Here is a 288,358-nt window from a genome sequence, read left to right on the forward strand (position 1 = left end):
TGTTTTAATATTTTGATACATATTATATATAACTTTAAAAATTTTACCCTGAATATTTGATTTTTGCATTTTTTGCCACAGTCCCATTCGCCAGACTGTGTCAAAAGCACTTTTAAAATCTACAAACGAACAAAACAGTTTTTTTCCTGCAGAAAAATATAGTGATATAAGGGCATGTAAAATGAATATATTGTCTACAGTTGAGAAGCCTTTTCTAAACCCTGCTTGGGCCTCAGAAATTAATTCAATTTCCTCTGACAATGTGTTTAATCTACAATTCAATACGGCTGTAAATGTTTTACTAAGACAGGAGTTAAGGGTTATACCCCTGTATGCACTAGGATCTAATTTAGATCCTTTATTTTTGAAAATAGGAATCATTATTCCCATACCCCAGCTCTCAGGTACAAGACCCGTGTCTAAAATGATATTAAATAGCGAAATATATATAGGCATCATATCATCTAATGTATTTTTAATATATTCATTTAGTATACCATCTTGTCCAGCAGATTTGCCATTTTTTAACTTCTTTACAACATTTTTTATTTCATCAACAGTCATAGGATCATTCAATAATTCATTTAATTCTGGTGACATATCATTAAGGTTAACATCTATATCATTATTACATTCATCCATATCATTCATATTTAAGTCCTTAAAATAATTGTACAAAGATTCCATAGATATAATGTTTGGATCATCTTTACTTTTTTTATTAAATTTATTCAAGATTTTCCAGAATTCCTTGCCATTTGTTTGTGCCGTATTTCTAATCTTGCTTTCAAGATTAAATTGATAATCATTGTAAGCTTTATTTGTAATCTGCTTATATTGTTTGCTAAAGTCAAGTAATTTTTTATGATTTGTTTCATTTTTGTGTAAATTGTATTGTTTTCTTGCTTTGTGAAATTTTTTTCTAGCATCGTAACACTGTTTTGTATACCATGGTTTCTGGTTAGTTCTTTGTGTTGTAGTGCGTGTTTTTTTAATAAATGTTTCGTTTGCAGATGATACAAGTATTTCGCCAATACTATCAACAACTTTGTCAATTTCGTGTTGAGTACAATGATCACTCGAGTGTAAAGTGTGAAGGTCGTTTAGTATTGCCGATAACTGTTCTTTTTTGTTATGAACTGTATTGACAAACTGGTTTCGTTTGTTATCATGCCACCTGGTTTTTGGTGTTTGGTCTGACGTAACAGAGTTGTTTTTATGTGACGTACTTTGTGACTTTAATGTAATGTGTATTGCGCTGTGCACATCAGATAACAGTGGATCAAACTGTTGTATTTCAAATTCTTTGACTAGTGTAAAAAGCTTTGACGATAACAATAAATAATCTACTACACTTGTATTTTTACATGTAGTTTTACCAACACCTTTATCTACACCAATACGGGAATTAGCAATATACATATTTAATTTTTTACAGCAATTTAGCAATTTATACCCATAAGTATTAGGTTGACAACTACACTGTGTCACTCTTTGTAATGGAATATTATAAGACTTAAGATTTTCATAATCTAACATATATGAAATAATTTCGTTGTCAGTGTCTAAGTGAAATAGATCTAAAATAAAATTAACGGTACCAATTTTCTTGCACCAGATGCGCATTTCGACAATACATGTCTCTTCAGTGATGCTCGTGGCCAAAATATTTGAAATCCAAAGTTTAAATAAAAGATGAAGAGCTATAATCCAAAAGGTCCAAAAAGTAAAGCCGAATCCGTAAAAGGAATCAGAGCTTTGCATGAGGGAGATACATTCCTTAATTTATAATAATTTCTTATATTTTGTAACAGCAAATTTTAATAACACAAAATAATCCGTATTTTCATGCCAGTACCGAAGTACTGGTTACTGGCAGGCGTGTAGCAACCCGTACGCAAAAACGCAAGTGCGTACACATCGAAAATATCACCAAAAAAAATATGGTAAATCTAGTAAGAATAAAACTAAAGTAATGAAATTAATAAAAAAAATATATACAAATATGTTAATGATCACTTTGTAGCTATTTTCCGTTTCGAAAACTAGTCTTTCCTTTTCATTTACGAAACCAGCATCGTACGTGATTCTGTTACTGATGCAAACCGTGAATTTAAAATGTCAGGCAGCTAAATGACGAAAGAAACTACCCAGAAGTTTGGAACTCCTTGTACGATTCTGCAGTTGAACTTGCCGCAACTGTCAATACTGATCCGTCAATGCCCAGAAACCGTGGTGCCCATTGTAATAAGCCAAATACACCATTGCAAACCCTTCTGAATACTGGAACATGTATCTACCTTTCGTCGATCATTTGACCAACTTACTTTAGCTGTTGGGGACATAATCTTTAATGAATATGCAGATGATGCCCATGTTGCAAAAGACGAATTTCGATCTGAAATTCGGAGATGGTTAGCAAAATGGACTTGAGATTTTTATGACATCCGTAACAACCGGCAGGAAACAATAAATGTTATAAACAAGGATTTATACCCGGGAATCTCTCAGATACTTAATGTATTTGCATGTATGCCGGTCTCGACGGCAACGGCAGAACGGTCTTTTCGTACCATGAGAAGAGTGAAGACCTACTTGAGAAATACAATGAAAACGAATCGTTTATCTGGACTTGGTCTTTTTAACATATACCGAGAAAAGAAATTAAAGCAGACATGGTTTTGGGCATCTTTAGTAGAAAAAAAGAGGAGGTAGGCATTGATTTTTCCGAATTAACTTTGAGAGAGAAAAAAAAAGCTAAAAAAAACACTGCTTGTTCACTCATAAAATAAAACATAAAGATATGTGATTCGAATTTTTTATTTATGTATTTTCTCAATAAAAAAAACACCATTAGTTTGTTTTCTAATGTAAAGTGGGTTCAGCATGATTAGGTAACAAATAAAATATACCTAATCAAGCCATTTTAACCCACTACACATAAGAAAAAAAAATTTTTAAGCCAATACGGGTTGCTTTGTTTTTCTCTGATTATCCATTTCCAAAGTTGACTTGTTTCTCCTAAAAGTAAGATTTCTAAGAGGCCATTTTAAGTCCTCGGAAATTGCGAGAATGCAGGATTTTGCACCATTTACCACAGAGCTTCTGGGGGCCTTCAGCGGCCCCAAGACCCCCTGCCGTATGACTTCCTTCTCCGGCATTGCGTACACATCAAAATTGCCTATATAGCTACGCCCCTGACTGGGATGGTGATACCCTCGGGGACTAATAATCCACCAGCAGAGGCATCGACCCAGTGGTAGTAATAAAATTAACGGTACCAATTTTCTTGCACCAGATGCGCATTTCGACAATACATGTCTCTTCAGTGATGCTCGTGGCCAAAATATTTGAAATCCAAAGTTTAAATAAAAGATGAAGAGCTATAATCCAAAAGGTCCAAAAAGTAAAGCCGAATCCGTAAAAGGAATCAGAGCTTTGCATGAGGGAGATACATTCCTTAATTTATAATAATTTCTTATATTTTGTAACAGCAAATTTTAATAACACAAAATAATCCGTATTTTCATGCCAGTACCGAAGTACTGGTTACTGGGATGGTGATACCCTCGGGGACTAATAATCCACCAGCAGAGGCATCGACCCAGTGGTAGTAATAAAATTAACGGTACCAATTTTCTTGCACCAGATGCGCATTTCGACAATACATGTCTCTTCAGTGATGCTCGTGGCCAAAATATTTGAAATCCAAAGTTTAAATAAAAGATGAAGAGCTATAATCCAAAAGGTCCAAAAAGTAAAGCCGAATCCGTAAAAGGAATCAGAGCTTTGCATGAGGGAGATACATTCCTTAATTTATAATAATTTCTTATATTTTGTAACAGCAAATTTTAATAACACAAAATAATCCGTATTTTCATGCCAGTACCGAAGTACTGGTTACTGGGATGGTGATACCCTCGGGGACTAATAATCCACCAGCAGAGGCATCGACCCAGTGGTAGTAATAAAATTAACGGTACCAATTTTCTTGCACCAGATGCGCATTTCGACAATACATGTCTCTTCAGTGATGCTCGTGGCCAAAATATTTGAAATCCAAAGTTTAAATAAAAGATGAAGAGCTATAATCCAAAAGGTCCAAAAAGTAAAGCCGAATCCGTAAAAGGAATCAGAGCTTTGCATGAGGGAGATACATTCCTTAATTTATAATAATTTCTTATATTTTGTAACAGCAAATTTTAATAACACAAAATAATCCGTATTTTCATGCCAGTACCGAAGTACTGGTTACTGGGATGGTGATACCCTCGGGGACTAATAATCCACCAGCAGAGGCATCGACCCAGTGGTAGTAATAAAATTAACGGTACCAATTTTCTTGCACCAGATGCGCATTTCGACAATACATGTCTCTTCAGTGATGCTCGTGGCCAAAATATTTGAAATCCAAAGTTTAAATAAAAGATGAAGAGCTATAATCCAAAAGGTCCAAAAAGTAAAGCCGAATCCGTAAAGAGTTTCATCAGCTAATACAAAATCATTCAAAATGCCGGTCTTTGCATTAAAATCGCCAATAAGAGCCGTATGTACGTCTGATACCTTCTTAAGAGACATTAATTCATTCTCGATTTCATCAAAAGCTTCTAAATTTGAATATTTCGAACCTTCAGGTGGTATATAAATACAGCCTACAATTACATCATTTTGCAGACCAAAAATGCTTTTTGTTACTTTCATCCACTGTACAAATTGACTTTCACTTGATAAAAATGTTAAACTTGTTTCTAAGCTTTTTTTGAAAATAACTGCTATACCACCTGATTTTTTACACATTTTTTTTCTATTTTTTGTTACATATGTATAACCTTTTGGGACATCTAGGACATCTAGATTATCAAGTTTGCTTTCAACAAATATTGAAATATCATAGTTTAGTATATTATCTGTAAATTCTTTAAATTTCAACTTAGATTTTAAACCACACACATTCAAGTAAAATATAGTGAGATCATTTTTCACACATACATTGTTTTTATGAATATTTTTATTGTCAATGTCACTTCTCTGTCCTCTTGTACATCTGTCTTATTCACCATTTTGGTCCATTGCAGCAGAAGGTGGAGGATGTTGTCTGGTTGTCCTAGGATAGTAGCGTTTGTTATCAATATAAAGTCGATCTTCCTTTAGAACTGCCGTGTGTCCTTTAGTTCGGGCATCCTTCAGTATGGGAACTAGTTCTCGCCTCCGCTCTATGACTTCGATAGGATATTGTTCATGGACAACAAATTGCTTTTTGTTTTTCAGCTTTTGAATTGCAGCACTAAGCACCATATTTCTGTCTTTTCGTCGCTCAAACTTAGTCACTATGCCCCTTGGACTCTTGTCCTGTTTTGGTTTAAGTCTATGGACAACATGAAAGTTTATTTCCTCCTCTATTTGGATTTCACTCTTAATAAAATCTTTAAGAATTGCTTCAGTGTCCTCTTCTGGATTGTACTCATCTGGGACACCTTTAAATATCAAGTTTTCCCTCATAGATCTTGACTGTTGTTCTATTACCTTCTCTTTTAATTGTTTGTTTTCTTCAAATAGAAAGTAATTTTGTTCATCCATGTTCTGTACTCTGTTTGACATTTCACTTAGTCCTTGATCAATGTTCATGATAGTGTTAGTATGTGTCTTTATTTGTTCTTTCATATTAGAAACTTCACAGTCTATTTTCATGCAGTGTGTTTCCATGGAGACAACCCTTTTTAGTATGTCTTCTAGCATATCTAATTTTTTAAGTCTTTCTGTCACTTCACACATAAATTTATTTAAGTCTGGATTTGTGTATTGGTATGGTGATGGTGTTAATAGTGGCATGGAGGACATCATAGCAGGCGGCAATTGTTGATGATGACTCTGCATCATATTTGCTGGTGTAGTATGGGGTGCTGGTGGTTGAAAAGGTGTAAACGGATAGCCTGGGTAAGAACCATACAATGTTTGGTGGGCAGCAGAATAAACATTACTGGTTAAAGGTGACTGGCTCGTTTCCTGGTTAGTTTGTGGTGTTTGAGGTATGGAGCAAGCTGGGCTTTGTTCTTTACTCTTTGAGTTCTTTGAGTTTTTTTTGTCAGCCATCTTTTTCTTTTTGTTTGAAAATGGCGACCCTGTTTGTTTTCGTTTTCGTTTATTCTTCTTCTTACTACTACTTGCCATTAATAAATATTGTTTTTGTTGATGAATTGATTTCAAATAACATCTGGGAACATACTGTACTTGTTTGCTGTGACATCTTTCGGTTGAAATCCAAAAAAATACAAAAATTTCTACACTGGTAAAATGTTTCGACTAGCCCCTGTCGCCATCTTGATCACTGTAGAGTAATAATGTTTAAAATAAAACCAATATTAACTTGAAAAATTCTTGGTTTGGCTGCTTATGCCAATTTTTCGTTTTGAAAATCAGTTAATTTTTATAGGGAAACTTCGCAAAAAAATGAAAAATTGATATTCTGTTGTTTTTAGCATGGCAATATTATTTTGTTTTGTTTTTTGTTTTTGTGCTCCTGCTAATCTGCTATTCTGCTGTGTTTATTGTAGTTGTTTGGCTATATGTGCAATCTTATGTTGCAAACTTGTGTTGTAAACCATTTTACTTTTGCATATATTGTCTTATTTATGTCTTATGGCAGATCCAATTTTCGATACCTCAGTGCGGAGTTTTACTGTCTGAAAATGATCGAAAACGTCTCAGCTAGTTCTCGAGCTAAGAATCAGATCTTATAAGAAGAAAGTTTGTTAATGCTGATCACAAATAATTAAATCACGGTGATTTAAAAGTCAACAATTTGAAACATTTGAAATAAACTTGGCTTGCTTTTTCGCAACTTTCAAACGTCAACGAAGTCAAACCAGAGACAAACTGAAAATACCGTGACAAAATAGTCATTAGTGTAAGAAGGAAATGAATGCAAATTTTTACGAACTTAGTTATTTCAAGGTCTTCGGTTTGATAAGTGATTATTTTCTTTTTCTGCAGAGAGTGGATTTTTATGTGTTATGTATATGTAAAACATATTACATTTCTTACAAGGTATAAACTGGTTATAATATTATTTTTTAATAATAGAAAATTTCCTCATATCTGAATTTTCTAAAAGATTTGGATATTCGATACTCGAGGACGTCACGAGAACCGTTATATGTCAGCCAGACACCACACCATTGACAAACATGACTAGCAGACACAAAGAGGTATCCAACAACTTGGAACAGACTGTACGATGGGGTTGACCTATTTGTTTTAGAACCTTACTAATACACATAACCCCTTTAATCCTTGCCGGTGAAATAATAAAGGGTACATAATGAAATAAACATACACTAAAAATCAATATAAGAGAAAAGAAATAAGTTCTTATGTTGTACTTTCACTCCACTATCACAGATTAGGGTAGGGCTTGCACCTTAAAACTAGTTTAACCCTGACAATCTCTATATGCAATAGAAAAAACAAAGGATATGGGGTATCTATCCATGACACAAAATCAGAAACTGCAGAACAACAAAAAAAAACCACGAAAAGCAAAGCTTTTATTACTGTTCTTCACCTCAGTCATTGAGCTTGTCCCACATTTTGTCATTTCGGGGTCTATCGGTATAGCTAGCTATATATATGCATTATGGGTTTTGCTCATTGATGAAGGCTGATTAATGTCATTTTCCAAAAATACGGTTTAGATTGTTTTGCCGTGAGTGGCCAGTCTTCGAGATTTTTAAGTTGAATAAAACGAAATGCGAGGTATATGTCATTAAGAACATAACATTGCGACACAAATAACAGAAAAAGGAACTTAACCCCGCCACATTATTTATGTATGTGCCTGTCCCAAGTCAGGAGCCTGTAATTCAGTGGTTGTCGTTTGTTTATGTGTTACATATTTGTTTTTCGTTCATTTTGAGCTCACCTGGCCCAAAAGGCCAAGTGAGCTTTTCTCATCACTTGGCGTCCGGCGTCCGTCGTCGTCGACCCGGCCAACCAACCAAGATGGCCGCCATGGCTAAAAATAGAACATAGGGTTAAAATGCAGTTTTTGGCTTATAACTCAAAAACGAAAGCATTTAGAGCAAATCTGACGAGGTAATATTGTTTATCAGGTCAAGATATATCTGCCCTGAAATTTTCAGATGAATCAGACATTCCGTTGTTGGGTTGCTGCCCCTGAAATGGTAATTTTAAGGAAATTTTGCTGTTTTTGGTTATTATCTTGAATATTATTATAGATAGAGATAAACTGTAAACAGCAATAATGTTCAGCAAAGTAAGATCTACAAATAAGTCAGTATGACCAAAATGGTCAGTTGACCACTTTAGGAGTTATTGCCCTTTATAGTCAATTTTTAACCATTTTTAGCTAACCTGGCCCAAAGGGCCAAGTGAGGTTTTCTCATCACTTGGCGTCCGGCGTCCGGCGTCGTCGTTAACTTTTACAAAAATCGTCTCCTCTGAAACTACTGGGCCAAATTAAACCAAACTTGGCCACAATCATCATTGGGGTATCTAGTTTTAAAAATGTGTGGCGTGACCCCGCCAACCAACCAAGATGGCCGCCATGGCTTAAAATAGAACATAGGGGTAAAATGCAGTTTTTGGCTTATAACTCAAAACCCAAAGCAATACGAGCAAAATCTGACGGTGTAAAATTGTTTATCAGGTGAAGATCTATCTGCCCTGAAATTTTCAGATGAATCGTACAACCCTTTGTTGGGTTGCTGCCCCTGAATTGGTAATTTTAAGGAAATTTTGCTGTTTTGGTTATTATCTTGAATATTATGATAGATAGAGATAAACTGTAAACAGCAATAATGTTCAGCAAAGTGAGATTAACAAATAAGTCAAATGACCGAAATGGTCAGTTGACCCCTTTAGGAGTAATTGCCCTTTATAATCAATTTTTGACCATTTTTCGTAAATCTTAGTAATCTATTAAAAAAATCTTCTCCTCTGAAACTACTTGGCTAAATTAATACAAACTTGGCCACAATCGTCTTTGGGGTATCTAGTTTTAAAAATGTGTGGAGTGACCCGGCCAACCAACCAAGATGGCCGCCATGGCTAAAAATAAAACATAGAGGTGAAATGTAGATTTTTGCTTATATCCCTGAAACCAAAGCATTTAGAGCAAATCTGACAAGGTGTCAAATTGGTCATTAAGTGGAAATCTATCTGCCTTGAAACTCTCAAATGAATCGGACAACCAGTTGTTGGGTTGCTGCCCCGAAATAAGTAATTTTAAGGAAATTTTGCAGATTTTGGTTATTATCTTGAATATAATTATTATTATAGAAAGAGATAAACTGTAAACAGCAATTATGTTCAGCAAAGTAAGCTCTACAAATAAGTCAACATGACCAAAATTATCAGTTGACCCCTTAAGGAGTTATTGCCCTTTATAGTCAATTTTGACCAATTTTTCGTAAATTTTTGTAATCTTTTACAAAAATCTTCTCCTCTGAAACTACTTGGCCAAATTTAACCAAACTTGGCCACAATCATTATTGGGGTATCTAGTTTTAAAAATGTGTGGCGTGACCCGGCCAACTAACCAAGATGGCCACCATGGCTAAAAATAGAACATAGAGGTGTAATGTTGATTTTGGCTTATATCTCTGAAACCAAATTAAAGCATTTAGAGCAAATCTGACAGGGGTAAAATAGTTAATCAGGTCAAGATCTATCTGCCCTGAAATTTTCAGACAAATCGGACAACCTGTTGTTTGGTTGCTGCCCCCGAATTAGTAATTTTAAGGTTATTTTGCAGATTTTGGTTATTATCTTGAATATTATTTTAGATAGAGATCAACTGTGAACAGCAATACTGTTCAGCAAAATAAGATCTACAAATAAGTCAAAATGACCAAAATTGTCAATTGACCCCTTAAAGAGTTATTGCCCTTTATAGTCAATTGTTAAAAATTTCATAAATTTTTGTTACTTTTTGTAAATTTTTAGGAAATATTTTCTACTGTAATTACTAAGCCAAGTTCATTATAGATAGAGATAATTGTAGAAACAAGAATGTTCAGTAAAGAAAGATCTACAAAAACAGCACCATCACCAAAAGACCATTTTGTCATGAATTTATATGTGTCCATTGTTAATATGCACATAGACCAAGGTGAGCGACACAGGCTCTTGAGAGCCTCTAGTTCGTAAATCTTAGTAATCTTTTAGAAAAATCTTCTCCTCTGAAACTACTGGGCCAAATTTAACCAAACTTAGCCATAATCATCAATGGGGTATCTAGTTTAAAAAATGTGTCTGGTAACTCGGCCAACAAACCAAGATGGCCACCATGGCTAAAAATAGAACATGGGGGTAAAATGCAGTTTTGGGCTTATAACTCAAAAACCAAAGCATTAAGAGCAAATCTGACAGGAAGTAAAATTGTTGATTAAGTCACGATCTATCTGCCCTGGAATTTTCAGATGAATCAGATAATCGGTTGTTAGGTTGCTGCCCCTGAATTGGTAATTTTGAGGAAATTTTGCTGTTTTTTTGTTATTATCTTGAATATTATTATAGATAGAGATAAACTGTAAACAGCAATAATGTACAGCAAAGTAAGAACTAAAAATAAGTCAGTATGACCAAAATAGTCAATTGACCCCCTAAGGAGTTATTGCCCTTCATAGTCAATTTTTAACAATTTTCTTAAAATTTGAAGATTTTCAAAAACATTTTCCACAGAAAGTACTGTTATAGATAGAGATAATTGTAAGCAGCAAGAATGTTTAGTGAAGTAAGATCTACAAACACATCACCATCACCAAAACATAATTTTGTCATGAATCCATCTGTGTCCATTGTTTAATATTCACATAGACCATGGTGAGCGACACAGGCTCTTTAGAGCCTCTAGTTTTATATAAATATAAAAAATTGGTAAATATAGTTTTCTCGTTTGAATTGTTTTACATTGTCTTATAGCTGACTATGTGGTATGGGCTTTGCTGAGTGTTGAAGGCCGTACGGCGACCTATAGTTGTTAATGTCTGCGTCATTTTGAACTCTTGTGGACAGTTTCTCATTGGCAATCATACCACATCTTCTTTTTTATATAGAGAGCAACATACGGTCTGCAACAGTAACCTAGTTGATCCAGGCGCACTAAAATCAAAATTATGGAATCATATGAAACAACGTTTTTATAATTGCTGAGTTCATGATGCACTCGGGAACTAGCAGCATTAACATGAACAGATTAACTGTACCGGTACTTTCCGAATGCAGAAAAAACAAACTTTTTAAGAGCAAGGATTTGTATAGTAACATTTCAGTTATTGCTCTAAACTTTGGTGTACAAAATTACTGTTTATCCAAATTAAAATTGACAGCTAGTATAGGGAATACAAAATTAAAATACCGAATTCTATTTAATGCACCATACGTTCATTAAGTGTCCTGGCGACCACATGTGATTGCAAATCCGCAACAACGTCCATGTAGGTTGTGTCAGAAATATTTTTCTCTTGTTAAGAGCTGGGACTATTATGCTACCAATAGTCCCATTAAGAGTTCCTCAGAGAGAAGATAATATGCATGTTTCATATAGTGTGCTCCTCGACTTTTTTTTTTCTTTTACAATATATACAACTTATAATATTTTAACCAGATTCTCTGAAAACAATTAATTGCATCAAATACGTTGATACGGCTATCCTATCTTTCTACAACTTAAACAAAATCTGAATTTGAGAAGAAAACCTATAGTTGTCTTATCTACACAATCTAAGAATGATAACTCTATCCCATACAGTATGGATTTTTTCTCAAATTTCCAGTTTTCCAATGAGACAACTATCCACCAGTCCAAATGAAGCTGATTAAATATTGGTAACCAAATGGCCCTCAGGTAAGGACAAAAGCCATCCTGTATAGTCAGCTATAACACCCATACATTTAAAAATGTGGAACCATTAACATAGGCCTTCAATTATGAGCAAAAGCCATACCTTAGTGGTATCGGGATTGTTCGCCCTAGGTCTGCTCGCTCTGAGTTTGTTCGCCCATAGAGTCTGTTCACCCTACTATAAAAATATTATATTCAGGACATTGAAGTTGAGTAAATTTATTCAGATATTTCTATGGTATATATATCATGTATATTCTTGAAATTTATGGAAACATTAAAATATTTAAAAGTTTATGACGTTAAGGATCATTAATTGTTCAATGACAAAATAATTTGGATGACTGATTGTAATACTTGTCTTTTGATGGATTAATAATAAAAACAAACGTTTTGTTTTGATAAAATATTCAGCTTGAAATTAATAAAAACAATGATGTACGAACTGTAAATTATGAAACGGATTTACAAGACTAGTCATACTGCATACATTCGTGATTGACTGAATACAATTATTTTGTTCACAAATATCAATAAAGATAAATACATTGTATTCCAGTATTCTACTCTGCAAATCAAAGGGAAAATGATAAATTGAATATAAAAATTCTGGTAATTTTTCAACAAACTTTGACATATTTTGTTCAAAAACTTAAAATAATGTGACTAGACAACAATTAGAAAAAAATAAAAATCAGGGCGAATGGACCCTTGGCGAACATGTATCAGGGCAAACAGGTACTAGGGCGAACATGAATCAGGGCGAACAGACCCGGATTCTACCTTAGTAAGCTAACAAGAGGTGTCAGAACGACAGCAAACAGGATTTATTAACATTTATTTGTGTATTGGCAATATCACAAGAACCATTACTGATGAATGGTGAAAGTGAATATCGTCAATATCAAATTTGACCTCCATTTTGTCATCAGTATCAACATATTAAAATTTGAAAAGCTTAGATTGTATGGTTCATGAGTAAATGCAATAAAGTGAATGGAAACGCCATTTTAAGATCTTTCAAAAACCATAACTCCTGAACAGTAAAAGTCAAAATCGTCATTATTGAACTTGACCTCTATTTTGTCATCAGTAACAACATATAAAAACTTCAAAAGCTTTGGTTGAATGGTTCATGAGAAAATGCATGGACACGACTGGAAACACCATTTTTCAATCTTTCAAGAACCATAACTCCTAAACGGTAAAAGTCAAAATCGTCATTATTGAACTTGACTTCCATTTTGTCATCAGTAACAACATATTAAAATTTGGGAAGCTTTGGATGAACAGTTCAAGTGTAAATACACGGACACGACTGGAAACTTCATTTTTCAATCTTTCAAGAACCATAACTCCTGAACGGTAAAAGTCAAAATCGTCATTATTGAACTTGACCTCCATTTTGTCATCAGTAACAACATATTAAAATTTGGGAAGCTTTGGTAGAACAGTTCATGCGTAAATGCACGGACACGACTGGAAAAACCATTTTTCAATCTTTCAAGAACCATAACTCCTGAACGGTAAAAGTAAAAATCGCCATTATTGAACTTGACCTTCATTTAGTTGTCAGTAACAACATATTAAAATTTTAAAAGCTTTGGTTGAACGGTTCATGAGTTAATGCACGGACAACATTTGATTGCCGCCCGCCCGCCCGCCGTACATCCCCAAATCAATAACCGACATTTTTGTCACAAAAATCTGGTTAAAAATGTCCCAACATAAAAGATATGAAACCATTAAAATGCTTTTTTTATCATCTACAATACTTGATATCCTTGGTATTTTTCTTTATTTTAAAAGAAGCATTTTTGGAAAGATAAAATGTATGTTTTCAAAAAAATCTTCCAGAACAATAAATCTATCTGGCAATTATTGAAAAAATTACCAATCTAGACTTTTATTCGTAGTTCAACATAAGGGTTGTAATTCATAGGATATAAAGTTCAACAATAAAAATAAGATGTGAGTGTTACTGGTATATCAGATTCTGAAAATGAATATGTTGCCTCATGTTGAGAGAATGTCTGTCTGTGCTTGTCTAAGAAGATATTGCATGGAATCTACCTTTGACTGCAGCTCGCTTTCCCCAGAGACATTCCAAATTTTCTACCTTTCATCCCTTTTGACAAATATGGCAAAAGAGCTGTGAGGGTTAAGTGGAATCTGTGTACACTCCTAATTAGGATCAGTCAAACTGTGTCAATAATTTATTCAAAAGCAAACTTAAACCACTCAATAATAGTAAGCATTAAGACACATAAATGAGAAAAATTGTGATATATAAAGGCCAAATATTGAAGAAAAACTATGCCGTAAATATTTTTTTTTTTTATTAAAAAGAGACATGATATGCTATATAGCTGCAAACGGATTATCATACAGAAATCAATGATATATACCATGAATATGATCACAAAGATTGAGATATTGAGTAGATATGATCATAGTAAAGACATCATTCCAAAAAACAGTACAATATCAGCAAATCTCACTGGTTATGGCTATAATGTTATGAATAGCAGACATTTGGTATCATATGCCTTGTAAATACACAAAGAATAAAGCAAACTTTTATTCAGAATCAACCCCCTTTTCTGATTACAAATTTTAACGGTCAGATGAGACCAGTCAATTCAAATAGTAACAGTTTTATTTCCTGGCTAAAGTTTAAATTTTTGTTTTCATACAAAACTTTATTGGTTATCAATAATTTTTGGATTAATTTACTCAAAACATTGCAAATCACTCAATTGTGTATACATGTCTCGTTTTCTAGAACATCATCTGAGTTCCTTTATAAAAGCTGAAGCCAGGAAAGCTTTTTCAAAAGCTAACACTTTTAACTTACTTCAATAAGCTTTAGCTGAAAGTTTTATAAATATTTTATTTTCTTTTAGAGATTCAACAGTTTGAGGGTTGATTTCTAACCAGAATCCTATTGAGTTTAGGAATAGTTTTTTTCCTCAATCTCCTTAAATATCTTATGAATCAATTGCCAGCAATTATGGAAAACATGTAAAAAGGGGAGATAATCGTAATTAGAATTGAAAAAGAATTTCAACAAATTATGTGTTGTAGCATTTACAGAAATTATTGAACAATCTACTTCTGTGCATTAGGTGAAAATTCCCCAAAATAAAACTTATTTTTAGTACAATATAAATCATATCAATTTTTTTTTATATTAAATAAATAAACATATTTTTTTCAGGAAAAACATCCCAACAACTACATCGATCATGGTAATTTTTTTCTATTTAATTTCCAATGCATAATACTCACATTTAATTTATTTCTTAAGATTTGAAAAATAGATGATAAATTCTAAACCTGAATCATACAGAAATTCTTGTAAAAAGCAATATTTTTAAATACATGTTCATAAAAAGATTTTAAATACAAGGTGAACAATTTAATGTTTAATGTATGTGTAAATGATATAATGGATGTGTATAAAACCATGTATAATTGGTGTATTTAATGTAAAAGTAAATAAACAATTTCATTGTTCAGCATGATACATTTCATCTAATACGAAGAAAACTTGAGGAAGGAGGCAGTGTGTTGTCCTTTTAATAAACAGATATTTTATAGATGGTGCAAAAGCAGGTCTAAACAGTGTTAGAAGATAAATTAGTGTCAACACCAAATATGACAATCACAAAAAGTAAACATTGGATTTAATTCAAGTTTTTATTCTCTGAACAATCAAAGTTTTCTCATATTAAATCACTATGAAAATATGCCTTCCAAACGGGAGATGTTTTATTTGAGTTGAATGTTTGTATGCCAACCTTTGTTATAAACAATAAACGTGGCAAAATTTGATTACAAATGCATTTTAGATATGATCTTCATTTTTCTCCTTTGTAAAGGAATAGGAATATAAAAAGTTCATAATTTTAAAATACATTTACTATTCAATGATTTTATCTTGCAGAAATGGGTGTACCAGAAGACAATCACTGTGCAATCTCTTATCGAGCCAAAATTAATGAGGCACAACTCCCCTATCCCCTCTGCTCTTATGGTCCTGCCAATAGAAATTTTGCTTTTTGAAAGAAAATAAACATTCTTCAATGCCAAAAATAACTGTTAAAAACTTTTTGCCACCAAAAAACTAGTACAAATCCTGTAAAAAACATTAACTAATTCAATTTTATCTATTATTATGATCAAGTTGTCCTTTTTTAGTTAAAACATGCTAACATGTCCTTTATTTGTAAATGTGCCCCCTCTACCCTTAAATCCTAGCTAAAACAGTGTGTATATAATAAAATTGTAATACATAAATCCAAACGGACAATAGCAGAAATCCAGTAAAAAGTTTAATAGAATAATCACTGTTCTTGTCTGCACCATGATTTCATTTGACATTACAACAACACTGGGAAAAAAGCACTATACAGAGTATTACTAAAATGCAATAAACCTTCAATTCATCTTCCAACTTATAGTTGAAAGCTTGTCAATTTTACATCTCAAAATCATATACACCTATATTCTAATTGCAATAATTTTCTTAAACCTGATTACATATTATGCCAAATAAAATTTCAACAATCGTTATTCTCTAAGAATAATTTAACAATATGAATATAATTAATTCAGTCATTATTTAATTTTACAAAATATTGAATAAAACAATAACAATGTGTTTTTCATTTCCCTCCAGGAATGACTAATGCATATAAATTAAGTACAATTAAAACATTTCAAGTCTTTCAGCATCTATTACAGATTGGATATTGCACCAGGAATTATTACACAATCACTTTTTCATTTTTAGTATTCATTTCATTTTGGATATTCCACCAGGATTTGTGTAAGTATAATGAAACCACCACTTATCATTCTAAATATTTTTTGGTCCTGGTTATTGCACCATGGGGTTTGTTACACAACTCCACTTTCATTTCATGTCCTTTATTATCTGTTTCAAACTGTCTATTGCACCTTGGTTTTCCAGACGACTATCTTCTAGCTGTTTCTTTTTATCCAAAAACTCCTACAAAACCAGAATAAAAATTTGTTATGATATAATAAGTGTGCCCTAACCATATGTTTTTTCTTCATAGATAGCAATAAGGTTACAAAATAACCAATTCATCCCAAATATTGACAGTCAAAGTGCTTGTAAGCACTGAACGGTAAAGATTGCTTCAATTTATCAGTGGAAAGTACAATTAATTATTGCATTGGTTGTAGTTGATTTAACAGCAATTCTAGACAAAGAAAGATAACTCCAAACTTTTCAAGATGATGTTAACAATGACATCTTTCTATTTTTAGAACAGATACAACTGTAACAATATTTTGTGCCTTGAATATCTTGTATATATTAAATCCATAAATTTCTTGAAATGTTCATGGATAGGATGTATAGAATGTTTTGATCAATGCACTATATTTTGTGTATCAAAAAAGGTAGTGATAAGCCTTGGAACATTAAGATATCACGTCAGTCCCATAAGGTTTTGATTGCATTCATGCAATCTTCACCTAAAAACTAAAACTTTATTTTCAACTAACAATATCACAGGGCTACTTGAAGAGGAGAATACCGTCCATTTGTTCAAAAGACAGCTATTGGTAAGTATGTTATAATTTCTAATTTTTTTGTTAACATCATTTAAAAGACAATATTAACTCTGAAACTTGTGATGCTTACTGCCTCCTTGGTGTTTAACTTTCCGATTGACAGAGCTCAGACCCTTATTGAACATCAAGGTAATTAAACACTCATTTAGTAGACGTCTCAGTTTCAAGGGTTGAATATGCAAATTAGTAAGATATATTTTTTGTTGCAACTCGAAAAAAAAAAGTAGTTTAAACTTAATAATATATATTCTCTACTGACAAGTTCTTAAAATAAAAAAGAAAGATAACTCTGGTCAACTTACCGACATCTTCTTACTGAGCTCCTCAGCTCGTTTATTGAAATCCTGATTAGTAGTTTGTAGATTCCGACAACGGTCTTGTAGCATAGACTTTTCTAATTTAAATTCTGAAATGAAAAATAAATACTTATTAATACTGAAAAAAAAATTTGACACGAATTCAAAAATTGAAATCAATCAGTTTCCTATTTTATAAAGTCTCTACAACTGTAATATTGATAATAAAACAGATTTATTAACAGAAAAATATACATTAAGTTTCTCGTTTGAATTGTTTTACTTTGTCTTATCGGGGCCTTTTATAGCTGACTGTATGCGGTATGGGCTTTGCTCATTGTTGAAGGCTTTACGGTGACCTATAGTTGTTAATGTCTCTTTCATTTTGGTCTTTTGTGGATAGTTTTCTCATTGGCAATCATACCACATCTTCTTTTTTATAAGTTGATGTTGTTTGCTGTGTTCATTTTTTTACTTAACATAGCATTTGTTTACTAGTTTGAATTGTTGAACACATTTTGTTCTGCAGAAGACTTTCATAGCTCACTGTAGTGTAATGCTCGGATTTAAAATTTAAGCCTGAAATTGGGGTAATATTGGAGCCTTATTAAGCCTGAAATTGGGGTAATATTGGAGCCTTATTAAGCCTGAAATTGGGGCAATATTGGAGCCTTATTAAGCCTGAAATTGGGGTAATATTGGAGCCTTATTAAGCCTGAAATTGAGGTAATATTGGAGCCTTATTAAGCCTGAAATTGGGGTAATATTGGAGCCTTATTAAGCCTGAAATTGGGGTAATATTGGCGCCTTATTAAGCCTTGTTTGTTTGATTATTATACTTTTGACTCTTATAGACCTCATATTAAAGTTTTACTCAATACTTTACAATAAATCACCTACCTTCCTGATACTTTTGATAAGATTCCATTAAAATATCAATGCCTGGCCATTTAGGAATATCACCAATAGGTGAATCACAAGAGATTGTTGGTTTAAAAGACTGACTTGTCTCCCCTTGATTACCATCCAAACCTACAAAAAGAAAATGTTTGCTGTGTTAAAAGATGTTCAAAAATAATTAAAAGTATACATTCTATAGTATATAATCAGCTCCACCTTTAATAATCAGATAAGATGTTTTTATTATATATAAATTTTCCTTCAAGACAGCATTTTAAGAAATGAGGATTCTTACATGACATAAAGGAGAAGGTTCACGAAGGTTTAAAATTAGCCCTGATTTTTTTATGTTTTTTAAATCGGGCCACAAAATTACAAATTTCACATAGAAATACTTGTGATAATGCTAGTAAGACAAAAATATTTTTTCTGGCACTTTCCTTTATCATTTATGGAGCTATGACCCCTTAAACTAACATAATTTGTATTAAAAGGTTAATTTTGGTACTTTTTTCCTATAATTTTAATTGTTTTTGGCATAACTAACTTTGGCTGCCATCTACGATCCAAAATGTTTTTATATTGATGAAATCTATATATAATGTGTTTCTAAAGCTTTAAAGTCATAAGAAACCTCAAATTAAAAAAATAATGCATATGTTTTTTTATAACTCAATGGATAGTTTTTATTATAAAACTTATGTACATATACTTTTTTCTGAAGAAAATTCTTTAATTTATTCATATTTAGAAGAAATTTACTTTATTTTAATGGCTTCCTTCCAGGAAGCTATTTCCCCGACATATTTTCCGTATGCAAAGTGACCTCAGTGTGACCCATCTCGTAAAAATCCGGTGATCACATGGATGTCCTTAAAATAAACTATTATCTGAATTTACATGTTAAACACGTGCTCTTTTATTTGATTTTTTGTTGATTGTTGACAAACAGGTGACAATCGTTAAACTTCGGCTTCAAAACACGAACTTTAATTACCTGCCATATTTTCACAACAGTGACCAATTGAAAAAAATTGACCATTATACGAAATTTATGCGAAAAAAATGAAAAATTCTTGAACAGAAGACTAATTTTATGATTTTTGTATGCATTGGTTCAAGAATTTGAAGAACATTATTTTTCACCGGTCACTCATTTTTTACGACTTTAAGGTCTGAAAAATGCACAAAATCATCATATTTTGACAAAATGTCTAAAATGGGCATACTTTGGAGAACATTTTGTACTCTAATGAAAAGAATTGATATATTTACCATAAAGACTTTTGAAATAGACCAATTTAAGAACCAAATTGAGACCTTTTTGGTGTTTTATGATAAAGTTGATATTTTAGGCCATTTTGTGCAATAAGTGAACCTTGTCCTTTGACATCTTTAAAAAAGAATTTCTTGTTTTGATGTTTTGAAAGAATTCTTATTATCACTTTACGTATGAATAGACAGTATTACTAATATCTAGAAAGTAAATTAGATATTGTTTTGCAGTGAGTGCACTGAAAAATATGAATGATTGATTGTTGTTGTTAAACTACAGGTGGGAACTGTTCATGCAAAGTGTTAATTCAGTTAGTTATCTTTTACAGATTGAAAAGGGGGGGGGGGATTTCTGATATTTAATTTAGCAGTTTTGTCAAAGAATGCTTATAACCCTAAAGAAAATGTGAACTTGAATCTATGGTTTATCTATAGCACAGAATAATAATGGATTCCAAGTATTCACTACATTAAAAAAGAAAAATACACTTCTTGGGGAAACTTCAAGCCCCTCATTTATTAAGCAAATTTAAATTATTATGAATCAGAAGTTAATTTAAGAAAGATATATGTGAAATTTTTTTTTTATGTTTTGTCCATTAATACAAACCTAATCTTCCATTAATCTGTTTCTGTTGAGTACTTTGTAAGACAGAGTTATGAAATTCCTGGGCAAATTCTCGACTAAGTGTCTTATCACTATTCTTGTTAGAAAACAGTTTCACTTTTTCACTTTTTGTCGTTCTTGATACCTTCTTCCCTGAATGTTCATCTTGTCTCTTATCACCTTTTCGTTTAACAGGAGAGCCTAAAATAAAGAAGAAACTAATCAACCACATATTGAAATTTATTCTGTTGTTGCAATATTATATAAAACATTTAGTGAAATATGGAGTTTTGTATAAAAGATTAATTATACATCCACTTGCAAAAATGTATCTTGAGGAATACTGAGTGTTACTGGGGCTTTTGTGAAAAGTGGTCTAAACATATCATCTACAGCAATTGTTAGCTTGTCAAAAGTGAGGTTGTGAGATTAAACACAGCTCAGGTGCATTAAACTCCTATTTCGATTGACAAGTATTGCCAGTTCTGTGGTTCTCCTTTGGAACTCCTGCTCCCTCCTCAATAAAAACTGGCCACCACAATATACACAACAGCCCGAGTGGATTTTGCTTTTTCCACCTGCCCACCCCTGCCCACTCTAGCTATAATCTCTTTTTTTTTGTAAAAATATTGATTACAAATGCTTATCTGCTTTTTTCAAGTGATTGTACTTGCAAGTCTTTAGATTAAACAAAAGAAATTGCATGCCCACTCCTATGGGTGGGCAGAGTGGACAAAGTAGAAATTTTGTCCACCCGGTGCCCACTCCCATGGTGGGCTGGTGGACAAAGCAAAATCCACCCGAGCTGTAGTGTAGCCTATAGGTTGACAGTATGGTCAAACATTAATAATCAATCATAAATGTAAGTAACCATACATTTATTACAAAAATCCTTCATGAAAAAAAATTGCATTTTAAAATTACTTATTTCGGTTAGTTTCTTGACTGATCAACCATGTCATACAGTTCTTATTTAACAGAGCTTTAACATTACAACTTCTTTCAACACTTTTATATCATTGAAAATTTTCAGAAACAACAAGATGTGTTGTGAGCAATGGCTCACTAAATTATACCCCTGCATTTGTCAAGGTCTGACTTTTAGACAAAAATTTCATATAATTATTTATCATGTTTATATGAAATGTTCAAAAATATAAATTAGTTTGAACATGTTGGAGAAGTTGAACTTTGATAGAACTAAATCACTGGTTTTATTTTCTAAATATTATGTCAAACCTGTATATTTTTCTTTCAAAATAGATCGTTTCAGAATTACAAACTGTAAATTATTGAAACTGGTAACAAACCTTTCTTTTTCTCACTTTCCACTGTTCCAAGACTAAATGATCCCAAGAAAGAACATTTGTTAGGATAATCTGGTTCTCGACGTAATACTTCCGGGTCAACTTTAGGTGAGGGTGATATATGTCTATCGTCTCCATCAACCATCAATACAGGACTAACACTAGGTTCTCTGTGTCGACGTCTTCTACGTCGAATCTTTTTGTACTCCAGATCTATAAATATGGACATAAAATAAGTATATTCTTGTCCTAAAAGTCACCCTATAAAATTAGTGTTACTCAATAATTAACTTCTGCTCTTTTCAATGAGATTATATATTGAACAAAATACTTAACAACCACTAGGCCTAATTTTGCATTTTGTTTGCAGATTCACCTGTTCAAAATTTTACATACATTTTTTAATTGTATCTTTTTTAAACAGGTACATGTTACAGGGGTAGGGATAAATTTTTCATTTTTTCCCCAAATGGTATAAATATCAACCATATAATATGCCTGCATACGATTTTGCAGACAAAGAAAATTAATGATCATCATTTTTATTCACATATGTGTTACAGAACATAAAAAAAATGTACATGTAATCAATCCCAAATGTACTCTCATGGTCATGTTATTTTCTTTACAAAATTCAAATTAATTCAATGACATTTTAAGGTACTTTACAGGTACTTTTATTGTGTACTACATGTAAATGTGGAAATTATTGTATTCTTCATATCATTTTTTGTTTCATATAAAATATGTTCTGTGTGACCTACCTCTTTTGACCTTTTGAGATGTTAATCCAATCTGTTGTAAAAATTTCACTTTCTCTCTAGAAACATCTAAAGGTAATGGTGGTCCCTTCGTCACCATCATCAAACTCTGTTTATGAGATTCATCCAAATAGTCAACAATTTCATCCATTTCGCTATCGTCACTTAATTCCCCACGCATCCTTCGTTTTTGTAATTTTTGCCAACCAATGTCAAGGCTACTGATGACTAGACCACGATTTTTATCTGTAGCTAAATGCAAGTGTTCGGTATGATGCTCTTTATAATGCATTTTACTTGCATCTATCACATGATTAAGGTTAAAATTTCCAGATTTTGTTGCCATGCCAACTGAATGTTTCAAAGCACTAGTATTTTCCTTATTAGGTAATCTCCCTTGCCCTGTCTCCTTTGTTCGTTCCACATTTGGCATATTACCTCCATCTCGGAAATTATGAGCAGGTAAATGGCCATTTGTTAAGTTCGATGTATCAAAGGGTCTGAATATGCTGTCACTTGATTTATGAACTTTACTTTCACTTTCCCTTTGAGTTCTATTTTTATCACTATGATGTCCTGAGTTCAACAGTGAATATTTTTTGTCTCTATGATCATGATGACCACTGGCATGTTTGTCGTGATGATGAGAATGAAGTTTAGAAATATCATGATGGCTGTGCTTGTGTTGTTCCATATCTCTCCGAGAGGCTTTAAAGCGATCACTGTCAGAATTATATTGGAATTCCCTACTGCTCTTGTCATTCAGGTTATACTCCCTAGGTGTCCCATGAGTGATTGAGCCAAATTTATGTCCTATCAAAACAAAACAACTGGTTAAACTTTCAAATCTTGACTAACTATTATATACATTGGAATATACAGTAACACCATTTAGACTAATTTTCTTGCAACTAGTAATTTAAATTCTGATGTTTTATATGGCTGCATAAAAACTTGTTATGTACTGAAATAAGTGAATTTATATAAAAAAGAAGATGTGGTATGATTGCCAATGAGACAACTATCCACAAAATACCAAAATGACACAAACATTAACAACTTTTGGTCACCGTACGGCCTTCTGCCTTGGTTTAACATACTCAAATTAAAAAAAAAAATGATTAAAATTAAAATTAAATTTACAATTTGCAAGAAAAATTGATGAACACTGTATGGTTCTCTTGTAAGGTTATGTTAACAGCTGATATGAAACAGTATGTCCTTATTTTATGGCAAGTTGACTAATCATTTTCTAATTTTAGTTTATATTATATACTTCCAATGCACACAATATTTGTTTCAAACACAAATCAACTGAAATGTTAAAAGCTGCAAGGAAGTTCTATTTACAACATATGATAGTCCTACAGAATAGAGACAATATTAATACCTTCTACAGATCTAGGAATGGCGTCATTGTTTCCTGGTCCTCGTTCATTATGATTTCTGTCTTTTGTCTCTGATTTCTTATTATCAGAACTGTATTGTTGTGTCCTTAAGTCTATTCCTGATGACCCTCTCTCAATATGATGAGGAACACGAAGTTCAGTACTAGGATGTGAACGATAATCATGACTCATTGATTCTCGTAATTTGTCATATTCCTTTTCTCTTTCCCTTGCTCTTTCTTTCTCTCTTAAAAGAATGGCTTCCTTTTCTTTCTCTCTCTGTTCTTTTTCCAGATCTCTCATTCTTTCTTCCTCTAATCTTTGCCTATAGTGAAATTAATTTAATTAGAAAATCATACAAATTCTTTCGATTAACAAACAGCCTTACACAAAATCTGTATTCTGCAATGATCTTTATTATTGTCGACCCTTTGACTAACGTCGATAAAGCGAGACATAGTGATCCTAAATTTCGTAGTCCTCGATGGCATTGTCCACAAATATTCATTCTGTGGTTAAAACTTTTTTGAAATTTTATAACTATCCTATATTTCTACCAAATTGAATAGAAGCCTGTTTATGATCATAAGATAGTATCCAGTATGAGTATCCAGTATGGGTAGGCATCATATTTGTGATTATTATTTCCATTCTAAATAGGACAATTAAGGTAATTTCTATGTCCGATAAGTATAAGTGTAAAAGCATTTGTGTAGGTTCTTCCATGAACCTCCCTTTTTTGGCACTGTGATTTTTCAGAGGGAGGAGTTTGAACAACCAGCATGAACGGTTGTCGTATCTAAGTCAAATACTGTGAAAGTACTTTTATTGATGGGGTACCAATTTTCGTGGTTTTCGTGGATGACTTTATCCACGAATTTAAGTGTCCAACGAATTAAAACAACCATCGCCCAAATCAAGACATTGAAAGATCCCCATCGGTTGGTTTGACTATGATCTAGAGAATATATTGAATAACGCCAAATCTGAGAATACTTTAATAGCAGTCACAGAACTACAACCTCATGCATGCTTATACCCATTTATTTTTTAATAATCCAAACCGTACAACTTTTGATCTTTTAATTCTCATAAAAAATATTTTTGATAGAAAGATGAAAATCAGATTTCCGCTAGTATGATAAAGTGTTCATTTTATATCCTCATAGTTCTCGTACATATGGGAAATAATAATTTCATACTGGGTCTGATTTTGATAAGAATTATTTGACAATTCAAGTTACGTTTATAGCTTTTGTTTATGTTACTGTTTTCTTTAGGTGACATGTTTATGGCCTAGTAAGCATCTTTGATGGTCTTCAATTTGTTGATCACTTTATCATGGGTTACTAAGTGTTATCACTACGATTTACACGGGTCAATGTTTACTTTGCAATTTCCTTCAATCCAGACTACTAAGTATTTGTTACCTTCGTTTCTAAAGGCATTAATTTTTCATTTTTTCATTTTTTTTTTTAGAAAACTAAAATCCACGAATTTAAAAACCCACGAACATGTAAATATTGCTCAAACCACGAAAATTGATACCCACGAATTGGAAGTACTTTCACAGTATGTCAATTTCAGAATGCAACACATTACAGTCATAATAAATGAATTAGTAACATCATGTGCACCATTTAAGAGTTTGAAAGTGTTTTAAAGTTTTAAGGAAATATATTAAATGCATGATAATTTGATCAAATTCATTATTCTGAAGAAGTCAATATACACAAGTGCAAACAAATTTTATTGGATTTAGGTCATGGGTTTGTTCTTAAAATGAAATAAGCACTTCATATTAGAATTTGGGGTTATTTATTTTTTTAATTTTAATAACTTTCTTAAACTATCCTATATTTCTACCAAATTGAATAGAAGCCTGTTTATGATCATAAGATAGTATCCAGTATGAGTATCCAGTATGGGTAGGCATCATATTTGTGATTATTATTTCCATTCTAAATAGGACAATTAAGGTAATTTCTATGTCCAATAAGTATAAGTGTAAAAGCATTTGTGTAGGTTCTTCCATGAACCTCCCTTTTTTGGCACTGTGATTTTTCAGAGGGAGGAGTTTGAACAACTAGCATGAACGGTTGTCGTATCTAGGTCAAATACTGTGAAAGTACTTTTATTCATGGGGTACCAATTTTCGTGGTTTTCGTGGATGACTTTATCCACGAATTTAAGTGTCCAACGAATTAAAACAACCATCATCCAAATAAAGACATTGAAAGATCCCCATCGGTTGGTTTGACTATGATCTAGAGAATATATTGAATAACGCCAAATCTGAGAATACTTTAATAGCAGTCACAGAACTACAACCTCATGCATGCTTATACCCATTTATTTTTTAATAATCCAAACTGTACAACTTTTGATCTTTTAATTCTCATAAAAAATATTTTTGATAGATGAAAGTCAGATTTCCGGTATTGATACGCTAGTATGATAAAGTGTTCATTTTATATCCTCATAGTTCTCGTACATATGGGAAATAATAATTTCATACTGGGTTTGATTTTGATAAGAATTATTTGACAATTCAAGTTACGTTTATAGCTTTTGTTTATGTTACTGTTTTCTTTAGGTGACATGTTTATGGCCTAGTAAGCATCTTTGATGGTCTTCAATTTGTTGATCACTTTATCATGGGTTAATTCAGTGTTATCACTACGATTTACATGGGTCAATGTTTACTTTGCAATTTCCTTCAATCCAGACTACTAAGTATTTGTTCCCTTCGTTTCTAAAGGCATTAATTTTTCATTTTTTTTTTTTTTAAGAAAACTAAAATCCACGAATTTAAAAACCCACGAACATGTAAATATTGCTCAAACCACGAAAATTGATACCCACGAATTAAAGTACTTTCACAGTATGTCAATTTCAGAATGCAACACATTACAGTCATAATAAATGAATTAGTAACATCATGTGCACCATTTAAGTGTTTGAAAGTGTTTTAAAGTTTTAAAGAAATATATTAAATGCATGAAAATTTGATCAAATTCATTATTCTGAAGAAGTCAATATACGCAAGTGCAAACAAATTTTATTGGATTTAGGTCATGGGTTTGTTCACAAAATGAAATAAGCACTTCATATTAGAATTTGTGGTTATTTATTTTTAAAATTTTAATAACTTTCTTAAACTATCCTGGATTTCTACCAACTTAGACAAAAGCTTGTTTATGATCAGAGATTGGTATCCAGAAGTAATTTGAAAAAAAATTCCCTTTACTTATAAATGGACTTTTTTCTATATGTTATTATGTATGGACTTCCAATTAATATAACATACACTCTGCAGTTAAAGTTCTTAAAACATTTATTAAATTTATAAAGAAGGCGAGACACTGGGTTCTGTGGAACCCTTATGATTTTTTTGAAACATTAATCCTAAACTAGCTAAACCGTTGAAAAAATTTCTGCAATTGAATGTAAAAACATGTTTGAAAGATATCTACAAAATAAAGATTAATCTTTATATATATAAATGATGTTTTATTGTTTTTAGGTTTCCTGTTTGCTGTTTCTATAATTTCATATATTTTCATGTAGATTCAACTGAGTATTTGTTATTCTATTTTGAACATAACTAACCTTTCCAGCAGTGACGGAGACAGATCTGGTAACCGTGACGATTGAGACACATATGGCAGTTGTTGATGGAGAAGTTCTGGTGGATAACGTCCTGTTAGGAATGGACTGAGGCCACCTGGTGGTGGTAACATCCCAGGATGAGCAAAGGGGAGATAATGGGGCTGCATCATTCTGTATCTTTCTATTAATAAGGGGTCATCAAATCTACAAATATAATATGAGTGGTTAAATATATAATCAATTGCTAAAGTAGTATTTTCAACTTTTTCGAAAATTTAGAGGGATAAACTGCTTCTATAACTGAATTTGAAATATCCTGAAGTAAAGTCCAAAAATTACATGCCTATTCAACTAAATATTTTGAAAGAAATTTATATTTGCTTTGTCAATTTACTGGTTCAATGTACCAAATATATATCTAAACAATGAGCAGACATACTAGCACTGATTTTTATCAAAATATTACATGATTAATGTTTTTTTATTATACAAAATGAGTTAAAGATTATCATTCATTTGAAACATAATCACCAAAGATCAATTTTCTTTCGTACAAAACATTAATTACTTCTAACCTAAAGGCAGGATGTGGGAATGCATGTGGGGGCAGGAATGCTGGGTAAGGATAGGCAGCTGCATCAAGGCCAAACGGTGGCAATGAGTGTCGTAGATCATCTCCTGGACGGTATGGCTGGAATCCTCTCATTATACTTTCCTCTCGTGTTACAGCAGGTGATGTAGAGCTCTGAGCTGACAATGGGGTCCTACAATATAATGAACATATGATATCAGTTTAAGATCCCATTAGAATGACCTTCATCAGATATGTTGGAGACCAAACATATTTTCTATTCTAAATTGATCTTCAACTTCGGTTAAGTTTCTTTGAAGATATATGTTTTAAAACTTGAAACCTGAAAGGGATTCAGGTTGAGCATATTTCACAGTACAAAAATGTAATTTCAATTATTTTTATTTTTTTTATTTTCTATGTTAATTTCTTTACAGTTGTGAAGAAAGTGAATGTTTCAGCACAATTTTACTTTGATTTATCTCTCTTTGCCAGATCAACAGACAGTTTACTTTTTTCTTGTATGGTGATTTACAGCTCTTCCTTTGGATCATCTTCCACAATACTTCCACTAAAACTTTTGACAGTCAGCCTTCTAACACTATGTTGAAATAACAAAATAGCCATGAGAGGAAAGGTAATTTGATTCAAGTGGACTACTTTTTTTTTAAAGAATATGTTATTAAATCACTTGAAACAAGGTGAATACATTGTCATATTTTCACATGTATTAATATACCTCCTGGATGGAGCCATGTCTTTAGCAGACAATCTATCATCATCCCTGCTTGAGTGAGATGACTGTGGCCTGTATCTATCTTCTTCTCGACCAGACTGGGTAGAATGTGGACGGTCAGCTTTCATGTTACTTAAACCATCATATGTGGACAGAGAACTATGTACTGAATGTGTTCTGTCCAAACTCTAAACATATAAATTTCATATATAAAATTACTAAAAGTTCAACCATTTATAAGTGTTATTTTTAAAATAATTTTTTACTTAATGACCTTGTTAAATTTCTTACTTTCATTTCCTACACTTTGAATTCAAATATTTGTATTCACATCCAAAGTTACTGTTATATTTATTATATATAAATCAATAGCACATGTTTTCTACTACAGATATTTTTTATAAATGTGGAACTTCCAGGTTAAGTATTACATCACAAGTAACATACATGTAGTTTCTGATTTTAATTTTGAATGCAATAATTACTGAATTCCTATTATTTAATCTTGTATACTTGTCAGTCTGTTGATTAACAAATAACATCAATAAATGCATGCAATCATTTCAGTTTATTGCAACTTGGGTTATCTCCCATTATACTTAAATTATAAAAATGTTGCAAATTCATGACTCTTCTGTGTAGTAAATCCCTGCTTATGCTGTACTTTACAGATTATTGCACGTTTAAAATTCCATTTGATGTTGTTTTAAATGTAAACTATGGTTTCAAATTTTAGTAAATTTTCGACAATTCAATTTGAAAAATAAGTGTAGTAATCACAAAATTTACAGCACTACTTCATATCACATTTGTCTTTATTACATCTCATCCAGAGTGACAAGAAAGCATGTATAAGACATTGCACTTGCCTTGATTACATTGCGATCAGACTTGCTGGAGACCAATTACTATGTTATAGCCTACCTGTCGTGATTCTGTCGAGACCAAACTTGCATGAGACTGTGTAGGTGCTATGGTAACTACTTTAAAGTCTACCTGTCGTGATTCCGTTGAGACCAAACTTGCATGAGATTGTGTAGGCGCTATGGTTACTACATTATAGCCTACCTGTTGTGATTCTGTTTTGAGACCAAACTTGCATGAGACTGTAGGTGCTATGGTAACTACTTTAAAGCCTACCTGTCGTGATTCCGTTGAGACCAAACTTGCATGAGATTGTGTAGGTGATATGGTTACTACGTTGTAGCCTACCTGTTGTAATTCTGTTGAGACCAAACTTGCATGAGATTGTGTAGGCACATGCTTACTACTTTATAGCCTACCTGTTGTAATTCTGTTGAGACCAAACTTGCATGAGACTGTAGGTGCTATGGTAACTACTTTAAAGCATACCTGTCATGATTCCGTTGAGACCAAACTTGCATGAGATTGTGTAGGTGTTATGGTTACTACGTTGTAGCCTACCTGTAGTGATTCTGTTGAGACCAAACTTGCATGAGACTGTAGGTGCTATGGTAACTACTTTAAAGCCTACCTGTCATGATTCTGTTGAGACCAAACTTGCATGAGACTGTGTCTGTGCTATGATTACTACTTTATAGCCTACCTGTCGTGATTCTGTTGAGACCTAACTTGCATAAAATTGTGTAGGTTTCTATGGTTACTATTTTATAGCCTACCTGTCGTGATTCTGTTGAGACCAAAATTGCATGAGACTGTGTAGGTGCTATGGTTACTACTTTATAGCCTACCTGTTGTGATTCTGTTGAGACCAAACTTGCATGAGACTGTGTTGGTGCTATGGTTACTACTTCAGAGCTTACTTGTCATGATTCTGTCAAGACCAAGCTTGCATGAGACTGTGTAGGTGCTATGGTAACTACTTTAAAGCCTACCTGTCTTGATTCTGTTGAGACCAGGCTTGCATGAGATTGTGTAGGTGCTATGGTAACCACTGGTGGAGAACTGACAGATGAATGTGATGTGTACACTAGAGGAGGTGGGCCTCTTTTTGGTGTGGTTGCTCTTGGACTCGTGCTGGAGCTTCCTGGTTGGGATCCATGTTTTGTCGGAGTATCTTCTACAAAAACAGACTAGAATGTCAAAAGGTGAATGATATTGTTATTATTATATTCAACTGGTCCAAATTTGTTTTGGATGCTAGGTTTCAAACTCGTAGTTTAGTGGTCTAAATATTGATGTTTGTAATAAAGCAGCTTGAAGATTTCTCTTGTCAAAATATTATTCTTCAAGATCTTCAGATTCAGTATCCAGATAGGAATATAATTAATTTCTTGTTACCAACTAACTGAATCATTCTAATCATCAAAACATATGGAATAGTTTTAAATTAACAACTACTAGGTGAATGGCTGACATCTATTAAAGTTTGCTCAATCAACTTCATGTACTCAAGTTTACTCAATCAATGCATTAAACGTCAGATATGTACTCAAGTTTGCTCTTTGAACTTGTCATAGGTCAGTCATGTACTCAAGTTTGCTCTATCAATGTGTCAAAGGTCAGTTATGTACTCAAGTTTGCTCTATGAACTTGTCAAAGGTCAGTCATGTACTCAAGTTTGCTCTATAAACTTGTCAAAGGTCAGACATGTGCTTAAGTTTGCTCTATCAATTCAAGTCTTTTTTTAACTTTAACAACTTTTTTAAGGTCATCTATATATTTATTTTTCTTATTTCAATTTGAGTCAAGTTAGAACTGAGGTTTGGAATCCTCAATGAACTTGTCAAATAGTCAAAGGTCAGTTGCATACTCTGGTTTCTCCCAACGACCTGTAAAGGTCAGTTATATACTGTGTTCGTTTATTTCAAATTAACATTTAATATTTCCACTACAATTTCCATGTAACTTCATCCTGAACCTATCTTCTAGATGAGTTGGTGATTTTGTAATGATTTATATACAGGCAATTTACCTCCACGTGTTGTAATATGTTCAAAGATAATGGTGATTTATTTTGGCAACACATTTTGTCAGTAAAATACGTGAAGAAATCTGATAAAATTGTGTTAAAATAATTGCACTTGAAATGTTTTGATCACTGATGCAAAAGAAATAATAAAATGAAAAGGTGAACAAGTCATACTGTTTATACCTGGGTCTTTAGCTTGATGAGCAAGTTTTCTGAGTGCAGCAGCAAAACTAGATGTTCTGGTGGCATTCAGAGCCGCATTAGAATTGTTGGACGTCAGACCATTACTTGGTGACGACTGATTTAATGGTGGCACTGTAGCTGTGTTCCGTGATAACTTAGAACCACTGAGCATGTTCAAAGGAGGTGGCTTCACATTTTGACCTGTTCCTGAAAATACACAAATAATACAATTAAATAATAATGTCATATTATATCTTAGTGTGAATCTCTTTTGCAGAGAAACTGTCAATCAAACTCAATTGATCAATCAACCATCAACTTCTATGAACAACTTTTAGTGACATTACATGGTCTTCCTTTGTTTCATATGGAATATGAAAGAGATGTTGAAGTAAATGATAAAGGAAATGGTTATTCAACAACACAAACAATGTGCAAGTGCTGCTCAAACAATATCATGGTCTCTAGCAAAGAGCCTAGACAAGTTAATGTATGGTCACTATCATAATACAAAACTAAATTATTCATTTTTGTCATCAATTTATTCTTGCTAATTCTAACAGTAGAAAAATAATGCAAATGAAAAATATTTTATGTCAAACTTGTTTTTTTTTCTTATATATATAAATTTATGATAAACAAAGTTGAAAATAAACAAAATCCCTGAAAGAGGGCTAAAAAAAGGCATCTGCGAAAATAAATGAAAGTTAAGTATATTGACCTTTCTTTAAAACTGTTTCAATTGTTAAAGTCTCTAAAACTTATTAATGTAAATTAATGCACTTAATAATTTATACTGTGTCTGTGTACTACAAACACTCAGTAATCTGCACAATTTTTAGCTTCAGGAAGGTCTACCATTTTTGCATACTTAGCATTTTTCGACTTTTTTTTTTTGTTTTTATTATTAGACTACTACTGATTTTTATCTTATATATTTGTTCTATTTGAAGTATTCTAATATTTCTTTTTGCATTACCAAATGACAAAAAAGACGCAGTTGGTATTTCATAAAATATTAATATCACATATCAAGTGCATCAAAAAAAAATAAAAAAATGTGTAAAAATTGGAAGAAAAAAAACTTTGCAAAAATCAATGTAACTTAAATTAGATTTTCCATCATTCAAAATCAAAATTAACAAATATCAGGAGTTATCTCTATCTCATTCTTTTTTCTATTGACAAGTTCAAGCATTAAAATTTCAAATGGTAAAAAAAGAAAATTATTTGTCACGGCTTTAAGAGATTGACGCAGTTAACAAGGTAATGATTACAGTCGTCTGATTAATAATTCAACACGCCATTATTTCATCATCATAAATCAAGCCTGAAAATTATTTCAACAAAAGGTGATATCCTTATTCATACAATAAAACCTCAAACCAGGTAATCGATCGACTTTCACTGCTAAAATGTTACAACACAAATTTACGATTAAACAAGACAATTTTCAGATTAACTAAGTGCAAAACATTACTAATTTATGCTGCAAATTGTTTAGGGTTTTTATATGATATTGATTTGGAGACATGCTGTAAGCCTAGGTTTGTCGTGAATCAAGAACTGACACAAGACATGGTATTACCTGTCAACCATTAGCTTAGATCAAAATTAATTAAAGGAACACAGAAGAATGAAGCCTTTATTGATTGATAATCTGAAACTGGTTTGTGTAATCACTAACCATGTTCTAATGGAATCAATTAACTAAACACCATGAAACATTTCTAATATAGTTTTAAATGCTACATAGGAAAATTTCAACTTTCCCATAAATTCGATTTCACAATAAGTTGCGTCTATCCTTAATCTGACAATTCCTTGAATTGAAAATCATTACAGATTGCATGCATAAAACCCATGGGTCCAGTTTTTTCTTGTTTTACTGAATTTACATCAATGAAGTAGGCAGTTCAATACATATTTTTTTCCTTAATATCCCTGGAGTTTATCAGAATTATTTCCGCTACTGCTAAATATTTTTATAGGAAAAAATGTAATAGGACACAAAACAAACAGTGGTTTCAACAGAACTCAGGGTATAAAAAGACAGTATTAAAAGAGAAAGATATGAGTGAGGAAAAACAAGAAGACCCATTTAGCAAACAGGCTGGGGCTCTAAAGCAGCGGTCTTTTCAATTGAAAATTTTACAGGAGCAAAGATGTGAGATCCTGCATAAAGGAAAAGATTGCAATTCTAGGCTACCAAAGTAGACCTATAGTATAAGCACCATTCTACACACTTCTACAAGTCTCCTTTAATAAAAGTCTGCCACTCATTTCACAAAAATCTTCATGACTTGTCATTTCATTATATATATATAGCTTACTATTGCAATTTTAAAAAGAAATTCATGAAAAGAGCTCCTGTCTACTCTAAACATTACCTCATCTGTTAAATTCATTAACCTCACGTTAATTGAATTCATCTAACGTTTATAATCACCAATTTATCTCAAATTTAGATGTACTTCTATAAACACTGTACTGATGAATGTAACAGATGAGGATATTTTCTGTAATGAGGGGTTGGTCAATAGAGGATAAAGTCAGAGTTACAAGGATTTAAGAGATTGAGACAATAACAAATCTGCTTTTGTCTTTAGAAAATTATCTGAAAGTCAATATAATTTTAAGAAAACACCTCAGACTCCTTCAAAAAGAGTAATTTCCCTAGTCGAGGAACTTTTTAAAATTAATTTGAGAAGAAAAAGAACTGATCAAAATAATCAGACTGGAGCTGGATGTTGGGCGACATAAGGTATGATAGGGCTCTAGAATTTTTGAGATTGGCAAAAAGGGGTTTTAGAGAATAGTGCGAGTAAAGGGGACAAAAGCTGAAAGGAAGTTGGTATTATTGACTCCTGTCCACAATCTCATGGTATAAACAATTATTTGATTCATGTCTATAAAATTATTTCTTTGTTCGAAATACTTCTACCTATAATCAATCATGTTCCAAAACAATATCAAATTCATTAAATAAAGCCTGGCATCATAACTATGAGATAGCAAAATCAAAACACAAGTAAAAATACCAAAATGTCAGACACCTGATAATTTTTTAGAATACACAAACATAATACTCACTGTATGAAAACATCCTTTCACCCAAATAATAATCCTCTCTTTATGATTGAACAGTAGCTAAATGAGTTTCAATTAAATCTCCCCATATCAATGTTGTGTAGAAGTTTAATGCTCCCAAATGAATTTCACATGCCAAGGGAGATCACATTACAGGCACAAGACTGGCACGCTGTTACTTCAGGTTCATAGAAAACTTATCACTTTTACACAGGCTAAGCCTGCTGTTTTCTGTGGTTTTTCATCAGTTACATAACCTTTATCTAATCTGTGTTTAAATCTAATTAGATGCTGATCTGAATTAGATTAGTTTTAAGTCTAGTGATTAGCTAAGATGCTTACAGGTGATTTGATTCGTTCAAAATGGGGAAATTACATAAAAATCTTCATATTTTATACAAAAATGTTTCAACTTAGAGGACTGAAGATTCTTGAGATTTGATATTAATGTGAATTTAAATTCTTTGTTCCCTTCGTTTTCAGCAGAGTAAAGATTACATTTTATAAGTGTAAATAACTTAAAGCTGACATTTTTAAATTTCAAAAGATCTAAACCTGCTCAGTTGCAGATTGAAAAAAGTTCCTGTCATAGCTACATGGATAAAATTGTAAAAAACATAGGATTTCCTTACATTTGATCATGCATGATACAGCTAAAATGTACAACTGATGCCTAATTTTCATCAAGACATTTAGAAACAAGAATGTGTCCCAAGTACACGAATGCCCCATCCACACACTATCATTTTCTATATTCAGTGGACTGTGAAATTGGGATAAAATCTCCAATTTGGCATTAGAATTAGAAAGATCATATCATAGGGAACATGTTTACTAAGTTTCAAGTTGATTGGACTTCAACTTCATCAAAACTACCTTGACCAAAAACTTTAACCGTAAGAGGCACAGACAAACTGACACACAGACCAAAAAATATAATGCCCATATATGGAGCATAAAAACTTTCTCCCTTAGACCTGTAACTGCTACAAATTGGTACACCAATGAAAGCCAGATATGAAAGTTCAACAGATTATTAAAGTAGTAAAATGTTATATCAAGATTACACACATGAAATGGCCATTACATTGAAGTTTCATAATGACAGAAAATGTTGGAAAAAATAGTATCTGAATTTCCTATTCATTTGTAAAGAACTTAAAATTCAGAATACTATAAATTTTGGAACAAATTATTTTATTTGAGTTCTCTTTGAAATGAAGATACAGATCTAAAAATAAAACCATCTTCAATCTTAAAAAGCTGATCTTTGCAGTCTTATTGACGTAGGTTCTACATCTCCTTTTATTAATAGAAAACATTTGTACATGCTGCATGCACATCAATAATAAATGCACCAGGAACAAGATGAAGGTTTTCTTTCCATTCCTTCCCCCATTAATCAATTCTTTCTCCAACACAAAGTAACCTGTAACTTTAATTGTCTTAACTAGATGAATAATTTATGTGGCAAAGCTAATTACTCCAATACACAAATAGTAAATGACTACATACACAAAGAATTAATAACAATAACCCAGGAGAGTATTTAATGTTTATATTTATCTATCATTTACACCAGTGATTAGATAAATTACACTTCCACATGTTTTTTCTCCTGATGCTGCGAGACAGGGTAGACAACTACTGTATTCTAAGGTACTAATCGTAGGTTAACTGAGGTGCTCCTTTTATACTATATCAAAACTGGGCGATTAAAATGTTTGGTGTTTTGGTTGAAACCTGATCTGTTGTGAAAACATACTATAATTAGTCTAAATTATAGAATAGGGTATATAGCACCTATGCCATCATCATGATGGTTCATAAGTAGATCCAGAGGATCAGGGGCGGATCCAGCCATTTCAAAAGGGGGGGGGGGTGTTCTTACCCAGGACAAAGGGGGGTTCCAACTACATGTCCCCATTCAAATGCCTTGATCGTCCAAAAAAAAGGGGGGGGGGGGTTCCAACCCCCGGAACCCCCCCTCTGGATCCGCGCCTGAGGATTGTTCCTGAAGTTGGATAAAAACAACCTAGGAAGACAGGATAACTAACACTCACAACATTAAATTTAAAACTTTGTGTTTAAACAAATGCCGAAGTACTTGGTCATGTGGTTAAGAAAAACAGATGATTTTTTGTGATATCATAGATCATATCCCAATATAGACAAATATCGCTCTTAAATCATCTTTACAGTAGACTTTCAGTATAAAACAGCATAAACTTTCATAAATGAGTTAACATTAAAACCACTGGTTATATCTATATAAATGTCTATTAAGTTTAACTGCATGCTGGATAAAAGTTTAAGCCACCCATTCCTACCGTATCTCAAAAACTACTAAATGCATAGAATAAATTTTTATAACCTCTACAACTAAATGTCTTTGGGTTTTTTTGAGTTGTTGCTTTGGTTGCTGTTTCAATGACATAAACCCCACATCTCTTTTTATTCCTACATAAAACACCTACTCATGCTCTAACAAACTATGTTTTCATTTGTACCGAATTACAAATCCTTTGTGTATAAACAATTGACAGAGTATCAAATATTTGATTCCTGGACAAGATAGATTAATCACAACCACTGTGGCTGGAAGAGATAACTTAGAAATAAATTAGACCTTAATCAGCTTCCTTTTTATTGGAAGAAAATTGATTTTATATTGTAAGGTTTCAAGTAATCTCAAACAAGCATGTAATAACTAGATAAAGCAGTCCTTTTTGTGAACTGTTGATTAAATTTGATAGGAAACAGAAGCGGTTATAATTAAATTGGCAACAGTGGTGTTTCTTATCTGCTTGGTAATTAGATGGATCATTTTAGACTTAATTCACTGATAATGATTAATCACTTTTTCATATCATATGCATTTCGCTTGTCATATTTCATAAAATTTTATTAAACAATATAATGTGCAAAAAAATTATCCCCAATCAAAACTGTTTTATCTAGTAAATTTAATTTTCATCGTACCAAAAATTTACTCCTACTTTTTTAATGCTGTCAGTTGAGTTGTAAAATTGGCTTAATGATAAATCTATTTATGATTTTTATTTTTTATCTGTAATAAAAATCATTCACATTTAATACTATTTACTGGGGATGTTGCCAGAGATGTGTATGTAAAATCATAGGGATCAACGATAATACAAAACTAAAAGAGGGAAGACTAAAGAATCTATCAGTCCACTTCAAATTCTATAAAATATTTTACAAGATGAACTGTGAGGTAGTGCTAGCTCATGATACCCCAACTTTAAGGTTATATCCATTGTCTGTAAAGATAAGTAAATTAAAAACTTCTTTTATTGAATTTGAAATGATGTAAATGTTTCACATATACATTTACAGCAACTTGAGTTAAGTCACCTATCATACTAGAAAATGTTTTAATTTGGTGTTTTTTTTTGCATCAAAACAGAAACCATTTGACAAAATTTACAGGCTAAAACCAAAATTGAGCGTTTGCAATCATTATTTGGTACCTGGCTAGAAATTGATGTCATAGATAAGCTCTCGAACTTGTAATTTGTGCATCTAATGTTAATTCCTTTATAACCGAAACACTTAACATAGTTGAAATTAACATTTACATAATTTCAATTAAGCAGTTGTATATCTTTCTACAAACAATGCACTATATATAACTAATGGGTAGCCCTTTGATGTTAGTATAAACTGTTTATAACTATGATTTATTGGTGTATAAGAAATCAAAATTACGAATCATTTTCAGGCAGCTGGTACATAACTATATCTAGTGAGATATGTCCCTCTAAAGAGAATTCCTATCTGTTTCCAATTGTCACTATCAATTCTTATCATCTTCATTATACAAGAAGACTGTTTTAGTTTGATGGAGAAAACAGTAGTGCAATCTTTGCCATCTTAACAATAGCGCAGCAGTTTATTACATAATGATGCAACTGGGTCAGGGGTAAATTTTCACTAATTATATTTGACATAACCCTTGTGGTAATGACTGGTGATATCGGAAGTTAGCGTAAGTAAACCCTGTTAAAGCTGTGAATCATTCAACAAAAAACAGTAGATTTTTTTGCCAATAATACAATTATATGCCATCTGTTTAAACGAACCACCATGAAATCAACGTCAAACATGGTTAAAATTACCATTAAGTATAATTAACTGATATGTTTAGCTAGATTTTCACAAAGATGTTGGGGTTTTTCCCCACTTTCAGTGATGATGTCCGTCAACTATGCTTTGTCAATAAAATGGCTGAGGTCTAACTATGAGGAATGGAGTGATAGGATCTCTTTATATCCAAATAATTATCCAATTTACTCCAATTTTGCCTGGTCTGAAATGTGTTATATGTCCAATGATGCAGGAACAAGCTTTTAACATGATTTATGTCAAAGTAAATGTGTTTATGATTGAGATCATAATGTTCCTTTCCTTTGATATGGACAATTGTTGACAAAAATATAATGTAACAATATTGATGAAGAGAACAGACCACAAAGAGTTAATAATCAGCCACAAAATTCAATAAATATTATTGAAAATGTACTTAGAGGATTCGGTACAGAGAAAATAAGGTGTAAATTAAAGGATATTAGACAAGTGAAACATTACAGCTGCATTCATTTTCTGCATAAAAGGATCTGCTTAAGATTTATAGAGTTGCTTGAAAGATATTTTAAGACACATCAACAAATATTAGTCCTTAACTGGTTGTTGATTCAGTTTATTTGCTAATATGATTTATGTTGTAAATATTATAGCTATATTTATTTAAAAGTGCCTCAGGGGAGCTAACTATGTACCCCTCTATAGATCATCTAAACAACTGGCTAAAGTGCACATAATAATACTCTTCAGAGACATGCTTGCTTCAGAAAATTTTATTTTGAATGCACCATAATTGATCTCTTGGAAACTGCACTAAAGCTTAGTATTAAATTACTAATATGCACAAAATTAGTCTCTGCACAAACTATGAACTAGGATATTTTGAAGACTTGTGTGTACTACAGATAACAACATACCTTAATGTGTAAACAGCACAGTTTGTCCTTGGGTCCTTGTTGTAAACTTAACACTCTTAATAACCAAATATTATGCTAAAACCTTTTAACTAAATACAAATTTATCCTAACAATTCGACATTTAACCACCAATCAAATCAAATGACTTCAAATTTTGCCCTAACGGGATCAAATTAACCAGCTTACCCACTTGGTAAACAAAGACGGCTTCATCAATATCGGTAAAACCACAATCCTATATTGAAGGTGTATGGTCACTGTTTATTCCATCATCTCTCTATTGACTAAAGTATAAATCAATGTCGGTAATGATAGTGTTCAACCTTATAACAATGTACTAATATTTACAAAGGGGCCTATAGAATTTGTTAAGTATCAGTGTTTGGCCTCGGGTTATAAAGATTTGATCGACGGGATATGAATACGTAGACAAACAAAGATACCCGAGGTGAATCTCTCGCTGCTTTTATTGACGAAAGTATTCAAAACCTGATTTACGTAAAATAATATACTTAAGAAACAGTTTAAAAATCCATAATCGTTTACAAGATGTTGAGAAGTTGTTGTATGGTGAATACACATACCAAACAAAACAGAAACATGTTCATTTCAATAATTCAATACACAAAGACATCTTAAGAAGATTTGAAAGCTTTTCATGGAGAATTTTTTCTTGTACTCAATAATACTAGTGATTATAGTCAGTGAAGTATCATTAACTAATAACTATTTTATATAAAGAGATATGTATTTTATATTTTACATTTCTGCACTTGAAAATAAGGGATTAAGACTTTTAAAGAATTACCCTTTTGTGTTTATAAATGAAAAAAAAATTAGGAAAAAATGGCCTTAAATTAAACATTAAAAAAATTTAGATATTAATGGATGAAAATAAATGACAAAAAGAAAAAAATAGGACCTAAAATACAGAATACAGAAATGAAAACACCAAATTCCAGACTCTTAAATACAAAAAGAACAATACTTTTATTGCTGCTCTTCATCTAAGCATTATGTCTCTAAGGTCAAACCTTAAATCAAACTCCTAAACATCATCTTTAAAACAGCTCTTGTTAATATCTATCAATAATAGTTGTATAGGTTTTCAAAACAAAAACATATGGCCAAGTAATCAATAAAAGGAAGTTTGTGGAATTATCAAAATTATTGTGTCTAGTCAGATATGCATTAAATAAATGTATTTCAATTATAAATAGCTGACTCCACCTCTCTAACATACTGTGTATTAATAGTGTCAAAACAGTACTGGAGATGCCTGTATTATATACCTATTATCAATATTCTGAATTTAAGATCTGTATCCCATGGGGTACAAAAATATCACCATGGTGTGAGTAGGTTGAAATAAGGCAACCAACCTACCTTCCACACTTCATTTTTAAAAACTCTGCCCTAAGAGCAGCATTACAAACAGGCGCGGATCCAGCCATTTTAAAAAGGGGGGTTCCCAACCCAGAGTAAAGGGGGGGTTCCAACTATATGCTCCCATTCAAATGCATTGATCGGCCAAAAAAAAAGGGGGGGTTCCAACCCCCGGAACCCCCCCCCTCTGGATCCGCCACTGACAAATTAGTGATATATTACTCAAATTGATGAATAAAGTAGACCAGAGGTGCAAGAATTATTAAGGGTGATGTATAAATGGTGTACAGTGACCTTTAGTCTTTAAACCAGCTTTCCATCGACAGATCTGAAATCAATAACCTTAAATAAAGATGAATTATCATTCTATCTGCACTATGAATTTCAACTAACTGTCTCAAAAAGCTTCTTAAAAAAACATTGTAATTTAAAGGTTTATTATTTCATTATTATTCAAAACCATGTTTGTGGATAATTCATTTAAATAAATCAGACCTCAGAGCGATTAATCAACGATCCAAGACAATCACACCACACTATCTAACAGCCCTCAATAACATGAAATTACAAGATGTTTTAAAGCTTAAAATGTTGACAAAAGATAATATATATAACTATAATACTATACCAACAATAAAGTGATAAACAATATCTTACGATAATAAATCAAGCCTCTGATCAATAGGAGTCTCAGTGACCTTGTCTGCTTGGTGTCATTTATAAATTTACAATCCATTCTATACAAATCTTAGATAGGTGGGATAACTGATCCATACATTTAATTATTTATCCTATTACAAGGAGATGACAACATCTACCCCTTGGTAAACAAAACATTGCAATCAATTGAAAAGGGCTCATAATAAGGAGGAAAACTTGTTCTATCGGAACAATTCTGATAATTCTGTAAGTGAATATTTGACACAGTGATATTAGAGATTGACACTCTATTTGGACCAATCAAAACTGTATCTTGACTAAGATGTCTTTAAGATTTTTTGGGTTGTTGGGTTGCTGTTGGATTGTTGAATACATTAAGTACTTCTCTTTTACTAATATTTTGTACAATGAATCATTTAAAGCTATATTTTCCATCCTTCCACTAAAATAATTACCAGCCCTTTCAGTCAATTTCACAGTTTTTAGATTCCAAAAGTCAGTCCCTTCCCCCTTTTTCTTTTCATAAGAAAATATATAAGTTTGAATTATTCTTTTTCCGTTATTTTTCTACTGGCCAAAATATAAAATTGTTTTTATTTCTATTTGAATCCTTTCATCATTTAAGGCATTTGGTGTTGATGATCTTGGTTTAATTTCTCAACAGATTAAACAGAACCCCAGAGTAATGGAGAGCTTGATATATTATTAAGACACTCATCTTGTCAAAGCTGTATGTTGACCTATAGATGTTTTTCCCATGCTTTCAGATTGTTATTTAATTCATGTATACCAAACATATCTATTTATTACCATTTTCTTAAGCTTGTTGAAGGTACTTTAATATATTGATTGTTTTTTTCCATTTTCTGAAACTTAAATAATGAATATACTTTATTATCCCGTGGCTTCTCCATTCTGCATAATAAATGACTGCCCTTTTAAACCTCGCTGCGCAACAAATCCAAACATCGGATCAAATGTCATTTAATATATAATGAAACGACATCAAATTTAAATTCATGAAATCTATAAAAATAATTTGATCTACTGAAATTTAAACAGATTTCATATCTATTTACCAGCTCTTTGTGCTGAGAAACTTCGATCAATATGTAAAGTCGCACTGCATAAACACTTAAACATCATAACTTAATTCATTTAAAGTACACGTTTTTGGGATGAATAATATGAAAATTTTAATGGAGTATCAGGTTTATTGGATATTAAATATTATTTGATACCACCAGGGGCTTGACTTCAATTTATTAAAAGATGAAACTTCTATTTGTACAGGAAAATGATTTAACTTTTAAAGAAAAAAAATATTTCTGATATTGTCAAATTTTAAATATAGGTACAACCTAGCCACAACAAAGGCCTTCTCTTTTTTTTCTTTTTGAATGTTATTGTATACATGTTTGTATAATCTCATGGAAGGTGACTCAAAAAAGTTCAGCAGATCACATATATTTAAAGAGAGGAGAACAAATTCCATCGGAAACAGGTAGAAACATATGTTACATTTCCAGTTTATTCTAACAAAGCTGGAAACAGGAGTTGTACAATAATAGAGAACCTTCAATAGTTAACAAAGGTACCAAGATTATAATTTAATATGCCAGATGCGTGTTTCGTCTAAATAAGACTCATCAGTGCTCCTTGTTTTATTTTCCCAATTTTTGGTCTAATGTGCACCCACCTCACACAGTCTACTTATTTCAGAGATGTGTTGAGTGCATAAAAGTTGAAAGCAAACTGTTTTATTAAGACTCCAAAAAGCATTCTAGTCTTAGTTCCAAACAAACTATTCAATATCCATTAATATAGCAAGTGCCATCTTTAATTTGGTATATTGCTTATTAATGATGCATCATTCTGATATAATTTTGTATTGCGCAATAGTGTTGACATAGTGTTAAATTGTTATCAATCAATCAATCATACTATAAATGTAATGTCTTAAATCAGGAATTAAAATGTCAACGAGACATTATTTTCTCATAAATTATAAACTCATGGAAAATTTATTCCAATCATTGCTGAAAATTTCAAACTGATTTTTCAATGTTATAGTGACTTGAATAAAACCTCAAATAGAGTTCTATTCTCAATTTTTCTTATTTTAATAAATGAAATAAATGCACTCTTAAAAGAATCAAGACGGTATTCGGTGATACCGTATAGCGGGATATTTTCGAAGGTATAAAATTTCTCAAAGGTGTACAAAATATTTTGGCAGTTATTATTTTGGTGTATTCAAAACTTTTATCTATGCCTTAACTTGCATTAGCTCGTTTATTTAAATTGGAAGAATTTATTTTGGCGATGTTATTCTATCTGCGAAAATAAGCGAAAAAATTTTCACCCCGCGAAAAAAAACCGCTAAACAGTAAAAGGGGGGTTCAGGTTGTTTTAAATCGTGGCTTTCTGTTGTTTTTATAGATTCTCATCACAATATGACAAGAAACTTTATATAGGCTATACATATCATCAAAGTTATCTTCTGGATAAATCGACTCAGTAAAAACTCATTCCTTAGAGACCCGTTAAATTTCCAGGAAACAAATCGTGACCAATTATTCACACAGTACACAGACCAAAGACTTCAACTAACAGCTAAAAAAATATATTCCAAGTTCATTAAAATTTTGCAGGTGGGAATTTTCTATAGATTTATCAAGATCCTTCAAAAGTCAACTCCTTCTCTGACAGGGTGGAAAGGCAACTCTTTACCCTCGCACACTGTATATCATCTGTGTAATATAAACAACCCTATACCTGACAATTCTAATATGTGTACATCAAATGATTTTTATCGCCATCTCCATGATCTAAGTATGATCTTAATAATATGCAGACACATCATAGTAAATTATGTAACTAAAGGAAGTTTGTTACTTACAAACATCAGGTTATCTAGTCCCACACACCGATTTGTTTAACCAATGTTTATAGTTTGTCCTAAACCTCTTGACTTATCAACTTATACCTACTATATCTTTTTTTCTCCTTCTTGTTTTGTACTGTGTAACTTCGTTTAATGATATATTTTTTAACTGGTTATGAAAGACAAAACTTTACACATTATTTCATATAAATGTCATATAAGGATGCCTTTTAGAGGAGAATGAAAGTGAGGCCTTTTACTGTAATTTGTTTAAAAAATGACTAACTAATAATTTTTCTAATAATTCATATCAAATAAAACAGGAAAAGGTTTCCGATTTATGTGTAAAGAGTTGTAGTCATATTTCATGAAACTGAATCATTTATTTTACCAGATTTTTCAAAGGAATTATAAAGTGTTGAAGAAAAACTGTAGATTAAGCGTATGAAATAAATCAGACAAGGCCATGATGGTCCATTTTAAGCGAACTTGATTCAAACCTGTGGCTTCCTAGGGCTATTATTAGAACGCTATCAAAAGATTCTTCTGCCCCAGTATTCAGAGCTCCTCTTATACTTCATCTTAGATAAATATTTACTAACAGTAAAATGTTTTCTAACAACAGATTAGTCTCTTGAGATCCAGCAAAGAAATTTGTAACTCACAGACCCTTTTTTAACTGTATCCAAGGAAGTCATGAGAATTAACTTTCTTTAGATATTACATTGATTAATATAGTGAAAAAGCTTTAAATCTAGCTTACAACAACTATGAAACACAGAATCCCAAATGGCAAAAAGCAGAAATAGTCAAGTTCAATTTAAACAGCCAAGGGATCGAAATTTATTAACAAATATTCTCAGAACTGAATTTGACTGAGAGTTATTTGAAGAGTAAATGTTTCATGTCTTATAGAGGGTTATTTTAAAAAATTTGGGAAGATAGCTATAAATGCAGGGCATTTTTCCTTTCCTATCTTTTAAGGGTCTGTGACTTCTATCATGTAGAAGACATTTTTGTAGATTTTGTGGTTAATTCAAAACATAACTTTAAATAACCGAAAAAGTGGATGTTTGTCATTAACTTGTAAGATAAAAGTGTAAGGTCACGAACTCAAAACCCCAAGAACTACTAATTTTCCCTGCTCTCTCACCTACTAACCAGTTATACCAAAGACATCTGTATAAGTTTGTATGTCTTTACCTTGGAAAAGGATTTGACTTATGAGAGTGAATACCCCAGTACAATACAATACTACAGATTAAGGAATAAGAGCTTGGATGAGTATTGAACAGGGTCAACAATAGTAAAGTCATGTTTCCACACAACACAGACAAACAAGAATAGTCATGTCTTCATTCTAAAAGTTCTTTGACAGTATTATCTAATTCTTACCATACAATGGAATAGTATTATCCAACATATACTGTCTCTGCCACCACATTGTAACGTGAGTAAAAAGTCAAATATCACAAAAATTTCACTTCTACATCAGTTCAAAATGACAGTAGAAATGACAAAAAAATCAATGTTTAATGATGAAGTCATCAAATAACACTTAAAATTCTTTATCTTGTTTTCACTGTGCAATGTGTTTTGATCCAGGAAGAAAACAATTGTAGCGACATAAATCCATTTCACCCACTACCACACAAGTACCGGAACACTTTCATATTTTGTCGTCTAATTATAAATTTCCGTATCAGTTTTTATTGTGAGATTGTATATCAGTTAATAATTTTTAATTTGAAAATTGTTTCTTAAAAACATTTATATTTCTGATTCACATTAACCACCCACGACCGCATGCTTCAAAATATTAAACTGATCCAAGCGCCTATTTAGCACTCCAAATATGAAAATGATAAGTGTTAAATCATTGTCATATTGCATAATTCTTTTGTAAACATTTTTTGCCTGCAATGCATCAAAGCTCATTGATTATCTTTTTAGAGACGAAGACACCCTTTGACCTCATCACTGCATATTAAATTCTTGTTTGCCCATCAATGAAAGCTGTTAAACAAATTTATCTCTCCCACTTCAAGTCTCTTTACTGGGATTTGAAGGTAAGGTAGGTCTGTGAAAGATATTGGTTAATACGACCTGTGGTGTAATCACTTTAGTGTTAATATCCAAGGTTTACCAATGTAAATTTTCTGTTGTGATGAAAATAATGGCTGTCAAAAATCCAATGCCTTGCAGCGATTTTCTCATTTACAACAAATTTTACTTTGACTGTTTGCTACCTGTCACATTTAACGACAGGTTTGAATTTTTGATTTGGTAATTATTTGCTTTCAAGTGGATGAAGCAGTAAAATTTCAATAACAAATTGTAACTGATTGATCAAAAATGCAATTGGATTGTGCATTTTCCATTCTGCTGATTATTTTTTTAAATGATTAGTTTGACTTCTATATTTTCAATTAGATTAGCAAACAGATAAATATTGAATTTCAATTTATGGGCAAAAAAAGGACATCACGATTGCCACAGTTTTTCTCCACAGTTATAAAAATATATTATTACTAATGAAAATCTATGAGTGTGCACTTAGTGTGTTAAATGTTAAAAGTCTGAAAATGTCATAAACTTTATAGCAAATATCTCACTTTCAGTGTTAGAAATACATGTATTATGATGAATGAATATTGCAGTTAACTATAATCATCATATGTAATAAATTAATTGTAAATATCCATTTTTTTATGAATTTTCACTGAATCAATCATATAATAAAAAAATACAGGGAAAAACAAAAGAACAAACTATATAGCTATTAATAACGTCTTTTACCTACAAATCAAAGAACTGTAAATTAGTGCAATAAAGATTTGTATAGACATAACACAGACACATTAAGTTTATTTGTCAAGATATCCCAACTTTAATTACCAGTTTTGAAAAATAAATCCTATTTTGACTGTGCTGATTGTAAATGACTTCTTTGCAGCAGCAAGTATTTAAATGAACATGGTCTGTAAGGTAACTACATGTTAGCTGTAGGCAGACCTGAGGATCTTTAACTGAGCATGGTCTATAAGGTCACTACATGTTAGCTGTAGGCAGACCTGAGGATCTTTAACTGAGCATGGTCTATAAGGTTACTACATGTTAGCTGTAGGCAGACCTGAGGATCTTTAACTGAGCATGGTCTATAAGGTCACTACATGTTAGCTGTAGGCAGACCTGAGGATCTTTAACTGAGCATGGTCTATAAGGTCACTACATGTTAGCTGTAGGCAGACCTGAGGATCTTTAACTGATCAAGGTCTATAAGGTCACTACATGTTAGCTGTAGGCAGACCTGAGGATCTTTAACTGAGCATTGTCTATAAGGTCACTACATGTTAGCTGTAGGCAGACCTGAGGATCTTTAACTGAGCATGGTCTATAAGGTCACTACATGTTGGCTGTAGGCAGACCTGAGGATCTTTAACTGAGCATGGTCTATAAGGTCACTACATGTAGCTGTAGGCAGACCTGAGGATCTTTAACTGAGCATCGTCTTTAAGGTCACTACATGTTAGCTGTAGGCAGACCTGAGGATCTTTAACTGAGCATGGTCTATAAGGTCACTACATGTTAGCTGTAGGCAGACCTGAGGATCTTTAACTGAGCAAGGTCTATAAGGTCACTACATGTTAGCTGTAGGCAGACCTGAGGATCGTTAACTGAGCATGGTCTATAAGGTCACTACATGTTAGCTGTAGGCAGACCTGAGGATCTTTAACTGAGCATGGTCTATAAGGTCACTACATGTTGGCTGTAGGCAGACCTGAGGATCTTTAACTGAGCATTGTCTATAAGGTCACTACATGTTAGCTGTAGGCAGACCTGAGGATCTTTAACTGAGCATGGTCTATAAGGTCACTACATGTTAGCTGTAGGCAGACCTGAGGATCTTTAACTGAGCATGGTCTATAAGGTCACTACATGTTGGCTGTAGGCAGACCTGAGGATCTTTAACTGAGCATGGTCTATAAGGTTACTACATGTTAGCTGTAGTCAGACCTGAGGATCTTTAACTGAGCATGGTCTGTAAGGTAACTACATGTTAGCTGTAGGCAGACCTGAGGATCTTTAACTGAGCATGGTCTATAAGGTAACTACATGTTAGCTGTAGGGAGACCTGAGGATCTTTAACTGAGCATGGTCTATAAGGTAACTACATGTTAGCTGTAGGGAGACCTGAGGATCTTTAACTGAGCATGGTCTATAAGGTCACTACATGTTAGCTGTAGGCAGACCTGAGGATCTTTAACTGAGCATGGTCTATAAGGTTACTACATGTTAGCTGTAGGCAGACCTGAGGATCTTTAACTGAGCATGGTCTATAAGGTTACTACATGTTAGCTGTAGGCAGACCTGAGGATCTTTAACTGAGCATGGTCTGTAAGGTCACTACATGTTAGCTGTAGGCAGACCTGAGGATCTTTAACTGAGCATGGTCTATAAGGTCACTACATGTTAGCTGTAGGCAGACCTGAGGATCTTTAACTGAGCATGGTCTATAAGGTCACTACATGTTAGCTGTAGGCAGACCTGAGGATCTTTAACTGATCAAGGTCTATAAGGTCACTACATGTTAGCTGTAGGCAGACCTGAGGATCTTTAACTGAGCATTGTCTATAAGGTCACTACATGTTAGCTGTAGGCAGACCTGAGGATCTTTAACTGAGCATGGTCTATAAGGTCACTACATGTTGGCTGTAGGCAGACCTGAGGATCTTTAACTGAGCATGGTCTATAAGGTCACTACATGTAGCTGTAGGCAGACCTGAGGATCTTTAACTGAGCATCGTCTTTAAGGTCACTACATGTTAGCTGTAGGCAGACCTGAGGATCTTTAACTGAGCATTGTCTATAAGGTCACTACATGTTAGCTGTAGGCAGACCTGAGGATCTTTAACTGAGCATGGTCTATAAGGTCACTACATGTTGGCTGTAGGCAGACCTGAGGATCTTTAACTGAGCATGGTCTATAAGGTCACTACATGTAGCTGTAGGCAGACCTGAGGATCTTTAACTGAGCATTGTCTATAAGGTTACTACATGTTAGCTGTAGGCAGACCTGAGGATCTTTAACTGAGCATGGTCTGTAAGGTCACTACATGTTAGCTGTAGGCAGACCTGAGGATCTTTAACTGAGCATGGTCTATAAGGTCACTACATGTTAGCTGTAGGCAGACCTGAGGATCTTTAACTGAGCATTGTCTATAAGGTCACTACATGTTAGCTGTAGGCAGACCTGAGGATCTTTAACTGAGCATGGTCTATAAGGTCACTACATGTTGGCTGTAGGCAGACCTGAGGATCTTTAACTGAGCATTGTCTATAAGGTCACTACATGTTAGCTGTAGGCAGACCTGAGGATCTTTAACTGAGCATTGTCTATAAGGTCACTACATGTTAGCTGTAGGCAGACCTGAGGATCTTTAACTGAGCATGGTCTATAAGGTCACTACATGTTGGCTGTAGGCAGACCTGAGGATCTTTAACTGAGCATTGTCTATAAGGTCACTACATGTTAGCTGTAGGCAGACCTGAGGATCTTTAACTGAGCATTGTCTATAAGGTCACTACATGTTAGCTGTAGGCAGACCTGAGGATCTTTAACGGAGCATGGTCTATAAGGTCACTACATGTTAGCTGTAGGGAGACCTGAGGATCTTTAACTGAGCATGGTCTATAAGGTCACTACATGTTAGCTGTAGGCAGACCTGAGGATCTTTAACTGATCAAGGTCTATAAGGTCACTACATGTTAGCTGTAGGCAGACCTGAGGATCTTTAACTGAGCATTGTCTATAAGGTCACTACATGTTAGCTGTAGGCAGACCTGAGGATCTTTAACTGAGCATGGTCTGTAAGGTCACTACATGTTAGCTGTAGGCAGACCTGAGGATCTTTAACTGAGCATGGTCTATAAGGTCACTACATGTTAGCTGTAGGCAGACCTGAGGATCTTTAACTGAGCATGGTCTATAAGGTCACTACATGTTAGCTGTAGGGAGACCTGAGGATCTTTAACTGAGCATGGTCTGTAAGGTTACTACATGTTAGCTGTAGGCAGACCTGAGGATCTTTAACTGAGCATGGTCTATAAGGTAACTACATGTTGGCTGTAGGCAGACCTGAGGATCTTTAACTGAGCATGGTCTATAAGGTTACTACATGTTAGCTGTAGGCAGACCTGAGGATCTTTAACTGAGCATGGTCTATAAGGTAACTACATGTTGGCTGTAGGCAGACCTGAGGATCTTTAACTGAGCATGGTCTATAAGGCCACTACATGTTAGCTGTAGGCAGACCTGAGGATCTTTAAATGAAAAAGCCCAACCATTACCCACAACATCTTTAGTTGTTATTTTTTACCAGATATGATATTTTTGCCAATGAGACAACTGTTCACAAGAGACCAAATGATATAGAAATAAAGAACTATAGGTGACTGAATTGTCTTCAACAATGAACAAAGCCCATACCTTATAGTCACTATAAAATGCACTGAAATGACACATGTAAAACAATTCAAATGAGAAAACCAGCGGCCTAATTTATGTACATAAATACAACATATTTTGCAAACTTCTTGTTTCACAGAATTGCAAATAATTTGGTGTCCACAATTAACCAATACTAGTACAAATGTACCAATTTAATATCAGTCTACTGATGGTGGACTTACAAATACTACAATATTGTGTTTGAATATTTTGCAATAATTGAGAAAATAGCAATATAATTTAAATCCATAAGCCAGGCAATATAGGATTAAACGCATCAGTATATATCTTTATTAAAATATCAAAACGTGACAAAAGCTTTCATATAATTCTCAAAAGACATCTCTAAATCTAATCTTAATATCACAATATTACCGGTCTTTTGAATGAAACTGACTTTTGTTGGCTAATTTTGGATAATTTTACATTTGCATGAGAAGCAGCTAAAGATATAGTTCATCACATGTCTGTGCCGTTTTGAGAAGAAGATTTTTTTTGAATGATCACACCAATGACATAACATACATAATGATAAGAATAAAACTTGGATTAAACTCATCAATCACACATTTACCAATGCTCTTATTAAACATGCATGTTTACACACTCTATTACACTTATCTTTTTTTCTTCAATTTGATGTATATTTATTAAATAATTTATATTCACAGGCAGTTTATTGATTGTCCAAATTGTTATTTGCATACAGTTCAATGAAAACAAATCTACCCCTCAACAAAGAGAAGAGATGTTCTTTCTTACCAGTACTCGTTGACAATTTACACTTTCCTAAGACTCATTCCTGCCAACTTTTCAAAATCTTCACGGGGTATTTTAAGGACAAGAGGATCAAATCAACAAATGCTTCTCTTAAATTGTCATTAGTGTTTTTAACATAAAAAGAAGATGTGGTATGACTGCCAATATGAAACTCTCCACAAGAGACCAAATGACACAGAAATTAACAACTATAAAATTAAGAATGTTAATGGTGAAATTTTCAAAGAGACAACAACCCAACCAAAGAGCAGATAACAGCACAAGACTACCAAGTACCAATGTATCTCCAACACAGTAGAGTGGCTCAAATGTCTTAAAATGGTTTATTTACCACAATAAAATGTTATTGTCAAGAGTTGAAAGGTGTCATTTAACACTAGATATAGAGTTTGAATGTAAATGTACACATTTCATAATTTATCGATCATATTAAAAAACAAACCTAAAATGGCAGTCACATCATCTCTTCTTATTTCTTTCTCATGTTGAAAATTAAGCTTGAAACCCCTGAAATATTCCAGTGCCCCATTGACATAGCTCTATCTAATGAACTAAAATACCAACAGTAATGATAATCTTATATTTCCTGTAAACATGACAATTTTTTCAAAGAAAATCTCATCATGCAAAAACTTCAAGTTACTTGCCTACGTTCGTTACAGCTAAAGGTTAAGCCAGATATTACATGGATAATATATTCTATACAAATTAAAAGATCTTTAGAAGGAAGTTATTCACAAATTTTTCAGGAAGTCACCAGCTCAAAAGTATCTATTTATAACCTGTGTAATGTGGCATGTTTTACTTAACATGCAATGTCTTAAATCTGCAAAACATTGTTTAAAGATTAATCAAATTTACATCAGAAATAGGTTTTCTGTACCAGATCAAACACAGTGTGTTGAAATCAACCTGGCAACAGATGGTAAACATGCTGCAGGGTCAAAGTGCATGCAAATTAAATCTGCAAAGTGATGCATTCTCTTCCACAAAAATCAGCTGTTGACTGACACAAAACAGAGCCTTGAACAAACCTCCCACCTTCCTTGTCTAAATGGTGCAGAACATTTCTTAATAAATATACAAATTGCAGTTTTAGTAGTGAATCAAAGGAGAGATAATACAGTTAATCTCATCGCCAATCTACAAATAAATACTATTTCATTATTTGATGAACAGCAATTTACCAGATAAGCGTATGAAACATTGACAGAGTGCTGCCGTGTAACATATGCTTTAGTTCATGACATTACACACATTGCACAATTTTAATCCATTTTTTCTCCAATGAATATTACGATGACACATTTTTTTAATTGAATCCTCTATTATGGCATTAATTATTCACAAGTTTTGCTTGACAATTTTAGTGCAAGGGTCAGACTACAACATTGCCCTGACTGTTCAATGAGGTTTCATAATTCATGTCTTGAGATGCACTTAAATGAAATGTTCCACTATAATTTCTTTGCTTTAATCACTACTTTAGAAAAGATGTCAATATGATCTTGTACATAAAACTTATTTCTGTTGTAAATTTGATTTCTAATCCCCCCTGTTTACAGAATAGGGGGAAAAGGGGTATTATGCGTTATTTCTTACTTTATAAAAATCCATTTATATTAAAGGCTGATTTACACAAAGTAATTTTCAAGTTAACTAATAATTACAGGCCAAGAAATAATGAAGTTGAGATCTAGCTTTACTTTACATGAGGATATCACCTTTGTAGGTGACTGAGGAATAGTTATCAATAAATCAAACTTTAAGTTATAAATCACAGTTCTAAATACGGAATAAAGGATAAATCAAACTATAATTCTTCTCTTTCCTTCATCCTTATTTGTACCCACATAAAACTATAAAAAATTTCATCTCTCCAATAAAAACACACAATGACGACTCAATTTCATGCTGTTTTGACATTAAACATTATTACTTGCCTAAATTTATCTTTCTAAATTATTTAATGCTTTGAAATTGTGAAGTAACATCTCCGATAATCGATTTTCCTCGGGACAATAAGAAATAAAATAAAGGTTGAGCTGCTGTAATGGTAGAGTTTTTGATCTCTAGTTCTGTTTGGCAGATTTCCTTGTTTCTCAAGAGAACGTTAATTTGTACATACAATTGATTTTAACATAATATATAATTTAGACGGGTTTAATGTTTACTTGAAATGACAAACACTCTCGCTGCTGCAACAAGGGAGAAAATATTACGTAGTTTGTCAATCTTTGAACGTTTAATTCTTTGTTTTCTTTTATTCAATTAATTATGTACTACTAAATCATTAAAGTGACAGATTCAGTAGTAGATCCAAATTGAGGCTATGAAAAATTAAATTTTTACAATCAAATAAAAATTGTGGCCTGACTTAAAAAAAATTATTATATATTTATTGTGAAGATGTTAAAGATCAGATAAAAAAATATATATCCTGACAAAGTGACAAATCTCTTGTATTCAAAAAGAGGGGGAGGCTAGCAGAACAAATCAGAAAATTGAACTAAAAAGACACAAAAATTCCACTATAAAGGGGGATGCTCAGATTCTGCTTCTGAGAAATATTCGTGGAAATTTCTCTTTGTAGGCCTTTAGGACTCAGCACTGTTGGGTCAATAACTTACTGTACACATGCTACATAAACAAAACTGTGAAAATCTTGTGAAGTAATATGTCAAAGTTATACTGTTAGATGACATTTCATTATACATGTAACAGATTATCATTTTATTATTGTATAACTTTTAGAAACAAGGAATGATTGACATATTAATAATTCTGTTAACCTGCTACACATCTTAAAGGGCAGATACAATATTTCTGAATAAATCAGGGAGAAATGTTAAAGACCAATAAACATATGTTGGTTGCAGTGGTTTGGAAAACAGGGGCTATTGGCTGTTTGATAAATTCTTTGAAGTTGATGGCCCATGAGAATACAAAATCTTGCATGAAAGTGCACAATAGTCGACCATAGGACATAATGGCCAATCACATTTCAATATCTTCAACAGATTAAAGAATACTGGTCCAGATTTTTTTTTTAAATGAGGTCAATTCAGGCCACTTGAAAACTTACCCTTCCAAATCTCAGAATTAAAAAAAGACACAATTAAACTAACTAACCAATTTAGAGTTTACATGGCACTTTAGGGGGGATAACTCTATAAATTGGACAAAATGTCTTAACTCTTATGTTATATTCATGAAACTTTGTAACAAAGACTTAGAATTCAAAAACTGATTCAAATCTTTTTTTTTGGATGCTGGTTTCTGAACTGGATCCAGTCACTTCATTCTTACACTTTTTAAATTAATGCAGTAGACTTATTATGTTCTCTAAATTGAAAAATCAGAAAATTACTCAAAATTGTTGAATTTAAACTGTTGGGAACCCCCTCACTACATTATTATCTATAACAAATGAATCATATAATGTATATATCCATAGAATGTCACCATGCTACAGATGTCCAAGGAACAATAAATAACTTTTAAACATTTTCTACAAGATTTACTATCAGTATTAATGTGTAGTTGTAGCCAGCTGTTGTTTGCCATTGAACACACATCAAACATTTCAAAACTATATAAAAAACAAAAAAACATTATGAAACTTTATTATAATCATTTACAAAATGTATATGTATATACAAAACAAGATGTGGGGTATAACCCATCGATTGATTGTTGGTGTACATGTACATGTTGCAATGAGGTAACGAGGTATTTTAAATTCCAGTAATCTGTCTTTTTAGGATGGCAAATATTTCATGCATATAGTAAAATTGGTAGGTTGTTATGATCTGCAATGTGAGAAAACAGGAAAGAATAGTTGATATTGACTTCTACCAAATAACAATGTTATATAAGATACAGGCAGCATTTTTGCCATCCAGCAGGCCACCATTAGAACATGTCTCTCTCTCGACATAAAGAATAAGATTTAACGAATGTGCCCTTAGGAAATTTTTCTAATGCTTATGAAAGCAGTTATTTGGAACTGACTACTAGTAATATAAATAGGTCTTTTTGGAGAAAATCTACTTTTGTTATTTTTATTTAAACAACAATTACTCACAAATAAAAGCTTATCATTTCATGGACTAAACTTAACATTTTTTACTACAGCCCCTCTGGATACAAGGTAAGTATCAAGCTGCTGAATTCACTTGAAAGACATCTTGTTCATCCCTTTTTTCAATGTCAACTTTAAAATGTATTTATTTAACAGGAGGTTTCCTGAAGCTTTCAAAGCCAGCTTTAATAGTTAAATTTTGAGTTTAAAGACAGGCACAGACAAACCCCAATACCCATGTACCCCTATTGACCCTTGTAGTTTTATGAATGCTTTTATGTACTACATTGAATGGGAATTTTTTCATATAATTTAGTATTTTCAAAAGGAAAAAGATTGATGTTTACAACAGTTGAAAGGTCTTAAATTCTAATTTATAGTGCTTTTATAAATAAAATATAAAAAGACATACAATGGATATTTCCTTGAACCTTAACCTTTCATTCAATGTAAGTTTATCTTGATATAAATTGAGACATGCATACAGGTCCTCAAAAGCGACATAAAATTAAATGCCTTAAAATGAAAAAAAACCTGCATAAATAAATAATCTACAGTTACATAAAAACTCCTTTTAATTCTGATATGCAAATATAACACCCCACTTATGAGGTAATTCTATTGCAATTATTTGTCAACCATATATACCCTTAAGTAACTAAATACGTGCATGTTTTTAACTGTAACAATCATAGGTATCGATCTGGAATATATTACCATGTTAATATTCTTCTTACAAGTGATGCATAGAGAGATCAGAGCTAAGGGTCACAATATGGCTGTTCAAACATATTTTAAAACTTGATGGCTTTTCATAATTTTCAAACAGGTGGGAAACAAAATTTTCCTGTGTGTACTGCATTAAATCAAACTTTTTCTCCAGATCTAATGGGTAATATACTCAATCAAACTATTTGAGATGCTTTTGATGAAGAGATGATTGAATTTTATATTTCTATAATTAGAATCCGCCCTGCAATTCATTCTCCCCTGGTAGAAACTAGCACATGTATTAACTTTCCACTTTCTTTTTCCCCTTAAAAAAATGTTTGTAATAATAAAATACATGTGAACTTGTCATTACAGATCATTTGATCTTGGTGTCACTTCATTACATGCAATTAGTGTACACTGTCATCTAGAGGTTATTCTCAACTATACATTTACATGTAGGGTGAAAACTTCAGATCATTTATACTATCAAAGTTTTACAAACATAGATTTCAAAAGATACAATTGAAGACCCAAAGTAACCTTGCTCTTTGGACAGGTTGTTGTCTTTTTGACATATTCCCCATTTCCATTCTCAATTTAATTGCAACTACCCAAAGAATGTTTATGGTGTGTACATTTGTTTAAACAATGCTTTCTCTTTCAATTGATCTTTTTATTACTCTAATTTTTTTATCTACGTAACTTCTCCTTATTTCCACAAAAATGTCAGAATCTACCATACTAGTATGGTCAAGCTGACCATACATATTTCACTGCTTTCCTGAGTATTCACTATTGGTCTAACAAAAGAATCTCAAAAAGTATGTACCAGTGTATATTTAACAGTCATAACTACAACTACCAAAAAATTTATAAACTGAATCTGTTAAATTTTGTTTAATAAGTTACATCAAGGTAAAATAGGATAATAAAGGTACCCACATGCTATTTAAATAAACTAATCTTTGCCCTAACATTTTTAAGCATGTTAATACTGCATATTTGCATACCAACTGTAATACACAGTGACAAGGCAATTTTACAATCTTAGGAGACAAAGTTTCACAAAGTTGAGGTATTTTATATCAAACAAGAGATCACAGGTGTTAATTTCATTCCCATCATTGTAAAACAAGTATAAGGAGTATACACCTTCCCATAATGCATCACTATCTCAAAATCTGTAATTAATTGACTCCATATTCAAATTTTATTTTAGGCCAGTTTCAGCAAAACTCTTGGACATTACTGAATGAAGAAAATAATAAAACCAGGGTTTAAAGTAACAATACTCCAAAACAGGATTTTATCATATAAACTAGTTTGCATATTGTTTCTCTTCATGCGATAAAAAAGTCCTTCAATTGGTAAAGGCAAATACCCTAAATGGTGATTACCAAAAGAAGAAAGGCCCTTGAGCTCTTTAGTCTTATAAAATTCTCAATTATCCCATTTTTGAGACTGAGTTGATAAAAAAAGAATGCTATTTGTTACGATATATTACATTTCTATTGAAAAAAAAAGGCAGAGAAAAATAATTACATAAATGAATGCATATGATCTCACCTTTAACATCTGTAATTTACCACTTCCAAAATTACACACTATTTTTCTTTAGAAGTCGTCTCACAAATAAAATTGGGTGTTGAAAGTTACAGTAATACATGGTAACAATGAGACAGTATTTATTACACACAAAAAAAAGTTTCCTACACCACATTAATCAGCTGTTGTGCTTCAAATTACTTATGTAGGAAGGAGGTCACGGAAGATTCTGAACTTACGTAACAGAATACGACAACAGTAAACAATGGAAGCAAATAATATGTCACTTTACATCAGTGAGACAAACAATCAGAGTTAATCAAAACCATATAGTACATCTATGGCCTTTCATATGACTGTTTGGATGTTTTAAGTCTGATAAACAATTGATCTTAGCCCCGTTTTAATTCAACAAGGTTGGTCAGATGGTAATCTATGAGGAAGATTTACAAATTAAAGGTTAAGAAGTCACTTAACTGAAATATTAATGCCTCTGTAGGCCTTTAAATGTTTTCAAACAATGTGATGATTTAAGACCCGTTTATTTACAATGCTCTACCAACCATTAAAGAGGGTCCATTTACAAGCGTACCCAGCTATCTTTAAAATCTCACGAAAAAATAACATTTACAAATGATCTCAAATAAGTGATGAAAAGGTAGATCAAATATTTTAGATACTTTTGACAAAATCCTCCACAAGAGTAACACTGTAACAGATACAAATATTTTATACCTAAAATTGTCAATTGAATTCAGATTACTACTGTACTTCTCAATTTATGTATCCTCATTTTAACTTCTTTAGATATAAATTATAAATTATAAACTATTTAGCACAATACATGGTATATTATTAACCAGTTGTATGGAATCTGACTTCTCATTTTGCTGCAATTTCACAAACAAGTTGGGAGTTTAAAATTATAATAGAAGGCACCCCCTCCTCTTAAGCCTCCCCAAGCTGTATTTATCTAGCGGGGAACTTAATTGCATGTCTTTTCCTTCATTTATCAGGTGAAAAAGGATTAAGCCAATCTATTGAGGCACACAGTAACATAGATCCCCATGTTAGATAGTTGACAGATGTATGAGCTTTGATGAAAGGTAGAAACTTAGCCTTTTTATTGTGAGCCTAGGACCTCACTTAATCACTATAACCACCCAATAATCTTGATCCACACACACAGAAGAAAGTTCTCAGAGATTTGTTTACTTGTCAATGTAAGTGTTTTGTCAGTATGAGGCCGTAAAAGAGTTTAGGAGAAGATTTGTCTAGAAAAATATTAAGATATTTTACTCATAAGGGTCTATACATTGAACTATGAAAACTAATAAATTTTAAATTAGACAAAGGTTACAGTTTAACTCTTTTCTAGTTAATTTTAATAAGACTAAATATATTTAAAAAGATGACTGCCAGTTATATAAAAAGAAAATACACTATATCCTTAATTAAAACATGTACATTAATTTCTATAAATATCAAAATCACTTGAAAATTTAAATATGAAGCAAATATTGTTGATAAGGACTATTAATTGTTAATGACAATATTTTTGTTGAGAACAAATGGTCAAGTGTTAATAAGTATTGCAAAGTAACAAGTGGTCAAAAATTAGTCTACTTAACAATGCCGATATTGAATATCAACAAATGATACAATAGAAAATTTGTGCTATTCGTTAAAATAACAATATAGAAAATGGCTGCAAAGGTGATCATTTCAAATCTTCTATGACCTTTGTTTATTTAATTATAAATTTAAAACTTTTAATATAATCTTATTAATCTGATTTAATTAATCACTCACCAGGAAATGGAAACATGGTAGGTGGAGGTAGTGCTCCAGAATACTGCGACATTAAATAAGCCTCCATCAGATGTGGATATGCTCCGTTATTAAGCGACATTTTCCTTTTTATTGATCCTAGTGTTATATTAATAAGATAATCACTTTCCCCTGTTTAACAGACAACTGACTTGTATCACCATATCACTCTGGATCAATTGTTACTCCACCACAACATTAATATACCAGTCATCTTTATTTCATATCAAATCAACGATTAAATCACCAGTAAACACCTCCGAGATATTCTTTCTATACACGTAGTAAAGAAGTAATCTTCAATTTACCCAAACACCATTACAACTCATCAGGATTAGAAAACAGTTATCAATTGACAAGACGACTTCTTCTATTCTCCAGTTATATTCATTGATTATTTGAACTGTGCCGTATGCTGGATGAAACACATTCCGTAGCGAGGTATCATATCATCTGTTATTCTTTTCTAATTGATGTAAAAGCTAGTAATCACGTTAACGGACTAGTGAGCTTCACGATAGCTTGCAACAAAGCGGGAGCACTCAAGCTTCAAAAGGTGCAACAGTGTTGATAAACCTTGAGTATGAATACTAAAGCATTACCTTTAAGCGATTACGATATCAATATAACTCGTCTATACAATATCTATAAAAGATATGACCCCCATTGACACCTATGTCAGTATTTCTATCGTCCTATCCTACCCTGAATTAAACTATACAATGAACTCATCCAAAAATATGATCACTACAAAAATGAAATGAATTTCATAAGAGCAGTCGGTAACAAGCAGATGTCGACAATGTATTTAAAATATCAGTATGTATTTCACAAAGAAAAGACAAGCTTATTGATAAGTCATACGTTTTTATGCAATTAATAAAATGTCAGTAAGCTCACATGTTTTTTTAGCACTATAACTTGCATAAGATTTTATAAATGTTTGTATAACATGTATGGTAAACATTTAAAACAGGTTCAGAATGAGACAGTATAGCACAGCGTAGAAAAGTTAGGGCAAAGTTTTAAGAATTTCAAAGAACTGCTTTACATGTACATAGGGTTCAAGCCAGAATGAAGTAATGAAACATTGAAGTAAATTAAAATATTTTATATATTGGTGCCTAGTGCACAATATTATTTTCCTTTTTTCTATCATAATATAACAGGTAGAAATTGACATACTTAAACCCTAAGAAGTTCCTAAACTTTTGCAACTTAAACTTAAAGGGGAGTCATGCAGTCTTAAAGATTGGTCACATAAAGCCTATATTATTGAATTTGACCCAATTATAAAATGAAGGGACAGAATTTATAATTCCTGTAACTCCTATAAGAAGACAATTTACAAAATGTTCATATCATATGATAATCAGGCCCAATACCCTACAGGGTAGCTTTAAAAGTCCAACCTAGCATAGCATATACATGTACCGGTAATTTATAATAAAGTTTAAGTATTTGACCATTTGAAATACTAATTTGAGAAGCAATTACTAATTTTTCACCAAATTTTCAGTTGTGATGTAAACTCATAACAAGCTCTTTTTAAATGTTCAATGAATTATTAATTTTCTATGGATTTTGTATGCAGAGAATGGCACAACCAAGAAATCAACTATCGCACCAAAATGCCAGTTTTCTTCAATCCACGTAAATAAATGAATCTGCAGTAATAAGGCATTATAAGTTAAGGTTTTGACATACACTCACATGTTGCTGTGCATTTATCAGTCAAATATTTTTTTTTAAAAAGAATGTGGACAAATACCTCATTCTGAACTGTGACCTAATGACCTGACTTCTTATTAAACAAGGACCTCTGACCTTTAAAAATTGCTCAAACCCAAAATTTACATGGCCTTTTAACCTAAGGGGTATCATAAAGAAGGCCAAAGAAGCTTTTGTAGCTGCTCAGGCTACCTTGTAGAACTTACTTATTGTATTAATTGTTATTCTGATCTCATTCTGAGTATGCACCAAATAATTTCCACTTGACATGGTGCTATATATAAACAAGAGTGCACACGCTGAAATGTCTCGCCTTCTTTACTAATCATTGATATTATGTTGATAGTCCTAAGTATAAAGCTAAGCTTTATTACAACTATCACACAAACAGAACATTAACCAAGATAACTAAACATAGACCAATGAACCTTGAAAATGAGGTCAAGGTCAGATGAACCATGCCAGGTAGACCTGTACAGCTAACAATGCTTCTCTACAACATATATAGTTGACCTATTACTTATAGTTTAAGAAAAATAGACCAAAACACAAAAACTTAACACTGTGCAATGAACTGTGAAAATGAGGTCACTGTCAAATAAAACCTGTGCAACTGACATAAAGATCATAAAATATTTCCATTCACCAAATATAGTTGACCTATGGGATATAGTATTAGATAAAAAGACCAAAACTCATAAACTTAACTTTGACCACTGAACCATGAAAATGAGGTCAAGGTCACATGACATCTGCCTGCTAGACATGTACACCTTACAATCATTCTATACAACAAATATAGTAGACCTATTGCATATAGTATGAGAAAAACAGACCAAAACACAAAAATTTAACTATAACCACTGAACCATGAAAATGAGGTCAAGGTCAGATGACACCTGCCAGTTGGACATGTACACCTTACAGTCCTTCCATACACTGAATATACTAGCCCTATTGCTTATAGTATCTGAGATATGGACTTGACCACCAAAACTTAACCTTGTTCACTGATCCATGAAATGAGGTTGAGGTCAAATAAAAACTGTCTGACAGACATGAGGACCTTGCAAGGTACGCACATATCAAATATAGTTATCCTATTGCTTATAATAAGAGAGAATTCAACATTACAAAAAATCTGAACTTTTTTTTCAAGTGGACACTGAACCATGAAAATGAGGTCAAGGTCATTGGACATGTGACTGACGGAAACTTTGTAACATGAGGCATCTATATACAAAGTATGAAGCATCCAGGTCTTCCACCTTCTAAAATATAAAGCTTTTAAGAAGTTAGCTAACATAGCCGCCGCCGCTGCCGGATCACTATCCCTATGTCGAGCTTTCTGCAACAAAAGTTGCAGGCTCGACAACAATCAAGTATGCAAAGTATTGGTCACATAATATGTTAGTAACTTAATTAACTCCAGCATAATAAAAGTTATATTAGATTTCATTATTTCAAAATTGACAGAATTGTAACGACATGTTTGTTTAGGGGCCAGCAAAAGGACACGTCCAGGTGGGGGAGTTTCTCGCAGCATTGAAGCCCCATTGGTGGCCTTCTGCTGTTGTCTGTTTTATGGTCAGGTTGTTGTTTATTTGTCACATTCCACAATTTCATATGTTGTATTTGCAGCGTATAATAATGTTCTTCCCCTAATTTCTTTACTATCAGTAAACCAAATTCTATTCCATTGCCTCAAAAGCAGTTTAAAAATTTGTCAGCTTCTTCAATCTAAACTTTTTCATATCAAGGTGGGAACTTTTGATTTCAGCAATTGACATTCTTTTAAACAGCTTCCCTCACAATCTTAAAGGGGCACTAGCCGTCAAATTCATGGTCACCGATTTGACTCAAATTCTCATATTTGATTTATAACAATGTAAAACATTTATCCAAACTATCAAAAGTCTAAAATAAACAGTTTAGAGAGCATGGGGTAGATAATATATAGGTTGTTTCGTGTGTATTTTAGTCCAGACGCCATCTAATTACCTATCGATTTGACCTCAGATGACCATATAAGCGATGTAAACATAAATAAAGATGTGAATAGATTAAATCAACACGTGCAATTGGATTTTTATAGGTCTGTTTGATTTTATTTTATATATTAAAAATAGATGTTTCTCATTGTTTTTAACTGTATAAGAATGATTTATGTGCATCCAATTAGTAATCAAATGATTTACCGTAGTTTCACTTTCATTGTTGACATTCTTTTTCTTTAAATACCCAGTACATGTACAATGCATGCGTTGTCAATCTCCAGCTAGGGGTTAAATTGAAGTTCACATGAATACGGATTTAAAGAGGTCAACTCATTCACTTGCAAGTGAATTCCTAATTATCAATGGTTCTTAGCGTAATTTGACAAAATTGAACCTTTTTGGCTGCAAAAAGCGAATTGTTATTTCACTATTTCACTTTCATTATTGATTGAACAGAAAAAAATCAAACTTTAGATTTTTTATATATCTCGTAGCTAGTGCCCCTTTAATAGTGCTAGATATATTGTGTTGTATTACAGCAAGACATCTAATCAACTGGTAAATACTTCCTTTTGACCCTCATTATCTCAAATTATCTAAAGACAGAAGGCTTTCTTTTGGAAACTTTTTGGTCAGACATCTGAGCAATCACTATCCCACAGCCAAAACTATTCTCCAAAAACAGGCTGAATTTACATTCTGCATTGTAGACCCACTGAAGACCAACTGGTAGCTTTGGTTTGCTCTTTTGTTATCATTACATTTCTCTCTTTGACACATTCCCAGTTTCCATTCTTAATAATATTTCAAATTGACCTTAGACCACATATAAAAGACCTAATACAGTGAAACTCATGTAAACAGAAGAAGAACTGATGAATTGGTTTATATAAGACAGGAAAGGACTGGTGATTCTGTATGGATATGACCAGTGTGGAGGGGGAAATACTTTCAGATTACACAGGCTAATTTAGAACTGCTTAAGGAGATTCCTTTAGACAGGTTTACTGTTTATGTTCCCTCTGATCAAGGACTACATAGGAAAAACTTACTTTCTGTTATAAAAAATAAACTTAGGTAAGCAAAATAAAAACGATTCTATTTGGTTTTGGGCATTTCTGATGGTAATACACCGATCTGTAAATTTTTCAAAACTTTTTACTTTAGAGATAGTTGTCTGAATTGAACATTATCCAATCTCCTTATTCATATATTGACTGAAGCAAACACCCTTGGGACAATATTTTGTTCAGAAAAGACAGGATGTTGGTTGGCAAGTTGAATAACAAAAATATTCACTGATTGTCCAGATAGTGTTCAGGTAAGAAAGGTTTCCACTTCACAGAGGGTTAAGCCAATGCAGGTGTCATTTTGTAAACTTATACCAATCTGGCAATACTGGTACTTTAACAGTAATAAAAGCTTTAAAGAAGTTTGCTACAACAAACTCAAGACAACAAAAAAGGATTGCTAGAAGTTATTTTTCTCTCTACCATATTGCTCTGCAAATCATTTTATTAGGATAGATTAAAAACAAGAATTAAATGTACAGTGGCTTTTAGTCAAGCCTGAAGCTAATGTTGACCAAATATAAGTTTTAAAACCTAACCAAAGAGTTCAGACTAAAAAGGTTTTCCCCTTTACATAGTCTTCACTTTCAGCCGGTTTCATTATAAAAGCTAATACCAATCTGTCAATAGTGTTAAAGCTTAAACAATTTTGATACATAAAAAAGTGTTGCATTGAGTTACTCATTTCTATATTAGATTACTCTGTAAATCATTTTATTAGGAAGGATAAAATAAGAATTACAGTGGCATTTAGTCAAGCCTGAAGCTAATGTTGTACAAATATAAGCTTGAATCACAACCCGGGAATCACTTATAGAATTATACCATTATCAAACATGCTAACTGTTGTGTAAACATTTATTAGCAAATCAATGAAATTTCTAAACCATTTATTATCAATTCATCTTCTCAACTAATATTAAGAACCCCATCTCTTTTGAGAAACGAAATAAAATTGCTTTTTTTAAATCAGTCATGTTGTAATAGGTTTTTTTATTTAATTCTCTCAGCAATCCAATTGTAACACAAGTCATTTTCACCTATAACTTCCCTCAAACTGGCTTATTCACAGACTAACAACATTAATATCCGCAATGTTCAATAATTAGTGATGTGCTTAATGAAGGAAGAAACAGCACTTATCATGTTCAAATTTGCCAGCAAGTGGCTGTTTATTGATAATTTTTAAAGCTTTTCAGGTTCAGGTGCCATGTTGTCATGGTAACCAAATGAAGCATTTTAATGTTGCTGCAATTTCATTTTGAATTGCTTATGTAGAGGACAAAACACGACTTAACTCATTAGTACAAGTTAAAACCATTACACTATTAAAAACACGGAAGTGAAATGGAGAACGCAAGACACTAGGAATTGATTCAATCAAAGTTCTATTACGTTTGGCTAAAATGGCGAGAGTTTGATCTTTTCTCCCTCGTAGATGTACTGAAAACTTTTAAGTAGAATCAAACAATGGTAATCGGTAATAACATGATCGTCAATTAAGTTAAGACGAACAATTGTTAAGGAAAGATCCTATTGATTTTCTTTAAAAGATTAACACGGAAAAAACACATCAACACCTTCGCATTCCCTTTAAACAATCTCCTTTTCTTACTGACTGGCATTGTGATGTATAATCAGTTTATATGATATCTTTGGAGGAGAAGAAATAAAATAATTAAACGTCAATGTATTTAATTTACACTTCTCAGTCTTCAGAGATAAGATGGTGACATATAATGAACCAGTGTTTGTTCAACAAATATTGAAGAAATCTTATTACAAATCAAGTTCTTTAATCATGTAGCATGGACTTACTGAACAGTTAAATGTTTAAGGTATCACTTCCTTTGGAACAAATATTCCAGCAAAAATAAACACTGTACAATTTCTCTATTGAAAAAAAATATTCATGACATTTCTTTTATAGTAAATGCATCATGTTTTGAATTAAACTGTCTTATTACATTGGTTGCAATGAATTACATTGATTTCCCAGTTAGATAAAACCGATAATTTCACATGTGAAATAAACGTGGTTATTTCACTCTCTGACGTCATACAACAATAGGCGTTGTCAAGACGTTGATAACGTCGGATCAAAACAAATTAGGAATGCGTAGGAAAAACATAGTTTCTTACATTTTCTTCATTAATTTCATAAAAAAAAGACATTTGACAATGTAATAAGAAGTATAACTAATCGCCGTATTTGAATATCAAAAATAAAACAACTTGTGACCGAACGCCGCTATGGATTAAACTCGTGCTGCGCACTCGTTTAATCCATGCGTCGTTCGGTCACGCGTTGTCTTATTTTTGATATTCAAATACGGCGATTAGTTATACTATAATTCTGTAAATATAAGCTGAAGCTCAACTTTCATCATAAGTTGTAAATATACTTTAAAATAAACTGAATGTATTTCTCATAAGGTCCTTCAGAGGAACCCAGTCTTTTGCCTACAACTGCTACTGCAGGTGTAAAAGAGTTGTTTACTTATAAATAGAACCTAGATGTTGACTTATTTCTGTCCAGCTTTCTTATAAAGTATTGACTTTTATACTCCAAACAAGCCAAAAACAGAGTTTTAAAAGTGAACTTATGATTTAAGCATTTTTAGGCCTAGAAAAACTGAGCGCAAGGTCAGACAAACTTAAGTGTTTAATCATTACAGAACTTGTTTCTGCAAAATGATATTGCACTTCATTCTATTTATATTATCAATATTTTATAAATTTATATTGTTTTATAAAAACCCATGGAAATGGGCCTATTTTCATGAAGTTGAAGTTGAAAATAGAAATTAATGCTAATTTTAAAAGATGCCATTAAAGTTACCAGTATGCAGATTTCAACAAAGTCATAGTTCCTATATAGTTGTTGTTTTAACAATGATACATTATCATAATGGTCATTAAAAACTAATTTGAAATTGAAGCAATATAGGGCCATATTGGTCTCTCCCCTACCCCCTTTGGACAGGAATACATGTCCTACAAAAAAGTCTGGTGAAAAACAAGGTTGATAAAAATTACGATAAAAAGCAAGAAGTTTATTGAAACAAGCATTTTTCTTAAAACAAATCTAGTTTGGTGAAAGTTAAACAATAAATGGAAGAACACTGAACAATATAACCATTGGCCTTGTCATCAATCACAGAATATTTATCAAATAGTACAGTAAGCAGAAAAATGTCTTTGTAACAAAAATACACAAAAATAACATAAAGTTGCAATAAGAAAACAAACAAGCACAAATACCCATATTGTATTCAGTACAATGAAACGTGATGTTTTTGTTGAAAGAAGTCATAAAAGGTTAGCTAGTATTTTATTTATAGTTAATCCTGCCATTAAACAACTGGAGTGTCATTCATTTGGAAATAGGCTTTCGGAAATAACATCATTTCCCAAAGAGTTGAAATAAAAATCAATTCTTTTATTGGTGTTTTTAGGGATATTAAAATTGAACATTAAAGGGCAGAATTCCCAACTACTGATCCGCTAGATATAAATTATTATTTATCACCCTACGCTAATCAAAACACATCTTAATTTTATTTTCCCAGAGGAGTATATGTAAATGACAAGTTTCATAAAGCAATCATTTATTGATCATAGCAATAGTTTATGGCTAATTTGATTACCCAACCTTGACAAGATTAAAATCCCTACATTATCTGTACAAAATTTTTCCTTTTCACGACCCATCAATTAATAACGTTTGCTTGATAACTACCTTCAATCCAAACAAATCATTACATTTATTTACAATCGGAATATATTTAGATTTTTACCCACTGTTGTTTGGATATTTGAGCTTTAAATCAAATTTTTTTTTATTGAATAACAATAAACAGACTCAATAAAATATGCTTTTGTTACCGTACTGAATGCGACATTAAGATCGGCAATATTATTGAGCAATACAAAGTGAGAAAAATCTTTTGTTGGCTTGTTATTTGATAATATTTAGATAGGAAGCTACTAGGTTAAAATAAATCAATATGATAATCTAACAGAGGGTAATTATTTGAAGATAATGTGTTATTGCCTTGGGGCATCAAGGAAATTTACTGCCACTAGTTTCAATGTGATTAAGACATGCTAAGGTCAGAGGTTGTGTGTGCTTGTCAGAATAAGGATGGGGTCGAGGTGCCAATTATTGATTGGAAAAATAAATTCCATCTATCTTTTATTCCACATGGGAAAGTATAAACACACTGTTTGTCAAAATTACTGATGATTCTTTTGTCATAACTTGATGACAGGAAATCAATTGGTCAAGGGGAGAAAACTGTTGCTTAAATCTAATTTTAATGTCATTAAAAATATTTAGAAAAGCATAAATAGATTGATTGAAATTACCATGAACCAGATGCTCCGTAGGGTGCAGCTTTATACCACCGTAGGGGTCGAAACCTGATCACTTGGTGCAAGTATGGACACAACGTTTAAGCTTGATACAGCTCTGAATTTGGACTGTGATTAAATAGTTGACACATTATAGGTTTCTGACACAGAATAAAAGTGGTCTAATGAACTTAAAATATTTTATTTTTTTTGCTATTGAGCAATACACTATGGTGTTAAATATTAATCCCCTCAAAAAAAAAATTCATTGGATTACCTCCCCTTCACTGCTTTTAAATTTTCTAGCTGCTTTAAGATTTGAACCATAATCCCACCCCCCCCCCCCCCCCTAAACCATCCCTTTGTAGTATGGAAAATATTTTGTAGATTCTTGTACAACACAGTTTGACCTCCAAAACTGTGTCTCAGATTTCTAAAAACATCAATAGAACAAATTTTATACCCAATTGAATTTAGAGGTCTCTTATGAATTGATGTTGCAAACTTCATTGAAGATTTATGAGAGAATGAAATGCAATAGGAAAAATCTGAGACACTGTTTTGGAGGTAAAACTGTGTTGTGCAAGAATCTATAAAATATTTTGGGATGCTATGAATAACAAAGAAGCTAAATTCATTCAAGTATGGACATCACAATATGGCAACTTATTACATAACAATTAATTATGTAATAATTATGTCATAATGAAATTATCACAATTTGAAAGATTAATCTTTCTTCTTTCTTTTGGTACCTCATTTATAAAATTTAAAGAAAGATGAGTGGAACTACATCAGTTTAAAGATGTCTGATTGGGGATGAAAAATCTTTGTATTGTGCTACCTTAACATTAATTATGACTTAGAAGCAAAGTTTGATCACAAAAAGTAGTCATTCATTTCGACCGATCCTTATTTCAGAGTATCATTACCATGTACTACTCATTTATATATTAGTGAATTTAGTCCTATCCACATACACCATTTGGTCATTTCCAAATATGAACAGATAATAAAACACATTGAATTTAAAGTTATAATGCTTCTGCTTCATAACTCAATAGAAAGAATGTGTCCATATAACATGGATGCCCAACTTGCAGTATTATTTTTTAAGTTCAGTGAACTGTGAAATTAAGGTCAAAAATCTAATTTGGCATTATTTTCAGGATGAGAATATCAACCTCCTACAAAGACTCAAACAAAACAAAATATTAATGTATGTGAACAGTAAGAAAATTATTGTAAAAGTATAAAACAAATTATAAACCTTCAGCACTAGCTATAGAGATCTTAACATATCCAACCTTGAAAAGTAGAGTGGTTGTTCTATTCATTCACACCCACCCATCCCACAAAAATAACTTTGACTTTGACAACCTCAACCATAGAACAATGTGATTCAAAAATCTATTTCAAAATTAGCCACCCACTTTTACAGATTTTTTTTAACTTTTAAAAGTACTGTTGTTATAGCTGATCTTCTGAAAAGCTTTGATTTTAACCCATGAAATTCTATAAAATTTAAATCATTATAATTACTTTTTTTTCTAAGTTCAAGAATCGATACTTGCATACATAACCTTTTAAACCTCTAATTATTTAATAAGGAACATTTAAAATATTAGCAGACATTCAAGGCTCAGCTAGCAATATCTCTTTTTATTCATAATGAGAAGAAATTAATAACCTTTTATCCAAATAACCTTCATTGTATAACTAAACAACATAATTCCTTTTAACATATAAGTAAGGTCATAATTGGTGTAAAAGGGAGTCATAAATCAAATTATCATTTAATAGTAGAACATTTTATGATCAAAGGGCAGTAACTCAAATCTGAACTGGTAACAGACAAAGATGTATGTTCAAACTTGCATGCCTCTTTTTCGACATTGCTTTGGTTAAATACTGTCATATTGACAGCACTTAAACTTTAGGAAATATATAGCTATATAAATTATTGTAATTATTACATTAAATTTTCATCTAATCAGTTTGTAATAAATGTATATTTCTTTCTTATATTTCTTAACCAATGCACAATAAATACAAATAAAAGAGAGGGAGAGACTAAAACTACATTGTTTTAATTTTTTCTTTGTACTAGAAGGAAAGATTAAATCATAAAGCTTTATTCATGAGCTGTCAACAATCAACAGTGAAAAACAAAACCAAAAACAAATTATTCTCAATTATTCTTTCAACTAATATCTTTAAAATAAACAGATATCAATAATGTTACAAATTGATTACCCCGATATTAACAAATGAAATTGGAGAGAAAAACACAATTATCATATAGGTTGGTTACATTTAAACAACAAAAAATGTTAATAAAACCTTCCTGATTTGAGGTCAAAACACATGATAAAAAATTCCCAAACTACTTATCAGATTTTCACCATTTATCATCATGTGCAGAGATTCTCATAAGGTGCTAGAATATTTCATTAATTTCTAGTCAGCAGTATACATAATTATTTACTTTTCATAGATGTATATCATAAATTGAACTGATAAGGCAGTATTTAAGGTAGACAGACAATATCAAAGCCTGGCATCCTCCTTCTTGATTTATTGAAAGTGCTTGTAATAATCACTGAAGTGTAAAAATTGCTTTGATTTATCAGTGGGAAGTTAAAATATTGCCTTGTATAAGCATTGGTTTTAGTTGATACAACTACAATTCTGGACAAAGGAAGATAACTTCAATTTTTGAAGATGACTTTAACAATGACATCATTGATATTTTTAAAACAGATATTAGATTGCTGCAGCTTGCAAAAGTTGTTATTTTCTTGACAAGTTCAACATCATTTTGTGACTTGAATGTATGAGTGTTTATTTCATAAATAAATTTCTGCAAATGTTCATGAATGGGATGTATAGAATGTTTTGATCAATGCACTATATTTTGTGTATCTCAAAGAGAGTGATAAACCTTGAAAGATATATAGATATCAAGTCGGTACCATCGGATTTTAATTGCATTCATGCAATCTTTATTCAAATAGGTAATATCATTGAGACTCATCCTGATAAGGCAAAACATTATGGTACCTTTTCATCAGGAATCTGCTTCAACTAAATATCTGTTAAAATTCATGTCATCTCGTAATGCTTAAATCCAATTTAGCTTGCAATTTTCATCAGGACTGAAGAAAAAGTTCAGCTAGTTGGATTTCAAATTATTTACAGTTTCTGTGCACTGACTTTGGATGCAAAAAACACATCACTTTCAAAACAGCTTGCATCTGCATCTATTTTCTTAAAATATTTTATGCAATTTTGTAAATGGTAACTGGATCAAAAACTCCAATCATGGGTATGCATCAATCTTGCCAACAAAATGACATTTCAAGGGAAATATGCTCAAATTTGTCATTTAAGGGCAATAACTCTAACTCTAACACAAATGTACATACATGTATGCAAATCATAGCCTTAGGTCAGACTTTTTATTTTATCTGTTTAACAAGAAAATTTGTAAAAAATTAGGGTCGAGGGGGCGAAATAAAAAAAAAAATAAAAGTGCAAAATTAGTCCAGTCGACACTAAAAATAAAAATAAAACCATTACAAGTGACTTTTTTTTTTTTTTTTTTTTTTTTAGAATTTATCAAAATACAAGAACAATGAAACGAGAATAGACCAGTATATTAACCCAGAGAAATATAAATACATATAGTTTATATATGTCTCTGGTTAACCCTTCTATTAATATAAACATAAAAACTATGTTTTGATTCTGTATTTCCACTAATATAGATTCATGGCACCACTCAAATATATCAACCTCGCTGCATATACACTATATATGTATATACCAGTCACCCAGTCAGGAACCTCTTAGTGTATGCAGAGACATATATATACACATGTGTATATATGTGTCTGGTGTAATAGTCTCAGAGTTAAGCAACTTTAACCTATTAATTGAAACAATGCTTATACATGGAAACATATATACATTAATCAAGAAGATCTAACCAAAAGTATGTTAATGCGTGTGGAATGCGTAATTTTCCCTTTTGGGATCAATTTTTGTCTGTCAGCAGTGCCATTTATGCGTCTGTAGTCATTATCTCAAGAATCCGGATTTCGGTCATAGCTGGTCCGTTTCCGATGAAATCCCGATTCCGATCCGTAGTTCTACAAATTTAAATGTCGGACAAAGAAAAATTTACAAAAATAAACGATGTTTGATACGCTATTTGGAAAGGAATATGACGTTTCTAATGCAATACATGGATGACAAGTTTACTTTAGGCTAATTTCATCAAGTTCTGATGAAGTAATAACTGATTTTGCCGAAAGTTAGAATGATTTGATGTACGCTCTCGTGTAACAACTAAACAAGTATGAAAAGCATGCCACCAGCTTAAAAATCTTTTAAAAGAAAATATATCGTTTATGCCTTGAATTTCTTTACTTTTAAATGAAAATAACTGTTTCATTGACTTGGTAAAAATTAAATATTACCGATAACGAAATTGACTGAAAGCGAGTATCGTGAACAACACATTTTATTTTTTTCTGAGGATTTCGTAACAGTCGGCGGGAAAAATAATAATAAAAGTAAGAAGCACTACTTTTATTTTTATTCTAAAATCGGGAAAGGTGGAGTCGGCGGATCTCGTTAAACAGATAATAAAAAAAGTCTGGCCTTATAAGCATCTGACTTAAATATATTCTTATCCATCCATTACCACTCAAATATCTAATATGTTAAATATTTTTCTTGAAATAAATTGTATACCTTTAAATGCCATTAAAATTCTAACTAAGACATGAAATTCAGAAGAAGAAAAAATGTTCTGCACTAAAACATGTTAAATTGACAATGTTAACAATATCATGTTTGAGAGATTTTTTAGTTAATATGACTCAATCTTTGTGGAATTTGGTAGTACAAAAAAGCATGATAAGAAGGTCACATGACCACTAAACCCAAAATGTAAAATGAGCAGTCATGATTCACTCATGTGGAAATTTGTACATTTACAAAATGCTACAATTATTCTTTTTTTCTGAATGGGTATTGAGCATATTCTGTTGTTTAGTCCTTATTTTTATGTAACAAACTATCAATTTAAGCACAAAATAGGTCATACTTAAAAATGTGAACAGAAAACCTGAAGAAAATGTGTGACTAATTACTGTATTTGTGGCATGTGTTATGTCATACACTTTTTTACCTATTATATATAGCACCTATTATATACAACTGTAGATCAAGATGATTATCTTATTAATAAAAGGGCTCATACATGTCATATATATGCATGACCCAACTACAGTACTTTCTTTATAATTGGCCCGGTAGTCTTTCAGAATTGCTGAAATATAAATTAAATTGTTTCTATCCTATTTACCTGTTACATCTTCTGAGTCTTCCTGAAATGATTCTCTAGTATCTTCTCTCTGTTCTTGTTCCGTTATTTTGTTGGAATCCTGATAAAACAAAAAAGAAGTTTAAATCATTGATTAAGTAGATTTTTTTTTTAATTTGACAACCAAATGGAGACATGGTTATTTTCAACACTGGATAAGCCCTGTCATTTATCAACAAATAATCAATCAAATACAATACAATACAAGTTGATGGTTAAAAATAACTTGTGTGAGTTTAGAGTGAATTAAAGTGAACTGCTGAACATTCAGTTGTAAATTACAAGTACAATGTAGTATAAATATATATGAGCCCTGCTTTGTACGAGACTAGGCCTTCCACAATTAGTAAAACCAAAACGGCATAGTAATCTATATTAAGTGTATGCGTCAGACACACATACATGTACATGTAAACCCCAAATATGTTGTGTATGCATTTTTTCATAGTTTCTGTTTACATGGATTTGATTTACTAACAACTATTTAGATTAAGAAGAATTAAGAGCTTAACAATAACATATATATTGTACAAACATGTGTTGATAGAGACTGTAAAAGTATATATGCTGCCTTCTAGTGAAGTTCTACTTTTGGTTATTTGTGTTGAAAATGCATATACGTGTCCAATATATTTTTTTATTTGGCATGATATGAAACAAACAGATTGAAAGACTTATTTTTAAAATACCTCATCCCCACTGTAATCATCCTCTCTGTTTTCTCCAGTATCTGCTTGTGATGTGGTCCAGTTAAATTTCCTTAGCTCATAAGGCACACCCATTCTTTCATATTCAGCATTCTGGTGATTCAAACCGAGAGCACATGCTTTGCACACCCCTACAGTATAACCATCCTCTATTGTTGGAGCTGTATTGGATGGCTTGATATCTTTGAGAAAAGGAAATGTTTTACAACTGAGAAGCTGTATGTTCTTATGTTTCATCCACTTTGAACATAAGCAACAAACAAAATCAGGCAAATTGTATTTCCTAAGCCATCTGTTTGAATCTCCAGTTTTGTTTTCCTCATAGTCATTCCATTGTTGGATTAAAATATGAAAGCAAACATCACAGGAAATAACAGTTCCATCTTCTGTCATTGGCTCACCTTTTGGTGCTGGTTCCCTGTTGGCTAAAAATGGAAAAAATGGAACAGTTTGATTGTTCAATGTTTTAGCTTCATGTCGTGTAGGATATGAGCACAACACATGGGCTTTGGATAAGCGACATTTTTCTCCACATAAAAAACATATTTTCTTTGGGATAGTTGTTGCCTGCTGTAATGGATGAGGTACTGTTTTCGCAATTGTTTCTATTGCTGGACTTTTGTTTGCCCTAAATGGAGACTTGGATTTTGGTATTAGGACATCATCTTGAGCAGAAGACCCAGACGAAGCAATTGCTAACAATCCTTGAGATGCCAACAAAGTGTTTGTGTCTTCAGAAGTGTTTTCAGAGATTTGAATATTTAATGGTTTGATTAAGTCTGGTTTTGGTGATTTTGTCTCTCTTGCAGTAGTAATTTTCTGCACAGGTTCTTCCTTCATTTGCTTCATTCTGAAAGAACTGTCAAGCATATCAGTTTTCGATCCAAGAAAGGATAATGTATATTGTCTCTGTGTAAGTGGTATTCTTTCCATTTCTTGAAGTTGCCACTGCTTATACAAAGCTTCATAACAATTTCTACAAGCCAGAACAGAACCATCTGATCTCAGGGGCTCAGCACCTGCAGGTCTACTCAATTCTCTGACAAATGGGAAAAATAAAGTCCCCATTGATGGTTCATTTGATGGAGCAGTGAAAAGGGATCTAATCAAGTCTGCTGCATAAACATTTCCACATATGTAACAAACATGTTCAAGCTTTTCCGGAGAAAGATCGTCTTGTTGCATTTGTATTCCAGGTAGTGTCGCTGCACTTGCTCTCAACATTTTAAGTTCTTGATTTTCATATACTTTATAGTTTCTGTGCTGGGCAGGTATACCAGACATTTCATATGCTTGCCATTGTTGAAACAATGAATTTTTACAAGGCACACAAACTCTTGCTTGTCCTAATTCATTCAAAGGCACTGCCCCTGGAATACAAGGTAGGCTTTGTATAACAGGGAAATATGGTTCACTGTTAGATCGTCTAACAGAATTCACTATTTTACATTCAATCGAATTTGTCTGATGTGCACATAGGTAACAAAGAAAAGTAGGGTTTTTATTAAAGTCTTTCGAGTTCTCATTTTTCTTAGTAACCGACAAATCAAGAACTCCATCACTCAAACCACTTTGGCCCTGGGAGGTCATTTGATTTCTGTTGTTTGAATTATACAAAGGCACATTCATTGTAGGTTGTAAACTTGGGGTTGGTTTTTGTTGTGGAGTTGAGGTGCTGTGTCTCTTTTCTTTTGGAACTTCTGCAGATCTTCTTTCATGTCTAATTGTAGATGACACTTCTCTCATTCCACTTTCTCTCCCAATATCTATAGGAGATGTTCTACCATCAAAGGCACCTGGCTGATACTGAAGACCCATTATCTGAGCTATATATTCACCCTGCAACCTCATTTCTGCACCAGTAAAATGACCATTATCTGCTCGTTTCAACCAATACAATCTTTTAATTGCTGGTGTATGAGAACGCTCATATGCTTCCCATTGTTGACATAAGAAAGCAGTACAAACCCTGCAACTGTCAACGATCCCATCTTTGCTTGGAAGGCTTGAACCTTTTGGAGGATCATGGTGTTCCAGAAAAGGAAAATATGGTTCATTGTCACAAGGTTTTATACGAAGTTTATTCTCTGCACCTCTACTCCCACAAACAAAGCATATGTTTCTGGTCATTTTTATTATGATAAGTTCAGCTGTCAGTTGAAAAAACAATGTCACAATATTTTGTTTATAACTTTTGTAAAAGTTGTCACTTTTTGTAGCGAGACATGTTCCTGTTTTACAGTAACTATAACGGGACAATAACTTTAAACTTATATTCTGCTTGTGTTTCAATTATGTTATTGTTATTCATAAAGCTTAAAATTAGTGTGCATTGTAGTTTGAATTGTTTTTGTGAACAAAGGCAATCTGCTGGAGGGAACTGCAAACATTTTAGCCGCCATTGTCAAAACATCTGTCTTACCCAGAATGCCGTGGTTATAGGGTCTAACTGAAAACCTAACCACCACGGTCTATCAATTACAAGCGCTTTGAGAGGGATAGGTTTTTAAAGCTATAAAATCTTTACCATGTTTACGGTATACCTAATTAAGATATTTCATAGTTGCACCGGTACTTAATATTACACAGTACAAGAGGAAGACATTAGCTGTTATTAACATTAGGCCGTAGCATCCATTGAGGCAAGTGAGGCAAATGCCTCACTAAAAAGGTATTGATGTTTAAAAAAAAAAAATTTATATATCCAAATAATGAGCGATGACCAAAACTAATCCTAAAAGACGACGGGTACGTCATTTGACTGTAATCATCGTATATAGCCCGGTAAATTAATTGATTCTGAATATCCCGAAAATTCTAATCTATCATGAGTGTCTCTTTGTATACGATTTTTAGATGACGAATCAGATGAAATCCGAGAAGAATTTATAGGATTTGTAGAACTTGCGGCTTTCGATGCTAGATCAATGTTTGAAACAATCATATCTTTTATGCAATCGTGCCATCTTGACATAGCAAAATTAAGAGGCCAGGGCTATGACGGAGCTAGTGTTATGAGCGGTCACAATGATGTCCAAGGCGTTCAGGCGCACGTCAAAGAAGTTTGTCTTAGGGCATCATACGTCCATTGTCGATCACACAACTTAAATTTAGTTATTACCCAAAGCTGCAAATCGGTAAACCCCATTAGAAATTTATTTGACAGCGTTGTTCAACTCACATTCTTTTTATCCGCCTCAGCAAGTCGTAAGAATATATTAAAGGGAGAGTTAGGAGAACATTTTGATGAGACAATATTAGAAGCCATCGTAGAAGAAGATGAGGAGGATGAAATTGAAGATAAAAGTGCTGAACTATTAGTAAAGTCTAAGAAAAAATTAATTCAGCCGATAAGCGAAACTCGTTGGAGCGCTCATGTGGATACTTTGACTAACCTAATTACTAACTACAGTTCTATTCAAAATGCAGTCTCAAAGATAGAAAATAAAAGTTCAGGGGAAGCTAAATCCAAAGCAGGTGTACATAGGCGACTCCTAAATGATCCAGAGTTTATTGTGGCGTTGCGCGTAACGCAATTTGTTCTGTCGGCTACTTCAATTTTTTAACGAAATCTCTTCAAAATAAAGATTGTGATATGGTTCTTGCATATGACTATATGCAGCTAATACATTAAAGACCTTAAGACAGTTGAGAACAGATGAACACTTAAAGAAAAAGGAAAATATATAAGAGAGCACAGGCAATTGCTGCTAAGCAGGAGATTCCACTTGCTCCCAGGCGCAGAACAGGCAGACAGGTCCATAGAGATGACCCAACTGTTGATTCAGCCGAACAATTGTGGAGGACAACTATCTACTTTGCGTTCTTATACCATGTTTGTACCGAGATGGAGAGACGTTTTCCACATGACCAACGTCAGATGATGTTAGGCCAAAACTTGGTTCCATCAAAATTGGCAAATCATAATAATACCATACAAGACGAATTGCTTCAAGTTTATTCCCCGCCCGATCTGCCAGATGTAAATACATGGGAACAAGAAGTGACAAGGTGAAAGGTTAAATTTTCTGACATCCCTAAGGCCAAATTACCAGGTGCACTCAAATTTTCTTTGAAACAGGCACATCAGGACTTTTATCCAAATATCAGATGGATATTTGTGCTACTGTTGACAATGCCTGTCACCAGCGTTTGTTGTGAAAGATCCTTTTCAGGACTTCGTAGACTGAAAACGTGGGAAAGATCCACAATGGGTGAGGAACGCCTTTGTGGACTGGCAATGCTTCACACTCACAGGGACAAGGATGTTTCACGGGAGGATATTCTATTAAGATTCGATAGAACTGGACACAGACGGATTGGAAAGCTGACATTTGACTAGAAGATTTCACTTAAATGAAATATTTGCCCTTATAAATGTGTGAAATTTTGATTTTTGGAAGACCACAAGTCTTGTCTTTATTTTATTTATCTTTTTTCTCTGACAGATTTTCTATTTGCCATTATCGCCGATAATATCTACATATGACAAAAATGCACATAACCGCGCATTTGTAAACAGTACCACATTTATAATTTACCAGATAAAGAGGTTCCAATTTATTCATTTTACACATAAGTAACCATATCTCCTCCCCCCTCAAGAAAAAAAATGTTTTATCTCTTTTATGGCACATGAAACCCATATGATCGGTATCACTAATATAGGCCCAGGAAACGCCCAGATAGCAGGATTTTGCACCATTTACCCCAGAGCTTAAAGGGGGCCTTGAGCGCCCCCAGACCCCCTGCCAATTGTTTTCGCCTCGCTCCGCTCGGCGAAAGGATCTTGCCTCACTATTTAAAAGACCCCTAGCTACGGCCTTGGCCCAGCTATGACATGATTTGAATACCTTCTATAGATAGTTCTAAGAGATTCCCTGTAGTTTGCAGCATACGTCACAATGTGCTTGTCTGTCATTTTTATATGATATCTGCTCCATTATAACATTTTTCAAATACGAGATCTAAAATGTAAAATCTATTATTGAACTTAATAGATAACACAAAAAGTATGCCAATTAACGTTAACACCATACGCTGTTGAGTATTTATTACAAAAAACTACGGCATTTGTTTTAATTCATTGCTCTGTCATATAATGTGTAAAATTAATTAACAAAAATGCAAGTGACAATAAAAACAGTTCCTGCCGGTCAGTATATAAAAAAAGGTGTGGTATGATTTCCAATGAGACAACTCTCCACAGAAGACCAAAATAACACAGAAATTAAAAACTATAGGTCACCGTACGGCCTTCAACAATGAGCAAAGCCCATACCGCATAGTCAGCTATAACAGGCCCCGAAATGACAATGTAAATCAATTCAATCAAGAAAACTAACGGCCTAATTTATGTGCAAAAATTGAACGAACAACAAATATGTAACACATAAACAATCGACAACCATTGAATTACAGGTTCCTGACTTGGGACAGGCACATAAATACAGAATGTGGCGGGGTTAAACATGTTAGCGGGATCCCAACCCTCCCTCTAACCTGGGACAGTGGTCATAACAGTACAACATAAGAATTTATAAAGTACATCGGATGACCTCCCCTACCCCGTACCGGCTATTGAAGATATTCGAATGATAATGACATCTTTATTTAACATACATAGCAAATTCTTCTTGAATTATATACCATTACACGTCATGTAAGCACAAGAGAGTTGATTGACTTCTGAAACGAATCAAACAGGGAAACCGACGTGTTGAGTTTTGACAAACTATAAACAAAATCAACTACGACAGACAACACACAATGATAATTATGCACTGAATTACAGACAACACACAATGATAACTATGCACCGAATTACAGACAACACACAATGATAACTATGCACCGAATTGCAGACAACACACAATGATAACTATGCACCGAATTGCAGACAACACACAATGATAACTATGCACCGAATTACAGACAACACACAATGATAACTATGCACCGAATTACAGACAACACACAATGATAACTATGCACCGAATTGCAGACAACACACAATGATAACTATGCACCGAATTGCAGACAACACACAATGATAATTATGAACCGAATTACAGACAACACACAATGATAATTATGAACCGAATTACAGACAACACACAATGATAACTATGCACCGAATTACAGACAACACACAATGATAACTATGCACCGAATTACAGACAACACACAATGATGACTATGCACCGAATTGCAGACAACACACAATGATAATTATGAACCGAATTACAGACAACACACAATGATAACTATGCACCGAATTACAGACAACACACATTGATAATTATGAACCGAATTACAGACTACACACAATGATAACTATGCACCGAATTACAGACAACACACAATGATAATTATGAACCGAATTACAGACAACACACAATGATAACTATGCACCGAATTACAGACAACACACATTGATAATTATGAACCGAATTACAGACTACACACAATGATAACTATGCACCGAATTATAGAATTCTGGCATGGAACAAGCAAATAGAAAATGTGGAAGGGATTTGGAAAAAAATATGAGCACTCATCCCTAATCTACTCTGGGCAAAAAATATGTAAATGGTTTGATTAATTTGATGGCAAGAAGCACATAAAACATGAATTAATATGAAGATAAAAGACTCAAATTACCACTAATGAATACTAGTAAGTCATGTTCTTAAAAACACAAGCATACACAAGCATACATAAGCTCCAAACCAACGGATTTAGAGTAAAGATGTCATAAAGCGCGACCTTGTGCACAAGAATTTTACAACTTTTAATCTATAGTTACACCAGGTCGAATATATATATATATCAGCTCTATATCAATGTATCGAAGACAAAATCAATGTTGATAACGATACAAACAATATTCGAAGATTCTACAGTGTGAAATTGATGATCTTTAACATTTGTGTTTATTCAAATGATCAATGAGTTTACATGGGTCGTATCCAATGTTAGGCTCTCTATAAACAACATCACCGTAAAAATTACGATCTGAAATCCCATTTGAAATAAGAATTCTACAGTTTCATTCTTTAAAAAAAACCAATCTTTGTACCTATCAAATTTAGTGCGGGACACCATAAAACTTGAGGGGAAGATGCTTTAAGCCAGACCTAAGTTATTTTTCTTGTTTGCATCTTGCCATCCTATACCAATATGGAATGATAAATTCGTCAATTTGATAAAAACAGTAAATTTCCCATATATATATTAGATAAGTACAATTGTTTTCTTTTATTATTTGGTCTATAAAGTGCTGATGATATTATGAACTGTAAGAAAATTGGGAAAGGACTGATAATGAACGACCTTTTAAGGTCATCGTAAGAAAAATAGTGACATTACATTTATACTCGGCTTAATACTATTTTGAACGTCATTTCCTCATTTTCTTTGTTTTAAATCTTAATCTATCCTTAGAATGTCATTTCCCAAAATAATGACGCATGTAAAAGCTCTGCTTCAAAATGTTTCAAGTATCCTGAGTCGGCGCCATGAAGGGATCTATCATCATGTGACGATGGCTTAGTTGGTAAACATACCGCAAGTATATACATTTATTCGTGAAGGTGGATTTGGTTGAAAAAGAGAATAATAGAGAAAAATGCAAAATTAATGAGTAAAAGAAATAAAGAATCGAAAAATAATAGAGAAAAATAGACCAAACACAAATAAAGAGTAGAGAATAATCATTGGCCAAACAAAACAGAATAGAGAATAACCTGAATGGTCCAAAACAACCAAAATGGCATGTCCCTAGACAGCCTGTTCAACATTCATACTCTCAAATATCGTAAAAAAATGTAGAAATAAATATTAATTTTACTTAATATAAGTTCTTTATTAATTCAAAAGTATGTTGAGAGCCAACATATTTTAATCAACAGCTTTTAACATAGGATTTTTTATTTTAGAAGGTGTGTCCCTAACACAATGTCCACTACGAAACGAAGTCATTAAAACTTGCTTATAAACAGTTTTATAAAATCAATGTAATTTTTTGTTTGCAAGAGATATAAACATTAGGGTCTTACAAAAGAAGTGATGCTTTTATAACGGCAATTAAACTGTTGGTAAGAAAAATTGAGCACATCAAATGGACCAGAGTGATACGATTTTTGTAAATGTCCACTACGAAACGGGTCAAATCTCCTTCAGTAACTGATTTTAAAATTATGAAAAAAATATCAGTGTACAGCTTAATAACGATTTGATGAATACAGTCAGTCTTGTTACTAGTGCAATATTGGGGTTGTGAGAAAAAAATAAAACATGTGAATACGTCCCCTACGAAACGGTCCCCTACGAAACAAGTTTGGGAGAAAAACGTTTCGTAGTGGACACTACCACTACCATGCAATCTTTTTTTACTCTTTTTTCAATTATATTCGTGCAAAGCAAATAACTAAGGTTAGTAACATGTAAGTTTTATTATGTTTTTATTAACATAGAATAGGGTTGATGTCAACTACGAAACTTTCAATCTAATTAAAATATAGATCTCCGATTTCGTTATACTACGTTACTACATATGTAGTAACGTAGTATAACGAAATCGGAGATCTATCATATGTAGTAACGTAGTATAACGAAATCGGAGATCTATATTTTAATTAGATTGCGAAACTTTTTGTCCACTACTAAACGGTTTTGTCAAATACGAAACGCATCAAAATGTCCACTACGTAACATGAGTTTTACCTTCATATGTGAAGTACTGTCTAATCTTTATCGATAAAAAATGGTTCTCCAATTCAGAAAAAAATGAGATTTTCTAGTATATAAAGTAAACAAACTGGAATGTCTATAGGAAACATTTAAAATTGCAAAAATATGTGTGTTTAGAAGCAGTTTCGTTTTTGTCCCCTACGAAACAGTACACACATTATGGAAATAATATAATTTTAAAGAGTATTTAAGATTGCACTTTTTGTTTACAAACAAGTCTATAATAGAGGTATTCAAAATAACTCTTGAAAATAAATTTTAGACTAGTTGAATTTCAATTTTTTTTAGGTCTGAAAGGAACGCTTTTATTGAAAAACGCCCATATATGCAACTGGTATGACCCCTAAGATAGTAAACGTTAACATTTCAAAGAAAACAGTAGACAGAATACAAAGAGTCTCTATATATATTGAAATAATATAATCGTAGATAAACGCGAAAACTGATAATTGTCCTCAATAAGCATATAAGCATATAAGGAGGTATAATAGTTGTGGTTCTTGCGATCTAAACACCATGACATTGAGAACGCTCTGATTGGCTTATTTATTTTTCATTTTTGTTATCTATCATACGATTGGTTGTATTTGTGCATGTTTCAACCGGAAGTCTTATCTATGACTAAAATTCAGTCTGATGACGAAATCATATCCGGACTCCTTTTTTGTCGTTTTTCTCCCAAAATATCTCAAACTGAATAATCATAAGAATGGATGACAAATGCGACTATGCAAGTTACCTATAGGACACAGAGGCCTGATGATTGATTTATTGTGGAATGAAGAGAAGCGACACACAAAATGAGGTCTTCTCGTTTAATAGTATAGATAGATAGATAGATAGATAGATACACAGGGGTGCAATTATTGGTCATGTTTTATAATACATACAATCTAACCCTCTTTCATCTTGTATTACAGTATTAAAACATTTGACTTTTCTACTCTTTACACAAGTATTCCACATTCCAAACTAAAAGACAAATTGAAAGAGTTGGTATTACTTTGCTTCATAAAAAAGAATGGCCAACGTTGATACAAGTATCTTGTCTTAGGGAGGGATAAATCATACTTTGTAAAGAATCACTCTGATTCAAACAAAAAATTCTCTGAAACCGATATTATCAAGATGTTTGATTTCTTGATTGACAACACTGTAAAAATAGTGCTTAGAATTTAAACGTGTTGCCAGACTTATGTGCTTAGGAAAGTGTTTAATTTCTAAGCATTAAAAACTAAACATGTTTTGGCGCTCAGCACTTCGCACTAAACATGTTTTGGCTCTCAGCACTTTGCAATAAACATGTTGTTGTGCTAAACATGTTTAGCTACATCGTCAAGTATATGAAGCTAAACGTGTTTAAATTCTAAGCACTTTCAATATTTAGACACTTTCCTAAACACGTTTAGAATTACAACACATTTAGGCCGAAGACGGCATGCCTACCACGTGCTAATTTTTGAGCGGGAAGAAGAAACAAAGAACCCGAAGTTAAAGGCCACGCTGTTTACTTCTGATCATAACTGACAGTAACTTAACTGTTTCAGAAAGGTAAGGAGTTATAATTATACTGATTTTTATTTTGTACTACAATTTTTAAATGATTATTGACAGTTACAAGTATTATTTACGAGTACACTACCGTATAGTCAATGCAGGAGAAGAAAAAGGGGGAACCATCCCACGAAACAAGTGCTTGTAAGAGCTTTTAGTGTTCAAACTATCTTGTGTAAAGATAAGAGTTGTTTAATGTTCTATCATGCAAGCTAGCACTTATTATTTTATATATATTCTTAGAAAAGTGTTTGTGAGGACAATTTTCATTTGGTACTCCTCGGCAGATTATAATGGAACATGAAGGGAAGCGGAATCTGCCGAGTGCATCATTCGCAAAACCAGTGTCATATCGAGTTCATTGTTTTAGTAAGCAGTTCCTAAATGCACAATCAACATTTGCTCAAAATAAATAAAAAGATGCTTGTTTTTCTTCAATAGTTATAAGCAGTTGTGCTTTCTTATATTTTTATTGATATGTATTGTTTTATTCTAGATGAGAGAAGTACAGAGGAAATCATTTGTCTTGACATGCCGAAAGAGGAGATAATGCACAGTAGCTACTATATTTCTAGGTATGAATCTTAAGTGTATTTGATTTTAAAAATGTCAATATATATTTGATCAATTGAATGATATTAAGCATGAAAAGAAGTTTTATATTAAAAACATCAATTGACGTCTTCTAATGTTGTTATCTGGATCTTAAATCATGCATTTACTTTTTGGTGTTGTAGTTCGTATACTTATATTGTTAGATTAATTCTACTTAGTTGCTTATCAATATTTTTCTATCTTTCAGGCCAGTGACCAGCAGTTGGGTACTAAGAAAGGAGAAGGTCTTATTGACTTGTAAAATGAAAACAGGACATTTTCAAATTGCTTTGATTGGTCAATATTATGTATATGTACGTTGATATGAATTTATGATTTTATGAGTTTATATTTGATTGTGTTAAATGATCATTAACTGGAAATAAACAATTACATAAATTCCTTTGTTTCATATATTGTAATTTTGTTTTTAATCCTAGAATTAGTATAATAATAATTTCATTTCAAAAGTTCTAGACTGTTTAATCGGAATATTCGAAATGAAGAAAAAATGCAATAGTCGAATGTCGACAATTGAATTAAAGAAAATACTCATTCAGATTGAAAAGGTATTAGTCACAATCAATTTGATTTGGAAATTCAAGTTTCTTAGTTTGATGCGTTTGGCTCCTTTTGTGATGGTATGAAAACATGTAGTATTGAGAGCTATCATACGTTTGACAGTCAAGCCTTCCGGAATATTAGTTTATTTGGGGTCTAATGAAGTAACGGCTTATCGCACTAAAACGATAAACATGTTTCTTCACGACCCTTTATGGTCTAAACATGTTAACATTCAAAACACTTCACAGCTAAACGTGTTTCCTGACAAAACACTTCAGAACTAAACATGTTTACAGATACAACACTTTACAACTAAACATGTTTACAGTCTCAGCACTTTTCAGCAAAACGTGTTTCTAGTCTATACACTTTACATCTAAACATGTTTACAGTCTAAGCACGTTATAGCTTGACACGTTTAGGCTGTTAGCACATTAAATATTAAACATGTTTAGACTTAAAACATGTCAAAAATCGGTTTCACAAATGTGTTTAGGAAAGTGTTTAGGCTCTAAACACAATTTTTAGAGTGAACATATTTGTAACGTTCGGAGGACGTGTTTTTCAACAGACTGTCGGCATCCCAATTGGAACAAACTGTGCCCCTCTACTTGCCGACTTGTTTCTTTATTATTATGAGGCTGAATTCATGCAGGAACTTCTTAGGAAGAAAGATAAGAAGTTAGCAATATCCTTTAACTCTACTTTCCGCTATATAGATGACGTTCTTTCACTAAACAATTCAAAATTTGGTGACTATGTGGAACGCATATATCCCATCGAATTGGAGATAAAGGATACTACAGATACAGTTAAGTCGGCTTCATATCTTGACTTACATCTAGAAATTGACAATGAGGGTCGGTTAAAAACAAAACTTTACGACAAAAGAGATGATTTCAGCTTTCCAATTGTGAACTTTCCATTTCTAAGTAGCAACATTCCAGCAGCACCTGCATACGGGGTATATATCTCCCAATTGATACGATATTCCCGTGCTTGCATTTCCTATCATGATTTTCTTGATAGAGGGTTACTGCTCACAAGGAAGCTATTAAACCAAGAGTTCCAAATGGTGAAGTTGAAATCATCCCTTCGTAAATTTTACGGACGCCATCACGAGTTGGTTGACCGTTATGGAATTACCGTTTTACAAATAATATCGGATATGTTCCTTACGTCGTAACTACAATCCCCTTCCCTTTCATGAATGTGACCTACCGAATTAGACTATTTACCGGATTTGTAATCACATAAGCAACACGACGGGTGCCACATGTGGAGCAGGATCTGCTTACCCTTCCGGAGCACCTGAGATCACCCCTAGTTTTTGGTGGGGTTCTTGTTGTTTATTCTTTAGTTTTCTATGTTGTGTCATGTGTACTATAGTTTTTCTGTTTGTCTTTTTCATTTTTATCCATGGCGTTGTCAGTTTGTTTTAGATTTATAAGTTTGACTGTCCCTTTGGTATCTTTCGTCCCTCTTTTATAACAAGAACAAAGAACCATTTTCGCGACGCATGCAACTGTGTAGAGATTACTTGCTTTTATTTTGTTTGAACAAAAAGACATTCAATTTCTATAATAAATTAGGGATAGTCAGAGGCGGATTTAGGGGGGGGCAGGGGGCCCGGGCCCCTCCTTTTTGGGAAAAAAAGCTGGATGTTCAAAAAATACTTATTGCACAAAGTGGCAAGTCTGAATACATTGCGATATAACGCAGTCATTAGGTGAAGTGCTTTACGAATCAACTAAAATTGCTTTTCTGCATACGAAATCATATGAAATGGGCATCCATTTACCTCTCCAAAAAGTATGTTTGGCGATGTCATATAATATCGCGCTCATTTTATTATAGAATGATTCGTTCTTTCCTTTTCGAGGCTTAAAACTTCCATCATCGTTAGCGACAGTTATTGCACCTAACCAAATGGTACAACAATAAAAAGTGAAATGAGGAAAACATTTGAATATCGGTTTCAAACATGATCAGTTCTTCTTTAAACTTAGGCTTTGTGACTATATATATTAAGTTTAGTTGGTGTACCGAAATTATTTACATTTTTTTAAGTATACTCCGTTATACTTTAAAAAAATGATAAGGTTGTCGTTTCTTGATGTGGTTTATAAGTTTTTCTCGTTTCTTTTAATTTAGATTAGATTGTTGTTTTTCCTGTTTGAATGGTTTCACATTAGTCATTTTTAGTGCCCTTTATAGTTTGCTGTTCTGTGCCCACGGTGATCAAAGGCTCTGTGTTGAAGACCTTATACTATGCGGTTCGAGATTTGCTCATTTATAAATGCCATGCTCGATGGCATGTATAACTGCTGCTATCCTAGCTCGTCCACTGTTTTCTGACGGATGCATGCCTCAGTGGAAATCATACACTTCTTCGGCCTTATACTTTGACATTTAACAAAAGACTAGAGTTTATATATATATAACATGCCAAGCGTTCTACATAGTTTTTATATACAAATGTAGATATAGAAAGATGTGCATGGTATGAGTGCAAATGAGACAACTCTCCATCTGAGTCACAATTTATAAAAGTCAACCATTATTATAGGTCAAGGTACGGTCGTCAACACGGAGCCTTGGCTTACATCGAACAGCAAGCTATAAAGGGTCCCAAAAATGATACACAATTATTTATCATAATTTTTTGATTGAGTTAAGCCTCCAATTGATATCTTATAGTGTGTCTTTCTATGTTGTGATGTTATATTATTGTTTCCGAAAAGGAAGAAAGTTTGGTTCCATTAAAACGTTTAATCTTGCTGCAATTGTTTGCACCTGTCCTAAGTCAGGAATCTGATATACAGTTGTTGTCGTCTGTTTATGTAGTTCATACGTGTTTCTCGTTTTTTATATATATATTAGATCGTTGATTTTCCCGTTTGAATGGTTTAACACTAGTAATTTTGGGGGCCCTTTATAGCTTTCTGTTCGGTATGAGCCAAGGCTCCGTTGTGAATATAAATGAAAAAATATATATGTTTTTTTTAACATAGTGAGTAGCACTTTGAAGTATCGACATTAAAGCGTATAAAAGACGACAAATGTATACGAATATACTTTCTTAAAATTTGGCGTTTTCTGTAGAAAAAAATGTTTCAAAGACAAATTCAGAAAGTACAAAACACAACATTTCTGCGTCCTATTACAAATATTTTCGACTTTATATGGTTTCAGAGGAGTTGCGGGTTAATGAAATCGGCCTTTCGGCAGTATTGTTGTGTGCCATACGAAAATCAGTCTAGTGTTTAGTTTTAGACCACACTTTATGACAAAACGACTATTTGTTAAGTAATAATCCTTTTCACAACAGTCATACGTATGTCAAATCAAGTCAGGAGCCTCTGGCCTTTGTTAGTCTTGTATTATTTTAATTTTAGTTTCTTGTGTACAATTTGGAAATTAGTATGGCGTTCATTATCACTGAACTAGTACATATTTGTTTAGGGGCCAGCTGAAGGACGCCTCCGGGTGTGGGCATTTCTCGCTACATTGAAGACCTGTTGGTGACCTTCTGTTGTTGTTTTTTTCTTCTATGGTCGGGTTGTTGTCTCTTTGGCACATTCCCCATTTCCATTCTCAATTTTATTTTACATACTTTTGATTTTTTAACCCTATATGCTAACATTGCCTATGTAAATTTTAAAATTGTTTGTATGCAATTTGAACGACAAATCTATATGACGTATAAAATTTTCTGACGTCAGACACACAAATCAATGAATGTGTTTGTAGATAGATGTTTTTGTGTTCTGTTAAATTGTTCCTTTTAAAATTGTTATACGATGATGACTGATGTACCCATATTTTGACTATTTTATTTATTGTGCCTGTTTAGTTAACGAATCAATGTAAATATAACGCAATTTGATGAGACTGCACATGTCATCAAAGTGAGAGGGTTAACTTAGCGCTATGTAGCAGGAACAATTCTGCCTAAGATTCGGGGATGCGGACCACAGCTAATTCTGGTTTGTAAACTGATGTGTGCGGAAAACAACTGATGCCAAAAGTGATGCGCTATAATATATCTAAGTGAATGAAAACCAAAAACTGAAAACAATATATAATTTAATCAACAAAGTACAACTTTTATTATGTAAAGCCAAGAGTGTAGATATGGAGCATTCAATATGATTTCAAATTACCATACTATGGAGACATGTAGCAAATGCACTAACCTAATGGATACTTGGTTGGAAGGCCTGGCTTTTATTGGTTGGACTGAATGTCAGTCCTCAGAGGATTCAAATTAAGAATCTAAAACTACTTATATAAAATATATAAATTTCTCACAGAAGGTAACCAACGAATTTGCAACGATGCAAATATTAAACTTTACAATATAAATAAATATCTTTAACCAATGAATTCAAATACCAAAAGCTATGCAACTTAACAAATATATCCTTAATAAGCTTCATGTAAATTAATTAACAATGAAATACATCAAATATGAAATTTAGAGTTTTACCAAAGGGAGCTAAAAATTAACTAATAACTCTGTCTGCTACAGCTATAAAACCGGGTTTAATCCACCATTTTCTACATTTGAAAATGCCTGTACCAAGTCAGGAATATGACAGTTCTTGTCTATTCGTTTTTGATGCGTTTTGTTATTTGATTTTTCCATGTGATTATGGACTTTCCGAATTGATTTTCCACTAAATTTAGTCCTGGTATCTATGATGGGTTTATTTACAACCACTGAGTCGATGTCACTACTGGTGGAGATTTATTTCCCCGAGGGTATCAAAAGCCCAGTAGTCAGCAATTTTTGTGCTGACATGAATTCTCATTGATATGGTTATATTTATAAATTTACTGTTTACAAATTATTGAATTTTTTGAAATACTAAGGCTTTTCTACCTCAGGCATAGATTACCTTAGCTTTTATTTGGCAAAACTTTAAGGAATTTTGGTCCTCAATGCTCTTCAATTTCGTACTTTATTTGGCCTTTGTAACTTTTTTGGATTCGAGCGACACTGATGAGTCTTTTGTAGACGAAACGCGCGTCTGGCGTATATACAACAGAATTGCGTCCTGGTATCTATGATGAGTTTATTTACAACCACTGGGTCGATGCCACTGCTGGTGGAGATTTATTTCCCCGAGGGTATCACAAGCCCAGTAGTCAGCACAATGACATGAATTGTCATTGATATGGTTATATTTATTAATCTACTGTTTACAAATTTTTGAATTTTTTGAAATACTAAGGCTTTTCTACCTCAGGCATAGATTACCTTAGCTGTATTTGGCAAAACTTTTAGGAATTTTCAACGGGTCCTCAATACTCTCCAATTTCGTACTTTATTTGGCCTTTTTAACTTTTTTGGATTCGAGCACTGATGAGTCTTTTGTAGACGAAACGCGCGTCTGGTGTATATACTAAATTTAGTCCTGGTATCTATGAGGAGTTTATATTCAGTATTTTTGTGATTTTACCTTTTTCCAAATATTGGATGCATTACAACTGTGACCTATATATTGAAAAATATATATTATAAATTTTTTTTTTTTTAACATTGGGTTCTCCCGCTAGCACCAAATCTTTGAACTTTGACAGCGTTGTTGTTATTGTGGACACTTTTATTACTATATGATATTGTTGAAATTTTACAAAATAATGCACACTGTCATTTAAAAATAATAATGTTACAATTTTTACACACTGTCATTAAAAAATAACAATGTTACAAATTTTACACACTGTCATTAAAGAAAAACATTGTTACACTGAAATTTTAAAAACTGTTATTGCCAAAATTACATTGTTTGAACACTTGATGATCACAAAAATATTTACGATGTGATTCCTAAACCAGTCAACACATATTGCAATCGCAAATTGACATTTTAAAATTTAACATAATGATATAACAAAGTAGCCAATAATTAAAATAATAAAATAAACGCAAACTAGAGACATATTTGGTATTTTTTATTTATGATTCTTATCATAAACCCCGCCGAAAATGAAAATAATTTCATCTCTAAATATGTTTTTCTTATTAGTTGAGACACATAATAAAATGTAAGTTAACACATATATATATATATATATATATACTTTAATTTATAACTTGTATATATATATACGCAGCTATGCTAGTAATAAAACTAAATATCCGATACCAAATTACCCATAATCAACAATATGCATAACCCCATGAATTATTCTTTGTTGGTATGCAATACACAAATTGTGTATTTCGTAAGAACATGTTTGTGATGTCATCAAGTTTTGCTATCTAATTCTAATAAACTCCCATAATGCCTTTTAACCCCACCCAACTCTTGTCAAATTGACGTATCTGTATGGTTGCCTGCTTGCTAATGTCGGCAGACGAGGAGAATTACACCAGTTTAATGTCTAAGCCAGGCATTTTAGGACTTTTAGACAAAATTGAAACCATCTATCAGTAGGTTAAATCATTCATCGATAACAATTCAGAGGATACGTGAAGGATTATCCCCGGCGTAAAGCAGGAGGGGATATTTTTTGTTGTGTGGTTGTCTACAAAAACGGGCAAAATTTCGTCGATACTGTACAGTATGGGATGTTTTAAGCCAAAGGGAGGCACGGGAGACGATCATGAAGAAGATAAACTTAGAAAACAAATTAATAAACGGATAGATGAGGAACTTAAAAAGGAGAAACAAGTATATCGAGCCACACATAGGTTGTTATTATTAGGTAAGTGGAGGTATTAGACGAATATGGTCGTCCATTTCACACCTGTTTTACCCATTTCAAAATATAGAATGGTCATGTATAAAACTATGTTTTTCTTTTGAAAGGTGCCGGTGAATCTGGAAAATCGACGATTGTGAAACAAATGAGGATATTGCATGTGAATGGATTCTCTGCAGAGTAAGTGAAATTATTTATCTGTCTGTTTCCATTAAATAAATCGGAATAAACATCACATATTATGTATGCATAAGTAACTGTCAATTTTTGTTTGGATTGAGGTTCTTTAAAGGAGATGTAATTTAGTTTTGATTTGAAATTTGCTTTTCAAATTGAAATAGTGTTTTATCTAATTTTACAGTGAAAGAAAAAACAAAATAGAAGATATTAAAAAGAATATTAGAGATGCAATTTTGGTGAGTATTTTTTTTCAAAACAAACATGAATTTCTGACCCCCAAGTCTTCCAAGATGGCTACCAGAAAATATACTAAGTCTTCATTGACAGAATTGAAAGAATATTAGAAATGAAAATAGTTTTACCTAATGAAAATAGTTTTACCTGATGAAAATACAACAACACATAAAACTGACATGGTTGTCGTTACACAGACAATAATAAACAGAGTTATTTTTAGAATGTTCACTCTTCTAAGTGATGATGGTGTAATTATTTCATATTTGCACCTAAATTATAAAACTATTGAACAGATCCTCACCGTTAACACGTTGGTGTTACAATGTTAGATTATAAACTTCTGCTTGAACTCTACAATCATGACAATTGCAACAATGATATGTATTTCTAAAAATCTTGTCTTCACTAGTTGACATTATCAGTGATTGGTTGAGCTCTCCATATGTATATTTATAGAAATGCACAAATGGGTGCAAATTTATTTCATAATTATGTACATTAAGTACACATGGTGGACACTTGATAATATTTTATACCGCTCCGGTACTACATTTAGTTTGTCTTGGTGCTATTGGGTTGGTGGGGGTAATCAATGGTAATGGTATATATAAAGATCCTACATGTATATGCCTAGTGTTTTTTCGATACAGGACTATTGAGTATATATATATGAAAAGAAGACCTTATCAATGTTATCAGACTATTAAGTAGGTTTGCCAGAGGGGCTTTTGTCGACACACTACTCATCAGTGGCGCTCTAAAGTTAGCAAGAGTATAGAACAGAAAACTTACAAGATAGAAATAGGCTTTATTACAATTTACATCCATTAATAAGTAAACAAACACATATTCATATATACCAACGGAAGTACAGAAATTGCCAAATACTGAAATTTATTCTTTGAAAATAAGCTTTCCATTACAGTCTGGATAATACAGAACAAAAGTAAAAGCATGTACATGTAGTTGATGAATCATGACATTACAGAGGGCGCTTTAGGTGGGCGGGCAGTAAATGCCTAGAAAAACATTTTTCTGAAATTGTTTTTTTTGACGTGATGCATTTTTTTTTAAGAAATTTCAATGCTGAGAAATGAGACTGAAAACATCAAGAATAAAAGCAACAATGTGATTTAAGTAAAAAAAATCATGATAAGCTTTTCTGAATAACAACACTGAGAATTCAACTATAAATATATATAAAATACAAACTTTCGAATTAAAGACAAATAGAAAAGTGATGTTCTGGCTGCCATGATAATGAAAGCAACCCTGTTACATGTATCAAATTTACTACATAGGGTTTATTAATTAGATCCACATAGGGCTACATAGATTTTTTACTACTGAATGTGTAGCTAGCCTAGCTGCTAAATAGATGTAGATAGTAGCTAGGCTAGCTGTGCGTTCAGTAGTAAAAAATCTTATGTAGCTGCTACAATATTGAACTCAACCTAGAATCATGTAATTTATGTTTGTGTAGTAGAAATGATTATCAGATTTCTGTTTTTGTTTTATATATTTTTATTTTTTTTGCAATTTAATTGTCAGGATAAGCATAATTTAATATACAACATGTAGTCATCTGCATAATTGTTTAATTATGTTAACTACATTGTACATGTACACAACAAGTACTATATTTTTCATGTTTTTCAGACAATAACAGGGGCCATGGCTACACTTAATCCTCCCGTTCTTCTAGAAAATCCAGATAACCAATTTCGAGTGGACTACATGCAAGATGTTGCCAGTCAAAAAAATTTTGAATATCCCTATGTAAGTAAAACATATGATTATACAAATGTATATATATAATAAATCCAACTGAGGTAGTTTAACTCACATTATGTTTCCGTGATGAGTGTCTTACTAAGGATTTTGTGGAAAAGTCACCAAATTCAGGATTTTTAACAATACAAGTTTAAAAGTTCTGCTGATAAGCAATATCCAGTGGCGGATCCAGAAACTTTCATAAATGGGGGCCCACTGGCTGTCTAAGAGGGGGCCACTCATGTCATGCTTCAGTGATTGCCTATATAAACAACCAATTTTTTTCAACAAAAGGGTAGTCATTACTTCTCAGTGTTTGGTCTTGATATTATTTCTGAGTTACATGTATGTGTACAATTTTGGTATTATGCAATAGAAATAATAGTCAGGATCAGCAAATTATCTTCAACACCTGCCAAGAGAAAAAAATAATCTAGAACTTTCATGCTAAAGTTACTTGACAACCCTTTCTTATTTAAATTTAAGGTACCATAAGACAAAGCCAGTTATTACCTAGCATTTGATTATGATGTTTTCTTGATGCAGCATCAGAAAATAAGATTTAAATGTGGCTACTTAGCATTGTAATTTACAACTGGTTCAGTTTATGAATGTCTAGTCATTTGGAGCACCTGACAGTGTACAAGGTTGGAGAAGTTGTTTGAATTTGTCCAAAAAAACTATTGGGTTTATTACATCAATTATTTGACAAAAAAAGTGTACAAATTAAAAGTAGGCAAGTTCTTTGAATATGTCAGTAAAATAGAAGAGACACCAGGTTGTCATGGTTATATCTGCCTGTTAGTTGGTTTTCAGGTACTAAAAGGGTAAATTTTGATGTTTTTTCATCATATTTTTTACTTTGAAAACTGTGGGATGCTGATGGATATGTCTCAGTGAAGTCTGCATGTAGAGTGGATCCTGTTGAGCACATTGACCCCAAAAGTGTGGAGTATGGAGTGAATCTTATCTAAACAACCATGAACATGACTTTTTTTTTATTTTTCCAAATTTTTGGCTTCACCTGGACCTGAAACATGAATTGGTCATTCCTTACACATATTTCAATCATTAGCGCAAACAGTAGTTATGTGCCTGTGGGTAGCCACACAATGTTTTGAAGCTTTAGACCTCTATAAGTCCCAGACACCAAAGGGAAGCACACCCCTCCAGAAAAAAACCCAGTTTAATCTGATTTAAAATTTCATTTAAAAAGGTTCGTATTTGGGTGCATTTTTGGGTGCAAATGCACCTTAAAAATTAAGAAAAATGACAACAGATAGCCTTAGATTGAGGGAACATACATAAATTTGAAAATACATACCAGTAACATACAGTTGACTTCTGAAAGGAAAGCCATTGGAACAAAATTAACCCCAGTATTTTGGGAAGAGGCCATAAAATTTCTATCCCTGCATCATCATCAGCATGGTAAGGGTTACAATAGATTTCAGAAGGTATGCTTTTTGGCCAAATTTTGTTACCAAAGTTTATTCCCTCGATCGTCCAAACATATCTTATTGTTGTTACAACAGTTTTAAAAAAACTGTTACACGATTGGGATTGCTATAATTAAAAACTTGCATTTATAATTTTCTTTTTAAAATTGTTTCAATCACATTCATTACATTCATTAGATCTCTCAATAATAAATGCATGCATTCACTTGTGAACTTACTTTGTACATGTATATATAAACGCCTGAGTGTACAAAAAGAAAGCACCAATGGGGCACTATTAACATATACCAGTACCTTTTATACAACCTGATATTATAGTAGTTGCAAAGTAGTAGCTACATGTATAAATAACTTAGAAGCAGGGTTCAACATTAACTGATCTTTGATTGTCAGAGACAAGTGAAAGTCATCATAGGGCAAGTTTTCAGGAAATGACTTATTTAAGAATAAATCATTATAATCCATTCACCTTTTAGCTTTAATGACACTACACTCAAATGTCTTATTAGGAAATCAAGGTACGGTTAATATTTCTGTGCTAAAATGTCCTTTGATTTCCTTGCTCAATTGACCTTATCATATGTCACATAATGTGCATTTTATATTTTTGCTCGAAGTCCTATGACCTATAGATGAAAATAACTGAGTGCAGTGGTGGATCCAGAACTTTTCATAAGGGGGGCCTGCTGACTGACCTAAGGGGGAGGGCCCTGCTCCAGTCATGCTTTAGTGATTCCATATATTATCATCCAAATTTTTCCCACCAAAAGGGGGGGGTGCCCCCAGGCCCCCCTGAATCCGCCTATGGAGTATCATCTGGACAGCACTTTCCAGAATCTCTAAAACTTACATCTTTCATTAATACTGTCCAAATTCTACAAAATAATGGCAATCTAAAAGATATGGCAACAACATTAAATTTCAATCAAAATTTGAATGTTTGACAAAAAACCTTTATAATGTGACACACTTTTGTAGATAAGGGATTTTTTTAAAGTTACTAACCTTTGTAAAATGAACATGAATGAAGACGCACATGTTTGTTTTATGTTAAAAAAAACCCATTTAATTTGTTAAGTAGATATAGGAAGATGTGGTGTGAGTGCCAATGAGACAACTCTCCATACAAATAACAATTTAAAAAGTAAACCATTATAGGTTAAAGTACGGCCTTCAACACAGAGCCTTGGCTCACACCGAACAACAAGCTATAAAGGGCCCCAAAATTACTAGTGTAAAACCATTCAAACGGGAAAACCAACGGTCTAATCTATATAAACAAAACGAGAAACGAGAAACACGTATATATTACATAAACAAACGACAACTACTGTACATCAGATTCCTGACTTAGGACAGGTGCAAACATTTGCAGCGGGATTAAACGTTTTAATGGATCCAAACCTTCTCCCTTTTTCTGAAACAATAGCATAACATCACAACAAAGAAAAACATACGATAAAATATCAATTGGCAGACTTAACTCAATCAAAAAACGTATGATTAAACAATGACCTACAAATCCTTTAAAGTATGTTTTGTGCATAGATGATTTTGCTTTTAGTTAAATGTTTAATGGTATAAAGAAAATAAGTAAGATGTACATGGCTTTTTAAGATGTGACTGTAACCTTACTGCTTATTATATAATTTTGCACTTTAAAATGACAATTATGCAAAATGGCCCTGAAGGACCAGAGACTCCTTGACTGTGAATTCAAAATATCATAACACTTAAATGACAGCTCTTGATAGTAGATATTAGTGTTCTGACCTGTGCAGGACCTTTAAAAACGCCTTTGGCTTTTTATGCTTGTAACACAGTGACTTGCTTTCTTTTTTACAGCATAGGGGTCACTGAAGTACAAATGTTTGCATTTCTTTGAACAAGTTTTGAAAAAAAGTTGTTCTTTAAAAACCCATATTATTAATGATTTATTGTTGATATAATATGTCCAGCAGCAAATACTTTAATCTATGGAAACAGTGGCAGTACCAGAACTTTTCTTAGGGGGGGGGGGGGCACTGACTGACCTAAGGGGGGCTCCAGTCATGCTTCAATGATTCCCTATATAATCAACCAAATTTTTCCCATGAAAGGGAGGGCCCCCTTGATCCGCCTATGGGAAATTCAAGATATCTCTCCTATGAGCAAAATTGTGGGTGGTATTTAATGATTAATATTGTAACATTCTGGCCATTTAGTGACCTCATGGGTCATTAAGGTGATGAAGGTTGTCATTGATTTCGTTTGCTTAATTGTTCTATAGCCAAAAGCAAGACAGTTTTTCCTAGTAGGAGTTAAGTGATATTACTCCTATTAAAATCAATCCTTTAACTTGTTATTTTCATTACAAAACTTTCCAAGAAATGTTTTGTCTTGGGCAGAAATTTAAAGCATACTTTTGATTTTTAAAGAAAAAAGAATATGAAGTTCAAATGAGTAATGAGTATGATCAATGTATTATATACTGGACAAAAACAACAATATCTGTTTTCACAATGGTCCATTTCCATGGGCTCAATCCGTGGAAACTATGTCATAAAACAATCAGTTCCTACTGTGACATAATAACAGAAGCATTGTGATTTAGGAAATTAACAGGAAAGTGCATGAATTTCGCAAGTCGTCCGTACATAGGACATTTGGAATGATTGATTTTTTGGTCAGCCAGGATTTAGGGCAGAAACTACCTTTTGAAAATATCTTATGTTTTACATGGGCAAGAAATTTGCCTTTCAAATTGCATCCTACAGACAGGGCATTGTTTTATTGCATGAAGCAACATTTTCCTTATACATGATTCATATTTAATATGCCCATTCTGTCAGTAGTACATTTGTGTATCTGCATATTTGTGCATCCCACATGGCAAAATTATTGGAAGCCACTCTTTAGATAGCGAAACTGTGACCAATTTATTTATGTTGGATGCCCACAGGCTTGGTAATCACAAGACCACTTGTACTTGTATATGATTGTTTAATGATGGAGAAATATAATATTTCCTCAATATTCAAATATATTTTTGGCTATGAAAAAAGGTTTTCAGACAATGTAAAAAAAACAATGCCAGAAGACTATTTGAATGGCTGATTAAAGTTTGAGAAGCTGTTCATCCTTAAAGAAAGATAACTGTTCATGGTCTATAGTTGTATCCTGCCTAAATCTGCTTTGCCTGTCTACTCAGGGCTAGGCCTTATATTCAAATGGCAATAATTTAGATCTGATCATGACTGAAATATTACACATATCTGAATAAACAGAAATGTTGATCAACAATGTAAATAAAAGTTGATAGGTCAATATATTAATTTTTTTTCATGAATTTTTGGTAGATGCAAGGATTAGCAATTAACACTATTACACAGTACCCTAATAAACCTAATCATATATCCTAGTATACTGCCTAAGCAGCAACCTTGCTCTTGAATAACTGTCGAGTGAGCTCATACACTTACCATGGTCAGCCAAACTCTGTAGTTACAAAAAAAGTGCCATTATATATATACTATTGACATGATTGACGGGGCAAATGAAATAAAACCTTTTAAGGAAGGCTTTTCATAAACTTGATAATCTATAAGGAAGCAATTTAAAATATTTAATTATGTATTTAGTTCTATCTTTATAAAAAGTCTTTTGATTATAATGAGATAAAATTTGTTTGATTTTCCTTTTCTTTTGGTACACTTTCAAATGGATATTTGATAAGGGGAAAACATTCCGGAAGTGATTACAGTTTCCATTTAGCATATTATATGTATTCTTCCAGAGATAGATTAACCTGTCGTCTGATACTGCTAGCTTCTCTTATTTCTTCGTTTTATTTAAGATCAGAATAATATTTTTTGTGCAAAATTTGTAAGATAAAATTGTGTTCAGGACAGAATCAATGTGATTATTTAATTTCTGTATCTAACCTGGCAGGTATAGTTTCTGACTGCTATTTGCTGATTGATCAAAAATACAATTGATTTTTCCTCAAACAACATAGCATGTAAAGTGTACATAAAGTCTGATTGGCTGGGAAGCATTATACTGGCTACAGGTCAGACTATTTTTAGCAACAGATGGCATAATTCACTGCAGAAAATAGGCAGAGTTAGATAAATTTAGCTTGCCAGGGGACAGATAGAAAATCAGTAATGAAACTACACACTAGTGAATACACAGACTGACAGTAGGGGGTACAAGCAAGGGGATATTATTGCTTATTTTATTGATAAATAGTATTTCATATATATCTGGTTAATAATGGTATCTTGGTTTACCAAACAGTCAAGATAATTGAAGGCTTGTCTTTTTACTAGATTTTTAATGATTTCAATTGCAAATGGATTCAAAATAATGAAATGTGATTAAATTGAGAAAGGAAATGGGGAATGTGTAAAAACGACAACAATCCGACCATAGAGCAGACAACAGCCAAAGGCCACCAATGGGTCTTCCGGGTAGTGAGAATTCTTGCACCCCTAGGTGTCCTTCAACTGCCCCTCTAAAAAATATGTACATGTATACTAGTACAGTGATAATGGACGTCATACTAAACTCCAAATTATACGCAAGAAACTAAAATTAAAAATCATACAAGACTAACAAAGGCCAGAGGCTCCTGACTTGGGACAGGTGCAAAATTGCGGCGGGGTTAAACATGTTTATGAGATCTTAACCCTCCCCCTATACCTCTAGCCAATGTAGAAAAGTAAACGTATAACAATACTCACATTAAAATTCTTTAAGCTATGCATGCATACATATTTATTGTTGTATGTGATTGCAAAGATCAACTCTTAATAAAAAAATGATTGGCAAAACTTTGATGAGCTGAATTCATTAAATTTGTTTCTTTCTTTTTTTACACATTTGTGTAGTATACCTTTATTATATTTATCATAGTTTACCCAGAAATAAATGTTACATAATTGGTATTTTGAAAGTGTTTGTTTTTAAAATTCAGTTTGTGTGCTAAAAATAGTATCTGGTTCCCTATTTACTTTTGGTGCATACTATAATAAATATTTTTACCTCTTTTGTTGAGAAGGATGAAATGTCATTGGCCTTTTCCACAAGGTCACATCCATCATTTTTCTTCATTTAATTTATTATATATTCGTGTTTAGCTTAGAATAGAATCTGAGAATGTATGTTGTATATAGTGTGAGTGTGTGATCCCTGTATTTTTAGAATTTATATTTGGACCCAATTTACTAGGAGTTTGCTTATGATAGGATTATATCAATACCTTCATGACATGACAGTATTTTTAACTGGTTTCGGAATATATTATGGTATACTGTTGTTTGTCTGGTCATCCGTTGTCAATACGTCAACAATGACTCACAAATGCTTTAACCAATTTGCATGCAACTTTGCTAAATTGCTTCATAGTTTAGGGGTGTTATTTATTAAAAATAGGGGGATTTTCCAGTTTTCAACAAAAAATCCAAATGCGTTAAGCAATAAAGCTTTGATGAAATATTTATTTATTGACGAGAGCTCCCTTTCAAGGTATATACATTTTTGATTTTAGGTTTCCGATTTGTGTTTTTTTTTTTAACAAAACACAGGACATTATATGTTAAACCCATTGAATGCACAGTTGTCCATTATATTAATGTAGATGTTTTCTTTTTCTTTTTCAGGAATTCTATGAGCACACAGAAATTTTATGGAAAGATAAGGGTGTGCAAAACTGTTATGAAAGATCTAATGAATACCAATTAATTGATTGTGCCCAATAGTGAGTAATTAGTTTTATAGGAACATTAGAAATACTATGAGGATTTAACATTCTTAGCTAGCAGCATCAAAGTGACTATATTTAACCCAATAAGTGTATATACCCTGTACAATGTACTGAGGAGTGCACTTTGTTTGGTTTAGAATAATAGGGAAGATTTATTTTAATATGCTCCATGCAATGGGGTGAAATTTGGTATGACGTTGGCATCGTCGTCATTTGGTTTTCGCACTTTAACTTAAGTATAAGTAAATAGAAATATATGAAATTTAAACACAAGGTTTATGACTATAAAAGGAAGGTTGGGATTGATTCTGGGAGTTTTGGTCCCAACAGTTTAGGAATTAGGGGCCAAAAAGGGCCCAAATAAGCATTTTTCTTGGTTTTCGCACAATAACTTTAGTATTACTAAACAGAAATCTATGAAATTTTAACATAAGGTTAATGACCACAAAAGGAGGGTTGGGATTGATTTTGGGAGTTTTGGTCCTAACAGTTTAGGAATTAGGGGCCAAAAGGGTCCAAAATTAAACTTTGTTTGATTTCATCAAAAAATTAATGATTGGGGTTCTTTGATATGCCAAATCTAACCGTGTATTTAGATTCTTAATTTTTGGTCCTGTTTTCGAATTGGTGTACATTAAGGTCCAAAGGGTCCAAAATTAAACTTAGTTTGATTTTAACAAAATTTGAATTCTTGGGGTTCTTTGATATGCTGAATCTAAACATGTACTTAGATTTTTGATTATGGGCCCAGTTTTCAAGTCAGTCCAAATCGGGGTCCAAAATTAAACTTTGTTTGATTTCAACAAAAATTGAATTTTTGGGGTTCTATGATACGCTGAATCTAACCATGTATTTAGATTTTGGATATTGGACCATAAGAGGTAAAATGTCTAATTTAAAATTTTTATGTTTTTAAGTTATAGTTCTTAGACCACATTCATTCTGTGTCAGAAACCTATGTTGTGTCAACTATTTAATCACAATCCAAATTCAGAGCTATATCAAGCTTAAATGTTGTGTCCATATGAAGGGTTCGACCTCTGTGGTCGTATAAAGCTGCACCCTGCAGAGCATCTTGTTATACTGAGTAACTTGAATTTAACATTGCTTTGATGCATACCTGCTCTCTTCACTAAAGCTCCATTTAGGATTTTCAGCACAAATTCGTAATGATCCTTCTCTTTAACATGCTAAACGAGATTTTAATCTTATATATACACTGAACTGTGGTTTTTGAATGAGTATATATGTACTTGAATGCCATTTTAACCCTTTCAAATGTGTTTTGAGGTATCCTTTTCAACCCCTTCAAATGTGTTTTGAGGTATTCAGTTTATATTATATAATTCAGGATTACAAGGACAAGCCAATATCTCACATTTGAGGGAATCCCCCTTAAAATGGAGAAGTTTACAGGTTTGACATTCTTCAGCAGATTTCACCTTCAGTCTTTCCTTAATATGTCATTTGCAGAATTCTTGTCAGAATAAAAATGAATGGTTCGTTGGAAGTATGTCATTAATTGAACGCAGTTTTCTGATTTCTGATTGTATTTATTGAATAAACCTTGAACTAAAATGCCCAGAAATGTGAAAACATATTATTGTTCAAAAACTGTTCTTCACCACACTTTTTTTAACACCTTAAAAATTGTGGTAATACCACAAATCATTTTATTATTAAAACAACATAAATACACGATTTGAAAAAGGGCTAAAAGTACATTTCATCAAACTTCTTTGAAGACTTCAAACATTAAAAGTAAGTAAAGATACATTCCTAAATCAATTTAATTGTGCTGCAGTAAATAGTCTTATCTCTAATGGACATGTACATTTTTAGCAGTAAACTAATGACCAGTCCTTTCCTTCATCCCGATCCTTTGATTTCTTCTTTCCTTTTAATTCTTTGGGGGTACGTAGGTTTGGGGGTATACCATTTTCTGGAACTGGGTTTGAATAGTTTAATTTGCTGGAATGGAGAAATACTGTGGATTCATAATTATTCATTGGATACTAATTTTTCGTGGAATTCATGGGTACAGGTGGACCATGAAATTAAATGTTCAAAGAATATTAAATTTTCTATAGGCTTGTATGGAGACTCGGCAAAACCACAAAATGGAAAATCCACAAACATGTAAGTTTACCTTCATCCACGAAAAATTGGTACCCGCAAAAATAAATGAATCCACAGTAACCAGTTAAATAGTGTGGATCAGCGTGATCATGGATTTTATGATTGGATGATGCAGGAACAGATATATTATTTCCTCAGGAATTTAGGTTGAGACCAGCTCCTACCACCTTTTCTTTCCCCCTTTAATTCTCCACTTTTCTCCCTGTTTCCTTCTTACCTGTCTCTCCATTTCCTTCTTACCTGTCTCCCCCTCAATATTTGATTGGCAACAACAACAACGATGCTTCGCTGGTACTTTATTCACCTGCTGTGTTTTTCGATAAATTTTAATGTATAATGTTACTTTTAAGATTTTAAGGCAACATAATTTCTATAAAAAAAAATCATCTTCAAAGTTTAAATTTAGCTGGTCTGGCTTTTAAAATAATTAATAGACACTTGGAAAGTATGTATAATTGATTTGCTATGGTTTTTACCTTGGGGGGGAAACTAGGTCAGATTTATTGTTAATCAATAAACAGTAATTGGGTCAAGTCATTAATATTTTTGTTAAATAGCAGGTTATTTTGATAGTTTGAAATAATAGGGTCATAGTAATGGGGTCAATGTTTTTGTGGTGGTGTGTACTTACTCCAAAACTGAACAATGCATACGAGTGAACTAAACGTAAATTAATATTATAGTAATATTCTTAGTTTACAGTGAAAACTGAAAAATTATATTTAAAACTTTTAACTTTTCTTGCATTTGTTAACAAAATTGGTTAGGTATCTTTTCATACTTAGTAAATTCTTATACATGTACATGCATATACCAATCAGATAGAAAATATACAATTTGAATTTGAATACTTTGCAATTATATTTTACTGTGAATTAACATTTTTAATGCCAACTGATAAATCAAGTAAAAAGAAAATGTCATGGATCAATTTTTGATACTGGTAATCCCTCATACAATATGAACTCCTTATTTTATGTAGAAAGGGATATGTTATTAGGTATACATGTACATGTATGTCGGTAAAATTTAAACCAAAATTTTTAACTTTTTCATTTTTTTTTCAAATTCTTTGCCACCACACTTTACTATGCATTTTTGTATAAGTTTGTTTTTTATAATTCCTAAGTTCTAATCAGAAGGATCATAAGTACCCTGAATATATCTACATATAGTTCCAGATTGGCTTGATTCAAGAAAAGCTCTGAATTACTCTATGCAGACTTCAAAGACCCATCAATGACCTTGGTTGTTTTCTTTTAATTTTTTTTTGGGGGTGGGGCTATTTGTCACTACCTTATTTCCATTCTCAATTCTATTTCAAAGATCTGCTACCAACTTAGAATACTCAAATGTAAAAAATAATCAAGATAAGACTAAAAACACAACTGATGATGAGGTTTCTGACTATCAGTATACATGAGAATTTTTTTCAGGTTTTACTTCCAAATTTTAATGTTAAAATAGATTTTCCAGAAATGGTCAATAATTTTCTTGTATTTTGATTCATATATTTTTATATCTCTTTATGTTTAAATGTGGAAAACCTGTCAAAATTTGGCCTTTGGTTGAAGAATGATTTTGAAATACCATATTTACATAATATAGAGTAAAATATTCTAATTAATACAGTGACCTGGATATAAGACATATATACAGTGAACAAGATAATTACACTAGTACATTTCATAAGTTGTCATGTACATGCAGTTAGGTGCTGCCTATTCTACGGTCATTCAACTTCTAACTGAAAAACGAAAGCCGAGATTAATATAAAATAATATTTGGCAGGTCTGATTTGAAATCCCACTTATGACATAGGAAATCTAACACCTTTTCTATATACCTGTGTAAAGGCATTTAATACACACAATCAATCAGGAGATCTAAGCCCACTCTCAGAGATTACAAAAGTCAGCTATTTTTAGCACCCCTTTTATCTGATCTTGTCCAAAAATAGCTCATTATTGACACAGTTTAAAAGCTTTAGTACATACACAATCCAGGGCTAGAAAATTGCTTCCCTATGTGAATAATGGGGCCCTGCAATGGGGTGATCACAGTCTCTGTGTAACGACTTCTTGGTTCAATACCCTGGAGGAATTTGTTAAAATCAATAAGTCCAATAAATATGAAATAAGTATGTGGTATTTTTAGCCTGGATAATGTCTATTAATGATTTTTTCACCTCTTATGCAAGTTTTAACTTGTTAAGCTTGAATATATATCTTCCAACTTCATTATTGTGAAACTTAATAATTTTATACAGAATATTAATTTCTAATCATACTTCCAAATCTACCACATCAATTCCACATAAATCCAGTCTTTTCTTGTTTCCTTGATGACATGCCATAGAAAGGTGCTTGAGGTTTGGATAGGGGACTTGATTTCTTGATATAAATTTCTGTGGCCAATTTTATCTATTCATTGTATTTTTGGACTTAATTGTATATTCTGTTCACCCCCATCCAGACCCAGTGTTCTCTTTGCCATTGCATAAACAAATAGACATAGGAAGAACATGGACATTTGAAGCCTAAATCTATACTAAATAGATTCAAAAATAATTTTTTTCTGATATTTTTACTTTTTTCTTAAAAACAAATTAATCATAGTGGTAATCTTTCTTAGCAATATGGGGTGAGGGGGGGGGGGGGGGGTAGTTTCAGGTTTGTAGGAAAACATTCATAATTGATTAATTTCAAATTATTATCCCTATAAAGGATTTGATTTCAAGAATACTATAAAAAGTAGTTTTTATTGGATGATGCAGGAACATGTCTACATGTATTCAAAAGAAATGGTCAAATAGAATATTTTTTTCTTTATCATGTTTATGAAACTCACATAATAAAATCATCATGAAAACATCTGAATAATAAATTTAATGTTATGATTCAAAAACTATAATTAACAATAAATTTATGTAATGAACTTCTCCCATTTCCAATGTATAAATATATTATATATCATAAACTATAATAAGAAAATATTCTTATTTTTAGATGAAGAAAGAGAGTCCTTGACAAAAAAGTTTTAATTCTGTATTTACAAAACAAATCTATTCATATATTTAATAACTTGTACATTTCAATTAATAAGGATATGAATTATTGATACAAGTCAAACATATCAATTAAATTGAGCACTTTCAATAACTTGTACCAGGATGTTTTGATTTATGGCAATAAAAAAAAGATTAAAAGCAGTGTTGTAAATTTAGGTCAGTCTGTAAGCTTGCTAATTAATGAATGGACTGTCAATTTCATGAAAAATACAATGATTAGACAAAAATTTTGGTTAAAAAACATGGATTGATGAAATCTTCTAATATCTATATTAAAAAAAAATATTTGTAAAATTGTCCTTTTACTTGCCTCTAAATTTTCTATTGGGATACTTTTACTTTAATAATACTGCCACACTGTATTGTTTGTTAGTACACAGGGGCATCAATGTTTTTAAATTACTATTTAATTTTTTAAAACATTGAAATACTGGTATTCAATAGTACCAAAAAAAAGACTGTTTTGTAAATCCAGATGCATTTGTAACTTATGTTCAACTTGAAACTGTCTGTTAATTTTCTTGTCTCAAAATCGACACTAGCATGATTGATTCTTTAGGAATTTGAAACAATTACTCTATAAAGTCATTTCAATTTTAAACTGTTACATTCTGTAAATATATTTTAACCTTTTTTACTCAAAACAGGTTCGAAATTTCATGTTTAATACTCATGCTGTGCAAAAGAGTCGATATATTTTGGTTTATGCGGTGATGTGACTGACTTGAACAGTGTAAAACAGATAGCCCTAACTTCTAAGTTCTTAAAAGATAGCGGAAATAGCTTAGAAAATTTCCAAACTTTGGAGTAATCCGTCTAGTAGATAGTAGCATTGCCAAATTAAATATGAAGATGTATACAAATACATAATTCAATTCAAAATTATAAAGAAGGCAGGTCAAAAGTTAATGGTTTTTATTTATATCAGTCTGTCATCAGTGTCATATTAGTAATATCATGAAATGTATTGCTTTAGATACATGTACATGTATGTTAAATTGTCGGAGGGTTTGGAATATTTCTTCTGCAAAGTGATAATGCAAAGATATTCAGTGGCAATGTACGAAATGTTTCAGTGGCATTATGTATGAAATGATTCAGTGGCAATTAATTTCCATAGATGATTTAAGATCATTGGATTTGTTGTTATCAGTACAAGATTGAGGTAAGCGCGATGTGTTTATGTAGGCGTAGTAGAATCCCCTCAACACAATTATATATGACAGTACAGGTGAAGACTTGTAAGATTTCCCATTCATCAATGTATCTGATAAAACCAAGGATTAAACCAGGCGTCGTACATTAGGGGATTTCATTATTTTAACCTCATGTAGTACATTAGGGGAATGCATTATTTTAACCTCATGTCGTACATTAGGGGAATGCATTAATTTAACCTCACGCTTGTTGATTTGTTTGTCAACATATGCAATTGTATTTTTAGAAATTTCAACAATTTGTTTGGTATGTGTGAGTTCACAATTGGATTTATTATGGGGCTGCTTCTCCTGTCCTCTCTTTTGTAGCTAATTTTTTCTTGGTGATGTACCGTTATACAGAAAACCAAGTCAAACACCAACAATTTTCTGCTATTGAAACATTTAATGCACAGATGAAAATGCTTATTACATTTTTAGAAAAAGAGGGCAATTTTGGACACAATTCTGCAATAAAGACATTATTTTAAACATTGCAAAGATCTCTTGAACTTTAACATAAAGATAATTAATAAAGGTTATAAAAGCTCCTGAAAAAATATTCCTCAACCTCTTTATTTTTGAATTACCTTCAGATTTTAGTTGATGATATTGAACGAGGAAAATTCATGAATACATGTAACACAAAAATACACCAAATCATTTTTAATTGCTACTCATCTGAGTTATTGCTATCTGCAAGGAAACAAATGGAATATTTATAAAATGAAAGTAGTCGATTCAATGTAATAAATGTTTGACAGTTTATGTGCAGCTAGTCAATACAATATATTTTGTTCATCCTGTAATTTAGCACATTTTGTTGACATCATTAAAGTTAAAGGAACAGCCCTTTAGCACATATAATCAGGACTTCTAGGAATTTTTGTCATCCGTATGTAGTATTTGAATTGGTCTAGGAAGTTCTTTTGTCCATGTTGAATTTGATTGGACTGTTTTCCTCTATACTTTTTGTTTATACATGGAATAAGATGAAATAGGAAGGGTTGCACACGAAAATAATTAGTTTGATCCTGCTTTAAGTAAATGTCAAGTTCATCAGGGAACCTAGCTAGTCATTGGTTATAATTTATTACATCTATTGAGGAATTTGGTATTTAGTTTTCAGTATTATATTGAATAGCTTGTAGGAACTTTTTTTGATTTTGATTTTAAGCAGTGTAGCATAGACATTTTTGTATGAGAACGTAAATTTGAATTCATCTATTTTATCCTGAAAGCTATGAGGACTTTATTTTTTTTTATTCATACTCATTTCTGTCTATGAGTTGTATACGCTTCCTATCTTGAAAAATCTAGAGATCTCAGACAGGCTCTATCATTTGTATAAAAGTACACCACAGATTTATCAGTTTTTTTGCTAGTTTAGACTTGATAAAGCAAAGTATATATTGTACTGAATGTAAAAATGGATAAATAAAATGATTTAGTATAACAAATGTTAATGTGATTCCATTCAACACTTTAATATAGCTCAGACATAAGTAGGAATTTATAGAATATTACATTTTATACTCTATTGGCTTTGTGGGATTTTACAAATATTGCGACACTTAATTTCACATTGAACAAAGAATATCCTATATAAATATTGATGTGTTCTATTTAAATCTCTATGTGTGCATAGATTATGGCTTACTTGCTATAAATTATTCACTGTGTTACTATTATTAGAAACATACTGAGTCATCCCAGCCATATCTAGTTACAAAAGCTAACACAGGTCATGGTAAATAACTTGGTTTGTAGGGGCCAAGGGGGCACTCTTTATTTCTGATTCACCCCTTTGTGTCTCCTCTTAATTTTGTGACAGCTTTAGATCATTTACACATATAATATTTTTAGGTTTTTAAGACAGTTGAGTATGTGCTGTTGTATTCTTTAATTAAAGTCAGGTACAGATGAACCCCTTCAGTGTTTATATCCACTGTCTGGTTCCAGCAGCTTGGAATAATCCAGTTTTTCTGACCTCAAATATTTTTTGTCCAATATCTAGGTCATTTGGACTATTTGAGATTCAATAACAAGCCAAATTGGAATTGATCACTTGAGTTTTACCCAGTTAGATTAAAACAATATCCCACCCTTCACTTATAATGGGGTCAATTTCTAAAAATTGAACATTTCATTTATTTCGATTGGTAATAATTATAAGTTCTATAACAAGACCTAAAACAAGTTTATATTGATGATTATTGTAAACATAAGAATATGTTAGGTTTATAAGCTTTTACATAAGGGAATAGAACTGAACAGCTGTGTCATTTATTTATGAGATGAGCTATTTTTAGATTGTGTTGATGTATTAGTTACAATATTAGTGTTTTCCTTTTCACCTGGACAAAGGCCATCATACCCACTCTCTGTTCTACCAAAAGGGGTACACAAGAGGGTTCGGTGTTAATGTTGGAAAGGAAGAAATGTGTAAAGATTCATTCTTTATTGAAAAGCACTTTAACACCTATTATTATAATAATAGCAACATGAAAGTAGGAGACAGAACACAATACTGTAAAATCTGCCATAAGGCTATTAAAGAGTGTTTCCTATGTTATTGAAAGGAAGAGAGGTGTTTATGGGAAGTACAGCAAATCATTTAGAACATTTGATTTAAAAAAAAAGAAAGAAAAAACTTAGTTAAGAAATATACTTGAGTGCCCCTATAGTGATTGAGTAGTATACATAAGCATCCATAGATATGACAATATGTAGCTAGGTGAGGGAGGTTATTTACATGTACATGCACTCAAGTGTCAACATACAACATATATATTATGGAAAAACCTAGTATTTGTTTCACCTTATAAATCTATTTATAGCTCAATTTGCCAGGAGCTGGTAAAAGATATATGATATAATTGAATGGTTTTTTTTAGAGGGGTACATCTTACAAAATTTGAGCTCATTTGATAGATACTTGCTTATGATTTACTTGACATACTTATGACCTTATGGGCATCTACGTCCTTGAGTATGATTTAAGGTTGACAAACTAATAAAGAATTGTTGTCTCTTTACAGCTTTTTAGACAGAGTTCATATAGTGAAACAACCAGATTACACTCCAACAGAACAGGTAGGTTACAGTAGAAACTGCAAGCTAACTTTAAACTGACAGTAAAACCTGAACCTTTCTCATTCTCAGATGGGGCAATGTTTGTGTCTAAACCTTGTCACCACCATTTGATCTGAACTGGTGATAGAAAAATTTGAAAAAAGTCAATCTTGTCTCAGGGACTCCCCTCGACAAGACCATACAGCCTTTACATTTTAATTGAAATGAATCATATGTATGTACTAGGTAATAACAACTTCCAAGGCGAAAAACAATAAAATCTGTTAGTTTTTCACTGAGACTTTTAGTTAAGGAGTCTCTGAGACACCTTTTACCTGATCTGGCATTCACATGTGTATGAATTCTGGGTTTGGATTTTGAACAACTATCTATCATTTCTTTTATGAACTCAGCCACAATGATAAGGTTTTCCACTGTAAATTTCACAGCATAAAAGATGACCCCCCATTGCAGTTCTATAAGGTTGCATTACTACTGTGTATTTGCATTTAAATGAGTGATGTCAAATACTAGTCTTCTGGAATTCCTGCTTTATTCTAATATTCACTATGAGCAGAGGTTCTTTATTTAGAACTGATCTAGCACAAAATTTGAGGTGATTTAAATTTCTGAAAAATAATTTAGTAATTGACAGGTTACTATCAGCCGATTTTAGTCATACCTGAATATACTTCAATTTATAAATACATATTTCTTAAGTTAAATATTTCAAAATGTTAAATATAATGTTTTGTTGAAATCTTGCATGCATATAGTTATGAAGCAATAGAATTTAATGTGTTCACAATAAAAACCGAACCATTGGGGGTAATGTATCAGGGTGGATTTAAGTAAATTTATCATTTTAGTTAGCATTAATTTATATTAAATGATAGAATATAGTAAATAGTATAATTGTGCTTTCAATTGATTCATTCTAAAAATAACTTGTATTCTGATTGGTATACATTATATTTTACATAATATATTGGGTTAATAGATAAATGTTGTATTTTTTAAAATGGTCCACAGAGTTTGTGATTCATCAACTTATTCTAATACTTTGTACTGATAATTCATAGTTTTTATGTCCCCACTGTGATGGGGGCGTTAAGTGTTACCCTTTTCTGTCTGTATGCACACCCCAAATGGTTTATGTTCTCATAACTTTTATTATCATCAGTATATTTAACTCGAATAATTCAAGCCCTTTCCGTGTCCGATTTTGTCCCACACGAGGGCTTGAACTCCTTGTGATCATTGGCCGCGTAGCCTGCTCTCTGTGAGAGAGAGCCAATCAGCGGCGATCAGGATAATGAGTCTGCGCAACTCTCTTGTAATTGTCTTACCAAACACGTGTGTTCAATTAACACAAATCCGATAATAATTAATTAACATCAATTAACATCAGTTTACATCATTTAACATCAATTAACATCCGGAACTCCTCCTTCTTTAGCTGCCAGTTTAACTCAAAATTCCCATATTGCAAAGCGGTGTAAAAATTCCGGTTGACGATCTTGATCGAGGAAGACGTTCAGGCGTTAATGTAGCCTTCGTAGATCAGCGGAATATAACAACTAAATTATTCGGGTTACAGTATATTGTATATAAGTTTATAAGGTTATATGCAATTGGGAACATCATCTGTGTTTGATGTACACATTCTCTATTTATTTTTTATTGACATTACAAGGGTACAGGTTTAGAAATATAAAAATCTGGGGTGGAAATTTTTATTGTATTATTTAAAACAATACTTCCTAAATAACAATATTAATTTCTAAAAAAAAATGTCAACTAATTATAAATGCATGAAAAAATTTGTGAATTCACAGTTAGTTATGCTTTCTTTTATTACCAGTGATTTGCCACTGTTTTAAGAGCTTTAAGAGTATAGGGAATATTATTACATGTATGTTAGAGAATTGTATTAGCCAAGAGTATTAAAGAAAATCAGCATTCAAAGTACTTAACCATTGAATACCTGTTTTTGCCACTAATAATATCCCATTTAGTAATATATAAAGTAAATATTGTGTCCTTACACCAGATTATAAATGATTTAATCACAGGAGAACCAACATGGCAGAGTATACTGTGTAAACATTCCAAATTAGTATTTAAATTACTTGATTTATATAACGCATGTACATATATATAATATCTAACACTACATTTATACCCCCTGCTGCCCTGCAAACCACTTTTTGTAGGTAGGGATATATTGGAATGAGCCTTTTTAGATCATTTTCTTTATTTTTTGCATAGTTTACTTCAATTTTCTAGAATAATTATGAATTGGTCTAAAAATGAAACTTAAGCAGACTTTCCAATGGTCCCCTTTAAGTTGTTGAACCTTTTAACCATATGCCACTTTTAAAGTGGAGTTTCATTTAAGTTTTGTAGTTATTGATTACACATGAGACTGTTGCAATGTTTGATCCATATACAAGTATGCATGTTTGTGGAAAGTTCAGGTGCGTTATGTTTCCCTAAAATGGAATAAAGTTGAGAGTTTAGTCCCTTATGGGCATGTTTGGTTACAATGTCTTTTTTCATGCAATTTCTACAAGATCTTATACTATTGTTAACAAACACAACAAAGGCATGATATATCTGTTTCAGCTGCCATTTGCAGTTCTTCAAATACTGTGAAATAATGAAATCTAGACAGCTTGCATGCAGCAGTTTGTGTACACTAATGCACATGTTTACATATTTACAAAACACATGTAAAAGAATGTCATTCCAGAGAAAGGTCAATTAGGTCATCCAGTCAATAGTTTAAATCATTAACATATATGCAGGTCTTTTTTTCACCTAAGAATATACCAGGTATTGTCTCATTGGTGGATCTGAACCCCGATCCTAATTATTGTTTTGTCAGAATCACGTATCCTGGTTATTATTGCAATGAAAAGCCCTTTTAATTTCTCATTTTCAGGTTAGATAATTAGGCTTTCACATGTTACACTTAGATCCCAGTAAGACCCCGCTATAGTACTAGGGTATATTTACATAAGGCTGAATGGTCTCAGTAGTTACTACTGTAATCACTAGCCAGTCAACACTGATGTTGTGAGTTCGAACCACGCTTGTGTGGATGCAATTGACTCCAATCTTTATTGACTAAGGATTTTCAGTTTTCCTATCAAGGGTTTGTGGTTTTCTCCGGGCACTCTTGATTCCTCACTAATAAAAACAAGCTGTCATGAAATAGCCCAAAAGGGGGTACTGAAAAGTGGGGTTAAAACAAAACAAGTTAAAAAATTGTATATTTACATTTACCTAGTATATGTTTTTGCAATGTACAAATGCTTTTTATTTCTTTTTTTTGGGGGCACAATTATTGGATGGATAAATGTGTGAAGGAGGCAAAATGTATAATTCAGACCCAATTTATTTTTGATAATTATGAAAATTATAAGTAAAAAATGTTGGCAGAACCATGCACCTTAGTAAGTCCAAGGCAGCATTTCAGAGATAAAAGAGGTGAATCATATTTAAATTTTATCTTTTCACAGTCAAATTTTTATACTATAAAAAGTTGGAAGTTGTATGAGCTGTCTCATATTCTCACCCTATTACCATCCAGGAATTACCAAAGTAAAATCTGTTGTATTGCAATGGCAGTTAGAACAGCACACAAACACTGCTAACAAAATATCAAAACAATTGTTTGTAAGCGCAATCATGAACACACTCCTTTTAGATTCTGCCATAGTGATAGTTAGTTATACCATGTAATATTTTTGTCTTAAATAATATTCAAGAGTGAAATTTTCATTTATTGGGGCCTAAGGTTACATTCTTAAATCCTTTTGTATTAAAGGATTTAATGAAAGTACAAATTGTGTTGGAGTTTTCAATGCACAGCTGCATTTTTTTTGACCTCGTATTTAATATGGCATTCAAATATGAGGTCAGAGACCCTTATTCTTTTCAAAAGTGCTCTCAGGAAATTTAACATTAAAATTCAAAAATATTATATTTGTATTAACCTTAGGTACTTATAATTCAGACTTATGAAATTGATCTTTTGACTTTTCATCAAGAAAAAAATAGTTGCACAAAATAAAACATTAGAAAGGTCAGAGACTTGCACCTTCAGAGAGATAGTACAGCATTTAATCCAACAACCCTTCTTTAACTAAATAACTTAACAAATCTAGAAGGCTTTTTATTTGAAAATGGCTACTTATAATATTTATTGGGGGTTCGGTGGGGATGAAATTATTCATTATAAAAAGTTCAAAATGTTTGATCATATAAGATGTTGACAGAAAGTCATGCTCTGTTTTGTGCATTAATGTTGTTTTGTAAGATCTGTGCAGTAATATTGATACCGTCTGAGAATTTCATTTAAATTTCTTTATCAATGAACTTGAACCTAGATTAAGGTGAATTAGATCATGGAAAATTATATAGACACATTTAAATCTTTTATATACCATTTGTAAATGCACATGTATAATGTATGGCTTGCCAAGTTTTGGAATTAATACTATTAGTCTAGGTAGAATGTGTAAGAATCAAAACTCCAGTGTATAAGCATGGTTAAAACTGGTATAGAATGACTTGCATTACTTTTTGACACCTTTTAATCAGTTTTAGAGTATACATCTTTACTTGTCTCTGTTACATCTATTCACAACTATTATAGCCGCTAGGAGATTTAGAGTAAAAATGCCATATTGTGTTGTTACTTATCTGTTGTTGAAGATGGTTGGTTGACTTTCTAGTTGTATTTTTGTGTCGATAGGTTGCTGTCTTATTGACTTTTTGTCTTCATATCTGTATTTTTGGCACAAATATAGCCTGTCTAGCCTAAGAGTTTCTATTATTAGCCTGAAAGACTGGCTGTTATTTCCCAACTATGTTAATGGACATAGATATTACATAACTGGACAAAAGTCATTGGGTGAAAAATTTACAACAGGCCATTGATAAGATGAAAAATTAAAAAGGCATTGACTATAAAACTGACAGAAATGCTTGAATGTACTCTTATACTTTGTTTTAAGAGGTCTAAATTCATGATGATGCATACAAGTAACAAGATTTCTATTATAAACCAAATAATTCACTTGAAGCCAGTGGAAAAACGTCTCTTTTACTCCCTTTACACAGAACTGTTTGTCCAAAATGCATTTACTGTTTATACTTATCTAAAGAAAGAGAAGTTAATATGGACTTGCCTTTTTTGCTACAATATATGTCAAATGCTGATGAAAAGTGTGAATATGGAAGATTATGAGAAAAAAAATCAGAAGTTTCAAAAGTTCAGGTTCAATATCTACCCTCATTATTTTCCCCTTCACCTATAGCACCCTGGCCTGAGTTCCTCTTGTATCATAGCTTTGAAATATAAGCAGAAATTGTTAGTGACATCACAATTCCTGAAGAAAAGTTATTAACAATCACAATATTACCAAGATTCCCTTGTGTCAATTCAAGCATAAAACAGTCTAAGGAAGGAGAAAATGACGATTAACAGATTGCAGTCATCTTTTCTGCATATAGATATCATAAAATGTCAACTGTTTGAAACAATGCAAATCTGTTTGGCTCATTTGATGTGCGCTCATTCACGAAAAATGTTCACATTGTGGAAGGCAACTAGTATTTTATAATATCAATGTGTAGAAACCCCAATAATCTGCTATACATACAACTATCTATGAACGAAGGAATAACAAGTCAAGGAACCAGATCATTGACGGAAGTTTGTTTATCCGCTTATGAGTCACATTATTATACTTTTGAAATTGTAATGATGTTTTTCGTGTGTAGAACAAATGAATTTGTATTAATATTTGAATGTTCATTTTCTTTTGCAGGATATATTACGGTGTAGAGTATTAACGTCAGGAATCTTTGAAACAAAATTTCAAGTGGAAAAAGTTAATTTTCAGTAAGTGACTTTATATATTAGTTAAGAAATCCATATTTGGACTCAACTAGCTTGGAACAAAAAAATTGTTGGTAGATCCTTAAATACTTGAGGTACACACAGAAATTATATACTTTTGGAGATATAATGTACTATATGTTTAATAACAAAGGTTCAAGAAATTCAGGTGATTACACCAACCACTGACCAAAATAAAAACAAAAAAACAATGAAACAATGAATGACCTAATAGTCAAAGTTAGATGAGAGTTATCCTTTCACCTTACTTTGCTAACAGGTCAAATGTAACTTAAAAACATACCATACAAAAAATATATCCACATGTGATACAGAAACAACAAGCGAAGTACTTTATTCTTTCATGATACCAAATACATTGTGAATATACATGGCAAAATCCATATCACATGCAGTAGCATCCCAAGATACCAATATCAGCCCAAGGTCATCTTGTATAAGTTTTAAACACCTTCAAAAAATATTTTTTTTGGATAAAAGCCTTTTCTCTAGTCATTGGAAAATATTGAATTTTATATTATAAACTTGCATTTTGAAATTTTTTAATGAATTCAACAGGATTTTTCTCAACATTGCAAAAATTAAAATGGCATTTTAGTCTGAAATGACAAAATTGGAATAATAAATGCACAAAATCATTTCTGAATTTACAGTATTTGATGCTCAAATAACATCTAGAATATGAAATAAATATATTTTTTTTTGTATTTAGAAGCATTCATGATATACCATTGATTCATTGTCGTTAACTTACCGTACAGTGGCAAATATTTCTTGTTACATGGGTCAAGAATGATCATGATGGTCATCCATTTTGGTATTGGTTTTAATAATAATACAATTATTTTTTTGACAGTATGTTTGATGTGGGAGGCCAGAGAGATGAAAGAAGAAAATGGATTCAGTGTTTTAACGATGTTACAGCTATCATTTTTGTCACAGCCTGCAGTAGTTATAACCTTGTTTTAAGAGAGGATGCTACTACAAATAGACTCAGAGAGTCATTAAACCTTTTCCAAAGTATTTGGAATAACAGGTAGATACAATGTTTGTTGTGCGTCCCGAAATTGGTTTCCGTTCTGTAACTTGAGTCCGTCTCAATTAAATGTTATGAAACTTATACACAATGCTATAGCTAATTACCACAAAACACAGTTCAAATTTGAATTTGATGGGATCCCTTTTATCATTCTAGAGTTATGCCCCTTTACAAATGGAAAAATTACTGAATTTTTTGTTTCCGTTCTCTTACTTAAGTTTGCAATAACCTATTGTTATGAAACTTATACAAAATGCTTATTACCACAAACTCTGATCAAAAACAAATTTTTATGGTTCCTGAGTTGTATCACTTTTTAACATCATATAACAGTGGGGGCTTCATCTGTGTCTTCCCCATTCATTTATTGAAGGAGTAGAAGAAACTCACTTATTTTTAGGATTGTGTCATGAAAAGTTCTATTAGCTGATGTTGCAATTAAAACAGCCTCATCATAACAATGAATTTCTGAAAGGACGATGTATGATAAGTGCAGTATTTGGCCCCTTTGTATGCAAAAAAATGAAAAACAATGTCTGGAGCAAAAATGACCACAAACAGTTACTGAAGTTTTATTTTTTGTTGAAATAAACTTATTTTTCAAGTTTTTGTAGGAAATCGATTATAAATGATACTATGAATAAATTATAAACGGGTGTCTATACGGAAAATCGTACTTTTCTGACTCTACTTTGAGTGATTAAAATATGAGCGCAAGTGAGAACATGTAAAATATTTTACATATGGTTTGTATGTTATAGTATTGGCATTATATACAAATTTCATAGATGTTCTCAACTGCGCTCATATTTAAATCCTTAAAAAATATCATGTACAGTCGTTGATTTTTGCGTGCGGTTTATTTATGTCTGACAACTTCCGGTATCAGTTGCCAGGGAAGCTGGATAGCATCAAAGTCAACAAACAACGCTGCTGTGATAGTATATGATTATAGTTCAATGGTAAATGTAATACTTATTCATGCAAAAACAGAGATATATCATAAATCTCATGTGGCAAAATGCACGGGTTCCATCAAAAGTTCCAAGAAGAAACGAAAGAAATCAAAAAATAAATTCACGAAAAAGAGCAGACGTCACATGTTAGCTCACTATATTACAAAGCAGAAATTATAAAAAGAGTGGAAAATGTAATAGTTGTATGTCAAAAACAGATATATATTACAAACATTACTTGGGATAATGCATAGGTTCCATAAATACTTCCAAACCAAAGAAGTATAAATTCACAAAAACTCGGGGTCACCGCCGTTTCTGATCAGAGGCTGAAGCCATTGAAGGAACAGACATCATACTTGTTTGAAAGCAAAAATTGAATTGCTTTAGCAGATCAATCGTTTTCCGAATGTAACCGCGGTCAATGCAATTTGACATCCAGATGGTCAACCATCGGATTTAAAAAAAAACAATTTGCATTTTTGTACGGAATTCCTAAACTGATTATCTCCCCTCGCATTCATAATAAAAGTAGTTTCTAAAAAATTTACCTTTCAAATATTTGTTAGAAATAAAATAACACAACCATAAATCATTTCTTAGTGTATTATATAATATATATTAGCAGATTATATGAAGAAAATTCAAATTCTATAAAATGTTGCAGCAACAAATAACAAATTATGCAAATATTGTAAACCTATCGACCTGAAAGAGGGTAGATGTATGACTATATAAACCTAAAACAAGTTATTTTTAGCCCTGTAGCATTGCATTTATAGTAGAAAAATGTCCAGAAAAACAACAAATAATTTTTATAAATGCTTCAATTCTTGATATAAATATGTCAATGTAAATTGTGGTAATATTTCTAAACAGACATAGATCAAATGCAAAATACATTTACACTAAAAAAAACAATAAGTTAAACAGAATTTGATGGATTAAAATAAAATAAAAAGAGATCATCCAGGTTGACAATTCCTTCCCAGTTGTATGTTGCAAATTAAAAGGACTTATTATTGTTCCTCAAACCAAAACAGATGGGAGTTTGCCTCCAAATTACAATTAAGAAGACACTCAAAACATTTTATAATAGGTCAGTGTGAAAAGGAAGTGAAACATGTGTTAATTGTTCTTATATATGAAAAAAACATTATTATTTTTTATTTAGGTTCACTTCCTTTCATTGGTTTCCTAAAAAACTGTTTGAAATAAATACCTTGTTGTTTTTTAATTTCATAAATATTTAATTTATTTTGTAGACTGTCTCAAAAGTTTTGAATGAGAATTTATATGCCATGTACACCATAAATGAGCCATGAAATGAATTACAGATGAATTCTAACTGTAAGTTTTTGTTATTCCAAACTTTTGTTAAGTTTGATACTATATTGAAACTTGCAAATATAAATTAAATAATTCAACATGTGTGGTTCTTAGATATGAAAAATAAAGTTCTTTTATTTAGTATAAAAAAGAAGATGTGGTATGATTGCCAATGTCCAATGAGACAACTATCCACAAGAGACCAAAATGACACAAACATTAACAACTAAAGGTCACTGTACGGCCTTCAACAATGAGCAAGCCCATTCTGCATAGTCAGCTATAAAAGGCCATGATAAGACAATATAAAGCAATTCAAAAGAGAAAATTAACAGCCTTATTTCAATTAAACAAATGAACGAAAAAAATATGGAACACATAAAGAAACAACAACCAGTCTGAATTCCAGGCTCCTGACTTGGGACAGGCACATACATGAATAACGTAGCTGGGTTAGACATGTTAGTGGGATCCCAACTCTCCCCTAACCTGGAACAGTAGTATAACAGTACAACATAAGAATGAACTATAAAAATCAGTTGAAAAGGGCTTAACTCATCAGATGGACAAACATACTAGTGGGCGTGGCTGGATACTTATACATCCCAACAAAAAGACACAATGAACAGAACTGAGAGTACTTGCAGTAATCTGACAGCTAGTTAAGGTTAATCTTCATTCCTTGCTTTCTAGTTCACCATGTTAAAAAAAATCAAATGTTAAAATCATTTAAGATTATTTTAATAAATAAATCCCTTGCTGCTTTGATTTTCATCAATTCTTTTTTTATTTTGTAGATTATCTGGAAAAAGTTTTTAGTGTGGATAAAAAGACAACAAAATAATTAAGTCAGGAAATGAATTATAAAGAAATGCATGAAAGATGAATTGTACCCGTAAGTATTTGCTATTTTTATTTTCAGTAGGAGACTATAATATTAAAACTTGCAAAATTATTTCAGTCACAGCAATCTAAAGAACCTGGAACATGTATGTATGTACATACATTGGACAGGGGCAGTGAGGGTTATCATTTGAAAGTGGTGAGTCTGTTGTTGAAGATATTAGACATGATATCTTCTTCAGATCTTTATTGAATTGAGAACAAACTTTAAAGTTTTTCATAATAAAAAAAAATCCAACTAGTACATGTACAACAAAATTATAAGCAAAAGTATAAAGCCCCTCAAAATTAAAAAATAAGTGCTGATCTGGCAGTAAAACAAGGGGGTCAGAACCGTCGCCCCACCCCTTAGTGCATTTGCTATAGAAGTTAACCTTACAATAGTGTACATTTTCAAAGTACAAATAAGCCACTGATTTACACTTTGTGTTTCATTAAAATATTCTCATCCCAATAAGCATGACATATTTGCTGCTGAAGTAAAACACTATACACAAGTTTATCAGCAGCATAATATCATTAAATATTAAATATTCTGTATAATCATAATAAAATCACTGCAATATAGCCTTTTTGAACTAATGCAGCATAAAGCAAATAACAATTAATCAATACATAATAAAAAGTTTGAAAATATATTAAAACCACTTATGTATTTAATTTATATAGATTGTATTTTAAGTCAAATATCATGCACATATTTATGTCAATTATAACATTTTATTTATTTTTTAATTCATTACATTTGCACTCTTACGTTTTCTACCCTTGTTGTAAAATCTTTGGTTTTTTTTAAATTGTAAAATATTAATTTTTCCTTTTCAGATTTTCGCCACAGATGCATTGTAACATGAATGTTGATTTTGCTATAATGTTTACAGAACACCTATGTCTGATGTTGAACAGTAGATAAACAAATGCATACCTCACAGTAAGTATTTGTTAAATGTTTTTTTACTAGAAAATTCAGAATTCGGATAATAAATATTTGAAGTTGTCGTATGAGTGCCAATGAAACAACCAGTGGCGGATCCAGAAATTTTCATAAGTGGGGGCCCACTAACTGACCAAAGAGGGGGCCAGCTCCAGTCACGCTTCAGTGATTCCCTATATAAGCAACCATTTTTTTTCCCGAAAAGGGCATCCCCCCTAAATCCACCTCGAACAACTCTTCATCCAAGTAACAATTTATGAAAGTAAACCATTATACATGTAGGTCAAGGTACAGCCTTTACCACGGCACCTTGGTTTATATCAAATAGCAAGCTGTAAAGGGCCCCAAAAATTACTAGAGTAAAACCATTAAAATGGGAAAACCAACTGTCTTATCTATATAAAACCAGAAACACATATATGCACTACATAAACAGACCACAGATTAACCTTGTATAACACAACAAATAAATAAATTGGTTTTAAATAGATATATCTCTGTGATGCTTGATCAGATTATTGAATATATGAACTGTTCTAATCTTTATGCAACCGCAAAAATTTATTGCAGTCAAATATTGGTATCACGTTGTTGTCATTCTTGTTGGAAGACTCTTTGTTTTCAGATAATAACCATAGTTTTAGTAAATGAATCTCTATGAAATTTAAACTCAAGATTGTGGGTTTATGGACCCAACAGTTTAGGAATTAAGTGCCTATAAAGGTGTCCAAGTAAGCATTTTCTAGTTCCCAGACAATAACTTGTATGTAAGTGTATGGATCTTTCTGAAATTATAACACAAGGTTCCATACCAAAATAAATAGGCAGGATTAATTTCAGGGGTTATGTCCATAACTGTAAAGGAATTAAGAACTAAAAGGTAGAAACATAAGGGTTCTTGGTTAAATGTCAATTTTGATAATTTTAAAGCAGCTTAAGGGAGGTAATCCAAATATATTGGGGAAATCCAAACATAATATATAGGGACCAAAACAATATGTGTATAGATTGCTTATTTCTTTGCCAATTTCAATGATGTCTTATTCTTTAATTCTTTGCATCCTTAATTATGCTGAATGTAACCGTGAACAAAAGTTTTTGGATTTAGAGCCCCCTTTTAAAATTAGTCCACATGAGGTCTGAAGGATCAAAAAATTAAACTTTGTTTAATCTAATCAAAAATTGAATTATCCAGGGTTCTTTGATATGTCTATTCTTACCATGTATTTAGATTTTTAATTTTGGGTCCCATTTTCAAATTGGTCTACATTAAGGTCCAAAGGGTCCCAAATATAACTTAGTTTGATTTTAACCAAAAATGAATTCTTAGGATTAATTGATAAGCTGAATCTAAACAGTTATTTAGTTTTTTTTATTAAGGGCCCAGTTTTCAAGTTGGTCCAAATGGAGCAAAATCAAACTTTGTTTGATTTCAACAAAAGTTGAACATATGGGGATCTTTGATATGCTTAATCTAACCATGTATTTTATAGATTTTAGATTTTTGGGGCCTGTTATCAAGTTGGACTGCAGTGAGGTGAAAATGATCCCAAATAAAACTGTGTTTGATTTCATCAAAAATAGAATTATTGGGGTTCTTCGATATGCTATCTGTGCTAGATTTTGAGTGTCTGGTCCCATTTTCTAATTAGTCTACATTACTAAAGGGCCAAAGGGTCTAAATTAAATCTTGGTGTTCTTTGATATGCTGAATCTTAACATCTATTTAGATTTTTGATTATGGGCCCAGTTTTCAAGTTTTCCAAATTGGGGTCCAAAATTTAACTTGGGTTGATTTCAACAAAATTTGAATATTAGGGGTTCTTTGGTATACTTAATCTTACCATATATTTAGATTTTCGATTTTTTTGCCCAGTTGAATATCAAACAGGTCCACATTGAGGTCAAAAGGGTCCAATATTAAACTTTGTTTGATTTCATCAAAAATTTTATTCTTGGTATTCTTTGATATTCTGAATCAATCCATGGCCATGTATTTAGATTTTGGATGATGGACCATAATATGTAAAACAAATATTTTGTAGTTCATCAGACCACATTATCAGACCATATTTATTCTGCTGTTGAATAAAGCTGTGCCCTGTGAAGCATCTGGTTTAAATAGTTTGTTAAATTTTCAAATTGTTGTACATTAAGATTCCAAGGCTCCAAAATAACACTAAGCTTGATTTTTTGGTTATTTTTTTTAAATTGGTCTACATTAAGGTCCAAAGGGTCCAAAATTTCACTATTGTTTGATTTTTGTTCTTTAGGTCCAATTTCACAGTGTTAATTTTTTTTTTTTTTCATTCCAGTATTTTTACAAGATGACAAAGTCTATCAATTGCTGTCTTTGTAAGAAAAGATGCCAGCTAAATAACAGAAGACGCTGCTTCAGTGGTGTATTGAAGACATTCCTTACAGAAAAATTGCAGAGATGTGTCCAAGATACAGACAGGTTATGTGCATCTTGTACCGCAAAACTTTATAAACAAGTAAAAAACTGCAATAAAACAATTAGATCTCGCTCCATTGAGACAAACAATTCTTGGGAAAAAAATGTGGAACATATTCTTGGAGCATGTGCAGCTAATGTTTTCACATCACCAAAGTCAATAAGGCTAGAAATTAAATCTGCACCAAAAACACACAGGTACTGCATTGTATGTAAGAAAGAAGGAAACACGAGGCATCGTCTGGTAACAATAACATCAGAAGCCAGAACTCAATCATTTATTGAAAAAGGAATTTTCATTAACCAAAAAAGTCGATGTTGCAAAATACATATGGAAAGCAGGTTTTTTAAAATACAAGCATTAGATGTTCTACAGTCATCAAAACAACATGAGTACTTCTCTCGTACTGACATAACAGGTCTCTTAAATGATTTAAGAACAATAATGAAAATGACATCTTCACGTTTAAATTTTGATATACCTGCACTTATGACGGAAGAAAATTATAATGACTTAACAGGACTGAGTAAGGAGCAGTTTTGTGATTTACTCGGATACATGTCAACTGTTAGGAGTTCTGGAGTAAGGTCAGTAAGGACTTGTCTGGGAGTATTTCTTACCAAACTCCGTGTCGGGTTGTCAAACAAAATTCTGGGAACAGTTTTTGGGTTGAAAACATCTCAGGTACAGAGAATTATACATGCAGCAAGAAGAACATTAATGGAAACCTTTGTTCCACATACACTAGGCTTTCAACATATAAGTCACGAAGATTTTGTAAAAAAGCATACAACACCAGTAGCTAAGCAACTATTCACGACAGATCCAAGACAAGCTGTAATCGTCCTCGACGGCACATACATTTTCATTCAAAAAAGTAGCGATTACCATTTTCAAAGAATGTCTTACAGTATGCACAAACACCGCCCATTGGTCAAACCCATGATTATTGTAGGGACAGATGGCTATATTCTGTCAATCTTAGGGCCTTACTTTGCAGATGGTCACAATAACGATGCGTCCATAACTAAACATGCAATAACAAACAACTTAGAGAACATAACAGCATGGTTAAAAGATGATGATATCTGCATTGTAGATAGGGGTTTCAGGGATGCAGTTCAATACTTAGAGGATCAGGGGTATATGGTTAAGATGCCTGTTTGTATGGTAAAAGGAAAAAAACAGTTGACCACGAATGAAGCTAATCTAACGCGCTTGGTAACCAAATGTCGCTGGGTTGTTGAAAGCACGAATGCCAGATTAAAACAATTTCATTTTTTTGAAAAGGTGGTTCCAAATACAATGATATCCAGTATTGGTGATTTAGTAAAAATTACTGGTGGTATACTAAATAAATACAAACGACCCCTTGTCTCCAACCCTGAAAATGAAGAGGTAGCAAAGAAGATGCTTGACCGCTCAGTCTTAGAAAACAGTCTGCAAACTTATGTAGAAGAGAACAACCTGATAAGACGGAGAACAGTATACCTACCAATTAATGCTTCTGGCACAGTTCTTGAAAATTTCCCAAAGCTGACAGAGGAAATGTTAAGGGATATCACATTAGGTATCTACCAGCTAAAACAGGCACCAGGATACACAAGGGAACATCTCTCTGAATCCGGAAATTATGAACTTTTACTTTGCAAAGATTCTGAAACTCTTCTGCAAGTAAAAATACAATCAAGACATTCCAAATCCACAATCCATACATTATGGATTGACTATAATGATCGATCAAGTGAGGTCACGCAGAAGCCTGTAAATGGATGGTACTGCACATGCAAAGTTGGGGCTCGGATGGTGGGATGCTGTGCACATGTGGCAAGTGTGCTGTGGTATTTGGGACTAGAGCGGCACATGAAAAGTCTCAAGCCATCACGTTTATCAGGAAATACCTCCATTTCATATGCACATACTGGTACACTGTCAGATAATCACTCAACATCAGCTGCTGGTATTGAAGAGTAGACAATAGTTTCCTTATCAGTATAACCTCATTAACTTTAATTAGTAAATAGATGAATTTTATTTGTTTTTATATATTTAATTGCTTGAATTTCATATTGTCTGATAATTATCTGTTTATATATATTTATGATTTAGGACATCATACAATCAAATTAATTGCCTTTAAATTGTGAAATCCTTATATATAACAATCTAGTTACTATTACAAATGGTGAAAAATTTAACCTGAATAATTAAATAGTAAATGCTATTTCTTATAAAATCAATTTGTAACAGGCAATTTGAATAGTAGATACAGGCAGCTTATGTTTTTTATTTAGTATATTTTCATGAAAAACCAAAATACTTTTTTTAAATATGTCAAATGTAGGATTTATAAGAGCTTTAATATGGTTCAAAATTTTGAACTCATTCAGAATAGACATTTTTTTTCATCTAATAACTGCATCTATTAATTGCCTCGTATATTTTTCCATAAATCGTCCTGGACAAATAGTTATAATATTTTTCTTTGGACTTGCGCATATTTAGACAATATCTCTAGTCGCTACAAAAATTCAAAAAAAATCATTGGCTGGATTTATGACATTCCATTCAAAACAAAGTCTTTGTCACATAAGATAAAGTTTGATTTTGCTTGTTGACCATTAAGTAATTCTCTTAAATTATCATATATTGCATTTAATAATTTTGTTTGTTTATATTTGTGTGTAAGTGTGTATGTGTGTATGTTAATGATGTTCATTTACTTAGGAGAGGTAGTATTTTTTAATGCTTGAGTATGATTCAGTTGATCTTGTTTATTTTTTCATTCTGCAATGAAAGACTATATATACAAAAAATCGATTTGAAATACATATTTTACATTGATGAAATTCTATTTGAAAGAGAGAAGGAAACAGAAACAGAGAGAGTGAGAGCAAAAGATAAAGAGAGAGAAAATGTGTGTGTGTGTGAGCATGTTTATCTGCACTTATTTGATTAAATACATCTTTTTCAATGGTAATATGGGAAATAGAGATATTTACAAAAAAAGAAAGCAAAAAGAAATGTGTCATGAGTGTGTTTGTGCGTGTAAGTTCAAATCCCTTTAACTTACTAGTGAGATGTATAGACAGGAAGACAGACAGACAAACTCATTTCCCTGGTACTTATAATGTTTTATTTTATTGCATTTCAATAATAGTATGGATGAATAAAAGGATATGTGTTTTTTTTAAGATTTGGTTGTTTTCTTTGGTACCAAATTATAACTGTATGGTAAACAGATTTCATAGGATGACACAAAAAAAATCTGCTTCTAAAAAAATGTGTAATGGAACAGAGGTAAAATACTACATTTTTAAATCAACAGAGTACGTGTTGTCAACTGGATACACAGAAAATGTGACCTTTTATTTATTCTAAAGAATTTGTGTAAACAAAAATGATCCCTTGAAGAATGAACAGAAAAAAAATCTTATTGACATTTAGCAAAAACAGTTGACTGAAGGTTTGAAGTTTCATATTGTGAGTTTGATTAACAAAGTAGAAACAATGAACACCTGTCAATTTTCAAACAAAAATAATGCTGAAATGTAAAAAAGACAGCCACGGTTACCCAACTCATCTGAAAAGAAACCCATAACACACAAAGAAATGCAATTCTGGAACTATGCATACAATTAAGCTCCATTTGCAACCAATGCACTTTAAAATGTTTAACCTGTTGTGACTTTTAAAAAATAGTATATACTGAAGAAATCATAAGATACACATATTGTTATGCAGCTACAATAAAAAAAAATACTGCAGCTTATATATATATATGAAAAAAACATTGATTTGTCAAAATCAATCATATAATTTTTATACACAAATGTAACATTTTTTCCCAAAAAAATGGTTACCATGCAGAATTGACATTGCAAGGTAGTTTTAGGTCAAAGAACTTAAATAATATTTAAAACTGATGCATAGGAAACCGGAGCTTGAAAGAAGAAACAGTTTGTTGTTGTCATGCCATGAAAAGTGTATGTGCAAATACATACTAATTTATTGAAATAGTATGGTTGCTATGTAAAATACATGTTGCTAGGTAGTTTTTGAGCAAAATACAAGTCTGAAACTTATGAAAGGAACAAACTAGCTTGTCTGTATGAATAATATGTTGTCAAGCACCAAATGAATGTTATGTATACAACAACATACGTTAAATGCATGAAATAGTATGGTTGCTATGGAAAATACACGTTGCTAGGTAGATTTTTTTGGAAATACTATTGTTAATACAAATGCATTTGAAAATCTAGCCAGTAGGTATTAACTATTTATTTGTGGTTTTGTGGTATGTGCAACTACATACGTGAAATGCCAAAAATAGTCTGGTTGCTATGCAAAATCCTTGTTGCTAGGTAGTTTCTAAGCAAATTTCAAGTCTGAAAGTGATGCATGGAACAAACTAGCTTGTTTGTATTAATACTATGCTGTTGTCATACACCCAATGTAACTTGTTTGTGCAAATACAGACATTACATGCCCGTAATAGTGTGGTTGCTAAGCAAAATTATCTGTGTTCTGTAGTTGCTATGCATAATACATTTATTTTCTTTGTTGAAAGAATAAAAAAACTTTAAACAGATTATCAATATAATATAGTTTAACTTAATAAACCATCAAAAATCATTAAAAAAGAGATTTTTTGACGAAAAACAGACAATGCAAGTTTTATTTCAGAAATTGGTTGCTAGGCAACCAATCAGTCACAGGAACAACTAAAAGTTAGTTGTTTTTTAAGTACCTGCCCAAGGGCTATTGATGGTATAAATATGACCAGGTTCTGAGAGGGGGCCAAAAATGACTCTTATCATACATCGTCCTTTCTATCAAGAAAATCGAAACAATTTATTTTTGACAATAATACAGAAATTGAACAACTGTTCCTAGCAATCAGCAAAAAGTGTATTCCAAAGTCTTACACAAAATCAAGATTTATAGCTAGTATACTACATAAAAAGGATAACAAGTCTTACCAAAAACATTGAGCAGTAAGACAGGCTGCACCATTCACTAACAAATCATTATAAATAATGTACAAACATAACAAAAGTCAACACATATCACCCAAACAGCCTAACTTGATACAGGCAAAATATAAATGGCTTATCACCCAAACAGCCTAACTTGATACAGGCAAAATATAAATGGCTTAGAACAAATAGTTTAAATATGTACCTATTGTAAATTAGCAAGTTGTTGTGAGGTTTCTATTACTGCAAATAACTGGCATTCAAAAATCTGACATATATCTTTAAAGTATGCAGCTTTTCCTGAAATCTCAAAATTTATTTTCACATTTTGGTCTGTTGTGTTGAAAGTGCAATAATAAATGCATGCATAATTTGGCCCAAAAAGTGTTGAAACATTATAAGTATGCAAATACATATTGAAAATATCTGACTCTACATATATTTTACAAGTAATCTCATTCTAGTATTAATCTATGCTGTTCTTAACCAGTTTATAAAATATCTTTTTATCTTTTACAGGTGGCTACGAACAATCTCCATTATATTATTTTTAAACAAACAAGACCTTCTAGCTGAAAAAATTAAGGCTGGCAAATCAAAGCTTGAAGATTATTTCCCAGACTTTAAACGATACCAAATACCTAATGATGGTAAGATATTGTTGTCAGGATGTACAAAAATACAAGTTTGATTTAGGTTTTTATACGACTGCAAAAAACTTTTGTAAGTATATTGGTATGACGTTGGCAGCTTTGTCGGCGTAGTCATCGTCACCCGAAGACACATTGGTTTTCGCACTATAACTTTAGTTTAAGTAAAAAGAAATCTATGAAATTTAAACACAAGGTTTATGACCACAAAAGGAAGATTGAGATTGATTTTGGGAGTTTTGGTCCCAACAGTTTAGGAATTAGGGGCCAAAAAAGGGCCCAAAATAAGCATTTTTCTATGTTTTCGCACACTAACTTTAGTATAAGTAAATAGAAATCTAGGAATAAGGGGCCCCAAAGGGTCCAAAATTAAACTTTGTTTAATTTCATAAAAAATTGAATAATTGGGGTTCTTTGATATGCTGAATCTACTAAGCATGTATTTAGATTTTGGATATTGGACCATAATAGGTAAATGTCTAATTTAAAATTTTTAAGTTTTTAAGTTTAAGTTCTTAGACCACATTCATTCTGTGTCAGAATCCTATGTTGTGTCAACTATTTAATCACAATCCAAATTCAGAGCTGTATCAAGCTTGAACCTTGTGTCCATACTTGCCCCAACTGTTCAGGGTTCGAACTCTGTGGTCGTATAAAGCTGCGCGCTGTAGAGCATCTGGTTAATCTTGGCATGGGATGTTATATATATAAGAACTAACCGGCACTTGTATTGGTACACTGCTTTTAACTGCATATTAATTGATTAATGCTATTGGTGGACTAAAGGACAACAAATGAATGTACGATTTATCCGTTGATCACTGGAAACAGTGCAATTTACATTTCAATTTTCAAAATGAGTCTACAATAATGCCATTCTTATTTTGTCACATTTCAAAACAGATGGATACATCACAATAGTTCTTAAGTGGCTTGCTTATAGAACAAAGTTTTTGAGAAATGTTACCCAATTTGAAACTATGCTTTTAGCTTATATGTGGTAGATGTATATTTGAGTAGTTTCAATGGATGCTTAAAAAAATTCAGAAATGATTTTAACATTGACTTTAGCTATATCCAGCTGCACATGATAATTTCATATGAATGTACAAACATGATGATAATTATTTCTCAACAGCATTTTGTTATGTTAATTTTAAATGTTTTACATGACAACTGTCTCAAAATGAAATATTTTTAGCAGACAGGTTTCTTAATGTCCAGGAATTTAGACTGTATTCATGTACACAACTTATCATTTTCATAATCTTTATTTTTATTCACAGCTTTAGTTTATTTCACATAGGTGTCAATTCTTCAAATGGCAATGGGAGTCTCCCTATTTAAAAAAGAAAAATGAAAATCTTCATCAAAATGTTTTGAGAGAGAGGTTTTCTATAGGAAACTGCTGGACAATTGTATTACAAATGATGTTTTTAATTAACAATTTAAATTATTTGAATGTAATAAAATGATATAAAAATTCATCTGTAAAAAGAATAGTATTAATAAATAACTATTCAGTTAACCCCCACTAGGAATTCCGTAAAGAAAGAGATCTCTCACATAGAGATTTGAAAGTTTGACACCTATGCTTTTATTTATTACTGTTTGATTTGCTTTTGTTTAGTTTACTTCATATTTATTTCTATTTTATTTTTGTCTGTTTTATTTTCATTTTCCTAGAAAACCAAAACACAGACCTATCAAATCTTGATTTTTACCCTCCAAATCATAGATGGGTTCAAAGTGAGAAAAGTCCATGTATTATTGTTGTTGAACTTTGTTGTTTAAACCTTTTTATTCATGGGATACCAGATTTCATGCATTTTTGGGGAAGTTAGAAAGAGCAAATTTTCTATAAGTTGTATTTGCAGACTTTGGCAAAACCACAATATCAAATATCCATACAAATATTAGTTTTCTTCATTCCTTGAAAATTGGTATTTACAAAATAAATGAGTCCACAGTACCATGCAAAAAAATCTTCTGTAAAAATCAACCTGAAATTATCTGCAATTATATTATAATATATAGGTCATAGAGCCAAGTATTTAGAAATCCAAGTTGCAATATTTTACTGGAAACAAAAGAGACTTATGATCTGATCTAAACATTTAAGGAATCTAAACATTTAAGGAGCTTAATTTGTTGCCCAATTCACTTTCTATTATGGTGTATTGACAAAATGCATACATGTTTGTACTAGATTAAGATGTCTATATGTTGATTATCTTGTTTTGTTTTTTTCCTGCATGTTTGTTATTATTATTTAGTATTACCATTACTAATATCATAATCCTTATTTTGTTCATTGTACATCCATTATTATTTATTGAGTTACTAGAAGGTTGTAGGATGATTTATGAAAACCCAAAGTAAGGTCATACAATCTGTAACAATCAGTATGGTCATCTTAGTGTTTAAATGTCACCAATCATGTCATACAATAGAAAAGAAAGGATATCCATCCATCCATGGCACAAATGTCATACTATAGAAAAGAAAGGTTGTGGGGTAACCATTCATCCATGACATCAGTTTATGCACAGAAAAATCAGAAAAAGCAAAGGAATACACCACCGCAAATAGTTGAATTACTGACATTATGTTAATTTTTTACAACCTGAAAAAGTAACATGTGTTTTAAATTTTAAATAAAATGGCATAATTTATATATTTATGATTTAAAAGAATGTTACTTTACAGTCAGCACAGTTGCAGTCATTATTAAAAGAGTACATGAGTTTTAAAAGCCCAAAATATATTATCACACTCAATGCCTTCTGCCGACGTCAGTATTTGTTGTGGGATACACCGTTATAAGACATGCTATATATAAATTAATTTTCGTAATACTCATCAGACTACAAAAAAAAATACCATAATGATCGTTTAATAACATATCAAAGCAAGATATCAATACATATTTATTATTAATCATTGTCACATTGAACTTTGATATATAATTACTTACAAACAAAATAGAGGCAGGTTGACCAATGAATGCATTGTACATAAAGTAATGTTATAATTATATTTTTATTATTCAGCTTGTGTAGATCCAGGGGAAGACGCAGAGGTTGTTAGAGCAAAATATTTCATACGTGATGAATTTTTGGTAGGTTCTATTTGTAGTGTGATGTCAACTTGGCTTAACATTCAGCTGTTATGTCTGCTTTAATTGTGAGAGCGAGCATCTACTGTATAATTAACTCATAGCCTTATCTGTCTGTTCATGGCAGCCTATATCTTATTAGGAGTTGATAACAGTTTTGAGTAAGATGTAACTTTGTACTACCCCTGTCCTGTCCCCTTCACCACTATCCCTGTCCTGTTCCCTTCACCACAAAACATTTAAATTCAGAGCATTGTATTCCATTGCTAATTTGAATTCATCATAATGGTATTTGTTGATCAGAAAGTTATTTTTCTTGTACAAATGTTATGATATCCAGGCTTACAGTTCTTGTTTAGAACAAATGTCTCCTGTTGAAAGCATGCCATTAAACCCATAATTAGGATAAGTGTAATGTCCTGAAGAATATATAGAAGATAACATCACAGTTAGATTGGACGTATAACTTGCTTTACATGTAAACAGTTAAAAAAAGGATTTGAAATTTCTGAAGAATTTGAATCAATCTTGTTTATATTAGTCCTTGATAATTTAACTCGGATTCAAGAACGAATAAGTCGCGTCGTTTATTTTCCTACAAGAAAAGGATTTAGATATATTATACACCGGAACGACTGTAATAACATGAGAAATTTTATTAAACAACAATGAAAATTAGGTAAGAACTTGCAGTAAAATTTCTCTTTAATTAATCTCACTCTATTAGATTGAATATATACTTTTTTAGAAGTGATATTGCACACAAGTATTATATTAATACACACCTGTAGTACTAAATAAAACTTCTCCAGCTTTGTTTGAACTTTTAGCATTTAAAGTGGTACCATGAAACTTTATGTAAAGTTCTACAAAATTATTTTGTATTTTATTTTTCATTCAATCGTCATTCATTTGTCATTGTGACGCTGGTAGTTGTTAGTATTTGTAGAGTTATTTAGGGCTATTTCAGAAAAAAAATTATGGGGGGTTGGAAGGCACAATATATTAATACATGGGTGATGGGTATCAAAGCAACTTTTCACACTATAATACATTTTTTCTGGAATAGCCCCAGGGGTTGAAATTGGCGCTGGTCCGGGACCAGTAGAATGTGCGTCAGACCAGTAGATTTTGTCAGCTGGTGGTTCATCGAACCAGTAGAAATTTATCAATAAAAATCACTCACTGCATTGCAATCTCTGTTAGTTTACAAAACAATTTACCTGTGAAATCAATTACACGGTACTGGGGGGTATTACAATTGATCAAGTTAATATCTCGGGTGAGCGCCCTTCACAACAATATAAAATGTGGAAATTTTGGGAAGGAGTTAAACTGCCGGACAAAAGTTAAAATAAGTGAAAATCAAAAGGAAGATCTAAATAAAGTATATGAAATTAACAAAAGGAAACGCAAATACCAAAATTCATGGGGAAAAAAATCGCTCCAGACAACCCAGTCAGACACCCTATGGTCGTCGTGAGGATTGCGATGATGTTGAAGACAGTGTTGATATTTTTTCTGTCCTTGATCCTGATTTTTGATAAAGAAAATCATTGAGATTATCAAAGCCTTTATCAAGATCAGAATCAAGACTATCCCTTTGTTCCTGTCTAACTTGTGTAAACGAAAGCATCAAAATAAATTAAACATCTATCATTTATATTAGTGCTTGTCAAATGAATGTCATTTTTGCAGGACCAGTACACAAAAAAGCTTCAATTCAACCCCTGAATAGCCCTTACCAAAATTCAGTGGATTTATTTTTTTTTGTTTTTTTAAATAGTTTTTTTTGCAGGACCAGTAGAGTTTTTAGCCCACTGGTCCGGCTGGCCAGTACACAAAAAAGCTTCAATTCAACCCCTGAATAGCCCTTACCAAAATAAAGTGGATTTAGTTTTTTTTTTTTTTTTTTTTTTTTTTTATATATTTCGGTATGATTTTCATCTGTCAATGCTCAAACAAAGTATGTAGACGACTTTTTCGATATATGATTTAGATTATTAGATTGGTGTGTTTAGTTTTAGAGGCATATGTCTTTTTAATGAAAAGTGTTCAATTTGGATTTTACTCTGAATTTTGATTGAAATCTTTTAAAGTTCCTGTGAAATGTATTTTTTATACATCAGACATTTACTAATGTAGCTTCTCATCTCACAATTAAAGCACAGAAAACAGTGAGGACATTTTCTGCTGGCTTTCAATGTTTTCTTTTCACATGATTTACAATTTAATATATGTTTTCAGATAGCTATATATTCAAAATAGATCCATTAGAATAGTAGTAGTTGCAGTATTTTACATTTTTTTATGCCATTCTTCTAATTTCTCTTCATAATTTACCTATTTATACAAGACATCATGTAGATGCAAATTCTGAATACATAAAAAATATTTATCATTTCAAAACCATTTAGAAGATTAAATATATGCTTTTTTTTATGTTTACTTAAAAAACAAAAAGATGCATATATTTATTTTATATTAAACTCCTACTGGGGATTCATTTATTTCATGGATTGAGAAAATTATATTTTCATTGGTATTTTATTAGCTGGATTTGCCAGCATATAGAAAATTTTGGTCTATGTTGAACATTTGAATTTATGATTTACCTCTACCCATGAAATCCTTGAAATTCATATCCCATGAGTAATAATAAATCCACAATACTTTGCTACTTAACGATTGCCTTTCCATGCTGTAGAAGCTTTTTAAATGAGCAACAATCAATAGTTTAAAGATGAGAAGTTGGCAAGGTGCTTCATGCTCAAGTATGCTGTCAGCAATAGCCTCTATAATTTTATTATTTGCTTAAAGCTAGTTAGATTTCTAGTAAACAGTTGCCACCATAATTTGATATTTTTGTAGAAACTATTCATTTAGTTGCTGTAAGTTTTCATTCTGTTTTAGTTAACATATTTTTGTGTATTATTTATTTTGATTTGCTTTATGTGCTACATTAGCTTATAACTGGATATAGAATGTCTGAAGTGGTGAGTTTTCAGTTGTAAGACAATGTTTCTACATTTGTTTCTTTCTTCCTTGTTTCCCCTTCTGTTGATTTTTTTCCCGAACTTTTAATGTTGTGTTAAATATGTTAAATAAGTTACATGTTTTATTTACTATGAAAAGTTTTGACCATCATGGTTATTTGCCTCATACATTGATACATGTTGCTTTCAGCAATTAGGAGTAAGAACAAAGACTATGTAAAAACAAGAAGATACGGTATGATTGTCAATGAGACAACTCTCCACTTGAGACCAAATGACACAGAAATTACCAACTATAGGTCACCATACAGCCTTCATCAATGAGCAAAGCCAATACCGCCTAGCTTCAAAAGAACCTGAAATGACTGTCAGTTTCGTGTAAAAAATAATGTGTTGTAATGGGGTGAAATGCCATCCAGCATAGTGTTCCAGGGTTGTATGTCATGTTCAGAACGTTGATCTTTTACAAAGCAAGGCTCATGTTCTTATCACACATGCAAATTCTCTTCTCATTTTAAATAAATGCAATATTTGCTGATGTTGATCTTAAGTCACAAATAGATCCTAAAAGCTACAGAAGAAGAAGAAAATCTGGTTCCCTATGAAAAACAATCGTAGTTGATTGTTTGCTATCTTTTCTTTCTTGCTCATTATCATTGCAAAAAAAAAATAGTGGAAAGCAATGTTTGCAAGGATTGAAAGAAAAAGTTGACAAATTTATAATTGGTCATTTACATTGTAAAACTGTTGTTCCTCTGTCCTCTTGGTGTAAAAACTTGTATATGTGGGTAAGTCATTTAGTGTTCATATTTTACATTTCAAATATCCTAGTCTAGATGTACAGGAGCTAAGTATGAACTTATGGTTGTGGTTATATGTCACATAATTACTGACTAGCCCACTGTAATTTGTTCGTTAAAAATGCTTTTTAAAGTTTGTAAAAACATCATTATTTTGTAAGTTCTGTAATTTATCCTTTATGCATACAATGCTGGACATTCAAGACCTTCTTGGATAGTAAATGTTCTTAAACACTCCAGTAATTATAAAAGAATTCAACAAAAACTGTCAGAAACTGGTCTGTGTAAAATCCAGTCATAGACAGTCATTAATAGTCCTTGACAGTCAAGATTGAACTTCAGAAAGACTCATTGATCATTTCAATGAATATTAGTAGTATTTTAGTAAAGTGAAGTGTTGGAAATGAACTGTTTGAAAATATGTTGCAGTTGCACACATCTTCATCAAAGTTGGAATTTTGAGAAAGCCAATAGACCTCTATTTAACCACTCCCAATGTTTTAGACTTGGACAACATAAGGCATTAGAAATTAACAGCTATATTGACATTTATAATTATTGATAATAGAATTGCGTAATGTCAAGTTCTGTTTATAGCAACATGGTAAAGGATGCTGTGGAATGATTCTTTGTTGCAATACTTATGATTGTTCATCCCTTCACAGTTTGTCGGCAAGTGAATGGGGTTAATTTATTACCCTTTCATTTCTGCTGTTATTCTGACATTCCCAAGTATAACAGTTATTTAGACTACTTAAATAGCTTGAGATACAATTGACCAAATTTTGTATATAAAATGACTGATAAGTTTTGGATATATATTGGTTTTGTTCAAGTTGACATAGGTTTAACATTTGTTTGACATTTAAGCATGTCCTGATTTTATTGGTGTACAGATTGCAGAGGGCTGGTTAGCTTTATAACTAGTGCTAGTCTAGGACAAATAACATACTCAATTTATGGTGGACATTCTTTACATTCTTTACATGTTCAAGTAAAAATATGAATAGGTACACTGCATTTATTAATAACATGTATGTGTACTTCTTTTGTTATACTTGTAAAGTAAACCATATAAAAAAAGTAACTAAAGTTGTAGAAAAAAATGATTAATGTGTGGACCTACACTTATAAACAAAGGGAAATAACCCAAAACCAGCTATTACCTTATTATGTTTCTTTTATAATACAATGCAATGTTCACAATGAAGGAACAATTTACTCTCTAAATGCTCACTTTTATTTTCCCATGTCAATTTTTGGTATGCATTTGGTTTGTTCTTATTTATGTACTTAGTATTAAGTTAAGACATTGAATTTGAATAAAACATAAATGTCGGTTACACAAGCATTTTATTAAAATAGGATATTTTGATGATTAGTATTGATACACTGTATAAGTACAGTTAAATCTGGCTACTTGACTAACCTTGTCAGGAAAAAAATATGTAATCAAGCGGAAGTTTGCATATATCTGAAATGCTTAATTATGGAGTCTTAACAATATTAATAGTAAATAAAATCCCAGAAGAAATATGAAGAGCTCTGATCTAATGTTATTCATAACTTCCTAGTAAGCAACACATTTTTTTTATTGGATTCTTATTATTTCTTTTAAAATTGTCAGACTTGAAATATTGTCATTAATGGAATAACATATACAGTCTAACCTGTTTTAGAGGTCACCTCTTTCGATTTAATGAAAACCTTTATGCAGGTCTGTAAACAAATATTGCCATTGATGGAGCGATATAATGAAATATGCAACATGTTCAGAAAATAGTGTAAACTGCATCTGTAAGGAGAATATAGTCTATGAAAATATCAAACGTTATACCTTATATTGCTACATCTATAGGGGCTGGAAGTCAGTTTTAATTTATAACTGAAAAAATCAACTTGCAGAAACAAATCAGTTGACATGTTGGCAAGTTTCTTTAGGTGTCACAGATATTATACTATTGATAATATTTGTTTAATCTACTCATATCTTAAAAAAACCTTTGTTTTGAAGGGGGTTTTGAAAAGGTGAAAAAAATTCTCTTGTTATAAAACAATGTAAGAATTTGTTAATTACCCAGCTCACAGTTTTTGTATTACCATTAACATGCTTGTTTTATTGTGTTGGGCTATGGTGTCACATTAGTGTCTATCTCACATGTCCGTATAAAACATGAGTTGTTTATTACCTTAGCATACACCACTTAAGTAATGTATTGACATAAATCTATGTTTCATGTAAGTTTTTGCTAATTTTGATGTTGAGTTGTTTTGATTCTAACAAGGCATGGAGTGATGTTTTTTTCTTTTTAACTTTTCAGCGGATAAGCACATCAAGTGGAGAGGGTCGACATTACTGCTATCCACACTTCACATGTGCTGTTGATACAGAGAACATTCGGAGGGTATTCAACGACTGTCGCGACATCATTCAGAGAATGCATCTGCGTCAATATGAGTTACTGTGATCTTCAATATAAAACTTAGCAAAACTGTTTCCTTGTTGTGGGAACAGACCAACACATGGCGTGATATAAAAAAGAATTGCTTGTGTATAGATTTAACATGTACATTGTATAAATACTGTACACACTTGGACAACTTACAGTGTATAGTACCAGGATCGCTTACCGTTAAACCTCATCAAGGATTTGTTATAGAAAGTGCTTTATACAACTGTCGGGGGGCAGTTGTGGATGGGACTACACTGAACTCGGTCCTATAATTGTACTCTTTAGTGAGAATATGTTTGTTTTCTACAGTACATCAACAAATAACTTCATTGAAGAATGTGCATTGTGATCATTTTATTTCAGTTGTAAAAGTGCTTTGATTGGATAATTTTAAAGATTTCTTGCATATTTATTCTTAATTCTGATTGGATACATATTTATGCATACTTCTGCAACTGCATGACCACAAGAATGTATTTGCTTGGAAAGTTGTCCGGTTGAAGACGGCAAAAACAGGAAGATAAGAGCAGTGAAGATTATAAGTAATAACTTTGGGGGTTTTATCCCTCCTGAAACATTTTTTTATTCAGATCTTTGTCATGATATATATTTTGTGCTCACATCTGTAGAAAATGCATATACACATGTTTCTCATTCTCTCATTAGTTTTAGATATTTTGCTTCTATGAAACGTGAAAATTTTGCACACAATTTTTCTGACATTTTAGTCACAGAATGTTCCATTAATTTTCATTTGATTTTTGATAATCTATTTCTTTATTTAATTTCAATTTGAAGAAAAATCTGAATAATGTATAAATCATTTGATTTTCCATCGGCATTTTACATTTACTAAATTGAAACTGTTACAAAAATTTGCCTGGTTGTCTGTGATGCCAATATTATTTAGAGATATCAGTTACCATGGTTACCCCTGTAACATTTTGTTGTCTATTTCATTATAAATATACATAAAGCAATAAATTTATGTGATAATTGTTTGGACATTTTTCTAAAACCAGTACACACCTAAAAGTGAAGATCTCTTATTGTAGAGGTTTGTTTTTGTTTGTTACCCGTTTTACTGCCACAGTTATTGGTTTTCTGATTTACTCCTGCTTCCTCCATTAACAGATATAGCCAAGGTTGCTGACAGACATGTGGCATTAAACTCAAATTAAAAAACATGTATGTTTATGCTGAACCTGTGAATAGAATTTCATTTTAAGGACAATAGAGCCAGGAATCTAAGACTAGTGCTCTTAATATTTAAATGAGAAATTTACCACCCAAATTAATTTTTGCTGGAAGAACTTATTAAGCTTGTTTTAGCAATATATTTTACCCAAGACATAAAGGGAAATATCCAAGTGATGTTTAATCAAATGGTTGGCAGTGCTCTCATTTTAACTGTAGTATATTCCTGACTTTCTGTGAACAAAATGTTATTAGCAACTTACTTGGGCTATTATTGCATTCACTAAACTGAACATACACAAAAGAAATTTTTGTTTGGATAAATTTAGTGAAAAAACATAATTTTGTTTTTAAGTTAAGAAAAAAGAAATAGAATTTAAGATTGGCATTAATAATTGTACATCATATATACATGTTCATATGTATTAACTGTTATTTGTTTATGTACTGTATAGTTACTGCAAATGTATATGTTTACCATATGTGAAGATCTTAGTAATAATCAAGAAAATCGTGTATATCGTTTTCTGTTTCTTTGAGTGGATCTTCATATACCTGTACCATCCATAACCCATAGCATTGTCATACATAAAAGTGTATTTTCTCGTTTATTAGAGACAATTGGCCTTAACTTTATTTTTTCAAATCATTTTTTTCCTTCTGTAGAATTATAATGTATCACTGTTCAGTATAGTTGTTATAAGTTTGGTGTTCTGATTATTATAAAAATCATGTTGAATACTGCAAAATACTCTTGAATCTTGTCGACAGAGGTTTTTTACCCTTCTGAAGACGGAGAGCTATCTTATTGCTTTGCTTTAATGACCTGTAAGTTGAAATCTCATTTTGACCAAATAATGTCGTAAAAGTCCAGTTATAATAAAATGTTTTCATCACTTTATAAACAAAATTTTCAACCAAAATATTTTGAGTAGTTAATACTAAATCTATAATCTGCTGTTGACAAGATTAAAAAGACTTTTTAAAACTTAAAATGATACTCTACCCAGAGGCAACAGCATATTTTTAAAAGCTCTCAAGCCTTGGTTATATTGCATGTTAGTAATGGGATCAGAATTGAATGGAAAGAATTTTTTAAAAGTACTGCAGAAATGAAATCAATGTACACTGATAAAAAGGTGTGTTCAAGATTATAATCTGGATTAAGGGGATACAAAAACAACCCAAAAAACCAAATATTTTTATTGCCAATCATGGCGCCTAAAAATAATGGAAATACTTCCAGCATATTTAAAAAAAAAAATAATAAAAAATAAACAGACAAAATCCACCAATGACGATTTCTACAAAATTATCATAGGCTGACTGTTTTCTATAATAACTTTCTTTAGATGACATTTACAAAAATTTGCAGCCTTAGAAATAAACTGAAACATTTTTGAATGAAGACTTAAAATTCCCAATTTCTTTTTAAATGGCAGTAAGAACTAGATTTTTGTATCAATACTTATCACATTAAAACTAGTGTAGGCATATTAACCTCTAAATGTCATTTTTTTGTGTTGTTAAATTGCTGTCTCATGAAGGCCTTTTATTCACATCATGCTTTAAACAGAAGTAACTCACATGTACATGATGTAGTTGTTGCAAAAAAAAGTTCATTGTAAATAATTTTCCAACAACTGAGATTTTCAGTTTTAAAAATTAATCTAAATAGGCAGTTTAGAATTTAAAGTTCACTCTGTTTGGTCACAGCTTGAGTCTTGTTTACTGAAGTTAGATTGATGAAATTTGACATTTACTATTGTACCATAAATTGTACAAGTAGTTTAAATAGTAAGTTATTATTCTAAAATGTGAAATACAAGTTTTGAATCCTAATTATTTATTGTATAAAATTATCTAAGTCAATTTGAAAACTATTTTGGATGAGAAATTCAATGCTACCAAATCGCTTCCTATGGCCTTCTACAGTGAAAGATGACTGTTTTAAGGAATTGAGAATAAAAAGTGAAAAAATGCAAAGGAGATTACCTAATTTATAACATAAATGGAAGAGAATGACTTAATTGTTTAGGGGCATTTGTTTGACTGGATCTTGCTTTGTATGGTTTGATTAAATATGTAGTGGCGTAAAAAATAATGATCCTTCCCCATACCTGACATAACTATGGATTTAGACGATATGTAAAATTCAATGGAAATGGGCCAATTTATCAAATAGCTTTCTCTTCAGGGATATGCCTGAAGTATTTACCACAGGATATTCATAAGCAAACATCATCAGTCAAGAAATTATTTCCTGTAAATATTGAGTTGTAATAAAACATCAAATTGGTCCTTTACTATAAATATTGAAGTAACTGTTAAAATTGAAGTAACTGTTAAAATTGAAGTAACTGTTAAAAAAAAACCACCATCAATTAAGTGCACGTGCACATTCGTGTATATTTTATTTTGGATTTATAAATGATGACTTGATATTTAGGCGAAGGACAGAGCATCTTATTCATCTTTTATTAAGATGGAAGTTATTAGATGATGACCATACATTAACCTTAACACCTTGACCCCACAGTGCTTTGGACATTGTTCAGATTTGTCAGGGGTTTAAAATAGGATATCCACCTAGGTCAAGTTCTTTCTTATTTAAAATTATTAAAGTTCCAAGGCAAATTGCCTGTCATGCTTATGTTTTTATGAAACTACTATGGCTTGTGATACGTTTATAAAATTTTATAATTCATAGCATTTGGAAGAAATCAGAGGAATTTAAAAATAATTAAGAGGAGTTAACATTATGAGTAATGAAAATCGTTTACATTAAAAAGTGGCAGTTTAACTGTACATAGGTGGAATGTCATATAAAGATCACTTTCCTAGGTAGCTTCTGAAGCAAAAACGTGGGGCGGACAATGCTTAAATATGATTCACTTTAGATATTATAGGTATGCATGATCAGGGAAAATAAACAACTTGTAAATTACTAGTATATACCCAGTAATTAGTGGTAGACGTACATTTGCAGTAAGGCTGGAAATGTTGAGAGAGATTTCATATATCATTTAATGACTGCCTTGTTTCAATAGCCTTGGCTCTTATGTTGAAACAAGGTCAGAATATATCTGTTCATTGTGGGCTGTTTACAGCCAAACAATTAACAGATTTTAATGAGTGTTTGATGAATACATGAATAATCGGTTTGTGTATGTTTGTGAGTGTGTGAGTGTGTATGGAGGAATACATGTATGTGAATGCATGTGTGTGTTGTCTATGTAAAATTTGCACACTTGTATAAACTATGTGACATGAAACCATTGTATAAGCATGCCTAGGTCATTATGGTAGTAGTACATGTTGTTTTGTATCCTGATCAGAGATTTTTCAATTTGTGATATTCTCATACTTTTGTGATAAAAACATTCATTGGTTACAGAAATTTACTGAGCTTGTCAAGATTAAGCAATGTATCCAAAATTAGGGTGAAAATGAGGTATCTTAATAGCTATATGAAGATTAAGCAATGTATCCCAAATTAGGGTGAAAATAAGGTATCTTAGCTATATGAAGATTAAGCCATGTATCCGAAATTAAAGTGAAAATGGGGTATCTTAGCTATATGCAGATAAAGTTAAATATTTTATTAAATGAACGTTTAAGATAAACATAACTAGTTGCACCTTACTGTAGATATTAAATATGATTTGATAGAATGACAAATTATTAAGTCTTCCTTGACATTGATGAACACTTAAAAGGGGTGGTAGACACCTGTTGATTAATATTTCTTCCAGCCCTTATGGATCTAAGCCTTAATGTACAATACATCTAAATGAAATTATTTTTAATAAAAAATGCTACATCTTCCCATATATGAGAGGTATTCTTGGGCTGGTTTTATAAAAATATTTTTGGACCAATTCAGCTAGTTTTTGTTCATGAAAAGTTTTGTTAGGTACACTTTCCCAAAGTTCATAAGAAGATGCTTTTTTCATACGCAATAAAAACTTGCATATTTAAGTTCAATAAAAAAAAAAAATTGGCCATTAGAGTGAAGTTTGAAGTATTTGAGTTTTTTTCATAAGGAAGTTACTTTTTAGAGTTGAGATCTAATAAGAGTATGGAATTTGATAGTCTTAAATATGTTTGAGGAGTATTAAATAACTTTTTGGAATTTTGGGTCCTCAATGCTCTTGAACTTTGTACTTGTTTGGTTTCAAACTATTTTGATCCGACCATCACTGATGAGTCTTATGTGGACGGAACGTGTGTCTGGCGTATCAAATATAAGCCTGGTACCTTTGATAACTATTATCTGGTGATGTCACATAGAATGTATGTACCATCCAAAGATTATTCATCACAAGAATTTGGCATGAAGGGAGTAATCAAATGTCTTTGTTGCTTTATAAGGACAACATTTTTACCCGTAGCTTAAGTAGGTCGGTGGTTCTCTCAGAGTACTTCAACTTTCTCCACATCCACCAGCAAAAACTAACTGCCACAAAAAAGCACAATAGAGCTGCCAGTGGTGTTCAAAACTGTTCAAACAATCATCAGTAGCTTCTTATTAAGTGATGGCACAAAACTACAAAGGTCTCTGTTGCTGTTCAATACGGTTCAAACAATCATCGGTAGTTTCTTATTAAGTAATGGCACAAAAATACACTCTGTTGCTGAAGATGTTTGAATAAAAAGGTATGATTGAATAAGACTGGTCCATGGATCATGTGTAAATAAAAAGTTGCTAGTATAATAAAATTAAGTCTAGAAGATGTTTTACCAGGGTACAAAACAACATGTTATTCACCAATACTGACAAAGTGTTGTTACGATACTATATCTGTTGAGTGGTGTATGCTAAGGTTGACTTTTTTTAATCATTAGTTAATGCTATGGTTGAATTTTTTTCTGTAACCTATTTGTTACAATGATTTTGTTGACAGATATATATATATCAGATAGAAATGTCTTATTTATACAATCATGCAATTTGCTAAAATATATTGATAGGATATGAGTAAGTCTCTTATTATTTTTTGTGCATTTTTTTTTCTGCCCACATGGGCGGATTTGTTTTTACAAGGGCAGTGTGGTTAAAGAAATTGTCTGCCTGTCTCTTGTTTAAGATTGACATATATTCAGGACATTTTTGTTTTTATAAAAGGGATGCAGAATTACCATACAGATTACATGTTTTAATGTACTTGGAATTTTTAAAAACCGCTGCAAATTTTTGTGGCGGTAAAAAATTTTTTATTGACTGGGCATAAATTGTACAAGTATGGTCAGGTTTCACCAGTTCACAATTTTTAAAATACACAAATGCAGGACAAGAGAACAGTTTTGGAAATTACACACCTATTTTAGTACTGCACATTTTTTTTTTGTAAATGGCAGTGTATATCCTAAGATATACATTGCAGTGTAATATGTCAGATCTAATGTGAAGGACAGCAAACAAATTGTATGAACTTTTATTTAAGTAATCAGTTGAAATCTTAAACTATTAAAACTTTTATAAGAAAGAGTTGCTTTTTCTACAAATAATTAAATAAAGGTGACAAAAAATCTCTGATAAAAAAAAACGTAAAAAGTATAGGGAGCTAAAGTTTATGACCTAAAGTTTTATCACGTTTGTAAAGTTATATTATTATTTTTTTATTTAAGTAATTTCTCAAAGTTACCAGAAGGTTGATTGACCATCAAACGGAAAAAGGAATTTAAAAAAAGTAAAAAGATACAAGACTGTTGGCAGTGAAAAACACGATCAGAAAAAAACATGCAATACATTGCCAACAGAACAAACGACAAAACAATACTCCACATAACACTACACAAAAAACTGATGATTAAGGGACATAACCACCAATCAAAACTGAAAGTGGAATAGAATGTACATATTCAAAGATGAAATTTGTATTTTTTCAGTGAAATTGGAAGTCATGTAAAGGGTAGTAAAGTCTATTCATGTTTTTAGTAACTTTGGTTTTCATTTCCCCTAGGCATGGTTAACTGGAAGATACAGGCTATTCTTTAAACATCCTTTTTGTTCTTAAAGCCAATGTTTATAAGTACATTGTATTTACACATCCCTAGCTTTCAAATGTTAGACTTTGCTATTCCTGATCAGTCAGTCCGGCATATCAGTTTTCCGCTGTTTATTTCTTCGTGCTTGAATATATGATTTGATATTTGATATATTGTTTTATCATGACAAAATACAGATCAAGTTCAAATTTTGTTCTGGTCTGATTATTTATGGTCCTTGGACCTACGTAATTCACTTAAAGAATCCACACTATTTTTCGTCCTGATTGACTTGATAAACTATCATCTGATACTTGTATGTCTGTTGTTGAAATTCCATCTATCAATCTCACGTTTTTTTTAATCTTCAAAAATTACAGTCCACACAATATTTTTCATGATTCACTTAAAGAATCCACACTATTTTTCGTCCTGATTGACTTGATATTTGTTATATACATTTAGTTTACTTCATGACAAGTTATAGATCTTGTTTGCATTTTGTTCCAGAACAATAAATACTTTACCGGAAGGGGACTATGTAATGCCATGCAATAATCTCAGAATGTTTATTGTTGAATGATTGGTCATCAACACTAACAATTGTGTTTCCTAGATAAAGTAAAGTCTCTGGATATATAAATTTGTGTATCATTAAAACTTTGCTAATTATAGAGACATAATATTGTGGCTTTAGTAAGCACTTGTCCCTGTCGAAAATACTATGGTAACAAATTAGTGGGTATTTTTACACAAGATACTCACAACAGATCAGTATCACAGTATACACTTTTAATGGATTATCCAAAAACCAGGGCAAACTACATCTTCCTCAAAAATACAACTGGAATACAACTGAATACTGTCAATTTAGAAAATATTGTGTGGACTGTAATTTTTGAAGATTAAAAAAAACGTGAGATTGATAGATGGAATTTCAACAACAGACATACAAGTATCAGATGATAGTTCTCCTTATTGAAATACCCACAAAGTCCCAATATTAAAAACATATGGAGTAGTTTCTGAATCTACAGTAGTCCTGACTTATTTACAGATCTGTAAAAAAATAGTTCTATATACCACTTGATTCAACCAAATTGATAGAAAAGTTTCACAAGTTCTTGCTATAGGTTTTGAGATTTTTAAGGTCTGTTTCATGTCGTTTGATATAACATCTGTCAGTCTTTCACATACAACAGAAACTTGTTGAATCTTATTATTAGAACTAGTAGTCAAAGAGAAAACCCTAAAGAGTGTTTATAATCGGATAACCTTTTACTGGTATTGTTATACATAAAATTGAGAATGGAAATGGGGAATGTGTCAAAGAGACAACAACCCGACCAAATAAAAAACAACAGCAGAGGATCACCAACAGGTTTATGGGACGTATTATGGTTTAACGTCTGTCCGTCCATCATCAACATTTTGGACAATAACTCAAAAACCAATTCAACCAATTCGCATGAAACCTTGGTAAATTGTTTATATCTTATTTGACCTGAGCTATTGTTTTTTTATAAATATTAGAATTTAAGTTTTCGAGTTTTGGGTTTTTTTTCATTAAAAAAAGGGTGATTTTCCAGTTTTCATACACTAACTCGAACACTCTTACTCCAATAAGAAGAAACTTTGGTAAATTGTTTATATCTATTGATATATTTTAATAAATTTTAGATTTTGTTTCTGAGTTATGGGGTTTTATTCATTAAAAAGGGGGGATTTTTAAATAACTCAAAAATGCTATTATGAAACTTTGGTGGGTGGTTTATATCTATCAATATAACCTCCCTTTAGTTTTCCTATAATTTCTGATATGACATTGAGAAGTTATTAAACTTTATTCTTTTAAAGAGTGACTGCGTTTTATGCGCTTATGGTTCAGCTGGGTTTTTTTTACATCAATTATAGTTTTCAATCTATATCCTGTGAAAGACAGCAATCAACAATAACTCTGAATTTATTTTTATCGGACTTGGGGCAGGAACATAAAGTGGAGCAGTATGGAATAAAATAAAAAATCTTGAAATTTAAAAGAAGACAAAGAAATTTGTCTCAGACAATTCTCAGTATCAGTAACCTTTTTAAAAAAAAATGATTTTAAAAAAATTGGTAAAATATGTGGCAACACTCCAATTGCCTGATTTTATAGTGTCAACTTAAATTAATGGTGAAGCTTTAAATTCTACTGCATTATCAATGTTTTGTAATTCAGCGTCCAAAGTAAATGATATAGATATTTTCCTGTATTTCCATGTCTAATAACGTGTGTGTAGAACTGTGTCTGGACACCATGAGATATCATGTCTAGTGTCACACGTAGGGAGAGCGCATATTTACTATAATACAGGCCACTTTCGTAATGGATACCCCATTTTTCTTAGTAATGAATATTTTAAGAAAATTTTCTTTAGTATAGCACTTCATTTCTGCCTAATTAATGGGTTCTTGCTCTTCTCTTTTACAATAAACGAAGGATTGTTTTATACTGGAAAATAAGAATTGAAGGACAGCATGTATTAAAACTGTTTTTAAAGTAAATCTGACATGTTCAAATGAATATTTTCTAGAGGTCAACAATATTTAATTCAGCCTAAACTGGGACTATTATACAAGTCCCAGGCCTAAATGATAATCTAAGAATGAAAATAAGTTTCGATGGTAATGTGATGAACATAAGTACCTTTCATAGTTTGATTACAAAGGTTTTGCAGTTGAGTACTATACACATGTAAGTTTCAGACAGTTGAAAACTACACTTATAAAATTATGATTGAATTGTTATTCTTATCGTAGAATGACCAACATTTCACAATTGATGCCGAACAAATAAAAAAAAAATCAAATTATTACGTTATGCATTTAGACTAACAGGGACGGAGGATTGCATTTTTTGACTGCACCAAGGGAACTAAAATTTGACTTGCATAAAGCCACTTGAAAAATCCTCAAAAATTCGTTGTAAGGGTTCTTTTCAAGTACATACTATGTCACGCTTTCACCACTTTAAGTATATACTATTGGTATTTTTGGTTCAGACGCCCGGGGATGAGCTGCATTGATACAAAATATATGCCAGAGTATACGTATATTAACTAGTATGTTTTTCTTCAAAATGACAATCAAAAAAGAGAAATGAACTAAAAAAAATGTATGGCATTAGAAATGGCCTTGATTTAAACGACTCGAACATTATGCCAACCACTGTTTTGTAGATTTCTTGGGTTTTTTTTGTGTTCTTTTTGGAAAATGACGCTTTCAGCGGCATGTTTCCGATACTATTGACCTGAACTTCCATTACATTTCTCTGCCTTCCGCGCTTGGTTCCATATTTACTTTCCATTACATTTCTCCGCCTACCACGCTTGGTTTCGTATTTTAATATTTTACATACAAACTGGAATCTGCTTGTATTATCATTATTGTGTAGTAATCAATCGGGAACCAGTTTACATACTTAATTTACAGAATAAAACATTTTGACCTGTTTATATGTAAATGGTATTTTGAGCTTTCCCTTTGTTATATTTTTCATATTTATTCAAGCTTTTGCTTTTATCTACAGATCCGTATGGTTCTGGACTTTTCACACACCTATGATCAGCAATCGCTAGACAAAAAAGTTCTCCTAAATAATGTCAGCCTTTCTTACCATTTCAACTTAACAACTATTTAACAAGTATTAATCTGAATTATCTTGACATCCATTGAATAGATACTGGTCTTTATCCAGATTTCCGAAGTTTCGAATATTTGGAAATTAATTATACCAACGCGGTGCGTATGAATCGTCTGATGACTCTGGTCCTTCATATTACCAGAAAGATCGAAGTGAACCAACACGATGTTGTTAAGATACTTATTAATCTATTTTTATAACTATTGATTATGTGGAGTAAAACTAAAACATTGTTAGAACAATAAAGATATACATGTATAATTAATCGGGGGAAAACTTGCTTGTCTTTTCGTTTTACAAACAGCTGCCTTTATTATAAGAAAATATAATGTGTCCGTGTTGGTCCACTTTCTACTGGTTATAAAACAGATCGAAGTACCAGAAATATTGCGACTGGTTTACATTCTGTTTCACTTTCTCAGGATAAATGTATAATTATCGATCGCGATAGTTAGACTTCGTTACGTTCGTACACATTAATTTGACGATCTTTTCTGCATTACTTGTCAATCTAAAATCCAAACAAATATGTTCAAATATTATAGGAAGGACGTTCGTTATATTTCTGATATATATTTATATAGTCCGATCGGGCTAGCGATAATTAAAATTTAATAGTCCGAGCTGAAAAAATTATTTAATACTAGTTTGGGGCATCGGGCTAGTGGTAAACGACTCAGACTGTGCCCGACTCGAGCTTTGTTTACAAAGTTCCTGCAGCAGAGTCTACACCAGGCTGTATCTGTATGACATGTGAATAAATTGTCGATATCGATACTGGCTTTGAAGCTCTCAATAACTGGAAAGCCACCCAAATTGAACGTATGGTGACCCACTATAACAGCATAATTACTTGGAATTGTGTTTAAAGCCATGATGGTTCAATGGCATAAACTTAAATGGAGACAGAAATTTGACATGAAAGATGGTGGGTTAGTGCAAAATGAAAAAAAATTAGCTTACTATGATACATGGTTAAAAAATGAATATCAGTTATATGGGTCAAGGGCAGAGTTGTTATAAAATATCAATATAGGAAAGAAGAGGTTTCAAGTTTTATATAACGCGACCAGACTGACATGAAATAAAAAATCAAAGGAGTATCCTTATTTGTCTAATCTTCATGGTGAAATAAAACTAGTATAACCATAGTATGCTATTGTGTAAATCTACAGAAATAGAATTTGCATCAAGTAACAGAAATAACTGAGGCTTGTACAGGGGGGGGGTATCAATATCCCATATCCCATTAAGTTTTTGTCCTAATATCCCATATCCCTGTAATGTTTACCCCAAATATCCCAATAAATACTTTTTACAAATATCCCATATCCCTAAAACTATTTTGAAATATCCCAAGAAATCATTAATTCATTCCCAAACCAATTTTGTATACAACATTTGTAAATACATGTTGTATGCGTTGTAAGGATGTGGTCTTTTTCACAGAGAAAAGTTAATCATTCAGAATTAATCAGAGACCTTTAAATTTTAATCTACATGTCTCTGGAATAACCAATATATATAATTGATCTATAATTAAGCGTTTGTATAATGTAACATCAGTGGATAAATTACTGTAGAGATAAGCATGTTAAGTTATTTAACAGTAATTATCATGATTATCAATAAATCAGTAAAACATGAAGTCAATGTCAGATCGAGGTTTTCGCTTCCTCTTTCCTCTCATGACATGGGTAAACGGGCAACATTGGTTGCAGATTCCTCCTCTAAATCCATCTCCACCTCTTCTTATGTGACATCATTCATATCTGATCCTATACAAACTTTTGTCATGCATGCATAATAGGAATCTTCAGAAATTACTATTACATCGTCTTCAGCTTTAAAGTCATCTAGTAGTACAATTTCAATAACACTCTCTACTATAAATGTTTCTGATGTTTCTGTAGTACACTCAACGAAATCAAGAGGGTGGATTTTGTCCTGAGCAAAACACTTTCCCGAAACAAATTTGGCATCAGGCATTTTATAGCAATCTGATGTGATGACAATGTAAAAAGGACTAGATGGTAGACAGTTGATATCACGTTTAGAAACACATGCTGTTGATCCCTTGCTATAGATTACATTTCTGGTTTCCTGGATATCAACTTTAGTACCTACAGTTTCTTGTACATCCACTTTTAATTTTGAAAAATCTAGCTCATGAACATCTGGAAGTTTCCTTAAATAACAATTCAAAGGAAGAGTTCCTGGGTGGTCTTTGGTGCTCATGTTTCTTACCGTTAACTGGCAAACACACTGTCCATTTTCTACCTTCCATTCTCTCATTGCATTTATTGTTGTGTCTGAAAGTTTTACTTCTTTAGGCTGAGACATTTCCTCCAGAGAATGATAATTCAAGCAATAACTTGAATATTTTTCATAATGTGAATACTCACTAGTATAATACTAGAAGCACATCTGTGTGATTCTTTTAAATAGTTCTCGTACACAATTTGAAAATCTGCGTGCGAATTTTATCATTAGCATATTAGGGGTGTGTCGTCGATTGCTCTCATCTCAGAGAAAAGATTTTCAACAATGGTTGTGGATGTACTTTATAGCGAGAATTTTGCCTGAAATAAAGGTTCTGTTTCATTCACAACATCTCTAAGACTTTTCAAAGCAGTGATTAACTGTGAAATGTCATGTTTTGTCTGCATTGAATTTGCACAATCTGGACCTTGAAGAGCATGTTTTTCTGATGCCATTGTTTTGATCTCAATGTCACAAAGACAAAGAAAGTCATCAATGTCAGCTAGTCTTGAAATAGCATCATCTATTGAGAAGTTCTGTTTGTCTTTAGTAAACCCAAATGCTGACAAGAGCTTGTGTAAAATTTCTATATACTTAAGTAAACTACTGCTGGGGGTTATCATTTTCACCTGACCAACAGCAGTATCACATTCAAAAACAGTTTTTTTTTCTACAGAAGTAGGTTGCTGAAATTGAGCAGTCGTTTGACATCCATCTTCGCTTCCAGCTCTTCCTGTACCTGCCAATCGGTTGACAACTTTGGTTTCTACATTGATCTCCTTTACTGTTTTGTCATCAACATCAGAGAAATATATTCTAAAAGAGGTTATTCCATGTTCATCTGTTGTTGTAACTGGAGAAATGCCATGAACTTTCTTACAATCAATTGTACCATTTCTAAGAATCTCATCGTTAATGAATGTATCATCAATTTCATAGTAGACAAAAATTCCCCCTTTTTCAATGTCTGCTGATACAGTGTATATAACGTGGTCATGCACAAATATGCTATAAACAAGGGGTTGCACACCAATAACTCTTACTGCCATTGCTTTCATTTGTCTGGAATTATGTTGTAATGAAAAGAGAGTAACTGTAGATGTTGAGATATACGAAACACACATCAAATCGTTTGAGTCAAAGGCTACTGCTGCTGGGGTTTGAATGGGATCATTCATTTCAATTTAATGTTTATCAAACGACCATAAACTAAATGAAAATCAACAAAGCACTAAAATTACCATTTCTAGTAAATTATTTTTGACAATTTTATTAAGTGAGATGTAAATATTTCTGTACTTAACTTTAAATTCCACATTTATTTTTTTCATGTTCAAAACTCAATATTCCTTAAAATGCATCCATATCCCATATCCCATTTAATTTTAGGACAAATATCCTGTATCCCTAAAATTAAAATGGCAAATATCCCGTATCCCAATATACCCTATACAAGCCTCATAACTATGTCTGACTAGTAACTTATTTAATGAGTATGTGGGTAAAGTTCTATAACATGTAACATATGACCTCGGGAGCATTATTTACTATTTCTGTTTACTAATATATTTTTTTACTTTCAATGTGCCACACTTCGCATTCCAAAAAAAATAAAGAAATGAAAATATCAGTATAAAAACGTTAAAAATTGAATAAGAATGCGAAGTCATATGTTATAGGACTAATGGGATATAAGAGCTTGTTACAACAGGCTCTTCATAATCATTTCAGTCGGAAACCAGGTTGAAATAGAACAAAAGAATCGAAGCTCTCTATTAGAGAAGGCGATAAATGTTTACTGTATTGTTTACTATAGTGACAAATTTTTAAAAAGTTAATAGAAACAAACAAAACTGCAATTTTCTTCTCAATTACGAGGTGTTTTATTTCAAAAACACCATTTGCATAAGTTTTCAATTTATCTAGTACATAGTTAAGCAGAACAATTAGATATCAAGTCGACGACATGGGTATCTTTCAAGTTGGATGACAAAAATGCATAACCTCCGATTTTTTTGAAAAAATTACCACGGACGGAAAAGATATCAATCTATTAGTTCAGTAATTTTCGTGTCTGCCCTTCCATTATGTGACTGAAGAAAAAATTCCAAAAAATAGGTAACAATTGTATCGAAAAGAGAAAATCGAGTGCACCTTTTTATGTTAGGGCGTGTTTGAGTTGAGTATTTTGTCTTGATATCGTTCAAAGTAAGAATATTTCATACATCGTCTCGCTTCAGATTCTATCATTTTTATAAATTAAAGCTACAGGTTGACTTTATAACACAAAAAAATAACAGTACTAAAAGATGAAATATATGGGTCAAGTGAAATACCTATCTAATGAGTCACACAAACAGGGAAGGTGTGTTCGAATAGCTATTTTTTTACTGAAAGTACTTGACGACAGTCTTACAAGTTGGATGATGAAAATGCATATCTTCGAAAAATTCTAATTTTTTGTGTGTGATAACTAGGGTTTATAGTCTTCAACCACTAAAAAAATCTAGTCTGCCCTTCCGCGAAATATTTAATTAGATTTTTTTTAAATGTTTATGATTTTTCGAAAATTCCACCTAACAACCGATCATACAATAGTTTTAAGTTGAATCAATGCAGACAAGATCATTAACTGATGCTCATTAGCTAGTTGATACATTTGTCTTTTAAAATATAACTGACATATAAGGATCGTATTTGTGCAATGTGGATAAATTTATCGGTTTCCAAGAGCAAAATTGGTAGCGCGTCATCGCTACAATGGCTTCCATTTTTACGATTGTGAAAATGAACTGGCGTAATGGGGAGATAATTTTGACGAAGTAGGATCCTGACTGATTTGGGTTGAAAATGAAACTAGTAGTCTGTATTCTTGATTTAGAAAAATTCAATTGCAAGAAAAAAATTACACAATACTCAGAATACTTTAGATCATTCAGGTTGTCTTTATTTAGTATGTACAAAAGAACAGCCAGTAGTTATTGGATATTGTAGATCATTTAAATAGTCTTGACCTATTTATTAGTACAAGAGAACAGCTAGTAGGTATTGGATATTGTAGATCATTCTAGTAGTCTTGACCTATTTATTTGTACCAAAAAAAACCAGCCAGTAGTCATTGGATACTGTAGATCATTCAGGTAGTCTTGACCTATTTATTTGTAAAAAAAACCCAGCCAGTAGTCATTGGATACGTAGATCATTCAGGTAGTCTTGACTCTTGACCTATTCATTTGTACTAAAAAAAACAGTCAGTTGTCATCTTCACTTCACATACAGACACACACACACATATATGTACGATAATCAATTATATGCTTACGAGACATGTTACAATGTAAAACTTATTAAGGTAAGAGAAAATCAAGACTTGAATAAAAAATATCCCAATATTAGAGGCAGTGGCGTCATTTGTCCTTAGAGCTTTCAGCTCTTTGATTTTATTGAAGTCCAGGATTATGTCGATTAAGAAGACTATGGAACCGTTTTGAAGTGTCATTTGGTTATTAAAGCAAATTTCCTGCAGAATTTTGATTACGTTTAATTTTTGCGACGAAACGACACATAAGTTCACACAACACAGAAAACTATGATCTAGCGATACAAACACTACACACTTGATAGTGGTGAACTCGTGTGCTTCGGACCAATCTACTATGCTGGCTAAACGATGTTTTACATTTGTAATTTTTGGGGTTTCTTATGGCTCATGTTTGGGTTTTGCTCATGCTTGAAATATATGTGCGGTGATCTATACTTTGGTCATTTGGTCACTGGTGGAGAGTTGACCTATTGGCAATCTCCATTTTCTCACTTTGATTTCACCTGGTCTAAAAGGCCAAGTGAACTTTTTTCATAACTTTGGGTCCGTCATCCGTCGTCGTCTGTTAACTTTTACAAAAATATTCTCCTCTGAAGCTACTAGGCAAAATTTAAAATTTATCATTGGGGTAACTAGTTTTAAAAATGTGTCCGATGACACAGCCCACCAACCAAGATGGCCTTCATGGCATAAAATAGAAACTGGGGGGTAAAATTCAGTTTTGGGCTTTTATCTCTAAAACTAAAGCATTTAGAGCAAACCTGAAATGGGTTAAAACAGTACATAATATTGAGATCTATCTGCCCTGAAATATTCAGATGAATCAGACAACCCCTTGTTGAGTTGCTGCCCCTGAATTAGTGATTTTAATGAAAATTTGTAGTTCTGGGTTATTATGTTGAATAAAGTTATAGATAAAGGTAAACTGTAAACAGCAATAATGTTCAGCAAAGTACAGTCTACAAATAAGTCAACAGGAACAAAATTGTCAATCAACCCTTTAAGTAGTAAATGAAGAATCATCCTGACCCAAATTCAATCCTACACAATTGAAAATAAAATGTTCGTCCCCTAACTCTGTGGCACCAATTTGACAGGTTGTTTTTCGTGTATATATTTACAAAGGTCATGAAGAATTCCCCATTGCTCTCCTGACTCAAGGATTATAGAGAAGTCGTCATCGTCTGTTAACTTTTACAAAACTCTTCTCTGAAATAACAAGGACAATTTGGAGATAACTTGGTCATAATCATATAACGGGTATCTTGTTTAAATGTATCCGATGATTACATGACCAACATGGCTAAAAATAAGAGATATGGATAATAAAATGCAAATTTTGTCTATTATCTTAATAACCTCTATTTTTAAAATCTAATTGGTTAACGTTTAATTCAGAGATTTCTCTTTTTTCTTTTTTTTCTACTTAACTATTGGTTTACTCATTATAGGAGTTCGGTAGAAAGCAAAAAATGATTAACAGAATAAGATAACAAAAAATTAAAAAAAGCCATTCGAGTTAGTTCAATTCCATTAAGGATTTGTTTCCCTTTAATGGCGATGAGTTTAACCTTTTTAATATGTGTTCGTCGCAAAACTATAGAGGATAAAAAGAAACTGTCAGGTTTCTACTTGATTTAAAAATAATTTCCCTTCAATGGCAGTTTGACCCCACTTGTTTGTATTTTGGAAAAGCTAACGATAGAGAGGAAATGGGTCAGCAATACAAGATTAACAAAAAAATAGATCATCATCATGAATTATATTCTACTTTTTTACATTGAAGAGTAGCCAATGTTGAATATAGAAAAAGAGATCTTGCATGGTTAACGTCACAGGCTCCGAAGAGCCTCTTGTTCACAAACAATGGCAATGCTTAATTTTGATTACTATAGTAAATCATACAAAAAATGTTTCTTTGCTTTTGGTATTTCCATGTCCACAAAGAGATGTAGTGTCATGAATTAAAAACTCTTTTCCATAATTTAAATGAAAAATAAGTAGATCTAAAAAAAACCTGACAATTATGCTTGGTCAGAATAAAAAAATCTCCTTATTTGGTCAGAAAAAATCTTATCAAATTGTTATTCCCTTTAAGTGCCAGTCTTTGTAAGGATCAGGCAATTTAGAAAAATTTCAAATCATGGCCGAAAAAAACCCACCGACTTAACCATCCTATTTTGAAGTTACCCTCATCCTGAGTTAGAAATGGTAGGTCTTTTGTTTCTGCGTGTCTGGTAATTCGAGAAATCTCCAGTTAACTTTTGGTTAGAATGATAGCAAATTATGGAGTTAGCTCCCCATAATTTTTATTTTCTAGTGCATTTCAACCCAATGATAACTTGAATTACCAGAACAAGAAAAGGAAACGAATATTATATTCGTGCACTATTATACAATTTGAACATAAATTAATGTCAACTTGAGTGGGTTTTTGTTTGTCATGTTTTCACCACTGCCTGATTCTTAGGCAGATTGGCACTTTAAAATATCTAACACATCTGAACATGTTTTTGTTTTACTGACATTTTCAAGGGTCAAAATAAACATGTTAATAAATTGTGTTTTATCTATAACAATTATCTTATTAAATTAGACCAAACCTTTCACAAAGTAGATTTTCATCTTAAAATAGAATTCTGTTAGAAGAAAATTAACACATTGTATCAAGCAACCAAAAATATCAACAGTAGACTTTTACAACAGAAATTAAGTTGTGCAAAAAAAATAAAAATAAACATCTTTATAAAAAGCATCGTTTAAAAATTATGATTGTGTGACATTTTTTTAGTGTGAGTCATTGGCAACAGGCAAAACTGAGAAGTCTAAAAATGCGAATGTAAAATTTTGATGAATGATTCACAGTATAAACTATAGAAATTGTGAAAGGAAGTTTTCATTATTATGAACCTGGTACTGTCACTTTTTCCCCATTAATAAAAAAAATAAATATTTTTACATTATGACATTCAGTTTGATGTGTTAGATCTTTTGACTTTGCCATTTGACTACGGAATTTCCGTTTTAAATATTCCTCGGAGTTCGGTACTTTTGTAATATATCATTTTTTTCCTGAAAATCGAAATTTCTTTTCTTAATTAATAAATTAATGAAATATGTTTGAATTATTTCAGAGAATAAGTATGCCACCGGATGAAGGTAAACATGGTGGCCATCACAACCCAGTCCATCATTGCTATCCACATTTTACATGTGCCGTGGATACAGAAAATATAAAACGGGTGTTTCGGGACTGTCGAGACATAATTCAACGGATTCATCTCCATCAATATCAGTTGTTATGACATTCATATGATGGTGACCAAACTGTTTATTCAATCGTTATTAAATGAACCATGATGACAGAAAGGTACACAAAACATGATGGACTGATAGAGTGTACCTTGTACATTGTTTCAATATTGTGCTTTACAGGATTGACAAATATTTTTACAACCAAAACCATACATTTGTGTGACAAATTTTACAAAGGTCAAGCTGTTTTATTGTTGTTTTAATCTAAATCATGTTTGATTATTGCCTTATTAGCAGTTTAGAATTGTTATTAAGTCTCTAAAATAGCTAGTCATATGAAAAACCCATGACCAGTGTTATCAAAAGATGAATGACGAGTGCCTTAACAGTGGCTAATTGGTTAAAACATGTAAGGTTTTGGTTGTAGAGATAATATTTATTTTGATGCATACTTTAAACGGTTATATGTTGATGCTTTTTATAATATAAACTATATAGAAGGATTTATATGACACCTCATAATTTAAAATAAAATTCTGAATGAGGTAAAAGTCAAATTCACAAAATCATGAACATGTTTACTGTAGATATATTATTTTAGTCAGGATACGTGCTTTAGAATCTAATTTAAATTAATCATATTGCAATGATTGTCATAGTTAGATTTTACTTGAAAAATAGCAAAAAAATTGTTAAATTTTCATAGATATTTATGGCTTTCTAAACTAATTCTTATATTAAGAAAATATACACATTTATAAGCGAATTTCTCCATGATATTTATTAACCTTTAAGAAATTAAACATGCAGTTGTTATATACTAGTATAAGCAGAATAATGGAATGCAGACAGATCCAGAGTGCTAATTTTTTCACCTAAAAATGATAAATCTCCAGAAACTTACACTGTATATTTTGCGTCTGTTTATTATATGTAATGCATTTTGTATGGATGTAACTGCAAGTAAAAGTGTTCAAATGGTGAGAAGTTATATATGACATAAGGCCAATCCAAATGAAATGGTTGATCTTTAGACTTAACAACTCCTACTGTTTCTAGATACATTTTTAGTCATTTTTGTTTTTTAAATTTTGTTGTTATTCTTTTTAAAGTGAAGTTTAGAAGTTGCAGGTTTAAAAAAGTAGTTTTTCTCTGCCAAAGAAGCTTCTATATAAAGTTAAGTATAGATACTCCTTGTATTCCAAAGAAAAAATTCCAGAGAACAACACGTTGTATTGGTGTGGCCTGTAAGGGGTCTTAGTAATATTCATGTATTTTCAAAAGAAATAAACAACATAAAAAACATATTTTAGCCCATACACAAAACTTGTTTTGATTACAAACTTTTGATTCAATATATTTTCCAGGAAAAAGTTGTGATTTTAAGAGGTGTAACCCAATTTTTTTTAAAAACTAGTGTAGTTTATAAGTTTCAATGACGTGTTATTATCAAACATACCATCTTTTTATTCTAATCAAGTGTTAAAACTTTCAACACAACACTATTTAAATAAAAATGCTTTGTGAAATGGAACCATCAGTTTTCACATCTCTATCATGTTATATATATGCATTTCGACTCTTAGCTTGTTTCTCATTAGGTGCTGTTATATATATCAAGCTTTGTATGTCGAGAGAAGTAACTTGTGTCTTATTTGACAGTAGTCTATCTTGTAATATATATATATGTTTTTTTTTTAATTTGAACAAAACAATTCTTAGTTATACATCGATGTAGATTAAGGAATCGAGGATGGATCGATAGCCCTCAAGAGGTTGTTCAATTTTTAGCCTGTATTAATCATTTCAGTTGATTTGAGATGAAAGACTTAAAACTAAAATATTTTTTTTATAAAATATGGCAGTTTTCCTGAGATTACTGTACTGCTGTATCAAACAATTTGATATACTGTGGATTCATATATTTTCGTGGGTATCAATTTTCGTGGATTGCTGAAAACTTGCGTTTTCGTGGATATTTGATTTCGTGGTTTTGCCAATCTCTGTATGCAAAGCCTATTGAAAATATGGTATTCGTTGAATATTTGAATTCGTGGTTCACCTCTTCCCACGAAACCCACGCAAATTTGTATCCAACGAATAAAAATGACTCCACAGTATGTGTTTTGCTCTTCAGAATTTTAAGATATAAGATCTGACACTGTTGTGGATTCATTTTAAGATATAAGATGTGACACTGTTGTGGATTCATTTTAAGATATAAGATGTGACACTGTTGTGGATTCATTTTAAGATATAAGATGTGACACTGTTGTGGATTCATTTATTTTCGTATTTACAAATTTTAGTGGATTGAGAAGAAAAATCATGAAAACTTGAATTCATAGTTTTAACAAATTCTGCAAACAAGTTTATGGAATATTGGTATTTTGTTGGACACTTCAATTCATGGTGCACGTAAGCCTAAGAAATCCACAAAAAATAGTCATCCACGAATATCTATGATCCAAAGTATTATTATCATTAAGAAATTTTTATGTCCAGGTTATATCCTTATGCACATATACTGTATATTGTATAAATGTTATATTTAGAAATTTCTTATGTAGAATTTTTGTGGTGACGCAAAATTTTATTAGAAAAATTATTTATATGAAAAAAGAAATAACCGGTATTTTTTTATTTTTTTTCTTCAAGAAAACATGTAGAATAAGTAATGAGAAATAAAAGAGAGTTATCGCTGTATTATTTATCGTGATATAAGATATAGATATAACGTATGTTAACCTCTATATAATTTTTGGTCTTTTCTACTGATGGTGAGCTGTCTTATTGATATTTTCCACATATTCCCTTTATTCATATCTTTCTAAGGTCTACTCTATTGGTATTTTCCTCAGAAGCCCTTTTATTAAAAAACAATAGAAGAAATGACCACCAGAAACATAGCGTGTGAGAAAGCATAAAAACTGAGACTACTATAAATATCTATAAATAAAGGCATTAGTATTTTACTGCTGTTCCATTATCATGATACGATTCAGCTAAAACAACTGAGTCTCATGTCAAAATGCTATAAAAATCACAATTAGTCACCACAAACTCTGTTTGGACAATCGAACAGCTGCTGTGTGAAATTTAATAACATTTATTAACAAACAGCACAAATATAAAACCGTGTATTTTTGCAAGATATTCAATGCATTCAGCGAGTGTTTCATCCAAAACAACTAACTAAGCAGAATGAACAAGATTGGTCCACAGACCAAACATCACTTCCAAACAACAACCCACCATAACATTTTTGAATGAAAATAAAATTGGTTTGAACTAGCAACTTTAGTCCAGAACAAACAGAATAAAGCAATAGAGATTGACATACAAAAGTTCACTTGCCCATTAGTAATCCCTTTTTGTATTTTACAAATGTCTGCTTGTGTGAATTTAAGGTCATGCTAAAGAAAGTATTTAAATGTCAAAAACTATTTTTGCTTTAAACCGTTGGCTTGTTAACATTCTTATTTAACTGAAACACTTTCCAAAATAAACATAATTATCATAGTTCACATCCCTATGCTTTTACAGATGTCTTTTAGAATAATGAATGAATGTCAAACTATTTGGAAGTATTTTAAATGTCACACAATTATTGTGATCAAAGCGGGAACAGTGTTCACCTGTAATCTATTAGCACAAGATACGTATAACAGACAGTGGCGTCAGAAATTATCTATTAGCACAAGATACGTATAACAGATAGTGGCGTCAGAAATTATCTAGATGAGGGTTATTTTTTTACGTATAATTCTTAGTATATAAGTTTTAAAATGTTAAAAGATGTTTACAGTAATTAATCAATGTAGAAAAAACGGATGATGACTAAATTAAGTATCGGATTTAAAAAGTAATTAAGCAATTATCCAGCAAGATAGACGTATATGTGATGTTGGACGGAATAAAACATTTAGTTTTGAAAAACAAATGTATCATAACAATATTTTAAATCTGTTTCTTCTGTCGGATATACCCCAACCCTATAAAAGACATATGGCGGTTAACATATATGATCCTGCTTTCAATATAACAATGTTATTATACCAACACCAACAAATTAAATCTGAAAGTCTCGTAAGACTAAAAATATAAAACAAAACATATTCAAAATCAAAAGAGAGTTTTTCAATCCAAATAATAGCATACCGTTATACTAGTAATTTAATCAATCTAATCATAGTGTAGTTTACTATGCGCACTATGTTAAAAATTGCATTAGACCTAAAAGTCCTGTAACCCTGGAACGACAATAAAACTTTCAAAGGGGAACATTCTTTTCACTGTTTTGACTCAGAGCAACAGTGTTAGGATTTAAGTACATTGGTCTATGTCAACTGGAGTTGGTGTATGATATGTAAATAAATTTTGATAAATTTGACGGTTAAAGTTTCATAACCCTAGAACAGCAAACCAAATTAAATTCTAAATCGAAAGTGAATTTGCCTTTGTAAATTCTAATGCTGTCTTAAAATTTCATTTTATTTGTTAAAGAAAAATTAAGTTATCGTACTACATGTTAAAATTTATATTTAAAACCAAATGAACAAACTATACGGTATACCATATTACATTATGTCGATGAAGGGGTATACAAAATGTGTCCCGAGACTATCACTAGCACAGATACCATTACTTCAGTACTGACATGAAAATATTGATATTGTTTAATGATATTTGATATTAATAATTCTCGGAAACGCTTTTGAATTGAGGAATATATCTTTCTCATGCAACGATCTGATTCTTTGTCTAGATTTGTCTGTACTTAAGGTCTGTTTTGGTGCTATCAGACGTTTCTACTAGGTTTTGGATTTTCAATTACTTTTGCATGGGACATTAATGAAGAGATGATAATTGTTAGAACGCTTTTCTGGTGAAGTAAAATTTGTTTTGTTAACGTAATTGTTACAGTAGTTGTCAAATATGAACTCGGTTGGGTACAATATTTCCAGATGCTCACTTCCGGTAGATATAGAATTGTTTTATATTGATTAATATGGCCATTAGAGGGACACGATCACAACAGATATCTGCACGATGAAAGTTGGTCTCAACAGTACAAATGAATGGTAAACCAAAACATACCCTGCCCATTTCTATTTCCCCCATATACATGTAATAAATACTGCTATGTGTCATGAATAAACAAGTAATCTTTTTTTTTCTTTTATATTAAATTAAAACTCATTAAAAGTTTTAATTTTCTGAAACACAAGAAACATTTAACGTTATATAATTAGGTTCTGCAAAGCTGTTACTTTTTTCGCAGTAGTACAGTTTGTCGGAACTTGGAGTAAACTTGGCTGTGTTAGTTGTATATGTCCATTTTTGCCAAAGGTTATGAGCCGCCTTGATTAAAATCTAATAATTTGAAGAAGCGATGAACATTACTGCTACACTTCAATCTTTAATCACAACGGTATTTTAACAATTTTTGTAACTATGTGAAAAGGCTAGGTTGTAACATTAGAAACATTTCAATATAGCATTTGCATAATGTGTCAAGATTTTTTATGTTTTGTTGTACATGTATGAATTATAAAAATTATCTTGACGATTCTGGGATAGAATGTTATTTTGTACAAACAATTGTACAAACACTTGATGATATTGAATACATCTATATTATTTGTAAATTATTCATGTATAACTTTTACGAATAAAATATAATTTTCTGCAGTTGTGTCGATAAGAGTGTCCGTAATTTGTTAATATGCCTTCATCTTTGTCTAGTCACCAGTCCGTCTTGTCTGAAATATTCTTGCACATCATTATATAATAAAGTATACAAAAAACTCAAGACCATAAAAGCGTAAAATGACCCGTTCTAGGAGTTTTTGAGATAAAGCGTCTAATAATATTGTCTTCATATGTAAAAGCCATTATTTGCAAGGTCTCACAGCAGAGCTTGCAATAAATAGATCAACTGTTAATCCTACATATTCTTTATCATCATTTACCAAGTATGAAATTTTGCAAAATCACAATTCTGTTCTTTTTCTTTTGGTTTCAACAAAGAAAACGAAGACAATTGATCGTTATTATACTGGATACCAAAACTTTACAAAACTCCATACAAAGAGCGATACATAGCTGATTGATCAACATTTTCGACTAAACATCTTTCTAAAATAATGACTACTGTTCTTTCTTCAGTTAAAGATGGGCTTAAAAAAATATTGTGATGAGATATATTCTACCAGTGGTGTTAACCGGATGTGGATTCTCAAAAATTCGAAAGATCTACTGATTAATCTTCGATCACAATCTTTTGAAATTTGCAGCAACATAAATATTTTTGATTTTTCTACGCTTTACACTACCATTCCCCATGCAGAGTTGAAAGATCGACGTCATCATCCCATTTAACAGATCTTTTTCTATAAAAATGGGAATCGTAGATACAAATTTCTTGTTTTTGGTTACAATAATTCATTTTTTGTGAAGAACCACACTGAACCTACCAGAAAATATACTGAAGATGATATGATTAAAAAGCTGAACTGTTTGATCGACAATATATTTGTTGATTTTGGAGGATTGATATTTCAACAGACAGTCGGTATTCCAATGGGTACTTAATGTGCATCCCTACTGGCCGATTTGTTTTTGTACTAGTATGAAGCAGAATTCATTTAGAACTTTCTAAAAGACAAAATGAAAAAGCACCTTGCGAAATTCTTTAATTTTACTTGCAGATATATTGATGAGGGGGTGCAAGGGGGGGGTCCCCATAACAGCAAAACAGTGAATTGATTTGGTGAAAAACAGATAACAAGGAATTGAAAAGGGATAATAACAGATAACAGTAATGAAATATGAAAATAAATCTGTCAAAGACCAATCCAGTAGATGACTCGTAGATCTTAGTATATAACTTGTGGTATGGACCTAGAAAATTTGTGCAAACAAGACGTTTCGGCCGTTGAGGCAGTTCTGCCTTGGTTGATTTTTTTTTCCGTAACTTGGATGTTGAATTTTTCTGAACGAAATCACTAGTTTCTGTTTTTGATATAGGGATATTTTTAATCTAGGGCATTTGAGGGATCAATTTTTAATGATTTAGATTTTTTTATTTAATTTTTGAAAATAGTGCAGCCAGTGACACTTTATTATCAATTTGATTTTTAGATTATTTTTTTTCTGAAAAGCAATATATATACTTTACAAGTAATAAAAAAAACATTGATGCACAATATATTTTTTTTATTTAATGACCTCATGATAAAACTTACTTATAAAATACAAAAATACCCAGATCAGTGGAGACAGGACATGTAACTGAAACACGCATGCCAGTTGTGGTTATTCTGATAATAGAAATTGACTCAAGTGACAATTCTGATAGTATAATAGAAATTGGACCTAGTGAAAATTTGGATGACACCAAGTGAAAAACCAATCATGTATCTTATGTGAAATTATAATATATGGAAAATTTGGGTACAGCAATGGAGAAGCTGAAGGATTTTAAAAAGGGTATTTGTCGAAAAATTAAACTGAAGACACATCTGTATTTGCATCAATGGTTTCTGAGCTTCAATTTTCGCCATGTGAAGCAGCTAAAAAGCTTTTAAAAATATGGTGATCAGGATTCTCTTTCATGTAAATGAAAAGAGAGGGAGTAGCACTTATAATATAAATGCTAAAAGAAAAAGATGTTGTATAATTCCCAAAGCCATAATTCAAACCCACACCACTTAGTAATGTAAAACAATTTAAAGGAGAAAACTAACTGCCTAATTTATCCACAAAATAGTGAACGAGAAACTTAGTAACACAGTAACAAACAACCACTGAATCCAGGCTCCTGACTTGGAAATAGGCACATACAGAATGTGACTACGTCAACTTTAGCATGCTAGTTGGTGTCCAATCCTCCCCAAATCAGGGACAGTGGTGTAATAGTACAACATAAAGATTATTATGTGGTCATTGAATAAAAAAATCTATAGGGAGTACCAATGCCTTTTATATAACAAAATCCATACTATAAGTTATTGTACAAGTAATAAGTGAATTATAATTTGTATAAACTGCTACATGTTCACAGACAATGGAATTTATTACAAAGGATAATAATAATATATACTGGAATGGTCCTGGGTCCAATTGATTTTATATGTTTATGTGATGTATGTTACTGAAATTCTTCTGCAAATACAGGTCCACCCGATATTACCAGTAGAAAGACCCCAATAGATATACATTGTTAAAAGATGCGGTAAGCGTGCCAATGAGACTATTATCCATTCAAATCATAATTTTCAATTATCTTCAATTTCGACGGAAGATTGGCTGTCAAAATACTAACATTCCAATTTTCAATAACAGTTAACAGCAAATAGATTCTCACAATAACAGATAACAAAATAGATAATAGTCCTATAACAGATAACAAAGAATAAGACAATAACAGCTAACAGTAAATATATTTCCAGAATAACAGATAACAAAGGATTAAAATGCCCCATAACAGCATAACAGTTAAACCCCTTGCCTCCCCTCATTGATGATGTCCTTTTATTGAATAACACATACTTCAGCCAATACTTTTCATCTTTTATATCCCAGTGAACTTGAAATTAAGGATACTACTGATAATAGATTGACTGCTTCATATCTTGATCTTTTGCTTAATATTGACCCAGATGAACGACTACTCACGAAAATCTATGATAAACGGGACGATTTCAACTTCGCAATTATCAATTTCCAATTTCTCAGCAGTAACATACCCTCTGCCCCTTCGTATGGTGTTTGCATATCTCAGTTGATACGTAATGCTCGTGCATGTTCACACTATACAAGAGAGTGCTCCTAACGCAGAAACTGCTCCAACAAATTATGAGGTGGACAGATTAAAAATGAAACTCCGTAAAATTTATGGACACCATCACGAATTGATGTCTTTGTCCAAACTAACTGAGGACATTTTTACCACGTGTTAGATTGTGGTTTGCCATTATGTCGTCTGATCTTTTAAATACCGAACGTGACTTATTCCCGATTGTGACTGTTTTGCTGTGTGTGACTTCGTATTGCTATAAGACATGTTGTGGTATTTTCTATCCAAAATTCATGTATTTAGTTTTGATGTTAAATTTTTTATTTTCATCGGATTTTGTCAAATGTCTTATCGTTTGTAGTTGTAAATTTTTTATTTTTTTTTCTGTTCTATCAATCACTCAGTTCATTTATACCACAATTTTATAATAATAAGTATTGTACTTTTCATTTTTATTGATACATGTTATATCAATTTTACAAACCTTATCTTGAACTCTATCCTATTTTTTGGAAAAAAAAACTAGAAATTTAAATGTGACGTCACTCGTTGACCTCTTCGGCTAACATTCACAAATGTATAATATGTTCTTCGGCTGTGCTTTTTTCATGTGGTGATTTAGGTTGTTTTTCCTATTCGTTTTTATTCTGTAGTCAGTCACCACTTCGGTGTTAACATGTACATCTATTATATAATCATTTACTGTTTACAAAAGTATGAATTATTCTAAATAATTAGGATTTCGAACCTCTTTTTTTTTTATCTGGGCGACACTGCTGAGTCTTATGTAGACGAAACGCGCGTCTGTCGTATTAAATTATAAGCCTGATACCATTTGATAGCTATTATTTGTGTGTTCCTCAGTTCTGTATGTTCGCCACTTTATTTGTATTGTAGTCCTGTCATGTAATGTTGTAATTTTAATGTTATATTAAAGATTACCATTAAAGTGGGAGATTTGGCTAGCCACAAAACAAGGTTCAACCCACCATTTTTTCTTAAAATGTCCTGTTTCAAGTCAGGAAAATGGCCACTGCATTGTGTCTCTGTGTGTCGTTGTTCTTCTCTTATATTTGATGGGTTTCTCTCAGTTTTAGTTTTTAATCCGGTTTTGTTTTTTCCTCAACCGAATTCTGAATTTCGAACAGCGGTATACTACCGTTACCTTTATTTACCCATGTTTGCACTAATTGGTTTAAGTGCGGGCATTTTATTTAAGATTGGCATAATACTTGTAAGAATGAAGAACAATCTTAATATTATCCCATCATATCTAAATATCACTCCAAGAAGTCCGAGGTTGCATTTACCGTTATAGTCTGCCCTGCATCAGAGAAAACTATATGTCATTACCTATGCTCAATATCGATTCCATATACCAAATAATTGCCAGGAAAAATTCTTCACAGTTATCCAATCATTGGGTTCTATCGTAACTTTAGCTCCACTGTGGTGGCACAAATGAGTTTGTAAGCTTGTTATGAATGTCTCTCCTTAGCGAGAATCTGTCGGTCATCTAGGAAATGTTTCAAGTTAAAAGCATGAAGGAAACTGCATAAACATATCCAATTTTGGTTCAAACTGGATAGCCAAAAGGTTCTTGGTGAGAAAAAAAATGTGTCAAAAGTTTCAAGAAAAGGTTGTGCCAATACATTTTTGTGACTTTGCTCTCTTGGACAGGTGAACCAAAAGTCAGTTGAAGTAACAAAAACGGATGCAAAGAAATTTCTAGTTCGCGAAAAAGATCATAATTCAAAATTGTTGAAAGTTTGTATGATAAATCGCTTCCAAAATTATCAGATTTGCAATCAAACTTCAAAAATCATACTTCAAATAACTGAAATCCATTGCTTAAAACAAACTGCCTCGAGGTTGCTGACTTGTTTTTAAGTATGGTTAGTAAAATAAGAGATGTTAACAGAGTGTATCAATTCACACAACACAAGGTAAGACAGCTAATTAGTAGGGTTAGGTATCTGATATTAAAATGGAAATATGAATATTCAGTTCAAATGATAAAAAAAAAATAAAAACCCAAAGCATGTTCAAAAACCGCCTGTGATATAAAAAACATCTTTTTGCAGATTTAAAAAAAATACTTATGCAATTTGTGTCAGAATTGGGAGTTAAATCCGATTCCGTGATAACTAGTGCTGCGTATGCTTTCTATATGTTTTGATTGCTTGCAACAACACTTTGAGGCGTTTGTATGTGGCCTGTTGCAAGGCTACATATTGCTCCCTATCCAATTCATCATAACTCTTTCAAATTCGAAACTCAGATAGAACAGCTGTATGACCTGAAGGATTTTGGACAAATGGCAAATGCTACATAAATATTTCAGACGAGAACATACTATTGAGATATGAATGTATCCTACTTTGTAGTACATCAACACTTATTGTAATTTGAGAAATTTGAAGTAGATTGTGGAAGATAGTCAGCAGGAACACTTCCTGACTCAAACAAATTATTCCTCGAGACGACTCAATATTACACTTACTTCTAAAAGGCCGCGTGTTTAACACAGACACAGCAAATGCCAATTTTATAAAGATCTTTTGTTTTATTCAGCCAAAATTAGAACAAAGGACCTCCCGTTCACCTTGTGAGCATTGTAACGCTTGGTGTTTCGGGATATGGTTCTGGACTGACTAATGCACTTTGTTTGAGTGTAGCAGCGGATTCCAGTTTCCGGTTTTAAAAGATCTTTGATATGAATGTTAAGATATACAGTTCTTGAAAGTTGTACAAACAGGTTATATAAGGTAGAGAATTAAAGTAAGTATGTCAATTTTATTTTTTATTTTGTTGCATTAAACATCGGAAGAAACAAAATCTGCGAAACGTGTTTTGGGCGAGATTTCTAAGCAGACGATACAATTATTTTGAGATGGCTACTGTTGCCGACACACGAAAGGCTTGTAGATTGTAAAAAGACCACAATCTTGATAAGTCTCTTTGATGGAAAATATTAACATAATACAGGCGAAATTCACACCATCCTTAACTAGTTCTGAAAAAATGATTGCTGGGATACCATATCAAAAAGGTAAACAATTCAGTTATCTTTCTTTATTTCCTTCTTTCCATCCTGAGATTAAACAAGAGGCTCTCAAGAGCCTGAATCACTCACCTTAAATTTTTTGCTTAAATCTTCCATCAATGATTATTTTGGGTTTTCAATTTATATAAATGGTTCTTCGATTCTGTCATATCTTCTTCAAAAGCAAAAACAAGAGTGGACACACTGAAATGTCTCGTTTGTCTCATGTTCATAATATAATTTATGATGAAAGTATAAAAAAACATTGTATACCCGAAGCATTACATTATTGCTGTTTACAGTTTATCTACATCTATAATAATATTCAAGATAACCAAAAACAGCAAAATTTCCTCAAAAATACCAATTCAGGGGCGGCAACCCAACAACGGGTTGTCCGATTCATCTGAAAATTTCAGGGCAGATAGATCTTGACCTGATAAACAATTTTACCTTGTCAGATTTGCTCTAAACGGCATTTTACCCCTATGTTCTATTTTTAGCCATGTCGGCCATCTTGTTTGGTTAGCCGGGTCACCGGACACAATTTATAAACTAGATACCCTAATAATGATTTTGGCCATGTTTGGTTAAATTTGGCCTAGTAGTTTCAGAGGAGAAGATTTTTGTAAAAGATAACTAAGATTTACGGAAAATGGTTAAAAATTGACTATAAAGGGCCATAACTCCTAAAGGGGTCAACTGACCATTTCGGTCATGTTGACTTATTTTTAAATCTTACTTTGCTGAACATTTTTGCTGTAACAGTTTATCTCTATCTATAATAATATTCATGATAATAACCAAAAACAGCAAAATTTCCTTAAAATAACCAATTCAGGGGCAGCAACCTAACAACGGGTTGTCCGATTCATCTGAAAATTTCAGGGCAGATAGATCTTGACCTAATAAACAATTTTATCCATGTCAGATTTGCTCTAAATGCTTTGGTTTTTGAGTTATAAGCTAAAAACTGCATTTTACCCCTATGTTCTATTTTTAGCAATGGCGGCCATGTTTTTTGATGAAATGGGAATTAAAACACAAACTTTATTCTAGATACCCTAGGAATCAATCAGATGAAGTTCGGTTTGAATTAGTTCAGTAGTTTCAGAGGAGAAGATCTTTGAAATAGTTTACGACGACGACGGACGGACGGACGACAACGGACACCAAGTGATGGTAAAAAGAGATGAAAATTTTAAAGAGATCAGTAATAAGAATCGGCTTCCAAAAAATATAAAAACTTTGATTATCACATACATTACCAACTTGTAATTGAAATATACATTAAAAAATCTCACAATATTACCTAGAAGGTGAATCCTTGGTGAAAGTCCCCATTTATACCCTTTGAATATTATCAACATTTACACACCTATATTACACCCTTTCAATTTCGTTACAACAATACATTTAAAAGAGGGTATTAAGGTCACTGGTATCTGGTCAAATGCCTTCGACTGGGTTCATATTCCATATGACACTGTGATGAAATAGAAGCTCCATTATAAGTTCCAAGGAGAAATATTTAACACATTATTACAGTTGTTGTCCATACGTTTGACTTGTTTTGTCATTTGATTTTGCCATGTGATTAGGGACTTTCCGATTGAATTTTCCTCGGAGTTCAGTATTTTTTGTGATTTTACTTTTTATTACTAGAACAAATATTACAGAAGTTGTTCCCAGCTTAATAAAGGGTATATCCTAGCTAGTTTATACCGGTTTCCACGAGAACATCTATCAAGTACAAAAAATGTTTATGTTGACATCACCATAGATTGGCACCACTATTTAATGACCATATATTAAGATATTGAAAAAGCATGTGGCTTTTATCATTTAATCTCAAGTTACTTTTGCTGGCTTATTCCTTTTTTTTAAATTTTATTTCATTTTGATATGCCTGTCAAACATCTTGATACAATAATGACTTAATTTAAATGAGGCGGCCGACTCTTTATCATTCACTAATCTACCTCGAGGACAACCATATGCTCTCACATAATGTACACAGAAGTTCATAGTACGAAGAAGTAAAAATTAGTAAATATTCCAAATAATCAAAGCAAAAAATATAAAGACAAGATCCATATTAATATAAAATAACAAAAAAGCATAAAAATATAGTATCAACAGAGTACTCGCAGTTACTGACAGCTAGTTTAAAGCCAAAACAATTAATAACAATAAAAAATCATGCATCAGAGACTAAAATACATCTGAGAGATTTAGTTTTTTAACGTCATGAACAGTCAGAGAAGACATGACTTGTGCAATGTCAAAAATAAATGTATCGACAGGTAGTAGGATTATGAGGAGCGACTTCTTTAGAGATAAAAATTAACGTATGTGTGTCTCTATACATCTCGCCTCAAAAGAAAATACAATTAAGTTATGTTTTAATTTGCTAATGACAAAATCGATATTAGTGACAATGTAAACTATATTCAGATATCTAATTACAACATTGGTACGATAATCCTTACTTATAAGTTTGTTTAAAGGTTCGATAAGTTTACACGGATAACATAGTGATTTCCGCGCCTTAAGTACAATATTAACGTAAAATTTAGGATGTGAAATACCATTTTAATACGTTTTCTACAGGTACAGCCAAATTTACTAATCAAATCTTTGTATCTAAAGAATTTGGTAAAAGTTTTAAGTAATTTATGGTATCGAAATCCCTGACACAATAATTACCCAGTGATGCATTGATTACGTTCGTTAAAATCTATGACATCAGAAAATACACGGGCATACCGAACATTTGGGATATGCATGATTGTTTCTTATACAAATAAAGGCAACAGTAGTATACCGCTGTTCAAAAGTCATGAACCGATTGAGAGAAAACAAATCTTGGTTACAAACTAAAACCGAGGAAAACATTTCAACTATAAGATGAAAATAGTTGATATGTCCTCAGCTTACCCTGTTATCATGACAGTCGTTTTATTTTATAAGCTAGCCAGATAGCACTTATATGAGCCAGATTAGTATGGTTGCAATATCAAGCCGACAAGTGTATGCTTTTACTGCTTAATGCCGCGAGATTATTTGAGAACGAAGCAAATACCAATTGTAAGGTCAATGGTTTTGAACAAATGATCTCCAACACTGTACTAGTACTATACTAGTTCAACCCTCGAAATGCGGTATCTTATCATTTTGAAGATCAATACTAATTTTAAAGACGTAATACAAAGTACCGGTACTGCTTAATATATTTTTTTTTAGAAATCTATTCCTTCTACTTTGAAAAATAATATTCCCTTCCCCTCCAAACACAGTATTAATATTTTATACACAACAAAAAATAATTAAAAATTGTCAAATCTTTTTGGAAGGAATGTAACTTTTCATCAATCAATTTTATATAGTAGGAAATAACTAAATTTTGTACATACGCTAGACGCGCGTTTCGTCTACAAAAGACTCATCAGTGAAGCTCGAATCCCAAAAAGTTAAAAAGGCCAAATAAAGTACGAAGTTGAAGAGCATTGAGGACCAAAATTCCTAAAAGTTTTACCAAATCCAGCTAAGGTATTCTATGCCTGAGGTAGAAAAGCCTTCGTATTTCAAAAATTCTAGATTTTGTAAACAGTTAATTTATAAATATAACCATATCAATGATAATTCATGTCAGCACAAAAAGTGCTGACTACTGGGCTGGTGACACTTTTCATGGAAAACTCACGTTATAATAATAAAGATTTTCGTGAACAAAGATTAAAAATCTACCAGTTTGTCTACCTTTTTCTTTTTCACTTAATACATTTTTAGATTATTAATAAAATATTTTGAAACATGATTTAACATCTTAATAAACACCGGTACCCGACAACCAACCAAATGATGAGATCTTTTGGTTTACATATAATGACAAGGTATAATTACATGTCTACCCAAAGGAGACAAACCACGACAGTTTCTTAAAAACTGGAGGCCAATTACTCTCCTAAATACTTCTTACAAAATTGCATCAGGAGTTATTGCTAATCGATTTAAACAAGTATTTGAAAATTTGATTGATCCTGATCAGACTGGCTTTATTCTAGGTCGATTTATAGGAGAAAACACAAGATTGTTATATGACGATGCAAATTGCAGAAGAAAAAACCTACCAGGACTTCTCCTATTTGTCGACTTCGAAAAAGCCTTTGATTCATTATCATGGGATTTTCTACAAGAAGTATTCAAATTTTTCAATTTTGGACAATCTATTCGTAATTGAGTGAGAATTTTCTACTCTAATATTTATTCAGCTGTAAACCAAGGGGGTAACTTATCAGATTTTTTTAACATTGAACGGGGCTGTAGACAAGGCGATCCGCTTTCTCCTTATTTGTTTATATTGTGTGCTGAAATACTAGCTATTAAGCTTCGCAACAATAAGAAAATAAAAGGGTTAAAATCTGTTAGTATTGAGAATAAATTGTCTCAATTTGCTGATGATACTGCTATTATTTTAGATGGATCTGAAGAATCTCTAATGGAAAGCATGAAAGACCTTTTTAATTATTTTTGGGAAATCTCAGGTTTAAAAATTAACTACAGTAAAACCCTTTTTCGAAGTCGACAAACGTCAAAATTAATCAATGGCGTAGTGGAATTAACAATTTTTGGATTCTCATAAATTCTATGTATAACTTTTGGACTAGTTTGAATCTCGGTCTATTTCTGTAATTTATTCTTACATACTTTTGATTTTTTAACCCTGTATGCGTACATTGCCTATGAAAATTTTAAAATTGTTTGTATTCACATTGAACGACAAATTTATGTGACGTATATAATTTTTCTGACGTCAGACACTCAAATCAATCCATGTGTTCTTAGACAGTAGATGTTTTTGTGTCCTGTTAAATTGTTTCTTTTAAAAGTTTTGGATTCTCATAAATTCTATGTATAACTTTTGGACTAGTTTGAATCTCGGTCTATTTCTGTAATTTATTCTTACATACTTTTGATTTTTTAACCCTGTATACGTACATTGTCTATATAGATTTTAAAATTGTTTGTATGCACATTGAACGACAAATTTATGTGACGTATATAATTTTTCTGACGTCAGACACTCAAATCAATCCATGTGTTCGTAGATAGGTTTTTGTGTCCTGTTAAATTGTTCCCTTTTAAAAGTTTTGGATTCTCATAAATTCTATGTATAACTTTTGGACTGGTTTGAATCTGGTCTATTTCTGTAATTTATTCTTACATACTTTTGATTTTTTAACCCTGTATGCGTACATTGCCTATGTAAATTTTAAAATTGTTTACAATCCTGGTACTTTTGATAACTATTGTATGCACATTGAACGACAAATTTATGTGACGTATATAATTTTTCTGACGTCAGACACTCAAATCAATCCATGTGTTCGTAGATAGTAGATGTTTTTGTGTCCTGTTAAGTTGTTATACGATGATGACTGATGTACCCATATTTTGACTATTTTATTAATTGTGACTGTTTATTTAACGCATCATGTAAATGTAGCGGAATTTGATGAGACTGTTATTAAAGTGAGAGGGTTAGCGCTATAGAACCAGGTTTAATCCACCATTTTCTACATTTGAAAATGCCTGTACCAAGTCAGGAATATGACAGTTCTTGTCCATTCGTTTTTGATGCGTTTTGTTTTTTGATTTTGCCATGTGATTATGGACTTTTCAAATTGATTTTCCTCTGAGTTCAGTATTTTTGTGATTTTACTTTTTGGTAGTATGAAATACAGTCAGAATGAACTTTGTACTAGCTTAGACATATCATGGGGTAAACATATTTTTTTGTACCTTGGAATAGACTTTGATGTAGATTTATCAAAGATGATACGATTAAATTTTGATAAAAAAATATTGGAGATTGAATCTCTTTTAAAGCAATGGAGCAAGAGAAACTTAACTCCTATTGGGCGTATTACAGTGGTTAAAACATTGGCATTACCAAAGCTTATCCATCTGTTTTCATCATTGTCAAATCCAGACTCCAGATTTATTTAAAAACTTGATAACTTGTTTTATAGTTTTGTTTGGCAAAAACCAGTTGGTAAAGTTAAGAGAGAAACATTAGTGAAAGATTATTTTGAAGGGGGTCTAAACAATAGTTTGAAACCTTTCATAAAATCACTGAAATGTACATGGGTCAGAAGGTTGATCAATAATAAAAAAATACAGAAAACTCTTGCTTTCTATGGGATTGATTTTGATTTATTAGAAAATACAGGTGTTAAAAACATAGAAAAAAAGTATGAATGTATGCACAAATCCATTTTGGAAAGATGTTTTGAGTGCCTCGAAAGAAATTGTTGCATTAAATATTGAATATACATGGGAATATTTTTTGAATATGCCTTTATGGTTTAATGAGAAAATTAAAATAGAAAATGATGTTGTTTTCTACAAAGACTGGTATGACAAATGTGTACACATTGTAAATGATTTATTAGATGAAGCTGGAGAATTTTTTTCTCTGACCAAATTCCAGGACGTGTATCATATACGTACAGACTTTCTGAAATATTATGGCTTGATAAATTGTATTAAACAGTATTCACAACATTTTGTTAAAAATGCTGCATCACCAATTAAGAATTGTTACCCAAGCATTCCTAATAATATCAAGATTTATTTTAAACATAAAAAAGGTTCTAAAGATATGTACTTCATATTGAGAAAAAAATCTTACAGAACCAACAAATAAAAAGAAAATTATGGAAAAACTTGGTGTCAATAATGACGAAATGAAACTTATTTATACACTTCCATTTAAAACTACTACAAATAGTAGAGCACAGTGGTTCCAATTCAGGATAAACCACTTAGTTTTGACTACTAATTATTTCTTGGAAAAAATAAAACTTGTACAAAGCCCTCTTTGTACTTTTTGCAATATACAACCAGAAACCATTATACACTTATTGTGGGAATGTGAAGAAGTACAAATTTTGTTAGAAAATTTTGATACATGGACTTCATCTACAGCACATGTAACACTTAACTATAATTGTAAGACTTTTGTATTTGGTATTTTTGATGTTAGAAACTGTATTGTACAAAATAAGATACTGCTCTGTATTAAATATTATATTTATTCAAGTCGATGTTTGAAAAAAGTTCTATCACTTCAGGCACTCAAACATAAGTTAAATGATCTGTACTGTACTGAAAGAACTGTAGCTATTTACAAACAAAACCAAGAACAGTTTGAGAGAGAATGGAATAGCTGGAACTTCCTGTGTTTATACTGAGAACAATCACACAAATACATGAGACTTTTGTTTTTTAAATTTGCAAACGAAAACCTATAAATCTGGCTATTTACATTCCATCTTTCTTGAATCAGATACCATATAATTGCAGTGATATTTAGAGCAAACCGCGGTTGACCAACTCTTCTTTTTTTTCTTAAAAATTTCAAAGTTTACTTGTAATTTGTTTGTTTTTTTTGTCAAATTTATGATTTTTTTTCTTTTATTTTTCTCTATCAAATTTTTTTTTCTTCTTCAATATTTTACTATAGAAATAAAACAAAACATAAACAAATTACTTGCAGCAGAAAAACTGTTCTTAAGAATTAGTAATTGTAAGAAATTGTTAAAATTAACTAAATTATAATTATTTGACATTGTATTATCTGCATTGTAAAGAATAATTATATACCTTTGTATATTATCATGATTATGTATTGTGTTTTGATAAAATAAAATAAATATAAAATAAAATAAATATAAAAAAAAATTATATAATGACATCGTAAAGTGAGTGACTAAAACGTGACTGACCAACATAGTAGACACTTTTCTTGTTTAAACTAACTTGACCTTAGAAATAAAGCCAGATTTTTATGGTAAACTGTGAGATATATTTGTGCAATCGTGAAGACAGTTGCATATAGTATTTTCACTTTATATGTTATAACTGATTATTTCTTTATGACTTTTGTGATTTAAATATCCAGAGAGAAACAAAATCGAAGTTGTAAGTTATCGGATTAATTTCTTTTATTTATTTGATTTTAAAATTCTTTTATTTATTTGACCAAGATATATTAAGCTGTATAAAAAGGCTACAGATAACAGATCTTGTTCCTCTTAACAGGTAGCGCCTGCTTCATATTAAATACCGATTTAGCTAGATAAAGAGTGAAATCAACGCCTCAGATAATAATTATAACCCCTTTATGATATAATCTACAAATAAATATACTTCATATTTTCGGGAAAATATTACGGAGTAGGTCCGGTAAGGACCGATTTTGGCCTCAAATTTCAGGTTCATCTGACGAAAGATTTTGACCACTTTTTAACACTGAAGTGCCTATTTCATTTGAATCAATTAGTTAATGTGAAAGATTTTAACTGATTTAGTCATTAAAAACGATCCGATTCAAGCTCAAATATGAAAATCTACCAAATATGCCGAAAAATGTCACTTTTCAGATGGTTTTTGTCAAAAATGAAAGTGGCCGCATCCGTGTTCATCCTCAACCTTTATATATGTTATGTATTATCATAAAATACAACTTACATTTCAATGTTAAGGATGAACACGAATGCGGCCACTTTCGTTTTACACGAAAATCGTCTAAAATTTAACTAAAATACAATAATTGTGAAGAATTCAGTAATTTAACATGACTTAATGGTGTTAATACCCGATATATGTGCATTGTATTGTCAAAAACAGCCCAAATTTATGTAGCAGAAGCATTCTACCGTCCAATAAATAACTAAAAGTTTACATTTTAACAATTTTGTAAAACTGCTATATTTTGGGACCAAAAAGGGGTCTTACTGGACCTACTCCTTTAAATCCAAGAAAAACGCAACAGCTTTCGATTAGTCGCTTTCTGAAAACTGATTGTTTATAAGATTGATCCATAGAAAGAAGTAAGCTTTCGGGGAATAAATATCAAGAAAATAATAAGTTTCTGGAAAAATAAATAAATAACAAAACTTTGCTAGTATTAATCTGACCACTATTGTATATTTTGAGCGAAATCCAGAATTACAATGTTTGTAAGTGAATTGATATCCTATTTGAAATAATGGAGGAAAGCACCCTGTTAAGATTTCTTCAAATATGGTTTGCATTAGGTTGCAAAACGGGTCATCGAAGAGCGTCAACGCATCGTTAAGGAAGACAAAATGTGCAAATAGCAAACAAAAACTGTTAATCACTAAAGTTTAAACCCGCTGCATGTGTTTGTACCTGTCCTATGTCAGGAACCTGACGTCCAGTGGTTGTCGTTTGTTTATGTGGTTCATAAGTGTTTGTCGATTCTCGTTTCTGTTATTTAGATTAGACCGCTCGTTTTCCTGTTTGAATGGTTTTACACTATTCATTTATAGCTTGCTGTGCGATGAGTCAAGGCTCTGTGTTGGAGGTTGTACTTTGACCTATAATGATTTACTAATCCAAATTGTGACTTGGATGGAGAGTTGCCTAATTGGCACTCTTTCCACATTTTCTTTAATCAATAATCAGAAAGGCGGTGATGGTGTCACTAGCTCGAGGTACATAATGCTAATAATTCTGGAAATGATTTAAAGACTTCTTTAAATGAGCTAGTCTTAATGAGTCAAAGGTATCCAAGGGACAATAAAAAAAAATGCACCTAATCAGTATGCACATTCGAAATCAATGGACAGAACGACATAACAAATATATAACAAATAATTACTTAAGCAAATATGACTGTTTTCAGATTTAAGAAAACCCTTAAAATTATACACAAGACTTTGGTATGTTTATAATAGGACCTAGAAGACAATTCGGAAGTTCAATTATCGTGTAATTGAGAGGAAAAAACAGTTCATCTTTTTGGTACTTCAGTTGAGGGAGAATGCGTACTCCTCTTGTATTCATGTTTTGTTTTGATAATTTCATATTGTTTTTCATATAATACATTGTACATGTACAAAATGGTTTGAATTTTGTTTTTAAAATGATCACGATATATAACTTTGTTAAATGACAGCTTTAACCTAAAAGAAAATGAAAATATCATTTTACTTCGTATTTCATATTTCGTTTTCCTCGGAACCTACCTTTAAGAAGAATTGCAAAATTCACACAGATGAATGCCTCCTTTTTCATTCTTAATGATTTACTTTAATTGCATAATACATGCAAGCAGTGAAGTAATTCCTACAACTTGTGTCCTTAAGAAGAAAACATGTACTTAACAGTTAAAATAAAGGTAAGATAATTAATATGTGTAACCAACACGATTCGTTATATTTTTTGAAATATCTACATTCATGTATATCCGTGTTTGTCGGCACATAACAATAAACATCAGGTCTTTTCAAGTTAAAGATCAGAAGCCTTGGGTTTTATTGCATTTTATAAAGACAAACAATCATTTGGCGTACTTGTTTTCTGAAAGCGACAGAGAGTTAGTACCGTATACCGAGGGATTTTATCGTGAAGGAATACGAAATGGTGATCAAGCAGTGCGATTGGATCGTGAAAGATATTGTATCGGGTCGTGATAGAAATTAAATAAAAATCGGCTACGAAATTTGTGAAAAAAATCCGTTGTGTTAACAAAACAAGGAAACAATATAGAAAAAAGAAATATATGTCTGTCACTTGAAATGGTTCTACTTCCTGAAATAAAGGGCTGCGCTTTAGCGCATGATACGCCCGTTGCTCTTTTAACTTGTCTTTTATGCTTTAAATGAATTTATATGATCAACTAGAAATATATATATACAAATCAAAAGGGATGTTACATTAATATATTCACCAAAGTTTCATAAAATCCCCCTTTTTTAAGTATAAAAATTCATTACTTAAGAAAACGTAAAATCTAAAATTTATAAATATGGAAAGGGAGCTTATTTCAATAGATATGAACAATTTATCAAAGTTGCATAAAATTTTGTGAAAGTGTTAGTTATTGTCCCAAAATTGGAAACCCCCCCCCCCCCTTTTTAAGCATAAAAATTCATTACACGGAAATGTAAAATCTGAAATTTATAAAAATTGAAAGGGAGCTTACATCAATAGATATAAACAATTCACCAAAGTTTCATGGACATTGGTGAAAGCCTTTTTGAGTTATTGTCCGAAGTGTTGAAAATCCCCATTTTTTTTATGAATAAAGCCCCATAAATCCAAAACTTAAAATCTGAAATTAATAAAAATTGAAAGGGAGCTTACATCAATAGATATAAACAACTCACCAAAGTTTCATGGACATTGGTGAAAGCCTTTTTGAGTTATTGTCCGAAGTGTTCAAAATCCCCCCCTTTTTTATGAATAAAGCCCCATAAATCCAAAACTTAAAATCTGAAATTAAAAAAAAAACGAAAGGGAGCTTACGTCAATAGATATAAACAATTCACTTAAGTTTCATGGAAATTGGTGAAAATGTTTTTGAGTTATTGTCCGAAGTGTGGACGACGGACGGACGGACAGACGGACGGACAACGGTATACCATAATACGTCTCGTCTAAAAGACGACGGTCGTATAAAAATCGGTGCACCAAGGTCACCATAATAAAGTGCACTACTTTTTATGGAAACACAAAATCCGACACATAACCCTATGCAAATCATTAAAAACACGTATTGGAGCTAATATGGTCAAATTTCAATAAATCATGAAATAAAAATTCTGTGTGTATGTCAGCTTGTACAGTAAAATTAAATTAATTGATGTTTACACTGAAATGGTTATTATAAGATTATTATTTTTTTCAAAGAAGTACTTTGAATATGAATAAGGTGACTTGTCGTTATCGATGAGACACCTCTCCACCACAGATCAAATGACATAGAATGTTAGAAACTATAGGTCTTCAACATTAACAAAACCAATAACGCAGAGAAGTTATTAAAGGCCCCGGAATGACGAATGTAACACAATTCAAACGAGATAACCTACGACCAGATTAAAGTAAAAAGGACTTGGGACAGGAACATACAAATTGTGGCGGAGTAACATTTAAAATGTTTGCTGGCGCGCAAAACCTCCCCAATCTGGGACAATGATGAAGTATTAAATATACAAAAACCTAAAATATTCAATTGCAAAGGGCTTAACAATTCAGATCGATACTTAGCAAAATCAAATAAACTAGTATCACAAAGATATGTCTCGACTTTTTGTACTTTTGAAAATGCAAATGTTGAACATGTTGAAATTACAGCAATATTTTAACATGCAAGTTTTGCAAATATTATTAGCCGATGAACCATAACTGAAGGTACATGGCTAAACAATCTCTATGGAAATAAAATGTGCCAATGTTTATACAACTGAATACCAAATACCATTGACTAATCATAAGTCGTTCCCTTAAAACAAACAAAAACACGAACATTAAATTGTAAAATATGTAAAAGTTTCAAAATCAATGAACCATGATGGAAGGGTGGGGATTTATAATCGTTATGAAAATAAGACTTACAAATGCAAATAAATTTGCATACCAAATAGCATTGTCTTATCATTAGCAGTTCATCTTATACTGATCTAATCACACACTAATACATAAAAACGAAGTAATTGTTTCAAAATCAATAGACCATGACTGAGGGGCCGGGCAAAATATTCTCCATGGAAATGAGATGTGATAATGCTTATACAACTGAATACCAATTAACATTGGCCTACCACTAACGCTTTCCCTTTAACTGACATAATCACAAACAAATATATCTAAATTCAGCAAAATGTCTAGGCAATAGACCATGGCTACGGGGATGGTTGCCAAATAATCCTCATGGAAATCAAATATGTCAATAATTATACAACTGCTTACCAAATATCTGTAGCAAGTGAATCCACAAAATTTAACCTAATCACAAACTAATACATGTAAAATTAAAAACAGATTCTTCATAGAACAATTGAAGGTCTTTCCACCTCGATAATAATAATAAATTTGAAAACAGTTTGGAAAATGTCATTCCTTGTTAATGTAATTTGTTACTTCAAACTGATAAAAGAAAAGAATTATAGGTACTTTTCCACAGGATTAGCCTGAAATAGGCTACTTCCGGTTTAGAAAGTCATTTCCGGTTGACCTGATAAATGATGAAATGTCTACAACAAAATGCAGAAAATTTATTTGTTTTATAATGAACCAGTAAGAATTTTTAACAAAGGTCAAAATCTAGAACGTCAAATTGACCTTTGACCTCAATTTCAAGGTCATTGATCTCAAGTTGAAAGAACCCAGGTCAATCACTGGTATGGTTGTGGTGTAATGTTGATTTCAAATACACAAGGGAAGAAAACTCCTATAAGGGTTCATCAAAACATTTCGACAAATGGGTTGAATTGCACCCTATCGTAAACAATTATTTGGCAAACACATCAGGTTTCTTTTGAATAAAAATAAGTAAAATTCAAAATTTAAATCATGATCTTGACCTCAATTTCCTCCAAATGGACGAATGACTTCATATCAAAACACTTTAGGCCTCTATGACTTATAATGTATGAATTTATCCAACATATCACCTATGTTAAATTTTCAAAGGAAAATAACTCCTTTAAGATGTCATCCGAACACATGAGTTAAATTTAACCAAATCATTCTTAAGAGTAGACAAACAATATGGTGAAAACAGTTTATTAAAATCTTTTACGGTTTCAGATATAAAGATAACAAGATAAAGGGGATGAAGGGAGATATCTCCTATAATAATAAGTGTTCAGTTACACAGGGTGAGTTTTGAAATCCCTATTACTGTAAGACATCATTGGCCAAAAATGCATTTGTGATAATGTAAAACAAAAACTCATCTCAGACGGCAGAAGAAAAAAATATATAAAAAATAAAAACCAATTCTTCAGAGAACTATTGAAGGGGTTTCCACCTCGATAATAAGAATAAAATTTAAAAAACGATGTTAAAAAAAGTCACTCCGTGTTAATGTTATGTGGTAAATCAAACTGATATTAAAAAAATAAGATTAAAAGGTTTGTGCAGAAAACTTAATTGTTTTATAATGAACCAGAAAGATATTTTAGCAAAGGTCAAAATCTAGAACGTCAAATTGACCTTTGACCTTGACCTCAATTTTGAGGTCATAGATCAGTGATCTCAAATCAAAAGACCACAGGTCAATCACGTGTATGTTTCTGGAGAAATACTGATTTCAAATACATAAGGGGAGAAAACTCCTATAATAACATAAACGGTACCAATTTTCCTGCACCAGATGCGCATTTCGACAATACATGTCTCTTCAGTGATGCTCATGGCCAAAATATTTGAAATCCAAAGCTAATATAAAAGATGAAGAGCTATAATCCAAAGGGTCCTAAAAGTATAGCCAAATCCGTGAAAGGAATCAGAGCTTTGCATGAGGGAGATACATTCCTTAATTTAAAATAATTTCTAACATTTTGTAACAGCAAATGTCAATAACACAAAAAATCCGTATTTTCATGCCAGTACCGAAGTACTGGCTACTGGGCTGGTGATACCCTCGGGGACTAACAATCCACCAGCAGAGGCATCGACCCAGTGGTAGTAATAACATTAACGGTACCAATTTTCCTGCACCAGATGCGCATTTCGACAATACATGTCTCTTCAGTGATGCTCGTGGTCAAAATATTTGAAATCCAAAGCTAATATAAAAGATGTAGAGCTATAATCCAAAGGGTCCAAAAAGTATAGCCAAATCCGTGAAAGGAATCAGAGCTTTGCTATAAGGGTTAACCAAAACTCTTCCGACTTAAATAGGTTTAAATGACGCCTTATTGTAAACAGTTATTTGGCGAAGACATCATATCATTTACTTTATCAGTTTCTTTTGAATAACGATAATTAGCAGAATTCAAAATTTATAACATGACCTTGACCTTTGACCTTGACCTCAATTTCCTTGAAATGGACCAAGGACTTCATATCAAAAGACTAGGCCTCTACGACTTATAACGTATGAATTTATCCAACATATCTCCAATCTTTAAAAGGGAAATAAGATGTCTTCCGATCACTCCAGTTAAAATTAACCAAATCATTTTATAAGTAGACGACCAATTTGGTGGAAACAGTTTGTTAAAATCTTTTAAGGTTTTAGAGATATAGCAATAACAAGAAAAAGGGGACACGGGGAGATAACTCCTATAAGAATAAGTATTCGGTCACACAGGGTGAGTTTTGAAATCCACATAACTGTACAACATCATTGGCCAAAAATCCATTGATAAGTTATAAAACAAGAAAGCATCTCAGACGGCAGAAAAAAAATTAATTAAAAACCGATTCTTCAGGAAACAATTGAAGGTCTACCCACCTCGATAATAAAAATCGATTTAAAACAGTGTTTGGAAAATGTCACTCCTGATTCATGTAATTTATTACTTCAAACTGATATAAAAAAAAATACAATTATAATAAGTACTTTTTCATAGGAAGTCTGATATAGGCTACTTCCGGTAAAAATACGATCATTTCCGGTTGAACTGGTTCATGATAAAATGTCTACAAACAAATGCAGAAGACCGAATTGTTTTATTATAAACCAGTAAGAATTTTTAGCAAAGGTCAAAATCAAGTACGTCAAATTGAACTTTGACCTTGACCGCAATATCGAGGTCATAGGTCAGAGATCTCAAATCAAAAGACTCCAGGTCAATCACCTGTTTGGTTGTGGAGTAATACTAATTTCAAATACATAAGGGGGAAAATTCCTATAATGGTTGAACAAAACACTTCAACTTAACCGGGTTGAAGTTGCGCCCTATTGTAAACAGTTATTTAGCAAACACATAATATCATTAATTGCTAGTTTCTTTTGAACAAAGATAACAAAAAAAAAATCAAAATTGAGAACATGACCTTGACCTTTGACCTCAATTTCCTTCAAATAGACCAAGGACTCCATATAAAAAAACTTTAGGCCTCTACAACTTATTATGTATGAATTAATCCATCATATCGCCTATCTTAAATTTTCAAAGGGAAATAACTCCCATAAGATGTCTTCAAATCACTCCAATCAAAATTAACCAAATCATTCTTAAGTGTAGACGAACTATTTGGCGTAAATAGTTTGATAAAATCTTTAACAGTTTTAGAGATATAGCGATAACAAGAACTAGAGGCTCTCAAGAGCCTGTGTCGCTCACCTTGGTCTATGTGCATATCAAAAAATGGACACAGATAAATACATGACAACATTGTGTTTTGGTGATGTGTTTGTAGATCTTACTTTACTGACCATTCTTGTTGATACAATTATCTCCGTTAATAATGAACTTGGCCCAGTAATTACAGTGAAAATATTTTCGAAAAATTTACAAAAATTTATGAAAATTGTTAAAAATTTACTATAAAAGGCAATAACTCCTTAAGGGTTCAATGGACAATTTTGGTCAAGTTGACTTATTTATAGATATTATTTTGCTGAACATTATTGTTGTTCAAAGTTTACCTCTATCTATAATAATATTCAAGATAATAACCAACATCTGCAAAATTTCCTCAAAATTACTAATTCGAGGGGAGAAACCCAACAACGAGTTGTCCGATTCATCTGGAAATTAAATGCTTTGGTTTCAGAGTTATAAGCCAAAATCTATATTTATCCCTATGTTCTATTTTAGCCATGGCAGCCATCTTGGTTGGTCGGCCAGGTCATCGGACACATTTTAAAAACTAAATACATCAATGATGATTGTGGCCGAGTAGTTTCAGAGGAGAAGATTGTTTTAAAAGAATACTAAAATTTTAGAAAAAATGTTAAAATCTTGACTATAAAGAGCCATTACTCCTAAAGGGGTCAATTGACAATTTTGGTCATGATGACTTAGTTGTAGATCTAACTTTGCTGAACATTATTGCTGTTTACAGTTTATCTCTATCTATTATCATATTAAAAATACTAACCAAAAACTGCAACATTCCCTTAAAATTACCAATTTGGGGGCAGCAACCCAACAGAAAGTTGTATGATTTGCCTGTAAATTTCAGGGCAGATAGATCTTGACATAATGAACAATTGTACCCCATGTCAGATTTTCTCTAAATGCTTTGGTTTCAGAGATATAAGCCAAATTCTACATTATACCCCTATGTTCTATTTTTAGCCATGACGGCCATATAGGTTGGTTGGCTGGGTCACGCCACACATTTTTTAAACTAGATACCCCAACGATGATTATGGCCAAGCTTGGTTAAATTTGGCCCAGTAGTTTCAGAGAAGATTTTTGTAAAAGTTTACGGACGAATGACGACAGACGACTGACGCCAAGTGTTGAGAAAAGCTCACTTGACCTTTCAGGTCAGGTGACCTAAAAAGGAGACGTGGGGAGATAACTCCTATAAGAATGAGTGTTCTGTTACATAGGGTGAGTTTTGAAACCCCTATAACTGTACATCATTGGCAAAACATCCGTTCGATATGTTGTAAAACAAAAAAGCATCTCAGACGGCAGAAAAACATAATCAGAAGAAAAGCAAAAGGTCTTTCCACAAAAAGATCTGCTATTCTTGTGATGCATGCACGCTGAACTAGTAATTACAGCTAACTTTGTTAACTATAAAAGAAAATCATAAGACCAGATCTTGATATAGTGATCCTGCGACCTGTCAACATATTTTTTATTTCGAACGTAAATTTTTTTCGATCAGTTGATATAAAATACTTAAGCAGGATTCGTACCTTGCAAGGTTTCCATTGCCGCCATTTAAACTGCGTGGAATTGAAACGTTTAAACACAAGTTTAAAGGAAGAAATATCTCGGTATATGTTCAATGCTAAGAAATTCAATATGCAACATATCCTGAAATCATTCTTGCTTCAAACTTGTTGCGTTATAAAGATTTTCACGCAATTTGACTGCCATTCCGAAAATATCAGCCAACGGGTAATTTTTATAACAAGCGAAATTATAGCAAACAATAAGATCCCATGTTTGTGATTTCTTTTTATTAAAGCTAATTTCTAGACTACCTGAAATTAGACACCACTTGTCAATTAGCACAATACACCTTACTTAATCTCGTTAAAGACCTATAAACTTGAACTTTTTGTAAAAAATAGTTTTTAACGATTCACCGAAAGGGTTTCTTATTAATCACTGTGGCATTTCACATATTTCCTAAATATAAATTGTTGTTGAAACCCTGGCACATAAAGATGAAAAGCATAATTTGTTTATTTGTAAACAACTAATTTTTATCATATTTTTCACACGCCACAAATTTTAAATGCCCGAAATAAATTTATAATTGTCCGTTGATGATCTTCCTTTAATAAATATAAATACTGATATCATATGAAGCAATCCTGGCTAATATTACGAAATAAACATGTTGACGGATAGACGGACGGACAGACAGCAATTGCTAAAGAGCACAATGGCTCTGTCTTAAAAACTACCAAATGACAATGAACTGTCAAAGCTGTTGAATTTTTGTTTCCATTAAATGTCAGCATTGACATTATATTCGATATTCTTTTGAATGCAAATATGTCTAAGAATCAATAGTACAATTCGTTTTAGGAAAATATGGTTAAGTCCTTATCATTTATGATCCAATATATAAATACCGTTTTTGTCGCTGAATAACAACCTTACCATAACCTTAATTATCTCCGCGCCAGAAGTCGCATACGGCCTCCATGCTGCTATTCCACCCTTTTCTTTCTTTTGCCGCTGTTCTGATATACGTTCCAACTTGTCCATCCTTGTTGGTTCCTTTCTTTCGCTGTTGTTCTTCATGTAGTTTTTGGTCTTCCTCTAGTTCTTTTCCCTTCCGGTGCCCATTGTAGTGCTACATAACTGTTTTGGTCTCTTTCGTGTCTCAATTTGTGTCCTATCCATGTCAACCGTCTCCTTCCAATTTAACAACTGACGTTTCTCACTGGGGTAAAGCTGATGACCGTAACTGCATTCACAGTCATCCTAAGATGTCGGATGAAAAATTAGGTCAATATCTGTATTGTCTGTTAAAGTGTTTCTATATCATTTTCTTTACAAATAATACATTTCAACGATGTAAATTTATAAAAGATTCACGGAAATCACTAATAACTACCGAGAAATGTGCATGAAACAGGAATTTCGATTTGAAAAAATCGCTCAGATGACCGTAAATCACAATCGAGATGACCGTAACAGAATCAGCGATTCATAACAAGGGTGACCGTAATTCGTTTTAAGATGACCATAATTTGTAAATGATGACCGTAACTTTTAAAGGATGACCGTCATTTCTAAGAAATATCCGTATTTATATAACTACCTTTTTGTATCCAATGAAGTTAATCGTGTCAGTATAAACGTATTAATTAATATGAGAGTTTTATCCTATAAGTAGAAGAAACTTAGATGTGCTTCAAATGCATAGTTCACCATATGTATCTTTTTTACAGTAGAGGGTTGAATTTTTAAAATGAATTTGCAACAAGACATGCACATGAAGAAGTGGGGAAACCATGCAACAAACGCGCGATAAAATGACACCTTACAAGTATAATTGAAAAAAATGCGGTACAGAGCCTCCAACTACAAGACAAAAGATATTTTTTTTATTTCTGGGATTCCTTTTAATGACGTATAATAAATACATATTTTTTAAAATGCCAATGCATGTACACCCATTGATATTATATCGTCTTCCATTTTGTCGTGCAAATAAAATAACAGTAAATACAGAAATGTTATTCATACAGTCAGGATTCTACTTCGTCAAAATTATCTCCCCATTACGTCAGGCAGTTCATTTTCACAATCGTAGAAATGGAAGCCATTGTAGGGATGACGCGCTGCCAATTTTGCTCTTGAAAACCGATAAATTTATCCACATAACACCATTACGATCCTTATATGTCAGTTGCATTTTAAAAGACAAATGTATCTACTAGCTAATGATTATCAGTTAATGATCTTGTTTGTATTGATTCAACTTAGGCAGCAACAATTTAATTTTCCGGGGGGCTATGGATATTTTTTCGGACAAACTTTCTTTTTCTCGCCGAATTCGGCGAAAAACAATCTTTTCTTTCACGACAAGTCGAAAACAATTGTTTTCTTTCAATTTTAGCATAACAAATTGTTTGTTTCACCCTCAGCTGCCACTAAAAACAAATATTTTTTTTCTCCAAAAACTGGAAGCAAACTTTTTTCCCCAAAAAATCCCATAGCCCCATACCCCTCCCCCCCCCCCCCCCCGAAAATCATATGGTTGCTGCCTTAAAACTATTGTATAATCGGGTCAGGTGGAATTTCCGAAAATTCTTACACATTTAAAAAAAAAAACTGATTAAATATGTCTAAAAACTCAAAATTTTCAGTGGTTGAAGATCATAAACCCTAGTTATCACACACAAAACAAAATATTTTTTCGAAGATATGCATTTTCATCATCCAAATTAAAAGACTGTCGTCAAGTACTTTTAGAAAAAAAATAGCTATTCGAACACACCTACTCTGTTTTTGTGATTCATTAGATAGGTATTTCACTTGACCCATATATTTTATCTTTTCGTACTGTCCTTTTTTTACGTTATAAAGTCAACCTGTAGCTTTGATATATTAAAATTATAGAATCTGAAGCGAGATGCTATATCAAATACTCTTGCTTTGTACGTTTTAAAGACAAAATATACACCTCAAACACGCCTAACATAAAAAGGTGCACTCGATTTTCTCTTTTCGATACAACCGTTACCTTTTTTTTTCTTCATTAACTTAATGGAAGGGCAGACACGCAAATTTCTGAACTAATAGATTGATATGTTATCCCTCCGTGGTAGAAAAAAATCGTAGGTTATGCATTTTCTATATCCAACTTATAGTACCCATGTCGTCGACTTGATATCTTATTGTTCTGCATTACTATGTAATAGATACATTGTAAACTTATGCAAGTGGTGTTTTTTTTTTTAAATTAAACACTTCGTAATTGAGAAGAAAATTGTCGTTTTATTTGTTTTTAATAACTTTTAAAAATTTTGTTACTATAGTAAACATTACAGTAAACATTTATCGCCTTCTCTAACACTCAGCTACGAACATTTTGACGTCGTTATCAATGAATATTTCATTGTTTACGAGAAATATGCAATTTACTAGTATATTATCATTCTCATGAACCCAAAATACAGCCAATAGTTTAAAAAAAAGAATTTTATGAACCATATTTATATCCGCTTACCGAGCCCCTATTGAGATCGACAAACTCAACAAAAAGCTTTGAATAAAGTACGGATATTTCTTAGAATTGACGGTCGTCCTTTATAAATTACAGTAAGCCTTTGCAAATTACGGTCATCCTTTACAAGTTACGGTCATCTTTTTAACAATCACGGTCATCCTTGTTATATCTTACGGTCATCTTGAACATATTTTGATTATGATTTACGGTCATCTTAACGATTTTTTCAAATCGAATTTCCCATTCCATGCACATTTCTCGGTAGTAAGTTGTGATTTCCGAGTGATTCTTTTATAAATTTACGTCGTTTCAATGTAAGATTTGTAAAGAAAATTATATAGAAACACTTTAACAGACAATACAGAAACTGACCTAATTTTTCATCCGACGTCTTGGGATGACTGTGAATGCAGTTACGGTCATCAGCTTTACCCAAGTGGTTTCTGGTGTTAGAAATTTCGTTAAGTGTTTTGTTGTTTGATGTTTTACATTGCCATCTTATTTTAGGATCATTCTTAGATATTGGTGCTGTACAGTATTCAGTTTATTTTCTTTGGGGTTTGAGTTTCCATGTTTCACATTTATACAATAATATAGGTCTAACTAATGATTTATACAAGTGTATTTTTGTTTTTCGGCCAAATTCCTCTTGCATACAATATAGTTCCTGGGCGATGTAATGTCCCTCTTGTTTTCTGTATTCTGTTATTGATGTCACTACTTCCTTCTCCCTCTTTGTCCATGACTGACCTCAGGTATGTGAACTTGTCTACATCTTCTACTTTCTCGTCGTATTATAATGTTATCAGCTCCTTATTCATTGTTTGCTTGGATCTCAAGAGTTTTGCACTTTTTGGGGGGTTAAGTTTCAATCCAACTCTTTCAGCTTCTGTTAAATTCTGCGTTTTTTTTTTTATAAAGGTCGCTAATTTTGAGAAACGAAGTGCTATGTCGTCAGCAAAGTCAAGATCATTCCATCTTATCCCTCTGGCTTTGTCTGCAGTTGTTTTTCGCATGATCTATTTTATGATCAGAAGGGAAAGAAAACCTGACATTACACATCCCTGTTTCAATCCTGATTTTATTTCAAACCGTTCTGATGCTTCTCCATGATCAATGATTGAACCCTTACATACTGTATATATTTTCTTTATGGTTTTTATGATCTTGCTTGGTATTCCATAGTTCTTCATAATCTTCCATCGACTCCCTCGGTGGACTGAGTCAAATGTTTTTTTTAATAAATCTATAAAAAGTATGAATAAAGCGGACCTCCATTCCTTTGTTTTGCTCAAGTATGTTTTGAAGGATAAACCTCTGTTCGGTTGTTCCTCTTTTTGATCTAAAACATGCCTGCTCATTCTGTAAACGTTTGTCTATTTCTTCTTTTTCTTTCTATCAGCATTATGCAAAATACTTTACTGAGAACCTGTAAAAGAGAAACTGCGTTCCAGTTGTTACAATCTGTTTAATCGCCCTTCTTAGAGATCTTGCAAATCAATTCCTTTCTCCAGTCTGATGGCCATTTTTCTTCTTCCCATAGGCTATTAGATATTTTTGACATTTTCTCTTCTGTGAGGTCGATGTGTGCCTTGATTAGCTCTTGTGATACACTGTCCATTTCTGCTGACTTCCCATTTTGTGTTTTCTTCAATCTCGTCTTTTATAATTTCAGCCAGATCTACATCTTCCTCTGAAATTGGATAAAGAGGGTCTCGTCTATTTAAAACTTCACTAAAAATAATTACCCATTTATTCGGTATATCGTTTCTTTCACTTTTCAGGTGTCCTTCATTACTTTTTACTCCTGTGTGTTGCCTCTTTCTTTAAATTGTTAGGATTTTAATTATGTTATATATTTTTTTGCTTCTGTCCTTTTCTGTTGTTTTTTCTTCATTTTCACTTCCTTTTATCCTTACAAGCACTTTTATTAACACATTAAGGTTTTTTTCTGTTTGTATTCTTGCTTTTATTTTTTCTGATCTAGTATCTTTTAAAAAATTATTTTTAATTTTTTTTTTTCCTCCATCATGTTTCTGGTATTGTTGGTCATCATGCTTTTGTGTTCTGTTAAATTGTTCCTATTTTAATTGTTACACGGTGATGACTGCTGTACCCATATACTATTTTTATTGTGTTTGTTTAGTTGACGCATCATTGTAAATATAACGGAATTTGATGAGACTGCCATCTACATTTGAAAATGCCTGTACCAAGTCAGGAATATGACAGTTCTTGTCCATTCGTTTTTAATGTGTTTTGTTATTTGATTTTGTCACGTGATTATGGACTTTCCGAATTGATTTTCCTCCGAGTTCAGTATTTTTGTGATTTCACTTTTTACTAATCTTTTTACTGCTCCCCAATACCTGTTTAGCTGCCTCTGTGTATATCTCTACTGCACTTTCGTATTTAAACACTGAATTTTCTGTCACTTTCTTCCAGTCCTTGGAATCTGTTTTTCACTTCAAGATTGTACTTTTTCCTTGCATCCACATTTTTTAGCTTGTCAATGCGATATTTCTCTCTTTCGCTTGTTATCACCTTTATTTCTTGCCAGTTGGATTCTGATCTTTGACCTTACAAAGTAGTGGTCAGTATTCTCACCTGCTCCTCTCGTTACTATTGTATCTGATATCGATGTCCTCGTATCCCCATGAACCATAATATGATCTATCTGATTTATTGTCTTTCCATCAGAGGATTTCCATGTTACTTTGTTTATTTCTTTGTGTGAGAATATAGAGCCTGTTATGATGAGGCCGTTGATTTGGAAGAAATTGCATAATTCCCCATTTTCATTAATTGTCTTACATTCATGTGTTCTTAATGCCTCTTGTATATGGCTAGTGTCTATGTCTACCTTTGCATTAAGGTCACCCATAATAACTATAAGCATATCATTCTTATTGCAGGATGAAACATTATCTTGTAGTTCTGGAAAATATTCTGCTTTCACTTCCTCTCTTGTATCATTTGTTGGTGCATATGTTTGTATAACTCAACTTCTTATACTATGAATAGAATCTTGCTTTTATCATTCTCTAGTTGATTGGTGTCCATTCCATCAATGATTTCTAAGTTCTTTCATTCATCATTATAGCTACTCCCGTGACTTGATGTTCATCATCCCCGACATAGATCCTTGTGTCTCCACTTAAAAGCTTGGTTTCACCAGTACCTTTCCCATCTACTCTCACTGATACAATCATTTTTCATTTCCTTTGCTACTTGTGTTGCTTTTGATATGCCTGCCAATGTTCTTAAATTCCAACATCCTATGTACATATTATGTGTTGGCGCTACTGTGGAACCTATCGGCTTTCCCCCGATTGTGTCATATTTGATTCCTCAGCAGTACACTAGTTTTTGGGTTTCTTCAGCGTTTCTGGTTTCTGTAACGAGCTCTTTTACAGAGATGGGTTATTAGCCCAATGTCCAATCTCCGCTCTGGTGGACCAGGTTCTCTCTCGGGGTAGTCCTTCCCGTAGATGATGCATAACCATGGTAAAGGAGTGCATCTGTCTGGATTTCTATCTGGGTTGTCGCTTATACCCTTTGACTCACCAAGGCAGTTGGGCTATTTACCCATAGCTGGGGGTTTGGTCTACAGGCTCCAGGGCATATCCACACACCAATGGTCGTAGCATGCATTGCATCTAGGGGCTAGACCTCCGACGATACCTGTGTTTAGCCCGAGTCCATGAGGTGCCCAGTCTCCATCTATCACCTATTGAAGGATCCCACATCATTGCCACATAGGTCTTAGTGCATGAGAGACTGTAACTGGCAGCTGCTAGCCAGTAAATGAATGAATTGTTAAAGATGCTAGAACTAATAACATAATGCAGCACATTGTAACATTTATATATGTTTAATCTTTCTTTGTAAATACCAATTTAGAGTGAAATTATGCAATTTAAAACGGAAACCAGTAGAATAATAGATCCCAACATACCCTTGGAAACCTTTAATGGATCAATGAACATAACCAGCACGAAGCATGGGAAAAAATTGTAATGTAAAAACCCATTGATTGTGTTTTTTATATAAGTATTAGTAGAGTATGCAATCAACATCGACCGAGCACTTACTTGGTCACCAATTAGAACAAGCGATAAAACTCTTTAATGAGTAAAATTTATGTCATAAGAAACAGAATTATTATAGCTGTTATCATAATGCTAGCAAGTTAAAGGTTTGGTTTGCTTGCTTGCTTTGTTTGTATTAATGTTTGCTCAAGTTTTATGAAATTTTTATGAAAGGGTGAAACTAAATATTTTGTCAAAATTTAATGAAAATTAAAGGAGTCAAAATAATTTTCTACAAGGTTTTTAGAAGTACCTAAATTGGATTAGCTTATTGATTTTGGGTCTTGATATGAAAATTTGAAGGTAATAAATTTTCATGATTCATTCCTTTATGAATTCAATATATCCTTAAGTAATAACTAATGCATGAAATCAAAATAAACAAAGCACATATAATTCTTTAATAGCATTGACATATATTCCTCTTAAGGAACGATAGGATCATGCAGTTTATGACATGAAAACAAAATACACTTATGATAAAAGTCAATAAACTTTGTGTTTAAGAAATAAAGACACAATACTTAATATAAAAAAGATGTGGTATAATTGCCGATGAGACAACTCTCCACAACAGACGAAATGATATAGAAATTAACAACTATAGGTCACTGTATGGACTTTAACAATGAGCAAAGCCATTTCTGTTTGTACAAACAGTGATCTCTAAACTATACCAATTACAAATTGTATGTGTAATATGTTGAAAGACGATTTTAAAGCAGGATTGAAATTTCAAAATACTTATTACAGTTCAAATGCATTATATTTGATCACGACATTACCAATCTGATGCTAAAATGGAATTTGTGTCTACAACCTTAGCTTTAAAACCATAAAAATAGAAAATTGCTTGTAAGGATTGAAGGGTGAAAACTGCAAACAGCAGCAGTAAAAACTAAAAAATTCAATTTGATTGCATTAATTATTGGAACGTATGATAATCCCAGTTATGAACAAATAAAAATAAGTAAAATGTTTTAAAATATTACTTCATGGATAGAATGTATAGAATGTGTTTCAATGCATTGTTTTTTTTATATTCTCAAAAGTAGTAATAAAGTTCGAAATATAAAGCCAGCCCCATAAGCCTTCTGATTGCCTGAATGACCCTTAAAATATAATTCCAGTATATGAAGGCAATCTGATTTTTTTATCAAAAACTAAAAGCAGGTAATTACCGTTACAATAAAATTACAATGTACGATTAAGAAAAATGCAATGGGCAATTACAAAATCCAAAACAGTAAAAATTTTCTCCAAAGATGCAAATTATCATAAAAGAGGGGCGAAAGATACCAGAGGAACAGTGAAACTCATATATAGAAAATAAACTGACAAAGTTTTTATAATTATTTGACCTTTGATCTGTATATTTATTAACACTGATTACTATTTAATATGGATACCTCTTTTAAAGGATTCAGAAATAAGCTAATATAACAAAAATGCAAAATTAAACGTTCACAGTGTTTATTTATACAATGGCATGTTGAAATCGGTTTTGTTCTTCAAACTAAAAATTATCTGTACAGAAACTGAATCTTAAGACACCAAAGGCTTAATACTGTCAACACACCAGAGTTTTGATCACCTTATTGATATTGAGTGACATAGAACATACATGAAGTAATCTAAAAAAAAATCACAAAGGATCTGCTCCACATATTTTTACAGTAGAACCCATAGCATTTGGATCATCTTCATTAATCTCCTCTGATGTTTTTAGATACAAGGCATTAGCAAAACTGTGAGTTTTAGGTTTGTAATTGTCGTTCTGTCTATTGAATCTTATGATGAATAAAATGGCTGCCACTATTACAAAACATCCCAATATACCAATTAGAATTCCAATTATTTGTCCTGTCGTTAAACCAGTGGTTACTCCTGAAACTGAAAAAAAAAATGAAATAATAAACAAAATAATGAAAAGTGCATCTTTACAGTAAATTTCTTTAAAGAATGAAATCCTATTGAATATTTATTATTTCTTTACTTCTGCACAATGGTAGTCTGAAATAACTTGATAAACTATTGCTTCAACATGATAATAAAATCATTTGTTCCTGTGAGCACCAAAGTAAAGATTGCTTTTATTTTGAAGTTGGAACTAAAAAAGTTTGCATTGCATTTAAAGGCAATACTATGAATTTGACATATCTTGTCAATATAGACACTGTTTACACTAATTCTTCTTCATCCTTTTGTTACTTATACCATGATTGATTTTGATTTATAATCTAATAATAACATGTTCTTTCTCTTTCACAAGGAAGAAACTAATGTACTACCAAGTAAATTCAATTTCATTGTTTTTCATGCAGATGAGTTGTATCATTTATTTTCATACTATTTTTTACCAAACCTATCCAGGCACAATTTTCCTGATAATAAAAATAATACAATTTTCCTGATAATGATAATAATACAATCTGCGTTAAAAGAGGCTCAGAATATATCTTAAATTATTCAAAAGTTATTTCCCAACCAACTTAAAGAAATTAATGAAATCATCATTCGTGATTTAATACCTCTTTTTTGACTGATGAATTCATTATCTATTGGTTTTGCTGCAGGTGGTGTCGTGCTTGTTGGCAGATATGTACTTGTTGCTTCAGTTGTTTCCATGGCAACAGTAGTTACTGAAATGAATAAAAATCATTAATAAAATAACTCTTAGGGCAATTTGCACAATGATGATCCAGGTGATTCCTGACCTTATTAAAGTTTGTCATCTCCTGGGTAATATATGGCAAAGGGTTCCACAAACAGATACACAAATGATTATAAAGTTTGCATTATTTTCAACAATGTCTTTTCAAACTGGTATGATTATGCAAGAAAATATCTTTTATTCATGAAAAGATAATAACTGATAAAAAGATGTTTAAAAGAACAGTTAAGATGGGGCATCTTTCTATCAATACCACAAAATAAGTTCATTTGTTTTGTACATGAACAGCAAAAAACATAAAAAGCAGTCACAGTAGGACCTTCAACATGGAGCAATAACTCTCACCTCAGTGAAAATTTAATACAGCCTCTATAATTTCATGTTCATGTCACAACTGATGAAAAGATAACTTAAGTTCATGTTAACATCACAACTACCTGATTTTTAGTCAAATATGTCCTAAATGTATAAACTTGAATAACAGGAGAAGCAAGGTTCACTCCAACAAGATAGAAACAGAACACAACAAAATCAAAGAGCTGATAGCGCTGATATAGAAGAAGGTGAATAAAAGGTAACTTGAATTACATGTACCATAAAAGCAGCCCCACTAACCCAGCCTGCTTTGTTCCATTATTGTCATGACATATTTTTTTCTTCAAACAAGAATGTGTCATAAGTACATGGCTTTCCCATCCGGACAATCATTTTCTATGTTTAGTGAACTGTGAAAATTAGGTAAAATCTTTAATTTGGCAGTAAAATTAGAAAGATCATATCATAAGGAACACATGTTTACTAAGTTTCAAGTTGATTGGATTTCAACTTCATCAAAAAGTACCTCGGCCATAAACTTTAACCTGAAGCAGGACGGACAGACCAGAAAACATAATGCCCATAAAAGGGGCATAAAAATAGTAAGACTTGTTACATACCCGCAAACTTTTGAAAGGTTCCCATGGGGGTTTTTAGTGAGCGACAACAATTTTAAAGGTTACAATTTTTAGCAAAGTATTTTGCACGATCTGGATTGTCTAGAAAAAGTGTCATATTTGTATGATGAACTTACATGCCTTTTTCTTAAGTCTGTTTGCATGATTCTAGTTATTAAATCGGTAGAAAAGATGAACATGTAGCTAGCAGACCAATATTTATTTTCTTGTGTAAGAATATTAGATGCTTGTTGAAATTTCAAATTTTGAATTATGCACAAAGATGGACCTTTAACAGGTTGGGAACAACACTTTATGAGGGGTAACCCTCATTGGAAGAACATTACAACCCACTGTAAGAAATGAGCACCTTTATATTCATATTATTTGATGAAAGTTTTACCCATGAACTATGCATCTATCAAGTATTGAATGGTCAAAACATGTCAAAAGAATTTTGTGATGTTTCTAAACTTACATCTTCTTTATTAATTTGACCCCTCATTTAGAAAAGTTGTTCCAAATATGAATTTTCCCACTTTTGAAGTAAAAATTTAAAAAAAAATCTTTTTTTTTTTCAATAGTAAAATGACCCCTGGTTTTAGGGACAGTCCCTCATTTAAGGGACACCACTCATAATGGGGAAAGGGGGGCCCAACCTGTTTGTTGCTCTTTGTGAAAAAAGAATAGTACATTGTCCTTTAAATGATTTAATTGAATACAAGAATAAAATATGTTACAACAAGTATTATGTCAATAAATTAGTGAAAAAAAAAAATATTTATTATCTTTATGGTAGTAATGCATCATTGAATTTAGTCAATCAGCCATGCTTTTATCCTTAAGCTGTGTAAGAACCTTGATGAAAATTCACATGCCTTCTTTTCATAAGCTTCCTATAGACAGGAACACCTCTAATAATATTAGATAGATATAGGAAGATGTGGTGTGAGTGGCAATGAGACAACTCTTCATCCAAATAACAATTTATAAAAGTAAACCATTATAGGTCAATGTACAGCCTTGAACACGGAGCCTTGGCTCACACCGAACAACAAGCTATAAAGGGCCCCAAAATTACTAGTGTAAAACCATTCAAACGGGAAAACCCAACGGTCTAATCTACTTGTATATAAACTAGAGGCTCTAAAGAGCCTGTGTCACTCACCTTGGTCTATGTGAATATTAAACAAAGGAAGCAGATGGATTCATGACAAAATTGTGTTTTGGTGATGGTGATGTGTGTGTACATCTTACTTTACTGAACATTCTTGCTGCTTACAATTATCTCTATCTATAATGAACTTGGCCCAGTAGTTTCAGTGGAAAATATTAGTAAAAATTTACATGACTATAAAGGACAAAAACTCCTTAGGGGGTCAATTGACCATTTCAGTCAAGTTGACTTATTTGTAAATCTTACTTTGCTGTACATTATTGCTGTTTACAGTTTATCTCTATCTATAATAATATTCAAGATTATAACCCAAAACAGTAAAGTTTCCTTGAAATTACCAATTTAGGGGCAGCAACCCAACAACGGGTTGTTTGATTCATCTGAAAATTTCAGGGCAGATAGATCTTGACCTGATAAACAATTTTACCCTTGTCAGATTTGCTCTAAATGCTTTGGTTTTTGAGTTATAAACCAAAAACTGCATTTTACCCCTATGTTCTATTTTTAGCCATGGCGGCCATCTTGGTTGGATAGCCGGGTCACCAGACACATGTTTTAAACTAAATACCCCAAAAATGATTGTGGCCAAGTTTGGATTAATTTGGCCCAGTAGTTTCAGAGGAGAGGATTTTTGTAAAAGATTACTAAGATTTACGAAAAATGGTTAAAAATTGACTATAAAGAGCAATAACTCCTAAAGGGGTCAACTGACCATTTTGGTCGGTGTGACTTATTTGTAAATCTTACTTTGCTGAACATTATTGCTGTTTACAGTTTATCTCTATCTATAATAATATTCAAGATAATAACCAACTAGAGGCTCTAAAGAGCCCGTGTCGCTCACCTTGGTCTATGTGCATATTAAACAAAGGACACAAATGGATTCATTACAAAATTGTATTTTGGTGATGGTGATGTGTTTGAAGTTCTTACTTTACTGAACGATTTTGCTTCTTACAATTATATCTATAATGAACTTTGCCCATTAGTAACAGAGAACTATATTTGGTAATAAACAGCTGCGCCATGAGCGCATGATACGCCCAACGTCTTGTGTGGAAGTTTTATGCAATAATCATAAATAGTTTCTGAGAATGTTTTAATCAATTACCATTTACTGCTTTTGAGACACGGCGGGACATGTGAAACCTCCCCACCCTGTTTTTTTTTTTATAAATATCACTAAAATAAAATTTTGAATCAAACCAAAAAGTATACAGATCTTTAGATTAATATAACAAAGAAGTGTGTACAGTTTCAAGCAATAATCATAAATTGTCTTTGAGATACGGCGCGACATGTAAAAAAAAAACCTCCCCTTTTTTACAAAATACTCAATAACTCAAAAATAAAATTTTGAGTCATCACCAAAAAGTATACAGATCTTTAGATTAACATAACAAAGAAGTGTGTAAAGTTTTAAGCAATAATCATAAATCGTTTTTGAGATACAGCACAACATGTAAAAACCCCCTCCCCCTTTTTTACAAAATACTCAATAACTCAAAAATGAAATTTTGAATCAAAACCAAAAAGTAGACAGATATTAAGATTAATATAACAAAGAAGTGTGTAAAGTTTGAAGCAATAATCAAGAATCGTTTTTGAGATACAGTGCGACATGTGAAAAAAAGCACACCCCTGTTTTAGTTACAAAGTGCTGTAACTCAAAAAGTTTAAATCTTATTTTCACCAAAAAGTATACAGATCATTTGACCATCATAAGAAACAACTGTATTAAGTTTCATGAAATTTGGATAAGTCGTTCTCAAGTTACGGTGAGACATGTTTACGCCTTACAGACGGACGGACAGACACCGGACATTTGTATACCATAATACATCCCGTCAAAATTATGACGGGCGTATAAAAATCGGTCATTAATCGGAAGTTGTTATACACAGAAACAAATGCGGTATACGGCCAGTTCAATGATTTTAAAGTCGGCATCATAGGCCTTCAGAAGACTTGAAATCTTCTTCCACCAAAAAAAAAATTAACATGGTCAATATAAGGTCTTCAAAAACAGATAAATGTTTATAAAATATTGTTTTTTGCTTCAAATAAAGAAATAAAATGAGTATCAGTAGAAATATATTCTTGAAAAACATAACAAATGTTCTCCTTCACTTCAATAAAGGAAAGACACAACAGACACACTTATCTTAGATAATTAAGAAATATATGGTTTAGAAAATATATAAAAGCTTTTTCTAATTCTTTGTCAATTCATCCCTTTCTGCACCTATTGTATAAAAAAAATAATCAACATGTAATTCTTTTGATCTCAGTTATGCATTGGTTAAAATCCCAGTTATGCATTGGTTAAAATTCCAATTATGACATCGATCTTATTTTGCTTTCCTCTAAATATCCTTTTGTGACAGCATGAAAAAAAGGTGACCATACCTGATGATATCACATAGAAAGAATACATCTTTTTACAGATCATTTTAAAAAAAAAAGGAATAAGTTTGCCTGCATATTGTTTGAAAATCATAAGAGAATATAATTCCATCATCAAATCTCGTGTAATATGATATTTATCCAATCTCGACAGTTAAATTTTAATATTTAAAATGCTTAGCAAGCCTGACATTTAAAATTTAAAATTTAACTGTCTCCAGTGGATAAAATGTATCACACATGGTGCAGTGGTAGAATCAATATATATCTGGCAGTTTTAAATCAACTAAAAATTCTAACCTGCTTTTGTTGTAGTCGAAGTTGTGATTGGTGGTGTAACTGCTTCATCTAAAGATAAAGAAGAAGAAATGGTAAACAAAATTAATGAGGGTCAAACACTTTTTGTCATAAAAATAATAGAATTTATGCAGCAATAAATATCTTTTGTTTATTCCAGAAACATAATTTCATCTTATTTTGTTTTTCTAAATTCTTTTCAAGGAGTAGGGGGGGGGGGGCTGTAGTGGATGTAAGGGCCTTATTTAAACCTAAATATCCAGTCCATTTTTTTTTCAAAATGCAAAGTGTTTGAATTGGATAAATAAACATGCAAGAAAGTGAAATAAAACAACTTTGTTGAACTTGAGATTTTAAACATCACATTGGTCAAAAACAGTTAATTTTGCCAAATGAAACAACCATTTCAACTAAGTTTAGGCATAGAAAACAAAGAGCACACAATGCCTTGACAAGCTATAAGTGATTTATGCTGAAGGTTTTATTAAAAAAAAAAATAATTTAAAAGATTTTCATTGCACTATATGTTTCAGTTCATAAAATCCGATGAAAATGTGCTCTTTTACTTTATGGCATTACTTGCTAATGCCTATACTAAGTTGGAATATGAGTTTTTTCTAGTCTTTTTAAAATGTAAGAGCTTTTGATTTTGAGATTTGATAGATTTTCTGTTGTAAGTTTTCCATGGAAGTTTAGAATTTTGTTATTTTACTTTTTTATTCAATTTGTAAAAGATGAAATTGATGTGACTTTTTTGTGTTTTCATAAAAAAGAATGTTAAAAGTGTTAATTTTCAAATTAGACAAATTTTCTCTCTTGCTATTGTTTGAACTTTGAATGAATTTGATTTAAAACCATAAAGTACAAATTTTGAAATTTAAAATGATAATAATATGTGCTACAAACCACAATAAGGTGTATCACAATACTCCCATCTTTTGTTTTTATCAGTTGTATAGCACCATGGACCATATGGCTCACTATCTGGATTACGACAATAGTTCTTATCGCTGGCCAGCTTCTTACTAAACTTATGTTTCTGAGGGGTTTGTGATGACCAAGCCTGACAAGTTCTCCCTGTTTCGGTTTGATTAATATTTCCTCTATAATTGGTTCCTAATATATACATTCTACACTTTTGGCCTATGAAAAAAAAAAAGAATTTGTTTTCATACAATGCAATTCTTATATTTCACAGATGGGTGAACAACTTGTTTTTAGAGTTATTGATACATGAAAAAAATACAATGCATTGGTACTGTTTCTCATATGTGAATATATGATGAATGCAATCCTTGTGTTTAGATGCAAGGAAATCTGAACTTTTTCGATCATACCCTTGTTGAGGAAACCATGCAAGATTGGGGTCATGGTGGATTCATTCTGTTGTAAATGTATGAAGTCACTAACCTCCTATCTGACTATAAAGATTAATTGTAAGGGTTATATTGGGAAAGGGACAAAAACAAATTTCACTGGGAATGTTTTAATATATGGTTGAGATTAAGATCTGAACTAATTCTATGATATTAAACAATTAATGAGGTTTTGGAATGGTTATGAAAAAGGTCTTTTAAAAATCAATTATTTGACCCAAAATATATAAATTTACTGTGAACCTGACATCAGAGTTTCACAAGAGTAGTACACAAACCTAGGTCACTACTACAAATAAAGGGTCTTTCATATCTCTGACAATTGATATCATTCCATGTCCCATCCAGGTTCATTTCTACACATTCCTCTGCCGTACTTCGCCATGTTGTCGACGGCTCACCACTGGCCCAGTTTTCAAATGTCTTCAGAGATGAATCTACCCAAGACCAAGCTAAAAATATCAATGAAACAAGTTCTAAGATAAGACGGCATATGAAAACATCTAGACAAAAACTATTTAGGTTCACCATTACTTTTTGTCTAACATAGCTATATCTCCACCACAAAATCTACTGTGTATAAAAAAACAAGTACACCTTGAAACATTTCAAGGGCATAGCTAAAGCTGGATAAATAAAATCAAAGGCAATCTAAATTTCAAACTCATAAAATTTAACTAGTTTTTGTTGTTATTTTTTATTGTTCCTGCAGAAGGTACCAAAATAAATGAGGTTGGGAAAAATGTTTCACAGCTCCCCACACATAAATGTAGTTAACTGTATTGATGGACATGGACAATAGATATCTACTCAAAATTTATTTAAACTGTTTAACTGAGTAAACTGTATCAAGTGAAACAAGGGCAATGGTTTATTTTATCATCACTGCAGACTTGGAAATAAAAATGAAATTAAAAGCCAGGTAGGTTTTTAATTTTCTGAGAAGATCTTTTGGTGTAGATTGTCAATTGCTTTTGATGAACCTTAAAATACTACAGGTAAAAAATAACATTAATAATCATGCTTTTGAAAATTTGGATTAAAAAATTTAAGTTAAAAAGACAAATGTGGTTTTATGATATACCGTAATGCATTGAGTTGTGGTGTCATCAAAATAATATTGTATCTGCAAAAAAAATGTATGTGCAGAAAATATTATGAATTTTTTTCTTCAGGCAAATTATGACTGGGTGAGTATCCCACTATCAAGAAATGGCATTATGATATCTGATGCATCATATGCATGCAGAGTTTTCTGAAATCGCAAGAACTAATCTTGCATTGGTGTTCATTCTTAAACAAGAGCCTGAATCGTTCACCTTTAATTTTTTGCTTAAATATTTCATCAATGATTTTTTTTTGCTTTTTAAAATATATTAATGAATGGCTTAAAAATGCCATATACATGTTCTATTTTCTGTCATATATCCTTTCAAAGCAAATAAATGCATTTTACCCATATGTTTAATTCGAGCCATAGTGGCTATCTTTCTTGACGTACAAGGAAATACAATACATAATTTATATTAGATTCATTTTAAAGTTAGAAAACCAAAAGGGTCAATTGGACATTTTTGGTCATGTGACTTATTTGTAGATCTTACATTTTATCTTTATCTATTATAATGATCAAGATAATAACCAAAAACCGAAAAATTTCCATAAAAATACCAATTCAGGGACCATATGAACATTTTTACAGCGTCAGATTAGCTCTAAATGCCTTAGTTTTTGACATATAAGCCAAAAACTGCATTTGACCCCCAATGTTCTATTTTTGGTCATGGCGGCCATGTTTGTTGATGGATCAAAAATGCAGCTAAAATTCATATACTAGATTCCTAAAAGAATATACATTCAAAGTTTAAAAGTATTAGGCACAGTAGATTCAGGAGAAGATTTTCAAATGTAAGCAAACATGAAGAACAAATTGTGTAAAATTGCCTTTGAAGGGCAATAACTCCTTAAGGGGTTGATTGACAATTTTGGTCATACAAACATTTTTGTACTTTGCTGAACAATATTGCTACTTACAGTTCTTAAGAGCCTATGTCACTCAATGTATCAAACTCTTAATGTTAGTATAAATCATTTAATAATGGGTTAACCTAATCAACTTAAACCCAAAGTTTTAAAAGAAGTCAACAATTAGGTCCTGTAGTATAGAAGAGGATCCCACAAAATAGTAGACCATAAATTGTACCCCCTCTTTTGTTGACTAAGAAACTTGACATTGACTTACAATAAGAATTTCTATTCAGCTTGCTTAATCCGATCCAAACCTTCAGTCTGCTTCTAGCCAATTTTTGGATCAAATTAATCAAATATTCGATTTGATCAAGGCTCTGTATGCTGGTCAATGTTAATCCTTTGTTACCACATTCTTCTTTTGCTTTGACCCATGTCAATGGATTATGTAGAATTGGATAATAGCATCTGTCACCAAATACATAACCACCGTCCTTGCAACTGAACTGGTCTGCTACTTTTGGTAGTGGTACTAAATAGAAAAAATAATGAATGACTTTTTCTCTATTTTGTAATTTAAATTCATTCATCCTGCAGTGTTCTTTTACCCTAATTGGAAATTTCAATCTAGTTAAGCATACTGTACAAGACTGAAAAATAAATACAGTGAAATTGAAAGATTCCCTCCAAAGTAAGATGCAAAAAATAACACCTATATACAGTTTTTCAAGTTTTCTTGTTATTTTTATTTCTCTTAAATGTATCATTAAACTTTTTCCAAAATTGTTCGGTCTTATAGATGATTCGGTTAAATAAAACTGAAGTGATTCAATGCCAGCTTATTGGAGTTATTTCCTTTTTTATATTACTTTTAAGTCAGACCTGAAGTCTTTTGATATGAAGTACTTGATCCATTAGATGAAATTGAGGTCAAGGTCATGTATTTAATTTTTAATTTTGTTGGAACCAGAAGTGACACCTTTTTTCACCGTTTTTAAAATTCAATCTTTTAGTGTTCAGGATGAGGAGGTGGAAAGACCTTGCACTGTCCACATACAATTGGGTTTTCAAATTTCTTTTCCCCTGGTGTATGAGAGTTATTTTTGTTACTCGACATATCAAAATGATTTTTGAAGATTTCATCATGTTGGATTTATTAGCCATTTAGGTTGCATATCTGTATTTCTTGATTTATACATGTATATTAGACAAAACTTGTTGCCTAAACATGATATGATACAGTTGTCGTTTTGGATAAGGACTCCCAAGAGTTCCATCAGAGTTTTACTTTTTACAGTTCACCAAAAAAATGATTTGTTAATTTGAGCACACAAATTTCCATCATCTGTATAAGTAAATACAGCATTCCTTTTACTGTAGGCTTTTCAATATGATTTCTGTGATTTGAGGAAAAATTCAATCCATAAGGGAGCACAAATGATAACAAACATTGTCCCCATTTCCATTCTCAATTTTATTGTCCCAATGTTCACTACTTTCATTTGAATGTCATTTGAGCTCACATTTGAGCAAGGATCTGTTCTTACAAATTGAAAAATTATGTGAAACAGCTAATCTGTAGATCAGAATATCTCTAGCCCTGAAACTTAGATATTCTAATGCAATTTGTATGTAACAATTTTTTTCATTGGCTAAAAGTTGCCGTCAAATCTACAGTTGACCAGGCGTAACTAAGGAGGGACAACCATTTTGAAATGATTGAATCAACAAATGTTTTCGATTACTACTGTATAATCGAAAATAAAACAACACCTACCTTGAATTCGCCGTTTTAATGTAATTTTATCTGAATTTGAAGCGTACAGGTAACGTTATAACCTCCAGTTTGTAAGTTTTCATTTGTATGACGTCACGTTTAACCATGACGTCTTTGCGCCAAAATCGGTCATGAAGTTTCGCGGATTTTTTTAATTTGTCAAATTTAGACATTTTTCCAAGTTTTATCGTATTATTTCTTTTTGAAATGCATTAGAATCGGAATAACAGTACTATAGTTGAAGAGTTGCCACCGTCAATTTTGATTTGACGGTCGCAAATCTCAATTTTACTGTCTCCGCTACGCGTCGCCAGTAAAACTGCATTTGCGACCGTCAAATCTACAATTGACGGTGGCAACTCTTCAACTACAGTACTGTTATTCCTTAATTCTAAAATTTTCTTTACATCAATTTACAAAAATAGTTATCTAATATATTTTTGCTAATTTTGTGAGGAGAACAATAATTAGAATACAAAAAGCTACAAATATGTTGAACATTTATCTTTTCTTACTCGAAAAACCATTAAGACAGCAAAATCTTGAAAAATCTTGGTTGCAAATTTGGCTCTCCAGGGCTAAACAAATAGAATAATTCATGTCAGAAACAAATTGGTTTAAAGTATTTTTATTTTATGTTTTGTGCTACCACTGACCAATTTGTACTGATTTACTTACTTTTATTGATCTGACACAAAGATGGAAGTTTGGTATCACAATCTTTATCTGCCCAGAAATCTTCTCCGACAGCTATACAAGGCTTACTTGGCAAATTATCTGAATTCCAATTTGTGTAAATTACAGGCCAACCATTAATCCATTTATAAGTTATACCATCCTGAAAAGTAGTTGGAATTGTAGTTACATTAATTTGACAAATGGACAGAAGTAACCTATATTCAGGACCTATTTAAGGAATCAAGAAACTGTAAATTTAGAATTTTGTACAATATTTCCATTACTGAAAATTAATTAGATTATAGTTACACTAATTTGACAAATGGACAGAAGTAACCTATATTCAGGACCTCCTAAATGAAAAATAAAACTGTAAATTCATAGATTTTTAAGTTATTTCCATTATTGAAATCAAGTTGTAGTTGGATAGGTTTGTAAAAATAAAGGCTGCCCTATAAAATTTTTATTGCACTATTTGTAAGAGACATTTCTAAAACTCTCAATAATAAAAGTGACATCTTCGTCAATTGTAAAAAAAAAAAAGCATAATAAATGCATACAAAAATTGATGCTTTTACAGTTAACATCATGTATTTACTTATCTAATTTAATGCCAAGGTTTATCTAGAAAAAATAAACATAATTTTTAGCATCTCCAGAACTAAAATTGCACTATTATTGATTAGAGAATATAAAACATTTATTCTCCTCAATTCATATTAACTAACCTTTGAATTCATATTGTTGAGGCCGATCCAAAATGGTAGTGATGACTTATTATAAGTTAGATAACTAACAAAACTTTTCTCTGCAAGATTACGTATGGATGCTAAACTACCTCCATCTTCTTGACATTTTGACAATGAAGTATTCCAATCAGTAGTTGCTTCAAATAATTTATAACACATTTGATCATATTTTGTATATCCTGGTAGACAGTACTCAGAGTCAGATTCAGAAGTATCTATAGGAAATATTGGATCTGCAATAGAAATAAATAGAGATTCACATATTCAGTTTGTTTAGACAATGTGCCATTCTTAGGAGTCCGCAATCAAAACGACAACTGTATTGTTTTGAGTTGAGATGACCAATAATAATCTGTTTATTGCTATATAACCTATGAAGACGTTGTTAATTTCCTTGACAACAACACGTGTTTCCTTAGTTTCTAGCGACAATTTTTATATCACTCGACTTGCATGGACCAAGTCTGCTTGAATAATTGAATAATTTCCCATGTCTATGTAAATTAGTTTAGCTCAAGCATGCAAGATCTAAGTCTGTTGTGTTAGTCCAAGCACGCATGGACTAAGTTAACGTTAGTTGCCTTTGTCCATGCATGCTACGAGTAAGCTTAGTTCCCAAGTTTTCATGTTTACATAACATGAAAAGTTTTAGTCATAATATCAAGCGTTTGCAATTTATTTCTTAAGGTAAGTTATAATGCACAATATCTCTTTAAATCATAATAAATAGGTTGAAAATGAAAAAATCAACTAAAAAGAAAAAAAAAAGATAGTTACATCAAATTAAAAAAATAATTGAACTAACATCATGAAATTAGGTGGTAAAAAGAAATGGAGGTTTTCTAAACTTGATGTTAATTTCCAGTTTTATTTAATACCTTGTTTAATATGAAATCACAGACTTGAAAAAATATTATTTCATGGGTTTGCTATCTATTTATACCTATGTGACTGTCAGAAGTCTTGTCGGTTAATTTATAGGTGGCATCTAGACTTAAATACATATCAAATGCTAATATATATTATCGAGCCCAATCATAATAAACTGCTTATTTTAGACTTTTCATAATTTTGGCATATGTTTTAGTATGTTATAAATAAGAGAATATTAGTCAAATTTGTGAAGATGAATTTTACATCTTATGCCCCTTTCAACACATCACTATACATACTTTGAACTATGTAAAAACTTACTTTGTAACCCCTGACAGATGTAATATCTAGATTGACTGCAGCGCTCGTCATTCCATTCTCCAAACTTCTCCTTATTCACAAAGAGATCAACACAATGCTCCTATAGAAAAAATAATTTTACATATCAACACATAGCTCCTTTAAAAAAGTAAAACAAATATATAACCACAATGCTCCTGTTAGGGGTTAGACCTTTGTTCAGGAAGATAACTTCTTAAATCAGTGATGCATTTGCAAGTTTTATCATTTCATTTAAGCATTTACCTGAAACCAGGGTTTAAGCTAGGATTTTGAGGGCTTTAGTCACTTTTGCGCGCTATGAAAATCAACCTTTTTTTTGTGTAACAGTAAGAGACCAAGGATGTATGTTACTAGCTTCATTTTTGACTTTGTCAGATTTTAAAGGACTTAAGTATGATTGGCAGTCAGCATTGTATGATTTGACTGTATAAGCCCTTATTATGAAACATTCTGACATGGCATGTGGAAACTTAGTTCACAATTTCTCTTCAGTTCCAGATGACATTCCTGATCAACAAAAGTTGGATTCATTTTTTTTAAACAAGGAATCACAGTAGAAATTAACTTGCAATGATTATATCACTGCCTAATCATTATCCTTATAAAACGTCTAAATCGATATTTGGAAATCATTTCTATTAAGTTGTAACTGTATAAAATCCTTTTTGGAACGAGTATAACGACTGAAAGGAGGTTGTAAACAAATCAGAATAGATCAAGTTTACTACATTCGTTTTTTAAAATGAAACGAAAACAGGAAGTGACACGTGGATGATAAATTCAAAACAAGTCAAGATTCATCAGGAAATTATCATTTTTCAGTTTAAATTACTTTTGTAAGAGATATGTACTTGTTTCTCTCGTATTTTACGTTTTTAATCAGGGTCTATAAATAGTCACAGGAATGCTTTTACGCATGCGTAGCACACAGTAAAGGAAGCACCTGTTTAACTCGTGAAGACATCTCTGAACGTTTTGAATAAAGTTCTATATTTTAAATGGAAATTGTCGAAAGTTTTTTTTATAGCAATTTAAATCAATTATGATGAAAATGTGTTCAAATGACGAATCTACGACAAACGAACTTCAAATTGTGATCGTTTTGAGAAATATTGAAATTCAAAAGAAAACTGTCCGGGGGTAAAAATTTCGATCAAATGACAAAACTATACTACTGCTGGTTGTTAAAAAGCCAACTGACTGCTTTTCCTGGGGAAATAATTATGATGGTCAATTATAAGGTTTATTAATAATTAATGGATAAGTGACCCATCCAATGACGATAATCGGATTAGTTGTAATCACAAACTGTAACACCTGTCGAACATGTTAATTACCTGGGGGTCATTAAATTTGTCAAAAACATAAAGACAGGTAGATTTATAGCTTTTAATGCAAACATATTTTTACACTTTCAAAATTTAAGTGACGAAATTGATTTGAAATACTTTCATAAATGCGAAAACCCTATCGTAAATTACGAAAGTGACGAGCGCTAGCAAAATCACTGCCTTAAACACATTGGAATTAATCTATGCAACTTTTCATAATTTAAAGAAGCTTTTTAGTATGTTATAAATATGAGAATTTGAGTGTATTCATGAAAATCGTTGATACAAACAAACTGATAATTGTAAGAGTTATTTCCCTTAGCCTAGGTCTACCTCCTTAAAAAGGTCAATTAATGTAGTAACATAATGCTCTTTTAAAAGAGTCAGCTAAAGTACTCCTATAATGAAAGTAAACAAGACCCCTTCTATTGTAATAGTTGATGGTCAACAGAAATACTAGGAAACGGATTAATATAAGCTAACAGCTTGTTTCTGGATCCTATTAATTATTTCACTTACAGGAAATAGACAAACATTATCAACGCAAGACTTCATATAAAAGTAAACCGTTATATCAATACAGGAACTATAAAAAAAGACGTCAAATATATCTAACACACTTTTCCTACAGAAAAGGTAAAAAAAAATATTTCAATATAATGCTCCTTTACAGATGTCAACAAAATGCTCCTAAACAGAGGTCAACAAAAATATCACCACAAAGCTCTGTACAGAAGTCAAAAAATATATCACCACAAAGCTCCTATACAGAAGTCAACAAATATATCACCACAAAGCTCCTATACAGAAGCCTACAAAAATATCATCACAAAGCTCCTATACAGAAGTCAATAAATATCATCACAATACTAGAACACACGAGAAGTTTTTCTTTCCATGACAACAACTTCCCATTCCACACTAGACGTTTTTCATATCATACCAACATATTTTTATTCCCTCTACAATTTTTTCAATTCGTATCAATACATTCTCACTTCACACCAGCAGATTCTTATTTCACACTTTCATTACAAATTTGATGCTAGTAATTCCCATTTTACATACATTATACCCATTAGGCTCCGCCAAGTTCCAGTTAGTGTATGTCACTTCTGAACCATCGTCCCAGTAATACTTCCTATATGTATGTTCATCTGTCATACCTATCCAGACCATCTCTTCACTGTCATACAACATGCTGTTTATAAACACTACAAACAGATAATTTGATACAAGGTATGAAAACTTATTTTAAGGCAGACTTTAGAAGTACAGAGAAATCATGAGTTTACATGAAAGTAATACAGAAACCATGTAAATAATAACCGAATTACCATGCATCTGTGTAAAAGTACAGTTGAATTCTTTATGGATTCAACTTGTAGAACTTAAAAAATATTCCAAAAATTAAAAAAATATAGTTATCAATTATTAACATTGGTTTTTATTGTATGTATGGTAAAAAGATATTATCCAACATGTTTTTTTTCTTTATAATTGTTACTGTTGCCGAGAAATTTGATCCAGGTACATCATAATCAAAACAGGCTTTCTTTTCCCCATGAGCAGTATCATAATCAACCAAAGATTGGTAACAAAGGTCAACTAAAAAGACATTGTATGGAAACAAAACTTTTCAAATAAAATTCAGTCTTTTTATAAGCAATGTGACCTAGACCTTTGACCTACTTACCCAAAAATAAATTGCCACTTAATTCCAAAGGGGCAATTTGAAGGTTGCACATTTTAAAAGATCATCCTGTTTTAAAATTTCTATCCAATTTCTGTTTTAATCTTGACCTTCAATAATATGACGAGATCTTTATTAATCCATTGTGAATTATCAAACAAAGTTTAGCTATAATCTTGATTTTTAGTGCAATAGATATTGTCAGGAAACATGACTTTCCCTTTAAACTTTTTAAACACTTAAGTGTCTATTTCAGTTTGGTTCAATAAGTTTACCTGAAAGATTTTAACTGAATTACTCATTAAAGACGCTCCGATTCTAGCTTAAATATGAAAAATCTATCAAATATGCCAAAAAATGTCACTTTTCAGATGTTTTTTGTCACAAATGGAAGTGGCCGCATCCGTTTCACCCTCAACCTTTATATATGTTATGTATTTTATCATCAAATACAACTTACATCTCAATATTAAAAACGAACACAAATGCGTTCACTTTCATTTCAGACGGAAACCGTCTTAATATTTAACTAAAATGCTAAAATTGTTAAGATTTCAGTAATTTAGCATGACGCTACGATGCTAGTACCCGATAGATGTGCATTGTTTTGTCAAAAACAGCCCATGTTCATGTAGCAGAAGCATTCTACTTTCCAATAAACAATTTTGTAAAACTGCTATATTTTGGGGCCAAAAAAGGGACTTGCTGGACCTACTCCTTTTCAATCCAGCTATATTCATTGTGACCTTGACCTTTTACCTCATATGTTGTTCAGACATCATATCATAACCGATTTTAACTTTGCCTCAACTCACCTAACAAAAAAAATGCATGGAAATGATATAGATCATGTTAGGACTTACTTTGTTCTAATTCGCTGTGTATAGTGACCAAACTGTAAGTCTTCCCATAAGCTTCACAAGTTGCTTTTGCTTGACTCCAAGTTTTCTGGGTTTTGAAAAATCCATAACATTTACTATCTGAAAAGATACAAACAAAATAAATGCCAATTGAAACAAGAGTGCACACACTGTATTTATGTTGATAGTCCTAAATATAAAGCTTTACTACAACTATCACATAAAGTTAATCAGATCTAAGAAAATGAGGTCAAGGTCAGATAAACAAATCTGGAAATACATGTAAACCTTACAGTCATTCCATAGACCAAATATGCTTTCAATATAGTTGACCTTGAGGTTTCAACATTTGCTAAACATGTAAAGGACATACAAACCATTCTTAGTTTTTTTCATTTTATTTTTAAATGATTTGTATGAAGTTAACTAGCTTAAAGACAATTTTATAAAAGTTTTAAATTCAACAGTCCATGAGTGAGGGGACAGGACCAACTAATCTCCACTGATATGAGATGTGCCAATGGTATGTATACCACTGCATACCAAATAACAGTGATTTTTAAAATATGAGTTGATACACTAAAGTGACATAATCACAAATATTAAAGAGAGGAGCTGAATTATCTCCATGGAAATAAGATGTGCCACTTCTACTACAACATCATAACAAATATCACTATCATCATCTGTTCTCCTTATCTAGGCCTGATCCAATCACAAAATGTTGCTCTTGCCATGCATGGAAACACCACGTTTAAGTCACACTTTTTTATGCTATCTAGGCAAGACATCAATTTAATTGTCTACTGTAAATAAATTACATCAGAGATCAGAGCTAGCTTAATTAAAACAACAGTTGACTCTATAAATATCTTACTGAATGTAGATCTGACAAATCCTCCCAAACATCCACCTCTCACTGTAGGCATAGTAGGGGCTGGGGTTGTTGTAAAACTATCTGTGTCATTCTTTCTCTTACAAATATAACCTCCTATACGTCTGTTACAGTTGAAGTCCTCCCAACGACCTGAAACAACAATGGCAAAATTTACATCAAGATGTTAAGCATTTTTTTTTCTGCTACACACTGTGGCCAGTGCCAGGAAGACATTTTAGTCAGACCTTCAATTTGTTTATCAAATTTAGATGACTTTTTAAACAAGATATTGATACAACTAGAACTGTGAGTGAACTCAGCTAGAGCCTGTGTTGATCACATAGCTCTATGAACATAATCAACAATGGACTCTCCATCACTGTAGACAAGAATTGAGTTCATGAACATTTTTTTTTAGTTTATCTTGAAATGCTGATCATTTAGTCTTTTTAGTTTCTCTCTATCTTCTTTAGTTTTAACCAGGGCTTCCAAAAAATATTTGAGCCAGCCGGACATTTCATATCTGATCCCGATTTTAATTCCTTAAGACTTAGTCACAAAAGGCAATTATGGTAATCAGATGGCCATTCCAATTATGATTGACATTACATTAAAAAAAACGATTTTAAACTTTACTTTGATATGATATGAATTTGATGTTCGGATGTAACTGTTAAATTGGCAGTGCATCATTCAAAGTGTGCACATCAGCGTGCTCATATCTGCCTTAGACTTTTTATTTGTGCAAAAACTTTAGTTTCGTTTTTACATTGTTCTAACCGGATGTTGACTTGACAATGGTAAAACATGGACCATAACCGGATACGTAAAATCCGTGTATGTTTACAAAGCACGACTGAGTGAAGAAGCTCTTTCCATGTTATTTCTTCAACAAAATACTTTAAATGAACGTTAGATACAGGTATCAATGATAATTTTAGCATTTTTGGAGAAATGTAGGATGCATAATTAAATTTCCCACCTGTGCACATGCGCACACGTGTTCTAGTTCATACGACGTAGTTCTGACGATTTTTCGTTTAAAACTTTTTTAAATTTTTCATCAAATCATGTTGATAAACTAATTTCTAATAATTTTAATCTTTTGGACTAAATCAATTAGAAACAAACCGCTGAAAAGTAAGAAAAAAATTGTGAATAGACCGATCAATTTATACGATGTCCGGTACTGAACATAGTTCACCTGTCACCTGAACAGGTAGATTTCAGCTGTCCAACTACTAATTAGCCTCGATTAAAATTAGAAAGTATTGGATTAGGTGTTGTTTTGATTGTAATTAATCATCATGTCACATTTATGACCGGAAATGTGTTGATGTTAAAGGCAAAAGGTTGGGTCAAAAAGATCGTGAATTATGTAAAAATGACCGAAAAAGCCTTGAAAACTAAAAAGTATATGACCGTTTCATGCTTTGCCCAGCCGGACTTTTATCGGACATTATACTAATGACCGGAATATATGACCGTTTTGGAAGCCCTGGTTTTAACTCAAACACAACAGAGGATAAACAAAATCCTCTCTAGAGGGCAATCAGTGATTTAAAGCCCTGAAAAGTTGAAAAAAAAAATTGACTTCTTTGTGGATCTTGTCTAGATGATCATTTTTGTTATTCAAATTTTTATTTGTCTTTATAATTTTCATCATATAAGGCAAAATGCAAAACAATGTAAAAATCGTTAATAATGAACGATTTCTCCCAATATTTTTTTTTTTATATTCCAGCAATACTGATAGAGTCTTCTGCAGACAAAAGCATGTTTGGCGTACAAATTTTAATCCTGGTACCAATGAGTTTATTTGTCTAAAAACGCATAGCACATGCATTCATAGCTGCAATATTTTATATTGAAATAGAATTTGATTTGGGTACGGATTTAATGAAACAAAACATGTTACTTTGTATGTTATTATTTCCATTATAACCGTTTCAAGTCCAAAGATACATACCTGAATCCAACTGAATTTTGACACACTTGTTAACAGAAGAGTAACCTGTTCTAACCTCAAAAATACATACCTGAACCGGACTGAATCTTGACACACTTGTTGACAGCTGTATTACTTGGTTTGCCTGAGCCCCATGATATAAAGTCTACTGGGGAATTATCAGACCATCTAAAATTGGAGTAATATGGTATTAATGATTTATCAAAAATATCAATCCAATGTACATGAATATAAAGTATTCATTGGGGCAATCAACTCACAATTTATCCTATTACCGGCTTGTAAATTTATCCTATAAACAGCATGTTATATAACCATACTTCTAGACTTGCAATTTTATGTTTCGGAAAGCAGGAAGCAGACATCAGTCAGATCAGAACAGTGCTTACACATAACAACTCGCAAACTTCAAGCTGTATGATAAAATATTTGTTTGAAGGATCGACGAACAAGATAATTGCAATATAGCCCCACTTTAAAAGTTGGAACATAATATGCCATAACCAATGATAGTTGTACATCTCAAGAAAGGAGCAATTTTTACAACATGAAAGCAAGAGACAAAAAGATTGAATGGAAAAGCAGGGATGTAATGTATCAAGTCAGGATTTGATTGCCAAATCAAATATCACAAAACCAAAATTGTTTTCATCTACAATACCTTTACAAAGTTTATTACAATTGTTTTTTACCTGTAGCCTTCATACTGACGATTCAATTTATTCAGACCAATCCACATATCAGACTTTTGATGAATCTAAAAATAACACACATTCATATCACAAAATTATATCAATTATTGTGGATTTATATTTTTGTGGGTTCCAATTTTTTACTTTGTGTTTTTTTCAAACTCTGCATACCAGCCTATATAAAATGTTAACTTTGTTTAATATTTATATTCATGGTTGTAAATTTCAATTATGTTAGTCATTGCTTTCAAGATAATAGTATTACGTACATGGGGGGGACATATACTTGCCTCATATATGCATCATTATCATACAAAGGAACACAACTCTCACGACTAAACTGCAAAACACATACGACCATACAATACATATACATAACAATAGGCAAAAATGAAAAATGAATAAAAGGGCAACAAGTTCGAAAAGGTGACGACAAATAATTCCAATCAGGTTGACAGACTTATTTGTAGTTTGTCGTGCTGCTCATTTTGGTATTTTAAAGTTTCTTTCTAACCATTAACATTTTAGAAATAATGGGCAAAAAGGAATCTAAAAAAATTGTTAAATACATCATTTATGGACAATAACTCCTACAACTTGTTGTCTGACAGTGTTTAAAATAACACAAGGCACATCTCCTAATTCGTTTAAAATAACACAAGGCATATCTCCTAATTCGTTTAAAATAACACAAGGCATATCTCCTCATTCTTTTAAACAAGAGTGCACACGCTGAAATGTCTCGCCTTCTATACTAATCATTGCTATTATGTTGATAGTCCTAAGTATAAAGTTAAGTACAATGGTAGCAATACACATATAGAAGTTTAGTTTCGCATTATGGCCCCTGTGAATTTTTTTTAATATGAAAGTTTTTGTACAATAAAATTGATTTTTAGATAATTGAAGAATAATCTAGCCTTCTTAGTGGGTTTATATGAACATTTAGATAGTTTTTAACATGTTTTATAGGCCATTTATATGATTGACAGTCCGTATTTTCCTATCCGTACCGTTCATAGGTCCATACATTATTGTAGTGTTTATCAACAAAGATTTTGCGCTCGATCTTTTCAATTCAATTTTATGGAAAAACGAGCAGATAAGCATACGATTTTTTTGGGACCACTTGATAGATATAAACATAATGGATTCAGGAAAGGTATTACTGTAATTGATTGAAATTTTCCTTTAGACCAAATTTTGGAGACTTTTGTGACATGTTCACCCCCTTTTTTTGCTATATTTTGTATCTAAGAAATGCAGATTGTTGCCATGGTTACACCCAAGAGGGATTATATTTCACCCTTATGGCCATTAGAAATCAAATCTATGGAAGATTCTCTTTCTATAAGTATATACATGCATAACACACATATAAAGCCTTCTTTGTTAGACAGGAGAAGAAAGAGGGTGTTTAAAAATTATGAGTGTCAATTTTAAGTTTTTTTCCTAACTGTGTATTGCTACCTAAAGCTAAGCTTTATTACAACTGTCACATAAACTTAACATTAACCAAGATAACTAAACAAAGATCAATGAACCTTGAAAAAGAGGTCCAGGTCAGATGAACCATGCCAGGCAGACAGGTACAGACTAACAATGCTTCTATACAGGGTTTCCGCTGGCGGTCGCCATTTTCGCAATTTGCGAAAAAATAATAATTGTGGCGATAAAAATTCGTCATTTGCGAAAGAATTTGGCGAAAGAAATATATATAACATTTATTTTCCTCCATCTTGTTTATTTACTTTTTTCGAGTTTCTCGGACTTTACCGGATCAGACTATACTCGGAATTTACCTTGACCTCATTAAGATTTGGACAGAAAATCAATAATCAGCTGATCGCATTTTATAGCTATCGACAACAAAGGACTGACAAATTAATAAAGGTGTTGATTGAATTGTTTGACAACATGATATGGTTAAATGGCTTCCACTATAAAATGTCACATACATAATTTATTTACCACTTTGTGACGCACGTGTTTGAAGCAAATTTTTGACGTCTCCTCTCCTTTTACAGATAGTTTAGAAAAGAAAGCTGTTGTGACGAAAAATGTTCAAAACCAAGAAAAATCTCCGATTTAAACTTTAATTATCCATTTACTTAATATAGGTAATTGATTAGGGAGACTACTTTAAAGTCGTTTGAGTGACACACGTCACGGTTTCAAGCATAGTTTTACGTCTCAACTTTTTCATTTATGATGGTCAAGAAAAGAAAACTGTCGTTTAATATGAAGACATATATCCAAAAGGTTGGGAACAACCCCTCGAATGAGAGTATAAACTATCCCTTCAAGGTAATGACTACACATGAAATGAGGGATCAATTGCATGTGATAAAAACTTTTGTTTTGTTGTAAAAACCACTTCTTAGTACAAAAGGGCGAAATCATCTTATTTAAGGGAAGGAAAGGGGGGGGGGGGGGGGGGGTAGGAAAAAAAGATAAATTTTAAACTAAAAATATATTGATGTTACTTGGCGAAAAAAATAATAAAGTGGCGAAAAATATATTTTTTTGGCGAAAGAGGTGGCGAAAAAAATAATTGACCCAGGGGAAACCCTGCTTCTATACAACATATATAGTTGACACATTACTTATAATTTAAGAAAAATAGACCAAAACACAAAAACTTAACACTGTGCAATGAACCGTGAAAATGAGGTCACGGTTAAATAAAACCTGCTTGACTGACATAAAGATCATAAAATATTTCCATACACCAAATATAGTTGACCTATGGCATATAGCATTTGATAAAAAAACCAAAACTCAAAAACTTAACTTTGACCACTGAACCATGAAAATGAGGTCAAGGTCACATGACATCTGCCCGCTAGACATGTACACTTAACAATCATTCCATACAACAAACATAGTAGACCTATTGCATATGGTATGAGAAAAACGGACCAAAACACAAAAATTTAACTATAACCACTGAACCATGAAAATGACGTCAAGGTCAGATGACACCTGCCAGTTGGACATGTACACCTTACAGTCCTTCCATACACCGAATATACTAGCCCTATTGCTTATAGTATCTGAGATATGGACTTGACCACCAAAACTTAACCTTGTTCACTGATCCATGAAATGAGGTCGAGGTCAAGTGAAAACTGTCTGACAGACACGAGGACCTTGCAAGGTACGCACATATCAAATATAGTTATCCTATTACTTATAATAAGAGAGAATTCAACATTACAAAAAATTTGAACTTTTCAAGTGGTCACTGAACCATGAAAATGAGGTCAAGGACATTGGACATGTGACTGACGGAAACTTCGTAACATGAAGCATCTATATACAAAGTATGAAGCATCCAGGTCTTCCACCTTCTAAAATATAAAGCTTTTAAGAAGTGAGCTAACGCCACCGCCATAGCCGCATCCCTATGTCGAGCTTTCTGCAACAAAAGTTGCAGGCTCAACAAAAACACAAGGCATATCTCCTCATTCGTTTAAAATAACACAAGGCATATTTCCTCATTCGTTTAAAAAACACAAGGCATATCTCCTCATTCGTTTAAAATAACACAAGGCATATTTCCTCATTCGTTTAAAAAACACAAGGCATATCTCCTCATTCGTTTAAAATAACACAAGGCTTATGTCCTCATTCGTTTAAAAAACACAAGGCATATCTCCTCATTCGTTTAAAATAACACAAGGCTTATGTCCTCATTCGTATGAAATAACACAAGGCATATTTCCTCATTCTCAACATTTTCAAGATGATAGCCAAACATTGCATTTTATCCCCGATGTTCCTTTTTTTAGACATGTCCATCATCTTTGTCTGCAGGTAAGTGTTCAGACACCTGTACTTTTGGGCCAGGTGAGCTAAAAATGGTTAAATATCATCATCATAGGGCAATGATTTTAACAAGAAGGTGTCCGACGATTATCACCACTGGTCTTGCAGTACAATTTCGAAATGGTTATAAAGAAACTGATCTCTCTGGTCTGTACAATCATTTACAAAACACAAACAACACTTATATTTAAACATTTATATGTATGAGAAATTCCTGATGTAAAACTGAATAAATACTTATATCTATTTAAAAAGACATGCTGGGTGTAATTTAATTTAATATTTCAATATTGTACATAATTTTGTCACATAATCAAATCAATGTATTAAACTATAATAAACATATTTGTATTGTATAGTTAAATATATAACACTGTGTTGAACATAAATCTTACTTGTTCTAATAACCAATTACTTTCATGCTGGGAATGTATGCTGAGTAAGCTGGATTTTTTTTCATAACACAACTTTGACGCCTCTTTGAAATTCTTCGAATCAAATTTTTTTATGAAGTAACAATATCCATCAAAATATAGCCAATCACTTTCACTATCACAATATTCTGCAAGTAGAACAATAACCTTAAAATTCATAAACAACTCTTTTTCAGTAATACATACAAAAAACAAGAAATTACAAATAACATAGAAGATAAATACCTGTGGGTAAGAAATTAGAATCCTGTCAGAATCCTTTTTATTTTCCCTCAATTTTTGTTCAAGTTTCAAATCAAGTTTTTGTTTTATAAAATCATATTCGCATGGAATTAGTGCCTATATAGAATACCGAGCTAACACAATCAGGTTTCAGTTTACTCCAAATTTGAATATTCTTTTAACTATTAAAAATACTTGTACACAATACTTACCTTTAGTGTATGTGTCATTTGGTTCTATCAATGGCATCCCTGAAAAATAAAATTTGAATTGTACTAAGGGGGAACTGCAACTTCAGGGCTGTAAATTGCCTGCCCTGTAGGGGGAGGCAGTTTATTATCGCCGAGCGGAACGAGGCAAATTTTTTTTGGACCCATTCCATGCAGAAAAGGATATTTTTTCAGGCCTTTTCCTTGTATGCAATGTACCTCCCAAGAATACACGACTTGTTAATTTTTTTGTTACATTTCAATAAATATGCGCCTGGAATATATTAAAAATAGTTATAAAACAGAGTTAGATAACGTGTCCTGGTAGAGTAAGATTTGTTTTCGCTTTATCCTGCTTTATGACTCTTTACAAGCTAGTTTTACTTAAGTTTAGGGAAAATTTTGCAAAGACTTAAAATGAAAGCCCCCTGAAGTTGGTAGTTTTTTGTGGTTTATCCGGTTATTTGGCTGTCCAAATCGAACTAATTTTGACTTCGTTTCAAAGACACAATTTTCAAACCTTAAAATGAAAATGCATACTCAATAACTCATAATTTTATCTATCAAGTTCAAATTATTAAAATGTAACAATGTTTGTATACACCAAAAAGTTTTATTCTGACTTTGTCAAATGCTTAGGTGATTTTTTTCTGACTGGACAAATCCCATCTTTTTAGCACTTCTATGCATTCAATATTGCCAACATTGTCACTTCTATGTATGCAGATGCAATAGTATTTGGTGGGAAAATTTTAAGTGTGCAAAGGAGTTGAGTTGGGTACCGACCGTCAGCAGGGTTTAAGAACATCAGTTCGACCTGTTAGTCAAATGTGTTTTGTTAAAATATACTTTTCACTTTTTTGGTTCCTTTGGAAAATTTTGTTTGTGCTGTATGTAGACCCTTCTACAACGAAATTTGTTTTACATGCACACATATAAAAATTGCAATATTTATCCAACGCAATCATAGGTTTGAACGTAGTTTTCAATTTAGACTTGTATATATTTTTTTTGTTTGGGCTTGTGTAATATTTTCCCTCCAGTTTATATGATCTGTTCATCCTATTTTGACTCTTTAAATTTAGGAGTTTATCCTAAATTGAGGTAAATTATATGGCCTTCCAGATACCTTTTTCGATTCCTAACATCACAGAAGAGATATTTATTATCGAAATCTGGATCTGATGTACAAAAAAATTGTTTGCAGCTCATGTTTGTGGTCTAACATCTTTACCACAAGTTTATTGTTTTCTGTTTAGTATTAAATTAATATTAAGATCCATTTTATTACATCGTGTTATCAATTTATTTGGCAATCGCCAATGGCAGTCAGCAGGGTTTAAGAACATCAGTTGTTCAACCTGTTAGTCAAATGCGTTTTGTTAAAATATCCTTTTTTACTTTTTTGGTCTTTTGGAAAATGTTGTTTGTGCTGTATTCAGACCCTTCTACAACGAAATTTGTTTAACATGCACACGCATAAAAATTGCGGTTTTTATCCAACGCAATCATTGGTTTGAATGTAGTTTTCAATTATATAAGTGCCTATAAATAGCAGCACATGACATACAAATCTATGAGAGTGTGGATTAATCAGTACCTAGATTAATTCAATTACACAAATAAAATTATAGCTTGCCTAACAATGTAATTTTAACACACTATTTAGTATGTTAATATTAGAATGTTTAAAATATTTACAAAATGATAAAAATAAACGCAATATTTTACAAACTAGCTTTATCAGGCGTGCATCTATCCTGGTAAAATCGGATGTAGATGATAAGAAACTTTTGCAGCTCAATGTATATGTTGCACTTGAATTTAGCTGCCTTGAAAATAATACATAATTTGGATGAAGTTCAAGATTATTTACAAAATTGGTAGTTGGAGTTAGCAATGTTCACTGGCAAATATTACAGGATAAAAAGGACGATGCTGTGTATTAAATTATTCTTTATCTTTCCTGTATCTTTTTTGGTCTTTTTCGTTAAGACCATCAGGTTCTAAAGTGTTGAGCAGGTGGATCCAAAAGTTTTCTCTTCCCTTCTCGCCGTGGTGTCCCACTCAGTGTTGACTTCTATGATTTGGAAAGTTTCATTACCAAAAGGATGTTTCTTTGAATGAAGATGTCTTGTGAGAGGACAGTTTTTGTTGGTTTTGTACCATGAACGATGGTCATTGATCCGAATATTAAATTTGTCCATTGTTTTTCCCACATACTTAATGCCACAAGTGTCACATGTTAATATATAAATTGAGTTCTCCGTTTTACAGTTGGAATTTGAGTAGATGGTATAATTTTGTTTAGTAAGAGAGCTGATGAAAGAACTGCTTGTATTAGCAGCTTTACAACACAAGCAATTCCTTCGACCCCATTGTTTGTAGCAACCGGGAGGTGGAGTAGGCTGCTTTGCTAATACAGATGTCACTAATTTGTCACAGATGTTTTTATGTCTTCTTAAGGCCATGACTAGTGGTGAGGAAAATACTTTCTTTAGATTTTAATAATTTTTCTATAATTTTCTAATGCTTCTGAACAATGGATGACACATTTTTAAAATCAGGATGGTAAGTGAGTACAAGAGGTGTTCTGTTAACTGCTTTATTCTTATCTTTGTACTCTAGAAGTTCTTGGCGACTAGTTCTATATATATATATATATATATATATATATATATATATCAGTCTAAAGATTTGCACAACGGTACTGATATAAGATGTTATTATATGAAAATGTTGTTATTAAATCGTGTTGACAAATATTTCGGCTCAACAAATGGCCTTCTTCAAATATTTGTCAACACGATTGCAAATCTTTAGACTGATATAATTTTTTCCTTATCTGCATAGTATCGCCTATTCTAGACGATCCGGTACATAGTAAATTTGCTGGTTGGTCTTTTTTATAGACTTTTATATATATATATATATTTATATACAACTCGTCTAAACATCAACCCAACAAGTGTAAGATCTGTAAATTTGCTTTCGCAAATTTTTGGTTCTTCCCTCGCCGGGATTCGAACCCATGCTACTGTGATATTGTGACACCAAATCGCCTGCACTGCAGCCGTCCCGCTAGACCACACGACCACCTGGGCTCTACTACAATAGAGCTTTCGCTGGCTGTGTGTTACCTTTCCTTGTCAGTTTTAATCTAGCGGCGTAATACAGTACATGATATATAAGGCATGAAGATGTTATTGTTACAGATCAGCTAAATTATCTATAGTAAAGGATCCTACAAATTAATGTAATATACAGTCACAGAAAATAATTATATTTATATGTGTGACCATTTTTTTTTTTTTTATTACCTTTTTGAATTTTGCAAACAAAGGATTTAACTTTGTAACAATTGTCATCATTCCATCCACTGTTATATCTATTCAGCATACCACAATCTTCTTGTTGATATTTATCGTTGGGTTCATTTGGTCCCCACATCATGAAGTCTACTGGGGATCCATCAGACCACTCAAAACCTAAATATTTAAAAAGGCAATAATTAAATCAACAGCTTGACATTTTCATGCTAACCTTTTACAGACCAAAATATATTGATGGTAAATTATGATTGATTAAATATGGAACCCTTTGAATACTCTCAACCAAGTTCTGCAGATTGATTATTTTAAATCATTTATACAAAATTTCTTGGATTTTGTGGGAATAGCTCAATACAGGAAAATAAATGAATAGATAGTTATTTTCGTTTGTAAATAAATATTCAAATATTACTTGTCTCTTGTATGTAAAACTATGGTTGTCCTTCAACTAAAAGTAAATTAGAAAACTGAAAATATAAATCAATGTTAAAGGAATTAAAAGTCAACTTACCATTTTCTGAATCTCTATCATTTAAACCAACCCACACGTCACCATAGTTACGGTAACTAAAAATATTAACAAATTATAGTAAGTTTTGTAAGACAGCACATTTACAAACACAAATTTATTTGTGCTTATCCGAAAATTATTTGGATTCAGGTTACTAAATATATACATTTTACTATTTAACTATACTTAATTCAAATTTATTGATTCATTGTTTTGTTATTTACCAACCAGTAACAATTATTTCATGCATATTGAGGACCAGATCAAATTAAAATACAAATAATACGTAGGCTCTGTAATAGGTTCTGTCTGTGATGAAGGTTCTTGAGTAAAAGTGGTATTTCATCTTTAATTGAATTAGAGTTCATTGCTTTAAATTGAAATAAAAAGAAAACTTCCAAAAGTTAGCAGGTTGTAAGAAAACAAACAACAACAAACACTGTTTTGATATTACAGCTAATTTCCTACTGCTTGTAGAGTAAAACTTTGGCTGGCTTGCTTGCTTGGTTTGTAAAACGTTAGCTCAAGCATTGAAATTTAGATTGAAACCTGCAAACAATATAGACAGGCATTATTACACAAGTATATATTATATTTCAATTTGATTAACAGTTATCCCAATTACAATTGTCAATATACAAACAAAGCAAGCAAGCTAACCAAACCCTTACCCTGCATGCATTAAGAAGTTAGCTGTAATGAAACCCCATACGGTAAAATCAGCTATACAATGATCCGACATGAAAACTGTAAAACAATTCAAACAAGACAACTATAGAGGCGCTATTTATAACAATCTAATTTGCGAGAAAAAACAAATATAACAGAAATGAACAACAACCACTGAATAACAGGCTCCCGACAAGGGACAAGCACAATTTGTAAATTCTCTTGGACCAAATAAAAATATATATAGGGTTCCAGTTACATCCTTTTCAAAAAGGGTTCGTAGGTCAGCATTTGTTTCAAATTTTTTATTTTGGTTTGTCAAAATCTGCACAAAAATTGTGTTTACAAAAATTGATTCTAGCTATTATACACGCCCCTATACTGGAAGTTAGCCATTTTACAATGTGTTTGGTTGTAAAATAAAGAGTCATGTTACTTTTTCAGTTTTGGTGCATTCTGTTATAAATTATTGCATTTTAGCCATAATGGATACTAATCTGATAGAATTCAGATGACAGCAATCTATGTAGCTATATTAACTACTGTTAAAATTGAAGTGGTCAAATTTCAATTTTTTCATGGCTAACTTTATTGACCATACAAAGTATGATGAAATACTTGTCAAGAATATTAATTTGTATGTTCAATTGAATATTGCATTAACATAAACAACTATATTTATGACCAGGTTCAGGGGCGGGTCCAGGAATTTAGAAAGGGGGGGCAAAGTTTTTAAAGATCACCGAGCGGAGGGAGCTGAAAAAAAATTTGGGACCTTTTTGGGGCTAAAAAAACATAAAATAAGTGTAAAATGACTTAAATAGATCCTTTAAATATAAAAACGACTTCCGACCTTTATGTTGGAAAAAACGACCTGCGACCTGTACATTTCCCTTAAAAACGACCTCGCCACGAATATAAAAGCGACCATGCGACCTGAGGGGGATACCCTGTGGGAGCCTCACACATATATTTTTATTTGGCCTTATATAGAATAAATGAAAATTAGTACATGTACTATATCCCCAATAATCTTCTTTCAGTGGCTATGATTTCTATAAGAAGTCAACAATTGCGAGCATGCTGACTTATACCTATTGGGTATAATAGTGGTTGGATATCAAAAGGTTTCACAGTTGTCTTTCACTAGGTAGGAATAATTGTCTTTATTGTAGTTTTAAAATCTAAACAAGAATGTGTCCCCAGTACACGAATGCCCCACTCGCACTATTATTTTCTATGTTCAGTGGACCGTAAAATTGGGGTAAACCCTCTAATTTGGCATTAAAATTAAAAAGATCATGTCATAGGGAACATGTATACTAAGTTTGAAGTCGATTGGACTTCATCTTCATCAAAAACTACCTTGACCAAAAACTAACCTGAAGCGGGACAGACGGACGAACGGACCCACAGACCAGAAAACATAATGCCCCTTATATCGTAGGTGGGGCATAAAAAGAAAAATAGTAAGAAAGGAAGTTAGAAACTGCATATTTATATTTATATTACCCAATCATTCTGTTTTTCATAAAGTTATTTTCTTCACCACTGTGAATACTAGCTAAATCAGCTCCTCTCTCCCGACAGAAGTCACGGCTTTTCATCCAAGTTCTTTTTGCTCCATTCTCATTAATATTCTTTAACAAAAAACAAAAAAAACATTTTAGGTATCAAAACAAACACTTACCATGTCATTATTTACAATGACTGTGATCTTCTTTCCAGTGCAAACTGTAGGACTTGTAGAAAAGACTGAAACACTATTCATATTCAAGTTCAAAAGGTAATAGTTTTTCAGACTAGAAAAGTCTTTATAAATATAAAGTTTACAACTTCACTTGAAATTGATTGTGTAAAAAATAATAAAGAGTTTATTACCATTTTGATTATTGTAAGAAAGAAGTTTAGGTATAGGAAACTTAAAAAATCACATAGTTCATCTCCTGTAGGCAAAGGATTTCAAGTGTGGTTGAACTTTGTCAGGCTATTTTCAATGATTTATGGATACACATGCCGTGTGACTCTTGAGTACAGAAGTGATCTCCATGGGTTTATTTCAATCACTATTTACCTAATTTTTATCTGAAGCAGCCATTTTGATCTGAATGGATCTTAAAAGACTGAACAATAAATTATCAAGTCATTTTCAGTCTTTCTGTCCATATTTCGACTTATTCACTTCAGTAAATGTGTAACTTCAGACAATTTGCTGGCCGACTATTTTAGGGCTGTGTCAAGTCTATATTCAGGTATTTTATTAGTTGTTCTTTACCAGTATACATCACTATATATCATACTGTTTTTGATGAAAGCTACTGTACAGTAAAGAATTGACTGCAAGCCAATAAGTAAATTTGGCCTATATAATAATCCAGTATGTTAAGCATTCTCAATGTTCTTGTAAAAGACATTTTTACAAATTAGATTTATGATAATTTATTCATCATCAACAATCAGCTCAACTATTGCACACCAATTATATGGAAAGCACTTAACTTGTAATTGATGAGTTTACTTCCAAGTTCAGTAGCAAATATTTATGCATACCAGAACAAATTAACTTGATTTCTTAAACCTCAAAATGTGGTGGACGTAGATATGGGTGTATGAAAGAAAGAAAATAGCAATGTAGATAACTATTTAAAACATGCATCAGGATTTAATCTACCTTGTAACAATAACCATTAAACTCTAACCAAGTTGAAGGACAGAATACAGGCGCTATTGTGGTAGTTGTAGTTGTAGGTGTAGTGTAACCTTCTCTGGGATATTCACAAATGTATGACTTTTCAAATGAACAGTTTTTTGTTTCCCATAATCCTATAGGATGGGTTGCTGTCATGGCAACACACATAGCATCTTCATCAATACTCCCTGAAATAAATGTGTCCATATTTTGACCATGTCTTAATATCAATACAGATTGACACAACACTTGAAAGGATGGCTAAAATATAAAATTTTGTCTTATCACAGGTTTTATTAACATACACGAGATTATGTATTTTACTTGACTTTAAAACTGTTCTGCTAATTGAACATTAGTCTCAATTAAGCTGTCATTAGAACATAATTTGACATTAAATTCTTATTAATAAGACAAAATCTCCAGTCAATTCTATGGTTGAAAACAATTGAAACAATTCAGCATAAAGCATTTCAGTGTAATAGGAATACAATTACTGTTTTTGAAGATTTGTTGCTGTCAACAGCATTTATGTCTATCAAATGAATTCTACTACAATGAATGCAGACACACAAAAAATACCACCTTCAATGCAGGCACACACGTAATACCAAATTCAATGCAGACAAACAAGGAACACAACATTCAATACAAACAAACAAATAAACCTTTTTTTAAATGCAGTCAAACAATTAAGACTACCTGTATGACTCCTGGACCAAGCTGTATATGATACTGGAAGACCACTAGTCCATGACACCATGGCACCAGAGTTCACATCCTGGGTAAGACCAACCCAATAGTGTCCAGATTTACCAGCTATCTGACTGGCTAAAAACAACTGGGTGTACCTAAATCATAATGAATAAAACTTATGGTAAGAACATTAGTGGAAAAAATCATTTAGTGATAATTATTGCTATTTTGTGCATTTTTCCTTTGATCTTTGTGATAATTTTTCATATCATACCTAACTTGAGATGGAAAATTATCCCTAGAAGCTAAGAAGGCAAGTGGCGTTGCTAATGAAATTGACAACGTCGTCAAAGGTAAAATAACAATAAACAGATTATCATTGGTCATCTCAACTCGATTGCTTTTCTTGCTTTCTCCGTACTGGCTCAAGCGAGAAAAACAATCTTGTTGAGATGATCAACAATCATCTATAAATAAAACATACAAAAAATGAAATATTCTATTAAAGTCTGTTTAGATCAAAACCAGTTCCTAATACATCATTTATCTTTGTGAGATGTCAATTAGGTCATGTAGAGTTACTTAATGTATGCCATTTTTTTTTTTGTCATACCTTTATTATATCATGAAGAGTAACTTGTTTGCCATTATTTTTGGTCAGCAGTCCATCTTGATCATAACTTAAGATAATACACCATTTATTTTGTCAGATCTTCATTTTGATCACGAGCAGTTACTTCACTAACTTATGTCAATTATTTTTGTGTGATGTCCAGTTGGATCTTGAGCAGTTACTAATATGCCATTTATTTGGTCATAAGTCAATTTTGATCATAACCAGTAACTGGTATGCATTAATTTTTTGTCAAATGTCCATTTTTCATCACTATCAGATTCCAATACACCATTATTTTTTATTTTGTCCATTCAATTGCGACCTTGTTTTTAGCTCTGTCAATTGATGCTAAAATACAAAATAAGCACGGCTGATAATTGTTATTTACATTTTAGCTACTAATGCCAGATGTCAAGAGATAAATATTAAATTTGAGTTGCATTTTCTTGCAAATAAAAAAACCCAACAGATTTACTTACAAATTGTTTATTGTTGCCAGATGCCCATATTGGACTTGAGCACAAACACTCTCTGCTGTTGCCCAATCGGTGGTTTCATCATTGAATCCATAGCAGTAAGCATCATAACCAATGGTATTCTGTAAATAAACAAGATTTAATTAATTTATTTTTTTAACATTACCATTGCCTGGCAATCTCATTAACATGTTCTCCGAATCTTTTATAATTATACATGACTAGGTAGGTGCTCAAAGGGGAAAAAGGGATGAGTTTATGTATTTGCGATTGGAAACCAAAATTTTTGATTTGATCAGCTTCTCATTAACTGTACCTACAACAGGACATGCAGCTTCTGCTTCCAAGTAAAACTATGAATAAAATAATGATATTTATCGCTTTTTTTCAAAATTTTCCTTTGATCTTAATACCGACTGAAAATTTCCTTAAACTCAGCACAGTAGAGTGATGTGAAAAATTATCGCTAGAAGCTAAGGGCACACATAGTGTTATCAATAATATTTACATCGTCACAGGTCAAATAGCGATAAACAGATTATCATTGGTCATCTCAACGAGAATGCTTTTCTCACTTAAGCAGTACAATCTTGGAGAGATGACAAATGACAATTTATAAGTATTATGCAGTGTATCTTCAATAATTTCGACTGGATGAAGTCTGTCGTTAATTCATTGGTTAACAATTTGAGTCATTGGTGCAGCTGCATTCTGGACTGTTGAATCTCCAATCAATGGTCACAAATCGTTAAATACAGTACTGATATTGCTTTATTGTGGATGACATTTTTAAAAAAAACTTACATTGACGCAACCTATCGCTAGTGGTGACTGTGTAACTTCATTTAAAACTTGCTTCCTCTTCTTACAAATAAATCCTGCATTGGCCATTTCACAAGGAACATCATTCCATTTACCATTCTGTGAGATAAACAAATTGATGAATTTATGAGTCTCTAAACAAAAGGAGATATGTTCATGTGAAAGGGGGGAGGGTGTATAAATATCAATGTGTAATAAAGATATAAGAACTAGTTACCTTGTTTAACTTTAAACAAAAGGATAGGGGTAAAATATCAATATTGATGAGACAGCAATGCAACAACATAATATAACAACTTGAAACATCTTAAAGTCATCATACAGTTTTCAATAATGAACAAGTGTCCAATTTAAGTGGCAAGAAGTCTCATAATTCTATAACCTAATTTAAGATAAATTCTGTAGTACTTTTACTCAACATTATTATAGTTTTGTTTCATTGATACTAGCTCAAAAACTTAAAGAAAGATATGTCAATAACTTTAGAAAGCCTTTGGATGATTTACAAATTTCTAGACATTCAAGCTTTCAAATAGCTTACAAAAAAGATTTCAAACTAAATGATTTGCATTTACTGTACATGTAGATCTTCAAATGATTTAAATGACCATACAAACTTTCAATTGACTTGTAAATGATAGTCAATACCAAATGATTTGCAATGAGCAAATGACTATACATCTGTACAGACCTTCAGAAGCATAATAACACAATCCTCCCTCGTCTCTCCATTCCAATTGTTGGGTTCAGTTTTAGCCCACTTTGTATATTTGACAGTGCTATCATCTGACCATTTAAAATTCATCTGGAATCCAGTGTCACTAAATCCAATCCACAATCCACCATAGATGGCTTAAATTAGAAAAAAAAAAAAAATTTAAAAGCCTGTTTTACCATTTTCTTTATATTCTGCATTAAAAACACTACACCGGAAATGAAAAGACATGGTGTAGCAATTCATGCCACAAAATAAACACACACACAGACTTAAAATAACTCGGAAAGCAAAGAAACAGCTCTGGTCTTCATTTCAAAGTTGATTTTGTTCTACCTTTTAACATTTAAAGAACAAAACAGAAATTGCTAATTAGTTTAAAAAGAACTCGACAATCAGGAGTAACTTTTTCTTGTCTAGTCTGGTTTCGTTCCTGATAAATTTTGTTTAATTTTGCCCCAATAACTTGATAAAAAAAACATCAATAAAATCAGCATATCATACATTTCTAGTAAGCAAAAAAAATCACAATTATGGTTTTGGACAGGCAAGCTGAAAAATATCAATAATACAGTTATTTCATTCATGGATTACAAAACAGTTGATTCACAAGTCCCATTAATTCTGATGGAAGGTTGATTCATGGCAGATTTAAATTGCATCAGCACACATGGGTTTTGCTATAGTTTATCATTTATATAAAAGCATACAACATTACCTGAATCACATGTTCCACATGACAATGGACAATTCTTCAACATATAAGATGGGTTTTTGTAACATTCACCAACACTAGCCCAGTGGTCACACTCTACAGAGTAATGGATATTTTTGCAATCCCGTATACAGTAATTACAGCTCTTATGACATGACCTTGCCATCCATACTGGGTTCTTCTGACATTCTCCTTGATCTCTCCATTTATCACACTGAGTATCATTGGAATGCATGTTGTAACAATGAGCTAAAAATAGAAATCAATAAATAGATTATAGCCTCAAAGTCATCAATTGCCCATTCATATTGTAATTCCCTTTCATTAACTCCATCACACGAAAAAAAATCTGTGTGTGTGCTACATGTTGTGTTGTTTACTGATGTTTGCTATTTGATCGTTTTTTTGTTGTTGTTGTCATGGCATTGTCAGTTTCTTTTCAGCTAGTTTGAATGTGCCTTTGGTATCTTTCATCCCTTTCAGATAAAGTTTTAAAGATCCTTTGACACAACCTTGCAATCTATACAAGATTTTTCTAACAATCTCATTAGCTGAATCTGTTAATCTATCACATTGAGTACCATGTATTAGGTTAATTTGACATCTGCTTTTTATTTGCATTTAAGAGCCAGTCTGTGATAAAACCATGCAAAATGGTCCAAATCCAAAATATTCCAATCAAGCTGATATTTTGTATTTTAGATACCTTATATGTAATAACTATTTGTGCAAAATATTTTGAAAAAATATTCAGCCATTATTTGTGTATGCCGAACATTCGAAAATTGTCCATTTCTGTACTGACAAATGGCCATTTTAAGCCTATTTTAGGGTATTTTGACCTGATTTTTTTTGTTTTATAGAAAAAAATTAGCTTAATGATAACATATATCTTAACAAACAACTTTAAATGAAAGGAAATTATGATAATTTAAAAAGTTGTGAGATTTCTCAATACCCCTACTGACAGGTTGAAATTGCATGGTTTTGAAAAAGTGCTGATTCAGCAAAATTTGTATATTTTCAAAGGCTTGAATCTTGTAAGATCATGTTTTATTTTCAATAAAATGTAATATTTCATGAATCTTATATATTCATCTACAAAATGCTAGAAAATGGTGCTCGGCAAATGATACCTTATTACGATAAAATAATAATTAAAGATAGGCGTGATGGCCATTTTGCCGATTTTTTGATTTTTTTATCTGTTTCAATAGAAACTTTTCAAAAGTATGTGATAGTCAAAATATAAGAAAACTAATGACTGAACTAATGTTAACACTTTCCTTACTGAATTGTTTTTTCCGCGACGTTGTGTGACCTGATCAAATTTCCGCGCGCAGTTTGCCTGGCCTGAATTAATTTGACGTGTGAATGGGAAAAAAATGACGTTTTAATAAAAACGTGTGTATCTTTGTTGTTTCTCATCAAATCGGTTTCAAACTCGATATTGTTACACTTAAGTATGAAAGGAGTGTTGCAATATAAATAAATTTACATGACAATACCTACTTTTGATTTTTTTTTTAACCTTTTGTGGAAAGAAAATGACGTTTGATTTGAGAAATCTATTTTTTTTTTGTGACCGGTTTATATTTTTGCCTCCGATCTTCTAAATTAACAATACAAATGGTTATTAACAATTTCGAGTGTTCCTTTATCATAGTTTTATGGAAAAAATAACTCCAGAGTCAAAATTCTAGCTTATTAGTCAGAATAAATACGAATAAAAATGGTTTGACAAATTCCGCGGCGGCCATTTTTTTACCTGTACAATGCAATCACCAGATAGGAAGTTGTGTCCCTGGATAAGTTGGAGTTGTCTTTCTTAGTCCGATGTTTTCTTTGAATTTTTGCATGAATATTGATCTAAATTGACTATTGGGATCTTTTGTGGAATTTTTAATATTTTAATGGAGATATCTAATGATATTTTTTTCTGGTAAAATCAAAACTTTTGAGATTAATATGTGCTTTTTTTTTTAGTGTGCAAATATTTTTTTCTGTTTTTTTTGTATCAAACCACTGAGTGCATGGAAATATTAATTAAATGTAAAATGACCTGACACACTTATCCATGTACATTTAACACTTTAATAATGTGTTGATAAATTAAGTGAGACATAATTAAATGTTGAAAGACAATCATGAACTTTTAAAAATAAAATTACTTTAAAAAAGTCAATGATTTATTTTTAAAATTATTTATTATAAGTGTCCTGACTCCATGGGATGCTAGAATTTCCACTGTCTTTGGTTTTGTATTGTTCAATGATGAAAATAATTTAATGTTCCTTATTAAAAAAAAAAATTAAATGAAAATGTCAACTGTAACAACAAATATAAATTATGAATATCCTTTCAACAACTTATCTGTGAAAACCTTTCAACAAATTATGTGTATATAATATACTTTCAAATTAAAAATTGTAACAAAGTAACTGTTAATTTAAGAAGTTTAATTTTTGACTGAGTGGGAGACAGTGAAGCAATGGGGTAGGCAAAGTGGTTTTCTACATTCAACACAACCATATTTTCAAACCTTTTTTTCCTGTGTACCTTTAACAGCTACCCTAGCCCAGCATATGTGACACCTTATCTTGTTTCCCGAAGTCTACTGGCAAACAGAGTTAACCTACATGTGTTTGATCTGTCTTGACATGGTAGATTTCACAATATGACATACACCATGTCTGACGCTACCAAAACCCAAAGTTTGATGGCCCATTTCTTTGTTTTAGAAGGCATGAATTGCTTGAATGCATCCCTCCCTATGTAAGATATCATGAATCGCCACCTATCGTTTGGGGACATGTTGGTCTCTCATTTTTTGTCTGTTAAGGGGGTCTTTAATTTCTGAGTTTGTAAGATACATCATTTTTAGTCTCCCATCTTTGCTCACCTCCCTGGTGCGTAGCAGTGAAGTGAAGATACCTTATTATCTGCATAATTTCGTCCATTTCTTTGAAAAATAAGAGACCATGACTTATATTTTTAATAACTATAAACATGATAAAGCCTTCAAGTGTTGGGATTAATAAATTTCAGGATAAAAACAATATATGTACATTGTCAGAAAATATAACATTTTTGTCCTAAATTCTAAAGCTCATACAATTATATTTTATTTTCCGGCAATGTACATATATATTGAATATGAGAATAATTGCCTGTTAAAATAAAAACATAATTGTTATGGCTTTTTTACTCTAATATATGTGTGTGGCTCTGATCTGGCTGCGGTTTAACATCTTAAAATTGAGATGATTATATTCATATTTATATATGATTTATAAAAACATTACCGGTTTTATGTTAATTATCAAATCATTGCAATATTACTTTGCTCTTCATGGGCCCTTTAATTAGAATAAAAATATCTTATCTCTGGAATCAAAATATCCTATCTTTGGAATAAAATGTCTTATCTTATCTAATTATAACTATCAATTATTTGGTTGTCAGATAGAAACATCTGGAAAAAATATCCTTCTTTGGGTCTCATATGTTTTGTGGACCAGTTAGGCAGTTACTTCTGGGATAAATGGGGAAGACCTCTTTCAAATTTCAATACTAGTATATAAAATTCTTGGTGCCATCAGTCATTGTTGGGGGACATCAGGGGCATTATTTACATCTGTCAGCTGTCATTATTTTCATCTGAAAGTTCGCTGACCCCTTCTCTTTCAACATCACTTCAGGAGTGATCATGAAATCATCACCGATGTCATTTTGAGGTCAATGCATTTCATACCGTTGACCAAGAAGATCTACTTCTCCCACCAAAAATCCATCAAACTCGTTCTCAAAACTATCGGACATTTTTATGTCTCAGAATGTTACAGACACGATACAGACCATGAAACGACATTTTACTAATATTTACTATAATTATGCGTCCTTGACATCGGCAAGTGAGAGAGGAATGTGATTGGATTGTTTTATTTAGAACTTCCATAAAAGGAGTGCGACCTTTTGCACTCGTGGGAAAAATCCAATTACCGCGCCGACGGAAGTCGGATTATTAATTGATTTTATTCTCCGTGCAATTGTTAAAATCGTTTTTCGTAATTTGTATCATAATGTTAATCAAAATATTCATGAAATCAAATTTAACTTTCCTTCCAAATAACCTTTTCTCGACGAAAAAAGTCACATGTTCGCATCACATGTTTTTGTACAAAATGGCGGCGGTTTATTTTGTTTGTTGACGCTACCGATCTTTCATTGTATTGAAGTATATATAAGGTATCAAATTCAGTCATAATTGGTATTCTTTAACTGTGATATACAAGCTTCCTGAAAACCTATATATGTATAGGTTAAACATAGCTTTACGGGGGGAAATGAGTTAAAAGACAAAAAAAAATATGATTATCACGTGATTGTCTATGCCTGAAAGCATTGTTCGGCCTGGCTACGGGGATGCCTCAACACATTGTTCGGCATGGCTACGGGGATGCCTCAACGCATTGTTCGCCTTGAAAGGGTTAATTAACTGGTTATATTAATTGAATAAACCAAGTTCAACTAAGTTTAAATTAGAAAATATACTAAAGGAGTAAACCTGGGGAGACCGCTTTTTGGCATTTTTTGCCCCTAAACTGAGCATTTTTACAATATGTTTAAAATATTAACCTATTCAAAAGAAAATAACTTTAGTAACTTAAAAATGGGCTGTTTTATTTACAATCACACTCATCAGGTAATATCACCATGAGTTCTTCACAAATTTAACATTTTATAAGTCTAGTTTTTAGACGCTTTTTGTCTAAATTCAAAGTGGCCACAATTGAGTTCAGTCTTAAATTTTTAAAACATGTTGTATTTGATAATGAATCATAAATGTGAAAGCCTTGAACATTCATGTAATTTATTTCCAGAAAAGAGGAAGATTTAATAGTTTTGTGAATTTCATAGAATTGTGCCTCTTACCTAGAAAAGTGCTATATTTTCTATATTATGATACAGCTTTATGCCAAATATAAAGAGACTACTCCTAGAAGTTCCTGATAAAACTGCAACTGAAATTTTGTGACGCTGACATGAACCAGTTAGTTATCCATATGTCAATTTTGGGAGAACAGTGGACATAACAGTAATGTCAAGTTTCCTCCTAGAATGTAATCTCTAGCAATTTGAGGCTTGGGAATAAGACATGTAAAATATAGTTGGCCTATTACTACCAGCTGAGACAAACACAAATATTTCAAATTGCAATAAAATTTATTTCATAACCACATGTAATAACCAGATACTCCATAGGGCGCAGCTTTATACGACCGCAGAGATTGAACCCTGAACATTTGGGGCAAGTATGGACAGAACATTTAAGCTTGATATAGCTCTGAATTTGGTTTGGGATTAAATAGTTGACACAACACAATGAGTGTGGTCTAAGAACTTAAACTTAAAAACTTAAATTTTAATTTAACATTTACCTATTATGGTCCAATATCCAAAATCTAAATGCATGGTTATATTCAGCATATCATAGAACCCCAAGAATTCAATTTTTTGATGAAATCAAATATTGTTCAATCTTAGACCCTTTAGACCTCAATGTGGACCAATTTTATAACCGGGCCCATAATCAAAAAACTAAATACATGGTTAGATTCAGCATATTGAAGAACCCCATATATTCAATTTTGCTGAAATCAAACAAAATTTAATTTTGGACCCCGATTTGGACCAACTTGAAAACTGGGCCCATAATAAACAATCTTAGTACATTTTTAGATTCAGCATATCAAAGAACCCCAAGAATTAAATTTTTGTTAAAATCAAACTAAGTTTAATTTTGGACCCTTTGGACCTTGATGTAAACCAATTTGAAAACAGGACCAAAAATTAAGAATCTAAATTCACTATCAAAGAACCCCAATAATTCATTTTTTTATGAAAGCAAACAGTTTAATTTTGGACCCTTTTTGGCCCCTAATTCCTAAACTGTTGGGACCAAAACTACCAAAATAAATCCCAACCTCTCTTTTATGGTCATAAACCTTGTATTTAAATTTCATAGATTTCTATTTACTTATACTAAAGTTATAGTGCGAAAACCAAATGTCTTTGGATGACGACGACGATGACAACGACAACGTCATACCAATATAGGACCAAATTTTTTCAATTTTTGCGGTTGTATAAAAACAAATATACACAGATAAATGGTTAAACTGTTGAGCAGACATACAATTACCCTACCACGTCCACTTGTATTTTTGTCCATCAGATGAGTTAAGCCCTTTTCAACTGACTTTTATAGTTCATTCTTATGATTTACTGTTATACCACTGTCCCTGTTTAGGGGGAGGGTTTGGATCCCGCTTACATGTTTAACCCCACCACATTATTTATGTATGTGCCTGTCCCAAGTCAGGAGCCTGTAATTCAGTGGAAGTCGTTTGTTTATGTGTAACATAATTTTTTTTCGTTCATTTTTTATATACTTAAGGCCGTTAGTTTTCTCATTTGAATTGTTTTACATTGTCTTATCGGGGCCTTTTATAGCTGACTATGCGGTATAGGCTTTCTTCATTGTTGAAGGCCGTACAGTAACCTATAGTTGTTAATGTCTGTGTCATTTTGGTCTCTTAATTGTAGACAGTTGTCTCATTGGCAATCATACCACATCATCTTTTTTATATTGTCATTAAAATGGTAAGATTTTACTGTTCATATACATGTAATATTATGGTGGTCTACCGTAAAGAAAAACGTGCAAAATGGTCTAAATACAAGTTTTTAGTCATGAATGAACATGATGAAGGTATTAGCAAAAAAGAGTAAAAGTATGATAGATCTAAAAAAAAGTTTCACACAATAAAGTCATCAATGTCTATTTTAACTAAATATTAAACAATTTTGCAGCATCAGAGTTGAACATTTTTTGATAAAAACAAGCATTCTGCGAGTAATACATGGCAATACATAGTCCCCAACCCGTTACAAATTCATTGTAATGGAACAAAAATTTGATCTATAATTTGTCATAATGTAAACTACATAAAAATATCGAGACAAAATCTTCCACCAAAATGTAAAAACTTGTTGAATTCTGACTATCTCAGTGAATTTTCTATTTCAAAGACAACAACTCTGCACACAGTTATCAGACTGGAACAAAATTGAATCACTAAATACCAAAGAAAAGAAAAAACATTCAAAATGTCATTTTGTCTTTAAAAAAATTAGTTATTTCCGTTTGAACAGAAGTCTTCTAATGAATAAGTATTTCATCAAAAATTTAATTCTAGAGAAAGGGCTTCAACTGAACAAAGAGAAAAACTTAAAGCGTGAATAATGAATTTGACCTGTAATTTGTCATGATAAATCAAATCAAAATCTACAAGCACAAAAAAGTCTGATTTGCCGAACTGACAGACACGCAGTGCAAACCTAAGTCCACTTAGACGTTAGCCGTTAGGGGACTACAAATCAAAATCTCAAAGTATCAACAAACACAAAAGAGATGCTCTTTGGAGAGGGAACATTCAAGATATTTTTGGAAAAGCTTTCGATTTTTGAAGAAGTAGGGTTACCTCAAATGTCTTTCTTTTATCTTGATTTAATCTGAGATATAAATCAAAGACTTTTATATGGCACATTATATATGCAAACATAATCTTTTTTCGTAGATAAAAAAAAAATGGCCACATTTTTTTTACATACACTCTAATAGACACAACTTTCTAATCAAGACACTCAAAGAGTGATTGGCCCTATAATTGGTTGCATTCCAATCAAAAGTTTCAAAGAGGAAGATTTTTTGAAGTACAAGTATGTTTCATATAACAAGCTTTTTAAAAGACTGTCATCAATTGAAAGTAGGTGAAAACCAGGTGCTCCGCAGGGCACAGCTTTATACAACCGCAATGGTTGGACTCTGAATAGTTGGGGCAAGGTAAATATGGTCACAATGTTCAAGCTTGATGCTGTCTGAATTTGGATTGTGATTGAATTTTTGACAAAAAAAAAAGGTTTTTGTTACAAAATAAATGTGCCCAAAGATCAACAAATCTATTGCACAATACTGTGCAATTGAAGACTTCTTCTTGAAAATTATCAAAATTTGAAATTTGAAAAATTAAAAAAAAAAAGAAAACCCTTAATTTTTTTTAACAAATCCCCCCAAAACTTATTGAAACCCCCCTTTCAGCAATAACCCTTAAAAACAATCCCATCCTTTCCTTTTTAGTATAGAACCTTATAGTACAATTACAGAGAGATCCATATACATGTACTTAAACCCAAGTTATTGTTTGGGAACTAGAAATGTGCTTCTTTTCGGCCCTTTTTGGCCCCTTATTCCTACATATTTTGGGCAATTAATCCAAAACCAAATCCCAGCCTCCCCTTTGTTATATGGAGTATTGTTGTACAGTTTGAAAGAGATCCATACAATTACACAAGTTATCGTCTTGAAATAAGAAAAATGCTTGTTTTGGGCCCTGAAATATAAACTCAAGTTTTAAATAATTCATGCTTTATGATTATGTGTGATGTATTGGTATTAATGGCCTAACAGAAAAAGATGCAAGACCATCAGAGTGCCCCTCTTGAGTTTACAAATCAATTGTGATGGGTTATTTAATGTAAACATACCCGACGAATATACTAATGGAAGGCAGAAATTTACTGATGTACTACAAATTCAACCTCAACTTGTAATTGTTTTTAAGGCAGTTCAAATGCAGTGTAGGCTTTGACCTTCACTCTAGGTTTTCCTTCCTTGTATGCAACACAACTTTTAAAAGTGATGAATAATGTCAAATTCATTACAAATGGTTATAAAAGTCCCAGAGAGCTGAAAAGTTTGGTGTTGATTATGAGTATAGGCCTTCTCTCTATCAATAATTGAGGCCTTAATTTACCGCACTTACTTTTAGGGATTTGGCTTGTTATAAAATCCTGTTCTCCTTCTTCTGCAATGGAAGCTAAATCAGAGCCGTTCTTCCTACAAATAGATCTGGCGACATTCCATGTAGTTTTTTTTCTAGCAATCAAATAGCAACTTGATCTATAACTAACCCATCCATCTGGACAACCATAGGTTTGACCTAAAATATAAAGGCATTTGCTTTCATTTCTTTTTCAATTAGTTTTTGTCGATAACACCCAAAAAAAAGTGTACAATGTCATCAAGGCAAGACAAAATCATCACTCAACGGAAATAACTCATAAGGAATCATCAAAATATTTTGGTCATGCAATCAATCTTGTAGGTAGAAAGACATTGAGTGATTGCAATAAGTCACATCGCAGCCATTGACCCTATAGTCCAGGACAGCTAAAAACAAATGTATATATTACCTTTTCCTATTACAGGTGATGTTGGGGGAATTGGTGGCAGTGTTGGTCCAGCAACTAAAATAAAGAAAACAGATTGTCAGAGATTATACAATACAAGACATTTAAATATTTACTTATAACTTACAAATATTTGGGGCAGTTGGGTTACTTTCCTTTGATATATAATAATTATTTCAAATCCTTTTGGGTAAAAACTGAGCCATGAAAATCAAATTAAAAAACCAACAGCAAAAGTCAATGCTTTAATTTTTTACAGCTTTTACATTAATGCTAGCAAGACAAATCTTTGTTTGGCTTGCTTGCTTTGTATGTATTAATGTTTGCTCAAGCATGGCAATTAAGATAGGCGGGGCTTCAGCTTGTATACATCATACTTAAATTTTATTGGACGTTACGTTTGAGGTTTAGGACACTTAATTTTAAAACATCACATGACAAATATTCTCACATGTTTCCTCACCTGTAAAAATACAATAATTGGTCAATGAAAGAAAAATATAAACTTAATATTGGTTTTTTTTATAACATATTAATCTATTAGTTCAGTTGTTTCCATGTCTGCCCTTTCATTTATGTAACTCAAAAAAAAAGTCCAATAAATGGGTAACAATTGTATCGAAAAGAGAAAATCGAGTGCACCTTTTTTTATGTTAGGGTGTGTTTGAGATGAATATTTTGTCTTGAAAACGTACAAAGGAAGAGTATTTGATACATCATCTCGCTTCAGATTCTATCATTTTTATATAGCAAAGCTACAGGTTGACTTTATAACATAAAAAAATCACAATACTAAAAGATGAAATGTAGGGGTCGAGTGAAATACCTATCCAATGAATCACAAAATCAGAGTAGGTGTGTTCGAATAGCTATTTTACTAAAAGTATTTGACGACAATCTTTAAGTTGGATGATGAAAATGCATATGTTGGAAAAAAAATTGGTTTCCATTTCTACGATTGTGAAAATGAACTGCCGTAATGGGGAGATAATTTTGACGAAGTAGAATCCTGACTGTATTGTATATTTACAGGTAAGGAAACATGTGAGAATATTTGTCATGTGATGTTTTAAAATTTAGTGTCCTTAACCTCAAACATAACGTCCAATAAAATTTAAGTATGATGTATACAAGCTGAAACCCCGCCTATCTTAATTGCCATGCTTGAGCAAACATTGATACAAACAAAGCAAGCAAGCCAAACAAAGATTTGTCTTGCTAGCATTAATGTAAAAGCTGTAATCCTTTTAAAACATTCAGTTGACTTACAAAGATTTATCTCCCTTAACACATGTAACCACTGCTGTGGAAGGACTCGCATTTAATCTGGAGAAGAAAAATGTCATATCCAACTTTTAAAACAAAGATCAATATCATTAATCCACCTGTCTTTCTACATACAAATCCTTGTTTGACATCACATGCCTGATCTTCCCATTGTCCTAACTTAGTATCCATAGAAACACAGTCTTCACCATTATCAAGACCATCAGGCTGATCTACAGGAAATTAAACTTTTTTTTTAAAGTTTACAGAATTATGGTGATCTTATCTTGTTGATTTGGTACAAGATCTGGTATAAATGTGTGTGTGGCAAGGGCTCAATTGACATGAGTTATCATTGATGTGTTCATAATTATAAATTAACTGTTAACAAAAATTTGAATTTTTAAAATTATAAGGCTTTTCTACCTGAGGAAGACTACCTCATTGTATCTTAGCTGTATTTGTTAAAACTTTTAGGAACTTTTGGTCCTAAATGCTCTTCAACTTCGTACTTTATTTGGCCTTTTTAAGGATTATGTACCCTTCTGTAGCCATTTTGTACGAATTTTTTAAACATCAATTGTATCAAAACTACAGATATAACGAATAATAGACAGGCCATTTTGAACATATACTAGGGGGAAACTTGATGCAAAGCATTATTATTTACTGTTGCATTGCATTTAATAGAAAGGGAGTACTTTGTGGCAAATAAACCAAGATTTTTATAGAAAATCCACAGCCTTTAATACAGAGATTTTTGTTATAAAATTTGAAACATAGATTACTCACTTGCTTTTCTATGATGTGCTAGTGTTTGTTTTTTACAAAAAGTTCTAACCAACCTGTAAATTCCAAAATACCTTGTGCAGAGTAATTAAATTCGAGCACACCCTAAAAGGTGTACTTGATTTGGTCCATATTTTTTATTTGTTCTAACCAATAACTATATTTATAAACTTGTTTTAAGGAAATCAATGCTAGCACTGCATGTAATAATCCTATATATATCGGTCATCAAATTGCCAAATATGATAGAACAAGGATAAAGGCTGTGGATTTTCTTTAAAATTTCCATATGTTTAGCATTGAAGCAACACAAGGGTACATAATCCTTAACATTTTTTGATTCAAGTGTCACTAATGAGTCTTTGTAGATGAAACACGTGTCTGGCGTATATACAAAATTTCTATCCTGGTATCTCTGATGAGTTTATTTAGCCCAAACTATTAAGTACACAAGTCAAGATGAATTGTTTCAAGTTGATTTTAATATACATGTGAGAAAGTGAAATAATAAGACATATACCTATTGGGTCATTGTAAAAACAATTTTAATACCAGTTATTCAAATAATAAACTGTTATCACAGAGATATGTCTCACCTTTTTTGTAATTTTGATTATGCAAATGTTGAAATCAAAATAGCAATACTTTAACATCTTACACAAGTTATGCAAATATTCAATGAACCATAACTGAGTTACATGGCTAAACAATCTCCGTGTAAATGATATGTGCCAATGCTAATACAACTGCATAAAAAATACCACTGACTTATTACAAGTCTTTCCAAAACCTAAATACAAACATTAACTTGTAAACTATGTAAAAAAATCAAAGTCAATGAACCATGAAGAGGGGGTGAGGCTATATAACCTCCATGGGAAAGATACTTGCAAATGCCAATAAATTTGCATAACAAATATCATTGACTTAACATTAGCAGTTCATCTTAAACTGATCTAATCACAAACTAATACAATGTACATGTAAACTAAGATAAGTTTCAAAGTCATTAGATTGTGACTGAGGGGAAAGGCCAAATATTCTCCATGGAAATGAGATGTACCAATGCTTATACAACTGAATACCAATTAACATTGACTATCACTAATGGTTCCCTTTGAACTGACCTAATCACAAACTAATACATGTTAACTTAAAAAAAATTTCAATCTCAATAGACCATGACTAAGGGGCGGAGCCAAATTATCTCCATGGAAATGAGATATGCCAATGCTTAAACAACTGCAAACCAAATATCATTGACCTACCACTTGTGGTTCACAATAAACTGACCTAATCATAAACTAATACATTGTTGACAACGCCTGAAACAGCATACCTATGTCTCGCTTTTTGACTCTGTCAAGACGAGACAAAAACTACAGCCTCTAAAGAGCCTGTGTGTCTCACACAGGTCTCTGTACATCTTCAACAATGGACACCCTCAAATATTGTGGAGGGGGGGGGGGGGGGTAAATGGTTATTTTCGTGCAAAGTTTTCAGACTTTATATTTCCTGTTTTTTTCGTTTTTTGACCTTTTAATTTCTTGTTATCTTGTGTTTGGTTGGATGTGCATGCTTCTTGTTTCCCCTTATTTATTTTCCATGTCAGTACTCAATTTATTGTGCTTGTTCCGCATTTGATTAAAATTAAACCCGGGACATATTCGAAGTCAATGTGTTATAAAACCTACTGAAACAAGTGTAATATAATACAACTTAATTGATGTATATTGTTACCATTCTACTTTTGCAATTATATTGTTCATGTATAGTATGTCTATCAAATTACTATGCTAATTATTTTTCAAAACAAGATTTGAAAAGGTGACTGCAAGGTCTTCATGTCTATTGATAATGACTGCATGAGCTCCAAGAACAGTTGAGTAATAACTTCTAGTACTTTTTTTCCTTAATAATTATGATTTATTACTAGTGCTTTGTTTTTCTCGGTTTTTATTTTCTGTGCAATATTTTCATGATTTTTATTTCACGCGTTTCTGTGTTCAGTTCCCCCCTTTACCACCCTCATTGTTGAATAGAATAGAAATGATAAATTTGTGTTTGTTGATATCACCCTAAACCTATTACAGTTTCTAATTCTTAAAATTAAAAAGGTTAAAAAAAAAAGTGCATGTATATGCCTGTTCCAAGTCCGGAGCCTGTAGTTCAGGAGTTGATGTTTGTTGATGTGTTTACATGTTTGTTTTTCATTCTTTTTTTGTACACTCATTAGGCCGTTAGATTTTTCATTTAAATTGTTTGACATTTGACCTTTTGAGCCATATAATAGCTTACTATGCTCATTGTTGAAGGCCGTATGGTGACCTACAGTTGTTAGTTTCTGTGTCATTTTGTCTCTTGGTTAATTTGGACAAATAATTTCAAAGCAAGATTTTTTTTTAGTTAACAGAATATGACAAGTTAGGATGGACACCAAGTAATGAGGAAATGCTAACTTGGCACTTTGGGCCATGTCAGCTAACAAAAAGTATCAGCAAACCTTGCATCCAGTGCAGAAAGGAGAATGGTGAACCATCAGACCATCTCCAGCCTTCGTCTGCTCCACGACAATTAGCACCTATCCACATTGACCCGAAATTACTATTCTGCAACCGTCCTATCAAAATGTAATAGAAGAAATGTTTTTATTAATAGTTTTTGAAATAATAAAATAATATAAATAAGACATCGGTAATATGAAAATAGTCTATTGGACTGACAAGTTTGAATTCTCTCTTGTGTATCTTCTTCCTATTTTTAATAGTATAGCTTACCTAGATGAAATTTGAAACCAAAACAAACAACAGTCTAATAATGCGACCTACTCTGTATATGATAAGGGAAAAGACCAAAGGATGTAAACATGCTTCACATGGTTTTGCACTATGCAATAAATAAACCCCATATTGTAATGAATTTGCTATGAATTATTTTTGACAAAAAAGATTACAAGTAAAACTTACCAGCAAGGTAAAGCTGTTCATGAGTTGATGTGATACTAACAAGCTTTCCACCTAACATTTGACATTTTGTTCTTGCTTCCATCCAGCTTGATAACCGATTATCAAAATGATAACAAACATCAGGAATAGGTGAATCTTCCCAAAATAACCCACACTTTTCACTCCATGTCTTAGCAGCAGTTGTCACAACTTCAATTATAAAGAAAAAAATGTATGTCCATAAGACAACTTGCTGTACTGGGGTTATCATATTTTAGCGTGAACTGCTGAATCTGGGTTAAAAGCTCAATTTTGCATATATTTTTTTGGGTTCACATTATAATATATGGGTTCTTATTTTCAAGTTTATGTGACCACAACTGTATGGTAATTTAACTAATAAACCAAAACTGTAACCAATACAGGGGATAACAATGGGCATCTAACAAATGGACAGACAGCTAGAAAAACTTTATTGGCTCTTGTATCATCATTGAGGGTTTTTTTTTGTATAAATAAATGGATAGTTTCCATTATAAAACTTGTGTATATATACTTTTTGAAAATTCTTTAATTTGTCCATATTTAGAAGTTTACTTTTTTTTATTGCTTGCTTCCAGGAACCAATTTCCGTATATATATGCAAGTGACCTTAGCGCGACCCTTCTCGAAAAAATCCTGTGATCACAATACGCATCTGTCATTGAATTGAACAATTATTGTATATGATATATACATGCTCAATATCCATGCTTCTTTGTTGATTGTTGTGACTATAGGTAAAGTACAGCTTCAAATAACGACAATTAAGTAGCTGCCATATTTCACTTCATAACAGACAGAGAAAAATAAATGACGATTATAAGATATGTTTGAGTAAAAAATGATAAAATTGTGCACAGAAGTTTATGATATATATACATGCATTGGTTCAAGAATTGGATAAACATATTTCACCAGTTACTCGTTGATATGACTAAGTGTGGTATAAAATGAAAAAAAAATGTTAAAAAATAGTCATTTGACGTCAATACTCCTATTAGGAAGTCGACAATGTCCGAAATATTGACTAATTTCTAAAACTTGTCAAACTGATCATTTTTTCTTTTTATAGTGTCTCTTTATATTATGTTTTTTCAAGAAAGCCAATTATCCATACAGTATTTTGACCTAAGCAGTTTTCAAGAATTTGAAATTTGATGTATGATTAAAACTCACACCTGTGCACAAATGTACTAACTATAGTTCAAATTAAACAACGTGGTTCTGACAATTTTTTGCTTAAAACCTTTATTATTATGAAGAAGCCAGGATTGATGCCAATTGAGGAGAAAAGCTCACTTGGGCCTTTTGATTTGGTGAGCAAAAAACTCAAACAATGGGTCAAAGTCTAAAAACTTACCTGTGGTTGTAGAAGTAGTAGTAGTAGTGGGGATGGCCGGTGTAACTGCTCCAGCTAAATCAAAGAAGAAATAATATAGAATGCAGCTAAATATTTTAAAAACTTCTTGTGCTAACAATAGTCCAATGATTTACTCCATTCAAAATTAACTCTTTTTGACCATTCTTTTTCAGTATTTATGTCATCATGGTTTCTGATCTCAAGTTTTACCATAAACTTCATAATATTTTCAAGAAAGTAACATTTCAAAGGTAAATAATTGAACATTTTTTAATGGTATTATCCAACTTCAGGTCAAATAAATATTCAATTTGCTACATACCACAATATGGTATTTTACAATACTCCCATCTTTGGTTCACATCAGTTGTATAACACCAAGGACCATATGGCTCATCATCTGCATTACGACAGTAGTTTTTCTGATCCAATAGCTGATCACTATAGCTATGCTTATGAGGGACTTGCGATGACCAAGCCTGGCATGTACGACCTGTGTTGGTTTGACTAATAGTTCCTCTGTAACCCTTACCCATCTGATCCATTATACACTCTTGGACTAGAAAGAAAAAAACAAGTTTTCAGCCACAACAACTTCTATGTTTCAAAGATGTGGGGTTTGAAAGTTAGAGTCGAAATATATTGTAATGGACAAATTGAAGTGTCAAATTGCTTGGTTATTCCTGTTAGCTGTTCTTTTATGTGTAACTAGGTAGAAGCTTCTAAGGGACACCACTAGCATAAACATATACCAAGTTGTTAACAACACCAGCTGATGATAAAAGGAGTATGGCAAGCAAGATTGTAATATATTAATGACATTTAGCAAAGATTTGATTTTGAGAATTGACATTTAGCAAAGATTTGATTTTGAGAATTAACAAAAAGCATGCATATGATTCACATGATATGCAGTTGTTATTTTAAGGTATAATCAGTACAAAGGGAATTTTACAAGAAATCTGACTCGACTTGTTTTGACAGCGAGGATTTTTCTAATTTAACTACATCTTCAAGTTCAGGAGTTAAAGAATGGTTCTTTCCAAACCTCCTTCTGTAGAAAAATACAACCAGTAAACAATTCATGACATACCCATTGTTTTGGGATCAAACACAGCAGCAGACGTACTGTTTGAACATCCTAATACATCCATGATCTGAGGCAGACCAACAACCTGAGTTTTGTAATTAAAATGCTGCTTGCACTGATCATGTTGCTCTTGTAAACACTTCACTCTTGTTCTTATAGTGATACAATGTGGGGGTTCAGAATAACGTTTGGCAGCTTGAATCATTGTGGGGCTTTGGTTCTCAAATTCTTTTGCTTGATCAAACAGGTCTTCACACCACTCCATTCTACATGGTACTTCTAAAAGGAGTAAGTTTAGTAGGTGTCATATTTGTCCTGAATATTTCATATATGGTTTAAAGTAGTGCTGTCAATGGTTTACCATCGGAAGGACTGAATATTGAATACCAAAAAAACACTCACCAGTTAACCAGACTTTTTTTTTTCAATTTTAATAGATTTGATATATATATGTACTGAAAAAAAAATAATTTCTAATTAAATAATTATCGTTGTGGTAATTAATTTAATAGATCAATTGTCCAGTATATTGATTGCTTTTGTTAATCCAAAGTGCAAAACATTAATTAAAACTTAGACGGACAAGATGACGGACGTAAAGTGATGGGGAAAAAAAAGCATCTCAGACTGCAAAAAAAAAAAATCAGAAGAGGAAAGACCTAATAAATTAGACCTTTTTCCTGTTAATTACCTGAAAATGCAGGTAACCTGATAAAAATTTGACTGAAATAATTGCTTTACATTACAGGTCATGCTCTCCTGAGCATTTTTCATGCAATAACTTTCTCTGTATCTCTTATAATAAAAAAAATACGGCAGTCTGAAAAGGAATATGCTGTTCTAATGAATGAGTAAAAACTAGATGTGTCAAAGCGACACAAATGGCCCCGTCCCAAAAAGTTGAAAAATCTGCAATTTCAATATAAACACATGTGGACACAAACATGATGGTAGTCTCGCATATCAAACATCAGCTCAAAATCTGGAGGCGATAGAAAAAAAACCTGTATAACTGTGATTTTCAAAAGTCCAAAGCCCGTAATTTCAGCAGAAATTAGCGGAGCAGAACTAAACTTTAACTTAACCTGTAACTCATCATGGTTAACTCACATACCAAAAATCAGCGCAATATCTGAAGGCGTTTAGAAAAAAAGACCGTATAACTGTGATTTTCAACAAATTCTCAAAGTCCAAAGCCAGTAATTTCGGCATAAATTAGTCGAGCAGAACTAAACTTTAACTTGATCTGTAACTCATCATGGTTAACTCACTTATAAAGAATCAGCCCAATATCTGAAGGCTTTTAGAAAAAAAATCTGTATAACTGATTTTCAACGATTATCAACAAATTATCTAAGTCCAAAGCCCGTAATTTCAGCAAAAAAGTGTTGAGCGGAACGAAACTTAAACTTGATTTGTAACTCATCATGGTTAACTCATTTATCAAAAATCAGCCCAATATCTGTAGGTGTTTGGAAAAATAGTCTGTATAATGGTTTGTTGCGGAGTGACGGAATTACAGAATTTCGGATTTCAGAATTACGGAATTACTGAATTACAGAATATCGGAATTTCGGAAAAGGGTAAAACTATATGGCTACGACAATTTTGTTGTGGGGCCATAAAAAATGCAGCAGCAGTAGCCATTTTTCTAATTTTTTTTGTGTAGCGTTGAAAGGGTTAAGGAGGGGTTGTGCTCACAAAGCTGTTAAGGAAGAGTTATGCTTACAAAGCTGTTAAGGAAGAGTTATGCTTATAAAGCTATTAAGAAGGGGTTGTGCTCACAAAGCTGTTCAAGAAGTGTTATGCTTACAAAAGCTGTTAAGGAGGAGTTGCCTTACAAAGCTGTTAATGAGGAACCAAGCTCGACTCTATAATTTACATACGAAAATTCTCCAATGAGCAATACCTGGAAATTGATACGACTGCAATATTGTTATGATTTGACTGATGAGAATTTGACAATTTCCTCAATAAACATTAAACTTACCTGGTACAGCAGTAGAAACCCCTGGCTTGGTCATAGCTGCATTTGTCAATTTCATAGTTGTTGTAGATGTTGTTGCTGGAGCTGGAGCTGAAAAGAGTTGTAAAGTTACTTCAAATTAAATTTTAAAATTATCAATTTTTCAAATTTTATTTGATGAAAAAATAACTCAAGATATTTGTTGTGTTTTTAGATCTCAAGGATAAAGGTAATTCGTAACCATGAGATTTGCATTGTAATTATGACTCATCAAATAAAAGAACAGAGTTCCAATGTCCCCCACGTAGCAAATATTTCATCTAAGAGCAATAAGTTTTTATAAATATCTTGCAGAAATGATAGTTTGAAAAAGCTTAAAATAAAATTTTCAATAACTCTTTAAAAATTAGTTGATTGGTACTGATTTTCAAACTCGTCTCAAGACATTGATGATTTAAATCTTTGATATAAATCGAATAAAAATCTAGCAAGGAAAGACACTAAAATATGTTTAACAGTCAAATAATTGCCAAAATGAACCTACCATTGACCTTTTCAATTAAATAATTTGAGACCTTGACCTTTAGGATATAAAGTGTAAACAAGCCTCGACAGACTTCTGATTTTCCTTCTTTTTCAATTAATTAAAACATGACTATAATTTGTTAAATACTTGTAGTAGTAGTAGGTGGCGCCACTGTTGTAGTTGTGAAACTTGTAGTAGCAGGTACCTCACATACAACTCGAAGTGTTCTATTACATGGCAAGTTTCTATTCCATCTACCATCATCTCCTGTGAAAGTACAAATCAAATTTCAATTGATTTATAATGAGGGAAAAAAGTTTAAAGTTTTACAGAAATTGCTACAAGCACAAGCTTAGGTCTTCCTAGGAATCTGAGTATTACTGTACAAAATTCACTGAAAATCAGTGGTCTGAAGGTCATTGTTAATTACATTTATTGTTCACATAACTTGACTGTGACATTATATTGACATCATTAGTTTTTTACCATTCCAGCAGCACAAGAAGGCTGTTTGTTGGAATATTTTGGCTGAATAAACATACAGCACATGTCACTCAAAATAATTGTTTGCTAGTAAATCAATATAAAAATAGTGTGTAAATATAATTTTGGGGCCATGGTTTGGATCCATTAGTTCTAAGCCTGTGCAAGTAAAAGTTTCTGTTCTTTTTTTTGGTTATTTTTCCATTCTAATTAACTTCTGTGATTCCGTAGGTGCATTTTCTCCGATAACAAGTAAATTGAAACAAAAACATGTTTAAGTGGGTAATTATCCGAAATTTAAGTCTGCTTATCAGACTGTTTGAAACACATTTGATACAAAGTCCAATATTGCATGCTCAAAATATTTCATTTTTTTCCAATATTTCATGCATATTCTGCACAAAAACAAATAGTAACCGATATCAACAACTAAGGTTCTTCAAATTGTATCATCTAGTTGGAACGCATGAACCAAATAGATTCAGGTTCTAATCGTTAATCATAACATCACTGGTATATCTTACCAACATTCATGTAAACACAATCATAACATCACTGGTATATCTTACCAACATTCATGTAAACACAATCATACATGGTTTCATTGCTATTTGGAGATATGTATGTCCAGTATTTTAAAGCTGGAACTTCGCCTGTGCTAGGCCAGTACCAGTTATTAGTACTCTGTTCTAAAAAATACAAATAACTGTTAAAAAGTATTTTCATTCATTTGGAACTATTTTCAATGAATTTCATGATTGTAGTTTGAGTACAATAAAAATCTATAATAAATATTAAAATGGACATTAAATGAAAAGGTTCACAAAGGGTTCATAATATCCCTGGAAATCAATGATCTTAGAATTGAAACAACCATTTCTACAAAAACAAACAAACGATGTACATTTTGTTGTTTAAGTCATAATTATTAAAATTGCATTTAAAAAAGATCAGATTAAAAACAGAGTACAACTTTAATTCTTGGAAAATGTGAATAGTACATGAATATTTTTCAACTTCATCTTGATATATTAATGGATTTTATGACAAGAAATTTCTTCAAGGAACTTACTTTTCAATCCAATCCATATTTCACCAATATCCCCTTTCCTCTTCAACAAATTGACCAGATAGGATGATTTACTGGCACTGTAGAGAGATTAAGCAGAAATTGACATTTCTAAAGGCTGCCACATAATTCAATGTGTATGCAAATGTACCACTAGATCTAACAGCATTTAAATCATGTACAAAGGGCACCAATCATATCATTTTTTTTTTATTTCTGTTAAATTTTAAAGATTTTTAAGGAGCAAATACAAATATCACACTTCGTTCATCTTAAGTGAGTTGGATGTAAATGAAAATGATGACTATAAATGTACATCAAAAACACTAGACCCGATTCTCTTTTCAACCAATCACCCTTGAGACAAAATTGGCAAAAGGTAAGGACTGTCCACCCTACATAAAGAGTTGAAATGTTCTATCTTGGTTTTGTTTTTGTGGCTGAATGGTCCAAGTAGTTCAACAACTACTTCACCAGCTCTTCAACACTTAGGTTGCAAGTTCAAAACTAGAACATGGCAGGTGCTGTCTCAATTGACTAGGAATGTGCGTCATCCTGCTAAAGGTTGATGGTTCTCGTTGGGCACTCTGGCTTCCTCCATCAATAATAGAGAGCTGCACATGAGCAAATGATCAGCCTGTCACTTTTTCAAAGATAAAGTTCTACAGCTCCTCAAAGTCATATCAAAAATTTATTAAAACAAGAATGTTTCCCCAAGTACACGGATGCCCCATCCACACTATCTATGTTCAGTGGACCGTGATAATGGGATAAAATCTCTAATTTGGCATTAAAATTAGAAAGATCATATCATAGGGAACATGTTTACCAAGTTTCAAGTTGATTAGACTTCAACCTCATCAAAAACTACGTCAACCAAAAACTTTAACCTGAAGCGGGACAGACAGACGGACAAAATAACGGACGAATGAACAGACGGATGCACAGACCAGAAAACATAATGCCCATAAATGGAGCATAAAAACTAAAGGAAGGTTATTGTAATACACGTTTTGTAGATATAAAGCAGTCACCAAAGTTTCATAAAAACAGCTCAAAGAACTTTTGAGTTATTGTTTGAAAACAGGAAAAACAAGAATGTGTCCATAGTACATGGATGCCCCTTGCACTATCATTTTCTATGTTCAATGGACCTTGAAATTGGGATAAAAACTCTTATTTGTCATTAAACATTAGAAAGATCTTATCATAGGGAATATGTGTACTAAGTTTCAAGTTGTTCAGACTTCAACTTCAACAAAAACTACCTCAACCAAAAACTTTAACCTGAAACGAGACAGACAAACGAACGGACAGACAAACGGACAGACAGACGGACGAACAGACACACAGACCAGAAAACATTATGCCCCTCTACTATCTTAGGTGAAAAAACCTTTTGAATGAATAAAACCCAAACACTCTGAAAGTCCCTTAACTTAAGGTGGTACCCAACACCTTCACTAAAATCAATTAAGCTCGTTTAATTTTCATAAAATTTTGATAAAGTATTTACTTTGACCCTTTGAAAAAAATATTAAAGTATCAAAACAATTGAACCAACCATTTTAACAGAAAAATTACACTGGTTATATAGCAGTTTGACAAACACTAATTTTGATCATTAAGCTTAATATTCCCTTAACAACACAACGTAATTAAAACTCTTAGCTGATTTTTACAGAGTTATCTCCCTGTAGTGTTAGGTACCACCTTAAGTATGCGTACAAAAACTAACTGCCATAAAGTAGCCAATTGTGTTTAAAGTGCTGTCATTTTTTTTTTAGAATTTAATGTTAAAGGGAGACAATTGGCAAGTGGTACATTTTTCCTTTGATCTTTCTGCCCAATACTTCACCATATTATGGACAGGACTCTATACTAAAAAATATATGGCAATAACATCACATATCAGTGCAGCGATGCCTTATTTTTGGCATACACATAAATTTATCAATTAACTTATTAAGTGTATGAAACTTCTTTCATACAACTGAACAACTGTCACATCATTTTATACTTTAGAAAATAAGTTTTACTATTTCATTTTATTTCATATTATCAGCAAAAAATACTATAAAAAGACTAGCATTTTTTTGTATATTGACTTTGTAAGCTCAAATATCAGCTTGCCCTCATCCTTAGATTTTCTTGCCAATAGTCAGTACCAAAAACAAAAATGCTATTATTCTATATATGGTTCAATTTTCTAAAAGAAATGACAATGATATTGAGAGGACACAAATAAGTTTGGAAGTAGTATATAAACCTACCTAGTTATGTCTACCACTGACATTTTCATGGCTTGACAAAGTGTTTCAGCACGAGACCGGTTATGTTCCGAGTATGATGTATAGTAACATATTGACTGATGCTGTTGATATCCAGGTTTACATACTCCTGTAACAATTAATACTCTTTTACTTTATACATAGTTACGTTTATATTGGTGATTATATAAAAAACGTCGCTCACCTTGGTCTATGTGAATATTAAACAGAAACACAGATGGATTAACTTGACAAAATTGTGTTTTGGTGATGGTGATGTGTTTGTAGATCTTACTTTACTGAAAATTCTTGCTACTTACAATTATCTCTATCTATAATGAACTTAGCCCATTAGTTACAGAGGAAAATATTTTGTTAAAAATTTACAAAAATTTACAAATTTATGAAAATTGTAAAAAATTGACTGGAAATGGCAATAACTTCTTAAGGGGTCAATTGACAATTTTGGTCATGCTGACTTATTTGTAGATCTTGATTTGCTGAACATTATTGCTGTTTACAGTTTATCTCTATCTATAATAATATTCAAGATAATAACCAAAAACAGCAAAATTTCTTTAAAAATTACCAATTCAGGGGCAGCAACCTAACAACCGGTTGTCCGATACATCTGAAAATTTCAGGGCAGATAGATCTTGACTTCTTAAACAATTTAACCCGGGTTCGATTTGCTCTAAATGCTTTGGTTTCAGAGTTATAAGCCAACATCTACATTTTACCGCTGTGTTCTATTTTTATCCATGGCGGCCATCTTGTTTTATTGGCTGGGTTACCGCACATTTTTTAATCTAGATACCCTGATGATGGTTTTGGCAAAGTATGGTTAAATTTGGCCCAGTAGTTTCAGAGAAGATTTTTTGTAAAAGATTACAAAAATTTACGAAAAATTGGTAAAAAACTACTATAAAGGGCAATAACTCCTTAAGGGGCTTATTTGTAGATCTTACTTAGCTGAACATAATTGCTGTTCACAGTTTATCTCTATAATAGTTATCAAGATAATAACCAAAAACGGCAAAACAAAAATTGCCAATTCAGGGGCAGCAACCCAACAACTGGTAGTCCGATTCGTCTGAAAATTTCAGGGCAGATAGAATTTGATTAGATAAAACATTTTAACCCATGTCAGATTTGCTCTAAATGCTTCGGTTTCAGAGTTATAAGCCAAAATCTACATTTTACCCCTATGTTCTATTTTTAGCCATGGCAGCCATCTTCGTTGGTTGGCCAGGTCACTAGACACATTTTTTAAACTAAGTACCCCAATGATGATTGTGGCCAAGTTTGGATTAATTTGGCCCAGGAGTTTCAGAGGAGAAGATTTTTGTAAAATTTCATGACGTCAGACGGACGACGACGACAAATGATAAGAAAAGCTCACTTGGCCTTTTAGGCCAGGTGAGCTAAAAAGATGTGGTATGAATGCCAATGAGACAACACACACAAGAGACCAAATGACGTGAAAGGTGATGTATGGCCTTCAACAATGAAAACAGCCCATACCACATAGTAAGCTTTAAAAGGCCAATTAGTTAGTTCTAAGGATCCCAATAATTTCTATAAATAAATGTGTGTATCAGTAAAATAAGAGACTTACATAGTGGACTATTGTTATTGATAAGTTTTTTGGTTGATTGTTGAAGTGTGTTCAGTGAATTACAACAAATGAAAGTTTTTAATGACCTTGACTGGCTATACAGCCCTTGCATGGTCGGTCAGTGAATTATAGTTGCTTACATACAATTTATTTGACCTCTAGTCTCATTGACAATCATACCACATCTCCTTATTTCCATATAGAAAAAAATTGACACAAGTTTAAAATCTGAACAATCAAGTATCAAACATTTCATAAATAAATTGTATCAAGTATCTTTTCAATTTTCCAAAAAGCCTTATGTATAATTAATCTTTTTTCTGATAAAGTGATTGCATTGGGACACACAAGATATAAAACTAAGAATATGAGGTATGATTACCAATGAGACAATTATCCACCAAAGACCAAATGCTGTAGATATAAGCAAATATAGGCAACCATACGGCTATCAATAATGAGAAAAACTCATACCCTAAAGTTAGCTAAAAACAATTTATGAACAGATATGAAAACGAATCCAGCCACTTATCTAATTATCAATTAAATAATAATTATTTAAAATAAAAGATCAGTTGCGTTCAATGTTAAAATTGAGTAATTTCTAAACAAAAGGTGGGAAGATTATCAGAAGATTTGTTAATCCTTATTACAAGTAAGCGATTTTTGATTGATGATCATGACTTCTATCCCATTTGTCAACTAAACTTCTCATGAAAATAAAAATCAAGCACTTGTAACCTTAATCGCTGTATAAATGCTTTGATATAATGTTCAGACAAACCTTCTGGCTTTTGACAGATGTATGGTTTAGGAGTTGTACAGCTATCAGGGTACAAGCCTTTTGCTGCATCCTTCACTGTACTGTTTATAGTCAAACAGGCAGGGTTAAAATTGCTGAAATAAAACGTTACTGAATAAGTTGTTGTTTATGGTAAATTAACAGGTACTAGGACACACCCTGGAAATTGCTGGCAATTCGAGCATGTTGGAAAGTATGTTAACTGTTGTAGCATGAATTTTTGTAAAACATTTCATGACTGGAGAATTTCAGGAAAGGTATCAAAAGTCATAGGTACTTAGTTTAAACATATTTATTTATAGTGGATTGGGAAACAAGTTAATGCAACTTATATTAATCCCTTTCCACTTTGAGGGTGCAAGTGCTGCCTTGTAATTTTTTTTAGCCCTAGCCTTTTTTCCAAAACCCTGGATTTTTTTATTTTATATTAATTTCAATACTTATTCACGTTTTTCTGTATACTATGAACAGACATATACTATAACCTCTAGGCTCTATATAATATATGACTGCCGTTGATAGTAAACTTGAAATTGATAGTAAAAAATAAATACTTTATTTGTTCATAGTAAACAGAAAAAGCAAAATAATAATCCTGTCCCAAAGTACCCATGAAAATTATGTGTAATATTTTAAACAGTCCTAAAGCTGAGACTGCATGAAATTTAAGAAAACTAAACATAGAAAAGAAAAGGAACCATAAATAAACTGCTAACCACAGTTAAAAAGACAGGTCTGCTGTTCCAGGGGAGATAAAAAAAAATTGGCTGTGTTTTCCAAATATACGACGTTTAAAATTACTTATACCACTGAATCAGAAATTTGAACATTTTAAAGTCACTCTTTTTGAGGAACCTCTTACATCTCTTTTAAAGATTTTAGGGATGAAGAAGATGAAACATGGTGTATTTTTTAACAATTCAAACTCCTTAATGTTGTCAAGCTTTTTGATGAACCACCAATCATGTGAGTGAGGATGTGCAATGACTGAACCCATCATTATTGTACCTACTCAGTTGTTTTACTGGGCTGTATATAACTATCAATGCCAATAGCTTCAGAGGAATTGGTATAGAAGTACTTCTGAAAAAAAACAAAAAATTCACCATTAGAGATATATCTTAAACAGACAATAAAATTGAAAATGGAAATGGAAATGGGGAATGTGTCAAAGAGACAACAACCCGACCAAAGAGCAAACATTGTTTAAGTGTCAATAGGTACTTTTTCACAAAAGCTTACATATTATAGTATCACCAATTATAAACACTTATTGCTCTCTTTTTTTTTTTTTGCTGTCAAATTAAGGTTCATGATTTTGACCCTAGTTCACATATTTCATATACAACATTCTAAAATGATATATCCAAATTACAAAAAGCAAAAAAAAATGAATTACCAATACACGGACTTGTTATAATGTATCATCAATTCATACATATTGCAGACAAGAAACCATGCAATTATTTATCAAGACTACCTTCAAAGTCATTTAACTTGATTTACCCCAAGTCAGCAGCAAAAAAAATCAGTGCTTGTTGTTTGTTGCTGTTTATCATAATGTTGTTTTTTTTCATTTGCTGTTTTGTACATTTATAAAGCCATTAATTGTTTGACATTTTGTAATGCAGAGGCCATTTAAAGCTTGCTATGCAGTATGGGGTTTTCATTGTTAAACATGTTGAAGGCTATATATACAGTGATCTATAGTTGAAACATCCATGTCATTTGCACTCTGATGGATAGTTGCCACATTGGTAATTATACAACATCTCCTTATTTTTATAACAATGAATTTTCATTTTCCTGTCTTTAATTCAAATATTTAAATCCAGCTAATGTATCATGAATGAAATAAGTAGATTTATTTGATTGTTGGTTACTTAACGTCCAGTGGCAATTATTTCATGCATATTCAGGACCATAAAGTAGAGATTATCAAGTTTTCTACATATTATATCTGAAAATATTTACTGTGAACCTTTTTAGGCAAGTGAGCACAGCTTCACATTGTCAAGTGGCTGAATTTTATAATATTGACAGTTGCTGAAAACTCTTATTATTAATACAGTTAACTCCTGTTGTCTCGAACTCAGTTTTCGAAATTTCGGATGAGTCGAAGTTTTCATGTGGAGTCGAAGTTTTCATGTGGTCCCGAACTTTATATGGAACATAAATATTTTATGTTTTATTGTCATTTTGTTTATTTTCTTTGGTTACATCTTCTGACATCAGACTCAGACTTCTCTTGAACTGAATTTTAATGTACATATTGTTTACTTTTCTGCATTGGCTAGAGGTATAGGGGACGGTTGAGATCTCACAAACATGTTTAACCCCGCCGCATTTTTGCGCCTGTCCCAAGTCAGGAGCATCTGGCCTTTGTTAGTCTTGTATTATTTTAATATTTCTCTGGTCCGGCTGACTTTGAGATAACGAGAGTCAACAGTATGTTTAAGTAAAAATATGCAAGAGTAAACCAGTGTACTTTCAGAGTATTACAATTAATCTATTACCTTGTAATTCCTTATAATTCCAACCCATGAATCGAACTGTTGGAAGCTAGCTATTGTAGATACTGCATGCAGGGGACCAGTATCTGCAACAGCAGCCAGGTTAGAGTCTAAAGCTTTACAGTCTGATCTGTTAAATAAAACAAATAAGGTAAAGCTAGAAAACAAACAAAAAAAGATCTGCATTTGAATACTCACTGCAGATGCACATATCTTATCTGTCAAAGGGCAACAATTCAAACAAAAATGCAAGCATTGTTGTATTATTCATATACCCCTCCCCCAATTGTAATTCAAAGTATCAGAAAATAGCTCACACATTACATCTAATCACTGCCAAACTGTTGTTCCATAAAAACAAATATTGATTGAATAAATTTGTTTAAAATAAATTTGTTTAATTCATTTAATTTATTGTAAAATAGTTGTGCCTATATAGTCATGATTGTGTGCATGGTATTTGGATTCATTTATTTTATATAAAGCTTTTAACAAATAATTTACTCTGCCTGATAGCAATACCTATGTTTCCCATACTGTGACTTCTGTCGCAGGAATAACAAAAAAAATCATCGTTAATACCATACATTTATTTTCCCTATCTGAGGGAGATATGAAGATTTTTTTTCATTCAACTGCCTACACTTTTTTACTTCCAGAACATTGAATTTTATGTCTGAAATCATTTTTTGGACAAAGTATAATGAATTCCTGTATACTACAGGTATTGCTATTTAAAAAACTTCAAAACCCTATTTACATCACCAAGAAAGTCCCAATGTTCAGAAGGGCATATGAAGTTTGGTGCACTGTCATGTGGGATAGTCTCAACCAATCAAATATTGAATAACCTTCAAATTCAAAATACAGTGAAATAATATATGTTATCAGAGGCTTTTAAATGCTTACTCTGACTCATTCCATGTCTTGAATTTTTGTACAAATTTATAACATGACCCCTGGTGGTACTCCCATCCATTGTCTGCATCACATGTCAAAGGATTCGTCTCTATAAAAAAGAATAAAATCAACATATGTACATGTACACTTTATATGCACAAGATATTTGCCACCAGACATTGAAAATTAACAATCAATCGGTCAATAAATTTATTTTCATAATATTTAGAAAAACAAAGGATATTGGGTATCTATCCACAACACAAAATCAATACATGCAGAACAAACAAAATACAAAAATTGCAGTTCTTCATCTAAAAGTCACATTTTGCTCGCTTTCAATATGGCACCATATTGTTAACTGATTGCTTTTGGAAAATATTTTGACTGAAAAATGTTACAAAAAGTTAATATAATTGTGAAATGTAAGCAGGCTTAATTTTTCCAGTTTATATTCTATCTATGAATCATAAACTTACCAAAAGCGTCAATTCATCATCTGATTTTTATTTTTAATCATGACTAATGACCCAAGGCCATGACATTTATTGCACTTGAAATTTATGGGTTGAAATATGAACCATACCTATTATTTGAAGAGTCTCTTAACCATGCATAAACATGTATTGTTACTGTGACCTAGCTGCAGGAATTACGTTTCTTTTTTCCATATTCACAACATATTTGTTTGATGTTGATTGGAGCTTTATATCCTGCAGCAAATATTTCATGCATTTTCCAGATAAGTAACAATCCATTTAAAAAATGGTTGATTCCAAAAAGTAGTTCAAAATGAAAATGTGGAATAATGTTTTATTTCACTTGAAACACAAATTGCATAGGATTATTGTTTTGCAAATGTAATGACCATTCAACACAAACATGACAAAGTTATCAACACTTTTAATTTCTGAACAAAATACCGATCTGTCATATTTGGTGTACCTAGATAGATGAACAGACAACAATGTCAAATGATTACAATAAATGAATTACTGTGGATTTCTAATTATTTCTAAAGTACTAATTTCCGTGGTTCAAATGGGTATTAGTCACAGGACCTGAAATTGACATGTTTAATAGAGTACTAATTTCCGTGGTTCAAATGGGTATTGGTGGACCTGGAATTGACATGTTCAATAACGAATTTCTGTGGTTCAAATGGGTATTGGTCACAGGGCCTGGAATTGACATGTTCAATAGAGTACTAATTTCCGTGGTTCAAATGGGTATTGGTGGACCTGGAATTGACATGTTCAATAACGAATTTCTGTGGTTCAAATGGGTATTGGTCACAGGGCCTGGAATTGACATGTTCAATAGAGTACTAATTTCCGTGGTTCAAATGGGTATTGGTGGACCTGGAATTGACATGTTTAATAAAGTACTAATTTCCGTGGTTCAAATGGGTATTGGTGGACCTGGAATTGACATGTTCAATAGAGTACTAATTTCCGTGGTTCAAATGGGTATTGGTCACAGGACCTGGAATTGACATGTTTAATAAAGTATTAATTTCCGTGGTTCAAATGGGTATTGGTGGACCTGGAATTGACATGTTCAATAAAGTACTAATTTCCGTGGTTCAAATGGGTATTGGTGGACCTGGAATTGAATTTGACATGTTCAATAAAGTACTAATTTCTGTGGTTCAAATGGGTAATGGTGGACCTGGAATTGACATGTTCAATAAAGTACTAATTTCCATGAAATCAAGTATTCAAGAAATCACTATTTGTTAATTGAGGGTTTCATTAGGGGGTTCCTATACCGGATCCCGCTTACTGTTTTGTCAGATTCCTGTATCCCGCTTACACTATGTGCGTAAGCAATTTTCATTTTTTTGTCATTTCCCGGGTCCCGCTAGACCTCATTTCCCGTTTTCATGACAAAATAATTTGACTTTCACGTGTCACGCTTACAAAAAATCAGCAATCCCGTGTCACGCTTAAGACCCCAATGAGACCCACTTAATTAAATGAATACACAACTCACAAAATGGGACAAATAGTCCCCAAATAAACGATACTGGTACTGAATATCTTTTTGTCTTTGGTATGATTACTCACCATCATTGTTGAACTAAAGAACTATATATGTGGTATGATTGCCAGTGAAACATTAATACCACCTGATATTATTAGTGTAGTCTGTATATCATAACATACCTTACCTTTATCAAGTTCACAAATATAGTTGATTCTTTTTTCACAATTGATATCATTTAAGAAATGTGGGCAACAGATTTCTGCACAATGTTCCTTGTTCATATAATTATTGGGTTCACCTGAACCCCAACGACTGAAAATTAAAAAAAATATATAATTGCTATATATTACAAGACCTTTGTCAATAAACTGCTGACACAGAAATATGTCTTGACTGTTGGCATTAAATTCAGAAAAAAAACTAACATTGCTTATGAATTCAAAGTAACAGCATGAACTAAGGGACAGAGGGCCTCAAAATGGTCTAGCTGACTATGCGGCATTGGCTTTGCTCATTGTTGAAGGCCATACTGTGACCTATAGTTGTTTATTTTTGTGTCGTTTGGTCTCTTGTGGAGAGTTGTCACATTAGCAATCATACCACGTCTTCTTTTTTATAAAAAAAACTGATGAACTCATAGTAATGGCAAATGCAACTTCAGAAAAATATTATTCATCTATCACATGTTACCAAACTGACTTAATCAGATAACTTTACATTGAAAACTTGTAATTGATTGAAAGCCATTGGACCACAACCTACAGGGGCAAAGCCTTAAAATACTGTTGTCAAACTGATTTGTTCTGATTGAAAAGCAACTTTATAGAAAAATATCATTGATCTATTGTTCCTAATTAACTCAAGCAGAAAACTGAACAAGTGATGATGATGACAATGTCTGATATCTGATGCTTTTGTAGCGGGTAAGACAAATAGAAAGATCTTTATGATCAAAAATGAAAACTACAGCCTCCAAGGAGCATGTATCTCTACCCTGTTATTTTTGTTTACAATTGATGCCTTTTCAGCCAGGCAAGCTTAAAAGGGCAAACTGTGTATTCTGAATACTTGCTTAAAACATACAACAGTGCTAACTAATGGTATATTGTGGTTTATAGTCAAGATGAATAAGAATGTCAACTGCAATATCATGAAACCCGATTGACCAGGGGTCAAATTTAAGCTTTTATGTGTTTGGGCCAGCCAGACCAGTGGACTGAAAAATCTACTGGTCTGGCTCTTAATTTACTGGTCCAGCAAAAATTACATTCACTTGACAAACAATGATAGATGTTTACTTTTATTTTTATGTGTTCTTTTATTTGACTTACACAACAGTGTCATCTAATGCAATATTACTGCTCCAGTTCCAGATTGTTTCATTCTTTTGTAAACTTGTCCACCATTCTGGAGTACCAGTTGCCTTTGCTTTTACTCTCCTCAGTTCTTGTTTAATCCATGACTTCAATGGAAAAATTGGCGTGTTAATTTTTCATGAAATATAATTTTTATTAGTATAAATATTGAATCGTCACTAGTAAATTATAACCAAATGTTTTTGTTATTCATTACTAAAAATGTCTATCTAAAATAAGGGGACGACCATTAGATATTCACTCTAATTAGTATAGATTCATAATTACAATTATGTCAACTAATAATACTGATGCTAATGAGAATGTTCAATTAATTACATAACACATAATTAACTCAACTTGAATCTGTCAAGTGATGATTTCTCTAAATTTATGACACCACAAATAATAAGAACTAGTTCAAATCTATACAAAATGCTGAAGGTCAAAATAACTCAAAATGCCTCTATGACAGATTCCATATAAATATTATTCATTTATTTGATGTGTACAGAAAATTTATTGTTTTCATGCAAGAATGGTTCAGGACAAAACATAATGTAAAATTCCAGAAATGCATTCATTTAACTGGATTCTACCATTTTTAGTCACAATAGTGGTCTTTGCCCAATGTCCAGCGAACTTGGGAATGACTACTTGTTTGAAGCCTCCAAAGTTTGGTAGAAAGAAACAAAATTTGTAGGTCAGGGTAGTACATAGGTTGGAAAAATTTCAAATTTTGCAAAATATTTTATACATTGTATACTACAGTAAAACCTGTATAAACCGGCCGGCTACGGGACTATGAAAAAGGGCCGGTTTGGACAGTGAGCCGGTTTAATCAGGTTTCCGTTTTGACCGGAAGTTAATGACTTGTGACGTCCGACATTTTGTATGTAAAAGTTCTCTCTGATTGTAAATTATATCCTATAAATCAAAATACTTTCACTTCGTTTTTCATTGTTTGCATTTGCATCATAATGCTTGCGTTGTTTAAATTGTAAGACGAGAGTTGCGATTTACTCCCATGATCAATAATTTGAAATGTTGGAATGGCCGATTAAAAAGCCAGAATATTATCAAAAGTAATTTCATCACTTTCGAAACGTTGTCGTACAGTGTACAATATCCATTGATTGTTGTCATCCGGGTGTTTTTTATTATCAAGGTCATTTGTTTAGGGGTTCACAACAGGGAACCCAGGATTTCCAAATCACGATGTGAATTTCTTACTCCGCGATTTTAATTTTTTTATCCAAGTTAAAACGTAAGTTCAATCCGAGATATATTAGTTGTGTATTTTTGTTTAATTGACCCGTTTATAATGTTTTAATAAATAATACAGCTCACTACTGTACGATTGTAGGTTCACAGTTTGACACCTGACTAATTGATTATCACGAAAAGCCATATTGTATAAACAAATATGCTTTGATTGCATATCGATCATTGAAATTAATTAGACAAACCGGTTTTGACAGGTAATAATGAATGTAATTAAGAGTATTGGGACTTCATAATTAGACCGGAATTCGGAATACACAGGGTCCGGTTTACAAAGGGTATTTTAACAAAGACTTTGAATGGAAAAATAAGGGACTTTCATTTTCGGCCGGAATGGACAGGAAACCGGTTTATTCAGGGTCCGGTTTAATCAGGTTTGACTGTAGTACTTAATTTGCAAATTTCTGGACTTGACAATGACCCAAAAATGAATATAGTCTTTGAAGGAGCTAAACCAAATAATACCATAAAATGTGTTAGCAGAAACAGAACTATATTTTGTTTTGCCTAATGATTTGAAAGTAGTGAAACTAATAAGCTTAAAAGCAGCATAATAATTATACCTATTGGCGACCTTCTGCTGTTGTCTGCTCTATGGTCGGGTTGTTGTCTCTTTGACATATTCCCCATTTCCATTCTCAATTTTATAGTATTATAAAATAAAATAAACAAATTGCTAATATCATATGCACACTTACCATCTCAAGAGAGTCCTCAATTGACAACAACTGTGCCCGCATAGAATTACATACATATTTAGCTTCAAACCAATTTCTTTTGTGGTTATCAGCAAAAAGGTAGCACTTCTTACCCATAGGACCATCAACCCATCCAGGTGGGCATACTTGTCCATTGGCTGAAAAAGGAAAATGTATTTTAAATGAATTTCTTTCACCATTCATGATTGTTCCATGTGCACAACTGTGCAGGTCTTAGTTAAACTGATGATCCCAAATTAAAACACTGAAGACAGTATTAAAGGTTTCAAAAACAAAGAAAAACAGAAGTCTGCTCAGATAGCAATTTTACTTAGCCATATCAAAGGTGCTAGTTCACAAGCAGTCTCCACCAAAAACTTTTTCAACTACTAGTCCGAAGACCAATATTCTGACATTTTTCTTAATGGTCCAAACAAAGTTTTGCAAATACCAGTGGCGGATCCAGGGGGTGGTCCCACGGCGCACCGGACCACCCCCATGACGAACCTCAAATTTTTTTTAAATGTCTATTTTTTCAATAACTAGCTAATTAACAAATTAATACTTAAGATTAATCCTTTCATCGCACTAATTGGTTATGGATTACCTGGATACCTAGAGGTGTCACAATGATAGAATATATACGGATCAATGCGTTTCACCTGTATACATCTAATTAAATTGTCAAAACAGCTCGTCAATATGAAGAAGTTGACTTCTTATTTTGAAAGGTAAATACAAATTATTTTTGTATTTTTAAGTGAAATTTCCATATATAATAGCATTGTCCAACTAACGGAGTCTCGGTTTTAAATTTCATTTATGTACATTTTGAAAAAAACAACCATTATGAATGAATTAAATTTATTTATCTATCTCTGTGAGCCCCACCCCTTTCCCCCAAAATCAACAGCAATTCAAGCACTGAAGTTGGTACCGGCATTTGTACAAAGCGCAACATTTGATGAAATTAAACATTTTGTAGACTTTTACCATACTGATTTGCCGAGTCCATCTGCAATGCCGTCCGAACTGCGTTTGTGGCAAAAGACTTGCGAGTCAATGCTTTCAAAACCAGAAACTGTAGCCGGTGCTCTGAAAGTATGTTACAAAACAGACTTTCCAAATATTTCTGTTATCTTAAAAAGCATAGCTACCATGGGGGTGACGAGTTGCGAATGTGAGGATCCAACAGTGAGTTATCACTTTTAAAAACCTACATGAGAACAATTATGGGACAATCGCGTTTAAACGGACTTGCGTTGATGCATGTGCACTACAGTTTGGAACTAAACATAAAACAAATTATAAATAACTTTGCAAGGAAACACCCGCGACGCATGATGTTGAATGACCTGATAAACGACTCTTTGTTAAATTAGTAAATTTTGAACAATTTTACGTAGAACTATTTTTACCGATTCGGAACATTTTAGCTAAACTTTTTTTACAGCTTGCCTCATTCAGATGACAGTTGCATGTACATGTATGTTTTGCTATTTTAGATTGCAATATATTGTCTATATATATAAGCGTCTTAAATAAAAATCAGTTTTACATGTCTTTAAATTCCTTTACCTAGGAATATGTGCATTGCATGGTGTTGTCCAAATTCATGATCTTCCATAATGTCAAAAATAATCATACCATTCAATATTTATTTGGGACCACCCCCAATTTTTTTTCTGGATCCGCCACTGAATACTTACTAGCCCGAATGAAATTTTACTAGTCTGGGGCATTGGACTAGTGGCTAACCATACAGACTGCACAAGGCAGCTAATACTCAACTGCATTGGAGACTTAAAATAATAAATTAGAGGCTCTCAAAATCCTGTGTCGCTCACCTATCTACTGTGGTCATCGGATACATTTTTCAATCTAGATACTCTACAGAAAATAGTGGTTAACTTTAATTCTATTTAGCCTTGTAGATTAAGTGGAGAAGATTTTTGTAAAAAGATTACAAAAATTTACAAAAAAATGTTAGAAATGGACTATAAACATGATAAAGGCAATAACTTCTAAAGGGGTCAATTGACCTTTTTAGCCTCGTTCTATTTTTAGCCATGTCAGACACATTTTTAAACTAGATACACTAATGAAGATTGCATGTGGCCCAGTGGTTTCAGAGGAGTAGATTTTTGTTAAAATCAACAGACGATGATGACGACAACGGACAATAAGTGACAAGAACTTGACCTGTCAGGTCAGATGATCTAAAAATAAGACTCTGGAATACACTGTCAAATGAGGCTAGAAATATGGCCTCATTAGTTTCTGATTTCAGGAATGGCAAGTCTTGCACAGTTAGCACGAGACTCGCACATTTTCCTTCGATCTTTTTGTTTTTTTCTCTATCATGACTACATGTATGATCTTTACAATTATGGCTGAATCTCACGCATTTTCTTCATTAAAAGTTGGCAGCAGAACTGTTATTTGACCATGGACAGTTACATTTCTAGCTGGTGTAATGGTCAAAATAATTTTTAGAATGCCAGTAAAAACCAATTAAACTCCTATCTCATGGCTAAATTATCATCCCTGCTTGCGAATTTCTAGGCTTTATTATAAAATGTTGCTACCTGGTTGGTGCCTGGTGGTTTGATTCAGATTTAATGCTTATTAGCTACTTTCTTTTGCTATATGATTATAATAATGATTTCTGCTGTGTATTGTCATGTTCGAGCCTCCTATATAGATTTTTTTTTATTATTATAAATGCGATTACTTTGCCGTTTTTATAGTGATTATTGATTACTAAACCAAATTTTTCATGATTATGAGATTATTTGATAATCTAGATGTGTATTTTTTATCATTTTATTATCTTGTTTAATTCTTTTTAATGATTATGTTATTATATTGGCAAAATATTTGTGATTATATGATTAATTGTACACCCCCATGAGGGGCCTCTTTAATATTGTGCCATAAGATAAGATAAGATAAGATAATTTTATTAACCAATCATGGTGCCCAAAATTTGAGCTATACAATCAAATGAATTACAAAATAAAGCACAGAAAATGATTAGAATGATTAAAGTACAATTAAACAAAAAACCGCATGAATACACATTTACACTAATAGCCATAACAAATCATAACACCATTGCTTTGTTCAATTTGTTGTTTATTTTGCAATATTAAGTCAAACTTTGAAACTGAATAAAACAAATAATGTACAACTTACCAGCACGAACGTGTTCACCAATCTAAAGAAATATTGTCAAAACGAGGTTTTATGAATATCCAAGTCTGCATGGACACATGCAAGAACATCATGCAGCACGAGAATTTTCATTCCCGCGTAAACTCTAGGAAATGTATTAGCTAGCGTTATAAATAGAAACAGGGGATTTACCCGTATAATCGTTACACCCAACATAACAGAACTACCGAAATAACTAAGATATACAATAACTTTAAGATTACTCTACAAAATCCTAAAAATGATTATTATTTCTAAAATTCTATAATTGTAGACTTGTTCCCTGTGTTGCATACTATAAATCTGAGACTACTATAACACACCCGTCACGTTATAGTAGTCTCAGTATAAATTTAAAAGATAGGGGATCAATGTCTCGAATCATATAGTCACTGTCGCAGGCACTTGTTTCTGTCAATGTGGGGTTTACTATCCATACCAGTACAAAAAAACACAACTATTATAATTATACCTCCTTATAGAGGACAATTATTTTTCGCGTTTATCTACATGTAAACTACGTTCTACTTTCATATATAGAGACTCTCTGTATACTGTCATGGACTTTCTATGTTAGTATAAAAAGTCCCTGATTCTGTCTACTGTTTTCTTTGAAATGTTTACTATTTAAGGGGTCATATCACTTGCATATATATTGAAATAAGTAAAACATGCTCAACTTCATCTAAAACTATCTCGACCAAAAACTTTAACCTGAAGCGGGACAGACGCGGACGGACGGACGGACGGACGGACGGACGAACGGACGAACGAACGAACGAACGACCGAACGAACGAACGAACACAGACAAGAAAACATAATGCTCATAAATAGGGCATACAAATTTATTGTTGAAAGGGAAAAACGTGATTTGGCAAAAATGAAAGTAAGGTAGAGATACGGCCTGAGAGGAAGGCAGGACCTATATTTCGGGGTGTCGGGATCGGGTGTTTTTAAGCTCGGGATTTGGGGATTGATCCTTACAGGATCCGGGGATATATTTTTCGATTTCGGGATATGAATTTCTTTAAATTCTGCATCTCGGGATTTCATGGTTTTAAGCCCGGGATTTCGGGATCAGGCCCCCTCTGACCACCCCTCAAATTAGCCTTAGTCGGTCTGAGGCATTTATACATGATTCATATCCTAATATTGGCATGTTAATAAGACTCTCAAAAGAAAAAGCACTGATGGATTGTCCTAGAAGCATATTTTATTAGACTAATAATGGTCTATATATAAGCAGTTACATTTATTTCATGTTTGAAACGGTGCAAATTTTAAATTTGATTTGACTTTAACCAAAAGAAGCATTGTATCAAAGGAGAAGAATAATTGTGGTCTGAGGCCAGACACACGAAAATAATTGGATTTAACAGAAAGGAAACAAATATCGGACTTTGGAAAAAGGGAGAGGGCTTTTGATACCTTTTATGAAATTCTCCATACATAATATCTTTTACAAAAAATCATCCTACAATAGTTCACAAGTATATATGCCCGCGATTTCGAGGGTGTGTTCTAGTAGTATTTATACATGAGTTGATAACATTTAATGCTAATGGGTAAAGCGCCCAATTCACACCGCACTGCTAGATTGGAAGACTTTCCATGAACCCCACCCCACGTATGTTTTTAAATATGGAGTTTTGTGTTTTTCCTAATTTACTTTTGTCTAATGCTTCAAATTTAGTAAATACAGCACAAACATCATTTTCCAAAAGACCACAAAAGTGAAAAAGTATATTTCGACTAGCAGGTCGAACAACTGCCTCTCACGCGGCATGGTGTTCCTAAACCTTGCTGACTGCCATTAGCAATTACCAAATAAATGGATCACCAGATATAACAAAATGGATCTTATTGCTAATATGTTACCAAACAGAAAACAATAAACTTGCAGAAAAGATGGTATACCGCAAACCTGAGGTCAAAAGGAGTAGGTTCAGCAAGACCCCTTTTTGGCCCCAAAATTTAGCAGTTTTACAAAGTTGTGAAAATGTAACCTTTCAGCTATTTATTGGAAAGTAGAATGCTTCTGCTACATGAATATGGGCTGTTTTCAACAATACAATGCACATATATCGTGTACTAGCATCATTAAGTCATGCTAAATTACTGAAATCTTCACAATTTTAGCATTTTCGTTAAATCGTCGGACGGTTTCCGTCTTAAATAAAAGTGGCCACATTCGTGTTCATTCGTGTTCATTCATAATATTGAAGTATAAGTTGTATTTGATGATAATACATAACATATCTAAAGGTTGAGGATGAACACAGATGCGGCCACCTTCATTTTTGACAAAAACCATATAATAAGTGACGTTTTTTGGCATATTTGATACATTTAATGACTGAATCAGTTAAAATCTTTCACTTAAACTAATCGAATCAATTGAAATAGACACTTAAGTGTTTAAAAAGTGTCCAAAATCTTTCGTTAGATGAACCTGAAATTTGAGGCCAACATTGGTCCTTACTGGACCTACTCCTTTGAACCGTGACCCGTGACATCCGGATTTCAACAATAATGTCTCTTTGGTGAGATTAGGCCGGAATCAAAACGGTATTTGGATGGCCATATAATGTACCTCAATTTAGGATAGACTTTTCAATTTTTTAAAGCGTCAAAATAGCTAGGACTATGAAGACCGGGTGCATATAAACCTGAAGGCAAATATAAAGCAAGCCCAAACGAAAAAATATAAATAAGTCAAAATTGAAAACAACGTTGAAACCTATGATTGCGTTGGATAAAATTGTGTGCATGCAAAACTAATTTCTTGGTAGAGGTGGTCTAAATCGTGACAGCATAAGCAACATTTTCCTAAAGACCCGGCAAAAAAGTATACTTTAACAAAACGTATTTGACCTGCAGGTCGAATTAAAGAAAATGTGACCGGTTCTCTAGATCTTCCATCAAGTTTTTAAATCACAAGCTTGAAAAACTCTTTTAACTTACCGTCACATCGGTTTTTGGTTCATTTCATTGAAACATATAGTATAGAATCGTTTACGGTATCGCCTCTTTGTTTATGATATTTAAAATGGGCGATTGCAATAGTTTCACTTGAGAAAAACATTCGTAACTCCACCTCTGGTAAAATTCAGAGAAAAGGATAATTTCAACTTCTTTCGTAATTCAGTTGACGGTGACTGTGTTTTTTTACATGTATTCTGTGAAATCGGTAAATTCCGTGTTTCGTATGTAATATTTTGTAAATGTACATAATGTATTTGTTTAAATTAACAATTGTCACTATATATAACTTGTCTTCGTTGAATGACAGTTGTAAACTAAAAGAAGAAAACATGTCATTTTACATAGTATTTAATTTTTCACTGTCAGAAGAACTTACCACTGAGAATAATTGCGAGAATCACACAGATGAACGCCTCCTTTTTCATCCTCACAGATAGACTATAACACATAATACATACGAGAAGTGAAGTAATTCTTTTAGCTGTTGTCCTTAAGAAGGAAATATGTACTTAACAGTGAAAATAAAAGTAAGATAATTAATCTGTGCCGACAGTACGATTCGTTAAAAATATTTGAGATGTTCTTCCTTCGTGTGTATCCGTGTTTGTCGGGACTTTGAACAAAAAATATCAGCCTACTCAAGTTAAAACTTGGGTTTTTGTTGGTTTTTGTGACAGATAAACACTCATTACATGTCTTATTGTGATATCGACACAGGATTCTTGCCTTTACTTGGAAATCATAGTCACTTATGATTTATAGAATTGTGTGTTGATGTAAATGACTCCCAGTGAATCACTTGTAATTGCGATTTCAACAACTTGTAAGCTGTGGTGAAACTTTCATCAATTCACTTACAACCAAACTCCAAAGTTAAGAAGATTGAGTAGGTATAGTCATATAGACCCCCTGTCCTCCGGCTAGTAGTAAAACTCTGCCAAAATGAGATGGGACTGGTTGGAATATGGATGTTCAATTTTATATAGAAATTAAATTTTATAGGGAGAGTTTCTCACACTCGTGCGATCGGCGAGACGCCCAGGAAATATTGCTACAAGTATTTCAAAGGTCTATATGTCCCAACCTTTGATTGGAAAACATATCATGTTTTAGCATCGGCAAAACCGTCAAAAATTGTGTTAAGCCTGGCTGAACTCGGTAATAATATTTTATTTTTAAATTGATGGAATTACACCCCTGTCAAAATCCAGGGTCCGCCCCTAAAAGTATGAGTACTTTTGAACGGTGCAGTATATTTGAGGTATATAGTTAATGCATACCTTTGCTGCATGTGCATTACCCAGATTATGGCACAGTAACAACAAAGAGATTTTACCCATGTCATGTGTTAACAGCATCTTATTAATCATAAGTGTTGCTTTCTTTGAAGTTCTCTAGCACTACGGCATTGTTTTAAAATTTCATTTAAATCTGCTAAATATATAGTTAGTATTCAAAATCCCAAGCCCAGCGGACGGAAAATAACCATCAACATTTTAACTAATTGAATTATTATAAATAAGTTCCCTTGCTGTTTAAAGATATGTTTCCTGATTTTAAGAATGTATAAGTTTTCAATGTTGTGATGCTTTTTACGACATAAAAATAAAAGGTAAGAGGACATATACAAACTTTATATAATATCATGCATATTAGTTAACCTTGTCACGATGACATGTATAATGTTAAGAAAGTGACAATCTCTGCATGTTAAAATTTAAAAAAAATGAACCTACCATATTTCTAGTGTCAAAATATGGTACACTTAACTTTAAAATGAACAGTCATGTTACATAAATTAATAGTTTATCGTATCCTTAATATACAATATAATATTTGCCACTGGATATTTAGTAAATAAATTTTATTTACGTATAAACCGTTAGATATATCAATTTTATATATTCAAGGTATATTTTAAACCAAAAGTACGTAATAAAATATTATACCGTTTGTTATCAATATATCTTATCCGTGCTAAAGAACCCACGGGTGTCATTCGGTTTAACGAGAGAAATGATCGTGAAAGAATATCTAACGGCGGTCAAGTATTGAGAGACGATCGTGAAAGCTCTGGTAACAGATCGTGAATGACATTTAATGTAAATTCTAGTTCAGAATCTTTGAAAAAGTCGCTTAATTTTCAAAACGCGGAACAAATCCGAACAAAAAATATGTCTGTCAAAATGGTTTAACTTCCTCAACATAACTGTGAAATAAGATAAAGAAAATATGCAGTACTTTATGAAAAAACACAAAAGGCGCAATGCATGTCTAAAGAAATTAATTACAAATAACACGCTTTTTGTACCTATAATGGTCATATTTCAGTTTATCATGATATATTTGAAATTTAATCTTTACGGTTTATCTGATAGCACAGTAAAATTAAATAGAGAATAATACATGGCAAAATCCGTATCATATGTCGTATCATCCCGAGACATCAATATCAGCCCAAGGGCCTTTAGGCCCGAGGGATGATATTGGTCGAGGGTGATACGGCATATGATACGGATTTTGCCATGTATTATACGCTTTATCATATATTTCAACAGAAGAGTATTATATTATATGAACTGTTTTCTGATCCATAGCACTGGGTTACCTTCAGTTCTACTTTTGTCTTGTTTCAAAGGCCTTAAAAGAACTGCTCAATTACTTATCCGAAGCACCTTGGTTACCTTACAATTTGCGTGCTGTTGTTTTAAAAATATTTTATTTATTATTGTATTAATTTGTGTGTTTTGTATTTTTCATAGTTGCATTTAGTGTGCCAAAAAATATGAAAACTTGACGTTCGTGACGTCACATACAATGTGAAAACTCGACGTTCGTGACGTCACATACCAAACAATGACGTCATTCAAAAAATTTATCTATTTTGAGGAAAATTTTTCTTAAGCAAAAAAAAACAAACCAAAACTGACTTATGTAAAAAAAAAAAAAAAAAAAGAAGTAGGGGTGTGATAAAGGGTATGCGATAAAGGGTAGGGGTGTGATAAAGGGTATGCGATAAAGGGTGCGCATCAAAGTTGCGCGATATGGATTAAACAGCAGGCTATTTATCACATATGCAAAACTACTGTATTTACTACTAAACATATGATAAAGTATTTTCTTCCCTTATAAGCATTAACTTGTATATGAAAACCTTGAATTTGTTGAATTTCGATCAAACTTGATCGTGAAAGAATAAGCATTAACTTGTATATGAAAACCTTGAATTTGTTGAATTTCCATCAAACTTGATCGTGAAAGATCAGGCAACGCGTTATTTTTATCGTGAAAGATAATACGTGACCAGACCAATCAGTATTTCTTTTACCATTTGATAAACCTGCAACTGGTTGAAGCCTGTAACCATTTTGATAAGGATGAACATTAAAGCTATTTTTTTTTATTCAACACTTTACCTCGAAATTAAGTTAAAAAAACAACAACTAAAAACGTGTCTAAATAAGTGTGAAAGATTCAGCTCTGAGAATCGGTCAAGCGCAATTCAGAAAGACCGATACTATTTAGCAAATAATATGGATATGCAACGTTTAAACCGAAATGATATCCATCAAACAAAAAATTACAGCAAAACAGCATCTTTCAAGAGTAATTTGAGATTGAACGATAACCAACATTTTGTGCAACAGTGCTTTCTTAAGTTCTTTGTACACAACGCAGATGTGGAATTGATTTAACTATATACTACAGACTATAGAATACCAGATCGCAAATGCTGTAATATCTCGTCTTCTTTACATATGATAGCATATTTGTTGAAAGTCTATAATATCAAGGGTTTTCCTAGAAGTGTCAAATGCGCTTAAGATTGTCAATGGCTCATAAAAAGAATTCTAGATTAGATGAACCATGCCGTACAGATCTCTACAAATATCCCGTACACCAAATAAATGGCCGAGTTCACTTGAAACTCTCGAATTAATTTTACTTACTCGGGTTTCAACAAAACGATTTACCTTGAACCACTCGAGTTAACCCCTCGTACCCTGGTTCCAACCCTCACCGAGCCAGGGTTAAACTCGACAAACTCTTCAATGACGTCAAACCAATGAGAGTATTTTATTTTTTATGCTTGGTAAGAGCCTTACCCTAGAGTTGCTTAGAGTTGTTCCGAATATCAACTTTAGTGCGTTCACGTGATAATCTATAAAACTCTGAAATCGATTGAAGAGTTTCAAGTGAACTATGCCAATGTGTTCCGATCCTTACAGTGCCTTAGAAACTGACAAATGTAAAAGTTATGCTTGGCCAATTGATTCGGAACATAAGGTCAAATAGGCTATTTTTTTCCTGCTTAAATCAAATATGTAATAAAAAATATACCTTCATGTGCTACTTTTTAAGTTAAACGAGGTCGAAATTTTGTATATTTGCTCAAAATTCGGATTTGTGGCCGTATTTTCCCTTTCGAAAGAAGCCATAACTTTTTGGCACTGGCTACGGTTACATGGAAATGTAACAATAATAAAAATATTATTGTTACATCGGAGACTAATTGCCGGAATGCAAAGTTGGGCAAGGAACCGATTAATTACGAATGTAACAATAATTATTGAGGCTACGGTTACATTGTGTTATTGTTACATGAAAAACAGCAATGTACGCTAAATTTATTAAATTTAAATCTTCTTTAGCTGTGTTGCTTAATTCTTTCATATGTATTAATTAATACTTGTAATAATGATAATTAATAAGTATTATTATTATACAAATGATGTTTAAGTAGTTTTACATATTAATCTTAAAGGTAATAAAAATACCTCAGATTAGCAGTGTCAAAATGAATGCGAAAAATATAGTTTGTTGTTGAGAACTGGGGCTGATAAAGTGTTCACTTTTTGAAGTATTTAACTGCACACCTTCTCTTATTACTGTCATTATATATTTTGAACAATGGATGCAGAGATTTATTTTACCAATTTAGTTTTGGATGAAAAACTTGGGATGCGTTTGAAACGAAAATGAAACAATATCAAGACACAAATTTCATACAGCTCTATAGCTATAGCTCTATACAAAAGCAACTCTAAAAAATTGATACATCAACTGAAGCAAAGTTTGTTAACTGCTAAGTTGGATACTGAAATCTGAGGTAAACCTAACATCCGTAATGGACGGCAATGCAATCATATTGAAAGACAACATGAAACTACACCACATGCTTTCAACCAAAAGATCGGATGAGAATATCAACATTGCGAGAGTAAAATAGTATTTCTCACCGAAAGCATGGCAAACATTAAAGACCGACCGTGCAAGGGCTGTATAGCCAGTCAAGGTCGTTAAAAACTTCCATTTGTAACATTAAAGATTTCCTTATCTTCTAAAAGGAATATCGCAGAATTGAATTGCACGGTATGCGATACAGACGTTCACAGCGGAGGGTAGGAGGGGTCCTGATCCCGAAATCCCGGGCTTAAAAACATGAAGTCCCGAGGTCCCGAATTAAAAAATAAATAAATCCCGACATCCCGAAAGATCAATCTCGATATCCCGAGCTTAAAAAAACACCCGATCCCGCATCGCGAAAAAGGTCCTGCCCCCTTATTACTGGTGTGTGATGACTGCTTGGAGTGGATTCGTCAAAATGATGTGTCGGACTTAAACATGCTCCAAAAACCACTTACTGGATATTTATAAACTGTCATTGTAAATAAAAAAAATAAAGACATTGTATGTATTGTAAATATAAAATAAATGTCTTAAACTTTTATTATTTAGTACATATTACAAGTCCCCATCGTACATTGCTGTTTTTCATGTAACAATAACGCTATGTAACCGTAGCCTCAATAGTTATTGTTACATTCGTAATTAATCAGGTCCTCATCCAACCATGCATTCCGGCATTTAGTCTCCAATGTAACAATAATATTTTTATTATTGTTACATTTCCATGTAACCGTAGCCAGTGCCTAACTTTTTTGTTTTAAAAGATAAACACAAATTGTTTTTTGTTAGATAATTTGTAACTTTTGTATTTTACATGTATAAGTATCCTAAAAAATTATGCATTTTTTTATTCAGAAATAACTCATATTTATTAAATTTTCATGAATTAAGAAAAAATCGTATTTTTTTTGCTGTATATTTATCAAAATTAAAAAAATTCCTCTATTTACAGTTTAATAAAATTTGGTCCACATAATCTCCCTGCAAAATGAAACAAAATGTCGTTTTAAAAAATAGGGGTCCATGCACTCGTTTTCAAATTAAATCAGTTTGAATGATAAAAAATAGTCGAAAAATGCATCTTTCCCCGATATGTCATAGTTTGACGTCGCGAAAATTAAATTTTTACTTTAGCAACGTCATTACCTTCCCTGTAACTGTATCGTATGCCCTTAATAACATGCAGACAGACATGTACATCATACACGAATTACCTTGGTGCTATAGCATAAAGATATATATCCAAAAGGCTAAACAGCATAAAACAGTTTACTTACCCTAAAGCTTAACGAATCCGCGATACGGACTTGACCACAACAATGAATCTTCATCCATAAAATGAGGCGAATTCGGGGTCAGGTGAATCCTGTCTGACGGACATGTAGTTTATATGATCCAATATACAAAATATGGGTATCCTACAACTCGCGATAACTGAGTACTTCACATGACAATAAAAAGCTTCATTCTACAATCATAAAATGAGGCGAATTCGGAGTCAGGTGAATCCTGTCTGACGGACATGTAGTTTATAGGATCCAATATACAAAATATGGGTATCCTACAACTCGTGATAACTGAGTACTTCACATGACAATAAAAAGCTTCATTCTACAATCATCCAATTAATTTACATTTCATTTTCTGAAAATATTAATACATTGTACTTTGAAATGCTTAAACCTATTGAGGATGTTGACCTATCTAGCTTTTCTCAATACCAATAACAAATATTAACTAGAATTGCCATTGCAAGCAATAGCGGATGTCACCCTTCCCCCAATTGCCACTAAGCGGCAGCCATTTAAAAATTGTTTAACAGTGAATGCACATATATGCATGGCAATACATTTTTCTGTAAATTTTCAGTACATTCAAAGCATTTTTAAAAATTCACATTTCTGCTGTTTCCATGGCAACGGCAGCCATTTTGAAAATTTCAAAGTCAAAAGTCTCATCTTTACTTGTCAGGTAACAATAATATCAAGTTTCATTAAGTTCAAAGCATTTTGGGAATTTTTGACATTTTTCAAGTTTCCATGGCAACGGTAGCCATTTTGGAAATTCCAACTTCAAAAGTCTCATGCAGACTTGACAGTCTACAATGATATGAAGTTTCATCAATTTTGAAGCATTTTGAAATTTTTGAAATTTTTGACATTTGTGATGGTTCCTATGGCAACAGAGACCATTCCCAAAATTTAATGGCATATACCACATTGGTACATGGGAGGGACCATACCATCAAAGTTTCGTTAAATTTGACCTACCATTTTAAGAAAGTAAATGCCACTTTAAGGTTTTTGGACCATTTTGACCTGTTTTGCATTGTTTCCATGGTAACGGCAGACATTTTCGAAATTCCAACGCCAAATTCCACCTCTACCAATGTTGCTCATCGTTACTGTGAAGTTTTATAAAATTTGGAGCATTTCCATATTTTGGAAATTTTTGGTGTAGTATCCATGGCAACATAGCAGTTCCAATGATTGCCAAAATCATCCCAAAGCAGTATATAGTGGGCACCTACATTGTTTTAAAATCTAAAGATTTTAAGGTTAAGCATTCTCAAACAATTCACCTTTCTCCAAAATTATATTTTTTCACCATTTTTCCGTTTCCATGGTGATGGCAGCCATTTTTTTAGTGCCAATATTGAAAAGCAACAGGAAAGTCAGGGTTCCTTGTTATAGTGCACCATCATTCAGATTGGTTCCTTTGGCTCTGAGAAAGCGAGCGGACAAAATTAGGTGGAAGAAAAATAATAATAACTAGATTTGCCATTGCAAGCAATAGCGGATGGCACCCTTTCCCCATTGCCAGGCCAGCGGCAGCCATTCAGAAAATTCTGGCTGTTTCCATGGCATCGGCGGCCATTTTTAAAATTCGAAACTCAAAATTTAAGTCTACATAAGCTAGGCAAAATTTGTTATACGTTTTATTAAATTTATAGCATTTTGAAGTTTTTTATAATTTTGCTGTTCCCATGGTAACGGCGGCCAATTTGAATATTCCAAAGTCAGACCCCCGCTGCAATTTTTTCCCTCCATAATCATATATACCATCATATACCATTTAATGTCTCTAGAATAAATTTAACATTGATGTTCTGGAATGTTCTGTGAAAATTCAAAGTTTTGACCTTTTTGCATTGTTTCCATGGTAACAACAGATATTTTGGAAATTCCAACGCCAAATTCCACATCTTCCAATGTTGCTCATCGTTATGGTGAAGTTTCATTGAGTTTTGAGCATTTTGATATTTTTGAAATTTTTGGTGCAGTTTCCATGGCAACATAGTAGTTCCAATAAGTACCAAAATCATCCAACACCTGTATATGGCTGGCACCTACATTGTGTTAAAATATAAGGATTCTGAGTTGAAGCATCTCCAAAGTATTCCCCAAAACCAAAAAGTGCATTTTTTCACAGTTGTTCCGTTTCCATGGTAACGGCGGACATCTTAAAAGTGCCAACCCCAAAAAGCAAATCTTCACATGGTGGTTAACATTATGGTATAGTTCCATCTTCTTTGGTCCATTTATATTAGAGTTCCAGACTGGACAAAAAAGTGTGGAAGAAAAATAATAAAGATAAAAAAAACAAAAAGAAACGTAGAATAACAATATGTCACCCAAACTCCGTTTAGGGTGCCATAACAAGTAATCCTGTGTTAGGATGCTAACACAAAAGTCACCAAAACGGACCCCACATCATTGTTCTGCGGTATCATTGATGCCAAATAATGTGTGTGTAAAGTTTAATTCAATATGAAGAATTTTATTTATTTTGGACATTTTTGCTGTTTCCATGGCAACGGCGGCCATTTTGAAAATTTCAAACTCAAAATTAAAGTCTACACAAGTTAGGCAACATTTGTTATAAGTTTCATTAAATTTGAAGCATTTTGATTTTTTTCATATTTTTGCTGTTTCCATGGTTACGGCGGCCATTTTGAAAATTTAAAACTCAAAAGTCAATTCTACACAAGATAGTCAACATTAGTTATAAGTTTCATTAAATTTGAAGCATTTTGAAGTTTTTCATATTTTTGCTGTTTCCATGGTAACGGCGGCCATTTTGAATATTCCAAAGACAAAGTGCTGCTGCAAATTGTTCTCTCCATAATTATATACCATCATTTACCATTAAATGTGTCTAGAATAAATTTAACTTTGATGTTCTGGAATGTTCCATGAAAATTCACCCCCCTAAAATTATGCCAGGAGACCCCCTACTGAAATAAAAAAAGTTCCATGTTGAAGCAGACATGTGTCTCTTAATATTCATAGAAGTAATCATTATTCCATCTACTCTACATACAGTAGAAAATTTAAGAAATGTAAAAAAAAATTGACCCCACCCATCTTTGAGCCCCCCTAATTATGCCAAGATGACACCCTGGTATCACGGACATTGGGTTCTGCAACCCCCATGATGCAGACCCATACCCAGAAAAAATATAAAGTTTCCATCCCCTACTGCTTCCAAAAAAATGGTAGGACAGTTTAAGGGGTCAGAAAGAGAAGAATAAGAATAATAACTAGAATTGCCATTGCAAGCAATAGCGGATGTCACCCTTCCCCCAATGGCCACTAAGCGGCAGCCATTTCAAAATTGTTTAACAGTGAATGCACATATATGCATTGCAGTACATCTTTCTGTAAATTTTCAGTACATTAAGAGCATTTTAGAAAATTTCACATTTTTGCTGTTTCCATGGCAACGGCAGCCATTTTGAAAATTCCGAAGTCATAAGTCTCATCTATACATGCAAGTTAACAATAATATTAAGTTTCATAAAGTTTGGAGCATTTTAAAAATATTAGACATTTCCGCAGTTTCCATGGCAACGGTGGCCATTTTGGAAATTCCAACTTCAAAAGTCTTATTCAGACTTGTCAGTGTACCATCATATTAAGTTTCATCAATTTTGGAGCATTTTGAATTTTTTGAAATTTTTGACATTTGGGATGGTTCCTATGGCAACAGAGACCGTTTCCAAAATTCAATGGCATATACCACATTGGTACATGGGAGGGACCATACCATCAAAGTTTCAATCAATTTGACCTACCATTTTAAGAAAGTAAATGCCACTTAAAGGTTTTTGGACCATTTTGACCTGTTTTGCATTGTTTCCATGGTAACGGCAGACATTTTGGATATTGCAACACCAAATTCCACATCTACCAATGTTGCTCATCATTACTGTGAAGTTTTATAAAATTTGGAGCATTTCCATATTTTTGAAATTTTTGGTGTAGAATCCATGGCAACATAGCAGTTCCAATGATTGCCAAAATCATCCAAAACCAGTATATGCCCGGCACCTACATTGTATCAAAATATAATGATTCTAAAATAAAGCATTTCCAAATAATTCATCAAAACCAAAAACTGGAATTTTCCATTATTTTTCGGTTTCCATGGTGATGGAAGCCATTTTTTAGTTCCAAAGTTGCACTGCAACTGGAAAGTCAGGGTTCCTTGTTATAGTGCACCATCATTCAGATTGGTCCCTTTGGCTCTGAGAAAACTGCCGGACAAAACTAGGTGGAAGAAAAATAATAATAACTAGAATTGCCATTGCAAGCAATAGCGGATGTCACCCTTCCCAAATTGCCACTAAGCGGCAGCCATTTCAAAATTGTTAAACAGTGAATGCACATATATGCATGGCAATACATCTTTCTGTAAATTTTCAGTATGTTCAGAGCATGTAAACAAATTTCACATTTCTGCTGTTTCCATGGCAACGGCAGCCATTTTGAAAATTTCAAAGTCAAAAGTCTCATCTTTACTTGCCAGTTAACAATAATATCAAGTTTCATCAAGTTCAAAGCATTTAGAGAATTTTTGACTTTTTTTGCAGTTTCCATGGCAACGGTGGC

At 32.2% G+C, this 288,358-nt stretch overlaps 4 protein-coding genes and 2 long non-coding RNA genes across 11 annotated transcripts; 4 read left to right on the forward strand and 2 right to left on the reverse strand.

Moving 5' to 3' along the window:
• Positions 1-16,494: 16,494 nt before the first annotated feature.
• On the reverse strand, positions 16,495-78,201 carry LOC139523711 (genetic suppressor element 1-like). Its single transcript, XM_071317932.1, has 14 exons — positions 75,752-78,201; positions 75,045-75,123; positions 32,003-32,209; positions 30,783-30,967; positions 28,930-29,114; positions 28,195-28,383; positions 27,620-27,823; positions 24,010-24,332; positions 22,623-23,432; positions 21,862-22,071; positions 20,555-20,752; positions 18,670-18,801; positions 17,776-17,879; positions 16,495-16,880 (listed from the first exon to the last, which is right to left on the reverse strand). The coding sequence occupies exons 1-14, from the start codon at positions 77,897-77,899 to the stop codon at positions 16,785-16,787; spliced, it is 5,070 nt and encodes a 1,689-aa protein (XP_071174033.1). The 5' UTR covers positions 77,900-78,201; the 3' UTR covers positions 16,495-16,784.
• Positions 78,202-85,755: 7,554 nt separating this feature from the next.
• Positions 85,756-87,035, forward strand: LOC139523712 (uncharacterized). Its single transcript, XR_011664673.1, has 3 exons — positions 85,756-86,074; positions 86,574-86,652; positions 86,880-87,035. It is a non-coding gene; the product is annotated as an uncharacterized lncRNA (long non-coding RNA).
• A 6,493-nt stretch (positions 87,036-93,528) lies between these two features.
• Positions 93,529-166,785, forward strand: LOC139523714 (guanine nucleotide-binding protein G(s) subunit alpha-like). 3 transcript variants are annotated; one of them, XM_071317936.1, is made up of 12 exons: positions 93,544-93,955; positions 94,060-94,132; positions 94,314-94,368; positions 96,029-96,148; positions 103,248-103,345; positions 112,798-112,852; positions 118,675-118,748; positions 119,623-119,802; positions 131,885-132,015; positions 135,069-135,136; positions 138,005-138,024; positions 141,251-141,388. In XM_071317936.1, the coding sequence occupies exons 1-11, from the start codon at positions 93,814-93,816 to the stop codon at positions 138,017-138,019; spliced, it is 1,011 nt and encodes a 336-aa protein (XP_071174037.1). In that variant the 5' UTR covers positions 93,544-93,813; the 3' UTR covers positions 138,020-138,024; positions 141,251-141,388. The 3 variants fall into 3 exon arrangements, with proteins under 3 accessions (XP_071174036.1, XP_071174037.1, XP_071174035.1); XM_071317935.1 differs by lacking the exon at positions 138,005-138,024 and having other exon boundaries at positions 93,529-93,955; positions 141,251-144,930; XM_071317934.1 differs by lacking the exons at positions 138,005-138,024; positions 141,251-141,388 and adding an exon at positions 160,971-166,785.
• LOC139523713 (uncharacterized) lies at positions 120,677-129,574 on the forward strand. The gene is made up of 5 exons (XM_071317933.1): positions 120,677-120,767; positions 122,027-122,111; positions 122,888-122,985; positions 123,819-123,924; positions 126,243-129,574. Exon 5 carries the CDS (start codon positions 126,255-126,257, stop codon positions 128,355-128,357), a length of 2,103 nt encoding a protein of 700 aa, XP_071174034.1. The 5' UTR covers positions 120,677-120,767; positions 122,027-122,111; positions 122,888-122,985; positions 123,819-123,924; positions 126,243-126,254; the 3' UTR covers positions 128,358-129,574.
• LOC139523715 (uncharacterized) lies at positions 145,073-148,068 on the forward strand. The gene is made up of 2 exons (XR_011664674.1): positions 145,073-146,033; positions 146,092-148,068. It is a non-coding gene; the product is annotated as an uncharacterized lncRNA (long non-coding RNA).
• Positions 166,786-198,570: 31,785 nt separating the features above from the next.
• Positions 198,571-277,914, reverse strand: LOC139523719 (macrophage mannose receptor 1-like). Of its 4 annotated transcripts, none has more exons than XM_071317941.1 (46): positions 277,651-277,914; positions 271,073-271,230; positions 269,067-269,197; positions 267,920-268,047; positions 265,756-265,855; positions 264,850-264,976; positions 263,346-263,416; positions 262,316-262,428; positions 259,917-260,043; positions 257,647-257,723; positions 257,144-257,263; positions 256,239-256,358; positions 255,590-255,676; positions 253,603-253,878; positions 252,832-253,068; positions 252,510-252,563; positions 251,129-251,317; positions 250,666-250,782; positions 247,493-247,606; positions 246,111-246,164; positions 245,681-245,857; positions 236,796-237,041; positions 236,054-236,214; positions 235,345-235,461; positions 234,544-234,662; positions 233,455-233,603; positions 232,735-232,940; positions 231,576-231,703; positions 229,395-229,450; positions 228,872-229,039; positions 225,555-225,593; positions 225,082-225,248; positions 220,856-220,920; positions 220,234-220,331; positions 218,195-218,344; positions 217,321-217,437; positions 215,833-215,978; positions 213,413-213,512; positions 212,198-212,451; positions 211,470-211,629; positions 209,289-209,546; positions 207,325-207,498; positions 206,577-206,813; positions 205,674-205,721; positions 200,716-200,826; positions 198,571-200,077 (listed from the first exon to the last, which is right to left on the reverse strand). In XM_071317941.1, exons 1-46 carry the CDS (start codon positions 277,721-277,723, stop codon positions 199,830-199,832), a joined length of 6,372 nt encoding a protein of 2,123 aa, XP_071174042.1. In that variant the 5' UTR covers positions 277,724-277,914; the 3' UTR covers positions 198,571-199,829. The 4 variants fall into 4 exon arrangements, with proteins under 4 accessions (XP_071174042.1, XP_071174043.1, XP_071174044.1 ...); XM_071317942.1 differs by lacking the exon at positions 277,651-277,914 and adding an exon at positions 274,271-274,360; XM_071317943.1 differs by lacking the exon at positions 253,603-253,878 and having other exon boundaries at positions 277,651-277,905.
• Between the last annotated feature and the right edge of the window lie 10,444 nt (positions 277,915-288,358).

This window comes from Mytilus edulis, chromosome 5, assembly GCF_963676685.1.
Source record: "Mytilus edulis chromosome 5, xbMytEdul2.2, whole genome shotgun sequence".
NCBI lineage: Eukaryota > Metazoa > Mollusca > Bivalvia > Mytilida > Mytilidae > Mytilus > Mytilus edulis.

Coding starts and splice junctions, on each gene's coding strand:
- LOC139523711 (XM_071317932.1), bottom strand. CDS start 77,899: ATGACCAGAAACATATGCTTTGTTTGTGGGAGTAGAGGTGCAGAGAAT. Junction 22,072..22,622: donor ATCTCAAAAGGTCAAAAGAG/GTAGGTCACACA, acceptor CCATATTTATAG/ATCTGGAGTACAAAAAGATT. Junction 20,753..21,861: donor GGAAAGTGAGAAAAAGAAAG/GTTTGTTACCAG, acceptor TCTTTATTTTAG/GCTCTCCTGTTAAACGAAAA.
- LOC139523714 (XM_071317934.1), top strand. CDS start 93,814: ATGGGATGTTTTAAGCCAAAGGGAGGCACGGGAGACGATCATGAAGAA. Junction 93,956..94,059: donor ACATAGGTTGTTATTATTAG/GTAAGTGGAGGT, acceptor TTCTTTTGAAAG/GTGCCGGTGAATCTGGAAAA. Junction 119,803..131,884: donor CAAAGTATTTGGAATAACAG/GTAGATACAATG, acceptor TATCTTTTACAG/GTGGCTACGAACAATCTCCA.
- LOC139523713 (XM_071317933.1), top strand. CDS start 126,255: ATGACAAAGTCTATCAATTGCTGTCTTTGTAAGAAAAGATGCCAGCTA.
- LOC139523719 (XM_071317941.1), bottom strand. CDS start 277,723: ATGTGTTATAGTCTATCTGTGAGGATGAAAAAGGAGGCGTTCATCTGT. Junction 271,231..277,650: donor TCTCGCAATTATTCTCAGTG/GTAAGTTCTTCT, acceptor TTCCTTTTTCAG/CCAATGGACAAGTATGCCCA. Junction 252,564..252,831: donor TTGTAAAATACCATATTGTG/GTATGTAGCAAA, acceptor TCTTTGATTTAG/CTGGAGCAGTTACACCGGCC.